Below are 255,974 nucleotides of genomic sequence, written 5' to 3' on the forward strand. Positions count from 1 at the left end.
TATCCCATTTTTGGTTGTGATCAAATTATATGATCTTCTGAATGGGAAGATGGCTGCCCACTAATCAAAGTTACTATGTGTGCAGTGTATATTTTCTTTATGTAAGAACTTGACAATATGAAAGTCATTGTATCCTGGAGGTGGCTTGGCAACAGTCTGCAAATGGAGAAACCGGTTCTTGGCATGTTGGTGGTGTTTGTATCAGGTTGCTCACCTGAAGGCATATACATATTTTAATTATAAGAATGGCTGTGTCTAGTATCCCTTATAAAGCTGCTTTGTGCTTTATGTTCTTCACTAGGCTCTTCTGTAAATATCTATTGGGTTTCCTTTAACATTAATTATATTTTAGATATGTTTATTAGATAGGTAATGGGGATCTGTATTTCCATCACTACGGGTGATGTTCTGATGGGGAATATTCATTGGTTGGGTTCTACAGGGTGTTTAATGTTAGCCTCTTTATTGATAACCTAGAGAACATAACCAGGGGCGTAGCTAGGATTCAAATTTTAAGGGGCCCCTTCCCCTACGCACAACACAAAGCACTGTGCATATATATATATATATATATATATATATATATACATACACACACTCACCGGCCACTTTATTAGGTACACCTGTCCAACTGCACGTTACCACTTAATTTCTAATCAGCCAATCACATGGCGGCAACTCAGTGCATTTAGGCATGTAGACATGGTCAAGACAATCTCCTGCAGTTCAAACCGAGCATCAGTATGGGGAAGAAAGGTGATTTGAGTGCCTTTGAACGTGGCATGGTTGTTGGTGCCAGAAGGGCTGGTCTGAGTATTTCAGAAACTGCTGATCTACTGGGATTTTCACGCACAACCATCTCTAGGGTTTACAGAGAATGGTCCGAAAAAGAAAAAAAATCCAGTGAGCGGCAGTTCTGTGGGCGGAAATGCCTTGTTGATGCCAGAGGTCAGAGAAGAATGGGCAGACTGGTTCGAGCTGATAGAAAGGCAACAGTGACTCAAATAGCCAACCGTTACAACCAAGGTAGGCAGAAGAGCATCTCTGAACGCACAGTACGTCGAACTTTGAGGCAGATGGGCTACAGCAGCAGAAGACCACACCGGGTGCCACTCCTTTCAGCTAAGAACAGGAAACTGAGGCTACAATTTGCACAAGCTCATCGAAATTGGACAGTAGAAGATTGGAAAAACGTTGCCTGGTCTGATGAGTCTCGATTTCTGCTGCGACATTCGGATAGTAGGGTCAGAATTTGGCGTCAACAACATGAAAGCATGGATCCATCCTGCCTTGTATCAACGGTTCAGGCTGGTGGTGGTGGTGTCATGGTGTGGGGAATATTTTCTTGGCACTCTTTGGGCCCCTTGGTACCAATTGAGCATTGTTGCAACGCCACAGCCTACCTGAGTATTGTTGCTGACCATGTCCATCCCTTTATGACCACAATGTACCCAACATCTGATGGCTACTTTCAGCAGGATAATGCGCCATGTCATAAAGCTAGAATCATCTCAGACTGGTTTCTTGAACATGACAATGAGTTCACTGTACTCAAATGGCCTCCACAGTCACCAGATCTCAATCCAATAGAGCATCTTTGGGATGTGGTGGAACGGGAGATTCGCATCATGGATGTGCAGCCGACAAATCTGCTGCAACTGTGTGATGCCATCATGTCAATATGGACCAAAATCTCTGAGGAATGCTTCCAGCACCTTGTTGTATCTATGCCACGAAGAATTGAGGCAGTTCTGAAGGCAAAAGGGGGTCCAACCCGTTACTAGCATGGTGTACCTAATAAAGTGGCCTGTGAGTGTATATATATATATATATATATATATATATATATATATATATACACACACGCACACACAGTGTATACTCAGTGATGTGGCCATAAAATAAAATAAATACAATAAAAGAGTGACTGGCAGGGCGCCATTGGCTGCTTGCTATGACAGTCCACTGTTTTTACCTATAAGAGCCCATTAGGAACTGCTATGGTTAAATATATAAATGCATAGGTGCAGGAGCAGACTACCATCTGCTTAACCCCTTATGTACTGCAGTGTGTAAGTGACCCAAAGTACCTTGCTGCTTGATTGCGCAGCTGGAGAACAGAGGTCAAGGATTATCAGTGCAGTGAAGCAGAGATCTCTGTCTTCTGCTTGTAAACCCTTTTTTGTGTTGCAGGATGTAAGTAAACATTGGGTCACTTACATCCATAACAAAGTAAAAAGCCAGTTGCACTCAACGAAGTTGTCTTCTGAAGCTTTATTTTTGTTATAAAAACAAGGACACAGTGCGGACACAAGGTGAGCAGACGCTAGGTGAAAGGAGTGGTCTGCTCACCTTGTGTCCATGTTTTTATAAGAAAAATAAAGCTTCAGAAGACAACTTCGGTGAGTGCAACTGGCTTTTTACTTTGTTACTGATGTTTCTGTTGCTATATACAGTTAGCACCACTTGTCATAGCCGAACTCCGACTGAGACCAGCACATAGTTATACCCATGTTTTATACCTAGAGTGCCACTACCTTCTACATGTGCATGCTCCATTGGGTCACTTACACACTGCAGTACATAAGGGGTTAAGCAGAAGGACACATGCTCTTCTTACATTCTCCCCCAGGCCTCCCTCCTGCAGGGGCCCCATAGCAACTGCCTACCCTGACTCTATGGTAGCTACGCCGATGAACATAACTAATAGAGAGCTTGAGTAAAAAGTCAAATTCATCTTTGTCTAGTCACGGTGACATATCAGAGAAGTGTTGGATGGGAACACTAGTCACAAGCTAAAGAGGGCTAGTAAAATCCCTTGACATGTAATGGAAACACTGTCCTTGAATAAGACTGGAAAAAGATCTGCTATTTTTCCTTAGAAACAACACCATTGTTCTCCAAATGTATCTAGCATATACCAGACATACAGGGCTGTGAAGTCGGAGCTAGTTTTTGCTGGAGTCAGAGTTGGAGTCGGAGCTAGTTTTGGCTGGAGTCGGAGCTAGTTTTGGCTGGAGTTGGAGTCGGAGTTGGAGTCAGGAAAAAAATGTAGCGACTCCAGCTTTTTTTTTTTTTTTTTCAAACATCATTTTTTATTCAAATTTTCCAATGTTATACAATAAAGAACAGAAGACAGAAAGAAACAATGTGTCTCTCACTTCGGCTACATAAACAGTGTATATCAAATAAACAATCAATATAACCCCCCCCACTCTCCCCCCCCCCCCTCCCTCCCCCCCCCCCCCCCCCCCTCTCTCCTCCCCCCCCTCTCTCCTCCCCCCCCCTCTCCTCCTCCCTCCCTTCCCCAGCTCGCAACAGAGGCTCTCCTCTCCCTCCAATTATACTACTCCAACAGTTTAGTCAGGTAAGCGTAGGTCACCTAGGGTGCCAGCAATATCTGCCATAAGATACCATTTAGTATTACGAAAGGGTCTGACAACCTTTTGGCGTTCAGTGGGATCTAGAAAAGAGGTTATGAACCTTGTCCACTTTTTAAAGAAGGGCCTAGCCCTCTTTTCTCTAGATGGCTCAGCTTCCAATTGTTCCATGTATAAATAATATTTAACCTGTTGTAGCACTTGTCCAACAGTGGGCATATCCTGGACCAACCATCTAGACAAAAGACAGCGTTTTGCCACCACAAGGAAAGTATGGATCAATAGAGATACTCTACCCTCCCCAGGAGGGATGTGAAGTATCATCAAACGGGGGTCTACTGGGATGTCCACATGCAGTTTCTCCCGAAGTAAGGAGACAAGGTCTCCCCAGAACGTTCTGACCAGAGGACAGGTAAACAACCCATGGTAAAGATCCGTTTTAGGTTCGCCACAGTTTGGGCAAGCTATGATCCGGTCCGGACGTTCTGGGGTTCTCGGGAGAGTGAACCCATAAGTGGCGTGATGCAAAATACGGAACTGTGTTTCCCTCCAAGTTTCACAAATGATGGCTGTTCTCATCGTGTTCCAGCCCTTAAGAATTTGAGCTGACAACTCAGGGAGAGACTGCTTGGCTCCCCAATATTTAAACAGAGATGCTTCAGCCCCTCTAAGTGCGACATGGCGTAGAGTACTATGCAAGAAAGACACAGAATGAGTGGACGTAGAGGTACATATATAAGTAGATATGGGGTTAGATGTCAGCTCATTCTGTAAGTTTCGCAATCTAGAAAGTAAAAACCCATGGATCTGTCGAAAAGCAAGAAAGTGACCAGATGGGAGGGCAAAGGCCTCCTGCATTTCCTGAAAGGATAGATATCGCCTTTCTGAAACATTTATAAGATCTGAAGCCACTGTAATGCCTTTTATTTTCCACTCCCGGAACATAGGGTTTTGTTGGCCTTGGGAAAATTCTGGGTGTCTCCAAAGCTCCATATGGGCACTAACCAGAAATGGAAGACCCAGAAGTTTCCGACTATGTTGCCAGGCCTTGATCGTATCCCTCAATAGGAGGCTTTGTTTAACCATGGCCGGTAAAGCGCCATACTTTGTATGGAGCAGGCTGTTCAGTGACCAAGGATTTAGCGACTCCAGCTTTAAAAAAAATCTTTAAACAATTTAGAATTGAGTTTTGATATGAATTTTATAAGTTTTGCTCATCAATATATTTTATGAGCAACATTCTAATAGATCACTGGCTCTATTACATAAGGATGGTCAGGGAAAAGTTGTCGGCCACTATTTGGCAGTTTGTTTCTGAGCTGGAAGAATCCATTGTGTGGGGGCAGATCTGTGCTGTTCTCTTCCTGGATGCTGGATGACTGTATATGAGCAGCAGTGTAATATGAAGATATCCTGTGTAATATAGAGGAGGAGGAGGAGATATAAGTAGTGTAGCAGTAACCTCAGTCCTCAGTGGGGTGTTTTCTTTCTGGTAGAAGATTGTGTGGTTTTCTTCAGTGTTCTATGGCAGCTGTGTGTGTGTGTGTGTGTGTGTGTGTGTGTGTGTGCACTATGGCTGCAGCAGGCTGTGTGTGTGTGTGTGTGTGTGTGTGTATATGTATGTATGTATGTGTGCTATGGCTGCAGCATGCTGTGTGTGTGTGCTATGGCTGCAGCAGGCTGTGTGTGTGTGTGTGTGTGTGTGTGTGCTATGGCTGCAGCAGGCTGTGTGTGTGTGCTATGGCTGCAGCAGGCTGTGTGTGTGTGTGTGTGTGCTATGGCTGCAGCAGGCTGTGTGTGTGTGCTATGGCTGCAGCAGGCTGTGTGTGTGTGTGTGCTATGGCTGCAGCAGGCTGTGTGTGTGTGTGTGTGTGTGCTATTGTTTGCCCCACAGTGACCCTCAACATCACTATGTGTGACTTAGTATGGCTGACCCCTCTGTATCACAGGGATTTGGCAGTGTTAGCAGTGTTTCTTTGTGTATGGTAAAAATTAGTTAGAAACATTTAAGATTGTCAGCAGGAAAAACCACCTGCTCCATCTAGTCTAGTTCTGAGTTCTTCAGGACATGGAGGCTGGAGACTGGCTAAATCCTCTGCACACACAGGAGAAACTGCTTTAAATACAGTATTCCTTTATTCACTCAGAAGTTGCTCCAGAATCATGTAGGACATTAGGGAGAATCTGCTGAACCAGTGTGATAAATAACTCCCCTGGTATCTGACCGGCCATTTATGAAGGAGCAGGAGTCGGTCCTGATAAAATTCAGGAGTGGGAGTCAGAGTCGGTCCTGATAAAATTCAGGAGTCGGAGTCGTAGTTGGAGCTGCGGCTTACCGACTCCACAGCCCTGCAGACATAGTCGTGTTATTTTCAAGAAAAAATATATATATATCTGGTCAACCTCTTTCTATGACCCATTAAGTCATAAAGATGTCAGGACTAGAGAAGAACAAATCTTGAGGATGCTCTGGATCATTTGAATTAGAGCATGCGGCATTTGATTACTGGTGACTGCAGAAGTTGGATGCAGCCCTAATCCTGTCTGAAAAACGTGTATACAGCCATTGGCTGTTTCCATGTTTTCCAGCACTTCCAAAGGCTGCAACCAACTTCTTCATACAAGAATAGTCGCTTGGGTTCGGACGAAGCATGCTCAAGATTCAATCATCTCTAGTCAGGACCCATTGCAACCTTAAACCATTTGGATGGACACCTATACATTCTTCACCAATATTGCCGGGGGGGGGGGGATTAATAAAGTCAATTAGCATCTAAGAAGAGGTTGTTCAGACTGGACACCTTTGATATTGGTGTTTGCATGTTTTTTCTCTCTGATTAAATTGAAAAGAAAAACATGAATCACATTCCCGCTCAGACCGATGGTAATGTAAAGATTCTCATCAGCTCCACGTGAACTAAAAATTAACACAGTATCATGATGACATCTCATAGTTCTCGATTACGGTTTCCAGTTTAATGACACATCATTATTAAATCCCAAGTCCCCAAGGATGATGAGAAGCAGAGAAAACACAAGAAAGAAATCAGCAGGAGCCACACCAAATACATAGCAACCAATAAATTAACTTGCATCCTGCAGCTCTAATGCTTTGTGATACTCAGTCTCCTTAGGAACTTGGTATTGAATGATGATTATTCACTTCAAAGTATTGTATGTATTCAGCCTATAACATTAAAATCCTGAATCTGCCATACTATAGATTCAGTGTCTTATTATCCTACTTCATATACATCCATCATAAAGCTGAGCGGATTTCAAAATGATCAAAACTTTATAAACATATATTTTTTTTGTTTTACACAATTAAAGAAATACCAGTAAGAAGAAGGGAAATCGATTTTTTTATTGCAATAGCATTTGCCAAGGTGTGCAGATTTACAGGATTGCTTCCTAAGAATATAATGTACATGCATGTTACATTAAATTATGTCATGGCTGCATGCACGCATTTCCCTGTTTATACCCAACGTAAATTAAAAATGAAAAATAATAAATGAAAAAAGTCCAAGAGTATATATACAGACGCTGATGGTAAGAGCAGCTTAGAAACTAAAGGAAGACTATAATCATGATAGCATGTGTCTAAATCAGTTGGAAATTATCTTCTAATAAAATGTTTCAATAAAATCAAACAGCTTTGTAAACAACATTGAATTAAGACTTATATACAATTTACAATCTCAGTAGGAAATAGATTTCTGGTTCTTCAGTATTGCATGAGTCAGTCTGATATGTGAAATGATCTATGCAAAACTGGTCATTATGTCTATAGGTTTGGGAAGAACATGCACCCTCTGGTATACCTCTGCCTTCTAAGCCTTCTCTGTTGAAGTTACTACAGTATCCTGCTATGTAAGAACCAGTAGAATGTCTGTTTACAGGTGGACCAGCTACGGGGGGCTTGTTCCTTAGAACCACACCACTTGGAAATGGGCCATTTTGTTTTATTCTATTGGCCTCCTGCCTTTCCTTGGCGCGGTTCGCAATGTTTCGTACTCTACTTTGACTTCTAGAAGACAACTTCCGTGATAGAGGTCTAGGTTTCTCTAATTCATCCTCCTCATAGAGTGATGCTTTATTACAATCTTCTTGATCGTAAGACACCAGTCTCCGTAACTGCTCGGTTAAAGCATCTGTAGATTGATGCTTAGACTTTACTAAAGAGGTTCTGTCTTCAGAATTTCCAGACAAAAGGAAGCCCCTATTTATTCGTTTGTACTTGCTGTCAAAATTACAAGATATGTCTTCTGAAGTCAGGTCTCCAAGGCTTTTTGACATGCATGAACTAGGTTGCTTGGTACCTTGGGTTGGACCCATATTTGCGCTCTCCTGTTTAGGAATATGAGGAATGTGCAAGCTGCCTCTGTGGACATTATATTTTGAGTCCCTAAGTGCATTAGAATTTTTAACCTGTTGCTCATGGTCTCTCCTTTGGTATAGATGATGAATCCCTAATGAATTAGAGAACTCCTGGTTGTTTGTATGAACTGCAGTGTTTGGCCATATTTTTTCTGAACTGATTAAGTTGTTTGAATGGATCTGGTAGGGCGGATATGGTGACCCACGTTTGAAGTCTCTCTCTTCAAATCTTTGAGAAGCATCTTGAAGACCCTGAGATGCTTTCTGAAACTTAACATGACCACCAGTAGGAAGTTTGTTAGAAGGCTCTGAAGGTATTCTATTGACCAGACTATTAACGTGATTCAATGAGCTCAAAAGATTTTCCATGCTTGCCGGTCGCATGTTTGTGGGTTTTGGCTTTATTTCAGGATAGACAACAGTTTCAGTCTTGGACTTTATTTCAGTATAAGACTGTCTGCATGGTGACTTTCTGGAGTTGTCAACTGTGTCACTTTCTCCGACAGTGTTGGCATCCATTAGTGTGTTCCCGCTCAGGTCTTCTTCCTGTATAATTGTGTACATTGAATACTCTGTTGTTTCTGGGCTAGAGAAAATTGTAGTATCATTTGTTGAGTATAAAAGCCTTTCCACATGTTTTGGCACTGAAGAATGCTTTTTTGGTGTTGAAATGGCAGGTGTGAGCATTTCCGAATATCCAGAAATCTTTGTTTGACTATTTATGCCATTTAAACTTGAGACACAAGTCAAGCTAGTTTTCTCATCGGTGGTTTCAAATTGCCTTATCAATGCCGATATTGAGCTGCCAAGCTCGCTATTATTCCCAGAGGGAACCTCATTTATCATGCGAGAGATATCATTGTCTAAAATGATCGCTGTAGACTGTAAATGGTTCGCATCGGTGCAGACGGTAGTTGACAATTCTGTGATTGACGTCAATTCATTATCATGGAACTTGTCTTGAAAGGTTGTAGGTTTTGGTCGGCAGAATGAATCTAGTGATGTTTTTTGTCTAAAATCTGTAAGATTTGGACATTTCCGATTTATTGTATCCCTTTCGTCCCCTGGTTCACTAGTAAATGTGTCATTATATTCTTTGATTTCATCATTACTTCTTTTTCCATAGTCGAAGTGTAAACTCTGCCATTTTTTATGTACAACATGTCCATTGGCTGTGGCAACAACCTGGCATAGATTTTTGGGAAGACATGCAGGATTCTGGGTAAATTTAAGCATTTCTTTCTTATTTTTCTCTTTTCCTTTGGAGAAAAAAAAAATACACCAGTTATATAAATAGAATCAGATTTCATCAAAGAAGATGGATGTATGGGTTGTGTGAATATGGTCACATGTTGTGCAACATACAGTCAATATGGCTCACGACTCTGTGCAGCCAATTGCTATGAAATGGAGAGAAATGATCACACTATTTTGTCATCACTTGATGTTGTGCACTGAATGGATTACATCCAGTCGGAGATGTAATCATTTCCAGAAGTGATGGTAATGGAATACCACACTAAATACATTGTTACCTTTAGTAGTTTCCTAGTTAGAATTGTACTAGAAAACATAACAAAACAATTCTGTTAAAATGTAATAAAAACTTAACAAAGTCAAACACTCTCAAAGGAATAACTTAATTATAACTACCAGTTATAGACAACCATAGTGAATCCTAGCCTCATAGTGGCCAACTTTGTCTAGCCTTAAAGAGAAAAAATTTATTCTCAGAATTTGCATTTTCATGTTCTAAAAGAACACTAGAAAATATTGGTGACTTGAAGCTCCAGGTTTGAAGCCATGTCTTTCATGTTGTCTGACAAACAGACAGCATGAAACACAGACAGGTTTCTTTAGGAGAACAAACTCCTTTGGTTCTTCAGTGAAATCATAGTTTTAACAGGTCACTTGGGAGGTCCCATCTGGCTTTCTCAGAACAAGTTCTTACCCTATACAGAAATAGGGAGAGATCTATGAACCAAACTTGGTGGAGCAGGGAGAAGCCAGCAGGGACATCAGAAGTAACTCCTAGACCCATTCACAGAAAGGTTCACTGAAACATCACAGTGTCCCGGGATAAATCATAGTCCATTGTTATAGGGCTTAGATGACTTTATGATATTACAATAAATAGATGTTTCAGGAAATTGTTGAATCAATTTACTTATTTTTAAATCAAACATGAATACATGCGATACATTTACAACAACTATAAGCTTAAAGAGGACTTTTGGCCTCGTCCTGGCCTGTCTTTGTTACAGAATACTTGTATTCCCCATTAAATAACAATTCTGGAACATTTTTTCTTATAGTTCTGTGTTGTGTCGTTCCTCTGTTATTCTTATTAGAAATATATAACTAAATAGCCAACCATTAACATTTGGGGGAGTATCCCTCCACTGTCTCATAGTCTGTTTTTAGTCATTGACTACATAGTCATTGACAGTGTAATGACACGCCCCCATCTGGTAACACCCAATTTACTATTTATTCATACATTTCTAGTGAGAATGAAGGAGGAAATAACCTGAGTCAAAGGAAACAAGGGCACCAAAATGTCCTCTATTTTAGCTCAGATATGACTTAACTAACCCAACTGACGCACAGTTGCTCCTGCCACCGGAAGGTTGGCTAACTATGGATATGACCAGGTCTGATTGATTCTGTAAATGACTCGGGAATGGAACTGACCTGGCGTAGTCATATTCATAGTTACCCATCCGGCGGCAGGTCCAACTGTGCGCCAATCAGTGAGAAATCACATGTGATGAGGAGTTAACAAAACATCACTCAAGGTAAACAAAGGGAACTTCAGGCAAGAAACCGTAGATAGACCACAAGACAATCCAAGTCACTAGACCTGGCATGAAGGCTCTTTCATTGCCTGTTACTTACACAGTAGGAAGTAATAATGGAGTAGTGACATCTGTCTTTTTGGCCTAGATCTTGCATTCTAACAGCACCAACACAGAGCCAGGCTAGTGTTACTGTGCAGGTGTGAGATCTGGGCCAAGAATTGTGATGTCATTTTTTATACATAAATAAATATGCATAAGTAGGAGGTGATGGACGAGCTTGAGGCCAGGTGAGATTGTGCATTGAGGCCGGGGAACACCCCCAGTGCACCATACTAGCTAATTTACATATATTTACCACAGCGCCACAGATTGGGATAAAATGACCAGTGCTGGAATCAGCATCTCTTCAGCTACAGGTGCATAACAGCAGGTTCATGTGTGTAGTTGTAATTAATAATATTAAGAGTTGTCACATTTCAAGGTAAATTGATGTGGAAATCCGGATATTACCTGATGCTATGTCATTTATTTTGGTATCTTTAGAAGACTCTGATGTAGAAGGTTCAAAGGCCCCAAGAAGAAACTTGTCCACTGGCATTGAAACAGGTCGAGCCTGCAAGCTCCTGGACGTTCTCCTCATTACTACATCCTTCTCCTTAGCACCAGATACCTCACACGGAAGGTCTTTACTCTCCGTTGATTCTTGAAACACCATCTTAGTCTTCTTTCTGCCCTTGGCAGGTGCACTTGCAGTACGCCTCAAAATTCGGTCTCCAATTGATCGCTTTCTTATATGACCGTTACTCTCTACCGAACCATGCTTTGTACTTTTATTGAAAAGCCCTTTAAGCCCAATAAATTGTCTGTTCTGAAAAAAACAACGGAAAAAAGAACAGTTTAAAAAAAAACACCATCTTATCAATCATGTCTTAAAACTGAACTAATAGAGGAAAAAGGATGACTAACACAGATGAAAGCTACGAGCTAAATACATGCCTGACAAACGCATGCATGTACAATATGACCAGTAATACACCATGAAAAGTAAAACCATTGTTGCGTATATTTTTCAAGTGGTTATCACACAGGTTTACAATACGTATGAATTCTATGCATACAATGAGTACTGTATGCATAGTGTTGCCACGAGCACACAATTCTCAGTTGGTCCATGCTTGACTGATGCTTAATGATACATTACTTTGTCATGCGACAGGCAATTGGCACTCAGCAAGTATCATTGGTCTACCTTTGTGGCTCCTAGAAAGTGCAATATAGTATAACTGGGATTGAGGATTAAAGGACTCCACTGAAATGGAAAGAAAAATACAAATTTGAGCTCCTGTAATAAAAAGTATGTCAGCAGCCATATAATTGAAGCACCAATGAAAGGAAATCCATAGCTGAACGGATATAAAATTTCTCTGCAAAAAAAAAATTACATTACACCCAAGCTAGGTAGTTACATTCATTCCAAATCCATCACTGAAGAGTGGCTAATAACATGTAAAACACCAGTATTGAAATTCTAACCTCCAGTTAATGAACAAAATATTAGTACAGTCTGCAGCAAAGCTGGTGTGCATCTCAATGGGAAAAGCTTCTGTTTAGCCAGAAGGAAATGTGATCCAACTCAAACTTGTAAGGCAGCGCTTCTACATAACCGGGATGGGATATTTTATAAATGCAGTCTATCAGGCTTACATAACCAAAGATAACTAAGCAGACTGCAAGACTCCACTGACCTGGCACAGCTTGGGATCTGATATTGGAATAAAAACTTCTTACCTTCCCATAGATCTCATTTATTGTTACATGAACAAATATGGAGGCTTCCGTGAGTCCTTCCAAATAAACGTGTCGGTATCCTGGTGGAGTCCAAATAATAACAATGTCAAAGTGTGATCAAAAACACACGAGCTTCAATTGTTACTTTGATTATTCATAGACTGGCAGTGACTGTGTGTACGGGACATAGTACATAGATAATGTTTTATACAACAATACAATTTGAACTGACAATAAAACCGTAGTCAGAACACATACAATTAAGTCCAACTTAGTATCTACAAGGCGGTCGACCAACAGTAGGTTTCCACATTACTGCCTGCATCATAACCAATACTGTTAAAGAGGCAATGTCGCATTTTTTTTTTGTCATCATAAAAAAAACTTTTGACATGTCATAGAGAGTTTTGATCGGTCTTGGTCTCAGTGTTCAGACTCATACCAATGTTGAAAACAAGCGGGAGAGCTCGTCTCTCTGTGTAAGAAACAAAACAAAAAAAAAAAAGAAAAGTCCTGCCCCACAGGCTTACATTAAGAGCTGACTAATAATGTGACACAGAGGCGGGAGAGTACCAGGCTTAGCACGGTCTTCTACTGGCTCATTCTCGGGTACGAGTCTAAACACTCAGACCCGGTCGATCAAAACTTTTGACATGTCTCTTTTTATGATGATAGGTACACAGGTAAGGGTGGGTTCACACTGAGGAATCTGGGCGGATTACCCACCGCAGATTCCATCGTTTACGCCCTCGTGCATCCCCGCCCGTGCCATAGACTCTATTTTATGGTCGGGTGAATTCTGTGGTCCTCTGAAAGAATTGATATATTAATTCTTTCGGCGGACGGCGGAATCCACCAGACCATTGAGTGGGTGCAAACGGGCAAAAGCGGGGGTGAGCAACGGAATTTGCAGCAGATTATCCCCCCCCCCCTGTTCTGTAGTGTACAACCTGCATTATGAACAGGGGTCTTTACTTGCGTGAGTGCGCAAAGGACAGGGACTTTCTGTGTTTGGTCTCTTTTTTTGAACAGAGAAAAGACCAAATATCGGTAAAGAGGGAGCACGGAGCACAGTTTGGCCATATGTATAACATTGCGTAAAACCTAGAAAACTTTTTTTTTTTTTAAATACAGAAAGTATAATGCAAAACTGCTTGTGATCACATCCCCTGTTTATTTCTTTAAAAAAAAAAAAGCCCTAATTTCACTGCAGAGTTTTGCACAATCAGTAAAGTTGCAGAAGCTTCTTCTGTCATTCCTTGCTGTTCAGTTGTGGCCAGAGAGGCTGGTTAGAGATGGTGAATCATTTAGGGGATTGGGGGATCCAGCCAAGCCTCCTGTGACATCACACCCTGCCCCCTGTCTGCATCATCAGCCTGTGCTCAGCAAACACACACACACAATGTCAGACAGAATCATGGAATATTTGTCTCCTAAAGGGGAGAGCAGAGGAAGCAGGAGACAAAGTGGATTGGCACAGAGGCCATTTTTCTTCACTTCCTGGATGTCTATCAGCTACCAGTGTGGCAGAACCGTACAGATATGGTAATACATTATATAGACACATCTATATAACTTTTAATGAATTTTTAATAGAAAACAAGTTTTCCTTATCTGGAGTTCCCCTTTAAAAATATCATCTAACAAAACGGAGGCTTCACTAACCTTATCACTGTACATTACATGATAATATAGTACTGTCCCTTATATATGTTATGTATAAAACTACAAATACGGGTAACTTGCACTGAAAAGAAAGACCTTTCAACAACTATGAGTAGTATTTGAACCTACCAGGCATTAGACTGCTGAAGGCCACTGTTCTCTGTCCAACAAAATCCCGACCAATTGGATCGTGGTCCCATACTAAAAACCTGACCAGTGCTATTTCAGGCATGTGGACAGTAAAGGTGAGTGTTTCTTCCCAGACAGGATTAAAACCTGAAATATACAATGCGAATCCTTCTTACATTGATAGATATGAATAAATATGAGTTAATAACATTTATAAATTCAGCATAATCTGTACAAGGCATTATGCAGATTGCTCTATGCAATGTGGACTGAATTGATAGATAACACACAAAAAAATGAGTTTAAATATACAGTGGCCCCTCAACATAAAATATTAATTGGTTTCAGAACGACCATTGCATGTTGAATCCATAACTCTACGGAGATTGGTTCTGTTAATAATTTCTAATAAATAACAGAAATTAATTTTCTTGGTAATTTTGGGGAGAAGGAAGAGGTCATATTACCAAGACGAGTTACAGTCTGTAGAGGCTGGAGAGTTCGTTTAAGGGTTCGGAAGACTTTTCTTAAAGAGGATGTACCACCAGGTACATCCTCTTTAACCTGAACCCATTGATCGAACGGCGCCAGCAGGGGGAGGCCGGTGCCGCGATCCGTTTTTCGCACTGGAACCGGCCGGTGCTTAAGCACTGGAGGTAGGCCGGCCCGCCCCCAGTAGGCGGGAATTTCCTCACCTGTATGATGACGCTCCATTCATTCTAAGGGAGCCGCGTCATACAGGAGAGGGAATTCCCTCTCACTGTGGGCGGTCCAGCCGGCCTCCAGTGCTTGAGCACCGTACGGTTCCGGTGCATAAAATGGTGCAGTGCCTGGGAACTGGGCCTCGGTCCAAAAAACGGACCGCGGCACCGGCTTCCCCGTGCCGGCGCCGTTCCATCAGTGGGTTCAGGTTAAAGAGGATGTACCTGGTGGTACATCCTCTTTAAGTGTAGTTGAGCTAAAAATAGTGACCTACTGTATATTTAGAGGTGGGAGTAGAAGTGTAGTCAGAACTGAAAAGTCCCAAGCTCTTTCCACTTTTGACTATGGGTGGAAGTGATGTCTAGATATAATGGAAGATTGTTTTGTGAGCCTATAGATAATTATTTTTGGACAGAGAAAAGTCTTTTGACAATGTCTTCTTTCTCAACCCACTTCTGAGTGGACAGGAGGCTTGGCATATCTACTATGTACAGAGGCGGTGAGTAACTGTTACTCACTGTGTTTCTACTACACATTGTCTGTGGTGGCAGCAGTGCATAACAGTGACACGCAGTCCAGCAGCAGATGACGTACTCAGCTCCTCCAAAAAGATTCAGTAAAGTGATGTCCCGACATACTGAGGTGAGTGGTATAGTAAGCAGTTGCTATATTCAACCTACAATGGCCCCTGAGAAGCCATTGTAAGTTGAATCAATTGTATGTTTGGGGACCACTACGTAAAAAAAATATTATGTATACATACCATAGGAATACAATTTACAATTTGGTTGCATGGTAGCAGCTAATAGCAGCATTTAAAGGAGTTATCCAGGCTTAGAAAAACATGGGTGCTTCTTCCAGAAACAGCACCACAGTCCTCAGTCTGGGTGTGGTTTGGCATCTCAGTCCACTGAGGTGAATCGAGCTGAATTGTAACACCACACATGTAGTGTCCTAGTTCTGGGTTCACTAAGTTCTTACCACCTGTCAGAATGTAACTCTCTCAGGTGTCACACCAAGTGCTAGCAGCTGTGTTTTCCAATGCAGCCACTAGGTGTCTCACTCTCCCCAGTGTACTGCTGCAGTATGTGTAAAGGTTTTAGCTACGTTTTATATAACCAATCACAGGCATTTACACTTTGTACACCACTTTCTCTGTCGTCCTGACTTCCTGTCACACCACCCTATATAGGATAGGGTTTTTCCTTGTTCAGGGCAGTGAGGCAGTGTTTTAGAGGAGCCTAGGTTCTGACCAAGTTCAGTTTAGTTCTGATCTAGTTCAGTGAGAAACAAGAAAGAATCCTGTTAAGGATTCTTCAGTCAGGACAGTCACCCCCAAAGGAAAGTAAGAGCAACTGATCCCCAGTAAAGCAAAGGTGTACTAAGCCAAAGTACTTTCCTGACACTATGCTCAACTAGTCGGGGTAATCTTCACTAGTCATCTCCACCCAGAAACAGAGACCTTGGACTCATCCTACCTCACTTGGCGGACTCCGAACTAGTGAAGGCAGAAGCGGTCAGATATCAACAGACATATCTAAACGTGAGAATGAGGATTCTTTATTCAAGTATTCTACTCAGCACACATCTCGGCAGAGTACTATTACTAATTAGACAAGAACTCTATCATCTCTTGCACCGCACCTCACACCAGTTCTACCAAGGTCTGGTAAGGAACAGAAATGTAATAAGTAGAAATGAACGCGACTCAAGCGTGCTGGATTTGATTACCGGTAGCTGACAAAGTAGGATGCAGCCCTAGAGAGTCCTGGAAAACATGGATACAGCCTATGGTATTCAAATGCCGAGCCATCCAACTGGAGCATGCTGGTGTCGCACTAATCTCTAGTAATAATCTGACAGGAGAAGACAGCTCAGGGACTTACAGAATTTTCTTATCTTAGCAAAAGATCCTTAGTTTGCAGCATGACAGTAAAGGTGATCTGATCATTCCTTATCATTTCTACCCTACACTTTTGCACTGAATAACATCAAACATATCTCACATATCCATACGCAGCTACTGACAGCATGTGTTTGCTTTCTTTATATATCCCCAGGATAATAGAAGTGGGCGCCAATGCTAATGGCTGTATAGGCCAACAAGCATACAAATGCATACAACAAGCAGCTGGACTCAGGTATGATGAAAGAGTTTAACGCTTAAGGTTCTTTTTGTAAACTTCAAACCATTACACCTTCAATGTCATACATTATCTTGTTACTTTTAATTAACGGGGAGTCAATGTGCTGTACATAACGTCTACATCTCCAAAATGACTTTCTCTAATTCGGTTTGCCTAGGAAGTAAATCAGAAGTATATGGAAAAACAGCTGCAAAAAGGAGAACAAAACCCTCATTATGTTTGCCTTAGCGGCATGCTTTATTAGTGCGCGGAGCCTTCAGTCTCATCAGAGCAGTGTAGAAAAGTATGCTCCATCTCAAGTTCCTTAAAGCGCAACTATAAAATATTTTGACCTTTCAGTTTTAGTTAGCTTAGGTCATGATAAGACTTTTTGCAATACACATTAATAACCTAAAATGAACAGTTTTTTTTAAATACATAAGGCTAACTATGCCCTTACAGCTCTGTCTGGCTCTAACTTATTTCTGCATTCCTGCTGGACATGCCCCCTCCCTGCAGATCCGTCCTGAGTGTATGGACTGTGACAGGAGGATCAGATAACAGCCCTGACACAGACATAAACAAAACCTCCTCCCCCCCTCCTAGCAGCACGTTCTCCCCCCTCCCCTCACAGAGATCACATAGCAGAGCTGAGGGTGTTGTGTGTGAGGAGAAGCGCAGGGGAAGAGCTGGATGGAGGCACAAGTGTATCCAGTGCCACCATGACTCCAATGTACTGCATGAGGGAGAGTGGGTGAGTCACTGAATGGAGGACTACAAGTCCCAGCACAATACAGCTGTAGTCCTTCCATAGTACATATAACATTCACTATCAGATGTCTGCAACAGGTGCCCCCACCTCCATGGCTGACATTATCCTACAGCAGGGGTCCTCAACTGGCGGACAGCGGTCCGAACCCGGACCGCGGAGGCCAGCTGTCCGGACCCCTGGTCAGACCTCCTAACCGCCCCGGATCCGGTCCGTCCCGGGGCGGTTAGGAGGTCCCGCTCCCCACCGCACTGCCTCCCGCCCCATAGGCGTACTGTCCTTAGATGTCAGTACGCCTGTAGGGCTGGGGGCAGTGTCGGTCCGGCCCCCGGCTGATACGCGCTCTCTGGGGATGTCCCGGGGATTCCCCAGCAGAGCGCGCACCACAGACCTCAGTGTACACCGCCGGCCTGTCCTTCCCGGAAGTGCAGACCGGCGGCGTACGCTGAGGTCACTGATGCGCGCTCTGCTGGGGAATCCCCGGGACATCCCTACAGAGCGCGTATCAGCCGGGGGCCGGACCGACGCGAAGAGAAGAAGACAGCCGCAGCGGGGAACGAGGTGCTAGGTGAGTTGTTTTTGTTATTTTTTTTTTCTGTTAGGGGGCATCTACAAGGGGAGAGCGCACAGGTGGACTATATACTACAGGGGGGACCTCACAGGGGGCTATATACTACTGAGGGGGCTATATACTACTGGGGGGAGAGCACAGGGGGCTATATATTACAGGGGGGACCTCACAGGGGGCTATATACTACTGAGGGGGCTATATACTACTGGGGGGAGCGCACAAGGGGCTATATACTACAGGGGGGACCTCACAGGGGGCTATATACTACTGAGGGGGCTATATACTACTGGGGGGAGCGCACAGGGGGCTATATACTACAGAGGGGACCTCACAGGGGGCTATATACTACTGAGGGGGCTATATACTACTGGGGGGAGCGCACAGGGGGTTATATACTACAGGGGGGACCTCACAGGGGCTATATACTACAGGGGGAAAGCACAAGGGGGGCTATATACTACTGGGGGGGACCTCACAGGGGGCTATATACTACTGAGGGGGCTATATACTACTGGGGGGAGCGCACAGGGGGCTATATACTACAGGGGGGACCTCACAGGGGGCTATATACTACTGAGGGGGCTATATACTACTGGGGGGAACGCACAGGGGGCTATATACTACAGGGGGGACCTCACAGGGGGCTATATACTACTGAGGGGGCTATATACTACTGGGGGGAGCACACAGGGGGCTATATACTACAGGGGGGACCTCACAGGGGGCTATATACTACTGAGGGGGCTATATACTACTGGGGGTAGCGCACAGGGGGTTATATACTACAGGGGAAAGCACAAGGGGGGCTATATACTACTGGGGGGACCTCACAGGGGGCTATATACTACTGGGGGGAGAGCACAGGGGCGCTATATACTACTGGGGGGAGCTCACAGGGGGCTATATACTACAGGGGGACAGCGCACGGAGGGGGGCTATATGCTACAGGGGGAGCTCACAGGGGGCTATATACTACAGGGGGGAGCTCACAGGGGGGCTATATACTACTTGGGGGGAGCTCACGGGGGCTATATACTACTGGGGGGAGCTCACAGGGGGCTATATACTACAGGGGGAGAGCACAGGGGGGCTATATACTACTGGGGGGAGCTCACAGGGGGCTATATACTACTGGGGGACAGCGCACAGGGGGCTATATACTACAGGGGGAGAGCGCACAGGGGGGCTATATACTACTGGGGGGAGCTCACAGGGGGCTATATTCTACAGGGGAAGAGCGCACGGGGAGGCTATATACTAATGGGGGGAGCTCACAGGGGGCTATATACTACAGGGGGAGAGCGCACAGGGGGGGCTATACACTACTGGGGGAGCAACAGGGGGGCTATATACTACCAGGGCAGTCACCCCCTTTGTACCTAATATCAAAGGCCTGGTGAGAGAGAAAAAAATGCCAGTTTTCCCGCTAATAAGCAGCAATTCTGTATATAAATAGTTGAACGTTTGTGACAAAGTAACAAAACATGTTTCCTACTGATGTTCAGCTCGGACCTTCACCTGACAATAGACCCCGGTAAGTGGACCTTCACTAAAAGTTGTTGAGTACCCCTGTCCTACAGTGTTATGAGAGCAGATGACTGTATCTAATCCCACTGTGTGTGATACCATCTGCTGGGGCTCTGTATCTAATCTTACATTGTGATACTGTATGTTGGGGCTGTATCTGATCCTGCTATGTGTGATACATCTGCTAAGGTGCTGGTCAGTGAATGGAGGGACCCAGCCAGGGAGATGAGGGATAGGCCACGCCCACTTTCTCTCGGCCAGGAGAAAAATTCATTTATTCCTCTGAGCCAAACAACTGGGGATATCTCAGTGAGCGTACATGCTATCAAGGCAGTCTAGGGCTCTTTTTCAAAGGTAAGCTTTTTATTTGAGGAATTTCATTTTTTGGCTACTGAAATTATAGTTGCGCTTTAAAGTAAGTCTGCACCTTGCTGCTCAGAAGGAATAGGATCATCAGGGGTATGGGAACATAATTCCCCTCCAATTGCTTGATCTAATGGCTGTGCCCAGCATCAGCTTCACAAAGGAGAGGCAAAGTCAGGCCATAGACTGTATCAGGGGTGAGGAACCTTCGGCCCTCCAGGTGTGGCAAAACTACAATTCCCATCATGCCTGGACAAAGTATTAGCTGTCCAGGTATGATGGGAATATGCAAAACAAGAGTCCGTGGAGCCTCGGTTGCGAGTCTCAAAACACGGGAATAGCAAGATATGCCTAGCCTGTTGCCACAGGGTGCCTCCATGATGGGGAGAGCACCACACCACCCTGATAGGTAGCCCCTTAAGTCCCACTCGGTTGTGACTATTAGAACATAAATAGGGAAACAACAGGGTGGCCCCTTTTGTGTCAAAGTCTAACTCAAAGAGCGAGTATTGCGACATGACAAGGGCTTGCCAAGGCAGGCATCCATCCACAGACAGCCGTTTCAGGGTATTTACCCCTCGTCATGGGAATTGTAGTTTTCCAAAAGCCGAAGGGCTGAAGGTTCCCCATAATTGGACTATATAATACACCAACAATGGGCTCCAAAGATGGGCAACACTATGAGCACATTTCTACCAGCTAAAGGGGGCCCAAAGCATGGACCTTATCTTCTAAAACATCATATGAAAGAACATAAGAGGTAAAGACTTGACAAGCCTTCTGAATAACTGAGTAGCCATGTTAGAGTGTTGTACAAAACCTAGAAGTAGACGGCCAAAATAAGTAAAATGCTAACATAAAATATGTTTCTGCCACTATATCAACCAGAATAATCTTATATTAGCTTCTTCTTCAGGATGGTTTGACTCCTGATTACTGTGAAGTTCTGTACTAGAATGGTGAACGATTTGAATATCTGAAATGTAAATTGTAGGGGATGACCGCCATTTAATGGCAAATAATTGCTGTTATTGTAAAACAAGGGCAGTAATTTTCCATTAAATGACGGTCATCCACCAAATTTAAACAGTGTGTGAACATTGCTTTTCAATGCACTCCAGGTTTGGTTGCAAAATACTGAGCAATAATACTGCGTAGGAACATAGCCTTATACCATAATCACATATCGATGTACAATATATGAAAAATATTGATAATTTTTTAAAAATTGATAATCATGATACCACAAATGTAAAAAAAAACACAACAACTGTATGATAGTAAAAGCAACAATTACTGACCATTGTCGTCAACTACACGAGTTTGTTCTTTGCAGCAATCCACCGGCAGACCAATAATTTCCACTTCCACAAATGGGTCAATGATCTGCAGAAGCAATGCACAATAAGAGCTCTATAGGTTCACAATAATGGGTATCATACAATTCAGTGCTACCAGTGATTATATAACTTTATATACAATACACAAACCAGTACAGAATACAGTCTACCCAGTTTAGATAAAATCCACCTTATGAAATAATCCATGTAACAGATACTGCAGTGTCATTTGTTTTATTGTTCTTCCTCCTGTGTAATCTTCTATGCTCGGACTACTGTGATCTGCATGACAGTATAGTATCTAGCCAGTATATGTTACCTTATATGTCTTTACTGGGTCATTAAATGTATTGAAGGCTTTAAGTATGTTATAACTTTATAGACAAACATTACCAGGTTTTGGCTGGGATGACTATGTCCACGCATTAGCTAATTCTCCTATAGGGCCAATTAAAGGACCAAAATGAAGCATGCTCTATTTGCTATGTGACACCCTGCTCCCTAGTTAGCCCAAGAGTCCTTACTTTTAAGCGTGTGCACATAAAGACTCTATAAACCTTGTACCAAACAGTTTAGCGATGGGATCCTAATGTACCATCCATATGCTTAAAGGGGTTATCCATAACTGGAAAAATCACACCTACTTTCTTGCACAAACAGCACCACCCCTGTCTCATGAGGACAGGAGACGTGCTGTTTCTGGAAGAAAGTTGCCATGTTTTCTAAGCTTGGGTAGCCCCTTTAAAGGGAACCTGTCACTTTATGAGGGCAGCATAACATAGAGGGACAGTTTTTAACTTACTTTTCCCCTATCAACAGAATAGGGGACAAGTATGAGATTATGAGGGTGCCACTTTTGTGTTCCCCGGGGATTTCTAGATGGGCACCTCGACTCCTTTGTTACAAATGGAGCCATGGGTCAGTGTATGACCCACAGCTCCATTCATTCTCTAAGGAGCTGCCAGAGAGAGCTCAGTACAGCATTCACGGCGATCTCATGAATGGCCCCCTTATTAGTTTATGTCAGAAAACCCCTTTAAGTAGGGAGCACAGTGTATATATATATATATAGAGAGAGAGAGAGTGAGAGAGAAAGAGAGAGAAAATGCTTACCTCTCCTCTGTCACCAAGCATTGAATCTGGAGGTTTTGGTAGCTGTTGACCACTAATAACTTTTAGAATAAGCTGCTTTTTAGGGCTGGCCGGTAGAGGGTCGCCGGAGAAAGGATTGAACACACCTACATAAGGAAGAAAAGAAATATACGGGTATAATATTTCACAGTAGCCAACTGAAGCATCTTACATAACTTACACAGTTTACTCCTTAGAAAAAAAAAACACTACTGTAAATATAGCAATCACAGCTTTTGTGACACCATCATTCTACATTACATCATCCTTTAGTCCGGGCTATAATAGTGACTATTGGGGCTTTAAACTGTTACTCCAACAAAATAACTTTCTTCCAAACTAACTGGTACCAGAAAGTACCAGAGATTTGTAATTTACTTCAATAAAAAAAAAATTGCCAGTCTTCTAGTACTTATCAGTTGCTGTACGTCCTGCAGGAAGTGGTGTATTCTTTCCAGTCTGCAGAGCAGGAGAGGTTTTTTTTTATGGGGCTTTGTTCCTGCTCTGGACAGTTCCTGACATGGACAGAGGTGGCAGAAGAAAGCACTGTGTCAGACTGGAAAGAATACACCACCTCCTGCAGCACAACATACGGGCAGCACCACTGCATTACCTCCTGGTAAAAGCAAATACTACATGACTGGTCACCTTCTGCCAGGGTGCATTATTTCCTAGCTATAACTATCTCTTCTCCTTGTCACTGTGTCGTTCTCAGAACCAGATGAAACTTTCTTTTATTGGGGAATATATGATATTTCCTGAAGACAGAGGAAAGTAAACCGTGCACATCATAAACCCTTAGGCACGACCAATGACAGTTTGCTTGCAGCAGCGACTTGTAAATGTGAAGCTCTGCAGGTGTCATTGTTACCCACAGCCACCAATTAGATTCCAGTTTTACAGCTTAAAGGGAACCTGTCACCCCCGCCCGACCCCTGCTAGAGCCCCGGATACTTACCCCAGCACCCAATATATCTATTTATTTTAGTTTATTTTTTTAGGGCTGGAAAAAATGGATTCCAATTTTATTCCGTTAGTAAACTAATAGCAAAGGTGGTGGCTACATTTCCATAACATACATGAGAATGTATCAGAAATTCAGAGATGTATCTATATCAGATCACTTGTTCTTTTATTAGCTAAATGCAGGTGTAACAACTATCAGTAATAAATGGCATGTAAAAAGCATTATAATTGACATTTGGTATTCTTTCTGACAGTGCATTTCATTATGTGAGCAGCCGGCTTTCATGGTGACACGCTGTCATGTTAGGCAGTAGCTGCTGTTGTGTGCCATGTTTCAGCACCATGTGATTCTCCGGTCACCCCTATTAAATAGAAGAGAAATAACAGGAACAGGTGGTTTGCATGTATTTTACTCCTGGATCTACCAATTAAAGTGGTGGCATACCTTTATACATCTGCTGAGGTTTGAGGACATATCCACAATTGCCATTCACCTTGAATTTTGCTCGATTTAATTCCATCATGCGTCCTTCTGTCTGGTAGTTGAGGGCCACTGTGAACACAAGAAAAAAAAGAAAGAGAGAATAAGAGGCAGAAACCATATATATATTTTTATTTATTATTATTTATTTTTAAAGTGTCCTTGATTCCAGAGCGCTATAAAAGTGATAGGGGGTGACATTCAGAACATTAGAAAATCTGAGTATGTTACATTAATAAGGTAAATGGCAGACTGGTACATAGAGATAAGAGTACCATCTATAAGGATAGAGTACAATCTATATATTATACTGTATGATACAAGCCAAGTGAGTCCATCTAACAAAAGCTATCCTTTCTAGTACGCTGGTGGTTATGTGGTTATGATCTATTATGCTTGCATATTGTATGCAGGGAAGGTCGCTGCTACCTGCCAAAGTATCACAGCAGAACTCTATTAGTTACACAAATAGTATTCAATATTATGCCAAGAACTTTACACTTCTAGCAACCTGCTGGCACCAGGAACATCAGGCTCCTAGAGTGAACTGTCATATGTCATATGTAAATCATGGATGATTCAGTAGGAAGAGTGTCATGTCTGCGCATTCCTAAAATGATATGTTAAGTCTACATAAATCATCAATGCAGATCCAGAGTAAGGTGGAAGGATCAACGTTTAAAGAGGATCTATCATAGAAATACAAGCTCCGGTAATATAAAGGTTTATACCCTATACCCCTGATTCCAGAAATCCTGGCAGTAGGTATGAACGCTGGCACTGTAACAATATCCAGACCTTAGAGCACAAGTTATGGGCATGAAACAGCTTACACCTAGTCATGGAAATCCAAGCCTTATATTTAGTATAGATGTAAGAGATTACAAATGGATACCTATTTATGTGTCACAGGGTACTATGCTTTTTAGAAACACAACATAGCATGTACAGTAGGGCTGGGCGATATGGCCTAAAATTTATATCACAATATAATTTGATGCATGCACGATATAACGATATATCAATTTTTTTGTGTGTGTATACAAATTACAACACTTTAAGAATTTTTTAAGATGTGTATTGTATAACAGATCTTTTTCCAAACAATGTAAAGATTAACTGTTAGTAAAACACAAAATTGTTTAAAATAAAGTGCCAGTTATCAGCCCCCCTTGTGCCAGTCATCAGCCTTTCCCTGTGCCATCAGCCCCTCCTTGTGCCAGTTATCAGCCCCTCCTTGTGCCAGTTATCAGCCTTCCCCTGTGCCATCAGCCCCCCCTTGCCAGTCATCAGCCCCCCTTGCCAGTCATCCCAGTCATCAGCCCCCCTTGCCAGTCATCAGCCTTCCCCTGTGCCAGTTATCAGTCCACCCCTCTGCTACTTACCTTTCCTGCAGGGCTGGCTGATGGAGTCCGCAAGGCGAGACGGGCCGCGTCTTCTTCCCAGCATGCACTGGGAGAGACCTGACGTCACACGCATCGTCAGCTAGCTCGCTGACGATGCGTGAACGGAAGGCCCTGCAGCGCGGTACCACGAAGCGGTAAGTGAGAAGCTTATTCACTAACGCTCCGTGGGCATGTATCGCGATATGACGATATGACGAAAATCTATATCGTCATCCGAATTGATGACGATATTTTTGCATATCGTTCATATCGCCCAGCCCTAATGTACAGTACACAGGATATCTGGAACATAGGTGTTACAATTATTACTTTTAGTTGTTGATATAGTTGTGTTTTATTTTAAGGTATACTTTGTGTTAAAGGGGCCGGGTTACATACTCGCAGCGGAATGAAAATTCTGCTGTGGATATGTAACCCCATTGAAGTGACAGTACCAGGATTCACAGTGGATTTCGCTGCAAACTCGCAGCTTGAAATCTGCTGAGAATCCGGTACGTTTGAAGCTACCCTAAGGCTGGAAGCATGAAACTGTTGAAAACTGCTACTGCAGTTTTTGAGCAAAAAACAGAAGTGGATCCAACAGGAAAGAGAAGTACCAGTCCTCCTTTTATATTTCCTATCCCATCTGAATCCACTTCTGTCTTTGGCGCAAAAACTGCAGGGGCAAATATCCAAGAACTGCACTGTGTTTCCAGCCTAATATTGATGGCCTATCCTTATGATATATATATATATATATATATATATATATATATATATATATATATACATACATATCTGTCCTAGAAAACCCATTTAACGTAATAAAATATATAGCCTAAAAGCAGTGAATTCAAGGCCTAAAATGTATACAAAATGTCCCTGGGACCCTACTAACTCTAATAAGTGGGCCTTTCCTCAGGCCAGAACCTATTTAGTTCATGGCTATGTTCACAAAATGTTAAAATGATGTCCGCTTTTATTGGACGGACGACATTTAACTGCAAATGACTGTTATTGTTTATATGATAACGGCTACTGTTCTAAAATAACATCTGTTACTTTCCGGTTCGATAAAAACATGATTCATTACAACGATGTGTGAACATAGCCTAAAGCTGTAAATGCTGACCATAAGATATACTTTTTATCACTTTGTAACAGCAGGTGAAAACAAATAATGGCATATATCACATCAGGTTAAGTGTGTCTGATATTAGTGAGCGGGTGCAAGGAGCATCAAAAGGTTAAAAAAAAAAAAATTTACATTTACTGCTATAAAAGAATCAATGGCCTCCACAAGGCCAGTAATACATACCCAGCTGGATCCCAGCATTCCAGTAAGGTACAGGGTTAAAATTACTGGAGTCTATCCTGTAAGCCGATGGATAGATTCTGGTAAGCTGTTTCTGGTTGTACAGCATGAACTGTTCTGACTTCTGCTGAACAACTTGATGAGCTCTTGTCTCACTGAATGACAGAACATTTCCCGTGGACCCTGTAATAAGACAAAAAATCAGGTCATTTCTTTTGTGGAGACAGATGCTTTTTTCTCCTTTTCTTTAAGGAACATTTTTATTTTACAGGAAGAGAAATAACAATGGACAGCGTCAGAGAGAAACCTGCAATAGATACATGCACAGACACGGGTGGCAATATGGCACCAGTATAGACCAGTCAGTCCATATAAAAAGGCAGAGCAGCTGTCATGTGCAGGAAAAGGTGCAAAGATATCAAAGTCAGGGACGATATCTAAGAGGACATAAACAGCATGGTGGCCATTTTATGAGGTGCCCATATGTGGGTTGCCAACCAAGTACCACAAACATGTGGCCAAACATGATTGTTCATGGTAGAGGGTTAACATATTAACAAACAGGACACATCCAGGCTTCTATGGTGGGGTATTTAGGCACATCATTCCCAATAGAAAATGTTGTCTTCAAATGGAGCCATTTCCTAGTATTGGTCTTTTACCTTTACAGCAGAAGAAAACACTTCTATATAAACAGGGGCACCGCTATAGGGAATGGTTGCACCGGAGCTCAGCAGCCCAACAGTTTTTTCAGTTTTTTTTCAGGCAAAGAGAAACAGAAAAGGCTGTCTGTATGTGCACGTATAGGTCAGAGAGGTATATATTACAGGCATATTAGGATTCATAGGGGCCCCATAGCAAGAAACTGTATGGGGCCCCAATGAATTCTGTAGGCCCCCAGCCGTCCCCCCCATTCACATACTTTCATGACCTGATGGACAGCACAGTCCTGTGGTGTTCCGTTCTCTCAGACCACTGATACCTCAATGATGTCACTAGTGTGATAGGAAGCTGGGAGAATGTAACGACGAGGGACTGTGCCAGCCGCCGGGTCATGCGAGTATGTGCACAGCAGGGGGAGGGCTCTTGTGGCTGGAGGTGGAATGCTGCCACAAGAGAGACTGGCAGGGCAAGGAGCCCTGCTAGTGGGTGCTTTGAGCCATAGCCAATATGCAGGCAGACCACATTTCCTCAGAGATCCCAGGGCTCTGCTGCAGGGGCCCCATAGCAGTTGAGTGGTCAGCCTCCATGGTAGCTACGCCCCTGAATTCATACTGCATGTGTTCACTAGTGTTTTATTGGATTTATTTGTATTCCACTATGGATAACCAGTCTCAGTAACCTGTGAATACATGACACTTATTATATTTTTCTGGTGAAGGGAGGTTATGGGACATGAAAGAACGCCTACACCAGAATAGCGTAGGAATAGATGGGTTTTCATCATTGCTTTTGTTGAATATAAAGAATATATGATCACAATTCCCTGCTAGTATTCAGTGTTACTTGACAATATTTAGAAATGTTCTTTTTTGCATTGTGCTTCTCTACCCAGGATACAGTAAATGCGCGTAGATATGTTCTGTAGAAGCCTTTCAAGTGACTGCGCAGATGAAATGAAAACAAGCATTTGTGTTGCTTAAAGAGATAAGCCTCATTGTTTGGATCTGTGTCAGCAAAACATGCAATTATGATAAAAGCTCAAATCGCCGACCACAACAACGGCAAAGCTTCTTCTACTTCCATTGAGAAGATTTTAAATCAATCTACACAAATGTAAATATAATGATGAAATGGGAGCAGCCAATTTTAATATGGGAGAATGCATAGATAAGCAGCGCTAACCGTTCTAGCTCAGCTAACTAAAGGATAATTATATACATGGAACAAAACTGCTGGAGCAGACATATGGAATATTTGATACTAAATAGATATATGCACTGTTAAAAAAAATAAAGAAACACTTAACACAATATAACTCCAAGTAAGGGTGGGTTCACACTTCAGCAAGTTCGCTGCGGATGCCTTCACTGTCACTTTAAATGAGATTCCATACTCGTAGCTGGATTGTTGTGCAAATGGAATAGAAAACAGGTGGGAATTATTGGCAATTAGCAAGACACACTCAATAAAGGAGCGGTTCTGCAAGTGGGGACAGACTGCTACTCAGTACCTATGCTTTCTGGCTGATGTTTTGGTCACTTTTGGTGCTTTCACACTTGTGGTAGCATGAGATGGACTCAACAACCCACACAAGTGGCTCAGGTAGTGCAGGTCATCCAGGATGGCAGGGGCATCAATACCTCTGTCTTTGTGCAAGGAGGAACAGGAGGAGTACTGCCAGAGCTCTGCAAAATAACCTCCCCCAGGCCACAAATGTGCATGGGTCTGCAAAACTGTTAGAAACCGACTCCATAAGGATCGTATGAGGCCCCAACGTCCACAGATGGGGGTTGCGCTTGCCACTAGCGCACTGTGCTCTTCACAGATAAACAGCAGGTTCACCTGAGCACATGTGACAGATGTGAGAGTCTGGAGACGCCGTGGAGAGTAGTCTGCTAACTGCAACATCCTGCAGCATCACGTTTGGCAGTGGGTCAGTAATGGTGTGGGGTGGCATTTCTTTGGAGGGCCGCACAGCCCTCCATGCGCTCACCAGAGGTAACCTGACTACCAATAGGTACAGAGATGAGATCCCCAGACCCCTTGTGAGACCACATGCTGGTGCGGTTGGCCCTGGGTTCCTCCTAATGCAGGACAATGCTAAACCTCATGTGGCTGGAGTGTGTCAGCAGTTCCTACAAGATGAAGGCATTGAAGCTATGGACTGGCCGCCCTGCTATATCTCCCATCTGCCCCATACACATGAATGTTCAGCACAAACAAAGATTCCTGTGTTCTCTATGGGGAAAAAGGAAGTTAAGGCCCTATCACACGGACCAATTATCGGCCGTATTCAGCCAATATCGGACTATAATCGTCCTGTGTAATAGAACACAACAATCAGCCAACATGAACGATGTCAGCTGATCGTTGTAGTTGTTTGTCTTTCAACATGTTGAAAGACAAACAACACATATATCAGCGATCTGCTGCCGTCGGTCCGTGAAATAGGAGCGGCAGCACCGGACTGCTGCTATAAGCTATGGGCTGCCCGGACGATCTAGCAATCACCCGGGCAGCCCTCCTGGCTCTCACCCACATTGAGCGGGGAACAAGGAGCAAAGGAGCGTTGACAGCGCTCGTTTGCTCCTTACAGTCGCCCCGTGTAATAGGGGCTCAAGACACAGCCAGACAACTTTGGCAACGGCTTATCTCTAAGAACAATGGGGCCAAGCAGTGAAATTCCATCACACCTCACCCTTTTCTCCACCGACATCATATGTCGGTGGAGACTTGGTTCAGCAGACATCAGTATAAAGTGTATGGGGATCTTAAGGTATAAGGTCTCACTGCCTACACAAGAGAAGAGAGAAACTCTGCACACAGTATAAACAGAATATAATTATAATGTAAGCCACAGTTTTGCTTTAATTCTCTGGTGCATGACAAAACTGGTGCTAAAATAAATGAGTGATAAATGTCTAATTTTAAAACTTCTGCAAGCAAAAAAAAAATACTGGTTTAAGTTGGAAGCGATAGCTTTATACCAGCCTTGTGGTTAGACAGGAGGGAAACATTATTCCTATCATTAAAGCAGAATTATCATTAAAAATAACAAAAGCTTATCTCACGGTGCAGAGCTTACACAATTACGAGCCACTACTGTGAAACAGCCGCTGCTCTAGCAAAATGTCAATTTTACTCTCTTTCAGCAGCGTTGAGATAAACAGACGCTCTTCTTCAACCATTTTAATAAACATTTACCAAAACAGAATCTCCCATTCATTTAATTCATAGACTTCAGTCAGATCTCAGAATTTTTAATGGTGGTGTTAAAAACTAATTGTAACAATTATTTGCTTTTTGCTTGTTTTCTTCCTAAATCTGTGTTTAAAGTGTCATTGTCGTTTGCAAAAACTTTTGAGATGTCATAGAGACGTGTCAAATATTTTTAACTGTCCGGGTCTGAGTGTTCAGACCCGTAGCAATCGTGAGAACAAACCATGCTAAGCGCGATCCTCTCCCAGCTATGTGATTGTCGGGCTCCAAATGATTGCCTATGTAAGTCTATGGAGCCTGAATAAAATCATGTGATACAGAGTGTTGAACAGACGTGCTGCAGCGCAGTCCTCCCCCAGCTCCTTCTTGCAATCGGTACGGGTCTGAACACTCAGACCCTGACCAATCAAACTTTTGACATTTGACAACAGTGGCACTTTAAATATTAATATGGGCCTTAACTTCAGCATGTCTTTCTGTCCTTATGAGGGGGATGCCAGCTTGTGGGCTGGGGTAGGGCCACTACCTGTCCCATGTTGACACGGCCTGATAGTTTCACCTGGTTTGATGGAGGTGGGCTATGTTGCTAGGTGAGTACTAAACTGTGACAGCTGCATGCAGGCAAAACCACATACAGGCAAAACTTGCACATACTGGACAACTACTGCAAATGGAGACATTGCTAACTTCGTATGGCGATTAGCCATAGCATGCCGGCATAATTTTGCCTCCATGTGGCTGTCACAATGTAGCTGTAATCCACCAAAGACTATAGAAAATTACAAGGTGTACCGTAAAACGGCCAACAATTTTTACTGTTTTTTTTTTTAATATCCATGGCCATGTCAGTCTAAATAAATGTAAAGAATGTTACATTTTAACATGTTGGCCCTCATTTCTCAGGGGATATAGCCCTATAGGCCTTGCTAGAGGACTTTGGCTGCTCCTTTTTCCCTTCTCCTGCCTGGCATGTTAACAATTTAAGGGGCAAGAAAAAGCTGTCAGAGAAATAGCTATCTAACATGTGTAGCAACTTAAAAGTGACTGTACCACCAGGCCCAGGCTGAAGCACTGGAGGCGTGCCGACCCACCCTTAGTGGGAGGAAACCCTAGCCCCTCTATGATAGGGTTCCATTGATTCTAATGGAGTCACGTCATGGAGGGGCTGGGGTTTCTTCCCACTTAGGGTGGGTCGGCCCGCCTCCGAAGCTTCAGCCTGGGCCTGGTGGTACAGTCACTTTAAGTGGTATTAAATGATGTCTTACCATCATCCATTATGTCCTGTGCAGCCACAGAATTGGTGTACACAACAAGGTCTGAAAGTGCACGGCACAATTTCATAGTCTTTCTCCGACGGCCCAACCTGCAAAATTACAAATGTAAAAAGAAAAAAATAAGTAAGCAGGACTCAATAAAATAAATGGCAAAGCATGCTAAATCTGTTTCCATCTTAACCTGCCTAGCTCCTCTATACCATGTTAATGTAACACAATGATAGATATTACATGTTTAACACAACAGATCAAATATCTCTTTTAACTTACATTTTGCTAATTTTTAACCATCAAGAATCCACCATCGATAAAGAAAGCAGATTTTTTTTAAGATGATGGCAGTCTTCCTGAGCTAATAGCTGAGAAGGCAACCACTGAAACGCATCCTATCTGTTGTACTCTCTTGTGATGCAATAAACTACACTGCTCTGACCTATCTGCGAGCGCTGGGACTGGTTTATCATCTAGTACATAGGTGTTAAACTGTGACCCTCAAGCTGTTGCAAAACTACAATTCCCATAATGCCCGGACAGCTAAAAGTTTGTCTTTGGCTGTTCAGACATGATGGGAATTGTAGTTTTGCAACAGCTGGAGGATCATCAGTTTAACACCTATGTACTAGATCATAAACCAGTCCCAGCGCTCGCATATAGGTCAGAGCAGTGTAGTTTATTGCATCACAAGAGAGTACAACAGATAGGATGCGTTTCAGTGAATGCTTTTCTCAGCTAATAGATCGCTCAGGAAGACTTACCCTGAAATATTAATAAGAAATATATAATCCTATTTGCTGTAATCTTTTGTAATGCAATAAACTACACTGCTCATACCTATATGTGAGTGTTGGGACTGACTTAGGATCCCCAATAAGAAAGACAGCCACAGGATTCTTATAATAATAGCTACATTAAACCCCTAGAATAATACCAGGCATTTTCTCCTCTTCAATATTAAAGAGACTCTGTCAGCAGGTTGATATTGTCCTATCTCAGGGTAGCATATCCTAGTGACAGAGAAGCTGATTCGGAGATATCCTCCCAAATAATAAGCACCGCACACTAGTCGTCTCCATACTTACACATACATGTAATACCCCAATATGTGTTATCACAAGTATACCAAAAAGAGAATGCAACAAACTAGGGCATGATTGTACATACGGAATGCCAGGGAGATTTTTGGTGTTTACAATAAAGAAATATGGTAAGAAATATGGTTAGAAGACAAACTTTAAAGCGACTCTGTACCGACAATCCTCTCTCTCCAAACCTCTTGTACCTAATCCTGCAACGCCACTCGGTCCCTCCTCCCCACCCTCTTCAACATTAGGAATGCCACTGGGTAGGATTTCTCCTAATCATCACTTGTCTGAACAGTGCACATGAGCCTTAAAGATCCAACACATGTGTAGTGTTCAGACAAGTGATGATAAGGAGAAATCCTGCCTGGGGGTTTTCCTAATAGTGAATAGGGCAGGTAAGGAGGGGCGGAGAGGCGGTGCAGGCCTAGGGCACAGACACTCTAGGCCATGCTAATTTGACGAAGGGCTGCAAGTTTAAAAGTTGTTTTATAGGACAATAACAGCATCACCTGCCGAACGGACCCCAGGATAGATCTTGGATTAAAAGTAGCTATTCGACGGTACAAGCGGTTTGGGAAAGGGGCATATTGTGGGTACAGAATCACTTTAATAATATTAACCTAATCCTGATTCCAAAGCTTGCATGGTAAAAAAACAAAACAAAAAAAGAACTGGCAAGTATCCTGGGGATATACTGTATATAGTACAGAAAGAGGATAATGATCACTCCACTAATCCTTGAATCTGATGGAACAGTACAATGATTCCCGCTGTCAGGTAGACCCATTATAGAGTGATATAGCCATCGCTCATGGTATCTACCTTGATACACGCAGGTTTCTCCAGATGTTACACAAATGGGATGGTTCACAAGGAGCCTGCTCTTAATTAATTTTTTCCCTGCAGAAAAGGAAAAATAAATGCACCAACTTTACTTCGCCCAAATAAAAGTTGGATTTTTGCTTTGCACACTTCGGCTCATTTTCATACAAAAGGGAAGAGAATTGTCCTGGGCTCTTCAAACGTGGAATATAGAATCCCATAAATTGATTAAAATGGGTGAGTGTGTCAACAGAAGTTCAATTCAGCTGGATGTAAATTATTCATTTTCTTGGCCAGGAGGGAACAAAGGAAGAAAGAGCTTTCTTTTTAAGTTTGGAAGTATAATTATGTGGGGCAGAAGAATACCTTGAATTAATTCAGCGCTAATGTGATGAACTGTAAGTGAAAATATATTGATGTGGTGTAATGGCAGAGGATAAATCACAGACTGTGCCGTTTAAAATCCCTTGGGCTAAGTAGAGGAAGCTCAAAGTCTGAGTTTGGGTTCAAACATAGTATTTTGGTTAGTATGTCTGCTTGGGTTGTTTTTTTTTACCAAAACCAGGAGTGGAACTTACAGAGAGAAATATTGTAATGTAAAGATTTGCAAAGACCCATTCCTGGTTTAGGTAAAAATACTAACCAAAATGAGTACCAAATGCAGACTAAAATATTCCTAAAAAAACAATAGTGCACACCCTGGTTTAAATTTAACAGATAAGATATGGCCAGTCACTCCTAAACCCTCTGAACTGAATACGTTGCATGACAGACATCATGAACTTAAAGGAGAGTTCCAAATGCCAAAACTTATACTTAAAGTGACACTGTCACCCTCTTTTTGTATTATGACTTCTCTACACAGGTGTAAAGGGTAAATCTTGCAGTTTTCACACCTTATTTTATATCATACAGTAGGTCATGTTGCTTGTTCCAGTAAAAAGTTGTCTTTTACCATCTGCGTAGTGCTGAAGTCGAGAAGCCCCGCCCAGGTAGCACAATGGTTCATAGACCCCCACCCCTCTGTGACATCATAGCAATCTAGGCCCCGTCCCCTCATCTGTCATGGGGATGGGCAGGTCTAAATGTCTAGGCCCCACCCCCTCTAGGTTGGCCCATACCAATGGCCTATATGTCAGTGACGTCATGGAGGGGGTGTAGCCTACGGTGATGTGTCCGATGATGTGGGGGGGCTAAGTGGCCCTGCGGCCATGAAGCCCCGCTCAGGTAACCCAATCTGCGGATAATAAAAGATCACTTTTTGATGGAAAGAAAGATTATATCAAATAAAGTATGAAAACTGCAAAATTACCCTGTGTAGAGAAGTCATAATGCAAAAAGGGGGTGACAGTGTCACTTAAAGTATGTTATTGCCCAACAAAAATTATACTAATTCTCAATATGCTCTAATTATGGGAAATGCAGATACTTCCTAAACTTGAAGTCTTCTATTCCTAGCAGAAATAGTGATGTCACGACCCATTGTCTAACATACAGAGGTGTAGGCTGTGCTGTGCGGCCGTGGAGAAGGGAGTGTGAAGCAGGGTAACCTTCAGTAACTGCCTTGGTGTCAGAGAGAGACCGCTGGGATGATGTGACATGTGAATCATCATCATTCTGGTGATGTCTCTCCCGTCCCTGCCCTGGAGCTATCATTATCTGTATTGTGTGGGCGGCTAGTAGACCGGGATAGATGACTGCTGGGGAATCTCCTCTCACCAGCGCTCCTCTCCTCCGTCAGACCTGTCAGCCCGGGCTCCGTCCCTGCTTCCCATGTAGCCACTGACTTCCTAAAGCTGTCAGGTGTCTGTATAGCAAGTTATAGCTTTAACATTGCAAACCTGACAGGAGACTACAGAGCTAGTGGTACTGGAGCAGCAGCACCCATTCTATAGTAAGTGGGTGCATATTTGTTATCCTATATTATATACAGCCGATAATTTATTTTTTTTGGAAAAGATGGGAAATCAATTGAGCACTTTGTAACGCAGAAAGCGTGACTATCTGACACATTTACAGTATGTGGCATTATATATAACTCGACAGCATACTTTCTTACCTGTAGTGAGTGTTTTCAATATCCTCTTCTCCACCAATCCATGCACAGGTAAGTAAGATGCCATAAGTAGCCTGGCTCCACCTACAGTAATCAGGAGGTAATGTATTCAATTGCCCTGCCTGCCCCATTCTTTTCCAATAGTTCTCAACAGCTAGAAAAGAGTTACAGCACAGTGCTTGCATATAACAGCAGTTTCCAGGAATACAGAAAGCAGAGCAGGACTGGTAGAAAATGATTGCTGAACATGCCAATTGGATTTTACTTTGTGCCATGCTGGTTTGCTGCAATGTAATCAATTCTCATTCTGTACCAGTCAAGAAAGATGAGGAGGATGAATGAGAAGGATAGGGATGTATTGTATGTATGTGGTTTGCAGTAGGCCTCGGGAAAGCAGGCAAATTATACTATATACATATAAGGATGGGACTAGTCTGTTGTAACAGGATGACACACAAATCTTTTTATGTTTTTTTTTCTATGGTAAAGAAAGCTACGTATCCCTAATAAAGGACAGAGTCTACATAAACAAAACCTTATTCAGGACAAAATTAACGGCAAATACAATGCCTTACTAAAGTATTCTCTATGCCCCTCCTCCTCTTGGTGTTTCCTGTTTTATTGCATTATGGTAGGGAAATTTAAGGACCAGACGAAACTCAGGCTAATCGGGTGCTTTGGTATGCTGGAGGTGGGACTACCACCCCCTGAGCACCGATCCGGCCTACCCCTGGCTGGCCTGCTCTGCTAATATTCATTAGGGGGGCGGATAGGTACTCTGGGGGTGATAGTCCCGCCCCCAGTTCTCCAAAGTACCCAATTAACCTGTAGATGTAACTACTAAATACATAGAAACGGCACTGAGAATGATGGTAAAAAAAATGTACCTGCGCCCTGTGCGCTAAAGGGAGATATTAGCAGATTAGATTCGTCTAACCTGGAGATAGTTTCCTGTTAAAGGGTTAAACAATATATATGTATATATATATGACCCCTAAATAATATCAAAGTGGTAGGTATGTTGCGTAAATCAAATGATACAAAACTCCAGCAAGCTATATTAATTTCAGGCTATAATGCAACACAACAACAAAAACACCTTAGGGGAGTAAATACTTTCACAAGGCATTGTAGAAAGCATAAGGATGAGTTTTATGTGAAAATGTATGAAAAATGCTGAGCTGTACAGACAGAAAAATTAAGTAGATAAAAATATTTTAACTACAAAATTTACATCTAAAATGTAAACATTTAAATCATACGTTAAGGAGCACTGCAAACCTCTTGGCTGCATTCAAACATCAGTGATATGCTTGTTGTATATCAGGGACTAAACTCTAAGGGCCCCCCTCCATCATAATACAGTTTGCTCCGAAGCAGCTAAAGCACTACGCTACTGAACTGACACAGCCACATCAGTTCAGCAGCATACTACTTTAGCCATTCCGGAGCGCAATATATTATGATGCAGGTTCTGTTAGAGATAAGAGTTCAATTCCACAGTTGTCCCTGCAATGAATGGATATGTAATCTATGTCAGAACCAGGGCTTATGCAGTCCTGCAGTTCTCTGCACAGAGCAGGGGCCATATCACCCAATGCTGATTCCAGTCAAGGTATTCAACATTTTGTAGCCAGTTTGTAATCATTTTGTAGCGTCAGGTGCTTCATCCTCTGTTCACAAAATATAGGGATCTTACTATCTGGTTGAATATCTGAACCTTTCCCTGAACATTCAAGTGGGTTTGAACTTTATTTCCAAAAGGGTATAAATGCTAAGGGGGTTGAGCCTGATTATTTCAGAAGGGCATTTAAAACATAAGCTCAGGGGACATTAATCTGAGTCTCAAGGGACTTGAATCTGATCCCGCCTACTTGGCTATAGAGGAAATGTGCAGATTTGCAGACAGGGGGCAGTAGGGCAGAAAAACAAACTAAACACTGTGCAGTAATCAGGGAACCAGACGCTACAAACTGACCACAGGTTCTCTTTAAACATTTTGGTGTTAAATACCACAGGACACCTTCAGAGGTCTTGGGGAGACTGTACCTTGATAAGTCAGAGTTGCTTTGTCATCACAAGAAGGAGTTACATATTATTAGGCAGTTAGTTTTAATGTTATGGCTGATTGGTGTATGCATAAAATGTAACATGTTTTTACCTTCTATTAATCCTTGCTATGTGCCGCAAATGTCAATACCTGAATGTGACCTGTGTGTAGATCAGTGAAAGACAAAGAAAAGACAGATACAAAGAGAGACATATTGGACAAGATGAAGGGGTTGGCTGCCAAACTGTGACTATTTTGTATGCATACCTGTGTCTGGATTGGTGTTGACAATAAAATGAATGCTGTATGAATATGCAATGGAGAAAGCCAAAGCTCCTACTTACCTCCACATTTATAATATTGAGGGTAACAAAGAAATGCAAATGTACATTTATGTGTTGGGTGCACAGCAAATTTAAGTACATGGTAAATACATGAAATAATTGCTGAATGTAAAGCTTTAATGTGCATCTTAACAATTATATTCTTTTTAAGTAAGATCTCCATACATAGCTCCAAATCTCCTGCTCCCTTTCGCACTGCCATATAGTTAAATGATACAATTCCATCTGCCTGCAGCCACCACTAGGGGGAGCTTTCTGTACTCAGCTGTATACTCTGCTGCCTTGAATCTCAATAATCTTTAGTAAGTAAAAAAATTTTTGTTAAGGTTTCCCACAAAGAAACCAATTCCAGGAGGTGGGGTTCTGTGTGTCCTCACTTCCCTTTAGTTTTGCACACAAGAGAGGCATGGTGAAAGATATACTTTATTTACTAGTATAAGTTTTAACTGATGGAGCTTAAAACTGAAATGCCCTTTCCACCTATTAATATGACATTCTGTATTCACAGCCCCACTATGTAAGGCTATTTCACAACTTCACACATTTACCTGTATAGTAAATGAAACCACAGCCCAAATCAATCAAAAGAGTCCAAGAGGGTATAATTTTGGCCTCTATGCTTACATTGAGGTTTTCGTTTATTTTAAAGTATAGAATAGAAAAGGCTCCTGAGGCATACCATATAGTAATATGCATTAAAAAAAATGTTAACCCCCGCAATTTTTTCTTCTTCTTCTTCTTTTTTTAACAGAATCTTCAAGAAGTGGACCCAACTGTAGACAGCTCCTGTGCTACTGTGAAGTTCTATGAAGTGAATACAGAGCAGGGTTCTAGCATGGGCCATTACACGGGCCATTTATTGGCTGATATCAGCCTGTATAATGGGACCATGAATCAGCTGATGAACAAGCAAACACTTGCTTGTTGGCCGACTGGGTCGCTTTGACCTGTCACAAAAATATTGTCTGTTTCCTGCACATATCCATATATGCTGGAAATGTGCGGCCAAAGTCTGTTTGCAGCAAGGGGCTACACAAATAATCCAGTGATTGTTCATACAACCCTCACTGCACGATTACCAAGCCATATAGTTATAAACTCTTTAAATAAGTGTTAATCTAGTAGACCAGCGCTCATTTATACAGCGGCTTGGATCATCTTAAAGGGCCCTTTGACATGGAGGGTCTTTTTCTTCTGGAGGAAAGCTAGGTTACATAAGTGTCCATAGACATACATCTTGTGTCTGTGGAGTGACATGAAGAACCAGGGGCGACAGAGGGGGGTTGGAACATAAAGTCATACTTACCCATTCCCCGGTGGAGCAGCGCCACCACCTCGATCTCAACCTCCAGTGTCTCCCGGCTCCAGTGTCAACACAAATCGGCAGGAAGTACCCACTTAGCCAGTCAATAACTGCAAAGACGTCCCGCCTCAGACACTGACTGGCTAAGAGGACATTTCTGAGCCAAGTCATCACATTGCGCGACCAGGAGCTACAGGAGTCCAGAGAGGGTCCGTAACCGGTGACGTTGTGCATCGGGGGTACAAGGAAGGGTAAGTATGACTTCTTATGACTTCTTTAAAGTTCTACTTTAAGAAGGAACAGAATCAATAAATTACTAAAATATAGAGATAAAATATATAGAGTCCATAAAAAATACTGTGAACTCTTTGCTGTGGGATCACAGAAGATGGCTATTTGGCTAAATAGTCTATCAACTGAATTAGGTCCAGTAATATTATTTATAAAAAAAAAAAAAAAAAACACTTTCCCCAACTTCTAGTGTGTTTGACCTTTCTCTTGTAGGATTTTTGCCTTTCTGGGAATCAACAAGGGTTAGGCCATACATAGAAGATTAGGAGGCTTCAGCTGAACTCATTTGTTTGACTGCCAAGGGTTCATTTACACAGAAAGATTATCTAACAGATTATCTGCCAAGGATTTGAAGCCAAAGCCAAAAACAGACTATAAACAGACATCAGGTCATAAAGGAAAGCCTAAGATTTCTCCTTTTTTCAAATCCATTCCTGGCTTTGGCTTCAAATCTTTGTCAGATAATCTCTCAGATAATCTTTCTATGTAAATGGCCCCTAACTCTTCCAGATCCCACTACTTGGCTAAATAATAAGTGATAACAATAGTTTGTGGATGGCTGCAGTACACACCGGACAACCATGGCATCACCACCATTTTATCTGGCCACAATGCAATGTTCTCAGGCTTGCACATAAAACATATTGGTGTTTCTTTTATTTTTTATCAGTAATGAATTCTACTTATCAGTCTGTATGGAGAAGTTTGTGGCAGCTTCTCAGTCGATTTTAAGGACATACACTTGCAAAAGCCCAAAAAAGCAAGATGATAACAGAATACACAGTGCTATGAAATGATAGCAAACTACACGCCATAGACTGAACACTTGCACAATGCAGATGTTTAAGTTCTTTCTATTTAATCTGATCAAATAGATTTTACTGCAAAACATATAAAATATGCTGTCTGTGCCGACATACTGTAGCCGCACTACACAAGAAGAATAGCACTGTAACTGTAGGGAGCATCACATCCTAGCACAGTGGGCTCTTAATAATTTACTCACCAGTGCATTGTGCTTCTACACAGCTGAGCGGGAGATCACATACTAGAATATCTAAGGTCAACAGTCTTAATGATGACTAATGAGACGCATACATTATTAAACGCATGTGCATGTAAGCCCTGTGGTAACAATGATCAGACTGACGTAAAGGATTCTGGAAATACTGCTACATGCTCTGACCTGTGCATCTGCCCCGATTCCCTTGGTGAATCTTCATCTTCATCTATGCTGCACGATTTTGATCTGGATTTTGAAGTTCTCTGCAAGAAACACAAAGAATACATATTCGCTCATTGGGTGCGTGATCCTTATTCTTTTCCGATATACTGCCAAAAACCAACATATAGGGTGGATTTGTGATCCAAAGAAATTCAACCACATGTAGCAACTGCATTACACTGATCAAAACAGAATATTTTCAATTATCAGCTGCTTTTGTAAGCAATAAAATACTTCCTACATGTAAAAAGGTGCGTTTTCATACACAATACAGGTTATTACAGACAAACTTGTCCTTTTACAAGCACTGATCTCTTATCTTCCTCCTCGGCATCGTTCCGGTGCAATTACTCGTGTGCTCCACGGTCTGTGAGACCGTTAGGAGCACTGGGGGCGGGGGTGGGGGGTGGTCATTAGGCACACTGCCCGCCACAATAGTGCTGATCCGCCCCCAGCCGGCCCTCCCCTTTCTAATGACAATGAATGGAACGGGATCAGCACTATGGGGGCAGGCAGTGCTCCCAATGGTCCTCCTAGTTCTCCTAACGGAGCAAGGAGTACACGACTAACTGCATTAGGACAGCACCGAGGAGGCAAGTGAGACACATACCTTCCTCCTCAGCGCCCCATGTGCTATAGGGACATATGAGCAGGTTAGATTCCACTAACTGCTGATAGTTCCCCTTTAAAAAACCTTTTATACTTCTCAATGTCTGTGCAGCCAGGGCTATTCCCGCAACTCATTTATCATGATTTAGGCCTGCTCATAGGCATAAATCATGATCCAAATCTACACCTGCTGGAAGCAAACGAATGCTGATCTCACTGATCGGTACTCAGTTTGTGGCCACAGACAGACGAAGATCGCTGCATGTAAAAGGCCCCTAACCCAACTGTAGACCAGTCTCTAGCTCAGGCCACTTCAACCTGAAGGAGATAACCTACAAAGTTTAGAAACTCAGAAAGTTAAGGCATAAGCCTCTTGAGATAGCATATAGATGGGATCCATATCTATTATATGGATATATGCCATAAATGTTTGATATGGGAATAGCCCTTTAATAAATTAGATCATTTTCACATTCTAAGCTATGAACACAATACAGTACATTCAGCTCCTTACCTTATGTTTACCAATGTTGCCCAATGACGACCTTTTGGATTTACCTCGGTCTTTTGTGTCTGAATTCTATAAAAGAAGCAATAAATAAAATATTTTTCTTGATCAAACTCTCAGGGGCTAAAATGTTCAGTGTGCAGGATGAATACTGAGCGGAAAATACAGATAAGCAATTCATATGAGATATGACAAATCGTCTATGTACAGGTACTAGTGCTTTGTGTGATCCGAATCTATAATGAAAATCAGAATACACATGAGATGTTTATTTCCATAAAACACATGGAACCATGGACTATGGGACACATCAGGTCTCTCAGCCTTCAGTTTGGCTCTTTTCTATTCGCGATCTGTTTCTGAACATAGAAAATATTGCTGCATGCGAAAACTTCACTGCTCAACAAAACAAGGTGAATGTATGTTCAACTGTTAACATTAAAGTCTATGGGAACCTATGTAAATGAATGGCGCATCTGATTGACATCTGTTTATCACAGATCGGTTTAACAACATGAACAGATCTGTTAATGCAGAATGAACTCTTATACAGATCTTGGAAATTTCTCAGAATCTGTTTGCTGTAAATAACAATATTCTTGTTTACATCCAGAGGCTGTATGTTCACACTGAGTGATATAGGTGGAATCCTTGGTGGATATAGGTGGAAGCCTTGGTGTAACACAGTGTGTCTTTGGGATGGCTTGCGCGCCTCCACTTCTGTTGCTCTCCGCTCAAAGGATTGACATGTCAATTCTTTGAGTGGAGAGCGGAGGGAGCGGAGGCACACAAGCCCTCCCATAGAGACACTGAGGCAGGTGTGGTTCCGCGGCGGAGCTCTCCGTCTATATAGTGTGAACATACCCTAAGCAGTCATCTGTGAGCTAAATAAATCATGGCAGCACAGATACCGTGGATACAAAGTTTGAATGAGATTTTTAACAGTTGCAATTCAAATTTTAAACTACTGTCACTGTTAAAAGAGCTGTGAGATGAAGGAGAAACATGGTACCTTTCATATATCTGTCTGTGCTTCCAGAATGTAAAAAAAATGTGTTTTTTCTCTGTAGTACAAAGAATCTTTCCCAAGCTCCTGACATCTAACAGTGCCAACAGTTTGGAATGTGAATTACAGAGGACAAAGCTTCTTATGGTGCATTCACAAACTGTGTGTCCAGTGATCCAGAATTGACAGGTGCCTCATCTGTCAGGAGTCCTATTGGCACCTCATGTGACACAATGATTAACATGGCAGCCAGAGGCCTTGTGAAGGCACCAGTGCCCGCCATGCAATATCACTATAATCGGTATAAGCAATGTAATGATTGCTTTTAAATGTCCACTTTTTTCTAATAAAAAAAAAAACAAAAAACATAGTTGGTATCACTGCCTGCTTGCACGACGTATTATAATTGTCCGAACTATTAAAATATGTTATTGATTCAGCATATCATACAGCAGGGGTCCTCAACTGGCGGACCGAACGCTGCGCTGCTCCCCTCTGCAGAGTAACTTTGAGCGCTCATAGTTACTGGGTGGCAGTACTGACAGAGAGGGAGCCATTGGCTCCCTCCCTGTCAGTCACTCTTGTGGCCGCAGCCGTCACAAAAGGCCGCACTCTGCCTCTAGGACAAGTGGAGAGCGGCCTCTTATGACCGCTGCAGTGTAGCCAAAAGAGGGGAAGAGAAGAGGAGACACCGGACCCAGGTGAGTATAAGTGTTTGCTTTTTTATGTTATACTATATTGGAGAGGGAGTGCACAGTATGGGCTATATACTACTGGGGGGAGCTCACAGGGGGGGGCTATATACTACGGGGGGGAGCTCACAGGGGGGCTACATACTACTGGGGGGGGGAGCTCACAGGGGGCTATATACTACTGGGGGGCTATATACTACAGGGGGAAGCGAACAGGGGGGCTATATACTACTGGGGAGTGCACAGGGGGGCTATATACTACTAAGGGGAGCTCACAGGGGGGCTACATACTACTGGGGGGCTATATACTACTGTGGGGAGCACACAGGGGGGCTATATACTACTGAAGGAGCGCACAGGGGGACTATATACTACTGGGGGAATGCACAGGGGTTCTATACACTACTGGTGGAGCGCACAGGGGGTCTATATGCTACTTGGGGAGCGCACAGGGTTCTATATACTACTGGGGGAGCAACGAGGGGCTATATACTAGTGGGGAAGCGCACAGGGGGGCTATATAAGGGCTGGTGAGAGAGAAAAAAATGCCAATTTTCCCACTAATAATCATTAATTTTGTATGAAAATAGTTTAACAACGTTTGTGAAAAGTTAACAAAACAACACGTTTACTACTGATGTTCACCTCGGACCTTCACCTGACAAAAGACCCCGGTAAGTGGACCTTCACTAAAAGTTGTTGAGTACCGCTGGCATCCAGCATCGTCAAAAATAATATTGAATTGTGTAGCGTTGCAATTGTACCTTAAAAAGTTGAGAAAACAGTTTTTTTTCCCTTTCGCAGATTATGGTAAAAATGAAGGTTAACTTTAAAAGGAACAATTGGTTCTGTGGATAACAAATTCCTGGATAGGCAATAACTGCTGGATCTGTTGGGGTCCAACCACTGGGGCACCTACTTAATGTTAGAATGAGGGTCCTATGTTCCCAGTTGGACAGGTGCAGTGGCTGATAATGTACACTGCTGTACATTCAAAAAAGCTATATGGGATTGCTGGAGACAGCCAAACACTGGAGTTATGTTCTGCATCCAAACAGACTTTGAGTAAAGTGGCAACTTATTTGTTTGCATGATAGCCCTCCATTGACCTTTCAATTACCACCTGGACAGGAACTGTCCAGAGCGGTAGCAAATCCCCATATAGAAAACCTCTCCTGCACAGACAGAGGTGGCCACAGAGAGCACCATGTCAGACTTTAATACACTACTTCCTGCAGGGCATACAGCAGCTGATAAGTACTGAAAGACTGGAGATTTCTAAATAGAAGCAATTTACAAATCTGTATAACTTTCCGACACCAATGAATTAATATATATATATATTTTTTTTACTGGAGTACTCCTTTAAGTCACTGTGCTGCGGAATATGTTGATGCTAGTGTTAAAGAGGACCTGTCACCCCCCGTGCCGGGGTGACAGGCTCCGGACCCCCCGCTAGAGCCCCCTATACTTACCTGATCGCTTCTGAGATGAGTCCGATGCCCATAGAGAATGAATGGTGAGTCCGACGCTCCATTCATTCTTTATGAGCATCGGACTCATCTCAGGAGCGCGCACGCCTGGCTTCGGGCGCTGAAATCTTCGTCACCAGACCGGATCAAGAAGCGGGACCCGGCGCGATCAGATAAGTATAGGGGGCTCTAGAGGGGGTCGGGAGCCTGTCACCCCGGCACTGGGGGGGACAGGTTCCCTTTAAGCGAGCGCTGGAAACGCTTGATAGTAAAGATGGGTTTAAGGCTATGGAAATACATTATGCATTTCCACAGCCTTACAGCTTGTTGATTGGCTTTTAACAAGCTTTTTGTATACAGAGCGCCACAACATGCTCGCTCAACACTAGTTGGCACCATATAAATAAAGGAATTGTTATATTTAAAGGCAGTATATTACATGGAAAGGTGTCCTCCACTATTAGCCTAAATGGTACACATATATTGTGCTGCTTGGTTAGAAAATACAGCAAATTCACAATTCCAGCTCTATACTGGATTAGCAGCTATTAACCAAATGGCAGAGGGTTTTATTGTGCTACTTAGGCTAATAGGGCAGACCTCCATCTGTGATAAAAAGTATGCATCTGTATATCCCCGCCTAGTTGCTAATGGGGTATAACTAATGTCTCAAAACATGCATTTAAGCTACCTGAACATTGCTTAGGTGAAAATTCAGCTGGAAATATATCCAGGGGTAGCAATATGTCTTAGGTTACCGCACAGCGTAACCCACACAATCATTATACTTGACCTCAGAACTATATTTGCATAGAAATGGTGGGCACGAAATGTGTGCTACAGTCGTGGATGAATATAAAATGAGAAATCAGCCTTTAAAGGGAATTCATGAGGAACACTTAGCGAAATGTCACAAACAAGTATAAGCAAGATAACAAAAAGAATACAAAATGAAGCCAAATAATGAAGAGAATGTTTATCTATAATCACCTAATTACTTCTAAAGGTGAAGAGTGAAAAACGAACATCCAGGTTTTACAGAGTCTAGAGCTTGAAGCATTTGCTAATTTGCCAATAGCGGTAAAAAGCCAAACAAACAATGTGCAGACAGATGCTGTCTTTATCAAGCCATCCGAATGTTACAGCAACAAAGCTTCCCCTGAGACCCAAAGACCTAAGCCAAGAAAACAAAGCAGAATACAAAGTCTCCAGCACCGGCATGCATCACCCAACATGGCAGATAGATGGAAACAACCCATGCCTGCAAAATGAGTGGATGGTCACTGGGTGGCCGGGTTTTAAAGGAAGAGTTCCCAGAAATATAACAAAGCCCGCGCATTCATACCAACACCCGTTCACACTATGCAGCTTGCACACAGCCGTGGCCAACAATAAATCAAAAACAGAAAATTGTTGCAGCAAACCGCAAGTGCCATATAGCAGATTTTTTAGAAAACTTTTTGAAAAAATGAGGTTCCTAGCAGGCTGCATAGCGTGAATTGGTGTCTGTATAAATGTGCGGGATTTGATTGCTTTGTTGTGTTTCACATGTGGGGGGTGGCTCCCTCCTTTGTGGTCGTGCACTTCACCCAGCTCCTGTTGGGTGTGTTACATAGAGTTCAGTTGCTCCTATATGCCCAGAAATGTAGACTTAGGGTACAAACCCACACACCGTATACACAGCAGATACGCAGTAAATACGCAGCAGATTTGAAGCAGATTTGGTGGTGCAGATTTGATGCTGTGTCCAGTTATTTAGATCTAATCTGCTGCATATTTGTTGCGTGTTTGTTGCGTATTTGCTGCGTATCGCAGCAGTAAATAAGCTGCGTATACGGTGTGTGGGTTTGTACCCTAAGGGTATAAACCCACACACCGTATAAGCAGCGTATTTACTGCTGTGATACGCAGCAAATACGCAGCAAACACGCAGCAAAATACGCAGCAAATACGCAGAAGATTAGATCTAAATAACTGAACACAGCATCAAATCTGTACCAACAAATCTGCTGCGTATTTGCTGCGTATTTGTTGCGTATCTGCTGTGTATACGGTGTGTGGGTTTGTACCCTTATAGTCTGAGAGAGGTCATTGCTGGTTTAGGGTCCAGCTCTCTGGGGGCACCTTGGCGTGATAAGTTGGTGCTTTCCGTTTGATCAAATCGTTTGGTAAGATCTTCATTTTTTCCAAAAAATTTCTTAAAAAAACTAAAGTTCCATGGAACTTGGGGTTTGCTGCAGAAATTTTTTGCTGCAGCTCCTTATTAACCCCTTCCCCAATATGATGTCCAGGGACGTCATGAAAAGCAGTGCCAGAACACATCATGACGTCCCTGGGCGTCATGGTTTCCCTGCCTCCCCCCGCTGTCCCTATCTGAGATCGGGCAGCGGGAGGAGGCTGTGTCACACAGCCTCCTCCCGCCGCCACTGCCTGGAGGGGAGCCGTGCTTCCCCCTGTAAGTTAAGCCCATAGACGCTGCTGTCGTTTCAACTGCAGCGTCTATGGGGAGACTATCTGCAGCACATTGATCGGGCGGCGAGAGGAGGCTGCATTACGTTGCCTCCTCCTGCTGTCACCGCTGTAGTCCTCCCCCCAGGCCCCCCTTCCTTCTCCCTGTCCCCCCCCCCGCACCGATCCATTTACCCCCTTTGATCCATCTTCCCCCTCCATGCTTCCCCCCCGTGCTCACCTCCCGTGCTCCCCACCCGTGCCCATCTCCGTGCTCCCTTCCCCCCCATGCTCACCTCTGTGCTCCCCCTGTTCTCCGATCCGGTCCCTCTCCTTGTCCCCCCCGCCCCGATAATTCTCCCTCCTTGTGCCGATTCTGAACGATCAGGTCCCTGCACTGATCATTTGAATCAGCTGCAGTGACCTGATCATTTGAATGAGTGTCAGTGTATTACACTGACACTCATTCGTTATATAATGCATTACAGCACAGCTTATGTGCTGTAATGCATTATATATACACCTGCAAAAGTTAAAAAACACACACACACACAAATACATAATTAATTAATTTAAATAAATTAAATAAATATACACATTGCCCATCCCCCTTTATAAATGATCCCCTATAAATAAGATTACAATTTTTTGGTAATCCCGCCCCTAAAAAATATAGAAAAAAGCTATCAGAATGTCACATGTACCCAAAAGGTGTACCACTAAAAGTGTCAGCTTATGCCGCAAAAAAAAAGCCCTTACATAACTCCATTGGCGAAAATATTTAAATATTACAGCTCTTACAATATGCAAGACACAAACAGTTTTTATAGCATAAATGCCATAAACTATAACAAAAGTTATATAAAATGGATATCACTGTAATCGTACCGACCTGATGAACAACAATAACATGTCAAATGTGACGTATAGTAAACGGGATACATCGTGACATCTCAGGTCCGCTCAGCCAGTCAGTGAAGGAGGCGGGATCAGTTTCAAGTCCGCTCAGATCCCGCCTCCGTCACTGACTGGCTGAGCGGACCTGAGACGTATCGTCTCGGGCCCGCATCAGACACCAGGAAGCGGCCGGGAACCGGGCACCAGCGCCGCGATGCGGGACCCGCCGCTGGAACCAGGGAGGTGAGTGGACGTCGTTTCCCCTTAGCCGCCTCCTCCCCGGTCCCAGCAAAAAAGTGCCCCCCCCCCCGCTGGAGTACCCCTTTAATTTAAGAGGCAAGAATAGTGCTACAGGAGAGGATGATGGCAGGGGGATGCTCAGTGTCCTGTGTCCCTCTGCCATCATCCTTTCCAGCAACCACAGGCAGCACAGCTCTGGGAGTCGGGTTGTGACATCACCATTTTATCCAGGAAGTGAAGCCTTGATGCAGTAGTAAGTACAGTGAAAAAAGCACTTTATAACCATTTCCCGTAATAAGTGTATATTGGTGATTTGTATAACTTTGGGGGGGCAATACAATACTTTATTAAAATGTTTCGCCAGACTTCTCCTTTAACCCCTTAAGGACAGAGCCTGAAATGGCCTTAATGACAGAGACAAATTTTATGAATATGACCAGTGTCACTTTAGTCATTAATACCTTCGGGATGCTTTTACCTATCCGGCTGATTCTGAGATTGTTTTCTCGTGACATATTGTACTTTACATTTCTGGTAAATTGGAGTCGATACTCATAACAAATCTTTATGAAAAAAACCCAAATAATGTGAAAAAATGTGAAAAAATGCATTTTTCCAACTTTGAAACTTTTTTGCGTATACAGAAAGTGGTTATACCACATAAATTATATATTAAATAGCATTAGCAACATGTCTACTTTATGTTGGCGGCATTTATTAAACGATCTTTCATTTTTTTTAGACGATAGGAAGCTTGAAACATTAGCAGCAAATTTCCAAATTTTCAGTAAAATTTCAAAATCAGATATTTTTAGGGACCTGTTCAGGTTTAAAGTGTATTTGAGGGGCCTGTATGGGCCTGTATTTCAGAAACTGCACCCCCCAAACTCTGCAAAAGCACATCCAGAAAGTGTTTTAACCCTTTAGGGGAGTCACAGAAATAAAAGCGAAGTGTGTAAGGAATTTGAAAATTTTAATTTTCTGTGCAGAGATTTTATTGTAATCCAATATTTTTCATAATTATAAACCTATTAGAAGAGAAATGCACCCCAATAATTATTGCCCCGTTTCTGCAGTTTATAGAAATACCCCATATGTGACCCTATTGCGCTATTTGACGCAACCACAAGCCTCAGATATAAGGGAGCGCCTAGTGAATTTCAACGCCTCCGTTATATTTGGTCATTTTTGACTGTACCACTTCAGGTTGGCAGAGGCTCTGGGGTGTCAAAACCTAAAAAACACCCCTAAAGGGACACCATTTAGAAAACTACACCCCTCAAGGAATGTAACAAGGGGTGCGGTGAGCATCTGGACCCCACAGGTGCTTCACAGATTTTCCGAACAATATGGCGTGAAAAAAGAAAAATTTATTTTTTACACTAAAACGTTGTTCTAGCCTTCAATTTTTCATTTTCTTAAAGGGATAAGAGGCAAAAAAAGACAAAAAATGTGTAGCGCAGTTTCTCCCGAGTACAGAAATACCCCACATGTGGCGATAGAGTGCCAAGGGGGCGCAGGACGAGCCTCCAAAGGGAAGGAGCGCCAATTGGCTTTTGGAAGCTGAATTTCACTGAAAAGGATTTCAAGGGCCATGTCGCATTTACAGAGCCCTCGTGCTGCCAAGACACTGGAAACCCCCCACAAGTGATTCCATTCTGGAAACTACACCCCTCAAGGAATCTAACAAGGGGTGCAGTAAGCATATGGACCCCACTGGTGACGGGCACAAATGTGGAACAATGTGACGTGAAAGGGAAAAATTTCATTTTTTCACTTTCATGGCACAAATGTGCCCGTCATCAAGGGGTCCATATCCTCACTGCACCCCTTGTTAGATTCCCTGAGGGGTGCAGTTTCCAGAATGGGGTCACTTGTGGGGGGTTTCCAGTGTTTTGGCAGCACGAGGGCTCTGTAAATGCGACATGGCGTTCATCATCCATTCTAGTGAATTCCAACCTCCAAAATCCAAATGGCGCTCCTTCCCTTCGGAGGCTTGCCCTGCACCCACATGGCGCTTTATGTCCACATGTGGGGTATTTACGGACTCGGGGGAAATTGCTCTACACATATTGTGTGTTTTTTTCTCTTTTAACCCCTTGTGAAAATGATAAATTCAAGGCTAAACCAACATTATAGTGTAAAAAATGTAATATTTCATTTTCACGCCACATTGTTCCACATTTGTGCCCGTCACCAGTGGGGTCCATATGCTCACTACACCCCTTGTTACATTCCTTGAGGGGTGTAGTTTCCATAATGGGGTCACTTGTGGGGGGTTTCAACTGTCTTGGCAACACAGAGGCCTTTTGAATGCAACATGGCCCCTCAAAATCCATTCCATCCAAATCCAGCCTTCAAAAACGAAATGGTGCTCCTTCCCTTCGGAGGCTTACCCTGCACCCGCATGGCGCTTTATGTCCACATGTGGGGTATTTACGGACTCGGGGGAAATTGCGCTACACATTTTGTTTTTTTTCTCCTCTTTTAACCCCTTGTGAAAATGATAAATTCAAGGCTAGACCAACATTATAGTGTAAAAAATGTAATATTTCATTTTCACGCCACATTGTTCCACATTTGTGTCCGTCACCAGTGGGGTCCATATGCTCACTACACCCCTTGTTACATTCCTTGAGGGGTGCAGTTTCCATAATGGGGTCACTTGTGGGGGGTTTCAACTGTCTTGGCAACACAGGGGCCTTTTGAATGCAACATGGCCCCTCGAAATCCATTCCATCCAAATCCAGCCTTCAAAAACCAAATGGCGCTCCTTCCCTTTGGAGGCTTACCCTGCACCCGCATGGCGCTTTATGTCCACATGTGGGGTATTTCCGTACTCAGGGGAAATTGCTCTACACATTAAATGTTTTTTTTTATCTTTTAACCCCTTGTGAAAATGAAAAAACATGACAAGATTAATAATTTAGAGTAAAAATTTTACAAAAATTACACTAAATGTTGGTCTAGCCTTGATTTTTTTCCATTTCCACAAGGGGTTAAAAAAGAAAATGAACACAAAACGTGTAGGGTAGTGTCCCCTGAGTACGAAAATACCCCACATGTGGGCATAATGTGCCATATGGGCACAGGGCAAGTCACCAAAGGGACAGAGCGCCATTTAGAGGCTGGAATGGAGGATGGAGGCCATGTCGCAATTACAAAGCTCCTGTGCTGCCAGGTCAGTAGAAACCCCTGACAAGTGACCCCATTCTGGAAACTACACCCCATAAGGAATCCAACAAGGGGTGCAGTGAGCATATGGACCCCACTGGTGATGGGCACTTACGTAGAACATGTGCCGAGAAAATAAAAAATACAATTTTTTTCATTTTCACGTCCCAAATGTGGCCGTCACCAGGGGGCCATATCCCCGCTGCCCCCCTTATTAGATTCCTTATGGGGTGAAGTTTCCAGAATGGGGTCACTTGTGGGGGGTTTCTACTGTCCTGGCCGCACAGAGGCTTTGTAATTGCATCATGGCATCCTCTAATGGGAATGGCGGCCATACCTATTTAGCTAGGGAAAAGGGACAATTCTAATTTATTTGGGGGTATTAGGCCAATTATTAGTTTATAAGGTTGAAAATGACAGGTGTCCATCAAACTCAACCTGTGTTGATCCAGAGGAAGGCAAAAACCCCTCGTGAGGCAGACGACAGTAGCCTCATCACAGGGGAAAAATTACTTCCTGACTCCATGATGGCGATCAGAATAATCCCTGGATCAACGTGACCCCTGAAATAGGAATAAGGGACAGAATTTAGATAATGTAGAACCCCAGTGACGTGTGGTGCGCCTTGAAGCGATCCAGTATGCAGAGGCCGGGGTGATCAGGACAGGTGTCACACGGGAAAATGGTGTCCTTCCTGATCCCCCTGTTACCCCACACTCTGCACTTCTTCTGGGGTCTCCTGTTTTCCAGTGTGGGGGACGTCACCTGGAAAATGTTGTCCTGGTGCGATACGGGGTCCCTCATATCCAGAAGCGCTGGGTCCGCTCCATGGCTGCTAAATATTAGGGCGCTATTACTACTTCTGATATTTACGGATCGTGCCGCAAGCTACAGGGCAGCGAGGGACCGGAAGAGGGGGTGCTGGTATAAAAGTTATCCCCGTACAGGTGGTAACCTTTATCCAGCAGTGGGAAGATCAGTTCCCGGACGATCTCCCCATTAACTCCGAGGATGGGGGGGAGGGGGCATCTGGGGGCATCTGGGGCTGGATTCGAGTGTCCCTTCCTTCATACACTCTAAGGGTACATGCACACTGCGCAATCGCGACAGATAACCCTTCGTGCATTCCGCAGCTGGCACCCACCGGCGGACTGATGCAGGCGCGCCTCTCCACACGTGTCATAGACTCCATTCTATGCACGGGCGGATTCCGCTCTCCGTCCAACGTGTTCATTCTTTGGATGGACGACGGATTCCGCCCGTGCATAGAATGGAGTCTATGACACGGATAGAGACATGCGCCCGCATCAGTCCGCCAGCGGGTGCCAGCTGCGGAATGCACAAAGGGTTATCCTTCGCCATTCCGCAGTGTGCACGTACCCGAAATCTGTAAGAGTACCCTGAGGTACACTCACAGAGTGTGTAGAATTTCACACCATACCGTCATCTCTTATTGGGACGGTACTGGCGGAAAAGACGTGTCTGGGGGGCAGCGTACGCTACGCTACCCCCAGACACGTCACTGGATGATGAGGATGAATGGAGGAAAGAAGGATCCCCCCATTCATCCTTACTGGCTGTTTCGGTGTCGGAGGCAATAATAACTTATCCCTCTGACGCCGAAAACACCCTGGGGGCCATCTTTATATGGGGACTGGTATATGGGGTATGTAGTGGTGTAGTGTCAAACTTTATTCAATGTAGTGTAGTGTAATGTAGTGTTTTTTACGTGTTTTTTTACAGTAAGTATAAAAAAAAAACCTACGCCAACAAAGGAGTTGCTGATAAATGCCGCACTTATGTGCGGCACTTATAAGCAGACTGTGGCAGTAGGATATAGAAAAAAAACACCCTACGCCAAAAAGGAGGAGTTGCTGATTAGCAGCGCACTTTCGTGCGATGCTGATCAACACTCAGCGGCGATAGGGTGCGTAAAATAGAAAAAAAAAAAATTTGGAAAAAAAAAAAACCTTTTTCTACATTCTGAATATCCCTGTAGCTGCTGATAAGTGTATTACACATATCAGCCGCTAGGGGGCAGCAGAGCGCAAAATCCGGAAAATGACGAGGCTGGAGCCGAAAATAGCCGAAAGAAGACGACGGGGACCGCCGGAAAGACCCGAAGACCAAACGGAATGACGGAGGACGCCGCGAACCCGGAAGACGCCGATCAGGAGCCCGGGACAGGTGAGTAATGTACAAATACCTGCTCTGGACCCCTCGGCTACCTAGCTGAGGGGTCCAGGGCAGGTATTTACTATATTGTGGGACTCTGATCGCCGTGCCACCGGCCCGATCGCCGTGAATGGCCGGCCGGCCGTTCACGGCGATCGGGCCGGTGGCACGGTGACCACCATTACTTTTTACAGTAATGGCGGTCGGTGCCGTCCTCGGACAGCACCGACCGCCATTTTTTTCCGGGTCATCGGGTCACCGATGACCCGGAAAGGTTCCGATCTCCGCTATTGGCTGATCTGAATTGATCAGCCTATAGCGGCGATCGTAAGCACGGGGGGTGTTAACCACCCCCCGTGCCGTGAAGCTAAGATGGCCTGCTATACATTATAGCAGGCCATCTTCCCCGACCGCTGTGTGTGAACACGCAGCGATCGGGGAAACATCGGGCGTACCCATACGCCCGTTTGCGTTAAAGCCCAGGCAACGGGGGCGTATGGGTACGCCCGATGTCGTTAAGGGGTTAAGGCGGTATAAACCCAGTGACATACACCCTTTAAGATAGAGGAGAATCTATTCTCTCTGTGTACAATGTATGGGAGATATTGTAGTAGCTACGAACTCCTAATGTGTTTATGCATGACTCCTTAGGCAGGATTCCCATTGTGCTGTAACACTACAGTATGTTGCTGGCAAATATAAAAAAATCTGTTAAAAATCTATGTAGACACATACCACAGCATGGTCCATTGAGTTTCATGGGAAGAGAACTTCATAAGCTAGTGGCACAAATATGCCCACCATGCATGCCCCCACTGATATGCCTGTAGGCATACTTGTGATTCATGTATATGGCAGATATGCCTGTCATCCATGTCATTTTCAATGCAAATACATCAGTGTGCGCTGATTTATGAGCCTAGCACTGCAAGCGAGGTTTTTACCAAGCAATACTGTAAAATTATATAGAACATAAACCAAAATATAAAAATAATTCATAACCTTGTACAATGAATAAAAAAAACTATTTGGCACATTACGTTGAAACATTGAAATATTGAATAGTGAACAACATTTATGTCTGCTAAATTCAGACAAATAGGTAGAGTCTATCTGTTTCATTCCACCCAGAATGTGACCGACAAGCCCAAAAGCTTACCCAAATTGTACTACAATAATATAAGACTTAACTTGCTTGCTTCCCATCTCATAATGTATATAATGGATGGGATTTAAAAACACATTCACACCACTCGCAAACAACACTGTATCAGGTCACATTTGCCAGATGTGAGGCAAATGAATAAGATTCGAGGGGCTATGTGGTTCCTGTTTTAAAGGGGTACTCCAGTCCTGTCCAGAGCAGGAAAAGTTTTCTATAGGCATTTGCTACTGCTCTGGACAGTTCCTGTCTTGGACAGGGGTGGCAGCAGAGAGCACTGTGTCAGACATAAATAATCCACCACTTCCTGCTGGCTATACAGCAGCTGATAAGTACTGGTAGACTTGAGAAATTTAAATAGAAGTAAATTACAAATCTATGTAACTTTCTAAAATCAGTTTATTTGAAAGAAAAAGATTTTCTCTGGCATATCTCTTTAAATATCATTCCACCATTAGCCTAGCTTACCACTCATACCATTTAGTAGTCTGCAGCTCATTTTAGTTTGGAATCCTATTCATTTGCCACACATACAGCAAATGTGACCTCATACAGTGTTATTTGTTAGGAGTGTGAATGTGTTTTTAAGTATACATATACATTGAATATATACATTTCGATCTGGGAAGCAAATAAAAGTTTCATTTTACATTAGTGGGGTGCAATGTGCATGAGCTTTTGGGCCCTTTGGCCCTATTCTGGGTAGTGCAATACTGTAATTTAACAATATGTCTTGGCACATTTGTGTTTTGTATCTCTTTCATTTGCTGTCATGTGCCATACATACCGATAATCTGTCCTATATAATATAATATAGGCAACCTGATCTATATTATGCTCAGAATTCAAGCGTCAAGGAGGCATCGCTGAGCAGCAGCATGCATGCCCTTACCTCCCCCACTCCATGCCTTGACTGATTAATGTACAGGGCTCAGTACTTAAAGGGAATCCGTCAGCTCCCGGGCCCTACCTGAGGTGCGGATATTGTGCTGTAGCTGGCAGTCTCCCAGTAAGCATGGTGCCTTCTTGGTAATTTTCAGTGCAGCGGATTATGTACAATCTTATGTCTCGTACTGTCACAGAGCAGTTGTTCGTGCCACACTTGTCATGCATCCTCCTCCCTCTTCTTCATGAATAATCAATGCTGCCCGGCCTCCTGCTCGCTCAGCTGTCAGCTGATTGCAGATCAGTCCTCTGTAGGCAGTTTATCTCTGAAAGAATCTCTCCTCCCTAATGTGTTAGAGCTGTGGTCTAGGGGTAATTCACCTGTCTGGAGACCTGACAGCAGTTCATTCTCTGGTTCAAATCCCCTGATGAAAATTAAATAGATGTCTTTTTTTTCTCATTATTGTATCATTTTTAAGGCTATGTTCACACAGTATTTTTGCTCAGTATTTTGCAACCAAAACCAGGAGTGGATTGAGAACACAGAAAGGCTATGTTCTCACACTGTTGAAATTGAGCAGATGGCCATCATTTAATGGCAAATATCGGACTTTGTTTAAAAAAAAAAAAACAACGTAATTATTTGCCATGAAATGACAGCCATCCACTCAATTTCAACAGTGTGTGAACATAGCCGTTTAGTGTTTTCAATCCACTCCTGGTTTTGGTTGCACAATACTGACCAAAATACTGAGCAAAAATACTGTGTGTGAACATAGCCTTAAAATGATACAATAATGAGGGGGAAAAAAAGACATCTATTTAATTTCCATCAGGGGATTCGAACCAGAGAATGAACTGCTGTCAGGTCTCTAGACAGGTGAATAACCCCCTAGACCACAGCTCCAACACATTACAGAGGAAAGATTCTTTCAGACATAACCTACAGAGCCTACAGAGGACTGATCTGCAATCTGACAGCTGAGCGAGCAGGAGGCCGGGCAGCATTGATTATTCATGAAGAGGGAGGAGGATGCATGACAAGTGTGGCACGAACAACAGCAATGTGACAGTAGGAGACATAAGAAGGCACCATGCTCACTGGGGGCTGCCAGCTACAGTACACTGTCAGCACCTTAGGTAGTGCCCGGGAGTTGACGGATTCCCTTTAAAGCCGGGTAGGGGAGTGTGGAGGAGTTGATGCTGCAGTAAGACAACACCTTCTTCACACATGAGCTCTAAGCATGATATAGAGCTGACATTCCCTTGGGATTTTTTTTTTGCTAATATAGCACAAATGCATTTGCATGTATCCAGAATCTAGATATGCCTTTAATCTGCAATTTGTCAGCAGAACATAGGTTGCTTTCTAGGGTGTATGAAGACTAAAAATTTCTGGAAGCACCAATAGGAAACATTCCACAAAAATACTTCATTTAGATATTACGCTTAAATCACTGTTCACTGGCATTTTTTTTTACCTGTTTTAGATTCACATTTAAGCCCTCATGAGTCGCCTTTAGTAACGCTCTCACAGTGAAGCTGTCAGGATCCTCCTTGTCCCTGATCTGAGATTCCTTTAGTAACGACTCCAGTTTTTTTCTTATGAAGGATTCTACTTGGTGCTCTGTTGTTCCATTGCTCTGAAAAGGATTAACACAAAACCATTAACATGTGGTTCATTCAGTGCTCCAGGCTAATTCATAAAAACGTATTCATCTTTGCCAAAAAAAAAAAAAAAAAAAAAACAGCACTAAATGTGTTTTCTCTATCAAAGCAAATTCAGTATTTGATTCATCTAAAGCAACAAACACACCACTATAATCTACCGCTCAAAAATAACCATCGTCACTATGCACGTCCCTGTGTTCAGTGGCGCTTGGCGTCTGACTGTTTGATCTTATAGGGGCCACAGCTTTAGCACTCTATAATTAGGTTCAAGTTTGCAAACAAATTTAAACTATATACTGGAATATTCTAACAGTATGTTGTGTTCTATTCTTTCTTGTTACCAAAATATGTTTAAGAATTTTAAAGAAAGGAAAGAAAAAAGAAAAGCTCTTCCTAAATATCAATGGGTCCTTAAAAAAAAAAAAAACTGCATAAACAACTATGTGAAAATCAGCACCAAATTTCCCACGTCCCATGATTTTCCCATGATTTTGAGTTAGTTATTGCCCATGTTAACATCCCCTAAAGAAAAACCCAATGCAGGATTCTAGTGTCTATGACAGTGCACATTTATGAAGGGTACGTCTCCAGTGAGTACTCCAACTTACAGATACTTGAAATGACCAATGTTAACATTAGGTACAGACTGGCCCACTGTGAAGCCGGGTGATCCCCCTGAAGGCCTTCCCCCTAGTGGGCCCCTGAGAAGAAAAAAACAGACCTTCCTGTTCAAGAGCTCTGGGCCTGACATATATACCCCCAGCACTGCTGCACACCCCTGGTAACTCACTGCCTCTATATAGTGAGCTGGGGTTTCATCTCATTGCACAGAGGCAGGGATTGACCAGGGTGACAGGAGTAAGCAGAAGCCTCAGCAGCATATAATGTGAAGAAATAGCATAAACAGCTCTATGCAAAGTCACTGTACTAATGTGAACGGTTTGGCACTGATTATATCTGTGTATGTAGGGTGGGCCCCTAGAATCAGTTTCCCTGGTAGGCCCAAATTACCTCAGTTTAACACTGGGTAACAACCTGTTCCTCCATCCTCCTAACACTTTCCACATATGCAGTTTGTTGCCACTTCCTCTTCCTGTAACTTTAGATTTGAACGATTTAGAAGGTACTGACTCTGCAGTACCCTGAACTCACTGCATGTAACTAGATGTTACTGCCTGCCACTTCAGTAGGGCCTAGCACCATTACCCTTATAGTCTTTCCCACCAGTACCCATTCCATACCTTCATTTGTTATCCAGTAATTGTTTAAATTTTGAAACATTCTACAAATAAAGCTAATGGCTACATGAAAAGTAAATTTAGCATTTTGGGAGCGAAAAAGTTTAAAGGTGTTTTCTAGAACTTTAATATTGGTGGCCTAACCTTATGATAGGCCTTTAATATCAGATTGGCGGGGATTCAACTCATTGAAGGGGCTGAGGCATTTTGGCAAGCGGTGGGACCTCTTTATTGTTTAATAGGCACAGTGAGGTACATTTTGTGCAGCTGAAATTTCAGAAGTGTCCTGGGGATGTGTTCAACATAAAACAGCACAATTGTGAGATGAAAAGTCAAATTAACTTATCCAGAAATATATCTGCTATTCTACTATTTATTTTAACATTGCCCGAGGATTTCCACTCAGACTTCTTTCATATCATAATTTATTTAAAAAGTTTTCCCAACCTTTAAAAGTTGTGTGCAAATGGTCTAACTAAAGCACGATTTTTCACTTATTCATGTTACTGTATCTGTAGCTAAAACACCTCTGCAAGTCGGCCTTCCATGCAGTCATATCACCATGCTCCTGGGGTTTATCTTAGCTTGGGTGACATACTATACTCCACACACACGGTTATCTCTACTCTATCGCTCCCTGAAATACAGACCATCACTCATCTTGTCCTCTTCTAGACCTGCTATCTCCCCCCTGGAGGAGGCGACTATAATTAGAGGAAATGTCTGTGAGATGTCAGGGGAATCATGGAAACTCTTATCTTTTACATTGGTTAGCCCACCAACTTCAAGCATTGGCAACATAAAAACAACTGTGCTGCACAGATCAGGCGAGCTAACAGCTTTTGAGCTATAATGGCACCATCAAGTGAGTACTCAAAATACATTACAAGTCTTTCCTGTGTTTTCTATAAGCTTAGCGAACATCTTTATATGTGTATAAGCCAAGAGGAGGCTCACCCTATAAATCATATACATTACATTATATTATTCTTAGTAAATAATTGAAACCAGGATTACAAAAGAAAAAAGATTCTGGACAGTTCGGGAATGAAGGCAAAAATTAATCTTTGACAAAATCAATACTATTCCCTGAGACGAAGCATACATAACCTCAATGGAAATGACGGTTATGTTCATATAAGATGTGAGGCTGGAAACTATAACCTACATAATAAACATCGAGAAATGTCAAACCCAGCATTTGACATTTTTGTACCTAACAAAGCTGACAAAAGAAAAGCATATTCTCGGTAAACAATATTTATTTGGTCGCCAGGAGCTGAAACGGACTAATAATATTGTTATTATTAATAACAAAAACATAAAAAGCATTGCTAGTATGGCTGTAACTATTTTATCGCTAAAAACAATCATATACTGTACATGTTCTGAAGTGCTAATTAGAAACATAGAAGATTGTCAGCAGAAAAAGACCACTGGGTCCATCTAGTCTGCCCTTAGTATTTCCCTTCCTATTATCTTAGGATAGATAGATGTGTATCCCAAGCAGGTTTACATTCTGTTATAGTAGATTTACCAACCACATCTGCTGGAAGTTTGTTCCAACCATCTACTACTCTTGCAGTAAAGTAATACATTTCTCATGTTGTGTCTGGATCACAGATCGTGTCCTTGTTCTTGTGTTCAGTTTCTTATTAAAAATAATATTAAAAATTATATTAAAACTGTCCTTTAACATACTTAGTGTCACTGTCCTTTCATTTTGTAGAAATCAATAGTACAGGAGATTTTAAGAAACTTTGTAATTGGGTTTATTAGCCGAAAAATGCATTTTTATCACAAAAAAGCAGTCTTCATCCCCCCTGTCTTCATCATTGTGTATGGAGAGGGGAGGGGTGGAGGGAGATGAGGCACCAAAACAGGACAAAGAGTTAATTTACAGCTACATCACCAGGCTATCCCCTCTTAAGTCAGCACTGACTCCCTGGCGGCTCCCTGTGGTGTAATCCTTTGTTCTCTGCTCTCTGCTGCCGACTCATCTCCCTCCTTGCTCCTCCCCCGCTCCCCTCTCTATAGAACAGGCAGGGTTGTGTCTGATGCAACAATGATGCACAATTTCCTGATATTTTGCAGTGAATGGAAAAGAGGAAGGAGGGAGGACCTGGAAAAAGGCTTTTTGAATGCAGATAATGGCATATTTGCCTAATAAACCCAATTACAAAGTTTCTTAAAATCGCCTGGACTATTGATTTTTGCAAAAAAAATATGACAGTGACTCTTTAAAGATTTCGATCATGTCCCCCTTTCTCTTCTTTCCTCCAGACTATATAGATTTAGCTCCTTGTCTTTTCTGGTATGTTTTAGGCCTGACACCCTCCACCATTTTTGTAGCCCGTCTTTGGACCCGTTCTATTTTATCAATATCTTTTTGTAGGTGAGGTCTCCAGAACTGGACACAGTATGCCAGATGTGACCTCACCAGAGGTCTATACAGCGGGATCACAATCTCCCTCTTCCTACTAATTATTTCTCCTCTGATTGTGTGTAATTACGATTATATTCTCATTATAGTATTAGGGGTCTACTGCATGGGGTTTAGCTACTACCTGTCACAGCCGCTGAGCAAAAAGGCAGATACTTGCAGAAAAAAACTTTCGTTATTACCCACTATTAGTATCACTGGAGATAAACAGAATCGTACTTACAAAGCAATGGCTTAATTTGCATTCCTCCTCTATTTCATCTGCGCTGTCCTCATCAGACACCTCCCCCTCCTCAGCATCCTCCGCTAGGTCATACGGCAACTTTTTCCCCTGATAAAATATACAAGAGAAATTAATCAAGTGCACTGACACTGTGAACAGTAAAGCAATATAATGTTAGGGGGCAGATGGCAGTAAGCAGCACAACATGGAAAACAGGTTTAATAGAAACATAGAAGCTTCGAATCTAGTGAGAAGTAAATACAACTTCCTATGTAAGAGATGTAACAGACTATACTCACTATGGTAATAAATATCAATGAAATAGGTAAGTGTTCCTCAGCAGTGAAACCCATTGCTATGTTCTCAAAGAGAAATAATTCCTAATTATTTTAGATTTGTTCATACATTATAAATGAACTGGGCTTCTAGCTGGTCTGTAGTCTGCAGCCTAGCACTACTACTTGAATTATTCTGTTTCATTTTTGTTTTCTTGAGCATGAGTTGTGCTCCCACATGTGACTATTGCAACCACTCACTGCCTTAAAGGGATTTTTCATTAATTATCTTACTTAAGCGTAAAAATAGTAGTTGTAACACTTTAACCCTGACACACACAACAGTCAGCAGAGCAAAGTGGCAGCAGAACTTGCTGCATCATCACTCCCTCTTTTCTGCAGTATCCTATCTGTCAGCCAATCAAATAGAATGGAGCTGAACAGCGAAAAGATCAGTCAGGGTCTCTAGATATAGGGAGGAGGAAACCCGCAACAGTGGTTATCACTCTGGCTCACCGCTCAATCTGATTCCTTGCAGGAGACAGACTCCCTTATAGGTCTATATAGCTCATGCCCTGCTAGTTGAGTCAAGTGGCAAGCTGGGAAGTAAAGAACATCTGCCTGATACATTTAGAGATGAGTTGGGGTCTCAGCACTGGGACCCCTATTGATCAAAAGGTTTGGCATCTCAAAAGTTTTGTTTTAAGTGACAGTAATGCTTTAAAGAGACTCTGTCAGTAGGTTTATGGTGCCTTATCTAAGGGTAGCATAAAGTAGTGACAGAGGAGCTGAACAGAATGATGTATCAATTACATTGTTCTGTGCAGCTTTTTCAGAGATATCCTTTTAAATAACATGGACAATAAGTAGTCCTCTCCATTATGTGCGTGAGCCCAGTAGTCCTTAATATTCATGAGAAGCAGAAAACTCCGCCCACCAGCTGCTCATTGGCAGTTATCTATCCATGCTGTATATAGGCAGCCAACTGTCAATCAGCAGCTGGAGGGCGGGGGCAGGGGTGTAGCAAGAATCCTATTCTCCTGCATATTAGGAGAACTGCTGAACAAAATGCTGTAAACGATACACTGATCTGCTCATCATTTCTGTCACTAGTTTATGCTGCCTTTATTTAAGGTGGCATAAACCTAGTGACAGATTCCCTTTCAGTTGTTTTAGATTACCAGAAACAATGTTATCTATATAGTCAATGTGGAATAACCTATAGTAGGCGCCCTCAGCCATGTTTAGTATATTTGATACATGAGTACATTCCCATCCTGCTAAAAACAAACACACTGCAACTTCCTAAGAACTAAAGACCGCACCATATTGTGCTTTACCTTCACAAGTATTTTTCCCTTTAGATGATGAGGGCTTGGAAGCTGTTTGTTTTCTCCAAGTGGGATGGAAGATAAATCAAGTTTGTCACCAAATATTTCTTTTAGATACTGAGCAATCTTCCTTTGCTGTTGAATGTTACAGTGGTTTTCAATGGACAGGATTACAGGATACCTATAATACAAAATAAAGTTATATAAACTGCAAAGATAAAGCTTACAATGTGTGAGGAGCGGGGAAAGTTTGATTTGTATAATAGTCTGATAATTGTATAAATAGGGTAGTGCACATAAAGGTGGAGGATCAAGTCACCAGCTAATCTATGCATGTGCAGATACAAAGTGCATGAAGCATAGGGGAGCGCTGCTGACTGAAAGGGGAGAGGGGGTTAGGACAAGTCATGTAAGGAAGGTTATAAGTCTGACAAATAATTACAGTACACAAGTACTGTATGTTGGGTGTATTAAAATAGCATTTTATAGCTCATTCACTGTAACAAATTTTCTTTAATTTTTACATGTTTGATAGCTGACTGTATATGTAGATTAGACCAGAATTTACATTTCTAACACCTTCTCAAAACCTTCAAAAAGTCCAAATGTACTAAGTCACAAAGGAACAAGATGGGGAAACCAGTGCAAGACTAGCATCATGATACAAAAATTGCACATTTTTATGAACTACACTGACATTAAAACAGAGTATTATTTCAAGCAAACAAAAATGTGTAAAGTATAAGAAGTGGCAAGCTTGCTTGGGGTTCAGCACCAGCAAATTTACTGAAGACCAATATGCAACAAAGTCCAACCCCCCATCACTGATGCCATGGACTTTGTTCCATTTTTATATACATAAAAAAAGATATACGGAACTTACGAACGGTCAATACAGAAAAAAAAACGATGTGACTCATGTGACCATTGAGTGAGGTGGGTCTTCTTTAACTTTGGTGTGAGTTTTCGTACAATTACTCTGCCATTTCTTGGCACTTTGTGTAAATAGTTTTTTTAGCACATTTGTTGATTATGGTCTTTGAAAAAATATTTGTATATTTTTTATACATGTGTGATTAGAAGTCCAGTAATTTTTTATTGGAGACCTTTTTAATTGTATGTGTATAAGTACTGTGGAATCTTTTAAATTGTCAGTTTATACATAGAAATAGTTTCCTCAATTCGTGTTTTTTTAAAAACAGTAAAGAAGACATACTCATTTTTAACAAATGCATGCTTGTTGATGGCCTCCACAACATCTTTAAAGGGGATTTTTGAAGTTAGTGTGTATCCATGGTGCACAACTGGCTCTCCATCAGGTCCATCCCAACAGTCAACTGTTGAAAAAGCAGAGTAAGGAAGATTAACAGTAGATAAGCTATAGGTACAATGAACAAGAACAATGTGACAGCAACACATAGACACAAAATAGGCTATAGTGAACATTGATCTACTGGACTAGGCATTATGCAGGCTTGTCAACAAATCTCAATGTGTCATCATTGTCATTAACCTGTATGTACAGTCGTGGCCAACATTGAATACGTTGGCCGATTTAGAGTTTTTTGGCCTTTTAATCAGATATTTCTATGGTATAAGGCAGTTACCATCATGTCTGGACAGCCAGCACTTCTGGCTACGACTAAACGAGATATATAATTATTATTAATTTACTTACTTTATTGAAAAATACATGAACTTTATGAAAAGACTAGAGTAGTGTTGACTCTTCTATTTTATGACTCCTACAATTCATATTGGCATGCTGGATATCAGCTTTTGGGCCAAACCCTGACTGATGGGTGAGGTACCCTGGCTGATGAGTGAGGTACCTGCCTTAGATAAAAACAAACCTGAAACAAGACTGGTCTGCTTTAATATTGGAATGACTCAATATAGTCTAATGTTGTTCAAGGGGGTAGATGTATTTTCTCTTGAAGACCCCCTGAGACTGTTTGGGACATCTGAAAGAATCACTGCCCGAAGAAGAAAAGCGCTATCATGAGCCTTACGTCGTAAAGCATCCAGAGTAGTGTTGAGCAGATCTTTCAAAATGTTCTGGTTCAGCAACGTTATCCGAACCCGCCCAAGGGCTACAAGGAAAACATGGATACAGCCTATGGTTTTTCAGGACTCCTAAGGGCAACATTTTTTTTTCAGACTCCCTAGGGATGCATCCAACTTCAGCCACTGGTGATCGGACTCGAGCATACTCAAGTTGCGCTCATCTCTAATAAGAAGGTATATTTAGCAACAGTTTTTTTTTTTGTTGTTGTGCACCCTGATCACTGTAAATTATAGGTTAAATTAAGGTTTACTATTTTTAATTGTAATATTTATTACAGATTCCGTTTTTTATCAGTAGAAAATCTTAATAAAGGATAATTGCCCTGTTTTATTAGAAAGAGATTAATCCCTTGTACATAAAAGCTGTATTACTCCAGCCCAACAAAACAACAAAGCGTAATTACAGCATTAACAGGATACATTAGTAAAAGCAGATAAGCAACTTATAAAGCAATTAACCCGCCTATTGATGGAAGCTATAGATGGAATATTTTATTATCAAAGCAACAATATACCCAAATATATTTTATGTATAGGTCATGAACTTTAGGCTAGGTTCACACTTGCCTAATACAGACAGATGTCTGCCCTCATATTACAGCTGTAAGTACCAGTCTGTGGGTCTAATGACCCCAATCAGCTGTCACAAGACGGTCAGGCCAGGATATGTGGCCATAATATGGACACAAGAATGCATCTATATAACGTAAGTGTGAACCCAGCCAGATTGTCTTTACAAGCCGTAAGCATTGTATGGATCTACCAACACAAAGCTGACCTCAAGATACCTTAAGAAATCATATAGAACCCGGACTTTCCTACATCAGATTTACCTCCTTATAAGTTTGTTATTTAAGGGTTAGAGAGTTTTCCCTGATCTCTGCTGTTGATTTGTAATCTTATTATGACGTAGTTGTTAGGGCCCTATTCCACCGGGCGATTATCGTTCAGATTATTGTTAAATCGTTCGAATCTAAAGGATAATCATTCGGTTGAAATGCAGTTAACGATTAACGACCGAACGAGAAATCGTTGATCGCTTTATAAGACCTGGACCTATTTTTATTGTTGCTCGTTCGCAAATCGTTCGCATTGAATAAGACGTCGTTCGGTCGTTCGCAGTAGATACGAACGCAATAGCGAAGATATAGCGAAGGAAAAACAATCGCAAATACGATCATAAGTAACGATTATCGTTCCATGGAAATGAGTGAACGTTTTCAGGTCTTTCGCAATAGCGGTCGTTTGAGATTGTTAATCGTTAACGATTATGCGAACGATAATCGTCCGGTGGAATAGGGCCCTTACTCTGATGCTCGGCACTATTATCTGTACTACTTTACCCTGCTTGCTTTTATTTGTTTTCCCCTCTTCTCCTTGAAAACTGAATAGAAATACAGTTAAAAAAAATAAAGATTTTATCCAACTATGTTAACATCACAAAATTGCTTCGCATCTCTGGTATATGTCAGGATACTGGCAAAATGTAACAACAACATACTGTGTATGGTGTACCAGTAATAAAAAACGAATCTACCCTAATGCAGTTGCTAGTAGACTATGTACAATCTCTTAAAGTGAATGGGTATGCCTCATTATATGTTGGCATACCTCTTTTCCAGTATTTTAACATATATGTACTGTAGTTTTCTAATGTAATCACAGCCTTCTCAAATCTATTTTACTTTAACTTTAAATAGGGGGGGGGGGGTCATTTATTAAGGGCCTTGTGTTTATTTTTAGGTGAATAATTGGATTTTCACCCATTATATTTAAGAACCATTTTTTGACAGGTCGATATTTTTTAATCTTTTTTTAATCTGCCTGTTTTGAGTATTCACCCCAAAATTTGCATAATCTGGGACTTGCACTAAATATCATTTGCGATTTATAAAAAAGTTGCACAGACTTGTGCAGGCCTACGTCTGGTCAGTACCAGGTAAATTTGCTTGCGCAATTTTTTGTGAATATTCTGAGAATGTTCTATTCACAAATTTATGAATAGTTTGTTACATTAGTCCTATTAGACTGGATAAAAAACAGATGAATACTCTGTAAAAAAAAAAAAAAAAAATCTCACTTTTTAGACTCAATAGTAAATTTCCCCCTTAGCGTCTGGCAGCCACCATACACAACAAGTTGCCCGGAATAATGTTGCACCCACTGATTTTGGCCTGGCCAGCCATTTATGTGTACGGTTCTCCCCTCGAGGGCAGGTGTTAAGGGTAAGGATTGGGAAGCTGAATTTCCACCCGATGATAGTTGTTTATGGGGGGAATAAACCATGTCCAGAGGTTTCTAGCAGTGGTTTATCCCCTCTCTCCACTAAAAACTTGCAGGCCTACACAAATGAATGGGTGAATCAGGAGCGATAGCGGTCAACTGTCCAAAATAACCATATAATATATGGGCCATTTACCTTCTATACATCGACAGCCATCCTGTAACACCCAGGCATACATATCCACCTTTGACTGTGATAGAAGTTGATCCCCAGTTAAATAAGTATTATGGGATGATGCAATGTAATAGTTGCACAAAGGCTGCTCCATATCCTGGTATATTTCACCATGCAAAGGGTTAAATATGTCGCCCGTTGGGCTTCTCATGAAACTGGTGAAACCTGTAGGGAGAGATAAAACAAGTAGCGTTATTTCTTTTAATAAGAAATACAATAATGTTAAATGATAAAGATTCAAAGTGTGCAGGAAACATGCCGGTACCCTGTGAGACAAGTGAAGGGGTCTCTCACAAAGCAAACAGTGCACCATCACAATACAGGGCACAGCTGGCAGCTATTCTGCTTAGAGCTCCTTACTGCCTTCAGATCATACATTACATAGACGACACTGTATACATGTAATGCTAATAAAGCTATAAACATCTAAATATAGTGAGTACACCAAGGAGGTCTGATATGGTTACATTCTTCTTGCAGATTATAAAAGATATCGTATCCCTTTGATTTCTTTTACTTTTATTCCATAGCTTTATTATGTGATTACATAACTTTCTGTGTTTTAGAATGCAGCCCACATTTACAGCATGAGATAGTTCATTCTATAGAGCTGCTCTTCAGCTAAACATTTTATCACCTTTTCAGTCATCTATTCTGGCATTATTATCAGGCAAAAAAAAACAAAAAACATCAACAACTATATCATCAATGTGTTAAAATTCAGCATATGCTTATAGTTTCAATTGCTCGAAGGACAAAAGTTCCCCATCTCTGATCTAAGGGATATAAAACATAACAATGTAAAAGAAATAAATATGTGTATAAAATAGGTATGTCAACAAGACTATGTCCTGGGGGGAGTTACTCTGGGAGAGTCGCTGATGGAGAAGGATCTGGGTGTACTTGTAGATAATAGACTACAGAACAGCACACAATGTCAGTCAGCTGCTTCTAAAGCCAACAGAATATTGTCATGCATTAAAACAGGCCTGGACTCTCGGGACAGGGATATAATATTACCGCTTTATAAAGCTTTGGTGCGGTCTCATCTGGAGTATGCTGTCCAGTTTTGGAACCCGATTCATAAAAAGGACGTTCTAGAGCTGAAGAGGGTACAAAGACGGGCAACTAAACTAATAAGGGGAATGGAGCATCTTAGTTATGAGGAGAGATTAAAAGAATTACATTTGTTTAATCTGGAGAAGAGACGTTTAAGGGGAGATATGATTAATTTATTTAAATATATAAATGGCCCCTACAAGAAATATGGGGAAAAGATGTTCCAGGTAAAACCCCCTCAAAGGACAAGAGGGCACTGCCTCCGCCTGGAGAAAAAAAGGTTCAATCTCCGGAGGCGACAAGCCTTCTTTACCATGAGAACTGTGAATCTGTGGAACAGTCTACCACAGGATCTGGTCACAGCAAAAACAGTAGAGGGCTGCAAAACAGGAGAGACAAGTTCTTAGACCAAAATAATATAGATGCATATGTATAGAACCTATCACCCCTCCCCCTCCCTGTATCCATCCCCTCCTTGGTTGAACTTGATGGACATGTGTCTTTTTTCAACTGTATTAACTATGTAACTATGTAACATACGACGGGCTGTAGAAACAAGCAGTTCTGATGAAATGTTACAGGCACAGAAGGAGGCCCTGTCTTCCAGCCTTCTCCTTCAGGAGGGCTGCTCTTTTCAAGTGAATGGGGCAGGCTGCCAAGTGGTCTACAGTGCTGCTGTACAAAGCAAAATAATGGGTAGGCCTCAGCGCTGTGGCACCCTCTGAACCAGAAAGTTCCAGATGTTTACTTCCACTGATCCTAAAGTAAGATGTTGTTAGGAGTGCTTAGGAACTTCCCCTTTAAGAACAATTGCAGGTTGTAATGAACAACAAAAGATGGAAAAGTAATCTTGATTATAGCAGTCTTAGAGAAGTAGTACATTCGGTAAGGCTTGGAACAAGGCAGTCATATACTGAGTTAGGGTGGTTAGTTGGCTGTTGGCTTTTGTTCATCTTTCAGTCTTGCTCTCAGGAAAGCTACCCTGAACCCTAGCGTGCCTCCCAGGGAGGTACTTAAAGTGTAAAGTATCACCTAAATGTGTTTTTCCCAATTAGAGCCAGATACTAGAATGTGTGTTTTTGTTACTATTTTCTGATTCTAAATCTTAAAACTTTATTTTAAGTATATATAAAGTTATAAGGCTATCGTGCCTGAGCTGTTTTTAACAGTATTAAGTGACATGCTTTAGGGCAATTCTCATAGACATAATGAACATCTCCAGACCCTATTGTTTATATGGGATACATTAGTAAGTAAGATTATTTTATAATATAAATAGTAAAATGAAAAATTTTAAGCAAATCACCGAACATTCTATAAAATATGTTTAACATAAACAAAACTTTATTCTCTAATGATACATTCCCTTTAAAGGGTGCAAAAATTATGTAAATGTGCCCAGCCCCCTGCACAATAACAGTACAGTCCCTGAACACACTTCATTTCAAGTGAAGAAATAGTTTCTTTAAAGGACTTATCCAGCGCTACAAAAACATGGCCACTTTCTTCCAGAGACAGCACCACTCTTGTTTGTAACTCAGTTCTATTAAAGTTAATGGAGCCTAATTGCAAACCGCACCTGAACTGGTGACAAGTGTGGTGCTGTCTGTGGAATAAAGGGGTCATGCTTTTTAGTGCTGGATAACCCCTTTAAGGACTGCTTTCATTTAAAGAACAGCAGCAGAACGGTAGTGTAGTTCTTTTTATTAATTTCCGTCACTGTCTCATATTGGTGTGAAGAACTTGTGACACAATTTTAGGACTGAAAGGCTCAGTCCCAGCAGGGTCACTGTGGCTCCTACAATCTCTCAGAAAATGGTGCTCACCATTTAGAAGCACTTAGCACATATTCCCAGACTGTCACCTCCCAGACTATACTTGGGCTTGGTTGCATAGGACTACTCTGGCAATTCTCCAACTCTTAGTCCCTGTTGTCCCTTCAGACAACCCACGCACAGCTGCTACTCTGGCATACGGTCATATCTTACAGCTTTACACTCACTGATGGCTCATTGGCAGAAAAGCTCAGATCTACTTACTCTCCCAGACCACGGCACTGTCTCATTCAGACTCACTACACACTTTACAACTGGCGTCAATCACTGCCCTTAAATAATCCCGCTCTAAAATTCTTCTATCAACTTTATGGAAAAGAGTTACTCAGATGATCTAACCTGAAGTTGGCACCTCCTCCTGCAAGCAGCTCCACCAGGGTATGTCACCTCCTCCTGCAAGCAGCTCCACCAGGGTATGTCAGCGACACTGTGTACCACAGACTACCAGTCTAATACAACATAGCAAACAGTGCATGGGGCACCTCTACAAAGTATGTACACAACATTACAGCACTTACATTCCATTCCATACATAGTAAACAAGTGCAATGACATATCAATCAGCCTTTCACTTAAATTGTAACTGTCATTTCAAATATTTTTACAGAAATTAATAGAACAAGCGATTTTAAGGAACTCTGTAATAGGTTTTATTAGACAAAAAAACCTTCTGTTCTCAAAAAGCTGTTCTGCAGCTGTTTGCCGAACCCAATGAATCATATGGAGAGGAGGGGACAAGGTGGATGAGTGAGCAGGAAGAGGAGACAACCAGCCCTGCAGTTTGGAGACTGTCTGGGCACATAAAACGCTGGATTCATGGGTCAGAAAGCTTAGTTCTGGTCTGGAAACTTGGTGAGATAAAATTGCAGGATGTGCTGTGCAAAAATACTGTGTGGGAACATAGCCTAAAGGAGATTACCCATAAATCTTTTATGCAAGGTAGTGGGAATCCTTTTACTACCTACACCTACAATGACACACATTATGGGAATGGAACAGAACTTTAAGAGGGACAGGTAAATAAGGAAAGTATATTTAGTGTATACATGGAAAATATCCCACATGTTGTGACTATACTCCAGTAAACTACTATAGTTTTTTTTTTTTTTTTAAATAAATAATAATACCAATATTTACTGTGTCCCATTACTGACCTGATGCTTGGGTCTAACAGCTGATGGGATCGGGAAAGGTATTTAAAAAATATTTCATGTGGCAGACATGTGTCAGTAACATTGCAATATTATGCTACGACAAGCCTATACCCATATAAATCACGGCATATAAAATTTCAGACAGATGTAAAGCCTAAATTGTCAGTTGATACTACAATAAAGCAGAATTGAGTGTCTGAAATTTGACCTATTTTTATTTTTGTGCTGATGGATAAAGTTAGTTTCAAAACGAACGTACCATCTGTGACCTTGTTTTTACAACCTTAGGGCTTCTGCAACTACTGTAGCATTCAGAGAAAATAAGACAATCATTTACAATGCATTAGTTAATATAAAGTTCCAGAACATTCAGCAGCTGAAAGGAAGCCTTACGCTTTGCACGATAGCTCTTGTACCCACGCTGCCATGTCTGGTTGGCTTTACTAGCAAATCATAATTACAGCACAGGCACAATTTAGACTTCAGAGGAGAAGAATGTAAATTAGGCGTCCTAAACAACAGTAAAAAATGCAAACTATTACAGTCAATGAGCATTGAAGGGCCTGTATCTAGGCAATGGGGGGGGAGTTATCATACATGGTGTAAAGTGAAACTAGCTCAGTTGCCCCTAGCAACCAATCAGATTCCACTTTTCACTTCACACAGACTCTTTGGAAAATAAAAGGCGGAATATGATTGGTTGCTAGGGGCAACTGAGCCAGTTTCACTTTAAACCATGTTTGATAAATCTCCCCCAATGTGTCTAAAAGAATACAAACCTTTTCTGATCATGGACAAAACCTCCAATATAAATTGGTTCATTAAAAAAATGCTCAACTTTTTTTTTTTTTTTTTTTTTTTTAATGGAGAGGTGATGAAGCATGTGCACTGTCGCTACATTAACTTGACAAGAGACTGACCTCTTGTGATCAGTGGGGATCAGTCTTTGGGGTCTTTTAATCTTGGGACAACCCCATTTGTTTATTATAATTATCATCATCATCATTATTATTAGACAAGGACAACTCTTTGTAGCACACATTACAGGGTAACAAGACGTAAATCCCACCTTCTATTCCCATCACATTTTGTTCCTTGTTTTCTTCTGAAACTTCAAACTTCTGTATAATGTCAAGGCAGTATTCTGTTGTCACATTATTCATCTGTGTAGAGAAATGACAGCGCTGTTGTGAGTTGTTCTTTTCTAGTACACTAGGTGTTAATCCAGTGGAAAGTCTGGACCCATGGCTATGGCAGAAATCCCTTTGATACAGCTTGGGATGCAGTGAACCGTAAATAAACTGTCAGCACACGTGGTATAAATATTGAATTTTAGGAGCGCTCCAAAGGATCCTACATCTCTTCTACTAAGAACATAAAGCAAACACCAGATCACAGGAAGGTTCATAGATCATGATCAATGAAAACATCTCACGGAATAGAAAACCATAGACTGAGAGCAATTTTGTCAAGGATTTAACTAAATATTCTCAATTACTGTAACTTCAAGATGCCCACAATAGTAAGGGTGCATTCTGTACATCTTTTGAGTATATATATATATATATATATATATATCTATATATATCTATAAATATAATCTTCCCAGTATACAATTACTATACAGCGCAAGAAGGCATATATGTTAAGCATATCCCATATTAGTCTATGGTTGACATATGCCATTTGTCACAGCCTCCATATGTAAAACCAGCGTTAAGCCCAAATTGCAGTGTGAATCCCAGTCTAAAAGAAAAAAAAGTAATATAAGGCAAAGAGAAAGATTGACTGAAAGCGACTCTGTACCCACAATCTGCTCCCCCCCCCCAAACCGCTTGTACCGTCAAATAGCTGCATTGAATCCAAGATATGTCCTAGGGTCCGTGCCAATTTGACACAGGGTTTTAAGTTTAAAAGTAGTTTTTTAGGATACTAACTGATTTACCTGCCGACCAGACCCCAGGACAGATCTTGGATTGAAAGCAGCTATCCGACTGTACAATCAGTTTCGGGGGGCAGATTAAAGGTACAGAATCGCTTTAAAAGCAGGGACAGAAAATCTTTGGCTCTCCAGCTGTTCCAAAACTGCAGTTCCCATCATGCCTGGGCAGACAAATCTAAAGCTTTGACTGTCCAGGCAGAATGGGAATTGTAGTTTTGCAATAGTTGGAGGGCCGAAGGTTTCCCATCACTAAATTAAAGGGAAATGATCACCCAAAGTTTATAACTGCTGACATAGAACACACATTACAATTAAGTAAATGGTCCCTGAATGTACCATCTCCATCGCTGCTGTGGTAATACAACCATTATTTATCAGGCTGAAGAGTCAAAGAGGTGGGGCCAGGGATGTTTTCCCGCCCTCACTCCTAGATGGAATTTCATCCACACAGGTATTTAGTTTGAATACAGAAAATTATTCTTCATAAACTAAAAACTTTCTATTTCTATAAAGTAACTGTCTTTAGGATCTTTTTGAGATGCTGTCTACATGCTACAATAACAAAGCTAATGGTGAGTGGCAGGCAAAAAATAATTCTGACAGATGAGACATAGAAACCAGTCCTACCGGCCATTTACACGCCAACTTAAATTGGTCTGACTGGGTAGAAATTGGAAAACATAAGGAAACAGCATGTACAGTATTTCCCATATCGAACTATAGAAATTAATTTATCAGTGAGAGATGAAACAGAACAGGGAAGCGGCAGGATTTATCTCTCCCATTGGTTCCCTGTCAGCCAGCACAGGCGGTTATATAGCGGTGTCAACCTCAAAGAGCAGGGAAATTAGACATGTGAACTATTGCTCTATTACTGGAATACTTCTGCTCATAAAGACAGCAATTCCTATAATAGAGATTTCCCCTTTGAATTATTAAGGATGAGATATACGTGTATATATATTTTTTTAATTGTTTTATGCAATTTGTCTGACTTGGGAGTTTCCGTTACCTCATGGAGCTACCCTATTCAGACAGCTTCCATTACAGTAAAAAGGCTGCTCCACAAATTGCGGAGAACGGCCAGCTCGGCTGCTTCTGCCCTCCGACCACCTTGTGCAACCACATGCAAGCCAGAGGTCGCTGGGGACCCCCTTGTTTTCATATGGTATTAATGCATTCACTTTATAGCTGATCTCTCTCTCTTTCCCATATCTATCTTTGTCTAGCTTACATCTAGCTCTATAAAATAACAAGAGATCAGCATAACTCTTTCAGCTTTCTTGGACGGCTGTGTGCCAGCAGGTTGAGGAGTTGGTTCAAAGTCTCCTCCACTCAATATCAAACAGGAATTGTCGCAGCACTCTAAAAGAGGTGATCTTTATTCTTTAAAGGGGTTATGCAGAACTAGAAAAAAACAGCACCACCCCTGACCGCAGGTTGTATGTGGTACTACAATTCTGCTCTATTCACTTTAACTGAGCTACAAAACCACACAAAACAGAGGACAAGAGTGACTGCTGTTTCTAGAAGAAAGGAACATTTATTTAAAGGGAACCCATCACCATAAAAACGCTATTTAAGGTATTGGCATTATGTTATAGAGCAGGAGCTGAGCAGATTAATACAGTATATATTTTTAATGGGAAAATATTAAGTATAACTTTTTGATTGAAATCTCTGATCTTTCCATGCTAAGGGATCCAGCCCATTGAGGGACACTGCCTACTGGACTCCTTAGCACAGAATGATCAGGGATTTCCATCAACATGCTACAAGTTATACTGAATCTTTCCCCAAAAAGATATATATCAATCTGCGCAGTTCTTCCTGTTCTATAATATGATGTTGACAGATTAGATAGCATTGTCTTGGCAACAGGTTCCCTTTAAGCTTGGATAACCCCTTTAAGCCAAAATATGTGATCCCTGTCTGATATCTCTCTCACATCCATCCATCTATCTTACATAATGCAATACACTGGTGTGCAACAATATCTAATGGTTAAAGCCAAACAACATACTGTGGCTGAGTATCAAAATCTCCACTACGACCTGATTTAGTTTTCCAGGACATTGCTGGATATCAGTTCATAGACAGATGGTACATTGACTGAAACATAGATCTGAACTGAGGCAAATGTCTGGAATTTCAACCTCAGCTTATTATTACAATAAGAAACATCAAAGTGAAATATAGAACATTTGTCTATGGATTACTGAAGGGTTTCGATCATTTATAAATAAGTGGTTTGCTTTCCTTTTAATATACTGCCCCATGTATAACTTGGACTCTGTAACAAGACTGTACTGTATATACTACAGTAGATATTAATCTGCGACATTGCTCACCATTCATTTCCTCCTCTGATACTTATCTTTTGTTTATTTCAGGTACTTGCTGAATTTTTGTTCGCTGTTTGTTGCTAAGAACAAAAGACTCCCCCCAACCTGTGATCACACTGTCGCATCATTATCAGTGTATATTCCTTAAAGTTGCCTGACTTTGCATTGTAGGTTGCTGTTGGCTTAAATCTGGTTCAATACACATATCTCTCTCCTGACTCCTGCATTATCATGCATATTCTATTACACTAAACCATTATCGTCTGTATTCGACCAATAATTGCTTGGTGTAATAGAAGACAACGATCAGCCAACATGAACAATGTCGGCTGATCGTTGTCTTTCAACATGTTGAAAGACAAACGACTAAAGCCCCTAAGACACTGGGCGACTAGAGGAGCAAATGAGCGCTGTCAGCGGGGTGCGGGTGAGTACAGGGGAGGCCGTGGGGAGCTGCGGGGAGGCTGCCTGGGTGATCACTAGATTGCTAGCCCATAGGGGTTAGCAGCGGACTGCTCCCGCCGCTCCCGTTCCACGGAGCGACAGCAGCAGATCATAACATGTTAAAAGACAAACGACTGCAACGATCAGCCGACATTGTTAATGTTGGCTGATTGTTGCCTTCTATTACACTGAATGATTATCGTTCTGTGTAATAGGGCCTTAAGATAGCAACAATCTGCTGCCTTCACTCTATGGAATAGGAGCAGCGACAGAAGAGCACCGCTTTCTATCTTGCCCGGACGTTCTAACGATCACCGGGGCAGCGCCCCCGCAGCTCCCCACGACTCTTACACGCTCGGGCCGACGCGTGTAATAGAGCCGGCAGCAAGCAGGGAAAAAGAAGCAAGCAAGCAATGCCAGCGCTCGTTTGCGCCTCTGCATCACCCCGTGTAATAGAGGCTTTACACATTAAAAAATCTACCCTATATGATCCAAGGTCGTATTCTGTTGGAAGACGATTGGGCAGGCCAATGCACACTTTAGATCACCAGCTGAACCTTGCAAATTTGTCAGATTCACCCAATTTTGATTTAATTTTTTCTGGCCTGCTTTACACATATATATGCAGTGTCCCACTGTGTGGGTTTTTCCTGTGTCTTAACTAATCTGTAGAATATAAGACAACAGTACTTTAAGAGTTAATTTGACTCCCTTATGTGTAGTAATTCTACGCAATTGTTTCAGCCAGGACCTGAAAGCTTCCAGCAAGGCCTGGTCGAGTAGAGTGGCTACAAAGGACCTACACCATGCAGAAGAAAGTGTACAGAGAAGCTACAACACAAGTATCCTGTCCTGTATTTATTTATTTATTTTTGTAGGAAAGTACTCAGGGGACTGTGAGTAATGTTAACCTTTTATTGGAAAAGCTATGGAGATAAGATATCTGAACAGAAGCAAGCAACTATTTAACGACCCAGTCCGCCGGCCAAGACATATTATACGCAGTATTGCACTTTAGCAAGAATGGTACTGGCCATGTAATTCCTCTTTATAGCAGACTGTGCAGTCGCTTTCAGACAGATGCCCTAATTTAAAGTGATTTCTCACCATGACAGATCCTTACACAGCTGAAATCAATTGTAAGACACGTTGTAAAAATAATAAAAATCGTTTTCATACCTTTTGTTCCACTTTAAGAAATTGGGCAAGTTCATCTACGGTTAAATGATCTTTTTTATCACTGTAACTTAAGAGAAGCAGGTAGAGATCTCGCCGTAATGACATCATCTTGTAGAATACCGAGAATTCCTCAAAGGTTAATGTGCCCTGATTCTCGTCTGTGTCCGCTTCCTGTAAGAGAAATTTTTCGGAACATATAATGCTCAGTGTTACTGCAGCTTATCAACCATCAGGTTTATCAATGCATCCTCATAATCCTTCCTTACATCCATCCATCAGAACCAGCAAGTGACAGCTCCTGGTGACCTTTCTGGGACCGTGAATAGCAAACTAATAAATCCTCAGCACATGTATAATGCAGCACTGTGGTATTATGGGTTACGTTCTGAGTTGGGGTGGATGTACAAAACATTATAAGATTAACAGCACATGGTGGAATGTGTTGCATAGATCACTAATCATATTACCAATAATAATCATTACTATGAAACCAACAACCACATAGTGTTGCAAAGGATCATTCACAGATTTAAAACTTAAAAGGGTTAATCCAGCGAAAATCTTTTTCTTTCAAATCAACTGGTTTCAGAAAATTATATTGATTTGTAATTTACTTCTAATTAAAAATATCCAGTGTTCCAGTACTTATCAGCTGTTGTATGTACTGCAGGAAGTGGTGTATTCTTTTCAGTCTGAGACGGTGCTCTCTGCTGACATCTCTGTCCAAGGCAGGAACTGTCCAGAGCAGCAGCAAACCCTGAAAGAAAACCTCTCCTGCTCTGGACAAAACCCTGTCTCAGACAGAGGTAGCAGCAGAGAGCACTGTGTCAGACTGAAAAGAAAACAACACTTCCTGCAGGACATACAGCAGCTGATAAGTATGGAATTACTTGAGATTTTTAAATAGAATTAAATTACAAATATATATATATATATATATATATATATATATATATATATATATATATATATATATAACTTTCTGAAACCAGTTGATTTGAAAGAAAAAGATTTTCTTGAATGTAGTGTCCTGCTGCTCTCCTGCTTCCCTCGCTGCCCCTCCCTTTGGGGACATTGCGCTTTACATCAGCTCAGGGGACCTGGCTTGCTTTTGTCCAGGAATTTAAACCAGCATATGGAATCAGGGACTTAACTATTTCTGCATCAGCCCGGGCTGTCCTGTGTCAGAGGTAGAAAGTAGATTACACTGCCGGCTCACAGACAGTGGCAGATTATAATATGTCCATTTTGTGCAGCTGCCCTAAGCTCATGGCCGCCCAAAACAGATATACCGTTTTCGTGCTGTATGGCCTCTCTGCTGCCGTTCTGCCGTAATTATATTGCCGTCCAATATTGTGGAAAATGACACCTCACAGATCACAGCAGAGCTGCAGCAGAGAGACCCTTTCCACAATGTCAATCAGGGCTGGCCTAGCAGCATTACCAATCGGGGATCGGGGGGGATTTTAGGTTGAACAGGAGGGGGCCCAGGGGACCAGTTTGAGGTGGGAAAAGGGAACCATGTTAGCAATTTATGTGTGAGGAGAGCTGTCTCCCCGGCTGAATTTCACCCACTCTAAATGAGGCCCACTGAGATCTGTAACTTTGGACATGTCTGATGACAAATGACAGTATCACTTTAAGTGCCAGTTCACATGGAGTAAAATCAGTGGAATTCAGGAATTAACATGTCAATTCTTTGAGCGGAGAGCGAGCCCTCCCATAGAGAAACAGTGTCACACTGTGGCTGGCGGGATTTTGTGGTGGAGAGTTCCGCCTAGGAATTCTGGCGATTTTACTCAGTGTAAACTGGTCCTTATATAAAAGTCCTACAGAAACTGTACATCTGACCACTTATGATCTTATGCATCATGATTCACATACTGTCAGTACAGTAGCGTGAAGATTTAAACAGTTTGGAGCTTCCGACATCATAATGATACACAATGCCGGGAGTTCTGTATTCCGTTCCATAGCACATCATCCGGAATATATGCCCCCTAAGGGCTGAAAGAATAGAAACTTTCTGTTTCAAAGGATTTCTTTTGCCCGGGATTGTAGCATACTGCATACACAGACATTAAAATGACTGAATGTGCACCCAAATTGTAGGAGCAATGTTACCCATAACTATTTGGTTTATTACCGTCCATATCTACACAATCCTTATATGAAAACAAGCAGTTCTGTGACCACAAACCTGTGTGCCAATAAAACACGTCTTACGGCCGCTTTAAACTGTCTTTAGAGACACATTGGTAGTACTCATGACATCACCGTGTCCGCTTCAAGCATCTGCCTAAGAGGATTTACTCAGGATTTACCAAACATTCGACAGAGGTTTCCTAATATATAGGCTTCTTTTATGTAGGTCTTGAGGACAGGAGAGCCGGCAGACAGCCCTCTAAATGCAGCATAACTTGTGTAATCTGTCTCCTTGTCATTTGGTTAATGTATACTTATATAGAATATAAGTAGGAAAAATGAAACATCAAAACACTGATTTATTCATCAATCTCCTCACCATTTTATATTCCCCATTTTGCATCACCACTTTCAGAACGTATGCCTGTCTGACAGAAATCGGGGTTCCTACAGGACTTTACTGTGACATCTGGATGGGGGTGTCAAAAGTGGCTTTTAGTGGCTTTAAAATGTAGAGAATTAAAGGGGTACTCTAGCGACTTTTCTTTCTTGCAAATAAACTGGTGTCAGTCAGTTATATAGATTTGCAAATTACTTCTATTTAAAAATCTCTAGTATTCCAGTACTTATCAGCTGCTGTATGTCCTGCAAGAAGTGGTGTATTCTTTCCAGTCTGTCACAGCGATCTCTGCTGCCACCTCTGTCTGAGGCAGGATCTGTCCAGAGCAGTAGGAAATCCCCATAGACAACCTCTTCTTCTTTAGACAGTTCCTGTCTTGGACAGGGGTGGCAGCAGAGAGCACTGTGTCAGACTGGAAAGAATACACAGCTTCTTGCAGGGCAAACAGCAGCTGATAAGTACTGGTAGACTAAACATGTTAAAATAGAGGTAAATAACAAACATATATAACTTTTTAAAACCAGTTGATCTGAAGGGAAAAAAAATTCACTGGCTAACCCCATGAAAAATTGGAAAAAAAAACTGGTAAAATTCTATGTTCTCCTGCCAATTTTTTTTTTACTGCACTAGAAAATGAAATTCTGTCCATCTTCTTCACACTACAATTATTAGAGACCGAACCTGATACACATTTGTATGTTACAAATACTTAGATCTTGCGCACAGCATTTTGTGGTGGTGACTGTGATGGTTATATCAGTGACATGTTGCTGCGTTACATTGCTGACACATTTCCCTCGGGGGCTGGCTTAGTCCTTGGGGTGAGGCAGGCAGTGTATAGAGCATCTGTCAGACCTATATTGTAGCGCCCTTATGTTTGCTCTGCATGAAGTTATAGCAAAATACATAAATCTCTGAAGGGAAAATAGAATTCCCTGTAAAAAGAAATACCCAGCATGATTCCCAGTATTGATGGACATATCAGACATTTTGTATAATGCTATCTAGAACTACATCCTGCCATATAAGTGTAAGGAAGCAAGGAAAGATAAGGCATACAAACACTTGCACTGTTATAAAGGCCTTTATACAGGCCTTTATCCACCAGAAGCCGTGCTGGTAACGCTAATGCTGGCAATAACTGGCCCATGTAAAATTGACAGCGATCAGGCGAGGATAAGGAAAACACCTCGGCTGATCGTCTGTTTAGAGCAGGCTTCAAAATTTATTGCCATCAGCCTCACACCTTCTGGTGTAAACAGGGTTAGGTGTGGTCAATAACAATAAAGGGAAACTGACATCACAGATGTGCATAAAACCATGCTTCTCAGTTTCCAGATCAAATGCAATGCATACTTACCATCTGCGCTGCCGTTGTGACGCGGCATCAGGCTCTTCCTTTCAGCTCCGGCTGTATCTTCAGGCCTCACCTCCTCTAGAAAGGAGCAGGGGGGACTTGAAAATACAGCTGGCAGACGGAGGACGGGAGAGCCGGGTGCCAGAGCCAGGTGAAGATGGTAAGTATACACTGCTTGTGATCTGGAAACAAGGGTATAACAAATGTGAAAGTAGGGAATCTGTTTCAGGTCCATGGTTTTATTAGAGAAGCCCCTTAGAGGTCTATCTCAGGATACCCTCTCACTAAGGGTGTAAATAAAAAATTATTTTTTTTTAAAAAACACACACAAATAAATATATATAAATAAAGTACAAGAAACACATAATCCTCATATCCCCCAATGCAAATAATAAATGGGATCATTATTGGTATCACTGTGTGCATAACAACACTGGCAATATATTTTTCATATGATTTAACACACACTGTGGTAGCAAAAAAAAAAAAAAATTAAGTGAGAAAATGTTGCAATTTTTTATTAAATGTGGCCTTTTTTCTTTACAAGTAAATCGCTTAGATAAGTTAATGCAACATAGCTATAACCACAAGGAAAACAGGTCAGATTTGAAAAATGGGACCTTAAGGCCAAAATCATTTCAGTCATTAAAGGGGTTAACAATACACACATATTGACCCAATAGATGAATTTTTATCAATGTGATTCAAAGATTTCCAAAGATTGTTTAATGCAAGAAATCAAAAACTAACCTGAAACATCTGCCGGACTTTCCTGCGAGGTAAATTCACGTTAAGTTTATGCATGAGCTGGTAAATTTCTTCTATGTTCAGCAAGCCATCTCCATTCTTGTCGGCTTCTTCAAACGTCTGTTTTACCCATGTATGAATCCATTAAGGAAGTGAAAAAAAACTCAGGACACGGCCAAATAACAAGCGTCCAGAACTGTGTCAGCTTTTATGTTTCACTCGATTTTCTGCATCAGATCTATAGTGTGTATTCACACAAAATAATAAAGTCAATGAAAAAAACAACACACTACAAAACCTAAAGGTCCCTATGACACGGAGCAATGATTAGACAAATCAGGCTGACATCGATCATTGGCTGATCGTTGCTTTAGGTTTAGACTGAAAATCGTCGGGCGGCAACCACTCACCGCTACGTGTAATAGCGATGCGCGGCTGACAATTGCCCAAAAACCTGATACCTTACCTCTCCCGGTCTTCTCTCCTGTGCTCTGCAGCTCCCTGGTTCTGGCGGCTGCAGCATCTGAGGGGCCCGTCAGCTGACGATACAGCCACTGCGACTTGGAAGCTCCCGGCCTGTGATTGGCTGAGCGTCCTTTCAGCTGACAAGCCACTCAGACGCTGCAGCTGCCAGGACCGGGAAGCTGCGGAGCACAGGAGAGAAGGCCAGGAGCAGGGAGAGGTAAGGGATCAGGTGTTTGGGCAAGGGCTGCATGGATATCGCTAACTATGTCCATACAACCCCTTTCTGCCCTATTATCAAGCACCTAATAGGTCCTGTAAACAAGCACCCATCTAGCAGATCGAAGCTCGTTTACTAAAATGATCGGGCTGTAGTTGTCCTGTGTAAAAGTACCCTAAGGCAGTTACAAACTGACTGACCACATACTTATGTCCTGCAATAAGACCTCTGTGATGGCTTTCAATCACTTATACCATAGATTAACTATGCCTTTAACATTTTGGAAAAATACTAAAAGGGAAGGTAAATACTAAAAGGGCAGACTAGATGGACCAAGAGGTCTTTTTCTGCCAGCAATCTTCTACGAGAGATAACAATAACATCTATACAAAGTTTTATAATGGGTTGTCTCCAAGAAACCCATCATGAAAACCAAAAACTTTAAAGCTTTAGCGCAATGAAAATAGAAGATTTTAAGTTGTGGAGGCAAAACTGGAATCAATCAAATATCAACCGCAAACACATAAAAAATATACATCTTCTTATATAAACAAGGTTCAGGATAAATTTCTAGATGACAAGAATTAAACCACCACGGCCTACGGCTGAAAAAACTGAAGGTTCTTTAATCACTCACTGAAATGGCAAAGTTTTACTATCATTTAAATAATTTTGACATGTCAATGGGACACGTCAAGTTTTGTTCGGTTGGGATATGGGTGCTGTGATCCCCACTTGTCCCTTGAATGTCTCTCTCCTCGCACAATACAACAGGCTCCATTGACCCGAGAGAGATGGGCACACAAGTAATTTTCCGTGTTTTTTTCTATCGATCAGAGGGGGTCTCAGCTCGCTGACCCCGACCAGTCAAAACTTATTTTATGTCCCTATAACATGTAGTTTTTTTTAAATGACTGTGACACTAAATAAAAGCTAACATCTCTCAACATAACCTATTTTAGAAATACTTCTATTCTTCATTCAAATGGTACTCCAAAAGCGGAAAAAAATTCCAATTTACAAATTGTAAATTACTTCTGTGTTCTCTGCTGCCATCTCTGTCCATGACAGGAGAGGTTTGCTTTTTGCTTTTTCTTTAGAGACAAAATAGAGCAGAACAAGCGAACAGAAACTTCATGTGATACTGTAGGATAGGAAAAGCTCATATTCATCTGGTGAGTGCCGGGTTCCTTTTTTACATACTACTGGATCCCTCCACTTCGTGCACCACCGACCAGCGGAGTGCCATCTTCCTACTCTCTAACCATATCTAGCAACTCCTGCCTTCCTGCTGACAGGTCCACAGGCCCACGTAGAGTAGTAGTAGTCTGCTGTGTGGCAAATTGCCATATTTTACAGCCCAATTTTGGTGCTTTTATTGGCCACATGGTTTTTACATCATCTTAAAATTGTGGAAACCATCAGAACAACACATATAGTTCCTGGCTGCACAGCTTACCATATCCTCACCATCATCTCCATGGCTTACTGGTTATAAATACTTCCCCAACTAATATTATCACCACAATAAAGAAAGTGCTTTTTTTTGTAACTCACTTTGTTTTACTATACAATACACACCAATAAAAAAAAATGAAGTCTCGCTCACTGCGTGCTATGGGGATTATAAGGTTGGATTCCTGGAGTTGCAGAGCAGGTGGGTGAGGAAGTCAGGTCTTCCACCAGAGATAGCAAATGCAAGAAAATGGATTTCCACAGTTCCATGCAATAAAAAAATTTAATCTTTATTTCATGTTGTTAAAAAACATATACAAAAGGATTTTTTAAAAAAGCCCTGACGCGTTTCGGAATAATTCCTTAATCATGAAACCATGATTAAGAAATTGTTATTACGAAACGTGTCGGCGCTTTATCCTTTTGTATATGTTTTTTAACAACATGAAATAAAGATTCTCAATTGTTTTATTGCATGGAACTGTGGAAATCCATTTTCTTGCAATACACACCAATGTCTACATTACGCTTTCAGAAGATGTCTCTGGCCTCCAACCTTTCTGAGAACTTCATCAATGAGCAGAAGCAACATGTCATAAGAACAAGTGCCACCACTTTAAGTTACAGAGCAAAAAAATAATGTCTTTGGTGCAGTTCCCCGAATAGAATCTGCTGTCATCTCCACTATCGTATTCAAATATTCTGAGGTCTCCAGCAAAGGCTCATAAATGTTTAATTACCGAGGCCTCCTCCACTGAATTAATAGCATTTATGAGTCCACCGGGAGCGTTCCAAAATGCCTGGCATGCAAATTTTAACAAACACTTTAATATACATTCCAACGGATTTTATCTGTGTCAACCACGAGGCTTCTAGTTCATTCCAGTTTATTGTTTCCATTAAGGGAAGTAAAATGCGTCCCAGTAGAGAAACACAGTTACTGTGTTTCCGATCTCATTTAGGAAAAGAGGACATATGTATATATATGGAGAGCTAGGGCTACCAAACTCATCCTAGACAATGAAAAGAATATTCCACACCATTTCATATCAGTATAAGCAACAACAACAAATGAAAAAGATTCCAGATTTAGACTGTGATGCAATCTCCACCCCTCTGTGCGCCTGTGGTCCCAGTATTGCACTTTATCTGCACAGTAGCAGCCGTCTTCCACCCCTGTCTCCCTCAGCCTATTCCTCTGTGGCTCTTGTCAAGTTTGGCTGCCAGCTGGAACAGCAATGGGCTCGGTTCACGCAGCAGACTTCCAGCTGCTCATTTTATTCTCACAGTGATAGAATATATATTATTAGTAGTATTAATGTATATTCATTTTTAAACTATATGAAATATGCAGCAACTGCAGATAGAGAAGAAGACTCTTATTTTTATAGCGATTTAATTTACCTAAATGATGCGTTCACTTAAGGAGAGGACTAATACAAAGACACGCTCGCGCTATACACGAAATACAGAATGTAATAATAAAATGTTATATAACATGGATTGCAAGAATCATTGAAATGTTACAGTAACACTTCCGCCAAATATCGAGAATTCGCTGCTTCCTAAGCCCCTGAGCTGAGCTTGTACAAATACTATTTACTTATTGCTCAGGTAATTTCTGCTAACAATAGGGCCTCCATAAGAATTCTCAGAGGTTGTCATCCTGCTGTTATTAAAGGAGTACTCAGAAGAATAAAAATGATTTTAAATCAACTATGAGAAAGTTATATAGATTTGTAAATTATTTCTATTAAAAAATCTCCAGTCTTCCAGTACTTATCAGCTGCTGTGTGTCCTGCAGGAAGTGGTATATTATTTCCAGTGTGACACTCTGCTCTCTGCTGCCACCTCTGTCCATGTCAGGAACTGTCCAGGGCAGTATGGGGATTTGCTACTGCTCTGGAAAGTTCCTGTCATGGACAGAGGTGGCAGCAGAGAACACTGTGTCAGACTGGAAAGAATAATTTTCGGACAGCAGTTGATTTGAAAAACTACATTTTCCAGAGTACCCCTGTACCCCTGTATTGATAAATCCTCTGCTCCAATATCACTTCCTAATTGTTCCATTTAAGGGTAAATTCACACGAACGGATCCGCAGAGGATATTACGCTGCTAATTCCCAGCAAAATCCGCTGCGCATCCTATGCTGATGACTTTTAATGAGGATACATACTCGCAGCAGGATTTACATCCCGCTGGGAGTATGTATGTGACAGCGCCATTAACCCCCCGCTGGCTAGAGCATACATTACTTCCTACCCACTCCAGCTTGCTTCGAGGTTTTCGCCTTGACGACACAATCAGCCAATCAGTGCACTGCCCCGCTGCAGCCACTGATTGGCTGAACGGGATGTGAAGACGTCAAGAACCCCCAAAGCAAGCCGGGTGGGGAGGATGTAAAGTATGCTCTGGCTGGCGGAAGGGGGGGGGGATTTATTGGCGCTTTTATTGGCGCTGGCCCCCCCCTCCCCCAAATAAATGACGTTGAGGAAGTGAGCTTCTAGTCTATGAGCCTTTCAAACCTTTTAATTTTCCTATATTCTTATGATCTCCAGTTTTGGCTGGAGCCAGTCAGAATGTACTGACTATGACTCCAGCTTGAAAAAAATCTTTCAAAATTTTATTGCCTAATTTCATAAACCTTAAAGGGGTTGTCCAGCGAAAAGCTTTTTCTTTCAAATCAACTGGTGTCGGAAAGTTATAAAGATTTGTAATTTACTTCTGTTAAAAAATCTTCAGTCTTCCCATACTTATTAGCTACTGTATGTCATGCAGGAAATGTTGTTTAAAAGTGTCACTGTTGTGAAATTTTTTTTGCAGAAATCAATAGTCCAGGCGATTTTAAGAAACTTTGTAATCAGGTTTATTAGCCGAAAAATGCATTTTTATCATGAAAAAGCAGTTTGAAGCTCTCCACCCTGTCTTCATTGTTCTCCTATGAAGAGAGCTAAATAAAAGACCAAAACAGGACAACAAAGAGTTAATCTACAAATACCTCACCCTCTATCTCCTCTGACAGTCACCACTGAACTCTCTGAGCTCTGATTACAGCTGTCACCCAGCTCAGTGCCTGTAATCCCTTTGTTCTCAGCTTTCTGCTGGCTAACTCCTCCCTCCTTCCCCCTCCCCTCTCTATAGACCAGACTGGGTACGTCTGATGCAACATGTCACAATTTCCTGATTTTTTGCAGTGGATGGAAAAGAGGAGAGGGGGGACCTGGAAAAAGGCTTTTTAAATGCAGATAATGGCATATTTGGCTAATAAACCCAATTACAAATTTTCTTCAAATCCCCTGGACTATACTAAAAAAAAATACGACAGTGACTCTTTAATTTCAGTCTGACACAGTGCTCTCTGCTGACATCTCTGGCCGAGACAGGAACTGTCCAGAGCAGGAGAGGTTTTCTAAGGGGATTTATAGAAAACCGCGACAAAGTTCCTGTCTTGGCCAGAGATGTCAGCAGAGAGCACAGTGTCAGACTGAAATTAAAACATTTCCTACAGGACATACAGCAGCTAATAAGTACGGGAAGACTTGAGATTTTTTAACAGAAGTAAATTACAAATCTATATAACTTTCTGATATCAGTAGATTTGAAAGAGAAAGATTTTTGCTGGATAACCCCTTTAACTTCCAAGGACAAATTATATCTTTATTGCAGTTGTTCCTTGACATTCCGGTCCTCACCAAGTGCATTCAAGTCCCTGCTGGGCACCAGTCCTCTAACAACAGACCAACTGTTTGTCATCAGAAAATCACTTATTGTTTAAATAATGTTTTTATGTTAAACATTTTTTAAGAGTGCGTTTAAACATACAGGATCTACAGCAGATTTGATGGCGCAAATTTGAATCTGCAGCAGATCTGCAGCAGATTTCATAGTTCAAATTGGATTTGCCTTGAATCTGCAACTTCAAATCTGCGCCATCAAATCTGCTGCAGATCCTGTACGTGTGAATGCACCCTTAAAGAATTTACGGAGACGTTTTTTTCAAATTTTCCATTTTTCTATCCATATTATAAATAATCCTGGTGCTATTATTATTATTATGACCACTGGTGCTAAAATTAAGCAGAAACTTCCTGTTGTGTCTGGGGTGATAAGAGACTGTCGTAAAGTGACACTCAGTAATGTTTCACATTCATCTCAAGGGGACAGAGTCGGTCTATTATAGTCTATGTCCATGAGTCCAGCTGTAAAGCATGTCACTAAATGCTGTTAAGAACAGCCCAGGCAAGATGGCAGTCCCCATAACAATTGTGAAAGAAAAATAATTACACTGGGAAAACAGAAACAGATTAGAGTAAAATAACAACTTTTAGTTTCTGACTTTAATCAGTAGAAGAAAATGTAGGTGACACATTCTCCAAATTATAAGGTATTATTAGTAGTAATGAGAAAACCTCCTGCCATAGGCTGTATCCATATTTTCCAGGACTCCCTAGGGCTGCATCCATTGGGAGTCAAATGCCGAGTGTTTGGGTTTGGACGAACCTGAACATTCGGTGAGTTATAGATATTATAAAGTCATGCACCAACACTTAATACCTGCGCATTCTTAGCTATCCGACTCTCTCTTCAGCTCATCTATATTAAGTCAATCTTGATAATCCTGTAACTCCCATATACCATTCTTTACCAAAGGTCCACAAAGGTACTTTCCCCCTCCCCTAAGACCCATTGTGGCCGGGATCGGCTCTATGGGAGAAAGATTGGGGGCTTGGGTCAATCACTTTCTCCAACCCCTAGTGGGTGTAACTCCTTCCCATATTAGGGATACTAAACATGTTCTTAATATTATAAACAATATGGGGTGGAACAAGGATTGGAAATTAGGGACACTAGACGTTATAGCATTGTATCCGTCGATCCCCAAGCAAGTTGCCATCTCCTCACTAGAATATTATTTGTCTAAGTTTAGCTTATACTCAGCTCCAGAGATCGAGTTTCTCATTATGGCCACAGAATTTCTGTTGAATCATAATTATTTTGTTTTCAATGATGAATTTTTTCTACAAACACAGGGAGTGAGTATGGGAGCTAAATTTTCACCATCGCTCGCTAACATTGTTATGTCAGTCTTAGAACTTAAATATATATTCTCAGAGCACAACCCCTTCTCAGAATGTATACATTGGATAGGTCGGTATATAGACGATCTGGTGATTGTATGGAGAGATGGTGAAAATTGCTTTCAAAATTTTGTGGACTACCTTAATGGCAATGAATTTGGGCTCAAGTTTACTGCACATTTTGGAGACAATGAGGTTACATTTTTGGATGTACGATTTGTGGCCAATGAGATTAAAGGGCGTATAGACGTATTACCATACAGAAAGGAATGTGCTGGGAATAGTATTCTCATGGCCACATCTTGTCATCCACCACACGTGGTTAATAACATACCTTATGGCGAATGCCTAACATTAAAGCGCAACTGCAGCAGAGAGGATGTTTACATTTCAGAAATGGATAAACTACAACAAAGGTTTAGGGAAAGAGGATTCAAACAGGAACAACTAGATCAAGCTGTACAGAAAATATCAGGGGTCAATAGAGAGGAATTATTGGCCGAACGTACTAATAATGGGAGACATCACAAGAAACGAAATAAGAATGGGACTAATGACATAGTATTTGTTACATCATACAGTAAACAGTTTACACAAATAAGACACATTATTAACAAACATCTGCCACTTTTGTGGCAAGATGAGACCCTACACAAGATGATCAGAGATGGGATCAGGGTTGTGTCCAGAAGAGCACCTACCTTGGGTACGGCCCTGTCTCCATCTCTGTATACAGGAGATAAGGTGAGGGAACAGACGTGGTTAGATGTCAAGGGATCTTACAGGTGTGGACATCATCGATGTCTAACCTGTTCACATGTTGCGGTGTCCAAGGACATTAAATCATGTTCAAATGGGAACACATACAAGATACATAGCTACATCAACTGCAACACTACATATGTAGTATATGTGGCTATGTGCACACAGTGCAATCTGCAATATGTGGGATGCACATCGACCAGCCTCAAAGCTAGAATACGTAAACATATTTCAGACTGTAGGAACGAGGTGGTTAATGTGTCATCCCTGACAAAACATTTTAGAGAGGTGCATGGGGGAAATGTGCAATTTCTCACAGTAATGGGCATAGAAAAAATATATCCGTCAAAAAGAGGGGGCTCTCTAAGACGTAAATTATTGAACAGAGAGTCTTTTTGGATCTTTAGGTTAGGAAGCAGATTTCCTGGTGGTTTAAACTCTAGACACGACCTTATCTTGACGTACTAAATGTTAAATACTGCCCATTAATTATGTATGTCTATATCACATTTTGTACTATAAATGGAAGCTTTGTTTCATATCTTTTCTTGTTTTTGTTGCGGTTTGTATCTTGTACCCAACTTGCGTTTTTTAAACCATGTGTTTGTGATTTTAATTAAGTGTCATGTGATGTCTGATACCGCCCATATAATGATGTGGGGAACAGTATACGGTATACTATGTTGTGAACAAGGCGTGAGAGACGCCGAAACGCGTCAACAATCGCATGTTTGTTTCCTGTCATGTGAAGTTTTGCAAATAAAGAAGGACGATAATATTTTTATCCGCTACACTGGTGCTGGACTTTTCCTTTGCATTAAGTCAATACTATACGATTACTGAGGAGGTAAACGTGTAGCTGTTAACAATACACAAGTGAAAAACAGAATATTAGACGTTAGTAAAGGATATTGATCATGAGTCCGTTGCCTTTTAGCCAGAGAATCTTCATCGCTTATTCCAGCCATCAAATACTTTAACCCTGTAATCCATGTCCGAGCTTCCTCTGGGTTGGACGTTATCAGATCCAAAGACTCCATATGGTTGCCATGGTAAATGGTAAAACAACAAGTAGGGTCAAAATTTCCCTCTGAATGGCGATGGAAGATTTCAGACTGCCTCCCCTCCGTGACTTTGTAAATGGAATCAATTATAACTGAAATGAGAAAGACAAAATGAGGCTTTAGATGAAATGCTCAGGGGACGGCCGTGTGTTGTTCAGAAAATATCTCATCTTTCGCAGGAGCACTTTGCCTGCGCTCAGTCATTATACAAGGCAGATTGTTCAGCTGAGGTAAATGTGCGCTCGCAGGACTACAGGATATTGCTGCTCAGGCCGTGTGGAAGTGGAGCATGTCTTTAATGCATTAACAGTATGTAAGGGCAACAAGTAATAGGATTTAGCCTACTGTGCAAAGTTATAGCATATGCTAACAAGAGGATAAATAAAGTAAGGTGCTGTAAAGTCAGCAGTGGCAACATGGCATGGTAAAGATATATACTGTATACACATGGCTTTCTGTGCACACTCAATCTGTAAGTCATGGACACCTCCTAAAAGGCCACCATACACATTAGATATGTAGCGGCCTAACCCGCTGTTTTTGGCGGGACAGCTGACCATCTAATGTGGCGTGGCTGCCTAACTCTCCCCCCAATGATTGATAATAGGGGAGAGAAGGATCAGTCACATCTTCAGAAATGATCTATTGTTTATATCAGACTATTAGGTTAAACATATATTTTTTTAAGTATTTTGGTAATGTTTTTTTCTAATGTTATAATCCATATTTAAAATAATCCTAAAATGTTTGAGTTTTATGGTGCGTCTACACAGAGAGATTTATCTGACAGGTCTTTGAAGCCAGGAACCGACAATAAACAGAAAAAAAGGTCATAAAGGAAAGACTGAGATTCCTTCTCTTTTCAAATCTCTTCCTGGCTTTGGCTTAAAAAAAATTGTCAGATAAATCTCTCTGTGTAAATGCACCATTATATATTTTAATAGAAAAGACATTCACAGGTGATGGTAAGAGCACAGCCTCCCACATTTCCTGCGAAAAGACTTCTGCAAAGGTCACAGAGCATTCCTAGAAAAACACATACATACATACATACATACATACATATCAATAGGGTTAGTTTCTATGGTTTCTATGTCCATATCTCTAAATTCTGTTAAAAGCAGGTCAGGCAGAATGGCTGCTTCCATAAAAAGCTAAAAAAAAAAAATACAGTCAGAAAATAGAAACAGGTTAGAAAAAAAAAGAGTGTTTTAGTATCTGGCTCTAATAGTAAAAAAAAAAATCTTGGTGATACATTCACTTTAACCCATTCCCGACACATCCTGTACCAGAACATCATGTTCCAATTGGGGAAGTATGGAGCAGTAGCTGAGCCTGCTCTATAAGCAGAGGGTGCCAAATGCTATCAACAGCTGACACCCCCTACAATGACTGACATCAGAAATCATTTTGATGCTGGTCACTTAACTGTATAGTTTCCACAATCAACAGTGATCAAGGCATCTATACAGTTCTATGTAGTATCATTTGTGATCCTGGGATCTCACTAGTACTCCATGATTACATCCCGAATGTCATGAAAGCCCAATGCCTATTCTAGATCTCTGTGATAGCTAGGGCTGGGCGGTATACCGCAAAAATACCGATACCGTCACTGGCGTCGGTTAACCGACCTCAACCTAGCCAGGACGGTATCTGCGGTAATTTTGTATTTTTAGCTCCCAGAATACCCTCTCCTGTGTCCTCAGAGCGCTCCTGCACACAAACTCGCGGCCCGGCGTGATCGCTGCACGTTATGTGCAGGGACGCCGGTATCAGAGCGGGAGGAGCAGCAGGGTCCCGGTGAGAATGCCCAGGTGCACAGCCCTCCCCCCGCACCCATTCAGTCCAAGCGCCCGCCCTCCCCCCGTCCCGCTGTACTTGTCCCGTCCGGCGTCCCTGCACACACAGGACAACATGTGCAGCGCTCGCCGGCCGGGGGGGGGGGGGGAGCGCTGCACATGTTAATGTCCTGTGTGTGGAGGGACGCCGATGTGCGTGCGGGGGAAATGGAGGATCAGCAGGGTCCAGGGGAGAATATTCTTGAGGGCACAGCCTTCCTCCACACCCGTCCCGTCCGAGCGCCCGCCCTCCCTACCGTCTGGTCCGAGGCCCGTCCCGCCGCACCTGTCCTGTCCAGTGTTCCTGCACACACAGGACATTAACGTGCAACGCGAGCGCTGCACATGTTAATGTCCTGTGTGTGCAGGAAGGGGGCCATGTCACAGCTGAAAGAGGAGCAGCACGTGGGGGCGGCTGGCCTGTAGTCCCCACAGTACAGGACTGTAACATAGGAGGGATAATTGGCTGCAGCAGGCAGGATAATAATTGGCTCCTGCAGCCCATCCATTCCTCCTATGTTACAGTCCTGTACTGTTACTGAGGGAACTACAGGTCCTAGCATGCAGCTTTCTGAATAGTAATACACCCCTGCAGGCCCCCCTATATAGCAATACACCCCTGTCCGCCCCCCCCCATATAGTCATACACCCGTCCACCCCCCTGTACACCCATACACCCCTGTCCGCCCCCCCTGTAGTCATACACCACTATCCACCCCCCCCTGTATACTCATACACCCCTGTCCGCCCCCCCTGTATACTCATACACCCCTCTCCGCCCCCCCTGTATAGTCATACACCCCTCTCCGCCCTCCCTGTATATAGTCATACACCCCTGTCCGCCCCCCCTGTATACTCATACACCCCTGTCCGCTCCCGCTGTTTACTCATACACCCATGTCCGCCCCCCCTGTATACTCATACACCCCTGTCCGCCCCCCCCCTGTATACTCATACGCCCCTGTCCGCCCCCTCCGTATAGAGATGCACCCCAATCTGCCCCCCCCCCCGTATACTCATACACCCCTGTCTGCCTCCCCGTATAGTAGAGCAGAGAGAGATAGATAGATAGATTGTACTGTACTGTCACCTGTATATACAATATACCCAGCATATTTTTATTCTGGGTACCTATAGTACATAGCTATATACTTGTATATACACGTCCTGTAGTGTGCACATAGCTGTATGCTGTATACCTGTATATACACGTCCTGTAGTGTGCACATAGCTGTGTGCTGTATACCTGTATATACAGGTCCTGTAGTGTGCACATAGCTGTATGCTGTATACCTGTATATACATGTCTTGTAGTGTGCACATAGCTGTTTGCTGTATACCTATATATACACGTCCTGTAGTGTGCACATAGCTGTTTGCTGTATACCTATATATACACGTCCTGTAGTGTGTACATAGCTGTATGCTGTATACCTGTATATACACGTCCTGTAGTGTGCACATAGCTGTATGCTGTTTACCTGTATATACATGTCCTGTAGTGTGTACATAGTTTGGGTTGCTGCTCATTGAGTTACTGTACTTTTTTTTACTTTGAAAAAAACTATTCCCAGTTTGGCACGGCCAAGTGGGTGTGGCTGGTAAAAGGGTGTGGCTTACAAAGGGGGCGTGTCATAGTTATCGTCCAATTATCGTTACCGCAGCTACATATGCGATAAACCGCGATATTAATTTAGGCCAATATCGCCCAGCCCTAGTGATAGCCATGACAGATCTACTATTACAGCCTGCACTGATGTATAAAAGCAATGAAATTATTCCTTTTAGTCCCCTAAAAAACAAAAATAAGTTCTAAAAAAAATATAAAGTCCCCTTAATATAAATTCTTATCACCCCACAACCACCATTCTCAAATAAAAAGTTCTAAACGTCAAAGAAAATTATCATATTTGGTACTGCCACACGCAGAACCAAATTGTTTTTTTCCAATTTCACTCCACAATTTTTTTCTGGTTCAGAAAAACATATGATAAAATGAAAATGCCAATAAAAAGTAGAACTTGGTCTGCAAAAAAAATGCCTTCATATTGCTTTTCAGAATGCAAATAAAAATGTTATAAGGGGTCTTAAAAGGGCAAAGGGGAACAAAATACGCAAAAAAAAAAAGTGGCATAAGGGCATGGATGCAATTCTAAACTCATTAGTCATAGCTGTACCAAGTGTCAGCGAGAACAATGCCTTGTATATGTTGTCACTATCACATTGTATTATATATACTGCCACAGTATAGAGAAAGCAGAGCCAAGATACCAGGTTACAGGATAGGTGAAAGGGGGAGTTATATTGTATTCCAGAGCAATGCGAGAACTCCTATTTTTTTAAAGATTTAAAATGAAAATGTAAAAGAAAAAAAGCATATTTTAATTGTAAATGACTAACATGGAAAAGTTAAGGAGTTTAATGCACACTTGCTGTTCCCGTTGGTTTAACTCCGAAATATAATTACAGAGCACAGTTTGAACATCAAAGTCAGACTTATCATTCTTTATTTAAGAAAGGGTACCCTATTTTTAGATAATGACATACTCTAGGGACATTTAATTTTATAGTGTTGTAAATCATATGAATTATCAAGAAAATGTCGGAGAAAAAGCTTCACGCTTCTTAGGAGAAAAATATACTAATAGGAGAGTATAATTTACTTCTTTAAAAAAGGAAGAAAAATTAGGTCAAATAAAAAAGTCATTCTGAAAATGAAAATTATTTAATTCTAAGAATTAAGAGGAAGAAATAAGAAACAGATCCCCTATAGGGTTTTTTTCTGAATACATTAATGGACTACATTTCAAAAACCTAAAACATTTAGCACTTATACACTACATGGCCGGGTTCACACACAGTATGACGTATGACACAGGCTGTTCTGTGACACGGCCATGTCACAGAACAGCAGGTGTCAGTGAAGTTCTTCCTGGCCGGTACTGCAGTACTTGCTGGATGATCTTAATTTCTTTTGGAATGGGGGCACGTTCGGGTGAACCCAAATTCCAAATCACCATAGCCGACAATGTAAAATGCGGCCGGTGCCGGACTTTACATTGTCTGCTTTGACAGTCTTGTGCGGCCGCTATTCAATAAATAGCAGCAGCACAAAACTGACATGTAGGTTTTTTCTGTGGCCACTAGGAATCCAGGCCAGAGTGTATATAGAGTGTATACACTCCAGCCGGGATTCCATTGAAATCAATGTGATCGGAAATTTCATTAAATAACGGCCATGGTTGCAAAACTGCAACTACGGACGTTGTTTAATGAAATTATACATAGTATAAACTTAGCCTTTAGGGTATTACAGCTATGTGCTTGGCTGTATCCTTCAATAGTCCACAGACTCTGAAAGGAGCAGCAAGGGGCATGTTTGACTGTCGCCCTAATCAAACCCCCCCTAGTGATAACCATGTGGCTAACGGGAACCAAGGCTGCAGCTGTCGCAACTCTAGAGATCCAATCAAATGGATAGATGATAAATGCTCTTGGCTGGAATACCCCTTCAACATCTGAAGTTTCCTACCCAAATATCATTATGATGCATTTTATGTATCAAAATACTTATAAGCCCTAAACTGGTCCCACAAGTAATATGGTGGTGGTTCAGACATGGTCCCTAGAGATGGTCATGTGACCTCTTTACAGACATGAATCCATCATCCATTAGCTAGAGCTATTAATCACTATGAATGACATGCTGTATCTAAATACACCATTGTTTTATTGTGCCTGTAGGGATTTACACAGGGGACCGAGCAGGGAATTATACATAAGTATTGGAGATTCAATTAACTTTATACAAACAGTACAGTCTTACATTAATGGAAATGACTAAGATGATTATTAGAAACCCTCTGTAATGACTTTCTCATCCAAACATATTCTATGCCTGCATGTGTTTTTGCAGGCAGATTTAAAGATATATTCAGATTTAAAATGTCTCTATTAGTTTGAAATATCATAGCAATTAATGAGAACCTGTCAGGTGCTTGAGGCCTAACGCACTGGAAGCCACAGGACCGGACAGGTGACAGCATTCTGACAAGTGAACAGGCTCGACGTGACTGATTATCCCGTTACGGAGAAGGGGACACACTGGCTTCCAGTCATGCTCATCACTAACTTATGGTGCGTTTACACAGAGAGATTTATCTGACAGATTTTTTAAGCCAAAGCCAGGAATGGATTTGAAAAGAGGAGAAATCTCAGTTTTTCCTTTATGACCTGTTCTCTGATTATAGTCTGTTCCTGGTTTTGGCTTCAAAAATCTGTCAGATAAATCTCTGTGTAAATGCACCATTAGGCTTGGATGCAAGGATTCTACTCAGGCCGTCAATCACTGTGATCTGAGGGGAGGAGCTACAGCGAGCATGACGAGAAGCCAGCTTGACAGCCACAGAAAGCCTTTTCAGTTGTTAGAATGCCGTTTTGGTCACCTGTCAGCTCCTGGGGCCACTGTGTAAGGTCCTTGGGACCTGACAGGCTCTCTTTAAAACCCTAAAATTTACTTTTAGCTGATTGCAGGAACAACCTTCCTGGTATCGCTCCCTTTGAAGTTAATAAGATCTGTAATAAGAGGTTTAATGTTTCCAGAAACTCCATTATGCCATCTCCACAGAAGTGACTAAAGCTGGACCAGATAATGATGACTTATCCTAAAGGCCCTATTCCAGGGGTCGACGAGAGGAGAAAAGAAGCGCTGTCACCACTCATCTGCTCCTCATTCCCCGTTCGCTGCCGCTATTCCAAGCGGCAGCTGCGAGCGGGTTAGTCCAGGGGGGCAGTGGGGAGCTGCGGGGGGGGGGGCTGCCCAGGTGATTGCTAGATCGTCCGGGCAGCCCATAGGGCGCGATGGCAGCAGATCGCTGCTATCCCAGTCGTTTGTCTTTCAACAGGTTTGAAAGACAAACAACGCAACGATCAGCCAACATAAACAATGTCGGCTGATCCTTGCCCTCTCTTCCACAGGACGATTATCATCTGTAATCGTTCTGTGGAATAGGGCCTTAAGAAAGGATCATGAACAGAAAAAAATATAAACATGGAAACCCCCTGAAAACATTTGCCTTGTACAAAAACTTTATTATACAGAACTGAAAATGAAGATGGCAACATATATTGGACCAAAATGTAACTTTTATACATCAGTGAGATCGATGCTTGTTTGCATTGCCTTTAGAAGGCACAATTAATTGTGTAGCCAGGCCGCACGAACAATCACTGTATCGTTCATGTGGCCTTTTAAACATATTACTATCGGTCGCACATCCCTAGTTTACACAGTGAGATGTGCAGCCAATGGAGATAAATCTTGCCGCCACACAAAAGATGCGATCAGATGGTGATCAGGCATTTTCCCACTCCTCGGCTGATCACTGACACTTTTACATTGGCCACTTATCGTCCAAAAGAGCGTTTCTAGCAACACTTTGTGCTATTTATGCTACTTTGTGGTATTTATTTGTCCATTAAGAGGATTGTCAGGCAAATCAGATCCTTGAGATATAGTATGACAAATTCATATACTAAGTCTATCCACATCCTAAGGTTCTATAAAAAATGACAAAGGTTGAGGATCAAGGAGACAATGACTATTAAAGGGGTTGTCCGGCGAAAAAAATTATTCACAGAATAACACACATTACAAAGTTATACAACTTTGTAATGTATGTTATGTCTGTGAATGGCCCCCTTCCCCGTGTCCCACCACCCCCACCCGTGTACCCGGAAGTGTGGTGCGCTATACATTACCTGTCACGTGCCGACCACGGTCTCCGATCTTCAGTAGTGACGTCTTCTTCGGGAGGCCAGCGGATCTTCCCGAGTGCTGGCCGCCCTCTGCAGCGTCATCCGAAGCTCAGCCGCGATTGGCTGAGCATAACTGTGCTCAGCCAATCGCGGCTGAGCAGCTGATGACGTGGCCGCGTCATCAGCCGCTCAGCCGCGATTGGCTGAGCATCACTGTGCTCAGCCAATCGCGGCTGAGCGGCTGATGACGCGGCCACGTCATCAGCTGCTCAGCCGCGATTGGCTGAGCACAGTTATGCTCAGCCAATCGCGGCTGAGCTTCGGATGACGCTGCAGAGGGCGGCCGGCACTCGGGAAGATCCGCCGAACTTACGAAGAAGACGTCACTGCTGACGATCGGAGACCGTGGACGACACGACATGCGGTGAGTATAATGCACCACACTTCCGGGTCTAGCGTGGGTGGGGGGAAACACGGGGAAGGGGGCCATTCACAGACATAACATACATTACAAAGTTGTATAACTTTTTAATGTGTGTTATTCTGTGAATAATTTTTTTCGCCGGACAACCCCTTTAAGGTGACATGTGGTGCTCTAGCCAAAAGGAGAAGCATGGCGAAAGGAGATTATACCTAGTAAAAACTAGAGATGAGAGAACTTTGAACCTGAGCCTCCGGCATATGATTACCGATGGCTGCAGAAGTTGGAAGTCTTGGAAAACATGGAGACAGCCTATGGCTATGTCCATGTTTTCCAAGCAGCCTTAGGGCTTTATTCAACTTCTTCAGCCACCGGTAATGAGATGCCCCACGCTGGGGTTCACTCACAGCCATGAGTGCTTGAGGTTCACTCATCTATAGTATGACATATCTAAAAAGTGCAAAAAGTCATTTACACTGTAGATACTAGAATACAAGAATGACATGGATTTTAAGGGACATTCTCTGTCTCCAGCATATTTTCATTGTGTATTGTTCTCCTAGTTCTGTATTCAGATATCTCATTAGTATTTTTTAGGGGTCTAGGCTTCATTTTTCTCATAGTAAGCTCATTAGGGTTTTCCCACAAAGTGATATTTATCCTCTGTCTACAGAATAGGTGACGTGTCTGAATAACAGGGGCCCATTACTTAGCACTGGGAGAAGCCCCTGGTTCCTCCTTACTGCACAATAGTGAGAAGGAGATTGAATGAAGTGCGTATCGAGCATATGCCTGCTGTTCTATTCAATGTCTATGTAGTGTGGATGACACACACTGGCTGTACACTGTAGTCCGCTGTCTTTGTCAGTCCCACAGTATTTGAATAGAGCGGCACAGTGGTGGGGCCCTCAGCCATTAGGCAAGGAATGACTGATTGAATCCAAGACTGCAATCAGCCTGTCTGTTAGTCATTCAGAGTGGCTCATAACACAGCGGAGAAGAAATATTTATTTGTCCATTAAGAGGGTTGTCAGGCAAATCCGATCCTTCACTGTAATTTCTAAGTTACAAGGTTACCAGATAGTATTTGTGTTTTCATGTGAAAAGGAAATTAAGCAAAGATGCAACTTAAAGCGAATGTACCATCAGGTACACTGGTTTTTTGTTTGTTTTTTTACCTAACAGATTGGCGCCGGGATACTGGTGGCGCAGTCCTTTTTTTGAAGCGCTCAGTTCCCGCCCACAGCCACAGTCAATTCCCAAGCACCGGTCCAGCGCGGAGTACTGGGGCAGGGCCGCCAGCCCCCCGGGTCACGATCTGCCCTCCCCTCTGAGACATTGCTCCATTAGAATCAATGATCAGCTCCCTCTCATGCATGTGTGAATCGACTCTGGAATATCCACAGGGAGGGTGCACGGATACAAGGGACAGCCATTTGATATGTTTTAACAGATGATTTGTGATCCAGCACTCCAAGACGTGTGTCAATAATAAATCTCAACTTTATTTCATGATAAGAATAAAACAAAATTTGCATGGCGCTAAATCATGGAAAAAAAAGTCATGTTTTATTATTGACACACGTCTTGGAGGAATGGATCCCAAATAATCTATTTAACTTCTTCCGGTCCCTCACAAAACTGTAGTTATAGGTGTATTACACTCTCTTAATGTGATGACATATTGCTAAGTTCCTGAGAATTAAATGGACACAAACTCTGATTTACTGTTCACTGTTTGTCCTATACACACAGCACCCTGGTCATCTGCTGTAGAGGGAGCTCTAGCATAGACCCCTTTAATTGAATGAGGCCGGCTAGGTTCCATGCTTAGAAAGATGGCCAGGAGCAGCGCTGTGCAGGGAGAGCTTCAAAATGGATGCAGCCCTAAACCAGTGTTATATCTCTTTTATTTTCAAGATGGATCTGGGTCCCAAATGCTTGTGCTTCACTGAACATAAAATAATAGCATATCCTGGCAATATGACATGACTTTATATGAAAAGCAAGACACTAAAATGCTCAAGTCAAATAATCAGAAAACACACTTTAATTCACAATGTCCAGAGCCTCAGGCTGATTCAGAATGACCAAACACCACTGGGATTTTTTTCCACCATGGGACAAAAAAATAGAAACTTACTTTTAGCTTTTTCGCTCTTCCTGGAGGGTCTCCACCTAATACACGTGCGATGTTCATCCAGGTAAAACAGGCGGACCAGACCCTTTGTTCCACTCTTCAGCTTGATCATCTGTGTCCCAGACTGCATTACACTCATACATCTTTCAACTGCAACAAAATATATATACATATTTACTGAATTGTCAGACAAAAGGGGGTTTAGTAAACTTTTTTTTTGTTTTGGAACCTGCAACTGAACCCCACCTTAGTGTTCACAGGAACATGGAACACACATACATAGGTTTTTAATTCTGTTCATTAGGATTCATGAAAGGAATTCCAGAATGACAGTGAATACTGACACAGGTAGTAAAGCAGGAAAAAGGAGGCAGGTGTAATTCTTTATAACAATGTACATCTATATGCCTTCAAGGGTGTATAGGACAGATCATTGGGTACTCTGAAAATACATTAGTAATTGTCACACAGAAACTGTTTGGATACATAAAAGTGGTAGCTAAATAAGGATTTTAAGGATAAGGATTTTACCCAAATGTATCAAAATATGTGGTGTTAAATCTAACTCCTCTTATTGCCAGGTCTCAAGTTAAGGTGAAGGTTTGGAGAAAACTTTCTTTATCGATGGTTGGTGGAGAGAATGTAACAAAAATGATCTTATGCCCCAATCGAGATGAGGGGGGCAGAGTGGACCAGATGGCTTAGGCCTGAATGGCCGGCTACTGAAATGTTTGTCTGGAGGGATGCTTCCCATACACATTTTGGAAATTACAGCTCAGACCAGACCATCTATGCTCGATAAACCTATACTACTTCTCATGATATACTAATTCTCATGATTCTCACAAATAAAGGTCGGTTTGGAATGTGATCAATATGCTGACTTTACACCATTATGGCACAATTCCGATATACATCATTTTGAGATTCTAGAGGGAAGGAGTGAAAGGGAAAGTAATGCAGTACATAGGCTGTTGCAACTACACAAAGATGGAGGGTTATAATCCTTGGCTATGTCAGTGATTTTCAACCAGTGTGCCGCGACACATGGTCGGGTGTGCCGCGGGGAAAGTTCCCCAAACTATGGTGCCCTTGTGAAACAGGAGAAAACAATGGGGGAGAGAAACCTGGGGATGGGGGAGAAACAGGGGAGAGAAGCAGGGGGGAGAGAAACATGGGGATGGGGGAGAGAAACAGCGGAGAGAAGCAGGGGGGAGAGAAGTTTGGTGGAGAGAAGCAGGGGGGAGAGAAGTTTGGTGGAGAGAAGCACAGGAGAGAAGCATGGGGGAGAGAAGTATGGTGGAGAGAAGTATGGTGGAGAGAAGCATAGGAGAGAAGCACAGGGGAGAGAAGCGAGGGGGAGAAGTATGGTGGAGAGAAGTATGGTGGACAGAAGCACAGGAGAGAAGTAGGGGGGAGAAGTATGGTGGATAGAAAGTATAAAAAGTGTGCCGCGGCTCAAAAAAGGTTGAAAATCACTGGGCTATGTTACGAAAGGAATTTCAACTACCATATTCTATGTTTTACAGATATTCACAATTAAGACATGTGGCAGAAACAAAGTTCAGGTCACCGCCTAATATAACTAATGCCCTATTTAAATCCTTCCTAACATCTGCTGACTCTAAAGGGTTGGTTTCAGTTATCTATAGGGAGTTACTGCCAGCATTTCATGATAGCAGACCTCCTATGGTATAAGACCAATGGGAGAGAGATGTGAGGCCTATCACAGAAAACGCACGGGCAGATATGTCAGCCTTGACACAAAAATATATCGGAAACACATAGAATGTGGCAGTTGTTCCATTTCCCTACGGCATATCGCACACCTAAAATGTTGCATCGTTGTATTCATCTCATGCGGAGTTCACGGCTCTTGAAGGTGACGGGAGGGAGTTGCTTGCCTTAATTAAAAGAGTTTTTGGGATAACTATACAGTCCGATCTGCTAAAATGCGTCCTGGGGTTAGTTGTTAGCTCATCTGAACCAACTGGTGTGGAACTAGTATTATGTAGAGTACTACACCCGGCCCACAAACTGAGTGCAAAACACTGGCTACAAGTTGAACCTCCAACAGTGGCAGAGCTGATAAATAGATAAAATGCTATGATTCAGTTGAAAAAAGGGGTATAGTTGAAATGGAAAGCGATGAATAAATATGAATCCATTTGGGATCCGTGGATAAATACCCCGGGATTACCAACTAAATTTTTGAAACATTCGCCAATGGAGATATTCCTGTTGCTGGCAAGATATACAAGCCTTGTAGATTCTCAACTGTATATATTAGATTAGTGGTAGATTTATTACACTAAATTAAAATGGGAAGTGTGCGCTTGTAAAATGATCAGCTGTACTCGGTTTACATGAAGGAATAGTGGGTATAGTGAGCATGGTGCGGTCTTGACCACCTGCCTGCTAGAATGTATATTTTTTCTATGGGTATAAGTGAGTTACTGGTTATGTAAACATCCTATTTTTTCAAAACCTGTATTCTGTCTTTTCAGTATTGAAAAAAGACTCTGTAAGGGGTATGTAGGGTGGGATAGACAGAGTGGGGGTGTGGGTTTGGCAATGTTATGCCATTTGTAAAAACAGCAAAATGTTCAATAAAAACTATCTAATAAAAAAGGAGGACAAACCAGGAACTTGTATTTCAAGGGTTTGTTTTAATTAAGGTGAGATGCCTCTTAAAGAAGATGCAGACAGAAAACTGTCATACCTATACTTACCATAGTCAGAGGCCATTAATAATTACATGGCATAGTGATTTACCAGACACAATTATTGTTAGTACTTTAATTATGACTTCATTGTTTGACAAATTTCCTCTTCAATCTCACAAGAAAACCTCTTCCCTGTGATTTGCATAATTAATTATCTGCATGAACAGTATTTTAGAGACATAGTTAAAAGCCCATGCACCGCAATTAGGATTTTTATTCAACCTCAATAACTTCCTCATTGCCCACTTTATTTTTGCTACTTAAAATCTTTAGCTAATAATTTTTGTTTTACCTTACATAATACAATAGACTCCTACATCAATGTGTCTTGCAGTGAAAAACATGCAGTGTCCCACCATGAATTTTACGTGGTACTTTGTGTTAAAGGGGTAGTGCGGCGCTAAGAAATTATTCACAAAATAACACATGTTACAAAGTTATACAACTATGTAATATATGTTATGTATGTGAATGGCCCCCTTCCCCTTGTTCCCCGCTCCCCGCCGTGGACCCGGAGGTGTAGTGCATTATACATACCTGATACGTGTGGACCCCCGTCCGCCGTCTTCTGACAGTGATGTAATCTTCGGGAGGCCGGCCGACCCGCTCCTGCCCCCTCATGCCGGCCCCCCTCTGCCGCATCATAACTATGCTCAGCCGCAATTGGCTGAGCACAGTTATGCTCAGCCAATCGCGGCTGAGCACAGTTATGACGCGGCAGAGGGGGAACGGCAGGAGCGGGTCTGCCGGCCTCCCGAAGATTACATCACTGTCAGAAGACGGCGGACGGGGGTCCACACGTATCAGGTATGTATAATGCACTACACTTCCGGGTCCACGGGCGGGGAGCGGGGAACACGGGGAAGGGGGCCATTCACATACATTACAAAGTTTTATAACTCTGTAATGTGTGTTATTTTGTGAATAATTTCTTAGCGCCTCACTACCCCTTTAAAACTAAGAGCACATGCACCAGGCATATGCTGGTAGGTAGGGAAGCTGTAGTAACGGGAGGTCCTCTGCTTGGTCCAATCTCCTTTTAAGCCGAGACTGGATATCCTATCCCTAAGGCTAGGTTCACACTGCGTTCTTGCAATCTGTTTTTTTCATCCGTTTTTTGGAAAAAAAACGGATGAAAAACGGATGGAAAAAAAAGGATGCATTAGTGTGCATCCTTTTTGATCCGTTTTTCCATTGACTTCCATTGTAAGAAAAAAAAAACAGATCAAAACGGATCCGTTTTTTTTAACGGACACAAAAGTAGTGTCAGCTACGTTTTTGTGTCCGTCAAAAAAAACGGATCAGTTTCAATCCGTTTTTTTTTTACAATGGCAGTCAATGGAAAAATGGATCAAAACGGATGCACACAAATGCAACCTTTTGTTATCTGTTTTTTGCAAAAACGGATGAAAAAAACGGATTGCAAAAACGCAGTGTGAACCCAGAGTTTGTAGTGTGAGGAGTCAAAATTTAGCCTAAGGAGGTTTTGCAGCAGTCTGGCCCTCCTCTAGCTTAGGTTTCAAGGACCACTTTGGGCCCATATGAAGACATCACTTAAAGGAGACCTGTCACCCCCCGTGCCGGGGTAACAGGCTAGATCCCCTTTACTGACCTGATCCCGCCGAGTCCCGCTGCCGGAGCCGGTTCCGTGACGGACATATCCCGGTCAGAAGTCGGCGCGCGTGCTCTGGAGAGAGGTCCGGCGTTCATTCTCTATGGACGCCAGACCTATCTCCACAGCGCGCGCCCCGGCAGCGGGACTCGGCGGGATCAGGTCAATATAAGGGGATCTAGCTGGGGGTCGGGAGCCTGTCACCCCGGCAAGGGGGGTGACAGGTCCTCTATAAGCAAAAGGTATGAAAGTGTTTTACTGCTATATAGGACCTGATGGGGCTAGTCAATCCAATGGTTGAGAGCTACACCGAGCATCCTTCAGTTTTGGTTATGAAAGTCCGGTGTTCTATATGCGTCGGGATACTCATCAGTATCCAACTGGTTAACCACTTTGGTGAAGCAGAGAGTAAATCGACTATGACTGCTTAAGCTTCCTAAAGCAAAAAGACGACAGGGACCCTCATTTCACAATACACCAAGTTGTTCTCCTGGTCTGGTCATCCAACCTCTATGAATTGAAAGTAATTGTTGCTTTAAAATAAAACAGTGTGACAGTCTTTAGTTTGAGCTGGATCAAGTAAAGGAAGATAGACTGTACTGCAAGCTCTGCCTGGCTGCAGGTTTCATCCCCATAGCAGGCATTCCCCCTTAGCTGTATAAACTAAGGGTAGTTTCACACGGACACCATATCGCAGCTGATTTCCTGCTACGGACCTGCAGCGGATCCGCAGCTGATTTGATCTAAATAACTGAACACAGCATCAAATCTGCACCATCAAATCTGCTGCGGATCCGGTGTGTGTGAATGCACCCTAAAGGATACCCAGGCAGATGTGGAAAGTATTAGATACAAGTAGCTGGCCATTTAAAACATACTTAAGCACCCATGACCCATGGTGCACCTTGGCTGCATTGTTTCCTTTGGCAGTCTTAACGACTAAGGACACCTCTGAGTTTGCCCTGAATTTTTTGACTGTTCATTTGTTCCCAGAATTCAAAAGTCTTCATTAAAAAAAAAGTGCAAGCATTTAGCTGCTACTCAGACAGATCGAACAAATCTGCCAGACTTTCAGTGTTACATATAACTGCAGGGAGAGGAAAAGGGAACACATCAGTCCAGATAAGAATACTAAAATACGGTAATTTTGAGTGAAAATGAAGGTGGGAAAAAACAGCTGTATTTTGCAAAAGCAGGTGGCAAATAATCAACATGTACATTATCTGGGTGGTCGAAATCAATTGCGGCCATTATTCTATACCAGTGTTTCTCAACTCCAGTCCTCAAGACCCACCAACAGGTCACGTTATCTCATACAAAGAACACCTGTGATAATTCCTGATGGACTGAGGATAATTATATCACCTGTGAAATACTAAGGAGATCCTCAAAACCCGACCTGTTGGTGGGTCTTGGGGAGTGGAGTTGAGAAACACTGTTCTATACGGTGTTAGCACTGCCATCCACTTTTCTATGGATTTCAATGGAGGGCATTATTATATCGAAAATACGACTGTATTTTCACCTCAAAACTATGGCCATATTTTTCTTTTATTCCCAATGTGTGAACATAGACTTAAAGTAAATCAAGAAGTGTAATTTATAGAGAGAACAAGATATCAGAAATGTGCTCTGTTTTCTATTTAGACAGATTGTATGTTCTCATCCTATTTGCCCTGCCTGTGCCCATGGGTTGGGGTCAGTTATTGTCCCCCTGCTCAGAGTTGTCTGCCCTCATGACAGGTAGAGAGCAGTCAGCTTATCGACTACAGGTGAACACCTCAGATTTCCCTTTTCCTCGACTTGACTTATTGTTTTGACAGCCATTATAATACATGATAATCTGCAGATCATAGAGTTCATAAAAACCGTTCCGAGCTTTGTTCTACAAATGTTATCAAGCAACAACCACATTGTCTACAGTAACATCAATGATGACATGGAAAAAAATATTTCATAGAGACGGGAAGAAAAGAAGCTACAACAATAAGCTCAGCAAGTATGCGAGAATGGAAACATTCAAGAATAGTGCTTTATAATTTATAAAATAACAATATAGTCATAGGAGCTGTAAAATAACACAGACATCTCTCCCAGGAGATCTGCCTCGGCAACAGTTCGCCTCAAATTTCTTACTGAAGAATCAAGGACTGAATTTCGCAATGTGCTGTATGTTAAAAGAGTATGATCCAGGCTCTCTCATCTGGGAAATAATAGGGAAGCAATGAAAGAAGGATGCCCCAGGAGACAATCTCTGAAAACACAAATTGGCAATACGTTTAAGAAAACAGATGGCTAGAAGTCAGAATTTGAACTATAGATGTCTGATCTGAATCTAGCCCAGTAAATTAAAGGGGTATTCCAGTATAAAAAGAAAAAAAAATGAATGCATATTGATAAGAAAAAATGTTGACAACAAATGAAAATTATCCGCCTCTTCCATCTCACACTTGGGGCAGTTAGACTATGTCCGAATTTCCATCCTATGAAGAAATTCTGGTGAATAATGAAATCTTTAACTGTACTATTCGGTGATTATTGTTGATTGATACAAGCTTATCAATCAACCCTTTGTTGCAGACAGGGGGAGTGGCTGCCTCTATTTGGTTCTGCACTCCACCCATCCCACCCAGTTGGTTAGTATTTTTGCCAGTATCAGTTAGGTCCTGCATGCCCAGAGAATAGGTGTATCACATGCCATGGAGAGGTGTAGGCCCATCCTGGCATGAGGCCACCTTATCGTTGGTGGGATGGTTCATACTATTTGCAAATGGTAACCATTAATCATTATTTTTACGAAATCTTTTTTAGCAGTTGGGGGGGGCTGCTTCTAACGATTTTCATGTCTGTATTGGGTCTGCATCTTGCCATAAGCAGTGAGCTGTTGCATTTTTTTGTGTGTGTCTGAAGTTTCCACCACCATAGCAATGTGCTCCTGCCTAGTGTGAATGGTGTTGCAGGAGAGCTGACCAAATTTGTATTTTTGTGGATTTATTTTTGCCAGTGATTACACACACTTATTATCCCATGTTTTCCTCATACCCTCATATGAGCTCTGCATACTAATTTTAAGAATTGCCACGAATGCCATTTCTAACCTTAAAGAAACTCTGTACCCACAATCTGTCCCCCCGAAACCACTTGTATCTTCCGATAGCTGCTTTTAATCCAAAATCTGTCCTGGGGTTCGTTCAGCAGGTGATGCAGTTACGGTCCTAAAAAACAACTTTTAAACTGGCAGCCCAGTGCCCAACGGCCGGGGCTTAGATTGTGTATACATTAGGCTGGCACACCCTCTCTGTCCCTCCTCCCCGGCCTCCTCATCATTAGGAATGCTCCAGGCAGATTGCCTCCTATTCCTTAGCTGTGTGAATACTGAACATAGGCTGGATCGTTAAGGCCCCTGTGCAATGTTCAGACAGGAGAAAATGTTCCAGTGGCATTCCTAATGATGAAGAGGGTGGGTAGGAGGGACGGAGGGGTGTTGCAAAGTTAGGGCATAGATCCTCTAAGCCCCGGCTGTTGGGCACAGGGCTGCAAGTTTAAGTTTTTTTTTAGGACAATAACTGCATCACCTACCGAACAGACCCCAGGACAGATCTTGGAATAAAAGCAACTATCTGATGTACAAGCGGTTTGGGGGGGTCAGAGTTGCTTTAAACAAATGGCATTCCTGTACTAGAAAAAGCTTCTTATTTTCTGTGAATTTAACTACATGTAATAATTGCCAGTATTATATCCAGTGACATGCATATAATAAATATTTTTGAGCAAAAAATTCCCAATTATGTAAGTGGCCATGTGTGCAATTTTCCTCACATTCTTCTATAACCAGAATTCACAATTCTCATATTTATTTAATTTGGGTAAATACCTGTTACCCCACAGTAGGGTGTACAGCCTAAAGTGTGCAATGTCCTCTGAGGTTGCCCTACCTGCTTCTAGTACAATGATTAAATCTTCATTTATTAAATTTTCATTTATTCTGGAAATGTGGGCATTTACAGATCTTCTGGAAGGAAGATAGGTAAGATTATGGCTAGAATCGGTGTCGAGATACCGCTTAACCCACGGTACATCGTACCGTACTGGGCAGTTCTCTTGATATACCTAACCATAAAAGTTTACAACGGCTAAGCTTCTTCATAACGCTTGGATAGTGGTTATGAAACTTTGCATCCTTACAGAGATCTAACTACAGTGCCACAGAGATTCAAACACTTTTTCCGCTTCTGACATGATATTTCTACATCATGCCGGGGGGTAGAGACTTTAGTACAGGGCATCCATAAAATATGGGACATGGGAATAAGTCCTAAGGCTGGGTTCACACAATGTTTTTGCAAAAAAAAAAAAACTGATGCATTTGTGTGCATCCGTTTTTCCATCGACTTGCATTATAAAAAAAATGGATCAAGACTAGAGATGAGCGAACCGGGTTCGGGTTCGAGCCCATCCGAACATGAACGATCGGCATTTGATTAGCTGGGGCTGTTGAAGTTGGATAAAGCTCTAAGGTTGTCTGGAAAACATGGATACAGCCAATGACTATATCCATGTTTTCCACATAGCCTTAGGGCTTTATCCAACTTTAGCAGCCACCGCTAATCAAATGCCGAAAGTTCGGGCTCGGATGGACTCCAGCATGCTCGAGGTTCGCTCATCTCTAATCAAGACAGATCAGTTTTTTAATGGATACAAAAACGTAGTCGACCTAATTTTTGTGTACGCTAAAAAATAAAAACTAGTAAAATGTTGATGTGTAACCTCACACTAGCGCAACACTCAATTATGCTGCTATTCGTCAAAGAAATGAACACCCGTCAGTTCATTGGGGGTTAAATGTGGCAAAATAATATTATTGACAGTAAGCGCAATATTAGGCAATCCTAGGTATATAATAGTATGTTATACCGTGCATTGATTGGGAAATGAATTGGATTAGTTACCTGATTATCCCCTCTCACAATGTTGCTCGTGGTTTTCACTGTATGCTATAGAACCTATAGATCCAGTATCTATGTCGGTTGTACGTCCTTCTGAAGTGCTCAGTGCCGTATGCTTTGCAACAGGATGATGAATGTAGCCTCCGCTGGAGGTGCCCCGGCCGGCGGCACTACTCCGTAGTTGGTTACGTAGGTGGTGACAGTTCAAAAATATTTTTCCCGGAAGTCGAGTGACGTCACTACTAGTACGGGTGCTTGAAGAGGCAAAAAAGGTAATCTACGCGTTTCAGCAACAATATCGGTTGCCCTTGTCAGGATATCATGACGAGGGCAACCGACATAGATACTGGATCTATAGCATACAGTGAAAACCACGAGCAACATTGTGAGAGGGGATAATCAGGTAACTAATCCAATTCATTTCCCAATCAATGCACGGTATAACATACTATTATATACCTAGGATTGCCTAATATTGCGCTTACTGTCAATAATATTATTTTGCCACATTTAACCCCCAATGAACTGACGGGTGTTCATTTCTTTGACGAATAGCAGCATAATTGAGTGTCGCGCTAGTGTGAGGTTACACATCAACATTTTACTAGTTTTTATTTTTTAGCGTACACAAAAATTAGGTCGACTACGTTTTTGTATCCATTAAAAAACTGATCTGTCTTGATTAGAGATGAGCGAACCTCGAGCATGCTGGAGTCCATCCGAGCCCGAACTTTCGGCATTTGATTAGCGGTGGCTGCTAAAGTTGGATAAAGCCCTAAGGCTATGTGGAAAACATGGATATAGTCATTGGCTGTATCCATGTTTTCCAGACAACCTTAGAGCTTTATCCAACTTCAACAGCCGACGCTAATCAAATGCCGATCGTTCATGTTCGGATGGGCTCGAACCCGCACCCGGTTCGCTCATCTCTAGTCTTGATCCATTTTTTTTAGAATGGGAGTCAATGGAAAAACAGATCAAAACAGATGCCCACAAATGCATCCGTTTTTTGGAAAAAAACGGATAGGAAAAACGTAGTGTGACCCCAGCTTAAGAGTTGTCTTTTATTTTTTCATTGTTTAACATAGAATATAAAATATTGGCCCTACTTTATCAATCTGAGACAACTCTTAATTCTCCCTATGGAACTGTTCTGCGAGCATGACGAAAGGATAACATTTTACTTAGACCACAAATTACATAGCATTCATGTAATATTACATAGCACTCACATGACAGCTATTCAGGTAACTGAAGACGGATAATCTATAATCTACAGGGCAGTGTTGCCTTCCCAGGCACCAGGCAGTGGAAAAGCCCTCCTAAAACCTGATCGACAGAGAGATTATTAAGGAGCAGCGGCTTAGAACCCCAGCCTACTTTCAGGCAATTCAATTAAATCAAAGCTTTAGATGAATTCCAGTGCATCATGCTCGGCACTTTATCCCAGCGATCTGAAACCCGATATAATTACAGATTCTGCCTTTTAGCAATCATTGTTGCATTATCTGGGAGGATGTGTTGTGAATTATGGTAATGATAAAAATGTAGTGTTTTGGGTCTTTAAATTGTAGGTTAGATTTCAATGACTAATACATATTAAGAAATTGCAAGAATAATAATTGCAATTCATATAATTACGTCACTGGCATTGATGGCTTTTGATCGCAAGTAACCTAAAGAACATGTAATGTCCTATTCTCCTATAAATTAGCAGAGCGAGGTTGCCACCATTCTATGGAAATCGCATACTTGTCTTTACATAGGGTGCCCAATCATAGATTTCCATAGAAGCAAAACCTTTTAAACTTTAAATGTTTCTGTTAGGCTGGGTTCACACTACATTTTTGCAATCCTTTTTTTTTTATCCGTTTATGCATTTGTGTGCATCCATTTCGATCCGTTTTCCACTAACTTCCATTATAAAAAAAATAATAATAAAACATCCATTTTATTTTTCAAATAGACACAAAAATGAGGTCCACTACGTTTTTGTGTATGTTAAAAAAAAGGATCTGTTTTGATCCTTTTTTTTTTTTTTTTTTAATGGAAGTCAATGAAAAAATGGAATGGATCAAAACGGATGCACACAAATGCATTCGTTTTTTTCATCATTTTTTAAAAAACGGATTGCAAAAACGCAGTGTGAACCCAGCCTAACTCACATTAGATAATGGGGCCTTCCTGATGACAAGGCAAAAGAGAACAAGGCATGTTTAACATGTCCCATCCTTAGTTCTGATGAAAAATAAGCAGCTGTTAGAGGTGTCTGGCAGTGGCATATCTCCATTATCTCACTGTAATAGATAGAGCAGAGCTGAGCGATGGTTATGGCGGAATCTTGGTTGCATTGTTAGCTAAATAGAAGTGGGAAGATCACATAGAAATAACTTAATAACAGATTGCTTATTGGTTTGTCCAGTCATTTTTCTTTCAGAGGCCTTTCATTTGGAGGTTCTATTAGACCAGGGATGGACAACCTTCGGCCCTCCAGCTGTTGCCAAGCTACAATTTCCATCATGCCTGGACAGCCAAAGCTTTGCTTTGGCTGTCCAGGCATGATGAGTATTGTAGTTTGGCAGCAGCTGGAGGGCCGAAGGTTGTCCATCCCTGTATTATGCTGCATTTACACGGAACGATAATTCGCCCAATTGTACGATTAATGATTTCGAAGTAATGATTTTTTTTTATAACGATCAGCGTTTAGACGGAACGATATATCGTACGGAAAATTTGTTTTGTGATCGCTAAAGCCTATCATACCACATAGGTAAAATCGGTAAACGACTGTTTACACGGAACGATCTGCGAATTTTTTGACAACGACGAACGTCGATTTAAGAACATGTTCAAAGATCAAAATAAACAATTTCTCGCTCGTCATTTGATCGTTTGCTGCGTTTACATGTACGATCGTTCGAATTCGATCATTATTGTGCAAATTCGCACGATAATCGTTCCGTTATCGTTAACCTCAATATTGTTAACCATATCACACAGAACAATAGTCGATACTGCGATGGTTTACTTCATCTGATCCCAGCAAAAGAAGGAACTATTTGGAATCACAGTGAACGATTAGTGAATGTATGCGGAATTACAGCAAATGATTAGTGAATGATTAGCGAACCATTATTGTTGAGTTTAGGGTCAGATCTCAATCAACGATACGCAAACGATTTTTTGATCGTAGCCTGCAGTTACACTGAACAATTATTGTTTGAATCCGAACGATATAACAATTTTCCGCACGATAATCGTCCCGTGTATTAGGGCCCTTGGAGAATAAGGTGAGGAAGGGATTACCTGCTTAGTTGAGTCCTCATCTGCTGTGAGTTGAAAAAAACTGGAACTTTCTAGTGTAGATCCATAGATGGACAGTGGTGGGTAGGCCCAGAGAGGATATAAATATGAGTGCAGAGAGAGTATAGGTGGTTGTTGGTGTCACAAAGGAGTCTGTGAGGATGTAGTCAGTAACAATCATGCTATTTGGACAGACTGCTGTAACACAATCCACATTTGACAAAGACCTGCTGGACTTGTGCAATGCCACTCTTTGGGCTGCAATATTCTGGACACTATTTCTAGTACCAAAAAAATGAAGGTTAAGCTGGGAATCTTAAATAAGTACTTCCATCCCTTTTGCTGTCCCAAGTCTAGAGAGGCTGAAAGACTGACTTCTAGGCTCTTCAAAAGAACTACCATATTTTCTGGCGTATAAGACCACTAGGCATATAAGACGACCCTCAACTTTTCCAGTCACAATATAGAGTTTGGAATATACTCGCCATACAAGTATATCCCTCTTCCAATGCACACCAAATAAAAATTAATACAAAGCATCAGACGAGATCTGAGAGGCAGAGAAGGAGGTACAGTAATACCGGTAGGATACAAGGGCGGCCAGACGAGGGGAAAGAGGTGTGTTTTTCTAGGCACAGTGCCACTCTACTGTATCTCTTTTTTCCATATCCCGGATGCCTGCAGCTTGCTCTGCCCTTCATATGGTCGCTGCATACGGAATGGAGGTATTTTTGAGCTCTTCCCACCGTATGCGGTGACTGCAGATTCTTTATTCTAGTTTCGAAGACCACCCGCTCTATAAGACGACACCCCTGACTTTTGAGAAAATTTTCCTGGGTTAAAAAATAGTCTTACACGCGGGAAAATACAGTATCCTTGTAGACATTCTTGACTTTTCCTCATCAAACCCTTATCAGAATCCTCTTCAATTTCTTATCAATTCCTCACCACAAAATCTCACCAAACGCTATTGTCAATTCCTTTGTTAATTCTTAATCAAAACAGAGTTGAACTTTAAAGTGCAAAAGGACAAAATTCCGCACAGAATCCTCGCTAAATGACATTTAAATTCTTGAAGCAGAAATTAAATCCTTGTCAGATTTCTCATTAATACAATTTTTTTATTTTAATTTTTAATTAAATAATTAGGATTTTAAATTGTAAAACTAGCCTAGGAACTAAGATACTAGAGAGATACAAGATATAATGAGTTTAAATGCAAAAAGTATATATTTCCATCCACAACAAACTGCAAAATTCAGGCATACATGTATTAAAAAGAAGCTAGCCAGCTGAAATCCCTATCGCACATGTACCCAGAGCAGAGTAGTCCTGATCAGCTGATCAACACGAATCCACCAGCTGTGATGTAGTTACGTAACAAGTGCCCCAATCAAACTGGTGGGAAAATTCAAAACCGCAGGATGGTCCCTACTATTTAAATAATAATAACAAGAGAAAGAATACCGCTATAACACGGAATCCATTGAAACATAGGGGAACTGTATGGGCCTATGAATTTCTGTAGGTGCTGTATTACAGCTTTGTACAAATCTTCTATAAAGTTTCAAAAAAGTGATTACCATATATAACCTTTAAACTTCAGCAAAGAGGACTTTTAAGTCACTCAAGTTTATCCATAAGGGCAAAATAGAAACTTTCTATTCTCCACAAGAGTTTTGAAGTGAAAAATATGTGCTTGTATTCCTTTTAAACAACATTAAAGTCTATAGCCTAATAGAAGCTGAAGCAAGGCTTCTTCACATTACCGCACCTATTCAGCCAGCTCTATAACACTGTAATGATAACCGTATCTAAATGATTACAGGATTTTGGGAACAGAAATACCCCAGATTTTCTTAAGATTTTAGCCCCACCATGCAAAGAAAAACTAAAAGCTGATAAACGCTGATAATCAGGTAAAGGAGCATTTGTGGGAATCCTCGTTCCAGACAACTGGCCAACGTATAAGGGCCAGCGATCAAAAAATGGTTGTTTGGTGTCTGATTGCATCTTTTGTGCAGCCAAAGAGGCCACAGCGTGAACACTAGATGTGCGGGTAATTATGATAAATTTTATGGCAGTACCAACAATCAAGTGATTGTTCCTGCCTGGCCACTTGAGTAATTTAAACGCCTAAAGATTCTGTAAATGAGTGTCAATTCCAGGGATCTGGAGCCCATCGGCTTGTGTAAAAGGGCCCCTAAAGGGCTAGGTGAACAAAAGACTAGAAGATAAATTGGGGGGAAAGAAGGGGAACAGCTGATCTTAGCAATCACACTGTGTGAAACAAAAGTTTCACCCACCTTACCTTTCAGGAAAAAGAGCATATAGTCAACCAAATAGTAAAAGCCCTATTATCTTGGGATGGGGAGTGTAGCAACAATAAAAAAAATAAATAGTGCTGGAATCAGGGCCTAGAGTGTCTATGCCCTAGGTTTGCAACGCCTCTCCGTCCCTCCTCCCCACCCTCTTCAGCATTAGGAACGCCCCAGGCAGCATTTTTCCTTTTCATCACCTGTTTGAACAGGTGCCTTAACGATCCAATACATGTGCAGTGTTCACACAGGTGAATAGAAGAAATCCTGCCTGGGACATTCCTTATGTTGAAGAGGGTGGGGAGAAGGGGCGTGCCCGGAAGGAGATGTAAGCAGACGCAGGCGCTGGGAGCTCCGCTCTGCACTGGCCCAATACGGCGGTCCACGGCTGTAATTTCGGAACCTGACTCACCTGAAATGTCCAGAAGAGGTCCTAAGAAGCTGGTGATAAAAAACGCCCGGTCGGCGAACCCGTCAGCCCGCTCCCTGGACAGTTATCTGCGCCCGAAGCCCAGTCAGACGGGATCCAAGATGGCGTCCGCGCCTCCTGAAGGAGGGCGCCGAGCCTCAGACCCAGGCTCTCCTCCACAGCCAGTGCGGCAGCTCCCTCAGGTGAGGACCTCCGGTCCAGAACTGCCCCACACGCTCACCCGGGGATCGCCATCAGCGACCACCGTAGCCGGGGGTAGTGATCTGAGCCCTGCAGCACCCCCGTTTGATCCGCTGAGGAGGGTGAGTGGAGAAGGGAACGCCACACTATCTGCGGCTCCCGAACACGCAGCAGCTTCCCAAAAAGCACGGGCAGGACTGGGAGAGGCCGAAACCACCCGGGACGGGGGGTCCCCCCCATATCCTCTGCCGCCACGTCAGAAATGAGAGATACATTTAAAGCAGAAATAGCGACCATCCATCAGGACTTGCAATCCATGCATCATCGCATTGAGATGGTAGAGGAAGATCATGACCACACACGCCAGTATATTAATGACCTCTATTCCACAATCTCACTGCAACAGCTCGCTATGGGAGAGTACCAAAGACACCTGGAAGACCTCGATAATAGAGGCCGTCGTCACAACATACGTATAAGAGGTCTACCTGAGGCAACCAAAGAGGCTGATCTTAAATGCACTGTGGAGGCTATTTTCAACCAAATCCTAGGAGCTGATGCTGGACACAAAATCCAACTTGATAGAGCCCACAGGGCCTTGAGACCCAAAGAGGCCTCCTCCCTTCCTAGAGACATTATATGTTGCGTGACTGACTACTGTATGAAAGAGGAGATCATGATCAAGGCGAGAGAGCTGTCGGATATTGAATTTGATGGGGCACCCCTACAAATTATGCCAGACCTGTCCTGGGTCACCCTACAAAAAAGAAGGAGGTTACGCCCACTACTTCAGATACTTCGTGATTTGCAAATCCCATACCGATGGGGCTTCCCCTTCAGTCTGACTGCAAGAAGGGATGGGATATCGGCGACCCTGAGAGTGGCAGATGATCTGGAGAAGTTCTGTGAGATCCTGGACATTTCTCCTAGATTGATGAACTGGGAACTGATTCCTCCACCTCCACCTCCTCCTCTGTGTGGTTCTGGTTGCTCCCAACGGATGCCAAGGTCGTACAGGTTACCACCTTGGCCTAGACGACGATTTTCTTTTTCTTTAATGTATACGTGCTTCGTTTTTGATGTTGGTTTAATTGTCTTGTCTTGTCTGTCCCCCCGTTGTGTGTGTGCTGTGTGTTCCCTTTTGTTTCCTCAGATCCCATTCCCCTCAAGCGGAGTTGTTGACCTCACTCGGACACCCCTGGAAGCAGGCATTTTGTGGGCAGGGGCTCGCTGGGACCCCAACCTACCTTCACTACAGCTCTGCTTAGCAGGGTGCAGGTATATAGCGTTACTCGTAATTGGTGTTGGATTTCATCATGGTGCGTATCGTTAGCCTCAACGTCAAGGGCCTCAACTCTGATGTAAAGAGGAGGCTCCTTTTAAAAGAATTGTCCACCTTGCGTGCGGATATTGCATTTATTCAGGAAACGCATCATGATCAAACGTGCACCTTCAAGTTCGCATATTTTAAATACCAGATGGTCTATTCCGCCCCGAGAGATAAGAAACGAGCAGGGGTTGCCCCCCTTTGTGGCGCTCACTGCCCCTTCCAGATCTCCTCTAGTGACATAGACCCTCAGGGCCGTTACATAATTTTGACTGGGTCTTTGGAGGGTGTTCTGGTCATTCTTTGCAACCTATACTCCCCTAATGATGGTCAAACGAGATTCCTCACTAAGGTGCTTAATAAAATTGCGCGCCTTCCCCCGGCCCTACTACTTGTGGGTGGGGACTTCAACACAACCCCCTCGGAAACTTGGGATAGACTCTCTGTCTCCACATCTTCGCCTCCCAGGCCCACGGCTCAGTTGGCCTTGGCCTTTCGTAGGCTAATCGGACAACATCAACTATATGACCTCTGGCGAGTAGGCCATCCCATGGAGAAGGCCTTCACATTCTATTCCCATCCTCACTCTACGCATACACGTATTGACATTTTCCTTGGGAATGTACTGGGCCTGCGATCCACCTCTCACACGGAGATCCATCAGATCTCCTGGTCGGACCATGCTCCTATTTCCATAAACCTCACCTTGCTGTCGCAGCCCCATAGGGTGTGCCACTGGCGGCTTAATGAGGGATTATTGAAGCATTCTCCGCACCGGGAACATTTGGCCTCCTGTCTCCGGGAATACTTTACACTAAACCTAGGTAGTGTTGCTTCATTGGCGACATTGTGGGAAGCCCATAAAACAGTATTCCAAGGAAATTGTATTTCTCTCTCCTCCCGCATTAAAAGAGACACACAGGCCCGTCGTACTGAACTTTCTCAGCTCTTGCGACCTAAAGAGGCGGACATGATCTGCAGACCCTCTGTCCCTCTACTCAGAGCCATAGTAGCGATACGCAATGAACTGAAGGACTTGGCAATAACTAAGGCTAGTCGTCTTCTTTCATTTACAAAGCATAAATATTACGACAAGGCCAATAAGGCTCTTACACTATTGGCCTTGCAACTCCGCGACCAAAATGTCAAGAAAACTCCTTACGTAGTAAAGGACAGACAGGGTAAGCTACATTACGACCCCTCAGGTATTGCCAAGGCCTTCTCAGAGTACTACACCTCCCTCTACTCTCTCCCTACCACTCTTCCTTCCGATCCTTGTGAGAGAGATAACCTTCTTAGATCCTACCTAGAGTCATGCGGCCTACCAAAGCTCTCCTCTTCCGACCTGGAGTTCCTTAACATGCCTATTACTGGGGAGGAGTTGGAAGAAGTACTTAAAGGGAACCTGTCACCCCCCGTTGCGGGGTGACAGGCTCCCGACCCCCCGTTAGAGCCCCCTATACTCACCTAATCCCGCCGGGTCCCGCTTCTGGAGGTGGTCGGGTGACGGAGATCTCAGCCGCTGCAGCCCGGCGGCACGCGCTGAGAGATGAGTCCAACACCCATAGAGAATGACAGGAGAGTCCAGCGCTCCGTCATTCTCTATGGGTGTTGGACTCATCTCTCAGCGCGCGCGCCGGGCTGCAGCGGCTGAGATCTTCATCACCCGACCATCTCCAGAAGCAGGACCTGGCGGGATTAGGCGAGTAAAGGGGGCTCTAACGGGGGGTCGGGAGCCTGTCACCCCGGCACGGGGGGTGACAGGTTCCCTTTAAAGGCCTTCCGTCAGGGAAATCTCCTGGGACGGATGGACTACCCTATGTGTACTATAAAACATTCTCTGCTATTCTGCAACCTCACATGCTCTCTCTCTTTAATTCTTTCCTCAGTGGTGAAGAACAGGTACCCTCTGCGATGCTAAGCTCCTATATAACAGTTATCCCGAAACAAGGCAAGGACCCCTCTGACCCTGCTGGTTATAGGCCCATCTCGCTGCTCAACGCGGACCTAAAAATATTCAAAAGGTACTTGCGGTGCGACTGGGGTTGGTGTTGCCAAGCCTAGTACATGCCAATCAGGTGGGATTTGTATTGAACAGACAGGCTGGTGACAATAACAGAAGGACGATCGACCTGATTGACGTTATGAATAAATCACACTCTTCGGGTCTTCTCCTGAGTTTGGATGCAGAGAAGGCCTTTGACAGGCTAGGCTGGCCCTTCCTGTTCTGCCTTTTCTGCATGCCATTCGGGCACTTTACTCGAACCCTGTAGCTCGAGTTAAATTGCCCCATGCCACCTCAGATTCTATACCTATACACAATGGTACTCGGCAGGGCTGCCCCCTTTCCCCGCTCCTTTTTGTTCTTAGCATAGAGCCGCTGGCAGCTCAGATCCGCCTTTCTCCAGATGTCCAGGGAGTCATGGTAAGGGACCGAGAGTTTAAACTCTCCCTATTTGCGGACGATATCTTACTTACCATCCGTAACCCGCAGGTCTCGCTCCCTAACCTTTACTCTATACTGAATGCATATGGGGCCCTATCAGGTTATAAGATTAATTCGCACAAAACTGAAGCTCTCCCTATCAACCTCACATCTTCCCAAACACAGTCTCTCCTATCCCTACAAATGGGTGGGAAGGGGACTGAGATATCTGGGCGTTAACATCTCACAGTCATACCGAACTCTTTACAAACATAATTTCCCACATTTCTTCCAGGAAGTAACTGCCCAACTAACCAAATGGTCCACCCTACCCCTTTCCCTCATCGGAAGGATCAATATGATCAAAATGAACATCCTTCCCCGCTACTTGTATCTCTTGGAGACCCTCCCAATCCCAATCTCAGCTGGTGTGCTGCGTCGGTTTCAGGGGACCCTGTTGCATTTTATTTGGGAGGGAGGACACCACAGGATAGCTAAAAGGGTACTGTGTGCCGGTAGGTCCCGTGGGGGCCTGGCGGTCCCAAATGTATCCCTCTATTACCTAGCAGTCCACCTCCAAAGGATTCCTTCCTGGACATCTCTTTCAGCATACAATAAGTGGACGGAGATTGAGAAACTGTGGTTGGCCCCCATCCATCCCAGCGAACTAATTTGGTCCCCCTCCTATTCTGGCTCCACTGATTGGCTCTTGGGTCCGATGAGGCACACCAGGGAGATATGGCTAAAAAGTGACCAACAATTCTCCCTTAAAGCACAACCTTCTTTGCTTACTCCCTTCCTGTACACTGACTTACTACAAAATAGCTATGACCGTGCCACCATCCTCCCCTGGCAAACAGCCAAATTGTTCCAATTCGCAGATATCACATGCCCCCTTAAGAGACAGGTACTGCCATTTCGGACACTTCGGGAGAGATTTGACTTACCCCCGCAGGCTTCAATATATCATGAGGTTGTATCATACTTTGCCTTGGAAATAATGGTAAATAAACCTTTCCCGAAACCTACCGCATTTGAACTTCTTTGCAGAGGAACCACCTCCACAAGAGGCCTTATTACAGATATTTACTCCATTCTGAATGCTCCCCCGGGTGAAGACCCGCCTTATCACTCATACATGACCAAATGGGAACAGTACCTCCATAGACCCATCCCCTTAAACCTCTGGCAAGTGATATGGTCGCAAGCCGCCAAGTCATCATCCTGTATATCATACAGGGAAAACCAGTATAAAATACTCTTTTATTGGTATCACACTCCTGATCTCCTGCACCGTTTTTTCCATGCCACTCCGCCTACTTGCTGGCGTTGCCTCACTGAGATTGGTACCCTCCCTCACATTTTTTGGGATTGTGCAGGCCTCTGACCCTACTGGACGGGGATTCAAGGCCTCTTGGTGGCTGTTCTCTAGGTGACCTTACCCCTGGATCCTCTAACCTACCTGTTGAATGTGCCCCCGAAATCATTGAATAAGCCAGCATCCCGCCTCCTCTTGTATATTCTTACAGCAGCTAAATGTCTACTTGCCAAATACTGGAGACAAACCCTGATTCCGTCAGCGGTAGAGCTTATTAACAGGATCCAGGAGGTTAGGAGGTGTGAATACCTCTCTGCTTCCAATGAAGACTGGAAGGTTTCAATAAGATATGGGCTGCATGGGACACTTACTATGAGATATTCCATGCTTCCACACCCCACTCAGCTTGATTTCTTGTTCTCCCCCTATACCCCCCCCCCCCCCCCCCCCCCCATTGTTCCTGTCTTGTCCTGTGTTTATGTACGTTGATATTCTTATTTGATCTAGGTAATGTGAATCTATTTTAGATTGGTCTAAGAGTTCCACATTTTATTGTTTAGCTTAAGGGTAATTGATTGTGGAAGGTCTCAGGGATCACATGAGGTTCCCGGTTATATGCTATATTGTCCTTGCTGGGACCTTTGCTTTGGAACCTTATCTCCGGTCCATAATACCTAATATTTTGCTGTTTGCTGTGAAATGTTGTTCCTGATGTTCACATTGCCTCCTTGTTATATGCTTTATGACTGCATTGTCCTAACGAATGTTTTGTTTTTTGGAAAATCTTATAAATAAACAATTTATAAAAAAAAAAAAAAAAAAAAAAAGAAGAAGAGGGTGGGGAGGAGGGACGGAGGGGCGTTGCAATCCTAGGGCACTGATGTTCTAGGCCACGCCAATTTCACAGAGACAGCACCTCTCCTGCCTTCAGTTTGGGTGGGGTTTTGTAACTCAGTTCGATTGAAGTAAATGGAGCTTAAAGGGGAATTATCAGCATGTTAGACTAATCTAACCTGCAGATAGCACCCTGATGCCAGGGAGAGCAGAGTAGGAAGTATGTCTGTTACCGTCCTCCTCAGCGCCATTCCCATGCAACTGTTATTAGTTGAATCCATGGCCCAGAGCAGCGCTAGGAGCACTGTCCCAGCCCCATTATGCTGCTCCAGCCTTCCCACTCCATTGATTATCATTAGAAGGAGCAGGCCGGCTCAGCGCAATAGGGGCGGGGCAGTGCTCCTTACGGAGCCCCAAGCCATGGATTCAACTACTAACCGCAATGAAAGGGTGCCGAGGAGGAAGGTAACCTGCTGATAGTTCCCCTTAAATTGCAAATCCCACCTGAACTGGAGACAAGAGTGGCGCTGTCTCTGGAAGAAAGTTGCCATGTTTTTGTAGCACTGGATAACCCATTTAGTATAATTTCATAAATGATCCTTTTCTCCAGCCAGGAAAAAAAATAATGGAATAGGAGAATTATGAGACTTAACTGCAACAGAGATGGGATGACTTGTGGCTGCTAGGACTAGTACATTTGGCTAGAGAACCTAGAATATTTTCAATGGAAACAGTCATTGCTGTGCAATGGCTTAGCTTTCAGAGAAAAGTCAAGCCAAGCCTACATGCCAGCAATCGGTGAGGGTCTCAGCACCCCCCCCCCCCCCCCCAAAAAAAAATAAAAAAAATAAAATAAAACACTACTTGACATGTCACTATGGCATGAGCGAGATTTGTTGAAATGATGTGTACACTTTATGGCTATTAACGCAAATATGGATTAACTGCAATACCAGTCAGAGACATGAGTTACACTGATTCTATTCCTATACAACCCTTCTAAGAGTGCCAATGATTAGGCACCTACTAGATGTAGCTACGTAATGCCATGCCCAGCTATGGCACAAACATTTCTTTACCCCAAACTGGATAAACCCAAAGAGAACAATGCTCACATATGAAGGCAAGATGCCAACAGTTAAGTAAAAGTTATGTTCACACGCAGCTAAGAATATGTCAGAAAGAAGCGATTATTGTAAACTCGCAGGTCACTCATTGAGGTGCAGCTTATTTTAAGGACATGTCATTTGTATAATATAATTTAGCACAATCCATGCTTTTTTTTTTAAGGCCAAATAAGATTAAGGTTTTGCTTTTATTTTTTCTTATAGTAAACAATAGCAACAGGCACCACAGCATAATTGTAGCCGTAACTAAGAAACTTATTAATAAACTATATTATAATAGAAGCAATGATGTAAGTATACACAGAATATGTCATTGCAGCCAATATACTATATGATACAACAGGACTCTAAGTTGAGTAGAATATAAGTTGCAACAGTAAACCTAGGGATACGCATTACATAACAGAAGCAAATACAGCTAGGTAGAATAAATAATTGTGTGAGGATTTGGCTTTTCCCTACACGAGTATTAATAATGAATTCCATACAGAACAAATGAGGTCAGTGCACGCTTCCTAATGTTCTCACCATGTGCATGGGATGAGGCTTTGTGTCGTCTTAATGACAGTACCCACAGACCCACGCAATATTGTCAGCACCTCTGGAAGATGCCTGAACGCTGATGGTTAAGGCAAACAGAAAGACACAATATTCTCAGGATGAATAACAAATGCACGTTAACTTTTAGGATTTCACCAGTTATTTTATATTCACTTGAGCAAATGGAACTTTTCTCGAATACAAATGTGCAACCTTTAAGAAAAGCATGTTCTCTTTCCAATGGGTCCAGACTGTCAAAAGACTTTAGTCCGTTCTTTAAAGTAAATGACAACTGGCTTGGATCACTATGAGCCGGATAGTTAACTATGTAATTAATAGTCACAAAGCAACATCGGAATAATACAATGTGACAGCACCCCCGTGCAGAAGCTTTGTGCCATGGAGAAGGAAATGAACTAATGGAGATGATGGCTTATTAGCAATATATTTTCCCGCAGCAAAGTCAAATTTCAAATGCCAAATGCAAATACAATAAGAGATGAAAGCAACAGAGAGACGGAATGGTGTTAATGATGGGGGGTAGAGAACAATTCACAACATTCACGCTGTCCCAGGAAGAAAGTTTAAGCAGGTACTAACCCATTTGTGCCAGTCTGAATCTTTGTGAAGTGGCTACACTTCCTACCACATGGTACATCTCAGATGCCAGTAAGGAAGCCATTCAAGCTCAAGAAAAAAAAATCCAGATGTTGTTTTAAGAGCTCCGGCGTTAAGGCAGATGATAGTTATTGCACCTGACAAGATCTGCTTCCCATTGCAGAATAAATCTAAACAGCCGAGCAGGATGCACTAAGCTGAAACTGGAGCAAAAGCCGTGTTGTCATCGTACGCTCAAAAAGCATTCTAATCCACTAACCATCAGGAGACAGGACTGCATGTAACCCACTTCTCAGCTATTCGAAAACAGGACGACCAAAAGTGCATCAGTCCAACAGAGCATGTTTACAGCCGGCGCAGTATTCCTTGGGTAGCAACTCGAGGGGCAGTCTCTAGTCGACAGACGTGAAAACATTGCAGTCATTAACATGATGTGAAAAGGGTGAAAAGTGGCAACATACTAATTCTAGCTGGAGTGGAAAACATATCCTATCATTATATATCTGCAGCCATGGTATATTCAGCATCATTTATAACAAATTCATCGAATATTCATTCCTATACTGATACACACTTTATTAATAATTCATTTCCAGGATTAAACTAAGAATGTACAGTATTACTTTATATAATAATGATTCATTATATCAGAGCGGGTGCAGGACCCTAAAACAGCCTGTAGGGGGCAAATCAATTCTGTGAACAGCTGGATTTAGGTACATGAGAATGGTGGTGATTATCGTTACATGTAAATGGTTATTAGGATCGGATCCTACATTAGAATTTTCTAAATCTAATCACTATTATCACTATAATAATTACACGTAACTGGTTACTGCTAACATGAGAAGATTTTTCCTCTTCACATATTAGTATTATCTCTGGCAGCAGACGTAGAACTTAAATCTACGTCATGACAATTATCGTTACATCCAGCTACAGCAAACAAGGTTCTATGCACCCCATCACAGAATGAACTGCAGAAGGTCACTTGAAACAAACGGGGCTATTTAATACTAAGACATTCATTCACACAGTGCAAAGATGCTGCGGCTGTTTGTCCAAAAAAAAGCAAAAGTGCATAAAATTTAAAGGGGTACTCCAGTAAAAATCTTTTTCTTTCAAGTCAACTGGTTTCAGACAGTTATATAGATTTGTAATTTACTTCTATTTAAAAATCTCAAGTCTTCCCATACTTATCAACTGCTGTATGTCCTGTAGGAAATGTTGTTTTCTTTCCAGTCTGACACAGTGCTCTCTGCTGCCACCTCTGTCCGAGACAGGAATTGTCCAGAGCAAGAGAGGTTTTCTATGGGATTTGCTGCTGCTCTGGAAAGTTCCTGTTTCGGACAGTGTCAGAGTGATTTCTTGCAGGACATACAGCTGCTGATAGGTACTGGAAGACTTGAGATTTTTAAATAGAAGTAAATTACAAATCTATATATCTTTCTGAAACAAGTTGATTTGAAAGAAAAAGATTTTTGCTAGATAACCCCTTTTAAATCTCACTCACAAGAAGCTGACAAAATCTGTATGTAATTTTATGCTGTATATAAACTGTGGGTTTGTTGTCTTTTTCTCCCTATTGACTTGAAGGGGCAGCCATGGTCGTTTCTGAACAGCAGGTACCTAATCATTCCTTTGGGGGGGGGGGGGAACATAATAATCCATTCTCAAAATTGTCAGAGGTCTCAGCAGTCAGACTTCCATTAGTCAGCTAGTTACCCCCAATAGCTTCTAAACACCCTTGTGTCTAACACCATTTTATATCACTACTTCATCAACCTTTTATTTGTAAAATGCTAACGTTTCTAGGCAACTCTAAGAGCCCTATTAAATGGACCGATAATCTGCCAAAGCAGACCGATTTTTGCTCCGTGTAATAAAGACAATGGTCAGCTGATGAAATAGCTGTTTGTTGTAGTTTATTCCAGCCTAAAAATCATTGGCCGGTGGGTGCGCATTGCTACGTGTCATAGCAATGCATGGCCGATGGTTGATGACTGTAAAAAATTGTAAAAGGTATATACATACCTCTCTGCGCTCACTGGTATCCTTCTCACTTCTGTCCGCAGCCGCAGTCTCTGCAGTGACAGGCTGCTCAGCCAATCACTGGCCGTGGCACTGTCCTGTCTCAGCCAGTGATTGACTGAGTGGTCTGTCACTTAAGAGATCAGCTCTGAAGTTCCAGTGACAGCTGCCAGCAGAGGGCAGAAGCGAGAAGGTCACTGTGGAGCGCGAAGAGGTCTGTATAAGACTTGTTGTATTACACTTTGGCAGGGGCTCAATGGACATCACCAACAATGTCCGTGCAGCCCTTGCAGCAGGGTTATCGAGCTGTGTAATAGGCTCAGTAAGCGCGTGCCGATCTAGTAGTTCTCTGCTCGCTTACATTAGTGATCACACTGTGTAACATGGCTCTTAGTTAACTCATGTGGGTCTTCTGCTGCCACAGTTTCTTCAGCTTGTTATACTGGAATGAAAACCTGGAAAAATACTTTTGGCTGTATGTATGGATAATCGAGCACAGAAGGTTCTTCTGCGCTGATGCTACAGGGGAAACAGCTGTCAAGACTCTGTCTACTTGCAATAAAATGGAACAGAACATTGATAAAACGGGGTCAGTGTTGCATATTAAATCCTGCTTGCTCTGTTAAAATTTGTTAAAAATATTGCGGTCAACTGGATTCTATCTATGCTATCTTAGGGTCCTTTTACGTGGCCCGACTGTCGCCACAAACAGGTGCCGATCAGCAAGATCAGTGCTTGTCTGCAGAGACTTTACAAGGCTCAATCATTCGTGGAGTCATTTAACTTTATCATAGTCACACAATGGCTCTTCTCCAGGTACACAACACACACAAGACCATCTACACTATGTGAAAGAATATGTGATTCAACAGATAATCCCACCTTCTTTCATTCCCCCTTGGTCAAGTCGTAATGCTCGAAGATGCCTCCAAAAATGGGTCACTGGTCTAAGGCCGTGTGTTCTGGCTCCTTTTTATCATATCCAGCATTAAAGGGAATCTGTCAGCCGTATTTCAGTTTCCAAACTGCTGACACTGTTAGATAGCTGTTAGGATAAGGAAATACATGGTACTTATCATATTTCTAGCTGTGCCTCTAGGATGTAGAGAAAAGCCTTTATTCTCTGGCACAAAGAGTCAAAGAGGCTTTCCCGAGCTCCTGAATAACTACAAGCTGGAACGTCTCCTCTCCCCCGTCTGCTTGATTAGCACCTGGAAGCCGAGTCCCAAGCAGGAGCAGGTATAGGAGGGCATAATAAGGCTGGGTCCACTCTATGTTTTTGCAATCCGTTTTGCAAAACGATTGCAAAAACGCAGTGTGAACCCAGCCTAAGGTGTTATCGCCATTGCACTGCCGGCGCTCAGGAAAGCAGACTTTTTTTTATTTATTAAAGGGGTAGTGCGGCGCTAAACAATTATTCACAAAATAACACACATTACATCAGTCCCTCATGCCAGCCCCCCTCTGCCGCGCCACAACTGTGCTCGGCCGCGATTGGCTGAGCACAGTTATGCTCAGCCAATCGCGGCTGAGCTGGTGATGATGCGGCAGAGGGGTGTCGGCATGAGGGACGGATGGAACGGTCCGGCCGGCCTCCCGAAGACGTTGTCATTGCCCCAAGATGGCGGACGGGGGTCGACACGAGATGCGGTGAGTATAATGCACCACACTTCCGGGTCTAGCATGGGTGGGGGGAAACACAGGGAAGGGGGCCATTCACATACATAACATACAATACAAAGTTGTATAACTTTGTTATGTCTGTTATTTTGTGAATAATCGTTTACCGCCGCACTACCCCTTTAATAAAAGTATTTTTTACATTAAATAAGCAATGACACTTATAGCAAATATACCATGTGTCTCCTGGCCCAAACAGCTATGTTACAACGTCAGCAGTTTGGAATGTGAATTGAAGCTGACAGATTCCCTTTAACTATTTCAGTAATATCTGCTACAGTAGCTTCCCTGTGTGATGGGGCCAACAGACTAGGCTTCAGTCACCACATGAGCACCTATGACCCTGTCACTAGTTCATTGGTTAACCTAGCTTGGACCACTTCTGGTAGGTACTACTGTATAGTGAGAACTCCGCACAAGACCTGTCATTTTAAAGGAGCTCTAACAATTTCGCTCTGGTCAAAGTCCCTCAGTACCCTATGTTTGCCTAGATTTCCTGTTTTCAATACATAATCTTCCTGCTGCATAATGTACGCCTTACCTCATTACAGACACAATTGGTCGATCAGTGAATAGCTCAAGATTAGCACAGAATCTCTGATCTGAAATTCAAAGCTTTGTACAGATAATACTATAGAAGCAAAGTGGTGTCTCCGCATTCAGCGGCACGTGCAATGCAAGAGAGGATAACCAGCTGGTAATCCCTTCTGTACACCTCGGTGCTTGCTCCGGCTTTTTTCAATTATCTTAAAGAGGTGATCCATCAGATATGATAAACTATTTAGCAATATATTTATAATTGAAAAATAGAGTACTTATTCACCTACAATCTCCGTGGGACATGAAGTTCTGTAGATTCTTCCTATGGCGATTTATCGACACATAACTGAGGAATGCCTTCCTTACCTGTTTGTGTCGGCACTTTACCGCTCACATAACTGAAGGGGGCTTGAACAGAGTTAGGGTACTATTACACCAAGCGATTTTTTGACGTCTAACGATTAACGATAAACGATCTCAACTTTTTGTTGCCGCTATTGCGTATGTTTCAGCTATGAGCTCTTATTACACCGAACAATGTGTAATGATCAAACAATAAAAATAGGTCCAAATTCTCAGCAACAAATAAACTGGTGTAAAAATGGACTTTGTAAGAACTGGACTGAAGAAGACCCACATAAAGAGGGGGAAACCCACATAAAGAGAAAGGTAGCACACACAAACGCCATGTTGGCCTTGGTGACATTTGAGTAACCATGCTGATCATTCACCACATAACTAGCTATCGTTACTGACTGGATAGCCCAACCTACAGAAGAAGCTCTGCACTATACAATGGCTCCAAGATCTCTGTACTGTACAGTGCTGCATGGTATGTTGGCACTTTATAAATAAAGAAGAGTAATTCTTGGCTTTTCAAATTCAATTACAAGCTTTGCAAACCATTGTAACTGTAATTTCCTTCATCATATTCCCGGCATGTCGTATTACAGCCAAAATGAAAACGTTGAGAGCCCCACAGAGAATGGGAAAACATTGAGCAAGTGTTCATGTAATCAGAATAAAACCCTACTATTATGGACTAATGATCTATTTATCTAGCTTTTAGCTAGCAAAAAGGAGTGAGACTGACAGTAAAACCGGAGAATATAAATCTTTTACACGTGTGACACCTCAGCTGACTGATGTTTACTATCTGCATTCTATCTACGCAGCATTGTTATCTCATTTAAAGGTTGTCTAGAAGTAACAGACACCTCATAAAGGTGACCATATACATTAGATGAACATTGGCTGAATCTGCCAGTTTTGGTAGGACTGGCTGACCATCAATGTATGTGTATGGGAGGGACCTAATGGGTATAAATGGGATCAAGCATGTTAAGATTTTAATGCCCAATCCTTTGCTTTCAAGAGAGGCGACCAACAGAGATGTTCGGCAGCAGCTTATGTTCTTCTCCCCATCGATAACACATATAGTACATACTCAACCGAGCAGAATATGCATGTGTATGAGAGAGTTGGAAAAAACAGATGACAATAACCTAGGGTATATGGTCTCGGAGGCCTTCATGGGGCTGGCTAATCAAACACATATTTTTGTAGACAATGGGCTTCACTTACTAACAATGCGTCAATTTTAAGCCATTATGCTATCGGTTGTGTCTGTTTTATTCAGTCAAATTCATTAATGTGGTGCATGCCCTAAATCTAGACGAGGCAGATGCCAATTGCCCCATCAGTGGAAGAAAAATTCCTTCCCGACTCCAATGGCAATCAGAATAAATCCATTGATCAACGTTCTATAGCATTAAATCTAGTGTCCATAACTTGTAATTATATTGGGCGCTAAGGAAGAAGGTTAGTTTCTTACCTTCACCCATGGTGCAGTTTCCGTGATATTAGCAGTTTATCTCCTATGCTAATGAGGTGGTTTGGTGCACTGAGGGCGGGACTACCACCTCCAGTGCACAGATCCGCACCTGGCCAGCCAGCCCCTAATGAACACCAGCTGAGCAGGCCAGCCAGGGGTGGTAGCCTAACCCCCTTCCCCAGTGCACCAAAATGCCTCAGTAACAAAGGAATTAATCTCGAATATCCCAGAAACAACACAGAGAATGAAAGTAGAAAACTTAGTTTCCCTTTAAACTAGTGTTCCATTCCATTTACTAAAGGGATTTAAAAAAAAAAAGTCACCTCAAGAGTCTCTCATTAGATACAGGACTCTGTCTATAGATGTATGCTGTAAAAACCATAGGCAGCAAGAAATCCCCACAGGCTCCCTCACTACTAACAACAAGTTTTACTTTGAATTGCTGCAGCGTTTAAGAGAAAAAACATAGTTTGAAACCAAGCTGTGGCATGGGGTTTCCCTGGCTTCCCCTGTCTGGCTGATTGATGGGTCTCTCTCCATTTCTGTATAGGGAGACACCTTTTGATGAAGCCAAGCCAAGAAGAAGCTGTGGACTACCTGCTATACACTTCCCCAGTGCCATAGATCAGTTTTAAACTTTATTTTTCTCTGAAACACCACAGGGTTGTTGGTAATGAGGAAGTCTGTAGGAACTTCACGCTGCCTGTAGTTTGGACAGATCAAATCTACTGACAGACTCCATAATGAGCATAAGAGTAATCCAATGCTGTTAAATTAATACCCCATCTTGTGCAGATATTTATGGGGGTACATCAGAACTGTGCTATACGCTTTCAAACACCCATTTACAGATGGTACATATATAATGCATTTCTATCAACACTGTTCAAAGATTGTTGCACTTTGTATAATGCAATATAAGTATATCCGCACAATGTGGATCTACTGTGTTCGCCCCTCCCCCAAAGTTCTTAAAGGGAACCTGTCACCTCTGCTCGGGTGAAGGCCGCCCAACCCCCTGCTAGAGCCCCGAACATTTACCCAATCTCGCCAAGTCCCGCTCCTGGAGCCGGTCCCCAGACAGACATATGCTTGTCGGAAGCCCAGTGCACGCGCTGCAGAGATGAGTTCGATGCCCATAGAGAATGAATGGAGCCTTCACCCCGACACAGGGGATGACAGGTTCCCTTTAACTGTTAAAGCACAACTCTAACCAAACTCTGAAAACTAAGGACATGATCCCAATGCCTATGAGGTTTTAGGGTCTTATTAGGTAAAGTGATTTTTAACTATTTTCCACCTGAAATCCCTCACTATATTACACAGAACGAAAGTCGTTAGTTACAACAATTGTTCGCTTCATCTGATCCCAGCAAAACAAATAACGATTTGGAATTACATTAAACGTTTAGTGAACGAAGGCGAAATTACAGCGAATGAATAACGATCTATTACAAACGATTAACAAAGATTTTAGGGTCAGATCTAAATAAACGATCAATGACACACAAACGGTTTTTCGATCATTGCCTGCAATTACACAGGGCGATTACTGTTTAAACTTGAACAGTATAACAATTTTCTGCACAACAATTGTCCCCTGTTATTGGGCCCTTACTAACCAAAGTCCAGAAGGGAGCATCTGAGCTGCTATGTGTAGGGTTCTTAATCTAAGAGGTGTAACTAGATGTTCCTGTGTCCCAATACACAATCTCCTCCACCTACCATGAGTCCTTTATAATGGTGGCTGTAGTAAAACCCCAATAACCACTGAACCTGACATTGAGGTGAAGTTTTTACCATCTCTGTTCACTAGCTATGTTCATGATGCCTGACCTACAAGTCATCAGGGCGGTCCCCAGCAACTTCTTCCCACCCTGTCCCACTAGATTTCATTGGTTTCACTACACAAACATTTAAATTGACCACCAACCAGATCTATATATTTTATGATCCCTTTTGTTCTGGGCATTCACAGGTCATAGATTTGATGTTGTGTATATCATTTAGCTATTGTCATCAGGATATTAATAGTGACAGCTAAGGAGCTTGCTTATACCTGCTCGCGCCCACCAGAAAATCTGCAATTTTGGGGTTGCCTGAATAACTCAGCTGAACAAGGAGAAGAACAAATTTAAAAAGAAATTTTAGTAGTCGATAGATTACATAATGTCAATAGCGTTAAGCGGACCTGTCAAACAGTTCAGGTTCCACAACTTTCGGAACCCAAATGCGCGGCATTTGATTTCCCACGTCTGCAGAAGTTGGATGCTGCCCTAGGGAGGCCATAGGCCGTATCCATGTTTTTCTGGCTCTAGAGCTGCACACAACTTCTGCAGCCAGCGGGGAATTAAATGCTGAGTGTTTGGGTTCGAAGAACACTGATGAACCAGAACAGTTTGAGAGGTCTCCTTAACAGTAATCCTTCACTTTACTGGTATTTGAAGGGTTTGCTTACTTTCAGCTTCTTAGAAAAAAGCCTTCCCAAACGTCAAGGGACGGGCACAAGTCCCAGTGAACAGAAGGCTTCTGTTTTCTTCTGCTCCTGGAAAAACCTGAGTTGAAATATGTTTGTTATGAATGCAGCATATGCAAATCGCTGCTCCATTCATAACAAACGCTTGGGGGCCATTCTGAAGATTTGGGAGGAGGGTCACATAAGTCAGACTTCCTCCGCCCCTCCCCCCCAATCAGATCCTAAATCCTCTGGATAGGATAAGGAAAAATTTGGAAAAAGATACATACACTAAATGCTTAGGTTTCCTATCGGTAACAACAGATTGCACATCTTATTTTCTGCTTCCTGTCAATAAAACCCAAATCTCAGGTCACGCTTTATTCCATTAAAGTGTTGATGGAGGCAAAAAGTCATGGCAAAGCCTTCCTAGTCTTTTTGAAAGTCTCCTTTCAAGAAACACAAAAACTAGATTTAAAAATGAAATGATTCTTCAGGGTAAGATCACTGTAATCCCGGACATTATTTCTTCCCTTATATTACAGTGTTACACAGACAGAATGAATACAGTCAGACCATACAGTTCCCTGCTTCTGGTTGTCAGTATATAGGACATACATTGTTCAAATAATTCATCTCTGTAAATGTATTCCGGGCACATCTCTTCTCGCAAGGCTCAAACTGTGAATCCTTTGAAGTGGAATTGCAGAACACCCCCTCTCATGAGATAATAGATTTACCAGTGTAGTTAGCAGTAACAAAACACAGTCAAAGACATTTATAATGGTCTTCAAGTCAATGGCCAGTATGAACGGGCGCATCGGTCGTTCTGCCTCGCTCTTTACAAATCATTTAAACAAGGCCAGATACTTGTCTGTCTTCTCTCTCAAACTATTAAATTGTGGATTTCCCTGGTCATTCAGCATGCATCAGACATGGACGTTTGCATACAGGTTTAGTTTTAATGCACTGGTTTCCAATTTAGGATAAACGAGCAGCTGGAAAAAAATTGTACAGTGCAAAAAAAGAATTTTTTTTTTTTTATAAGATTAAGAAACAAATTAAGATTATGTACTAGTTATTTCAATTTTAAAGAAAATTATATATTTTTCTTCCATATTTCCATTTTGTTTTATGTCAAACACAAAGCAAATCAATCATAAAGGCACCCACAGAATAGAAATCGCATAGCAAGTAATGAAACCATAAAAGAAGCAAGAGTAGCGCCAACATGAATACATTCCCCCCGGGACCAGGACTTCTTAGGAGGCAGCGGAACAGCTCAGCCTGAAGTGATATCAGTCAGAGGTAACTCCACAACCGATTATTAATAATACATAAATACAAAGATACAGAATAGCCTTACTTTAGCACTGGCCAAAACTGAACTGAAATTCACCTGTGATTAAATACAATAATGGAACGAAGCTGCCCCCTGCAGTAATAGCAATGAACATCCCTCCCGGGCAGCTTCCTACTTTAGAGGGAGCCGTTTCCTACCTGCTGTAACCAATGTCGCTCTAAGGGTACAAACACACACACCGTATACGCAGCGTATTTACTGCTGCGATACGCAGCAGATTAGATCTAAATAACTAAACACAGCATCAAATCTGCACCATCAAATCTGCTGCAGATCTGCTGCGTATATGGTGTGTGTGTTTGTACCCTAAGCCTTTATAGATTGGGACTGAGGCTCAGTGTGTCCTCTAAGCTGGACAATACAGACCTGCATAAAAGGAGTAAAAAAAAAAGTACACAAAAAGGAAAAATTATAAAAGCAAAGACTATATAATTCTCTCACTTTAATTTGCTGCTAGTTTTAGCTTCAAAGACAGAATGAAAAAAAAATTATGTTAAATGGAAACTAACAGCAGGTTAGAAACTTTTAACCTGCTGATATGTCCAGATGGCACATAGGGCCCGAAAGATGAAGCTATTTTCCTTGATTCTCAGCGCTATTTTTATTAAGTTTATAGTTTACTACCTATGCCATTGAGGTGGTTTAGTGCACTGGGGGCGGGGCTACCACCCTCATTGTAGTGATTGGCCCACCTTGTCTGCTTCTTCGATGCAGTAGCCTCCAGTGCACCAAAACGCCACATTTGCATAATAAATAAACTATAAACTTAAACAAAAAGGCTCTTTTGATCAAGGTAAGAAACTCACCTTCATCTTGAGCACCCTGTGTGCTGTCTGGACATATCAACAGGTTAGATGTGTCTAATCTTCTTTTAGATTCCCTTTAAAACAGAATAGGTGAAAGGGCCAGAAAGCTTCCAAAGAAAAACAGCATAAGGCCATGTGCAGACTACGTAAGGTCACGGAACGGACGGTCTCTGAAAAGGGCCGCAGAGTTTTGATGCTGGCGCAACCATGCCCCCCCACATCAGAACTCCCCACTGCACACTACGGACGAGTGGCCGGAGCCGCTCGCTCCATAGTGTGCACTGACAGGGTTTTCTATGGTGTTGACATGTCAGCTTTCTACGGCGGCACGAGAGATCCAGGCAGGAGCGTATACTATGCGTATACACTCCGGCCAGGATTCCATAAAAAGGCAACATATACTTTCGTAAAAAGTATGGCTGTTGTTGCCGATTGCACCAACGGCTGTACTTTTACACGAATATACGTTGTGTGAACATAGCCTAAGGGCCCTATTACACGGGACGATTATTGAACGAAAAACCGTTAAATTGTTTGGATTTTAACGATAATCGTTCTGTGTAATTGCAGGCAACGATCGAAGAATCGTTCGTATGTCGTTGATTTAGATCTAAACCTAAAATTATCGCTAATCGTTCGCTAATCGTTTGCTGTAATTCCACATTCGTTCGCTCAAGTTCTGCATCTTTTTCACTAATCGTTCAGTGTTATTGCACGTTGTTCATTGTTTTTCTTGGATCAGAAGAAATAAACGATCATATTAACGATCGTAATAACGATGATAGTAATAATCGTAACTAACGATTATCGTTCTGTGTAATACGGTGAGCGATTTCAGGTTATCGATAAATAATCTCGTTTGGGATCGTTAATCGTTAAAAATCGCTCAGTGTAATAGGACCCTAAAACAGCATCCGGTGCAGCACAAAGAAGGTGATTTTCTACACCCCTGGTGGTCTATGGCAACAATAGGGTTAATGTGTGCATGAGCAGTGGTATATGGTAGGAAAGATGGTGTCTGTATCCCTAGAGCATCAAAACTACTCTGTTTTTACAGCTCTTCGGAGCTTCTCCAGTTCTTACAGAGTTGTACATCGCCTCTGTATCCCTTCAAGATGTTTATGAATACACTGACAAATGGTTGTCACCAGATGGCGCCTTGTGTCTACACAATGACACTGCCCAATTAGTGAGGTCTAGTCCAGGTGATCCTGTTCCGGGTGGGAGGACAGGTGTATACAGGGGCCTGCAGCTATCCCTTCATACCACTAAATATTCCTAAATGACAGTAGCCTAGTAGGATAATGCATACCTCCCAGGTGTCCCTCTTTTGGTGGGACAGTCCCTGCTTTTGACCCATGTCCCTCTGTCCCTCTTTGCCCCTTACATGTTCCTCTTTTTGATCTAGGAATTAGATTTGCATTAATTAACTTTTTATGTTGCTCTAGAAAGTGTCTGGTTTCTTACTGTACAATAGACCCAAACTTGAATATTATTCTATCATGAGGTGCAAGTTGAATCCTAAAAATTGTTATATTTAGCTGCATCATGTGACATTATGGCCCCTTTAACACATGCAGACTCATTGAGTTCTGTGGCCCCATACGCACATCTGTAGGTGTTTTGGATCCATTTGGCGACATGATCCATGCCGCAACAAAACGATTAAGCCGCTGTGCGTCCATGTCACCTATATGATAGTGGGCCCCTGCAAATGCGGACAGTTACTGAAACACACTCGTAAACCTGTCCACAGTTGTGGCTCCACATATACAGACAGGGTTACTGATGTGTTACTGGCACCGAAGGATGTATCACACATACAGGATCTGCTGCAGATGTGTAATGGCACCCTTAAATGAAAAAGAAATGTCTGTAAAATTTTCCTTGAATGAACCACAAGTGTCCCTCTTTGGCCATCCAAAAAGTTGGGAGGTATGATAATGTGCCCTGCCACACTACAGACATAATGTGCCCTGCCACACTATAGACACTGCCCAGGAATGGTTTTGGAGCATGAAAAATAGCTCAGGTTGTTAACTCCAAATATCTTAAATCTCAATCCACTGAAGCATCTATGGGATGTGTGTTAACAAAAAAATAAAATATATATATATATTACACACCCCACTTAACATTTTACATTTTAGGAGTTACAGGCCGCTCAGCCAACCAATGAGTGCGGCGCTGTACCATCTCAGTCAGTGATTGGCTGAGCAGGCTGTCACTCCTAAGACGAGTACCAGCAGTGATATATTATAGAATTGTCGTATTCCAGACAACCCCTTTAGAGGATGTACTGCTGATGTCTTGGTGCCAGATATTAAAGGACACCTTCAGAGGTCTCATGAAATATATGGCTGACAGCACAATAAAGACCTTCACAACATTAGGCTGATCAGTGTATATTGCGGACATTGAGGGTGACAGTATAATGTGGCACTGTTGGTTGGGACATTGCTGACTTATATGGAAACCATTCCTTTAGAATCCTACATGCAAATGTTATAATCCCAATGCAGGAACAGTATTATAAGCAGCTTAATATGAGGGAACTGGAAGGACACTTAAGACACATCAGACATCAAGGACAGCAAATGTCCTCAGCTATTAGGCCATTCTCCTGCTTCCTCTTTGTACATAAGCCAGTTGGGATTATGGAATATAGGACATTCAATAGAGTTCCAGAACTAAAGATTTTTTTGTTTGACTTGGGGTCTTAAAGCGACTCTGTACCCACAATCTAACCCCCAAAAACCACTTGTACCTTCGGATAGCTGCTTTTAATCCGAGATCTGTCTTGGGGTCCATTTGGCAGGTGATGCAGTTATTGTCCTAAAAAACTACTTTTAATCTTGCAGCCCTGTGTCAGATTGGTGTGGCTTAGAGTGTCTGTGCAATAGGATTGCAACACCCCTCCATCCCTCCTCCCTGCCCTTTTCATCATTAGGAATGCCCCTAGAACATTTTCTCCTTACCTGATTGAACACTGCACATGTGCCTTAACGATCCAGCACACATGCAGTGTTCACACAGGTGATGAATAGGAGAAAACGTTCCAGGGACATTCCTAATGGTGAGGAGGGCGGGGAGGAGGGATGGAGGGGCGTCGCAATCCAATTGCACAGACACTCTAGGCCACACCAATTTGACACAGGGCTGCAAGATTAAAAATTGTTACGAACGGACCCCAAGACAGATCTTGGATTAAAAGCAGCTATCTGAAAGTACAAGCAGTTTAGGGGATCAGATTGTGGGTAGAGAGTCGCTTTAAGTAAGTATGGCGTCTGATATTAACACTGGGGATTTGGAGCCTGAATATATTTAGGATGTCTAAGGTCCAATAATAATGTCAAAGCCAAATGTATTTAACCCACACACTTTTTTTTTTAAGCAACTTTGTATCCACCAACCCACCCACATTAACGCTAGTACCATCCGTTTGATGAGAGTAAAACCTTAAAGGTCGTATCTTAAAATACACCCGGTGCCTTGGTTAGAGAAAAAAAATGATCTTTTAATCTCTATTTTTACTTTGACTTACTGCTCACAGGCGGCGATCGGGCGTGCGGGGGGCCAGGGCGGCGATCGGGCGTGCGGGGGTGGGCGGCGGCGGCGCAGGGATGATAGGGGCCGGGTCCCATGCCGGCAGCGGATTTAGCTGCAAACTCGCAGCATGAAAATCCGCTGCGGATCCTGTAGGTGTGAAGGCACCCTTAGGGTAGCTTCACACGTACCGATTCGCAGCGTTAATAACGCTGAGAGTCGGCTAGGTCCTGGCAGATTACTTTCACTACATACACACAGTGGTCTGAACGACCGCTGCATGCATGTAATTCTGCCGGCCGCTTATCCCCTTCTGTTGCCGCCCAGCTCCCGCTCTGTATACATTACCTCTCCTCGCTGCACTGGGTCCCGGCGTACTGCTCTCCCGCCCGGCCAATCAGTGGCTGCGGCAGGGCAACACACTGATTGGCCGGGCAGGAGAGCAGTACGCTGGGACCCTGTGCAGCAAGGAAAGGTAATTTATACAGAGCGGGAGTCGGGCGGCAGCTGAAGGGGTTAAGCGGCCGGCAGAATTACATACACGCAGTGGTCGTTCAGACCGCTGTGTGTATGTAGTGACAGTGATCTGGCAGGACCTAGCCGACTTGCAGCGTTATTAATGCTGCGAGTCGGTACGTGTGAAGTTACCCTTAAGGGGGAACCTCAGGGAGTCTGCATGAAAATAGACTGCATGAGCAGGCGCAGCATAGCATCTGTAAATGTGAGAAGATAATATGTGCAAGTAAGGGAAGATTTTAACCAGTATAGGTGAAAAGAATGCAAAAGCAACAAATAAAAGTGTTCCCCGGCACATGAAAGAATAATCCACTGTCTGCTTTGATTCTATGCGCTGTATTTTCTCAAGGATATTTATACAGTTCTTAAACCACTTGACCTACATTCCACGAAGCATGTGAATTAATTGATTTTAACAGTTGTCATAAACGGAGTGTTAATGCGGACACCGGCAACACCGCAAAATTCATCAGTATTTGAAGTTGGTTTTCATTTTTTGTGAACAATTTTTGTAGAATACTAAAGAAGAAAGGCGCAAAATGATAGAGTGGAAATGTATCTGTATATTTATCTTGCATATAAAAGACACAATGTTATTTATGTCCCATGATGCCTCATTTCATTCGGCAATTTTCTAAATCATCACTACTGAACAGAAGTGGCAATTCCAGTTTACACAAAAACAAGTAGGTGAGTAGCCAGGTCAATTCTCCTGGTTTAACCTAGAGTCACTGGGGGAGATTCATCAAACATGGTGTAAAGGCAAACTGGCTCAGTTGCCCCTAGCAACCAATCAGATTCCACTTTTCATTTTCCAAAGAGTCTGTGAGGAATAAAAAGTGGAATCTGATTGGTTGCTAGGAGCAACTGAGCCAGTTTCACTTTACATCATGTTTGATAAATCTCTCCTACTGTATTTTTAGCATTCCTTACCAGGTTACTGGGTGATATATAGTTTTTACCCAGGGAAGGGAGCACAGAAGATTAAAAGAATTGTCCAAACTAATGGCTGGTAAAAGGCAGGGTCCCTGTCTATGCACCTATAATCCTTGCCCTGAAGATGACTGCAGTTTCTGTAGTTGGAAAGAGGTAGAAGACCTGCAATGACCATAAATCCACAGGTCCTACACCCTACCCTAGAAGTGGGGAGACTACAGAGGGACTGCAGAAAAGATAGAAGGTCTCCTGTGCTTCAGCCGTTTAACTCTGCTTATTGTTTAAAGCAAATGTACCATCAGGTACATGAGTCTAAGTTTTTTACATGAACAGACTGGCGCCAGGATGCTGGTGCCGCAGTCCTTTATATGAACCGCGGCCCGATTCCCGCGAACAGCACCGTTCTATTCCTGGGCACCGGCCTCTGTCCGTGAAGGGTGGGTGTGGACCGTAATAATATCAGTGAGGCAGGGCTGGGGACAGTATTACTTCCAGTGGGGGGTCCAGTACTGCTGTCAGCAAGGGAAAGGGTTAGATTGGGGGAAATAGTGTTCTTGAGAGTAGGGACAGTACTAGTGCCAATAGGGGAGAGGTAGAAATGGGGACAATACTAGTGCCCATAGGGGAGAGGTAGAAATGGGGACAATGCTAGTGCCCATAGGGGAGAGGTAGAAATGGGGACGGTACTAGTGCCCATAGGGGAGAGGTAGAAATGGGGATGGTACTAGTGCCCATAGGGGAGAGGTAGAAATGGGGACAATACTAGTGCCCATAGGGGAGAGGTAGAAATGGGGACAATACTAGTGCCAATGGGGAGAGGAAGAAATAGGGACAGTACTGCTACCAATGTAACAGAGGTTGGAATGGGCACTGTTGTGGTGCTAGTGGGGGAGAAGTAGAAATAAGCACAATGTCGATGCATGGTGGTATTTGGTTCTTTTGGGGAGATGCTTTGTGCTGCAACGTGGCACTTTTACTGCTGGGGGCATATTTTGTTCTTCACTGCAGTGTTTGCTGTGTCTGGGGAGGTAGATGGTGATGTGCTGTTTGGTGCTGCACTGTGGTACTTCCAGGGTAACAGTTTTAGCTGCACTGTGATAGGGCATCTACGAACCAAACTGGAGCCACATGTTACATATCAGGTATGGTACCCAACATGTGAATTACCAACTGGCTGACTATATTTCCCATATTACCTCTGGTCTTGGGGGGGGGGGGGAGTGTAATCTCATCAGTGTACTTGCTCTAAACTCTATGGAAGATTGTGCATTATGAAGAGTGCTTCTTTAAAGTACAATTGTCCATTGTCCTTTAATTCCAGTCACCATAGGTGATGGGGGATTATCAGTCTTCATAAAGAGATGTTCATTTGCACATTCATTTAATTCTGTACAAACAAGGATTAATGTCTCAAATGTGACACTCTCTTCTTCAAGAAATAACCCCCTAAGATCTGGCCCCTGCTAACACCATGGTCCAACCTATTTGTCAACATGAAATATACACAATCATATTATCTTTCTCATTGCATGAATGTATTTAGAGGATGCAACGAGTAGCTAGATGCATCTAGAGTACTGTTCGGCAGGATTTAATTCTGATTTATACCCTATACTTTATCCATTTCTGTAAGCAATTCATCAACCTTATCTCCTATTCTCCCATGTTTCTTACAGGTCTTTTTTGTCTACCCTTTTAGAATATTCGGCCACAATCGACTAAAACGAGAAAGGGGCTTCACACAATAGGATTCTATATGGGCCGCAAGTAAAATTGCAACAAACAACGGGTGCAAACCTGTTGTGTTACCAACCTGGGGGGGCTTAGAGTCTAAGGGTCCAATTTCATGGGATGATTATCATTCGAAAAATGGCTAGATCGTTCGTAACTGAACAATAATCATACATTTTTTTTATCATTGATCATTTGCGCATCGTTCCATGTAATAAGACATCCTTCGGTCGTCCACAGAAGCCACCACAGGACGACTGCAAAAACGATCATAAGTAACGATCATCGTTCCATGTAGTTGAATGAATGATTTCAGGTTGTTCACCATAGCGGTCGTTTGAGATTGTTTATCATCAATCGTTAATCACCCAAAAATCGCTACGTGGAATAGGACCCTAAGTACCGTCTAGATCTTCATCCTTTATCCAGGAGGCGGAAGCTGGACTTCTGCTGCTAAAAGACACCAAACCACTGCCAAAGCATAGTCCCGTTATGAATAGTGGCTCGATCAGTGAACCAGATGGTGATGGTACTGGTGCACCAGTGGGTCAGGCGGTATGCATAGTCAACAGGCCAGGTTATATACCAAAGGATTATAATGGTACTCAGGAATGAGGTTGGGATGTGTTTTAATACTGGCAAATGGTCATAATGCTCAGGTCAGCAATGAGAGAGTTATCACGATAGATAGCTTGATAGACAGCTGGAAGGCAAGCCCTGATTCCAAATCTCATACTTGTGCACAATTTGTATGCACAGAGCAGGAACAAGATTTGGAGGCTGAGCCCTGACTGTCAATCAAGCAGAGACAGACATTTTTATTTCAGACAGCCAATAAGACTATGTTCACACGCTGTATAAGACCGGCCGAGTCACGGAGCGGCTGGTCTCAGAAAAGATCATCCCGGCCGGTACTGCAGTATGGGCCGGATGATCTTTAGGGCCGCTGAATTCTGATGCGAGCACATCAGTGCATGCCCGCATCAGAACTCTCCACTGCACAGAATGGAGCGCGCAGACGGAGCCGCACGCTCCATTGTGAGAACTGACAGGGTTTTCTGACATGTCAGTTTCTCGTGGCGCTGATAGGGTTCCCAGCCAGAGTTTATATTATGTGTATACACTCCATCCGGGATTCCCTCAGCCTGCAGCACAGCGTAAGTTCCGTACTGATTACGGCTATTGCAACAACGGCCTTGATTACCACAGAACTTACGTTGTTCACACAACGTATCAGTACGGCTATAGTACTGCTGGAATGGCTATCATCATGAAAATCTATAACATTCTTCAACAGCATAAATCATTCTACGCAGTTGCTCTCTAAAGTCAACAAAAGGAATGGATACATGGAAAAACTTCCCACTTCTCCACCCATTTTATTATATACTAGAAAATGTACCCGTCGCTGCCCGGGTATAAAGTGTCAGTGTGTTAATTAGATTTCTTCTAAGGTGCCCAGGAGGCCAAGCTAAAGGTATTGTTTCATCTAAGTTAATCAGTGGAATTAGTGTATACCTGTAGTGCATAGATGGAGGGGTTCTGTATACCCACAATGTATAGTTTTTAGGGGTCTCGCATATCTGTAGTGCATAGTTGGGGGGGCTGTATACCTATAGTGTATAGTTGGGGGGGTCCTGTATACCTGTACTGTATAGTTCAGGGTCCTGTATACCTGTAGTATATAGTTGGTGCTGTATACCTGTAATGTATAGTTGGTGGAGGTCTTTTATACCTGTAGTTTATAGTTCGGGGGTCCTGTATACCTGTAGTGAAAAGTTTGAGGGTCCTGTATAACTGTAGTATATAGTTGGTGGAGTTCCTGTATACCTGTAGTATATAGCTTTGGGGTCCTGTATACCTGTAGTGTATAGTTTGGGGTCCTGTATACCTGTAGTATATAGTTGGTGGAGTTCCTGTATACCTGTAGTATATAGCTTTGGGGTCCTGTATACCTGTAGTAAAGAGTTGGTGTAGGTCCTGTATACCTGTAGTGTATAGTTTTGAGGTCCTGTATACCTGTAGTGTATAGTTTGGGGTCCTATATACCTGTAGTATATAGTTGGTGGAGTTCCTGTATACCTGTAGTGTATAGTTTTGGGGTCCTGTATACCTGTAGTGTATAGTTTGGGGTCCTGTATACCTGTAGTATATAGTTGGTGGAGGTCCTGTATACCTGAAGTATATAGTTGGTGGAGGTCCTGTATACCTGTAGTGTATAGTTTTGGGGTCCTGTATACCTGCAGTGTAAAGTTTGGGGTCCTGTATACCTGTAGTATATAGTTGGTGGAGGTCCCGTGCACTTGTAGTGTATGGTTTTGGGGTCCTGTATACCTGTAGTGTCCTGTATACCTGCAGGTTCGTATTTACCATTAGGCACCCATGGTCTGGTGCGTAGGGTAGCACCCTCTAGTTCAGACTTGCCAGAAAATCTTTGGTCAGGTCTTGTATAGCGGTGTTATCCATTCACAGTATGGCGGTATTGGTCAGGTCTGGTATGGCAGTGTTATTCAGTCATAGTGTGTCGGTATTGGTAATGTCTGGTATGGCGGTGTTATCCAGTCACAGTATGGCGGTATTGGTCAGGTCTGGTATGGCAGTGTTATTCAGTCACAGTGTGTCGGTATTGGTCATGTCTGGTATGGCAGTGTTATCCAGTCACAGTATGGCGGTATTGGTCAGGTCTGGTGTGGCGGTGTTCTCCAGTCACAGTGTGGTGGTATTGGTCAGGTCTGGTATAGTGGTGTTATCCAGTCACAGCATGGCGGTATTGGTCAGGTGTGGTATGGCAGTGTTATCCAGTCACAGTATGGCGGTATTGGTCAGGTCTGGTATGGCAGTGTTATCCAGTCACAGTATGGCGGTATTGGTCAGGTGTGGTATGACAGTGTTATCCAGTTACAGTATGGCGGTATTGGTCAGGTCTGGTATAGCAGTTTTTTCCAGTCATAGTATGGTGGTATTGGTCAGGTGTTATCCAGTCACAGCATGGTGGTATTGGTCAGGTCTGGTGTGGCGGTGTTACCCAGTCACAGTTTGGTGGTATTGGTCAGGTCTGGTATGGCAGTGTTATCCAGTCACAGTATAGCGGTATTGGTCAGGTCTGGTATGGCAGTGTTATCCAGTCACAGTATGGTGGTATTGGTCTGGTCTGGTATGACAGTGTTATCCAGCACAGTATGGCGGTATTAGTCAGGTCTGGTGTGGCAGTGTTATCCAGTCACAGTATATGGCAGTATTGGTCAGGTCTGGTGTGGCAGTGTTATTCAGTCACAGTATGACGGTATTGGTCAGGTCTGGTATGGCAGTGTTATCCAGTCACAGTATGGTGGTATTGGTCAGGTCTGGTATGACAGTGTTATCCAGCACAGTATGGCGGTATTGGTCAGGTCTGGTGTGGCAGTGTTATCCAGTCCCAGTATATGGCAGTATTGATCAGGTCTGGTATAGCAGTGTTATCCAGTCACAGTATGGCGGTATTGGTCAGGTCTGGTGTGGCAGTGTCATCCAGTCACAGTATGGTGGTATTGGTCAGGTCTGGTATGACAGTGTTATCCAGTCACAGTATGGCGGTATTGGTCAGGTCTGGTGTGGCAGTGTTACCCAGTCACAGTTTGGTATACCTGTAGTGCCCTGTATATACATGTACTGTATAGATGGAGTAGGAGGTCCTGTATATACATGTACTGTATAGATGGAGTAGGGGGCCCTGTATATACATGTACTGTATAGATGGAGTAGGGGGCCCTGTATATACATGTACTGTATAGATGGAGTAGGGGGTCCTGTATATACATGTACTGTATAGTTGGAGTAGGGGGCCCTGTATATACATGTACTGTATAGATGGAGTAGGGGGCCCTGTATATACATGTACTGTATAGATGGAGTAGGGGGCCCTGTATATACATGTACTGTATAGATGGAGTAGGGGGTCCTGTATATACATGTACTGTATAGTTGGAGTAGGGGGCCCTGTATATACATGTACTGTATAGATGGAGTAGGGGGTCCTGTATATACATGTACTGTATAGTTGGAGTAGGGGGCCCTGTATATACATATACTGTATAGATGGAGTAGGGGGTCCTGTATACATGTACAGTATAGATGGAGTAGGGGGTCCTGTATATACATGTACTGTATAGATGGAGTAGGGGGCTCTGTATATACATGTACTGTATAGATAGAGTAGGGGGGCCCTGTATATACATATACTGTATAGATGGAGTAGGGGGTCCTGTATACATGTACAGTATAGATGGAGTAGGGGGTCCTGTATATACATGTACTGTATGGATGGAGTAGGGGGTCCTGTATACATGTACAGTATAGATGGAGTAGGGGGTCCTGTATATACATGTACTGTATAGATGGAGTAGGGGGCTCTGTATATACATGTACTGTATAGATGGAGTAGGGGGTCCTGTATATATATATGTACTGTATAGATGGAGTAGGAGGTCCTGTACATACATATACTGTATAGATGGAGTAGGGGGTCCTGTAAACATGTACAGTATAGATGGAGTAGGGGGTCCTGTATATACATGTACTGTATAGATGGAGTAGGGGGTCCTGTATATACATGTACTGTATAGATGGAGTAGGGGGTCCTGTATATACATTTACTGTATAGATGGAGTAGGGGGTCCTGTATATACATGTACTGTATAGTTGGAGTAGGGGGTCCTGTATATACATGTACTGTATAGATGGAGTAGGGGGTCCTGTATATACATGTACTGTATAGATGGAGTAGGGGGTCCTGTATATACATGTACTGTATAGATGGAGTAGGGGGCCCTGTATATACATGTACTGTATAGATGGAGTAGGGGGTCTACCAGTTATTACTGTGGATGTTGTGAGGCAGCTTCCCTAGCAACCATTGCTCCCTGTGAAAATGAAAGCAGTAATCCTATTGGTTGCTAAGGCTCCAACTGCCGTGTCTGCTGCAGCTAATTATATCACCTGTGTTTGCAGTGAGGAGATTTTCCCATTCATCTCTATGGGGCGCCGCTCTTTCCCCTCCCCCTCCCCTCCTGTACATCTGGCGGGGACGGGACCTTCGCTAAAACCTTACCGAGCACCCAATGTATCTGTGTGCCAAATTTAGGGTCAAACGGTTCAGGCGTTTGGAAGTCTATTTGGGACAGACAGACAGACATACTTTGATTTTTAGTATATAGATATACAGTTGGGGAAAAAAGTATTTAGTCAGTCACCAATAGTGCAAGTTCTCCCACTTAAAAAGATGAGAGGCATTTGTAATTTACATCATAGGTAGACATCAACTATGAGAGACAAAATCAGAAAACAAATCCCGAAAATCACATTGTCTGATTTTGTAAGAATTTATTTGCAAATTATGGTGGAAAATAAGTATTTGGTCACCGACAAACAATCAAGATTTCTGGCTCTCACAGACCTGTAACTTCTTCTTTAAGACTCTCCTCTTTCCTTCACTGATTACCTGTAGTAATGGCACCTGTTTAAACGTGTTATCAGTATAAAAAGACACCTGTGCACACCCTCAAACAGTCAGACTCCAAACCCAACTATGGTGAAGACCAAAGAGCTGTCAAAGGACACCAGAAACAAAATTGTAGCCCTGCACCAGGCTGGGAAGACTGAATCTGCAATAGGCAACCCCCTTGGAGTGAAGAAATTAACTGTGGGAGCAATAATTAGAAAATGGACGACATACAAGACCACTGATAATCTCCCTCGATCTGGGGCTCCACGCAAAATCTCACCCCGTGGGGTCAAAATGATCACAAGAATGGTGAGCAAAAATCCCAGAACCCAGAACACACTACACCGCCAGGGACTCAGATCCTGCAGTGCCAGACGTGTCCCACTACTTAAGCCAGTACATGTCCGTCTGAAGTTTGCTAGAGAGCATTTGGATGATCCAAAAGAGTATTGGGAGAATGTCCTATGGTCTGATGAAACCAAAGTGGAACTGTTTGGTACAAACACAACTTGTCGTGTTTGGAGGAAAAAGAATACTGAGTTGCATCCATCAAACACCATACCTACTGTAAAGCATGGGGGTGGAAACATCAGGCTTTGGGGCTGTTTCTCTGCAAAGGGGCCAGAACGACTGATCCGGGTACATGAAAGAATGAATGGGGCCATGTATCGTGAGATTTTGAGTGCAAACCTACTTCCGTCAGCAAGGGCATTGAAGATAAAACGTGGCTGGGTCTTTCAACATGACAATGATCCAAAGCACACCACCAGGGCAACGAAGGAGTGGCTTCGTAAGAAGCATTTCAAGGTCCTGGAGTGGCCTAGTCAGTCTCCAGATCTCAACCCTATAGAAAACCTTTGGGGGGAGTTGAAAGTCCGTGTTGCCAAGCGACAGCCCCAGAACATCACTGCTCTAGAGGAGATCTGCATGGAGGAATGGGCCAACATACCAACAACAGTGTGTGCCAACCTTGTGAAAACGTTTGACCTCTGTCATTGCCAACAAAGGATATATAACAAAGTATTGAGATGAAATTTTGTTACTGACCAAATACTTATTTTCCACCATAATTTGCAAATAAATTCTTACAAAATCAGACAATGTGATTTTCTGGATTTGTTTTCTCATTTTGTCTCCCATAGTTGAGGTCTACATATGGTGTCAATTACAGACGCCTCTCATCTTTTTAAGTGGTGGAACTTGCACTATTGGTGACTGACTAAATACTTTTTTTCCCCACTGTATACTGTATGAATATATATATATATATATATATATATATATATATATATATATATATACTCATTTTGATAAATGGCCCATTGCCACTACCAAATAGGCAGAAACAGATGATAAACTTTGAGCAATGCTCAAAAATATAAAACGTGTCTGATAGGGTTTGACACTGTGTTGACAAGTGTCATTGTTGATTATGTCTGCTTGTGTCAAAATGTGTCCAAATGCTGACTATTTTAGACCGAATAGTCATTTTTATTAACCTTTCATTTAATGTTTATAAAGAGATTTTAATGGCTAATTTAATTTAATTTAATTTATTAAAGGGGTATTCTAGAGGCGAAAAAATGTTTTTATATCAACTGGTGTAAGTTTTACAGTTTTGTGAATTAATTCCATTTGAAAAAAACAAAATCTCACGTCTTCCAGTACTTATCAGCTGAAGTGTGCCCTGCTGAAATTGTTGTATTCTTTCCAGTCTGACATAGTGCTCTCTGCTGCCACCTCTGTCTGTGTCAGGAACTGTCTAGAGCAGGAGAGGTTTTCTATTGGGAATTGCTACTATTCTCGACAGTTCCTGACATGGACAGAGGTGGCAGCAGAGAGAACCGTGTCAGACTGGAAAGAATACACTACTCCCTGCAGGACATACAGCAGCTGGTAAGTACTAGAAGACTTGGGTTTTTTAACAGAAGTACTTTACAAATCTGTATAACTTTCTAACACCAGTTGATATAAAAAATAAAATTCTCAGGACTACTCCTTAAAAGGGCTGTCTGGAAATATAGATGTTGTACTGCGGCCACATTTCTCTCTTAGGACAAAGAACCTCTCTGTGAGATGGCACCTGCTCTGGCAGACATAGTGTATGCATCACATAGGCTGCTTTACATTTGAGTAGCCAGCACGTATTGCAATGTTTCCCTGCAGTAGCCAGCTTCCCCCAGCAATAATAGCTAATCACTAGTGGATCACAGAAGCTAGACCGGTAGAAATCAGCTTCATTAGACAATCCCTTTAAAATTTCATATTTTTGGTCAATAAACTCGTCATAGAAAATTGCATTTGCTTTCATATGGTTGAGTACAACTAACTTAATTTACTATTAAAACTAATTATACAGGACAAATTGCTCCTGAATATTAACAGAATATCTAGACATAGGGAAAGGGCATAGGACAAATATTTGATTTGGCATAAATTACTAAAACAAATGAGTAATTACATTGCATGGAGTGCCTTCATTCCCCATTGATAGTCCAGGATTACTATGCAATACACAGTAATTACTAACACATTATACTTTGGATAATGAAATTTCAAACCCTTTTCCAGGCTGTACAAGAGACTCAATACCAGTATAATAAAAACGGTCTTTTCAAATATTTAAGTTTGTGTTACTTTTTATAAAGTGTTCTTTATATCTGCTTCTTTTCCAGTTGTCCGACATGTTTCTAACTATAAATCCCTGTAAATGTATCATGTCCCATAGAAATCTGTATAAAAGCTGTTAAAGCGGTTACTATTAGACAACAAAAACTTTTGACATCACACAGACAAAGTCAAAAGTTTTAATATGTTGGGGTACAAGTGGTGAGATCTATGGATATATCGGGGATAAGAGATCTATAGATATAGCCAGGATAAGTGCATAGCTGTAGGCTTCTTGATCAGTCTCACTGCAGGGTGCCATAGACTTATAATGGAGCATATCTTCTGCAATAAGAAGGAGTGACAAGCCAGAGAGTAAAGCACATAGCCATGCACTTATCCCAGTTATATCCATAGATTGGTCAGGGTCTCAGCACTAAGGGCCCTATTACACGGAGTGATATTTGGCCAAATCAGGCCGATTTGGACGATTATTGCTCTATGTAATAGAGACACCGATCAACCAATGAATCGACCATCAGCCGATCGTTTCTTTAGGTCCAGTCCTAAAAACATTGAGCGTGCATCGCTATGTGTAATAGTGATGCGAAGCTGATGGCTAACCATTGAATAAACTGTTCATACATTATCTCTCCATGTTCCCAGTCTTCTATTTGCCTCTGCTTGTTTCCCAGCACAGCCCGCTGCAACATCTCTGAGCTGAAAGGCCTGTGATTGGCTGAGCGGCCTGTCTCAGAGAAGCCCCAGTGCACGGTTCTGGGAAGCAAGCAGAGGGCAAGAGAAGAGCGGAAGCTTGGAGAGGTAATGTATGAACAGTTTCGAGCAAGGGCTGCACGGACTTCGCTAACAATGTCTGTGCAGCCCTTGCTAAATGATGATTGAGCTGTGTAATAGGTTCAGTAAACGAGCAACGATCTAGCAGATCGGTGCTTGTTAACATTATTGATCTGGCCGCCATTGGCCCATGTAATGGGCCCCTAAGACCCCAACCAATGAAAACTGGGAAAAATGCTGCTCAGCCCTACCTGCATGAAAAAAAAAGTCATTAGCTGTTAAATTTGTTAACCTAATCACTTATATGGAAGCTGTCTGGCAATGTGATGCCACACACCAAAGAGATTCAAATACACATGCCAAAGTCATTGAAGGGAAAACCACGGGAAGGGTTACAAAAAAAATGCAAGGCTCTGGGACTGCAGAAAACCACAGTGCGAGCCATTAACCACATAAGGAGAAAAACTGGAACACTGGTGAACCTACCCTGGAGTGGCTGCCTAAAAAACTACCACAAATGACTCTTGTAAAAGAATCAAGATACACATCTTAAGAACTGCAAGCTTCACTTCCTAGTGCAAAGGTTAATGTACATGATTCCACAATACATGTGAACAAAGCACTGCTGACCAAAAAGCAAAGGTTAAAAAAAACACAATATCCAGATGACTTAAAGCCTTGGGGTTGATATTTTGCGGCCTGAGGAGTCAAAGGTAAAGAGAAATAAGCTCTGTTAGTTTGGTATAAACCTAATATATTCCACAATAAGAACACCATACTGGCGGTCAAACTGATGGTGGTGGTGTAATTGTTTGAGGTGGCTTCACATCTTCTGAACCTGGACAAGTTTTCATAATTGAAGGAACCATGATTTTCATGAATTCCTAAAGGAGAAGGTCCATCCATCATTTAATGACCTAAAGCTCAAAATATTTTGATAGTCGTAAGTAGGGATAGTCCGAACCAGGTTTGGATTGGGTTCATACGAACCCGAACCCTCGGTAATGATTCCTGCTCTCTGCCCGCTCCGTGGAGCAGGCGGATCAAGCGGGAGGACCGCCTGGAAAAATGGGATACAGCCATAGCCATAGGCTGTATCCTATTTTTTCAGGCGGTCTTCCCGCTGGATCCGCCCGCTGCACGGAGCGGGCAGACATCAGGAATCCGATGCCGAGCGGGACCATCCCTAGCCGTAAGCATGTAACCAAAGTCCACTTCTCAAGATCTCATAAGAAACAAAATTAAGACGTGACCAAGCCAAAGACCTATATAGAGTCCCACTAAGATCCCTAAGCAGGTAGTGTATGCCCAAACTCCAATAGAGCCAAATTAAAAGAATAACTAAAAGAAGAATGGTCAGAGGTCCTCAGCTGCAATGTAAAAGACTGTCAGGTTTGCTATTACTTGATTGCACTTGTTATTGGTTATGAGGCAAAACCAGTTTGAAGGTTTAGGGGGCTTTTACTTTTACATAGATGACATAGATTATTTCTTTAATAAATGAAATGATCACTTAATAGCTACATTTTGCATGTACTTGTGCTGTCTTTATCTTTTATTAAAATTGGTTGGACGATCTGAAACATTTACAGGTAACAAATTGGCAAAAAAAGAAAAAAAAAAGTAAATATATTTTTTTTCACAACACTAAGCAGAAAGACCAGAATAAGCAAATGATATAGGTTTGTCATAGGAATATGATCCTTCACATGAATAAGTAAACCCTCTGAATAAAGTATAGGATTGCAGAGTGTAACCTTCACCCACGGAATAACTCTGTTTCAGTGTATGGACGGCAACAGTTTGCAGGTATTGCTGATAAAGAACACAGCTGAAGTGCAATAACACAAGGCTGCTTGGTTATTGTAATAATCTGCTTCGAGTTTCTGGAATTATATAAATTCAGATTTTTATTGTTATAATTGATCTATCAACAATATGGGCTTAATTCTGTATAAACAAAAGTCTTGTACAAGGATACCTAAAGGGCTGTATTAGGCGTCCCGATATTTCAGAGCAGGCGACCACCGACCTGTCAGGTCAGCACCTGCTTGTTCCTTGTTCCGTGCTCGCGGTCTGTGATATTACACGGCAGACATCTAGCAGGGAGGGGTGGGGGGTACAGGGAGTAATGGGAGGGGCTGTTTGGACCATCTTTAGATCGTCCAGGTGGCCCTGTTGTACAGATTGAAGGCCAGCACCATCGCTATCGTTATTGTGATTTTAGGTCATACTTTGAATCAACCAGTCAACATGATCAATTAGTCAACATGATCATTGATTTAAGACATGACCGATTACTCTAAATGTTGATCGGCCCAAACGACAAGTAATCATCCAAGTACAGCCGATAACTGCTTCATGTAATGGTCTCATCTAGCCATCAGTTTCTCTGCAGGGTTAGTGATGTCCTGGAGAAGCCATCAGTGTGGCATTAGTGATTTTTGAGTGAGTTTTTGAGTATATGCAAAAACTGGTAGGAAGGTAATAATAGGTCACAGGGTAGAGTCTGCCTAGGAATTGCTAGACAATACTGCAGTAAAAGATGGACGACACATGGATGATGCATATGTGCATCATCTGTCCCATTGACTGACCCATTGACTTCTATTGGAGCCCTGTTTTACAAAAACAAATAGTAGAAGTGCATGGCCCTGGTTTTTTGTAAAACGGATCGGATCGGTGGATGACCAAATTGAAATCAATGGGTTATTTTTCTGTTCGTGAATTAGGATCCTGATCTTAAAAAGTGATGTGAGAATGAGGCCTTACAGAACAGAAACCTATCGCATTTGCTCACATGGCTTAAGAGTGAAGTCAAGGGCTTAAATGGTTTACGAAATATATGCAAATCCTAAAGAATCATTAACAACCAAGTGGGACTAATTCTGATTAAATTCCATGTAAATGCGCAAAGCATCCAGCACACCACCTGCCAATAAGACTCCGCTTAGGACTGAATGATGCTTTGATGTGGTTATTTCTCTCAAAGAGCTGGGCTTGTCGGAGACACCTTGTTACATAGCTTATATGTGGAATATCAATGCATGAGATGAAGCCCTTGTGAAAGCCGCAGAATTCCTTCCACTTTTGACACGTTCTATTAAAAAAAGATCTTTCGGTGAACTTTTGTTACGAAACTTTAGCAATCCCACATACCGCCAGGCAGGATTGCCTTTCATGCAGAGAAGAATAAGAGTTTGCTCTCTTGGATTTTTTTTTTATTAAAGAAGACTGAAGCACAGTAATGGTTAGAAATATGTATGAACAAAAGGCGGAAAGAAGATGCCTAACCTCTGGATTTTTTTTTAAATTCCCCTAATAATAGAAGCAGTGAATGCATTAGCTGCCGGAAACAGGACAGAAGGATTCTAATTATGATTTTATTATGACAAATAATTCATCTGCTTGCATAGTATCAGACAAAAGCATAGTGCTTTATCCTTAGAATATTTACTCCGCCCCCTGGTGTCAGAGAACAATACGGATAGAATAATGGATAATATGTCACTGGATGCTCCACAAGTAACTCAAAATCTGCCTCTATATTAAGGAGTAGTCCAGCAAAAAGAAATTCTTTCAAATTAACTAGTGCCAGAGATTTGTAATTTACTTCTATTAAAAAAAAATCTCAGAAGAGTTGATTTGCTACTGCTCTGAACAGTTCCTGTCATGGACAGGGGTGTCAGCAGAGAGCACTGTGTCAGACTGGAAAGAATACACCACTTCCTTCAGGACATACAGCAGCTAAGTACTGGAAGACTAGGAATTTTTTTTTAGAAGTAAATTAAAAGTATCTGGCACTTTCTGGTACCAATTTATTTGAAAGAAAACATTTGTTTGCTGAACTACCCCATCATGCATGCCATTGATGTAATCATTACAACCGGAAATTACGGGTTTGTTCCAAAAATATGAGGCAGGTAAGGCATCAAAGGTAATCAAAGAAAGGTATGAGTATAGTTACTCTCTATTTAAATGAATAAGTGTTGCAGAGACTCAATATGTCACAAGTAGTGCTGAGCGGGGAGACCGAACTGTTGTTCAGAAACGTTCTCGTCTCTCCGCTCAACACTAGTCACATGGCTTACTCTGACTTGACATGGATCCATTTGGTTGCTACTAATTTTGTCTTGAGTTAACAACTGAGTTTTATACCCTTGAATCCCCTCAAGGAGGTGTGGAGTTGTTGTTTTTTTGTCGCTACCCCTATAGTAGTAGTTAGAATTAACCAACAAAGATAAGATACTTAAGAAATGTAACATAGCAGTGGGCTGAGGTCATAGTCGGGCAGGCAGAGGTCAGGTCAGGCAGTGTTCTGGTAAACAGGTAGGATGTTGGATGTTGGAACAGGTAGAATGTAGGATTAAGAAACCTTATTGCTCAGGCACAGGAAGATGTGGGGATGGATCTTATGAAGCCTGTGGAGAGTGGGTACTGGTTAAAGAACAAATTCTTGAAAGAGATGACAGTGTGAACAAGTAACATGGTCAGGAGAGCAATGGGGAGCAGAATAGCAGGACCAGAGGCAGCCCCAAGTAGGAGTACATAGAAGGAGCACATGATGCTGGGTACACAGGAGCTTGCGCAATGGATGGAAGCGGGGAGTGGGGTGCCAAGCACTTAAACTGAATAAAACACAACACATTAGCATGGAAACATGGTATGAATCTGGGTTTTTATGATAATTCCCAGTAAGAAATATTACATTTTCTGTCTATTTATGACAAATGCAGTGCTATAATGGTTTTCAAATGACCCTGTGCTGTGCTATAGATAATAGATTGAACATGATTCTTATTTGAAATGGAGTGTCACATACCATCAGATTCGATCCTTTAAGGTTGGCCACTTTTGCCCTAGCTATGCCTGTAGAATCTGATCATTAGGGTCTGACCATTGGGACAATCAGCGATACCTAGAAAGAGGATGCTTTGCGTCTGTCTGTTGTCTAATATAGTCGCATACAGTATTCCAATTCTGATATAATACTATCTAGGAATTTGTGCTGTTTCTGATAAATCTCTGAAGAGCCCATTTTATGTCACAACTGGAAATGATCTTGCAAGTGGACAACTGAATTTTTGATAATCATGTCAACCATGTCATAGCCGAGATGCATACCTGATGCAGCAGTCCTTTAAACCATTGTATAAGTGTGGTGGATCCGATACATCTTCACATCCTGGGCACTTACTTTAAGGGGGACCTAAATTCACTAATACATTTTACTCTACTGCACTATGCAAATATTATTGAAGGAGTTATCTCTTGTTCATAATGCTATGGACATTGTTGAGGGAAGCCAATCGCTCCATAAGGTAATCACCTAACTTGGTGCAATATACCCGGTTTTCTTGAACTCTTTTTTGTAATGGGCTACCTGCAAGAACATAATGATCCCGAGGTCTCATCAGTGGTCGAAGTCCATGCCCAAATGAAAAGTCCTGAACTCTGGAAACCCAATAGAATGCTAAAGGCTTGTGTCTCATATATAATCAGTCCTGTCAAAACTGCCTCCTCTGCTGTAAATCATTAACAACCGGGGGTGTCGCACAGTTTTAGAAGAACTTCGCTATATTGAAAAGGAGATCAGAGCTCCAATATCTATCTTGTTGCTAATGCAAATTTTGCTTCAAGGGTTCTGGTCAGGGAGTAATCCCACCTCAACTTGCCATATGGTCCCAGGAGTCCTCGACAGAGGGAAGTCCAACTCTACCTATTATGCTGGTAGGACTCTCCACTACAGAGGAGTCTTAATCTTCTTCTCACAAGAACTCCAGACAAAGAAATCTCTATTTATTTGGTAAAAAAGCAGGAGAGAAATATGCAGCTGTCTTCAGCAGATAGGAACTCTGCTTTATTTGTCATATTCTTAAAGGGGTCCCTCATAGGTTCCATTCATATCATGTGTGGGCCTTTTGTTGGACGCCTGACATATACGTCTGATGGAAGGCTGCAACATCTCCCACTGTTAAAGATATATCACCCTACATGGGAGCCCACAAGAAAGGTCCATCCACAGGAAATGACTGTCTATACACAGGAAATGACATCAGTATAGCTTTCCCAAGGAATCCAGTCAAGTCTTCCTCTCCCCCTTCTGAGTTCCAGCAAAGAAGTGGTACCGACACATATTATAATGCTAAATTAGTGCCAGGATATCGAGGCAGCATTCATACCCCTATCTGACAAAGGACTTCTATGGACACATATTTCTATGTAGGTAGCTTTCCTTACATTCTACATTCTAAAAGTAAGGGAAAAACATTGGTCCTTAAAGAGGGGGTCCAACACTAACAAGATCTCTCAAAACTAGGTGATGTGAAGTTTCTCTCCACTCCAGTCCCCAGCAGAGAGGAGAACCCCTTAGCTTGACCTGTATAGACAATCGTCCCCTGTGCTGGGGACTGCTACAAGCAGATGACAAACAGGACTTCTCTCTGCCAAGGACTCCTGCAAGAAGGGTTCGGAATGATATTAGGAAGGCTTCCGAAGCTTCAAAACATAACTATATGAAAAGTAATGAAATGTAACTTGTGGTGGGTCCTCTCACAGTACACTGCAGTCAGCCTCTCCCCAGTGTCACATGGCTAGTACCATACCTAATGCAATCTGATACATAAATTAATTATTCATTAAGACAACCTATGTTTAGTGGTTAAGATGCTCCGTATAACATTCTCCCTCCATAATATGAAGATCTGAGTTCTGATCATCTGCATAGGAAAGGGGTGGGTTGTTTGTTTATCAACAAGTAGTCAATAACACTGTCCTGTGGGTGGGAATATGGGACATGCACATAGATTGCTCTGAATATACTGTATACATAGCACAGGCTGTCGCAATGCATAAACACAAGTAAATAATTTTCCCCTGGTCCCTAGGATTCTGGGACTACAAAGTATAGACTTTGAAGCTGCTAGTGCTACACAAAATGTTAGCACTATAAAAAATTAAGATTATTATTAGTTTATAAAGTCTTATGTACTAACAAGTGAAGAAACCTTTAAATACTACATTTGCGCAATCTATTTTAAGTGTCAGAAGACTTGCCAGATATATTCATGTTAAACAATAGGAAATAATGGTAGCTGTAACCTGCAGAGTAAATACCTGCTGTCTGTGTCACAGGAACCTCCATGCGTAGAATTCCCATTCATACTATTAATTATTCCTCTACTTTGTCTTCTCCCTTCCCCAGCACTAAATAACCAGCCTGGGCAGTATACAGAGGCTCATTATCCTGGATAACCTTACTTGCCAAACTCAATTATATAGCCACATAATCTTATTTCATAAAAAAAGCCCTGGTAGACAGAGCCAAAGCCAGAGAATGATAAACAGCAGACACTATGTAATATCATCTGTCAACGACAAGAACTGACATGGGTATTACTAGAGGCTGCTGTACACTTATGGAATAATAGCCACAGTATATAACACGTTCACACACAACACCGGAAAAAATGATTGCTGTGCTGGTAGCACAATCAGGATGAAGAGCGGTGACATCAGATTCATCACCAAGGACAGCTCTCCGCTATATACTCAATGCACACAAGAGGAATTAGACCATGTATTAGGTAAACTTTCCCTCCATTAATGTCACATTCAGTCAGAAAGACTTTCATATAACTCATCGTCTTCTCATTCATATCGTCCGACTGTAACAATGACATCACACGAGTAAAAATTCTTTCATACTTTTGAGAACTGAATATTCTTAAGAAGAAATCAATCAATCATTCTGTTAATAGCATAGTAGTATAAATCTTTTACATCTTGTAATAATTCTCTAATAATATATATATATATATATATATATATATATATTATTATACAGCAACATAAAAAGAAAACGTGCAAAATAGTAGGTCACTTCATAAACATGACAGTCACATACAACACACAATGCTTCTCTTCTAGCTGAGAACAAGGGCATTTAACTCCAGCTTCTCTATCTTCACAATAACTATAAAAGATTAGCCTTACCTTTCTCTGGGCTTAAATTTTTATATACTTCAAGGTCTGCCATTAAATATGTTCCTATTACACATTATTGGCACACAAACTGCAGATGCTCGCCGGATCCAAGCCTCTTCACTTCTCATATTTCCAACATTCCATGAGAAATAACAGGTTTCCCTGGAAGCACAGTGACTTGTCTAGGAGAATCCACATTCCACAGTTACAGCAGTCGAATGATGCCAGATAGCAGAACTTTCTCCAAAGTGGAACGTGTACGGAGGAAGCAATCCAGGAAGCGTCTGCTGGGCTCAGCTGCTATTGTGGGAATACACTGGCTGTCAGTACTTTTGGTATGAGACATGCATGCATAGTGGGGTGATTAAGATCCCTGAGGCATTAAATGTGCAAAATCCCTGTGCAGATCTCCAACGTGAAGCAGATCCTTCTCACCTAGGGAGGTCAGCCAGGAATTAATTAGCCCTGTATAAACCTGAATGGCATGAGGTGTATACTCAGGGAAGAAGAAGAAGAAGAAGAAGAAGAAAAAGAGGAGAGACGCACTTCTCAGTGCAATGTGTCTCCATTACAAAGGCACCAGAAGAAGCCAATTGCTATGCTCATCAAATAGTCATTCAAAGGCTTCATTACATTTTATATTATTGTTCCAGGTCTGTAGGGAAGGCACGGAGCCATTGGATCCCCCTCCTTGTAATGATAGATAATACACAGTGAACCATTTGTGACAGGTCTGCTTAGAAAATAAACACCACATTTCTCTAAATGTCTTGCTGAATACAATCACAAACCTATGAAAACCGTCGGGAGATGTATGGAGTTATTTTAGCCTAGGACTAGGACAGCTTATTCATTGTGATACAGTTTAGAAATGATCAATAAAATGTGGCTAAGCATAATATTGTTAATTTCCATTAAGGAAGAAAACAATAGAATGATTTGAATGTTATTGTTCCAGTGTTCTATTTACAGTATATTGTTTATTCCACCTACAGCGCTGCAGCATGGGAATGGCTATGTATGTCAATGATGTGTCAATGCACAACCCGCAGAGCTGTCTATCCTATCTAGTGTTTCCCCACATCTCATAATGGAAGCTTATTTGAGCGGAGAGCTGTTCTCATTAACATGTATATACATATGTATCCACACAATGCTCCACTACTTAAAAGAGGACACATCAGCTCTCCTGACATACTTGTTCCAGCAAACACTTGTTTTGCCCATAAAATAACAATGCTGGAGCGCATTTTATTACAATTCTGTGCTATTCCTCAAGGAAAAATATGAATAAATGGATGACTGGATGTTACTATTCCTCTGTCAATATGGTGTGTATCTAAATAGACTGACTCACCACTTAATACTCAATTGTCAATTCAAAGGGGTGTTCTGGGCAAAATTTAATTTAAGCCTATCCTCAAGATGGGTCATCAATATCAGATCGGAGGGGTGCTAACACCTGGCAGACTCACCAATCAGGTGTTTGAAGGGGCTGTGGGACCACCATACACAGAGAAGGAAGCAGACAGTTCTGTATATTGTATTGTGGTCATTCTGGTTAACTGCAGCTCAGCTCCCATTCACTTTAATGGGAGCAAAGCTCCTGTACTCCAGATTCCTGCTCTTTTCCACTGTATGTGGTGGCCCCACCGCCCCTGCAATCATCCGACTTTGCCATTTGGAAACTTATCAGGATGTTGGTTAACCCCATCAATATATAATCTGCAAGTGTCCAGGATGCCTGCCTGAGTGCACTGGTCATCCAGCCGTGTCAGTCAGTCTTCCACATCTTAACCAGCTTGGCCACCCGCACAGTTTATAAAGCTAATATACACTCACCGGCCACTTTATTAGGTACACCTGTCCAACTGCAAGTTACCACTTAATTTCTAATCAGCCAATCACATGGCGGCAACTCAGTGCATTTAGGCATGTAGACATGGTCAAGACAATCTCCTGCAGTTCAAACCGACCATCAGTATGGGGAAGAAAGGTGATTTGAGTGCCTTTGAACGTGGCATGGTTGTTGGTGCCAGAAGGGCTGGTCTGAGTATTTCAGAAACTGCTGATCTACTGGGATTTTCACGCACAACCATCTCTAGGGTTTACAGAGAATGGTCAGAAAAAGAAAAAACATCCAGTGAGCGGCAGTTCTGTGGGTGGAAATGCCTTGTTGATGCGAGAGGTCAGAGGAGAATGGGCAGACTGGTTCGAGCTGATAGAAAGGCAACAGTGACTCAAATAGCCAACCGTTACAACCAAGGTAGGCAGAAGAGCATCTCTGAACGCACAGTACCTCCAACTTTGAGGCAGATGGGCTACAGCAGCAGAAGACCACACCGGGTGCCACTCCTTTCAGCTAAGAACAGGAAACTGAGGCTACAATTTGCACAAGCTCATCGAAATTGGACAGTAGAAGATTGGAAAAACGTTGCCTGGTCTGATGAGTCTCGATTTCTGCTGCGACATTCGGATGGTAGGGTCAGAATTTGGCGTCAACAACATGAAAACATGGATCCATCCTGCCTTGTATCAACGGTTCAGGCTGGTGGTGGTGGTGTCATGGTGTGGGGAATAGTTTCTTGGCACTCTTTGGGCCCCTTGGTACCAATTGAGCATTGTTGCAACGCCACAGCCTACCTGAGTATTGTTGCTGACCATGTCCATCCCTTTATGACCACAATGTACCCAACATCTGATGGCTACTTTCAGCAGGATAATGCGCCATGTCATAGAGCTAGAATCATCTCAGACTGGTTTCTTGAACATGACAATGAGTTCACTGTACTCAAATGGCCTCCACAGTCACCAGATCTCAATCCAATAGAGCATCTTTGGGATGTGGTGGAACGGGAGATTCGCATCATGGATGTGCAGCCGACAAATCTGCGGCAACTGTGTGATGCCATCATGTCAATATGGACCAAAATCTCTGAGGAAGCTTCCAGCACCTTGTTGAATCTATGCCACGAAGAATTGAGGCAGCTCTGAAGGCAAAAGGGGGTCCAACCCGTTACTAGCATGGTGTACCTAATAAAGTGGCCGGTGAGTGTAAGAGAGACTGTGATTCCTCTAAGTGTTTGTAAATGTTTCCACAGACTGAATGGGGGAGATTTATCAAACATGGTGTAGGCTAGGTTCACACTGCGTTTTTGCAATCAGTTTTTTTCATCCGTTATTTGCAAAAAAAACGGATGCATGTGTGCATCCGTTTTGATCCGTTTTTCCATTGACTTCCATTGTAAAGAAGAACGGATCAAAACGGATCAGGTTTTTTTTACGGACACAAAAACGTAGCTTACACTACTTTTGTGTCCGTTAAAAAAACGGATCAATGGATCAAAACGGATGCACACAAATCCATCTGTTTTTTTTTGCAAAAAAAACAGATGAAAAAACGGATTGCAAAAATGCAGTGTGAACCTAGCCTTAAAGGGAACCTGTCCCCCCCGTACCGGGGTGACAGGCTCCCGACCCCCCGTTAGAGACCCCTATACTTACCTCATCCCGCCGGGTCCCGCTTCTGGATTCGGTCGGGTCCCGGAGATCTCAGCCGCTGCAGCCCGGCGCGCGCGCTGAGAGATGAGTCCAACACCCATAGAGAATGACAGGAGAGTCCAGCGCTCCGTCATTCTCTATGAGCGTTGGACTCATCTGTCAGCGCGCGCGCCGGGCTGCAGCGGCTGAGATCTCCGGGACCCGACCGAATCCAGAAGCGGGACCCGGCGGGATGAGGTAAGTATAGGGGTCTCTAACGGGGGGTCGGGAGCCTGTCACCCCGGCACGGGGGGTGACAGGTTCCCTTTAAAGTGACACTGGCTCAATTGCCCCTAGCAACCAATCAGATTCCACTTTTCATTCCTCACAGACTCTTTGGAAAATGAAAGGTGGAATCTCATTGGTTGCTAGGGGCAACTGAGCCAGTTTCCACCATGTTTGATAAATCTCCCCCAATATCTTTATTATACTAAAATAAGTTGGTAATAAGCTAAATTGCAGCCATGGTTTGTTCTGTTCAGAGAATTGCAGCATCAAGATCACTTAAGATACAAGCCTGACCCATATAGCACCACATGGACCATTCCAATAAACTGCTAAACAGATGGGAATCAAATCTCTTTACTTATGAAAGAATAATTTGAGTTTGAGGCAATATGTAACCTCCATTTGATCATTGCCTCTGCTTCCAGAGCTCCAGACCCAGAATACCAGCATGCAGTCAATGCCAGCCTTAAAGGGGAAGGGGGGAGGGTTCTATTTTTTTTTTTTTGCCAAACATCAGAAAGAAAAATTATGTAAGACTATAATACATAGCCACATATGCAAAAAAAAAAAAAAAAAAACAACTCCCTGTGCAGCAACATGGACAGCAAAGGTTTATTTGGATGACAGGAGAACGACCACATAATAAAAGTTTTGCTAACACAAAGGCTATGCTAACAGGGTACCCCATCAGAAGCATCTACTCTATATTGCAATTTGTGATAGATGAAATAACGCTGCAGTTGGTGCTATGTTTTTCTGCAACACAATGCATGCTTTGGCAAATCCCAACAAACACTATTAAAAAAAAAATGAGATTTGTTTACCCTATGATATATGTATTAAGAAAAGTAAGACACATGAACAATGCTTGTCTATATACAGTTTCAGCAAGGGGAAAACTAAGAAAAGTAGTAGCTGTTCATCTGTGAAGTGGCTATAAAATTATTTATCGTCTGGTTACAAAAACTCATAGTAAGTAGCAGAGGGGGGAAAGGGGGACCCTCCATCAATTTCCAGAATGGAAAGCAGCTGTAAAGGACCTGCTACGTAAGTGCATTACACGCTCAGCCTATTGATTGTAATGTGTTTAATGCTTTAATTTCCGTGTGTTGGTGCTGCAATGGGACTGAGCAATAGTAAACTGGTTTCCAGCACATTACTGTTATAAGAATTCCTTTTATCAGATTATTTTAAGGGGAGCCCTTTAAATAGCTGACAGCTTTAAAGCAAAAGCTTTAAGGGGTCCTCCCACAGTAATGCTTTATAAACCTCCTGAGGATATGTTATCAGTAAATTGGTAGGTTACAACTCATGGCACCCTTCCCAGTGATCAGCAGTTTGAAAAGCACCACTTATTACTCTTCTTCATTTACACTGTCCAGTAATGCACAGTCATAGTGGCTGGGCATGGTACTACAGTCTACTGCCATTCCTTTGACGTAAACTAATCTGTAATACCGTACACATACTATATACTGTGACTAAAATGGTATAGTACAGTACAAGGCTGGGTTCACACTACGTATATTTCAGTCAGTATTGTGGTCCTCATATTGCAACCAAAACCAGGAGTGGATTAAAAACACAGAAAGGATCTGTTTACACAAAGTTGAAATTGAGTGGATGGCCGCCATATAACAGTAAATAACGGCCATTATTTCAATATAACAGCCGTCGTTCTAAAATAACAGCAAATATTTGCCATTAAATGGCGGCCATCCACTCAATTTCAACATTGTGTGAACAGATCCTTTCTGTGTTTTTAATCCACTCCTGGTTTTGGTTGCAATACTGACTGAAATATACTGACTGAAATATACATATACTGACTGAAATATACGTAGTGTGAATGCAGCCCAAAGCTGTATACACAACGATGAGGCCATAGTGCTCACATAAGCTGTTGGGTAGGAGTGCTGGGTGTTGGCCCTTCATCATGACTATCTTAAGCAGGGATGGGGAACCTTCAGGCCTCCAGCTGTTGCAAAACTACAATTCCCATCATGCCTGGACAGTTGAAGCTAAAGCTTCGGCTGTCCAGGCATAATGGGAATTGTAGTTTTGCAACAGCTGGAGGCCCGAAGGTTCCCCCATCCCTGATCTTAAGTATAGGACAACAAGTTATAGGACAACTGGATAATCACTTTAAATAGGTTTAAGCAGGCCAATCGCTGGCTGCAGCGCTCTCCAGTCTCAGACAGGGATTAGCTTAGTGGACAGGTCCTGCTCTGACTTCTCATCTAACCTCTCATCCATGAAAAGTCAGGAGCATGGGCCCTATTACAAGGGAAAATTATTGTGCGAAAAAATTGTTATATTGTTTGAATTTAAACGATAATCGTTCTGTGTAATTGCAGGCAACAATCGAAAAATCTTTCGTGTGTCGTTGATGGTTAATTTAGATCTGATGCTAAAATCATCGTTATCCACATTCGTTCACTTAAGTTCCGCATTTTTTCACTAATCATTGAGTCTAATTGCACATTGTTCATTTTTTCGCTGGGATCAGATGGAGTAAACGATCATAGTAACGATCCTAACTAACAATTATCATTCTGTGTAATGGTGCTTTTACACAGAGAGATTTATCTGATAGATTTTTGAAGCCAAAGCCAGGAATGTATTTCAAAAGAGGAGAAATCTCAATCTTTCCTTTATGACCTCTTCTCTGTTTTAGTTTGTTCCTGGCTTTGGCTTCAAAGATCTGTCAGATAAATCTGTCTGTGTAAAAGCACCAAAATATGATGAACGATTTCAGGTTAATGATAAACAATCCTCTTTGCGATCGTCTATCGTTATTTGTTAATAGTTAAAAATCGCTCTGTGTAACAGGACCCTATGGAAGGGCTACAAAGAGCCAAAAGGAAACTGCAGTGAGATCTGGGGAAACACTACAATGAAGGGGGATCTACAATCTAAACAGTGTTTATATTTAAAGGTTTAAGGCCCTATTCCACCAACAGATCTGACGACAGATTATCTGCCAAAGATTTGAAGCCAAACCCAGGAACAGACTATAAACAGAGAACAGGTCATAAAGGAAAGACTGGATTTCTCCTCTTTTCTAATCCATTCCTGGCTTTGGCTTCAAATCTTTCACAGATAATCTGTCGTCAGATCTGTTGGTGGAATAGGGCCTTTAGACAGGGTATGACCCTCAAAGGGAAAAGGTCAACTATATCAGTGCTAATCTTACAACTGGACCGGATGGTAAGAAGATGCTATTGTATTAGATTTCGGCTATAGCCTTCTTTGTGTATACATTCACAGTTTACCATAATATTCATTTACAGTATAAATCTACTGCCATTAGCTACAACTGACTACTCTCATATGGACATCCACTATATTAACAGACACTAAATAACTTTCATTGAGAATAAAAAGGACATTGACAACATAATGACTATTTTCTGTTGTTAAATCTGTTATTCTAAGGGCTCCAACTCATTATAATGTGTTACAATTCAAATGCATAATGTAAGGGGTTAACTACATGGCTTGCTGACATTCACAGCTGATTAAGCATATACCATCATGCAAATACACAAAGGCAGGAGGGGGCTGTATGGTATGGGCATACTAATATACATACTATTTTATAGTCTTCTGTATATGTAGAGACAAAAGCACCTACATCTCTATATCTTTGGAATATGTGACAAAACATGCTGGGGGGGTAATGGACACACCAACCCTGTAAAGGGTCTTTTAACCTACAAAATGACACCGTCACAGATAGTGAGTTTAGTATTATTGCTTTGTACTTATTGTTCCATAGGTCTTCACTGAAGGAGAAAAAGGTTTACGTACTATTCTATAGCCTCTAGACAGCCAAAAAAGGCCCTTAAGGGGGGAATGGTTAAGACCAGGAGTTCCTTTGATCCCGGCCATTAGAGCAGATGCTCATCTGTCATGAGAAACCTGTATACACAACCCACCTAGCAAAGAACACAGCACTGTAAGAGGAACGTGCATGGACAGCTGTTAAAGTTAATGTTCATCATTCCAGATTTAGGGTATAAACTCACTATATACCTTTATAGGAGTCAGAACTGATTTTTACATACAGGGAGCCTTATATCTCAAGCTTCCTTTCACAAAGTAATTAAAGGGATATTTCAGTGGGAAAAAATATATTACAAATCAACTGGTTTTAGATTTGTAATTTAGCACTATTTAAAAAGTCTTCCAGTACTTATCAGCTGCTGATTGTCCTGCAGGAAGTGGTGTATTCTTTTCAGTCTGACACAGTGCTCTCTGCTGCCACCTCTGTCCATGTCAGGAACTGTCCAGAGCAGTAGCAAATCCCCATAGAAATCCTCTCCTGATCTTCACAATTCCTGACACACAGACAAATGTAGCAGCAGAAAGCACATACAGCAGATGATAAGGACTGGAAGACTTAAGCTTTTTTTTAAATAGAATTAAATTACAAATCTGTATAACTTTCTGATGCCATAATACCCCTTTAAATTCTGACTTTGTGCAGCCACTACAATTGGTAGATAACTGCTTATGGGTCTGTGTTTTTCTCTCATTCATCTCTTGAGATTACCGGAACAATGAAATACTGGTTGTTTATTTCACAGCTGGAAAGTCAATATTGTTTCTCAGTTGAATCATGTGATGCTAATCAGTGCGGAAAATGCTATTTTAGCTGCACTAGTTTAACCAAAAATGTCCCTCTTAACTTCCATATAGAAAGTCACAGTCAGGGAGCCCTGACATTCACTAACTTTCAAAACTATATTTGAAGCAAGTCTAAGGGGGACATTTATTAAGTCCGACGTTTTTTACGCCGGACTTAAAAATGTCCCCGCATCTCCGGCGCTACGGGGATTCATGTAGAGGCGGACTGCCTCTACATAAATCCTGTGCGCTCCGGTGCGCGCGGCCGAAACCCTACACCAGCTGAGAACTGGAGTAGGTTTTCGGCGTATCTTTTGGCGGAATGGATGGTGAATCGTGCAGACTCTGAGTCCTCGCCCTCCGTTCCGCCCCCTTCACACCCCCTCCCCGCCCCCTGGCGTACCCGGCGGAAAGTGCCAATTTGCGAATATTTTATTCACAAATCGGCCATTTGCGAATAAAATAATGCGCAAATCGGCACTTTCCGCCAAAAAACCCCTGTACGCCCGTTGATACATGTCCCTTATAGACTTTTTATTATTACCAATCTCAGACATAACGTTCCAAACAAATGATCAAATCAAGTAATTTATTTACATTGTTTTAACAAGATTTTCAGATCGCAGTGTGTTATAAAGAACGGACACCCAGCCAGTGAATGAATGAAAACTGTGTGTGTAGTGCTGCTCCTTTAATTAAAAAAAGAATTGAATTTGTAAGCCCTCGCGGGCAGGGTCCTCTTCCCCCATGTACCACCCTGTCTTTTGCCTTTATGTAATGTGTTGATCTTGTATTGTTCCTGCTTGTTACCCCTATCTATTGTATAGCGCTCTGGAATTAAGGGCGCTTTATAAATAAATAATGATAATGCAGCAAAGCCAACCTGTTTCTCATGCAGTCCCGGCCGGCCACAACACAATGTGTTTCATCGACTAAATGATTTTATCCTGTTTCATAGCATAAATGCACTGGCAATAATAAATAGTCCAGTACATTAATACTCCGAAGGGTTTTTGATTTATCTGGCCCTATGCAGACTTTACAAGTTACACAAAAATTCTACATTACATAACACGCCATGTAACTGTACATCAGAATACTCTGACATGTCGCACCATCTTCTGTTTGCTGAACAGCCACATAAGCCCTGGGCTAGTACAACGGCTTTGCATAGGCGACAGGCTATCACTAAGCAGCAGGCTGGTAGTTCTAACTTTACATGTATCAAGCTTTAGCTACATTTGGGAGCAGGTGGTGCCGATGCTTATTCCAGACAAAAAGAAAATCCATTCTGTGATGTGAAATCACTTGCACTTATTTCGTTTGGTTTTAAATGAGATGCGGAGGTGGCGGAGCGGAGAGAAAATATAAATCCTAACCAGGTACAATCATTCCCTCCCACACCCAGTGACCGGAAGCCACAGGCAACCAGGTCAGGATTTGTTAAATATCTTACATAATAAATGACACTGGATATTAAACCCTTTTCCTGGAGTACAATTTAGCTAAATAGCATTATGAGGTATTAGTAGGCTTAGTACAGTCCAGTGACTGCATTTGCCCCAGATGACCCCACGTTGCTACAGTATGTGTCATAGTGATTTCTTTTTCTTATACATTTGGTTTCAACACCCAAATTTGTGTGCAGCCTGTAATGTACAGCCCATGTGCTGATCACATATCACGGACTAGACACTTACCTGTAATGTACAGCAGGGGCGTAGCTAATGTCTTCTGGGCCCTGGTGCGAGAGGCCAACTTGGCCCCCCCCCCCTCCTTTCACGACCAAGTGATGCTATTGGTGTGTGTGTGTATAAATATTATATATATATTTTTGTGGGCCCTTGGGCGACAGAGCCTCGGCGGGTCCCTTTGAGGAGCAAATCATGGAGAGACAGGCGAGGAAAGATTTGCAGCAGAAGAAACATGCGGCTGCTGCATATCTTTCTCCTCCTGTATCTCCTGATCTCTGCAGTAGTCAGGACTCTGGAGGAGTCAGACACAGTGACAGGAATATATATATATATATATATCATGCTGGTGCTGCTAGTTCTCTAGTATACAGCTCCTTCTGTGTGTGTGTGTGTGTGTGTGTGTATATATATACATACACACAGAGCAGGAGCTGTATACTAGAGAAGTAGCAGCACCAGCATTATATATATATATATATATATATATATATATATATATATATATATATATATTTATAATATGAACATGGTGAGACCTCTAGTTCTCCTATATACAGGCCCTGCAGTGATATACAGTGTGTGTATATATATATATATATATATATATATATATACACACACACACACACACACACACACACTGTATATCACTGCAGGGCCTGAATATAGGAGAACTAGAGGTCTCACCATGTTCATATGATAGATAGGAGATAGGGAAATAGATAGATAGATAGATAGATAGATAGATAGATAGATAGATAGATAGATAGATAGATAGATAGGGAAATAGATAGATAGATAGGAGATACAGATATCTAGTTGTTTTGTGTATAGAGGTCCTGCTGTAATATATATATATATATATATATATATATATATATCCTGCTGTAATAGATATAGATATATTACAGCAGGACCTCTATACACAAAACAAGTAGAAGAACCAGCACATACAGGACACTTAGTTTGCAGAGCCTACCTGCTGCCTTCTATCAGGTCATGTGTCCGATCACATGACCCGTGACATCATCAAAGGTCCTTCAGACTCAAAGGTCCTCTTTCCTACTCGGCTGTAGGGGAGATTTGTGATGGAAGACAGGTGCTCGGGGGCCCCAGTATGGATCGGCGGGCCCCTAACTGTCACATGCGGCCTCTAGGGGCCCAGTCCCCTTTGTTACTACACTTTTTTTTCTTTTTTACTAACAAAAAAAATGTAGTAACAAACGGGAGTGGGCCCCTAGAGGAGCTGGGGGCCCCGGCATTTGCCCTACTTAGCCGGGTGCTGACGCCGGCCCTGTATATATATATATATATATATATATATACACCAAGACAGATATTACCAATAACACCAGCATATTGGAAGAGAAAGTATTATCACCGTACATATTACTGCCATACTGTTACCGACCAAATCCTGTATACTGAGACCAATATTACCAGTAATACCAGTATATAGGAAGGAAACATTACTGCCACACCACAACCATCACCACCATATTGTTACTGACCAAATCCAGTACACTAAATCACCTCATCCAGTCATATAGAGGTGGCCCCAGCTCTACACAGGCTCTATACACCATATACATTACAGTGCAGTTATATCAGGTGACTCACAGGGGAAGTCTTTTCTGATCGGAGTTCTTTCCTTTTCATCTTCTCCATCCGTCCTGGGCCATTATGAGAACTTTTCCGAGCCACGAATCCACAGAATCTGCCAGACAGACATATTAGTCTCCTCACACTGGCACCATCCTTATCTCTATACACACTGCACATCTGTACTGTCCCCTTTACACCCTCATTTAGTGGGTAGCCCTGACTCTATGTGACCCCCTAATAATATATGCCCCCCTCTGTGTATTCCCTCTCTCCCTATGTTGCCCCCCCCAAATAGATGGCCCCTCTCCCCCCATGTTGCCCTCCTTATAGATGGCCCCCTCTCCCCCCACCCTCCCTTATAGAAGGCCTCCTCTCCCCCCCACCCTCATAGATGCCCCCTCTTCCCCCCTACCCTCATAGATGCCCCCTCTTTCCCCCCCACCCTCATAGATGCCCCCTCTTTCCCCCCCACCCTCATAGATGCCCCCTCTTTCCCCCCCACCCTCATAGATGCCCCCTCTTTCCCCCCCACCCTCATAGATGCTTCCTCTTCCCCCCATCCTCATAGATGCCCCCTCTTCCCCCCCACCCTCATAGATGCCCCCTCTTCCCCCCACCCTCATAGATGCCCCCTCTTCCCCCCCACCCTCATAGATGCCCCCTCTTCCCCCCCACCCTCATAGATGCCCCCTCTTCCCCCCCACCCTCATAGATGCCCCCTCTTCCCCCCCTCCATATAGATGCCCCCCCTTTCCCCCCACCCTCATAGAAGCCCCCTCTCCCCCCCCCACCCTCATAGATGCCCCCTCTTCCCCCCACCCTCATAGATGCCCCCTGCTTCCCCCCACCCGCATAGATGCCCCCTCCTTCCCCCCACCCTCATAGATGCCCCCCTCTTTCCCCCCACCCTCATAGATGCCCCCCTCCTTCCCCCCACCCTCATAGATGCCCCCCTCCTTCCCCCCACCCTGCAGGCTGATTAAAAAAAAAAAAAAATGTAACTCACCTGACAACGCGCTCCCACGTTGATTCTCCTCCTGGTCTGTCCCCGGCTGCTGCGCGGCTGCCGGGGGTGTCGCGTCTTATCCCCGGCAGCGCGCATCCCAGAGCTCCCGCCGGAACCGGAAGTCAGGGCCCAAGGCGCGCAGGGAGTTCTGGGATGCGCGGGCTGCCGGGGATAAGATGCGACACCCCCGGCAGCCGCGCAGCAGCCGGGGGAGCAGCAAAACAATGCTTGCGGTCACAAGAGTAATTGATCGGGAGGGCCCCGCGGGCTCCCCTTCGTGGCCACTGCCTGGACCCCAAACAGCTGTAGCACCTGGGAGGCCTGCTCGGCCGCCGGGTGCTACAGGCTATGTGAGCTACGGGGGCCCGCGCCACGGGCCCCCGATATGGCGGGGCCCCGTAGCCGCCGCTACGGCGGCTACGGCGGTAGTTCCGCCACTGATGTACAGCCCATGTGCTGATCACATATCACGAACTGGACACTTACCTGTAATGTACAGCCCATGTGCTGATCACATATCACAGGCTGGACACTTACCTGTAATGTACAGCCCATGTGCTGATCACATATCACAGGCTGGACACTTACCTGTAATGTACAGCCCATGTGCTGATCACATATCACGGACTGGACACTTACCTGTAATGTACAGCCCATGTGCTAGTCACATATCACAGGCTGGACACTTACCTATAATATACAGCCCATGTGCTAGTCATATATCACAGACTGGACACTTACCTGTAATGTACAGCCCATGTGCTGATCACATATCACAGGCTGGACACTTACCTATAATGTACAGCCCATGTGCTAATCACATATCACGGACTGGACACTCACCTATAATGTACAGCCCATGTGCTGATCACATATCACGGACGGGACACTTACCTATAATGTGCAGCCCATGTGCTAATCACATATCACGGACTGGACACTTACCAATATTATACAGCCCATGTGCTGATCACATATCACAGGCTGGACACTTACCTGTAATGTACAGCCCATGTGCTGATCACATATCACGGACTGGACACTTACCAATATTATACAGCCCATGTGCTGATCACATATCACAGGCTGGACACTTACCTGTAATGTACAGCCCATGTGCTGATCACATATCACGGACTGGACACTTACCTGTAATGTACAGCCCATGTGCTGATCACATATCACGGACTGGACACTTACCTATAATGTACAGCCCATGTGCTGATCACATATCACAGGCTGGACACTTACCTGTAATGTACAGCCCATGTGCTCGTCACATATCACGGACTGGACACTTACCTGTAATGTACAGCCCATGTGCTGATCACATATCACAGGCTGGACACTTACCTGTAATGTACAGCCCATGTGCTAGTCACATATCACGGACTGGACACTTACCTGTAATGTACAGCCCATGTGCTAGTCACATATCACGGACTGGACACTTACCTGTAATGTACAGCCCATGTGCTAGTCAAATATCACGGACTGGACACTTACCTGTAATGTACAGCCCATGTGCTAGTCATATATCACGGACTGGACACTTACCTGTAATGTACAGCCCATGTGCTAGTCATATATCACAGACTGGACACTTACCTATAATGTACAGCCCATGTGCTAGTCATATATCACAGACTGGACACTTACCTATAATGTACAGCCCATGTGCTGATCACATATCACAGACTGGACACTTACCTATAATGTACAGCCCATGTGCTAGTCACATATCACAGACTGGACACTTACCTATAATGTACAGCCCATGTGCTAGTCACATATCACAGACTGGACACTTACCTATAATGGGGCATAATTCAATATGATGCAGCGAGTTCCATTATAACTAAGTTATATGCAGCCTGCACATGGATGTGTGTTTTAAGCCTCAATTTATGTGTAGTACTGCAGCTCAATTTTATTGACGTGGATGGAGCTGAGCTGTAATACCGCAAACAACCTGAGGACAGGTGTGGTGCTGTTTTTTGGAGGAAAGCTTTTCAAATTCTAAATAACCGCTTTAAGAAATTTTGATTAAAGTGTCACTGTCACTTCATAAATCTTTTGACATGTCATAGAGACATGAGTGTTAAGACCAGTACCAATCAGGAGATAAAGCCAGGAGAAGATGCGTTGAAGCGCATCCACTTCTGGCTCCAAGTCACGTGATCAGTTGGACTTATCAGTCAGGCTCCATAGAGTTCCATTATCCAAGTGATCATGTGACTGAATGCCAGGAGAGGACGTGCTGCAGCACGGTCTGGGATCGGATTGGTACAGGACTGAACACTCAGACCCAGACCAATCAAAACTTTTGACATGTTTCTATGAAATGTCAAAAGTTTTGTGAAGTGACAGTGACACTTTAAACCTGCTCCGACTTAGATATGGCAGTTTTGAGGGTTTTTTTTTTTTATATACTCAGGAAACTTCTTAAAATGCAGCATGGCCATAATACCAGGCACTGTGTAAATGGGATTTTATAAAATCACTATAGAAATCCTATACACAAACTAATATTTTTTATATGTTTTATTTATATAATGGGAAAGGGGGGTGATTTAAACTTTTATTGGGGGAGGGGCTTTGGGGCAGTGTATTAGTGATTTTAACTTTTTTTTTTTTTTTACACATTTTAAGCCCCTTTGGGGGACTTTTACATACATTAGTTTGATTACACACACTAATCATTGCTATCGTAGGCATAGCATTGATCAGTGTGATAGGCGATCTGCTTATTGAGCCTGCTTGTGCAGGCTCAGTGAGCAGAACGCCGATCGGACCGCACAGAGGCAGGTGAGAGACCTCCGGCGGTCTGTTTTAACTATCGCGACCCCCGCAGTCACACTACGGGGTCCCAATCGGTGACAGGGGACTTCCACTGTCACTTATATTTAAACGCTGCGGCCGCACCGTGATCGCGGCGTTTAAGGAGTTAATGACACGCTGCAGCGCGATCGTTGCAGCATGTCATGAACGGTGAGGTGTCGGCAGCCGGCCCCCACCTCCTATGAAGCGCGCTCCGCTCCAGAGTGCGCTTCATAGCAGGAGAAACATCCTGGATGTACAGTTACGCCCAGGGTCGTCTGGTGACAGACTTCCATGTCATAACTGTACGTCCAGGGTCGTCTAGGGGTTAGGTGAATGGCCCCCTTCCCCGCGTTTCCCCCACCCCGGAAGTGTGGTGCAGTATACTTACTCAATTGCTGTCGACCCTTGCCGACATCTTGGATCGACTACGTCATCTTCAGGAGGCCGGCCACTCTGCTCCAGCCATCCCCCCTCTGGCGAGTCATCAACTGCTCAGCCGCGATTGGCTGAGCATAACTATGCGGCTGAGTAGCTCATGACGTGCCAGAGGGGGGCCGGCATGAGGGGCAGCTCGAGCGGTCCGGCCGGCCTCCCAAAGACGACGTTGTCGACCCAAGATGGCGCCCGGGGTCGACAGCTCATCCAGACTTGTGCTGTTTGGGGGCGACCTTCTCCGCCGGCGGTGCTGGCCGGGTTCTGGTGTGGTGTTTTTGGGTCTGGTCCTGTGACATGGGGGTTGCAGGGCTGTCCCATGGCCCCCGTTCCCTGACTGTGCGTGCCTGCGGGGTTGGTGGCCACTGACTGGCACGGTGTGGACTTAGTGTAGGGACCCATGTGTATCAGATACCGGCACGAGGTACATGGGGCAGTATAGCTTGATCAATTCATACACAAAATTCTGATGTGTTTTTTATTTAGCCTAGGGGCACTAGTATCAGCCAGAGGTGTGAGGTGCAGCACTCTTTTTCTTCCCTGAACCGCATTTTGTTTCTCTCTTTTCTCAGTGTTTTGCACTCCTCCTGGTGAGACCCACATGACCGCAATTAGCAGGAGACACCTGAGTGCACATGGTTTTAATCCCTCCTGTTTTTTTCCCATTCTGTTTGCCGCAGCTATGGTGAGTGCAACACCTCATCCAGACTTGTGCTGTTTGGGGGCGACCTTCTCCGCCGGCGGTGCTGGCCGGGTTCTGGTGTGGTGTTTTTGGGTCTGGTCCTGTGACATGGGCGTCGCAGGGCCGTCCCATGGCCCCCGTTCCCTGACTGTGCGCGCCTGAGGGGTTGGTGGCCACTGACTGGCACGGTGTGGACTTAGTGTAGGGACCCATGTGTATCAGATACCGGCACGAGGTACATGGGGCAGTATGGCTTGATCAATTCATACACAAAATTCTGATGTGTTTTTTATTTAGCCTAGGGGCACTAGTATCAGCCATAGGTGTGAGGTGCAGCACTCTGTTTCTTCCCTGAACCGAATTAAGTAAGTATACTGCACCACACTTCCAGGGTGGGGGGGACACGGGGAAAGGCGCCATTCACTTAAATAACACACATTACAAAGTTGTATAACATTGTAATGTGTGTTATTTAGTGAATTTCATTACTTGAAATGAAGTATGATGAAATGAAATGAATGATGAAATTAAATGAATGAAATGATGCAGTACTGCAATGAAAATGCATATGTGAACATGGCCTAAGGACATGTATAATTAGTATACTAGGGACAGGTTATGTGAAGCAGCTGTACATTCTAGTATAAACAACTTTTTTTTATTATTATTATCATCATCATTGACAGGTAAGGATGTTTTTCTCACATTGAATAGAATACCAGTACACACTGGAGAGGTCTCAGGGGTGCGGAAACGCTGGCTGTATGTAAACAACATAAGATCTTTTAAAAATACAATTGAGAAACCAACATAGATTTTTTCCGCAGTATTTCAGATGAAATCCAGCTTTTACTTTTAAGGGCTTTATCTAGATTTGTAAACCTGTCATCTGAAATAACAGATCAATAAAGCACAGGTTTTGTGTATCCTCACAGTGAATACTATAAAACTATAAAACTAGTTTTTCCCATGCTACATGCTGATGGCCTTTAACCTATTGAATATAGCTCGCAGCTCTAGTCTTAACTAAGGGCAAGTAAGCACTCCAAGTACTATACACTGTATTCTTCAGTTTTATTTCTGTAATATGTACTAAATAGAGATGAGCGCCTATGGCTGTATCCATGTTTTCTAGAGCTCCCTAGGGCTGCATCCAACTTCTTCAGACACTGGTATTTAAATGTGCAACGATCAGACTCAATCGACTCATCTCTAGTACTAAACTAAAGCGAAGACATAAAAATTGTGAAGTGCATTATGAAATAACAGTAAAATTGCTCAATTTTTTACCCATATTCTTGCATGGGCTAGCAGGCAAGAAGACATCACATTCAGGGCTGCAGATCATGTAATGGATGGACGTCACCTCAGGGGAGAAGACGACTGCTCTGAAGGTCACGTGACTGGTTTCTTCAGCTCCAAAATGATAGGAAACTTCTAATAGCAGTAAATTGAGTGCCATGGAAGAACGTTAGAATAGGAAAACCCCTTTAATGAAGGTATAGTAATACAGTATTCCTTCTCCTTACAGTATTATTTCTTCCTTCCACTTTGCTTAACGACAAATGTTAAAAGTTATGGTGCGTTTACATAGAAAGATTATCTGACAGATTATCTGCCAAAGATTTGAAACCAAAACCAGGAACAGACTATAAACAGAGAACAGGTCATAAAGGAAAGCCTGAGATTTCTCCTCTTTTCAAATCCACTCCTGGCCTTGGCTTCAAATCTTTGGCAGATAATCTGTCAGATAATCTTTCTGTGTAAACGCACCATTAGGCTATGTTCACACTACGGATGAGACCGGCCGTTCCGTGACTCCGGCCGAGTCAAGGAACGGCCGGTCTCAGCCCGGATCATCACGGCCGGTACTTAAGTACCGGCCGGATGATTTTTCCTCCGTGGAGCTCTGATGCGGGCGCATCAGCACGCGCCCGCATCAGAGCTTCCCATAGCCCACAGTGAAGCAAGCGACCAGAACCGCTCACTTCACTGTGTGAACTGCCAGGTCCTTCTGCAGACGGAATTCATTGAATTCTGTCCGCAAATAATGGACCTGTCAGTTGTTTGTGGCGCCGCATGGGAACCGGCCGGAGCGTATACGATGCGTGTACGCTCCGGCAGGGATCCCATAGCAAACAATGCTATGTTCCACCCCACAAATCTACGGCTGCAGTTCTGCGGCGAAAACTACGGCCGTAGCTTTACGTAGTGTGAACATAGCCTTATGGTGCGTTTACACAGACAGATTTATCTGACAGATTTTGGAAGCCAAAGCCAGGAATGGATTTGAAAAGAGGAGAAATCACAGTCTTTCCTTCATGACCTGTTCTCTGTTTAAAGTCTGTTCCTGGCTTTGGCTTCAAAAATCTGTCAGATAAATCTCTCTGTGTAAACGCACCATTACACGTAGAGATGAGAGTATCTCCAGACTCTCGTTTCAGGGCTGACTTGCTGAATCTGGTTGTCAGACTCATTTTGGATTGTAATTGTAATTATTGAGTCCCTCCTCCTGAACAGTACACTGAGTGCCCAGCTGAGTGGAGCGTACCTCTGGGCCGCTCAGCGCACAGACAGGAGTCCCTTGTCCTGTATGAGAGAATCATCAAAAACCAATCACAAAAAGCCTATATCCAATTCAAACCAAATCAATTGGCTGAACTCTAGTCTTATGTAATAAAATTATTAAGGCCATTTCTTAATTTAAGCATCTCAGTCAGATCCAACACTGCACATATAGAGGAGATGTCTAAGGGCCATATTACACAGCCCGACATTCAGGCCCAGACTGGTAATCTGGCAAGCCGGGCAAATGCCCGCTGGAGTAGACGGATTACAATTCCGTGGCCGCCAGGGCTACATATTAAAAAAAAAAAAAAAAAAAAACATTATTTAAAAAAAATCACCGCTGCGGCCAGCTCCCCTCTGCCCGCCCGCCCCATTTCTGACGTGCTCCTCCAATCCAATCAACATGGAGCAGGAGCGTAGGGGGCCGCTGCGGCCAGCCGTTGCGCACGCCTTGTACGTGCACCACAGCCGGCCGCAGCGGCCCCACGCTCCTGCTCCATGTTGATTGGATTGGAGGAGCATGTCAGGAGCGGGGCGGGGTGGGCCAAATGGGCAGGCGGCGGGAGTGGTCTGCGTCAGGTGAGGTTGTGTGTCTGTGTGTGTGCGCGCCGGTAGTGCCGCCCGCCAACAACCCCCGGGACTCACCACCTGCCACGACGTCTTCTGCCTCGAGCAGGTGCAGTGATATGACGTCATTGCGTCTGCCTGAGGATTCGGCCTGCGAGGAGATCAGAAGAGAGAGGGACCCGCTGAATTCCAGGATAAAAATAATTTTCTTTTTTGGGGGGGATTTGGCAATGCAGGGGGGATTTTGGGGGGGATTTGGCTGTATTATGGGGCAGAGCAGAGGGGGGCTGTATTATGGGGCAGAGTGGGGGGGCTGTACTATGGGACAGAGCATGGGGGGCTATATTATGGGGCAGAGCGGGGGGGCTGTATTATGGGGCAGAGCAGGGGGGGCTGTATTATGGGGCAGAGCGGGGGCTGTATTATGGGCAGAGCCGGGGCTGCTGTATTATGGGGCAGAGCAGGGGGGGCTGTATTATGGGGCAGAACACAGGGGATTACTATGGGCGTGCAGCACACGGGGGATTACTATGGGGGTGCAGCACAGGGGGGATTACTATGGGGAGCAGCACAGGGGGTATTACTATGGGGGTGCAGCACAGGGGGATTACTATGGGGGTACAGCACAGGGGGGATTACTATGGGAGTGCAGCACAGGAGGGATAACTATGGGGGTGCAGTACAGGAGGGATTACTATGGGGGTGCAGTACAGCGGAGATTACTATGGGGGTGCAGTACAGGGGGATTACTATAGGGGTGCAGCGCAGGGGGATTACGATGGGGGTGAAGAGCAGGTGGGATTACTATGGGGGTGCAGCGCAGGAGGGATTACAATAGGGGTGCAGCACAGGGGGGATTACTATGGGGGTGCAACACAGGGGGGATTACTATGGGGGTGCAGCACAGGGGGATTACTATGGAGGTGCAGCACAGGGGGATTACTATGGGGGTGCAGCACAGGGGGGATTACTATGGGGACAGCACAGGGGGGATAATTACTATGGGACAGAGCACAGGGGGATTATTACTATGGGGACAGCACAGGGGGGATTATTATTATATGGGGGCACAGCAGGGGATCCTATATACAGGAGGCAACCCACATACCTACTTACTTTACTACACATGACACAAAAAAGTGGAAGTTGTTGTAAGTGCAGAGCCTAAGATGTTTGTCTGGCAGGTTCAGAAAACATTAATCGTAGCTGCAAGAAATCATCACGGTGGTGAAAGAAAAAAGAAAGTGAAAGACTTCCATCAGAGAAGACATCACCTGTGAGTCCCTGAATGTAACTACAGTGTAATCACTTATGTAGGGGGGAGTGTGGGGGTACAATTAGGTTATGAGGGGCTCAGGCACATGCTGTCTGCGTCTGTCCCTGCTGATGGCTAATATTGCATCTTCTGAGGACAGTCCTGCCCACATACTATGGTAGTACTAATACTGTGTCACATAGTAATAACATCACTAAGTGTTTACTGTGCGAGAAAAAGATAGATCAGAGAGGACGGGGGAGGGGGGTGGGGTCTGTGAGAGCCGGTGATGCAGCATATCGAACTCACATTGCCACACAGTGCAGCTCCTGGCAGTGTCACTATGGTTGTGCCCCCTCTGTGTTACCTGGAGGAGGTGCACACTATAGAGAATGCGGAGTACAGAGGTGGTGCACATATAGAGAATGGAGGAGTACGGAGGTGGTGCACATGAGAGAATGGGGGTTGAGGGGATTGAGCTGTGGGGGGGGGGAGGCAGTCTTAGATCTGTGTTTTTTTTTGTGTTTGGAGTATAAATTAATGTGGCCCAGGGACTGAAGTTACGGGTATGCATTTTAGGTCTGTGGCATAAATTTTTGGGGGGTCCAGGTTATGAATTTATTTTAGGGTCTGTGGATTCCATTTAATCAGGAGTCTGAGATAATTTATTTAGAAATCTGGTAGGGGAACAGCACAATGACAGGAGTGGGGACAGATCCTCTTTAATGGTTCTGTATTCTACCTGTGACTGTCTGTCCACTGCTGTATTCCCTTCTATAATCTGTGTGGTGTAATAATCTGCAGCATCTTTTTACACCTGCTATCTGATATCACTGCTGTATTCTCTTCTATAGCCTGCAGGGTGTAATAATCTGCAGCATCTGTGTACACCTGGTATCTGATATCACTGCTGTATTCTGTTCTATAGTCTGCAGGGTGTAATACTCTAAAGCATCTGTGTACACCTGATATCACTGCTGTATACTCTTCCTTAGTCTGTGAGGAGTAATACTTCACATATGTAAGAAAATTATGTGACAGTAGTGAAGCTAAAACATTTTCTGCTTAAAATAGTTGGTGCTATGGGTGTGTGTGGTGATATATATGTGGGCTGGTGGGGTTTGTGTGCCAGGGCTGCTTTTCAGCCCCAGTCCTGCCCTGCCGACATTTAATGGAATTGAGCGTTTATCTGCTAGATCGGCACGGGCCTACCAAGCCTATAAGACAGCTCGACAATCTGAAGTGACAGGCCACTCACCTAATTACTGGCCATGGCTCTGTCCTTTCTTGGCCTGTCACTTCATAAATGGCTTCAGAAGTGCCAGTATCAGCTAGAAGGACACTGGGGAGTGTGGAGAGGTAAGTATAAAGTTTATTATTTATTCTACCCAATCATTAGTCTCGCATGCCATTACAACAATCGGCCGATAATAATTTCTTCAACTGATCCTTGTCTTTATTACACGGAGCGCTATCTGCCCAAATTGGCCTGATTTGGCTGATAATTGTTTAGTGTAATAGGGTTTTAAGCCAGACACCATGCAGTGTTTCTACGATAAGCTTATGATAACCACATGCTGGGGTTAAAATGTGTGTAAATTCAATTCAATTTTATAGGGCTACATGATAACAAGGCCAAGATCAGTTCAGTATTCTGGTCACTACAGGATGCTTCGGTTTGATATATTACAGTAACACAAGTGTTAACATGTAGTTGTCATCAGATTTACAGTATTGATCGGCTACTGGCATAATGACACTTAGTAACTCAAACTCCAATAAACCAACACTGTGTGAAACTGTGGAACATATTTTCCTTACCTTTTACAAACAATCTTAGCTGCTGTGAGCTGTTAAAGAGGTTGTCCAGACTAAAGTAACTTGTTCCCTAGTAAGAGATCTAAGGGGGTTGAACTTCCGTACCTCCGCCAATCTTTGCTTTGGCCCCCATCTCCTTTGCCTGGACCACCTCTTTAAGGATATGTATGTTTAGAAACTTGGCCATTTTTCAAAAGCCAACAGCAGAACTAGAGATTAACAAAACCAAAGATTAGGCCACACATCTACTTCCATACATTGATCTACTGCTTGCTTCCCAGCAAAATTTGCAAAAACTAACATGAGGTTGATCAATCTGTATAGGTCTACTAACCACCTTACAGTCACTCGAGTGGGTCCCTAACCCCCCTATTAGTTATCTAACATTTGCTATAGATTACAGTAAAACCTTGGATTAGAAGTAACTTGGTTTGGAAGAGTTTTGCTAGACAAGCTAACAATTTTACAAAACAAGTCAGATTTAGTAATACAAGCCCCCCTGTGTCCCATCCTGTTACTGTACTCGGTAGAAAGGACTCTTATTTTAACCCACTGCTACCTGATCAACTGTGCTGGTGATGGGACGCCTTCCTCCTCTCCTCCAATGCCCGTCCAAATTGCTGCTGCTTCCCTCTGACCCCTGGGTTAACCTCTTCACCGATAGTTGCTCCAGGCGGCCAACACTAGAACCAACAGGTACCAGAACCAGCCGGTTGGCAGCCACCAGGGGAGTTGTGTGTGTGTGTGGCGGGAGAGTTAACTCATTAACCCCTTCTTTAATGATAGTCTTCTTAAATAATACAGAACACCTCACCTACCTTATTTTTAGATTGTGGAATGAACTGTCTGCACTTCAGTTATTATTTATGGGAAAATTTGCTTTGATATACAACTGAATTGAATTACAAGCACATTCCCGGAACAAATTATGCTCATGGGTCAAGGTTTCACTGTATACTTTTTTATCCAATAGGCCTCAAAGATTATACTTTATCACCATATTTTGCTGTTGAAATACAAATTGATCAAGCAGGAGCCAGATAGTCCTTATATTGGTAATATTAGGTAAAAACGTAATAGATCTAACCATTATTTGTATTCACTATGGCATGTTCCATAAGACCTTGTGGACGTTAACTGCCTAAAATCCCGGCCATCCTTATAGTTTCTATTGCGATATATTCCAGCACTAGCTTTCCCAGCACTGACAGCATATTTATTAAATGCCTGGCACATCACTGTAAAGTCTTTCCTTAAATATTATACTTTCACCTAGCTAAAAAAATAGGAGGATTTTCCTCTAAGTCTGACAGGCTAAAAAAAAAAAATTACATGCATGTCAGAAAAAATTCAAAACAGCTATCAGCCCAATTTAAACTAAAGATACCAAGTTGTTTGAATAGCTCGTATCGTCATTGCAGGGGTTTGAGATGTTGCCATGGTAACTGAGGCCTGCCATACTAAATCTGAATCAAACCCCCCTGAGCTGTCACTCAGATACTGAAGTAAAACCATAAGACAAGACCGGAAACGATGTGACTAATTATTTACCTTGTTTAAAATATGTTAATTAAAATGTTTTAGAAATATCATGTTCCAGCAGCGTTAACGGTAAAACTGTGAACTTTTTACAGAGAAGCTTTAAATGCACTCCGTATTTTACACGATAGATGCAGAACAAGCTGAGGAGGGAGTCAGCTTCACTTCCAGTCTATGGGGTTCACCTAAGGAAATGGGAGCCCACGGCAACTGTCTAAATTGACCAGATAAGACCACCAAGGAATAGCCCACATGCTATTATGGTGACCACAACTGGAAAACCATACTTATTGATAACATAAAGCCTATGGACACCTTTATACATAAAAAATATTATTATTTTTTAACGTGAATGCTGGGCGGGTGCTCGGGAATAGCCCAGCATTGTGTGCGGGAATGGGGCGGAGGTTCAAAAAAAAGGTCTGCACCACCAGCATTCCTATGCCAGTGCCAATCCGTTAAGGTAAAAAACACAAAGCGATGTACCTGATGGTACATTCGCTTTAAATATAAAATGATGCAACTTTCTCAATGGTCGCTGCTACTCCAGAAATGAAAAATCCATCAAATACCCAAGGAGGTGCCATGTAAGTTACCAGGAACAAGAGGGGAGCCATGCTGGAGGTCAGGAATGGGAGAAGGGGCATGCTGGGGTCTGAGAACGGGGTACTCCGGTCATTTTAAACTTTTGATATGCTGTTGCTCTGGCGGAGAACATAACCAAAAAGCTATTCTTACCTTTCAGTGCTCCCTCAGTGTCCTGCTCCAGCATCTCTGTGTCCCCCGCTTAACGATCCTTCCTCCACTTTTAAGGCTCATCTTGGCAGACAAGTATGTCTAGGAAGAGGGGGATCGTTCAGAAAAGGGGCGCAGAGACGCCACAGGAGGACAGCGGGGGAGCAGGTAAAAGTAAGTATAACATGTTTGTTATGTTGGGCCGATGTGAGGAAGCTGGTGCCACGGTCCTTAATAAAACCGCGGCCTGGTTGCCATGTACGGGATTCTAATGGAGCCGCATCGTAGAGGCATGGGGGGTTCTTCCCTGGCCTGTCTCCAATGCTTCACCCCCGGCCTGGTGCCCGTGAATAGAATGGCGCCGTACATGGAAACCAGGCCGCGGTTCAAAAAAAGGACCGCGGCATCAGCTTCTCCGGGCTGGTGCCATTCTACACTTACGCAATACTTAAAGCGAATCTATTCACTTTAAGATTACCAGTCAAAGTTGTTGCTTTTCTGGTAAAATCAAGAAAACTGTATTTGCCTTCAAAAGAAAAGCTTTAAGTGAACAGAAAGCTATTTAATAGCCAGGTAGTGTAGTCTCACATTAGGTGGTCTGTAAGTGCTCTGCAGAGTAATAAAACTTGCGTGCTGCTGTGAGCAGGTATATTTTTATTATAGAAAAACGTGTTGTCCAGAGCAGTATATTGATAGCGCTGATTTACCATGTTACTTTAATAGGATAAAAACTATGTACATTCAAATAACTCCAGAGAGATGTATGCATGGATTCGAAAGACAGGGACACAGAAACCTAGATCAAAGCGAATAGCAAATGTATGTCCCCAAAGCGGTTTGTGGTTGACACACTGTGTCTGCTACATTTACATTAAACTCTCACAATATTCTGTCCTCACAGCTATTTTAATTAACCACAATTCCGGAAGTAGTATGTTTATGCATTTGTATGTTTAGAGGGGTTGTCCTACTATTAAATATTAGTTTAGTCTGTCAGATCACACAAAACATAAGGGTACACAATAACATTTTCAGCTGAAAACTTTTCACCTGTGTCTACACTCGTGTTACAGCGCCCTCTTGTGGTGTTATTTTTAACTCTCTAATTCATCCAGTTCCAGTGGTCACAAATATGCAATAATTAGGTCAGATTACCTGGATTTTCTTGTACAAGGACAGCAATGGGATTCCTGCTGTTGTGCAAGATTAAGGGGTTACTCCCGGCAAATGTAAAAAAAAAAAATCACAGAGAGAGGGAGGGGGGAAATAACAATAGGGAGATACTTACGTCTCCTTGTGCCACCACATCACCAACGCTCACCATCAGCCACTGGTCTCTCCTGTTTCTCCCAGTTTCCTGTGTCGTCAAGAACTACCCGCTTAGCCACTCAGTGACTGAAGAGGTGTCCCACCTCAGTCACCGACTGGCTTCTGATTTCAGGAAGTTATATAGATTTGTATTTTACTTCTAATTAAAAATCTTAGGTACTTCAGTACCTACTTATCAGCTGCTGTATGTTCTGCAGGAAGAGGTGGATTCTGAGACAGTGCTCTTTAATGACACCCCTGTCTGAGACAGGAACTGTCCAGAGCAGCAGCAAATCCCCATAAAAAAACTCTCCTGCTCTGGACAGTTCCGGTCATGGATCAAGGTGGCAGCAAAGATCATGTCATGTCATCATGTTAGACTGGAAAGAGTACATCACTTTCTGCAGGACATACAACAGCTGATAAATACTGGAAGGCATGATATTGTTAAATAAAAGTAAATTATAAATTTGTAAACTGTGACAACAGTTGATTTGGAAAAAAAAAATCACTGGAGTTTCCCTTTAATTTAAACAATAGGTTATTTTCTGTTGACACATTCCCTTAAAGGAACCTCTCATTAATTTCATGCTGTCCAAACCACAGGCAGCATGAAATAAGGACAGGCTCAATGGTCAATAATACAGATGTATGAATCAATTATAAAGCCAGGGATTTGAGTCATTGGTTCAATAGATTGATATTTGGACCTTGTGTTAAAGGGGTTGTTCAGCGAAAATCTTTTTCTTTCAAATCAACTAATCAACTGGTGTCAGAAAGTTATATAGATTTGTAATTTACTTCTATTAAAAAATCTCAAGTCTTCTCATAGCTTTTAGCTGCTGTATGTCCTGAAGGTTTTATTTTCAGTCTGACACAGTGTTCTCCGCTGACATCTCTGGCCGAGACAGGAACTGTCCAGAGAAGGAGAGGTTTTCTATGGGGATTCATAGAAAACCGAGAGAGTTCCTGTCTCGGCCAGAGATGTCAGCAGAGAGCACTGTGTCAGACTAAAAATAAAACATTTCCTGCAGGACATACAGCAGCTGATAAGTATGGCAAGACTTAATATTTTTTAATAGAAGTAAATTACAAATCTATATAACTTTCTGATACCAGTTGATTTGAAAGAAAAAGATTTTCGCTGGATAACCCCTTTAAGATCCATACAGAAGACTGCTGGAATGTGTAAGTAGTAGGCAGCATTGCTCCAACATTCTTATCTTCGCCACTTCACCAGAACAACCTTAAAGGGGTTATCTAGTGTTAGAAAAACAAGGCCACTTTCTTCCAGAGAAAGGCCCTCTCTAGTGTCCATTTTGGGTGCAGGTTGAAGTGAATGAAGCTTAATTGCAAACCACACCTGACCTGCAGACAAGAGGGGTGCTGTCTCTGAAAGAAAGTGTGTGGTGTCCCACCACGGGTGTTGCTAGTTTGAACACCCCATCTCAAAAGTGAAGTGGTAATGAAGTCATGTATAAGTTTTGGCACTATGTGTCTGTAGTATGTATATTTCCCTATGTATGTTGCACAGCTGTAGTGAACTAAGGGTTATTGTTTGTTTGTGATCTGTACACCAATGAGAGCTGCTCTTCTCTTCCACCTAACCCTATCTTTCTTTCTTCTTGCACTCTCTTCTCCACCACTCACAGAGGTTGTCACATACACCCTGTAGGAAGTTGTCCCATGGGACCCACACTTAGGGGAGTTCTCATCCGTTTCTCAGAGGAGCAAGATGCACAGATAAGGCATCCCTAAGTTAGCCAGGTTCCCTGTCCGGGACAGACCAGCTGTAGTGTATAGATGCTCATGGAAGACACAGAGACTCTTCTTTCTAAAGCAACACTTCTACCTATGATACAGTGCTAAACACTTACGGAGAGGACAAGTCAGAGATCACCCCAACCCATGCTGTGTTCTTCTCTAAAAGTGCAGGACAGTAAGCTAAAGCAGAGGAACAGACCTGAATAGAGCAAAGCAGCCAAGAGCCTATGTACTCTATCTCGCAGCGCAGGTGAAACCACATAACTTTGGACACCTTGCTCAACTCAGGTAACAAGGTCTGGGACTTATGTCACCCTCATAGGACGGGTAACTGGACACTGCAGGGCAAAAGGTGGTACAGCGACAAAGGTCGACACACGGGCACAAGTATTCTTCTTTTAAAGTTCAAGCAGAGCACAGTACTACATTTGGTTGGGACTCTCACAACCTACTCCTCTCCACTACTCTGAACTCTCTCTAATAAAGTCAAATCTGCCTCAGTCAAGGATTAGTCACCTGTTTTACAGAAGATTATTAAGTAAAAAGGAAGTTTATTTATTCTATTGGGATCATTATACCAGCAACTACACACAAGCCACACTTTCCTTGGGTCATCTCCCCTTTCTGTGGGTGGCGGTACTGACAGCCTGGATAAGTCATAACTCCACTCCGGACAACTGTGATAAGCGCCCAAGGGACCCATCACAACCCGGCAGGTCACCGACCATTGGGGAAAGGGTATAGCCAGCTACAAAAACTAAAAGCAGGTGTGTCTCCATACCTGAGTGCTGAGTTAGCACTGGCTGAGCTATACTCCACCGACCAACCACCACAGTAGTAAAGTCACACAGTACCATCTAGCAAGTGACCGGTCGCAGCAGGAAAACACCACACTAGCAGCCAACACCACAAGTGGCAATGTTTTTCTAAAGCTGGATAACCCCTTTAAACTTTCTCTCAGAGGCGTCTGTATCTTTAGGAGAATCCCTGTAATAATATGAGAGATACTACTGTATCCATGTGTAACTAGACTGAACATGACCTACACAGAAGAATTACAAATTCACAAACTGTAGATGACCCCTGAAAATGGATTTTTAGCCCAAGTCTTCATGTGCGCTCCTTTTTAAACATATATGAGAATGAATCATAGTACATAGTAACCGCAGGCATAAATGAATTGAGGATCATAAAATATTGATGGGGTATATTAATCTATAATTCTTTTCAATTAATGTTTGCCTGAAGCTACTGGTCTTTATACTGGTGTTTTGCCATAAGATAACAGTATAATATGCCCCAGTGTAGCAGAATCCCGGCTTATGAACGTCCTTTTCTGACGTCATACTCACACTTACTGAGTCCAGTCACGCAAGTAAATCACAGCACTGAAATGACAGGGAGCCTGTTACAAATGAATTCATCTTATACAGTCAGACGCAGTTAGAATGGGAAGGGGGTCCCACGGAAATAGAAAGACAGCTTAATAGGCATTAGAACAGATGCAAATGAAATGTTTGTAGTTCTAATAAGATAAAACAGTAGTAATGTAGACAGGCTGATCAGTAAAATGGGATCGCTGCTGAATGTGAAAAAAAAAAAAAACATGTATGGCTCTAAGAACACAATCCTATTCATTTTACACTGGTTGGTTAAATAAAATATGGAAATGTGGAACCCAGCACATATACAGACTTCATATACTTATTTCGGGGTTTATGTACATGTTATTGTTTAGATAATGGAATAATTATCTATTTACCAAAATTATTTTGAATACCAATTTTACTCCCCCCCCCCTTTCCCAGTACTAAGTGAAGGGCAACATGACTTTGGGAGGGGTTTTATTCCTGCAGTATTTATTGCCTATGTCATTTTATGAGTTTACGAGGAATGATTTCCCTTGAGTTTCGCTGTGAGATCCAATGTAAAGCTGACAATACGTGCTCATCTTTCCCCATATCCTCCATACAAACTTAAGGCCCTATTACACAAAGTGATTATTGGCCGTATTTGGCCGATAATCGCTTAGTGTAATTGAAGACAACGATCAGCTGACATGTACAATGTTGGCCGATCGTTGTCTTTCAACATTTTGAAACAGCAACAAAAACGATAGCAGCGATATGCTGCCATCGCTCCGTGCAATAGGTGCAGCGACAGCAGACCACTGCTATCTTGTATAGGCTGCTTGGACGATCTAGCGATCCCCCAGCAGCCTGCAACGAGTGGGATGAAGTAGTGGGCCGGGGGAGTAAAGAGCACAGCTGTATTTAATGAACAGCTGAGGTCTCACGACTGAGATAAATGTAATGCTGCGTTTACACAAAACGATCTTGGCTGAAGAGGAGCCGTTTGAAATTCCCGGCTCCCCTCTTCAGCCAATCAATGCACTGAAGAGGGGAGCCGGGGATTTCGAACACCTGCTACGCGGAGCAGGTAAGGTATGCTCGCGGCGGCAGGGGGGCAATCGGTGCGTCGTCGATCGGAGCGGCAGCGATCAGGGCGGCGATCGAGCCGGCACAGGTGCTGCGGATGAGCGGGGGGCCGGGCTGTGGATGAGCGGGGGGCCGGGCTGCGGGCGCGCGATCTTAAAATGATCGCAAACCGATTTTTCCGCACGATATATCGTACCGTCTAAACGCTGATCGTTATGAAAAAAAATCGTTACTCCGGCATCGTTAATCGTACGATCGGGCCAATTATCGTTTCATGTAAGCGTAGCATAAATGACAGCAATTCTAATGTATTGGTAAATACAATTCCTATTTATTATTCAATAATTAATTGCTAGTCATATCAGTCATTGTATGTAAATTTCAGAACAGCTCAGGTGGTGCATAGTTTATATTCATGTAACAGGAAGCTCAGGATGAACAGCCATGCTATATCTGTTACTGTGGTCTATGATTTTTCCTCGATTATCTCTCACTAAAAATAAGACAGTATGACCCACAATAGAAATCCACAGCATGGCCGATGTAAAACGACTTCTGGTCCAGTTTACAGGGACGGCTATAGAGAGGAATAAAATAAGACGCCACATGCTCTGTACTCCTTCCAAGAGAAAAGTCAATTTTCTTTTACAGTGCGATATGGACAACGTGCCATAATCCATGGGACACCTGTTCTATCATCCAGATGTTCCCTCCGCTACATGCGCCAGCTATTTAACAAAGGTTCAGGTTTGATTTGATGAATTGAAGACTTACACATTGTCTTTATGAGGCTAGGACCTAGAGTTACAGACGCGGGCTGAAAGCCATTTGTTACCGAAGATTAGCACTGTGAACGCTAATGATAGGACAAGGAAGAACCCCTCAGAGTCACAATTTTACTGCTCTGCATTTACTTCCTCATATTATGCATAAACTCTTCATATATTTAGAAGTTAGCTCTTTTCTTCTTGATCATCCAGAAATCTCCTGCCCTCATACCTTCACAATGAGGGTGGCAATGAATGCAAATAAGCGTCTATTCATGCATAATCATCCACCCATACAGCACTGAGTGGGAACGGCAGATCAGGGAGATGACATTACTGTGCCGCATGACAGCTGGACACCTGAAGAAAGGGGAGGGATCAGTGCTGTGACTGACAGTGCCTTTCAACCCCCTGACACTCATTCTCTAGCTAGGTTTTCTGCTCCCATTTACCTGTCAGCTGCTTCTGCTTAGGCTTAGAAAAATTTAAAGACGTAACACCCTGCATGTACAGCTGCTATCTGAAAGAGCGGATACAACCAATATTACTTTATTTTTTTGCTTAAGAGGTAAAATTGAAAGATATGTAATTTGCTGCTGTCAAAGTAGTCTTCTATGTTGTTAGGTAGGCAGATGTTAAAGGAGAAGTCCCACCAAATAAAAAAAAAAGTCAAGAAGCCAGGGGGGTGACCTGCAGCCCTTCCAGCTGAAACGTCATGTACCCGGCTCTTTCAGCTGAAACGTCTAATGCCCCTATTCCACGAGTCGTTTGAAGGAGCAATTAGCGTTTGAAGGAGCTATTAGCGCTCGTTTGCTCCTCGTTCCCCGCTCGCTGCCGCCGCTATTCAACGCGGCGTCAGCGAGCGGGTGAGTGCGGGAGGGGCGGCGGGGAGCTGCTGGGGGGGCTGCCCGGGGGATCGCTGATCGTCCGGGCAGCCCATAGGATACAGCAGCGTCTGCTGCCGATGTTCCTATTCAACGGAGCGACGGCAGCAGATTGCTGCTATATCAGTCGCTTGTTTTTCAACATGTTGAACGATGTCGGCTGATCGTTGCACTCTATTCCACGGGACGAATATCGTTCGTAGCAGTCGATATCGGCCGAATACGAACGATATTACTCCTCTAAACGACCCGTGGAATAGGGCCTTAAGCCCAGCTGTGCGATTGCTTGCTCAGCCGTGACTGGGGTGGGACACCGCCTCAGTCACTGACTGGCCGAGTGGGCAATCGCATAGGTAGGCCGCGACGTTGCAGCTGAAAGAGCTGGGTATGCGACCTACCAGGTTTCAAGACGAAAATTACTTCTGTCAGCGGACAGCGGGACCGGGGAATGGTGCAACGGAGGCACGAGGATGGTCGAGTTTTGGTTGTTTATTGTACTCCCGCACCCCCACCCTCCAATAAATTTGATGGGACTTAAATGATGAGTGGAATGATGATCTTGTAATGCTGGGATGTTCAGATAATCAAAAATCACTTTGACTCAAATGGTTTTCAGTTTTGTTTCATAGAGGTAAGTTCGGCCCTGCTATGAGACCCGGTAAGCAAGGGAACCACCACCCAAAATGCAGATTCTGGATTTTGTTTAGGTGAATTGGGTTTCAGTTCTTGGACTTCACATTGTGGCCGGCTGCTCATATGAGGTGCAATGGTGGCCACAGCGCACACCCCTGCCTCCTCCAGCTTGCTATCATAAAACACTATTCCATTATAGCTGTGAGGGTGATCAATACTTGGACACAAGCCAATTTATTTTGTATCAGGATGAAAAAATAAAATGTGCAGCAATTTCTCTTCTTGGTCTCTGTATACAGGTATTTACTAGGCGCACACAGTCCAATAGATCACATAGAATGAGTCAGGGGATGAAAGGCAAGTATTAAAGGATCGGAGGGGGGGGGGGGGGGGAGTCTGCACTTCTTCCAAGAAGCAGCGACACTTCTGTCCAAAGGCACTATCTGATATTGCAGATTTGTCTCATTTAGTTTTACTAGGATGAACTCAAACACACACCACAGCTCTATATTTAGGGTATATATATAATTGTTTTATTCTACTACAGAACTGAGAACATGAGAAGTTATATAAGAAGAGACTGTTGCTGGTGTGAACATTCCTCAGGGGAGGTCCATGCCACAACAACCTGATAAGAGACTGAGGTAAAGTTGGTTTTGTCTCATCACTTGAGGTTAGAGAATACTGGCCTATAATGGCTGAATGGCCACAAAGTTAAAGGGACAGCAGTCTAACAATGTGTGATACAAGTCTGTTGGAAACATTCAAATATGGTTACTCCCTTTTGGGGTAGACCTGAGATCATCATTCTCATCTGCATTTGTTGCTAAGTTTTCAGTAAAAGTCTTAAATCTTCCAGGTGACTATGAACATGTGTGTCTCTGCAAGTTCTACGGGCCACCATTAGGCCTGAGGCCGTGGTAAGGCCTCACCTCCTTCCTTATGAAAATGAAAAACCCGCAGGCCTGCCACCCACACTGGAAAGGTGCTTCCCCAACAGCTCCCCCCAACATACACACAGAAACAAGTGACATGTATGACCTATGCACATACAGGATACTTTGAAGGTGTTGTGTGAGTCTCACGATCTTCTTGCACAGATACACACGGAATATCTCTTTGCAATATATATGCAAAAAAAGCTACACCAAAGCACAGTACAATTCAAATGATGGGACATTATAAAAAGTTCCATTCACACAGAGAAGCAGAACTTATTATTTACGATAATGTTACATACTTTCACAGACCCATTGTCTTTCGGTGGATTTGAGACCAACAGCTCTGCAGGGGAAGACAAACCATAAACTGGATAATAAATATGTAAATACACAAGTCAATATTTTCACTAGGGATTTTACAGCTGCCCATATACAAACCGTAACTATCCAGCTTGTTCAGCCAACAGCTCTCTCTCCCAACCAGCCCATACACATGCATGCTCAGGCTCAGCCAAGCCTGCAAGTTTTCTTAATGGGGAGAGGGGAGAAAGCTCTTGTATAGGCTTATCATACTGGAAACAACTGATCAGTCAACTGAATCCAACATGCCTGATTCTTCCCTCCCCCTACATCTGCCATTGCGGAAGAGACAGGAGGCTCCCATACATATTAGATGGTTGGTCATCTAATTGGCAGCTACACATGTCTAATGAGTATGGCCAGTTTATGGGTCGCTGTTACACTAGGAACTAGACAGACAGTAGACAGAAAGGGGACAATAATGTCTGCACAATCATCTTTCTAAATAAATAGTCATTTGAGAAGTCCCAGTGAATAGATCCCATTGTTTCCTGGTGAAAGTAAACCTGGCATATGAGTATCTGTGGACTACAAGCCAGATTGTAATGAATCCAGCCCTGAATTACACTGCTGAGAAGATGTCAGGCTCCTGCCATTGTAGCCAACATAGAATAATGTGTGGAATATGATCATCTATCACACTGTTCAAGCTATCAATACATTTTGGTCACTTAGAGATGTGTAATTGGTTTCTTGACTTCCAGGAGCGGTGCCAGTCAGATTTACTTTGACAATACTTTCATCTTATGATTATGGTTTCAGCCCTTGTTTCATGACACTTGGTTAGCTGCCAAATCAACCCAATACACTGAAAGATTAACCTGAGTAAAATCATAGATTTCAGCAACAGCTGTTACCTCTGTGACAGTACGGAATAGAATACAAGAAATAGAAGCAGCTGCCCAGGGAACATTTTTGTATAAAATGTCAGATTCTGGAATGTAGTGATTTTTACTTCACACACACAGATCGCACAATACCCAATGAGAACACTGTATGATATATGATATAGGACTCTGGCTCAGTTTAGGTCAAGTAATAGTTGGGCTAAACTTAGACGAGACAGTCAAATGATGCTCTTATTTTATCATAACAGCCTAAGCCACTGATAAATTTGGGATAATTGTCTAGTCTAACTGTAGGCTCTGTTCACACAACGTATATTTTCTTAAAAGTACGGCCGTTGTTGCCGATTGCAGCAACGGCCGTGATTCATACAAAATATGCGTTATGTTGCCGTTTATGGAATCCTGGCCTGAGCATATACACATAGTATACACTCCGGCCATGATCTCTAGCAGCGGTGCAAAAAACTGACATGTCAGAGCCTGTCAGTGCACACAATGAAGTGCGCGGCTACAGCCGCACGCTCCATTGAGTGCAGTGGGGAGTTCTGATGCGAGGGCACACTGATGCGCCCGCATCAGAACTCAGCGGTGCTAAAAATCATAAAGCCGGTACTGATCTTATCTGACACCGGCCGTTCCGTGACCATACCATGTGTGAACATAGCCTTATACTGTATAACCGTTTAACAGCTTTAACCTCTTAAGGACACAGTAGATTTTGGCCTTAAGGACCAGGCCAATTTTTGCATCCTCATGTAGTCCCACTGCAGGGGTCCTGATCAGACAGCGACAAGAGTTCAGCTCCTGTCACTGACACTTAAACCTAGCGATCAGCGGTGTTTAAGGAGTTAATGACAAGTAGCCATGTGATCAATACTTCCCTGCACTTTACTGCTATTAACAGCCGGCCCTTCCCATCTATGAAGCGGGCTCAGCCCCTGATCTTGCCTCATAGAGCCCCCGGACTTGGTATGTCCCCTGGACTTACTGGTATGTCATAGTTCCTTAAGGGGTTAAATCTGCCCCACTGTATCCACATCTCAACACTTCTTAAAGTGTAGCTGTCACTTCAGGTTACTGTTCAGGATAGGCTGCCCTGTGTATGTACATATGGAGTAGCATTAGTGCTGGGCATTCTAGCACAAGTATGAGCCATTTCCCTCCTGGTTACCACCCAGCAAACTCCATCTCTCTATCAGCTTTCCCTTTACTCAGTGCAGTGTGGATGCAGACTAGCCTCAGTCCTGCCTCCTATACACTATATACACTCTAAAAGCAACATCCTGCAATCCTACCTAACTGTAGGAAACCTTCAAAAGTTCTCACACCAACACTGATCAGTCTGACCTGTCATTTCAGCCATTTATCTGGCCAGAAACCCTGCACCCTCTCGGTCTGCTTATCGGCACTTTATGCTTAGGGCCGTATTACACTGGACAAATATCGTTCGAAAAATCCTTAGATTGTTCGGATTTAAACAATACCCGTTCCGTGTAAAACCAGACAACAATTAAACAAGCAACGGGAAATCGTTGATCGTTTGATAGAATCTGGACCTATTTTCAGTGTTGATTGTTCACAAATCGTTTGAACATCGCTCGGTCGTTCCCTGGTCTATCAGCCAGGAAAGGATGAGTGCAAGAACGGCCGTAAGTAACGATCATCGTCCTGTGTAATAGGAAGAACGATTTAACATAGTTTGTAATAGCAGTCGTTTGAGATTATTGTTCATCGCCAGAAAATCGTCCGATGTAATATCAATCTTACTCAATCCTCTTGGGGAGTCCCTACTGCTGTATGTGCATTACTTAGCACAATAAGCAATTAGCATAGAATAAAATATATAAACAAAAGCAAAGACTTCCGATTACCATCTGACTCACTTAAAATATTTAGGGGCACTAAGAATTTTGCTTCCAGGGCAACAAGGAGAACAACCTTGTGAGTACAGAAGAAAGCGGTTTTGCCTAATAAGATCTATTAAAGAAAGCTGTTTTGCCTAATAAGATCTATTACAGAGTTTTTTCTATTCATTTGTACTAATGGTTTCTGCAAAGCTGTTTGAAGTGACAGGCTGCCACTAACTGCTTTATGGATGGGGAGATGGGACAGTATACATCCTTTTAATGAACAGTCACATGCATTGTTAGCATTGTTAGTGTTTATATAACAATACAATATTTGTTTTATCAGCAAAGATATGCAGTACACACCATTTAAAGGCTAAACTACAATGCAAAAAAAAGATATCCTGTCATTTCAAGGTAAAGTGGAAAGACTAGTTAAACTAGTCAGTTCTTTGCTGTAAATGCTCCATAGCTCAGCACATATTAGGGGGCTGCCTGTCCCTCCACACTCACTTCAAAGCTAGAATTATTCCATGTGAAGCATGACATTGTTGGTTTAGCTACTGAGGGCACATAGAAAGAATGACTTCTGGCTCTTTCATTTTATTTTCTTCCATTAAGTATTGCTATTTGTAGATAGGATGTAAACACACATAGGCTGCCATTGGGTAGGGAGACCACCAACAATTACTTATGCCCAAGCTGGCCAAATAGAGCATTTCCTAAGCCTACATCCTTCTATATAGCACTTACACAAGATGTCAGCACCGATAAAGACAGCCAGGTTTACCAGTATTAAAATAAAGGAGTTACAAAAATCCCGAGTAATTATAAAACATAATAGATATTATGATACACATTATACGGGGTATTACCACCAGGCCTGCTGGGAAAGCACTAAGGATATAAGGCAAAGCTAGGAGGATTCTGCACACTGTTGTTTTCCATCTAAAAAGAACATGGTTTATATTGGATTTAGCGCCTTCAATTTCTGCACTGTATCTGTAGTATTGGATGTCATACTGATAAATGAGGAATCTATTCCTATATAGCATGAACAAATTATATTGGAACACAATTTATTCTTCTCAAACAACAACTAGTGAATATGGGGTATATGCTTGAGAAGCTAAGAGCTACATACAGTAACCATCAACTATATATATATATATATATATATATATATATATATATATATATATATGTGTGATTTTTGCCTGCTGTTATATGTAGTACTATTGGTCTAACTAACTGAGTTTAATTAGTTGATACTGCCTTTTATCCGGTCTTGGAATTACAGTTGTTGTCTCTTTTTATTACATTTAGCCATTTATTTGGCATCTGGATGAATTAATAAAGAGTGTACTTATCTCTTAAAGATTTGTAATACTTCTGCAATTATTCAGTACTGTTTTTCTCTAATGGACACCACTATTTTGGCAGAGTGATAAAGTATGGCTGTATAGTATAAATGTGTGCACAACCAGAAGCCAAGACATGGTTTATATACAATCTGAAGAACAATTGTTGGTGACATGAACCAGACACTGAGGAATGTTACTGAAGAATGAAGAGTATATATATGAATGGTGGTGTGCTCATCCACCTGCTATAAATGGGGTTTTACTGCCACCTGGTGGTTATTATAAATATCTTTAAAACCTTGTTTCCATGCAATGGTGGTCACATTTCTCTACTGTATATGTACAATTTGTTTTGCAAATGATAAAAATTTTTATTATTCAGAACAATTGCTAGCATATTCTTACATCAAGAATCTCCCTATGTACACTGGCCTTTGTGGTGACCGAGGGGCAGGTGGCAGAACAGGTTGGGCTTTCATTTTTTAATATCTGTATATAAGGAGTATACAATCTAGCAAAATAGACTGGTTTGACATGACATTCAAAGTTTTACCATGTTTGCTGTGTATTTTTCAAATGTATTTGCATGTTTTTTTCCCACTAGATTTCATTTTAAACCCAAAACACAAAATATGAAAAGGGCTAAATTGACAATGCTGTAAAAGGAATGAAACTGAGAACGTTACATTTTACTGTTGGCTGAAAATCCATAATGTTCAAGGAGAACTATTAGGAGGTTAGACAAATTAACCTACTGATAGCCCCCTATTGCGCACGGGCGTCAAGGAGGAAGGTATGTCCTCTACCTTCCTCCTCTGTGCCGTTCCTGTGCTGTTAGCAGTGTAATCCTCAGCCCGGAGCACCATTAGGAGCACTGCCCTGCCCCTATCATGTGAGCTGGCCCACCCGCAATACAAAAAAGGAATCAGGCACACATATGTGAATGTCTCTGCAGGACCTCAGAACTGGAGTAACTAATATAAAAGTAACTTTTATGACTTATTCTGCCAATAACATTACTAAACAGTATTGCAGTCAACTTAACCCTAGTGTGAAATGTGTGATAACAGAGAACACTGGACAGAGAACATCATTTCTTTAGAACCCTCTGCTACCAAAATGAAGCAATATACAAGTGCAATTTTGGTCAAGTCTAAGCAGCTCAACAGATGACTTTTCCTGCTGTTTTCTTTCTAGACTAGAAGACTAGAATTGGAGGAAAAAATCAGACTATACCATGAAACGTTCCATTGTCAGCCAAGAAATGTCGGCAGTACAGCACAGGACGCTGCTTCTCCAGATTCCAGGAGCTCATTTTACACTTGGGTTGTATTCACATACAGATCTCTCCTGAAAAGACAAATATATAAACCTCAAATCGGATTCTGATGTTGATTAAGAAATCAGACAGGCCTGCTGGTATTTGCCTTACAGCGGCAGAATTTATGCTAACACACATACACAGATAGACTGCATGAAAGAACATGTTACCAGTGCTCAATGGTACCTCATCTCCAATATAAATACCTCTGATGTAACGCTAAAACATATAAGAAGAGATTTAGAAATTCCACTTACATAGTCATTAACCAACACCAAACTGCAGGTTCAATGGCAATAATCAGGAGAACGCCCCTGTGTATATGGTAAAAGTATCCATAGACCCCCATTATGTGACTACAGTGTGTTATTTTGTCTTTTGTTCATGTGCTTTATAAAGAAATCAGTCCATGGGCTGCAAAAACGTCACATTCGGGCATGTACTAATGGGATTTCTTAGTGAAGTGCAGTCTTTGTCCTCCATTTATTGAAGTACTTTGCACACTAGGCCAACTTCAGCATACATGTTAATGTAAGATACAAGAAACATAAATGTTACCTAAAAGCAATATTATAGCGTTATGGTTCTCTGAGCGTAGAATTTTAACCTAAGAAAAGCTTCTGGTGTATGTGTCAAATGTAATCATAGGGCTCCAGCAATCCAACAAAGGCTAGAACAGTGTTCTTTCATGCTCCAATGGAGTCATATGCATTGGAATACTGTTTTTCAGTTGCTTTGGAAAGTACAACAGAAGACCATTACAGAAAAACATACGGTAGACTTTTTTTCTCTATATAATTGGACCTAACACAATCAGAGCTTCCCATCAGAGGTATATATCAAATGTATACATATGGGGAAATCCTGACAATCAGGGAAAATAGGCATTGGGCAGGTCAGATTTCAACATTTTGTTAGGATCGAACAACAATCTAAAGAGTAAGAAGAAGACAATGATAAAACCATGGATCAGACAGACTGGATCTCAACACCCCTGATCCTTTATTCCCATCAGAGATAAGTGCTGACAGTGGTTTCCGGATGTGGCTTATCCACTGCAATAAACTTGTCTAGCCAATCTAATAGTGTGTCTGCCCACTTAAAACTGTAAAGCAGGTACTATACACAACATAGGTTTGCAAGGCTAAAGCAACCCTATATGCATTAAAGGTGGAAGACAACTGAAAGTATGGGCGACATTACTACTGTCCTAAGATGTTGGTCGAAAAGAAGACCCTCTCAAATGAAGAAAGAGGCACGCTCAGCCAAGCATGCAAGGGAGGTTTGGGAAGATAACCATCTCATGTGCACAACCTGCCTAATATATGTCACAGACACTGGACTGTTCTCAGCAAATCCCCCATTCCTGGCAGAATGTGCATACAACTTAGGCCTTATTCACACATTATCCGTGATCACAATTCCACAATCTGTTCCATGAAAAAGTAGGACATATTATAACTCGGATAAGATGTTTTTGCAATCACGGATTGCTTGGATCTGACATCCTGTACACCAGTGCAATCCATGAAAAACACAGATGTGATGTAATCAGTGTAATTTAAAAGCTTTAAACAGATCCTTGAAAAACATAGACACTGATGGAAATCGTATGCAAAACAGAATTTTTTTTTGCATCATCAGTAGCGGACTTCATCCACGGACCTTGAAAATCACTGAACGTGTGAATGCAGCCTTATAGGCTTTTATACTTTTAGTATGTTCAATCTTGTAGGGCCGCTGGTTACACTATAAATTTCCATCAGATCTTTGCCAATGTTATTTTTTCCCTCAAATTATTTGTTCACTGGTGGGTTAAAAAAACTGTTCAATGTAAATGGGTCTTAATTTGTACTGAGCGGTCAGACATCCAGGGGTGTGTTCTCTGGGATAGATTGTGTGCCGTTCTATTGTTTTCCTCTTCCAGCCATCCAGTTCTCTAATGATTATCTGGCATGGTTTCCTGATAATAAGGCTGATTACTCAGCCTCTATAATGACATCAATTCCTAGCAGATTAGCTTAAAGATTTGATGTGATCAACCTCTATCAAGTAGCAGTGACTAATCTATCTAATGCAGCCAATTACACACAAGCTGCTCCCGCAAAGCAGTAATTGTATCCTTTAATTAATCGGTAAGCTAGACATACCAACTTTGATGCCTTAGGAGTGTATTACAGGACCCGATGCGCAATGTAAGAGAGAGCAGATCTTCTACATTGACGCTTACTTCTGAGTCTAATACACGGCTCGATGATCATGCAGCAGGTATATACTTACTTCTCCATGCTCCCCCGGTGTCTCCCTGCCTGTTCCCTGCTCCACATAGCTGATTGACACTGGCCAATCAGTCTCTGCAGTGATAGGCTGCTCAGCCAATCACTGACCAAGATGGGAGAGCACCATGGACAGTGATTGGCTGAGTGGGCTGTCACTGCAGAGACTGATTGGCCAGTGTCAGTGGCAGCTGTGGTGAGTGAAGACCACAGAAATATGTCAGGAGCACACCAGGGGACATGGAAAGATAAGTATAACATGGCACGGCTTTATCAGCAAAGTCCGGCAAAGAGTTAAACATTTTCGGCTTTCCAGATATGATAATTACACATGATGCCAGGAGTCTGCGATTCCACCGTGCAGCCTCATGCAACGTAGCTTCAATGATTCACGGAATGTGAGAATAAGGCCTAAGAGAGCAAAACACAAAAGATGGGATCAACCGAAGGATGACAATACTCATTTGTTGTCTGAACACTGGTCCGTTTATATATGTGGTGTCCCACCACAGGTGTTTTTATCTCTCCTGTGTACCTTTCAAAAAGCTCCTTCCTTCAGGTTAAAGGGGTAGTGCGGCGCTAAAAAAATATTCACAGAATAACACACATTACAAAGTTATACAACTTTGTAATGTATGTTATGTCTGTGAATCGCCCCCTTCCCGTGTCCCACCACCCCCGCCCGTGTACCCGGAAGTGTGTGGTGCATTATACATTACCTGATCCGTGTCGAGGGCCGTCCGCCATTTTGTGCCAAACGTCATCTTCGGACGGACGGCCGAATCCTTGCCACCGTCCCCCCTCCGCCGCGTCACAACTGTGCTCAGCCGCGATTGGCTGAGCACAGTTATACTCAGCCAATCGCGGCTTAGCGGCTGATGACGCGGCCGCGTCATTAGCGGCTCAGCCGCGATTGGCTAAGCATAACATACATTACAAAGTTGTATAACTTTGTAATGTGTGTTATTCTGTGAATAATTTTTTAGCGCCGCACTACCTCTTTAAGTGGTGATGAAGTACTTTGAAGTTTCTTTGATCTTTTATATGTGTTTGTATTCCTATGTATTGCACAGCTGAGGAAGGTCATGGGTTAATGTTTTATGTGTACCATGTGTTGCTAGTGACCACTAGGAGGTGCTCTCTACTTCTAACAAATCTCTTTTCTTCTTTCTTTTTGCGCACACTCATCCCCAACACTCACAGGGAAGTTCTCTTTCGGTCCCTGTAGGAGGAGTTACTTGATGGGAGGAAGTGTAGTCTCAGTTCTTACCAGATTCTCAGAGAGGGAAGAAGCAAAACCTACCGTTCCTGCTGTAGTTAAGCCAGGGCCTGGCTGCCACCAGGACCCCTGACAGGGACAAAGAGCAGTTTAGTCTAGACACGAGTGTGTACAGATGCAGCTAGAGACAACCAGTTCTTTATTTACTCTTACTATACCTACTATACCTACTATGCAGTGCTAAGCACTTAAAAGGGAAAAGAGTCCAGAAACACCCTAACCAACGCCAAGAACACCTCTAGAAAGTGCCGGGCAGTATCCTGAAACACAAGAGGAACTAGCCCAGATAGGACAAAGCTACCGAAAGAGGTCTACTTATAGTTAAGGATGTGATATTTTGTATATTTAGTGCAGCCATTACAATATGGCACTGACCTTCTAAACAAGTAAATATATTTACATTCCTTACAGCTTAAGTTAGTAACACCAGTGCTAAGTAAGTAACTCCTCTTGTACCTATCTCGCAACGCAGGTAACTGGGAAGGCCCGGAAGCTTAGCTACACCCAGATAACCATGGCTGGGGCTTGTATAACCCTATTAGGATGGGTAGCTCGACACTGTAGGCCAGAAGGTGGTCAGACATATTCTAAACACAGGTGAAAGTACAAGTATTTCACTCTAAAGTATTTCTTCAAAGTTCTGGCAGAGTACATTGCTACACTGGGTTAAGGCTACTTCGACAAAATCTTCTCCTCTACTCAACTCTCTAAGCACAGCTACAACTACCTCTCTTCTACTCTATTTCTCCAAGCACCTCCCACACTCTGCAAAAGCACATCCAGAAAGTTTTTTAACCCTTTAGGGGAGTCACAGAAATAAAAGCTAAGTGTTTAAGAAATTTGAAAATTTTAATTTTCTGTGCAGAGATTTTATTGTAATCCAATATTTTTCATAATTATAAACCTATTACCAGAGTAATGCACCCCAATATTGATTGCCCCGTTTCTGCAGTTTATAGAAATACCCCATATGTGGCCCTATTGCGCTATTTGACGCAACCACAAGCCTCAGATATAAAGGAGTGCCTAGTGAATTTCAACGCCTCCGTTATATTTGGTCATTTTTGACCTTACCACTTCAGGTTGGCAGAGGCTCTGGGGTGCCAAAACCTAAAAAACACCCCAAAAGGGACAACATTTAGAAAACTACACCCCTCAAGGAATGTAACAAGGGGTGCAGTGAGGATCTGGACCCCACAGGTGCTTCACAGATTTTCCGAACAATATGGCGTGAAAAAAGAAAAATTTATTTTTTACACTAAAACGTTGTTCTAGCCTTCAATTTTTCATTTTCTTAAAGGGATAAGAGGGAAAAAAAGACACAAAATGTGTAGCACAGTTTCTCCCGAGTACGGAAATACCCCACATGTGGCGATAAAGTGCCAAGGGGGCGCAGGACGAGCCTCCAAAGGGAAGAAGCGCCAATTGGCTTTTGGAAGCTGAATTTCACTGGAAAGGATTTCAAGGGCCATGTCGCATTTACAGAGCCCTCGTGCTGCCAAGACACTGGAAACCCCCCACAAGTGACCCCATTCTGGAAACTACACCCCTCAAGGAATCTAACAAGGGGTGCAGTGAGCATATGGACCCCACTGGTGACGGGCACAAATGTGGAACAATGTGACGTGAAAGGGAATATTTTCATTTTTTCACTTTCATGGCACAAATGTGCCCGTCATCAAGGGGTCAATATCCTCACTGCACCCCTTTGTTAGATTCCTTGAGGGGTGTAGTTTCCAGAATGGGTTCACTTGTGGGGGGTTTCCAGTGTTTTGGCAGCACGAGGGCTCTGTAAATGCGACATGGCGTTCATCATCTATTCTAGCAAAATCCAACCTCCAAAATCCAAATGGCGCTCCTTCCCTTCGGAGGCTTGCCCTGCGCCCACATGGCGCTTTATGTCCACATGTGGGGTATTTACGGACTCAGAGGAAATTGCTCTACACATTTTGTTTTTTATTTCTCTTTTAACCCCTTGTGAAAATGATAAATTCAAGGCTAAACCAACATTCCTTGAGGGGTGTAGGTTCCATAATGGGGTCACTTGTGGGGGGTTTCAACTGTCTTGGCAACACAGGGGCCTTTTGAATGCAACATGGCCCCTCGAAATCCATTCCACCCAAATCCAGCCTTCAAAAACCAAATGGCGCTCCTTCCCTTCGGAGGCTTACCCTGCACCCGCATGGTGCTTTATGTCCACATGTGGGGTATTTCCGTACTCAGGGGAAATTGCGCTACACATTTAGTGTTTTTTTTTTTATCTTTTAGCCCCTTGTGAAAATGAAAAAATCATGACAAGATTAATGATTTAGAGTAAAAATTTTACAAAAATTACACTAAATGTTGGTCTAGTCTTGATTTTTTCCATTTCCACAAGGGTTAAAAAAGAAAATGAACACAAAACGTGTAGGGTAGTTTCCCGAGTACGAATATACCCCACATGTGGGCATAATGTGCCATATGGGCACAGGGCAAGCCACCAAAGGGACAGAGCGCCATTTAGAGGCTGGAATGGAGGATGGAGGCCATGTCGCAATTACAAAGCTCCTGTGCTGCCAGGACAGTAGAAACCCCCGACAAGTGACCCCATTCTGGAAACTACACCCCATAAGGAATCTAACAAGGGGTGCAGTGAGCATATGGACCCCACTGGTGACGGGCACTTACGTAGAACATGTGCCGAGAAAATAAAAAATACAATTTTTTTCATTTTCACATCCCAAATGTGGCCGTCACCAGGGGGCCATATCCCCGCTACCCCCCTTGTTAAATTCCTTATGGGGTGTAGTTTCCAGAAAGGGGTCACTTGTGGGGGGTTTCTACTGTCCTGGCCGCACAGAGGCTTTGTAATTGCATCATGGCATCCTCTAATGGGATTGGCGGCCATACCTATTTAGCTGGGTAAAAGGGACAATTCTAATTTATTTGGGGGTATTAGGCCAATTATTAGTTTATAAGGTTGAAAATGACAGGTGTCCATCAAACTCAATCTGTGTTGATCCAGAGGAAGGCAAAAAACCCTCGTGAGGCAGACAACAGTAGCCTCATCACTGGGAAAAAATTCCTTCCCGACTCCATAATGGCGATCAGAATAATCCCCGGATCAACGTGACCCCTGAAATAGGAATAAGGGACAGAATTTAGATAATGTAGAACCCCAATGACGTGTGGTGCGCCTTGAAGCGATCCAGTATACAGAGGCCGGGGTGATCAGGACAGGTGTCACACTGGAAAATGGTGTCCTTCCTGATCCCCCTGTTACGCCACAGTCTGCACTTCTTCTAGGGTCTCCAGTTTTCCAGTGTGGGGGACGTCACCTGGAAAATGTTGTCCTGGTGCGATACGGGGTCCCACATATCCAGAAGTGCTGGGTCCGCTCCATGGCTGCTAAATATTAGGGCTCTATTACTGCTTCTGATATTTTCGGATCGTGCCGCAAGCTACAGTAGCTCAGGCAGCGAGGGACCGGAAGGAAGGGTGCTGATATAAAAGTTATCCCCGTACAGGTGGTAACCTTTATCCAGCAGTGGGAAGATCAGTTCCCGAACGATCTTCCCACTTGTTCAGAGGATGGGGGGAGGGGGCATCTGGGGCATCTGGGGCTGTATTCGGGTGTCCCTTCCTACATACACTCTAAGGGTATGTGCACACTGCGGAATCGCGACAGATAATCCTTCGTGCATTCCGCAGCTGGCACCCACCGTCATAGACTCCATTCTATGCACTGGCGGATTCCGCTCTCCGTCCAACGTGTTCATTCTTTGGATGGACGATGGAATCCGCCCGTGCATAGATTGGAGTCTATGACACGGTGGAGACACGCGCCCGCATTAGTCCGCCGGCAGGTGCCAGCTGCGGAATGCACGAAGGGTTATCCTTCGCCATTCCGCAGTGTGCACGTACCCTATATCTGTAAGTGTACCCTGAGGTACTCTCACAGAGTTTGGAGAATTTCATACCGTCATCTCTTATTGGGACGGTACTTGGGGAAAAGACGTGTCTGGGGGGGGCAGCGTACGCTACGCTACCCCCAGACACGTCACTGGATGATGAGGATGAATGGAGGAAAGAAGGATCCCCCCATTCATCCTTACTGGCTGTTTCAGTGTCGGAGGCAATAATAACGTATCCCTCTGACGGCGAAAACACCCTGGGGGCCATCTTTATACGGGGACTAGTATATGGGGTATGTAGTGGTGTAGTGTCAAACTTTATTCAATGTAGTGTGGTGTAATCTAGTGTTTTTTACGTGTTTTTTTACAGTAAGTATAAAAAAAACCTACGCCAACAAAGGAGTTGCTGATAAATGCCGCACTTATGTGCGGCACTTAGCAGACCGTGGCAGGAAAATATAGAAAAAAAACACCCTACGCCAAAAAGGAGGAGTTGCTGATTAGCAGCGCACTTTCGTGCGATGCTGATCAACACTCAGCGGCGATAGGGTGCGGAAAATATAAAAAAAAAATAAATTGGAAAAAAAAAAAAAAACTTTTTCTACATTCTGAACATCCCTGTAGCTGCTGATAAGTGTATTACACATATCAGCCACTAGAGGGCAGCAGAGCGCAAAATCCGGAAAAAGACGAGGCTGGAGCCGAAAAAAGCCGAAAAAACACGATGGGGACCGCCGGAAATAGCCAAAGACTCGACGGAATGACAGAGGACGCCGCGAACCCGGAAGACGCCGATCAGGACCCCGGGACAGGTGAGTAATGTACAAATACCTGCTCTGGACCCCTCAGCTACCTAGCTGAGGGGTCCAGAGCAGGTATTTACTATTTTTGTGGACTCTGATCGCCATGCCACCGGCCCGATCGCCGTGAACGGCCGGCCGGTACCGGCCGGCCGTTCACGGCGATCGGGCCGGTGGCACCGTGAACACCATTACTTTTTACAGTAATGGCGGTCGGTGCCGTCCTCGGACAGCACCGGCAGCCATTTTTTCCGGGTCATCGGGTCACCGATGACCTGGAAAGGTTCCGATCGCCGCTATTGGCTGATCTGAATTGATCAGCCAATAGCGGCGATCGTAAGCACGGGGGGGTGTTAACCACCCCCCGTGCCGAGAAGCTAATATGGCCTGCTATGATTTATAGCAGGCCATCTTCCCCGATCGCTGTGTGCGAACACACAGCGATCGGGGAAACATCTGGCTTAATTTGCGCCCTGATGCGTTAAGTACCAGGGCGCGAGGGCGTAAATTTACGCCCGATGTCATTAAGGGGTTAAGCCTGTGTCAAAGATTTATCTATTCTGTGAAAGTGTATTGTACTATTAAAGAACTCTGCAGTAAAGCTGTTCTATTTTTACAACACTGGGACTCTTCATACTTCATACGCACTAGCACCCATACACACAAAACTATTTTTTCCCTTTCTGTGGGTGGCGGGACCTATAGTTCGGGAGGGTCGGTTGCCACCCAGGACTACCGTGACAAGAGCTTAAGGAATCCACTACAACCTGGCAGGTTACTGACCATTTGGGGACACAAACCGGCCAACTACAAAACAGGTACCAACAACACACCTGTGTGCTGAACTAGCACTGGCATCACGACAACTAACATCCCTAGCCATACACCACAGAATTGGCATCACAGTTAGCTCAACTACTGGCCAAGTACCATATACGGACCAAGCACTCGGAATGGGTGTTTCTACGAAAGCTCAATCACCTAATAACTGGCCTGTATAGAGGGGTTATCCAGGTAACAAAAACAATATTCTAAACCAGTATTTCTCAACCTTTTCAAGCCAAGTACCCCCATGCGACAAGAAGCTCCAGCCGAGTACCCCCAGGGATACGATTCATTATAATCTTTGCCCTAGGGAAGATACACCCATACATTTTGCAGCAAAATCCACTGCAATACTCTGTACTGTTGTGGCCCATAGTTTTGCATTTTTGCAGCAGATTTTCATTCCATTACGAGAATGTAGCCACTGCCTATTTAACGTATTAGCTGCCTGGCCTTACAGATCATACTTACCTGACAATGCTCCCACCTGCTTCTCAGTCTCGCAGGTCACAGATCAGTGGCTGCAGCAGGCAGTCAATAAGTTGGGAGCTAGGGAAGCAGGCAGAAGCTTGGACAAGTAATAATATGCCCCTTTCAGCTAGATATGTCCCTGCAGCCACATATGCCCCTTTTGGCTAGGTATGCCTCTTGCAGCCAGGTATGTCCCATGGAGCCAGATTTGCCGCTAGCCAGATGTGTCTCATTGAGCTGGATATGTCTCCCTGCAGCCAAATAACACCTCCAATGTAGCCAGATACCCCCCCCCCCCCAACGTAGCAAGATACCTTCCCCATGTAGCCAGATACCTTCCCCATGTAATCAGATACCTCCCCCATGTAGTCAGATACCTCCCCCCATATAGTAAGATACCTCCTCCATGTAGCCAGATACCTCCCCATGTAGTCAGATACCTTCCCATGTAGTCAGATACCTCCCCCATGTAGTCAGATACCTCCTCCCATGTAGCCAGCTACCTCCCCATGTAGTAAGATACCTCTCCCCCATGTAGCCACATACCTCCCCCCATGTAGTCAGATACCTCCTCCCATGTAGCCAGCTACCTCCCCATGTAGTAAGATACCTCTCCCCCATGTAGTCAGATACCTCCCCCATGTAGTCAGATACCTCCTCCCATGTAGTCAGATACCCTCCCATGTAGCCAGATACCCTCCCATGTAACCAGATACCTCCTCATTTAGCCAGATACCTCCCCCATGTAGTCAGATACCTCCCCCATGTAGTCAGATACCTCCCCCATGTAGTCAGATACCTCCCCCATGTAGTCAGATACCTCCCCCATGTAGTCAGATACCTCCCCCATGTAGTCAGATACCTCCCCCATGTAGCCAGATACCTCCCCCATGTAGCCAGATACCTTCCCATGTAGCCAGATACCTCCCCCCATGTAGTCAGATACCTCTTCTCATGTAGCCAGATACCTCCCATGTAGTCATATACCTCCCCCATGTAGTCAGTTACCTCCTCCCATGTAGCCAGTTACTTCCCGATGTAGGTAAAGATACCTGCCCCATGTAGTGAGATTCCTCCCCCATGTAGCCAGAAACCTTTTCATGTAGCCAGATACCTCCCACGTGTAGCCAGATACCACCTACTGGAGCCACATACCTCCCCCATGTAGTAAGATACCTCCTCCCATGTAGCCAGATACCCTTCCATGTAGCCAGATACCTCATCCCATGTAGTCAGATTCCTCCCCCATGTAGCCAGAAACCTCTTCATGTAGACAGATACCTCCCATGTAGCCAGATACCTCCCCCATTGTAGCCAGATACCTCCCACGTGTATCCAGATACCTCCTAATGGAGCTAGATACATCCCGCATGTAGTCAGATACCTCCTCCATGTAGCCAGATACCTCTCCCATGTAGTCAGATACTTCCCCATGTGGTCAGATACCTACCCCATGTGGCCAGATACCTCCCCATGTAGCCAGATACCTCCCCATGTAGCCAGATACCTCCCCATGTAGCCAGATACCTCCCCATGTAGCCAGATACCTCTCCATGTAGCCAGATTCCTCCCCCATATAGCCAGAAACCTCTTCATGTAGCCAGATACCTCCCCCATGTAGCCAGATACCTCCCCCATGTAGCCAGATACCTCCCCCATGTAGCCAGATACCTCCCCCATGTAGCCAGATACCTCCCCCATGTAGCCAGATACCTCCCCCATGTAGTCAGATACCTCTCCCATGTAAAAAAGATACCTTCCCCATGTAGCCAGATACCTCCCCCCATGTAGTCAGGATACCTCGCTATGTAGCCAGATGTTTTGATGGTTGATTTGATGTTGCTATTGATTAATGCTGAAAAGAGAGGTCTGTGATGGGGTCACCCTTTGGAAATTTCTTTTTACCTTGGGGCACCCCTACTAAATAACTTTCTACGAAATAAAAAAACATCATTTAGTGACTCACAAGTGACGTCTTTTTTCATCTCAGGGGTCACTTGTGAGGAGAATGAGGAGAGGGTGGGGAAAGAAGAGGAGAAGGGGGGGGGAGAAAGGAAAAGGAGGGAGAGAAGAGGGTAAGGGGGGAGAGAGGAGAGAGGAGAAGGGGGGAGAGAAGAGGAGAGGGGGGAGAGAAGAGGAGAAGGAGGAGAGAAGAGGAGAAGGGGGAGAGTAGAGGGGTCACTTGTGAGGAGAAGGAGGAGAGGGTGGGGAAAGAAGAGGAAAAGGAGGGAGAGAAGGGGGGAGAAGAGGAGAAGGGGGAGAGTAGAGGGGGGGGAGAAGAGGAGAGAGGAGAAGGAGGGAGAGAAGTGGGGAGAGTAGAAGGAGGATAAGGGGGAGAGTAGAAGGAGGATAAGGGGGAGAAGAGGAGAAGGGGGGAGAGAGGAGAAGGGGGGAGAGAGGAGAAGGGGGGAGAGAGGAGAAGGTGGAAAGAGGAGAATGGGTAAAGAAGAGGAGAAGGGGAAAGAGGAGAAGGGGAAGAGAAAAGAAAGAGAAGGGGGAAGAGGGGAGAAGGGGGAGAGAGGAGGAGAAGGAGGGGAGAGAGGAGGAGAAGGAGGGGAGAGAGGAGGAGAAGGGGGGAGAGAGGAGGAGAAGGGGAGAGAGAAGAGGAGGGGGCGAGAGGAGGAGAAGGGGGGAGAGAAGAGGGGGGGCGAGAGGAGGAGAAAGGGGGAGAGAAGAGAAAGAGGAGAAGGGGGAGAGAAGAAGAGAAGGGGGGAGAGAAGAGGAGAAGGGGGGAGAGAAGAGGAGAAGGGGGGAGAGAAGAGGAGAAGGGGGGAGAGAAGAGGAGAAGGGGGAGAGAAGAGGAGAAGGGGGGAGAGAAGAGAAGGGGGCGAGAGGAGGAGAAGGGGGAGAGAAGAGGAGAAGGGGGGAGAGAGGAGCAGAAGGGGGAGAGAGGAGGAGAAGGGGGGAGAGAAGAGGAGGGGGCGAGAGGAGGAGAAGGGGGAGAGAGGAGGAAAAGGGGGGAGAGAGGAGGAGAAGGGGGGAGAGAGGAGGAGAAGGGGGAGAGAAGAGGAGAAGGGGGGAGAGAGGAGCAGAAGGGGGAGAGAGGAGGAGAAGGGGGAGAGAGGAGGAGAAGGGGGAGAGAGGAGGAGAAGGGGGGAGAGGAGGAGAAGGGGGGAGAGAAGAGGAGAAGGGGGAGAGAGGAGGAGAAGGGGGGAGAGAAGAGGAGGGGCGAGAGGAGGAGAAGGGGGGAGAGAAGAGAAGGGGGGAGAGAGGAGGAGAAGGCGGGGAAAGAAGAGGAGGGGGCGAGAGGAGGAGAAGGGGGAGAGAAGAGGAGAAGGGGGGAGAGAGGAGGAGAAGGGGGGAGAGAGGAGGAGAAGGGGGGAGAGAAGAGGAGGGGGCGAGAGAAGGAGAAGGGGGGAGAGAAGAGAAAGAGGAGAAGGGGAGAGAAGAGGAGAAGGGGTAAAGAAGAGGAGAAGGGGGGAGAGCAGAGGAGAAGGGGGGGAGAGCAGAGGAGAAGGGGGGAGAGCAGAGGAGAAGGGGGGGAGAGAGGAGGAGAAGAGAAGAGGAGAAGGGGTAAAAAAGAGGAGAAGGGGAAAGAGGAGAAGGGGGAAGAGAAGAGAAAGAGGAGAAGGGGGGAGAGAGGTGGAGAAGGGGGGAGAGAAGAGAAGGAGGAGAGAAGAGGAGAAGGGGGGAGAGAGGAGGAGACTGGGGAGAGAAGAAGATAAGGGGGAGAGAGGAGGAGAGGGGGGAGAGAGGAGGAGAAGGGGGGAGAGGAGGAGAAGGGGGGAGAGAAGAGGAGAAGGGGGGAGAGAGGAGGAGAAGGGGGGGGAGAGAGGAGGAGAGGGGGGGAGAGAGGAGGAGAAGGGGGGGAGAGAGGAGGTGAAGGAGGGAGTGGGGGAGGGAGAAGAGAGGGTTTGTTGGAGGCGCAATCGCCCCATAGCACCCGCGGGTGGGTGATACTGCTGGGAGGGAGGAGAGTAGTGAGAGCAGTTCCATTTAGCCGGCGACCACACGATGCACCGGCAGTGACATTCCCCGGACCCCACTCAGCTCATGATAGGATCCCGACTCCCCTTCCCTCCCGGACCCCACTCTGCGGATAGCGGCAGGGGAGTCGGGATCCTATCACGAGCTGAGTGGGGTCCGGGGAATGTCACTGCCGGTGCATCGCGTGGTCGCCGGCTAAATGGAACTGCTCTCACTCCTCTCCTCCCTCCCAGCAGCATCACCAGTGTACAGAGCTGCTGCAGCTGGGAGGGAGATCGGAGCCGCCACGGGCATCGGTACCGGGACACTGCTGAGTGATAGCAGAGTCCCGGCACTGAAAACTAAATTTTATTCCCCCCCCCCCTTACCCGCGTACCCCATCAACCTGCGCCGCGTACCCCCTGGGGTACACGTACCGCAGGTTGAGAAACCCTGTTCTAAATGACCCCTCACCCCACCTTTCCAATACCACACTATTTCTAATATACATGTATAGCCTGGGTTTCTGTAATATGAAAAGTTATAGTTCTATCTCTGCTTGGACCTAGAGTCTGCATGGAACTAGAATGTTTTCATTCAGCCAGCAAGCAGAGATCTAAACCTACACTACACCCCCAACCCCTGGTAAACAGATGCCTGCTATGCAGCACATAGGTACACCATGCGTGCGTCAGCTCTGCAACAGCAGCTAGTATGGAACGCATACAGGGGTGATGTGATGAAAAATCTGTGGAAAAAAACAGTCCTATGTTTACTGTGCAATAGTAATAACAGCAGTGGGCAGGAAAGAAAGCTAAGGGAAATGCATGAAGGGAAATGTAGTTTCCCCACCTTGGATAATGATTGGCTTTTAGAAAAACTTATAACTTAGGAATGGCACCAGGTAGACAGAAATATTCAGGAGGACTTGGTAAGTAAGACCAGTTAGGTTTGGGAGCATTTAATTTTTTAGCTCTTAGGTGGATAACCCCTTTAAGTCAGTTCCAGGTTCCTCAAGCAATGTGCCTTATTTACTCACTGATTTCTTCTTTACTATTCTTGTGTTCAAACAGCCTTGGATAGTTACACTGACGTACGGAGAGCAGTGCTGGCAAAGAGGTTCACACCAACTGCAAAACTGAGAACCACAAAATAACTGCACATATCTATGGCTCAAGGGGAACAAAAAGTTAACAAAACTATTGAATATTTTTTAGGTTTGGTTGAAAACTCAGGCTATTAAAAAAAATGCCTAAACAATGTTGTTGTTCCATCCTTGTTATGGCGACCTTGGTGTTCTTTGGATTCCCTCTCATATTGTTTCTCATAATTTGCACAGTGCTAGTGGTCACACACCCAGTATCTCCATCCTATCGCCTGTATTCGTAATGTGTATAACTAGGGATTTAATAAAAAGACAGATAGAGCAATAATCTATTGCAAACAGACCACTGTGGGGCCTAGGCCTGATCCTTTACCAGCCCTTATTATTGATAGCGTTTATTGAACTTACATTTAGTCCTTATCATTAGTGTTTAGTTTGGGAATCTCTCCCAAGAAGCACAGGTGGAATAATAGCTGCTCTGTTATGTACGAACGTGTTAATAATTAACATGCTTAACCCCTTAATGACCAGAAGCAAACATTTACGCCTCTGTAGCCTGGGCCTTGGCGCAAGAGGGCGTAAATGTATGCTCCGCAGGGTACCGGGCTATGGAGCAAGAGCAGGAGCTAAGCTCCCTTCATAGCGGGTGAGGACTGTCTGCTTTAACCTTTTAAACGGTTTAAGTTTAAGTGGCCAGAGCATCTTCTGTCACTTACCAATCGGGACCCCCACAGCGTGTCTGATCGCATGGCCTGACTGCCGGAGGTCTCTTACCTTCCTCCGTGCAGTCAGGTCTTCACTCTGTGCATACAATCTAATGAATGTATATCTGTGCATACAATCTAATGAATGTATATAATAGTTCCCTAAGAGGACTTTAAAAGTGTTAAAAAAAATAATAAATAAGTTTTTAAAAATGTCCCGAAGCCCCTCCCCCAATAAAAGTGAAAATCACCCCCCTTTCCCATTTTAGATAAGTTAAGTAACATATAATATACCATAGCGTGCGTAATTGTCCGATCTATTAAAATAAAACAATATTGTTCCCCCACAGTGAACAGCGTGAACAAAAAGCGGTAAAAAAAAAAAAAAAGCGCAGAGATTGCTTTTTCTAAATTACATTTTATGTATAAAAAAATTTATAAAAAGCGATCAATACGTCTGATCTACAAAAATAATGTAACTAATAAAAACTAGAGATCATGGCACAAAAAATTATGCCCCATACGACCCTATAGGTGAAAAAATAAAAGCACTAAACTGTACTGTAAAGCGTGTTACTGAATGCTGTTAAAAATAGCTCAAGAAAGGTGGAAGCCCCCCATAATAATGTACAAAAAGTGTGTGTGGGGGGGGGGGGGAATTACAGTCAGAAAATAGAAAAAGTTAAGAATAAAAGAACAATATTTGGTATCTTAGGCTATGTGCACACTGAGGAAAAGGCGAGGAATTCAGCTTGAAATTCAGCTTGAAATTCAGCTTGAAATTCCTCCTGTAAAATATGTACAGAGCAAAGTCCCATTGTGTTCAATGGGTTTTCTGCTCTGTTGTTCACACTGCAGAATTTCCGAGCAGAATTTTCTGCTGTAGATCTGCTAGAGGAATCCTATAGAAGTCAATGGGGGGCTTAAATTCTGCTTGAATTCTGCCTGAAAACTTTCTGCTTCAATTCCTCGACAATTCCTCAGTGTGCACATAGCCTGACTGTCATCAGTTAGAGAACATTTAGATGATACATTCCCTTTAATGCTCCAAGGAGGACTCTGAGACCACTTCTATGTGGCAATATTTTGATCAGTATTTGCCAAAATTAGGGGTGAAAATTACTCAAAGAAAAACTATAATTCTCATAGGCCCAGATTTATCGAGCTGTCCGAAACCCATGCTGTCTGGTTTTCTCCAAACCAACCAATCACAGCTCGTATAAGCTCTGATAAAACTAAATCTGAGCTGTGATTGGTCGCTGTAAGTAAAACGAGTTTGGATTTCAGGCAGCTTGATAAATCTGGGCCAGAGTGTTGGTTTACAAATAGTGATGTAACTCCTGACCCATATGCTGCCATGTGAAAGAGGCCTGAGGCATAGAGGGACACCTGTGCTCATGTCACATCCCAGTGAATAGAAATCCAGGTCAGGAGTACGTACAGGCCTGAAGTAGTTAAAAGAACAGGTGGATCTGTTCTCAGCTTACAGCCTATCTGGCAATTCCCATGACAGTCTCTCTATCTTTCCCATCCACTCCTCGGCCTGGGCGCACGCTAGTGCTTCGCTCTCTTGTTTTCTTGTAGGAGGATTTGAAACTTTGTTATAAGATTAACACAAGTTAGTAACATCACTCAGGGAGTATACTGGTAGTCAACTTCTTTAAGAAAATCAACATTCCAACCACTTATATATTTACTATGTTCTTTATGAAAGTATTTTATACAATAATTAGCATATACTATATATAATAATATACTATATATGCGAGTCAGATTAAATAGCAGAATGTATTTAAATGATAAAATTCAAATGGTAAATCCTAATACCTCGGAAATGGAGGGACGTACTAACAAAATAAAAACTTAAAATCCCAAGGTTACAAAATGAAACTAAAGTCTGATTTTTTTATACTAATTCCATCTCTATAAAATGCACTAGTTTCGCTTTCTCATTGTAAATTAACGGTAGAGCTCTCCCAGAAAGTGCCCCTACTGCAGCCAGGTGCCCTTTAGGAGCAGACTACACTACACTATTCAACCATAGCAAACATATATACTGATCAACAGACATGGTTCCGGAACTCCCAAGGGTTCCCAACTCCAGGACCCAAAATACACACAGCATGAATGTCCTCACATGGTAAATTCACAAGCTCCACTCTTCTTCAGGCTTTCTGTCATCCAGCCTATCGTCATACTCCCTGGTGACTGTGTAGGCACAGACCTCCACTCCCACTCAGGTCTAATCAGCTTAGTGTGGACACACTGCCCTAAGGCACCCAAATCCAGTGATATGGATGGATGCCCCCCAGCTCCCTGACAGACATTATGGAGCAGTGCTTCTAGCATTACATTAACCATCAAGTCAACACGGGGCAGCAAAACAATGACCTCACTCACACCTCATCTTCTTTCCGCAGATAATATCTTTTCCTGATGTCATCCACTAAATACAAAAATAAGCACTAAAACAATGGTTCTTCAGCTACTATACTATGCGCCAGTGAGTGCAATGTTAATAACAATGCAATACAGTTTTCAACATTGCCTAATAACATAACATTATAGCCTTGTGTGAGGGTGAACGTGGGTCCTTGCAGACCACCCTCTTACATGCACAATGCACAGCAGTGTCTAAGGTGGTGCAAACCATGCAAAGATTAAAGGGGTTATCCAGCATTAGAAAAACATGGACACTTTCTTCCAGAGACAGCACCACACTTGTCTCCAGTTAAGCTCCATTCACTTCATTGGAACACAGTTGTAAAACTCCACTAAGACTGGAGACAAGAGCTGTGCTGGAAGAATGTGACCATGTTTTCCATAACCCCTTTAAGTTACTCTATAGGAAATCTGTTTGTCTGTGTGATGATGACATCCTGAAGACCACCCTGAAGCTTCTTGCTCAAATTTGTTAACTGCACATTTCGATAAAGTAAGAATCATATGGCATGGGCCTTTGGGTCATTTTGGACTAAGGGGCCAATTACACAATATCTTCCTGTGTAATAGGCCTAGCGATCAGCCAATGAACCAGTTTGTTTGCTGATCAGGCAGCTCTGACCTGCTAAAAACATCACGGGCCATTGGCCAGACATCTCCCCATGTAATAGCGGATATGCAGCCCACAGCTCCTGCAGGAAAGGGCAGTATGGCTGATCGGTCTCATGTAGGGTCTGTAAACAAGAAGGGCTTGGGCCACCTAATACAATCCTATAGTCAATTTTGAGTAAAGGGAAATCTTAGAGCTGGATTGTACTGTGTCAGTACAGTAGCGTAAACTTTTAAACAGTTACAGAGCTCTCAGCATCATAATGAATTATGATGCCGGGAGCTCCAAGGTCCGGTCTGTCCGTGCACATACAGTACTTTGCAGACGTGTGAATGCCCCCTAAGACAACAATCCAGGAAATTCTGGGTCAGGGTAACAATGCTCCTTAACACAAAATCAAGGTACACCAAAAAAAATTGCTTGCCGAGATAAATAAAGAACTTGGCAGTCCTGCACTGAAACCTGACCTTCAACTAAATCAGTCACATTGAACATGCAGTCTGATCTGTCCACCTCATGTTATAGAGCAGGAGCTTAGCAGATTGATATAAAGTTTTACAGAATAACTTGTATATCAACCATTTAAATGGGCACCATCACTAAAAAATATGAAATGTTTTTATCAATCAGGGTTTGAGTGACCAAGATTCTGTAAGTATATAGGGCCGTCTGTCTCACATTACGAGGACACAGTGTGGGGAGGGAGGGCTTGTTTTTCTAATCAGTCGTAGTTTGATGACTTGGATATTGAAAAAATAAAAACTTTTGAAGTATAAAATGTGAAATTTTGGTGACTGGTGTGCTTTGACTGACAGTTATCTCTTTATGCATGCCCATACAGGGACAGCTGTCAGTCATGGGGTAAGGGTGCCCACTTAGCTCCCAAGTCCAGAATGAACTGGTATTTCAATTGATAATTTACAAGTTATAGTGAATCTTACACAAAACTGAATAATAGTCTTATCAGTTTCCATTACTCTTAAAGGGGTACTCCAGCGAAAATCTTTTTCTTTCAAATCAACTGTTTTTAGAAAGTTATATACTGTCCAGAACAGTAGCAAATCCCCACAAAAAAACCTCTCCTGCTCTGGACAGCTCCTGTCTCCACCAGTCATGGCAGCAGAGAGCACTGAATGTCAGAATGAAAAAAAAAAAACACCACTTCCTGCAGGACAACACAGCAGCTGATAAGTATGGGAAGATTTGAGATTTTCAAATAGAAGTAAATGACAAATCTATATAACTTTCTGAAACCAGTTGATTTAAAAGAAAAAGATTTTCACTGGACAACCCCTTTAAGGTTAGGCCAACAGATTGGACAGCATGTTTATGGTGAAAAAAAAAACTTCCCAGCTGAAGAACAGCATGCTGATCAGAGGTGTCTGACTGCTGGGAATGCCACAATCCCAAGAACAAAATTGTCAGGATTTTGAATAAACACACCACACATCCACAGTCAGAGCTTCATTCATTTTCTGTAAGGCAAAGGCTTGCCACTGTTCAGCCTTCCCATAGAGAACAAATCCAGTGCTGGCTGTGCACACACGGTGTGCTCTGTTTATTCTGAATCAGTGGGGGTTCCACTGAGGGTTTCACACCATGCCTGAACCTTCCTGTCAGACTTATACATCAGGAGCAATGGCCAACACTTAGAGAGGCATACACCTTCTATATATGCCTATATTTTTTACTTACATTTTCTGAATCACAATCTTAAAAGGGTTGTCCAGCAAAAACTTTTTTATTTCAAATCAACTGGTATCAAAAAGTTATATAGATTTGTAATTTACTTTTATTAAAAAATCTCTTCCTATACTTATCAGCTCCTGTATGTCCTGCAGGAAATGTTTTATTTTCAGTCTGACACAGTGCTCTCTGCTGACATCTCTGGCCGAGACAGGAATTGTCCAGAACAGGAGAGGTTTTCTTTAAGGGTTTGCTGCTGCTCTGGACAGTTCCTGTCTTGGACAGAGATGTCAGCAGAGAGCACTGTGTCAGACTGAAAATAAAACAACATTTCCTGCATGACATACAGGAGCTGATAAGTATAGGAAGAGATTTTTTAATAGAAGTAAATTACAAATCTATATAACTTTCTGGCACCAGTTGATTTAAAAGAAAAAGATTTTCGCTGGACAACCCTTTTAAATAGAAAAGATAAACGGAGACTGGACAGCTACCGATGGGGTGCCCATTTGTAGTTTGGTACAAAAAAAAGAAAACCTTTTTTGAGAGAAGTGATCTCAAGAATACTCAAAAAATTCCAACAACTCTGCCTAACAATGAGAACAAGTATGCGTCTGAGTGTCAAGAAAATGGGTCAGCCAATGGGAATAAAAAGTTAGTCATTTTGGATGACAAAAATTTATGGAAGCTAACACCGCTAATCAAACACTATGTGTGAACATAGCCTTAGTTATTATTCTTCAACAAACCAATTTGCTATTGGGCTATATAGAGTTCACATTAGTCAGAACACTTAAAGTGACTCTATACCCACAATCTGACATCCCCCCCCAAACCACTTGTACCTTCGGATAGCTGCTTTTAATCCAAGATCTGTCCTGGGGTCCGTTCGGCAGGTGATGCAGTTATTGTCCTAAAAAACTACTTTTAAAGAGAACCAATCACGGACGAAAGTTAAAAAATTTTTATTCCCTAATTAGATGTAAATCATCATTTTATTAACATTTGTAAATATAATTCATTATTTTTATTGTCACGTTTTTTAATTATTCACTTTTTATTTTCCTGTCTCGAGCCGGCTCTTTTCAAAAGAGCCGGCGCGAGACAGGAAACTCCCGTCATGCAGAGCGGCAGGAAAGGTTCCCATGATCCTTTGCCCGCCGCTCCGTTAATACACAGTGATCTCGCGCTATACAGCGCAAGATCGCTGTGTATTTTCTAGTCCCTCTTCTCTAATCTATTTATGAAGATACAGACTGCCTCTGCAGTCTGTATCTTTATACTTTACCTATCCTCTTCTTCGGTGCAGCAAGGCCGGCGCCGCCATCTTGATTACGTCACTTGCGTTCCAGCGGTGGAACGCAAGGCCCGTAATCAAGATGGCGGCGCCCGGCCGTGCGGCACTGAAGCAGAGGATAGGTAAAGTATAAAGATACAGACTGCAAATACAGTCTGTATCTTCATAAAGTCTATCTATGAAGATACAGACTGCCTTTGCAGTCTGTATCTTTATACTTTACCCGATTCTCTGTTCCCTGGCTGTTCCGGCGGCGGCGCCATCTTGATGACGTCACGCTGGAACGCACCGCTGGAACGCAAGTGACGTCATCAAGATGGCGGCGCCCACCGGAACAGCCAGGGAACAGAGGATCAGGTAAAGTATAAAGATACAGACTGCAAATGCAGTCTGTATCTTCATGAATAGAGTTAGGGAGAGATATACTTTCATAATAGGGACAGTTACATTTAGGTGATTGGTCCTCTTTAAACTTGCAGCCCTGTGTCAAATTGGCGTGGCCTAGAGTGTCTGTGCCCTAAGCTTGCACCGGCTGTCCGTCCCTCCTCCTGGCCCTTTTCATCATTAGGAATGCTCCAGGCAGGTTTTCTCCTAATCACATGTGCTGGATCGTTAAGGCACCTGTGCAGTGTTGAGACTAGTGAGGAATAGGAGAAATTCTGTCAGGGCCATTCCTAATGATGAAGAGGGTGTGGAGGGACGGAGAGGCGGTGCAAAATAAGGGCATAGACACACTAGGCCACGCCAATTTGGCACAGGGCTGCAAGTTTAAAAATAGTTTTTTTAGGACAATAACTGCATCACCTGCCGAACAGTTATTGGATTAAAAGACAGATCTTGGATTAAAAGCAGCTATCCGAAGGTGCAAGCGGTTTGGGGAGGGCAAATGGTGGGTACAGAGTCACTTTAAGGTCATATCACTCGAAGCAATTATCACTTAAAAGTTCACTATAACGATCGAAAATGAGCGATTATCTGTCCGTGTAATATGACCCAACGATCAAACGACAAATGAAAAATCGTTTATTTTTGTCATTCAACATGTTGAAAAATTATCGTTGTTAGTTCACCAATCGTTAACATATCTGTTTATAAGTCGTTCCCCGATAAAACATGTTGTGTGAGTCGTCCTGAGGAACGATTAGCAACCATATAACCACATAAAAACCATCGTTCATAACAGTAATTGGTGAATGTAATATTTAGAATCGCTAGTTTTCACTAATTGTCAATTGTTATGGCGCATTTTTAAACAATAATCGCTACGTGTAATACGGCCTTTAGTTGAACAGTGGTTCAGGAGGTGAAGGAGGAAATGGTGATGAACTTCTCCTAATCTCCTAAGTGTTCTCAGCACATGTTGCATCTCAATTCAGCAATCACGTTATCAGTTGTAGTGTATAACACCAATTATACTCTGTGTTCTACTGATTGACAGTAAATCCTTGTACAATCGCAGTCAACGTTTCCAAATCCATCACATATGGCGCTGTCTGGGTATTCAGATTAAGGGCTTACAGTCAGCACATATTAACACGACTATGGTGAATGACAAAGCTTTCAAATATCATAGCACTTCAAAGTCAATCTATTCTGTACTGTCAGACCTCACTGATGAAATATTGATGGAGAATAATGATAGCCCATCAATATTTAAATCCTGGAAAATCCCTTTTTTTTTTAACTTCTGTCTGTATCTCTGAGCTCTGAATAGACGAGGCTAAGCTGAGGTTTACTCAGTATGTTTGAGAGAGGATCTTCCCAACCAATACAATACCGATATAGAGTTATTGGTTTGTTTTTTATTACTGGCCAGTGTTGGTAAATATTTAGGGCCTTAAAGCTCTACAAATTGATATATTACCTTTACCATGTTCTACATCAGATAGCGCAAGCACCAAGAAGCTCCATACAGAAGCAGTAACAAAGTATTTGTTTAGACTGGGACGTTTTTTTCATCCATTTTTGAAAAATAAGGATGGAAAACGCATGCATTTTGTGCGTCTGTTTTGATCCATTTTTCCATTGACCTCCATTATAAAGGCGCATCCATACACAAAAATAAGGTCAGCTAGGTTTTTATGACGTTAAAATGCATCAAAATGAATACACAAAATGTATCCGTTTTCAATCTGGTTTTTTTTTTGCAAAAACATATGAAAAAAAGTAGTGTGAACCCAGCTTTACCTTCGGGGTGAGCATCAGACTGAGCCAATGGTGCTAACATACATACCACCGCATAACCACAGCAGGGCTATTGACTGAACGCTGTCTACTAGTTATGTTTGCTCTATTTCCTGAACATATGCTTTTGTACTATTTTGTTTCTGGACTTTTAGAAAATTTAAGTCTTGTATTTAAAGATGAGCAAAGTGAATCTGCTGAATTCCGATTCACAGCGAATAGGGTGTTTAATTCCCCTCATTGCGATTCACGAATTAGCCAGACCTGCTTTGCAAATTCTCTAAACATGGCTGCCGCAACAGGGAACGCACATTAGTTTACACTTACACAGTTGCGAATATTACACATTTGTGTGCATCACGAGATAAATGTTTGAATGTTCGACGTGATTGGTATAACCATTCCAATCATCGAACAAATTGTTGGTATCGGCGAACACGGGCAGTTAGCGGCACGTTCATACGAACAGCATATTCACCACTATTTTTAATTAAATTCTTTTGTATGCAATTTGCAAATATTTGCGAATTTGTGCGAATATTCGCGAAACAAATGTCCGTGTGATTCGCTCATCTCTACTTGTAATGATTAGTGTCCAGGGAGTGAACATCTAGTACAGCCTAGTAAGACCCAAGGGACAAAAAGGTGAGGGTCAAACTATTTTAGCCATTTTTACTACTTCCTTTTTCACATGCCCTCCATGGCAATGTACGGGGTAAAGCATCCCCCAGTACAGCACAGCCTGTTCAGTGCATTTTCAACAACACTATACCAGTCATTGCAGGGTGATTGCGTCCCTATTCTCGGGATTGGGAAAAACTCTTACAGTCCAGTCCTTGATTCAAAACTATAAAAATATCCAATATATTCTACATCATCCAACTTCCATGAACATTAGCTAATGGAATTCCCCTTTAGTACAAACACAACCGCAATAGATAGAATACTCAATTCCTACCTATTGCAGCCTTCAGGATCATAGGATTCCTTTGTTCCTGGATCGTTTGCTCTCACAGGAGAACTCACTACTACCTCCACTCTCAGCATACACGGCCCGTAGGAGATTTACAGTTTCCTCAGGTAAACACTATAATGCACCGAGGGGCAGGTTTCCTACCACAAAGAGAAGCAGACCATTCTAATGCTAACTTGTAGGTTCCACCCAATAAGGCAAAGGCAAACAAACCATGTTTAATCTACAGTTAAAACCTATTTCTACAAAGAAACTTTCTACGTGCTGCAAGGTGACACAGAGAACACTCCCCAGATTGTTGTGCATGACATTTGTTCATATATATATATATATATATATATATATATATATATATAGCAAGTGTTATTATTGACTATGTTACGTAAGGGAGTCAAACCCAACCCCACGGAAATGTTGCAAATACTAATTGGCGCAAACAATTAGGATTTATTTTCTTCATAAAGGCATTGAGGCTTGGTAGTGACAGTCACTTGCAGCAGTGCACTATATTTAGGAATGTTTATGTAAAGGTGAAGGGGGCTGGGACATCCATGCACCCTGTAACCCCAGGAGGTAAAGCTGTACCCATGAGGGCTGATGGTTCTTGCATGGACCACCTCTACATGACTCCTTCTGGAGCTGCACTACTTGCCACTTGTCTACTTGTGCCCAATGCCTCTGTGTTTCTAATGACTGCTAGGATGCTTCCTCTGACATGAACGTCCTTCTAACCACTAACGGCTGCAGACAGTTTGCTTAGTAAATAATTGGATCCATAAGGACATACAGAGAATGGAGCAGCTGACGGCATCGGTACAGGAAAGGTCTGAGAAGTTTGCTTCTTCTTGGACAGCATGGACCGTCTTTGAAGGGTCCACAGAGTACAAACAGTTTGTTACAACTTAAGGGTTGTCCTGAAGGTTGGTGTGTGTGGTCCGGGACCTTACCTTCCTTACCTCCACACACACACTTTTATTTCCTTCTCTCTGATCTTCTCTTTCTTTTTTTTCGGCTTCTCTCTCTCTTTTTCGTCTTTTACTGTGGTTCACAAGCCGCTCTCGGTTAGCGACTCCTAATGTTGGTGTTGTTATGACATGTTTCATTCCTGGCTACTGTCTATGGTTCCTATACTTTTTCATTGGTAGCCTTTGTTTGTTATTCTGATTTGTAATACTGCAAAAATTTCTATAAATAAAGAATTTAAAAAAAAAAAAGTCACAGTCCACTACAACAGCTGCTTTAAAGGCAGAGAACTGGCTCTTCACAAAAGCTGCATCACTAAGGGTGGTATTACACGGAACGATTATCGTTCGAAAAATCGTTCGGATTTGAACGATAATCATTTCGTGTAATAGCAGGCAACGATTAAACGACCAGCGAGAAATCGTTGATCGTTTAATAGGATCCGGACCTATTTTTATCGTTTGATCGTTCGCTCATCGTTCGGTGGAATAATAATTCACAGCTGAAACGTACGCAATAGCGACGATTAAACGACCGCAAGAACAATCATAAATAACGATCATCGTTTCGTGTACTTGGGCGAACAATTTCGGGTCGTTTGCCTTAGTGGTCGTTTAAGATCGTTTATCGTTAATCGTCAGAAAATTGCTTGGTGTAATAGTACCCTAAGGAAGAGACAAACCAATCTTAGAGGCCTCTGTGGACATCACAGTCAGCACAAGCACTCAAGAAAACCAACATCGCTGTCAGTGGGAAAACAAGTTGGTCTTCAGTGACCAGACCAAGGAGGAGGACACCTGAGGCTACTAACACTAAGGGAAATATAGATGCCTACTGAAAATCCAAGAAGAATCTATGTCAGGTCACAAGGCCTCCCCAAAAGTAAGACCTAGCAAAGTTTTTGTTTGGAAGCATGCCCACCTAACAAGACACCAGGGCATGCAGCTGTGATACTTTTTACCCCGCCACCGTTGTCCCCTACCTCCACCGTCCGTTGCAGACCAGCTGCATGAAGGACATGAAGAGCGTCACCTGTCGCCAACCCCGATGTTCCCTTCCGCGGCCATTACTTGTAAATGTGCAGGCAAGGCATCAAGAGACCCGTCGCTTGACACCATCCCTGTTGTCCTCTACCACCAGATGTAGAGGTGCACACAGTCTGCCACTATCCCATCGCCTATCACCATACCGTAAGCCAGGGGTGGGGAACCTCCGGCCCGCGGGCCGCATCCGGCCCCTGAGACCTCCCGATGCGGCCCGCGGCCCGCGGCTCCCCTGTGACACGCGCTGCTCTGGAGGAAGGAAGGAGCCGGCGCACACAGCATCCTCTGTGACAGCTGCCGTGCTGTCTGTGTCGGCTCCTTCCTCCTCCAAAGCGGCGCGTGTCTTCAGTCTCCTGCGGGCCGCGCGCGATGACGTCATTTCATCGCGCGCCGCCTGCAGGAGAAGACCGGCACAGAGGACCTGGGAGAGAAGAGGACCTGGACAGCGTGGGAACGGAGGAAAGGTGAGAGGGATGTTTATTTTTTTTTATTTGGGGGTTAAATAGGCTACCAGGGACATGACTGATGGGGGTGATAACTAGGCTACCAGGGACATGACTGATGGGGGTTAACTAGTCCACCAGGGACATGAGTGATGGGGGGGGGATAACTAGGCTACTAGGGACAAGACTGTTGGGGGTTAACTGGTCCACCAGGCATATGACTGTTGGGGGTTAACTGGTCCACCAGGGACATGACTGTTGGGGGGGGGGATAACTGGTCCACCAGGGACATGACTGTTGGGGGTTAACTGGTCCACCAGGGACATGACTGTTGGGGGTTAACTAGGCTACCAGGGACATGACTGATGGGGGTTAACTAGTCCACCAGGGACATGACTGATGGGGGTTAACTAGTCCACCAGGGACATGACTGATGGGGGTTAACTAGTCCACCAGGGACATGACTGATGGGGGTTAACTAGGCTACCAGGGGCATGACTGATGGGGGTTAACTAGGCTACCAGGGACATGCCTGATGGGGGTTAACTAGGCTACCAGGGACATGCCTGATGGGGGTTAACTAGGCTACCAGGGACATGGCTGGGGGGGTTAACTAGGCTACCAGGGACATGGCTGGGGGTTAACTACAATAGCAGGGGCACTAGGCGAACAATACCTTGCCTTGCCCTGGGTGCTGCAAACCCCCGCTACTAACTGCCGCGCACGGTATGCGGCCCTCGAATGATTTTATTAATGCCCGACCGGCCCTCGACATGGAAAAGGTTCCCCACCCCTGCCGTAAGCTGTCCCCGCTGTACTGTACGAGTATGCTGTGATGAGTTCCCCCTGGTGGCAGGCTTCATACGCTCTGTCCCTGCTGTGCATGTGACATGTGAATTCTTCTTCATGTAAAAATAAGACATCCCCTGAGACCTAGGGCATCTTTGGGAGCAAAAATAAATAAAAGACACTGTCTTATTTTCAAGGAAACATAGTAGCATGCTTCTCAGCTATGTACACTTGTGAATGTAGTATTACCATCAATAACAATCAACGTCTTATCATTTTTGCTACAAAATATTATACAAATCATTACAGTTATTAGCAATCCAACCACAGTCCCCATAGCAGTCAGTATTCAGCTGTCACTGATACGTACGGCTTCATTTCTCCTCCTCCTCGCTGACATTTTATTGTGACTTAGCCTGCACTTTGCAGAAATCTCTTTTAAATCCTTTAGTCCCTGGTACATATTACCCCAATGACAGCGCATGAACAACTCACATTCCTGCATGGTGCAAATCCTGCAGAACTGGAGATTATAGGGTAATAAGAGACGACCACAATACGATTGGGCGGACTTGCTTAGCAGTTTAAAGGGAGGAGACCGTCATTTGATACAGTTTTATTTTTAAGTTCTTATAAGTCACAGGCACAGTTTATTGAAAAAGCAATGGTAACAGGATTGGAGACAATCACTTGAAGATTCCATATAGCGTTAGAATATATATGGCTCGTTTTCTAAAGAAGGTGTCGTATCTGTTCCCAAAAACCCTATTTTCATGCTAGTAAACTAAAGCGTTCATACTTTGCTGCCCCCCAAAAAACAGGGATGAATACATCCAAGGAACCAGGTATGCCAACTTACCTAGAAATTTGCTGCTGGTATCTAAACTTGGGTTCACGCATAGTTTTGGGTCATGTACTTTGGCGTGTCTTACCCACCACAATATATTGAAATGAAACAAATACAAAATAGGGCTGTGCGTAAAGAAGAATATTTATTTGGCTGCTGTTAGTTTAAACACTCACTAGCAATCAGCAAGACAAAATGTGCTCAGTCTCCAAGAGAGCTATATACAATTATATACAATAAGACATTTAGTATCTCTTTGTCCACTTGGTCTCTATATATGACAACTATTGTGAAAATGACCTATGTAGCGTCCAGTCATCATAGTCACAGTGACCAGTGTCAAAACAATATTGTCCAAGATCAGTCGGTCCAACGTAGGTAAGTCTTGACCCCTATCGGTCACATAAGTATGACCCCTGTCGGTCACTACAGCCTCAAAACGGCTAAAAAGTTATATGTAAAGTCACAGGTAGAAAGAAAGACTGGGGCACTCACCGAACTTGCAGCTTCAGTTTATTTGCAGTATGGCTTCGATCCTAAGGTGAGGGAGGACAGATGGAATGGCGGGCGCTTACACCCCCGGGACGACGTTTCACGCCCACTCGGCGCTTCTTCCTGCCGGGGAATCACCTGACCTCGGGGAGGGGAGTGTTTAAATACCATTCACCAGAAAAAACACAATGGTAACCAGTGACATAGTGAAAAATAAAAACACAGATTCATAGGCAGTTGTTGTAGTCGTTACGCTCATTGAGTCCAAGCGGGCCGGTAGCATTAAGCTTAGAGATCCAATAAACTTCCCTGGATAAAAGTCGCCTATGCCAGTCCATACCGTTCGTAGGGATTTTAACCCTTTCCAGACCCATAAACTTAACACAGTTGGTGTCTCCTTTGTGTACCGCGCGTATGTGTTCAATCAAACGTGGTACCCCTTTACCAGGAGAGGTTATCCTAAAGCTATTGTATCCGATAGTCTGAATAGAGCCATCAATCTAGATAGAAACACCCTCCTATATCACACACACAAAGAGACAGGATTGGATAGATTCTCTTTTGTTTTTCAAAATACTCCACTCAATCATATCATATCTACAGCCATTAAGAAACACTGGAAGTTGTTAGAGACAGATCCCGATCTCACCCCTAAAGTTAGTAATCCTCCGGTTATCACCTTTAGAAAAAATAAGACCATAGGAGACGTACTAAACATGGCCCACAATGAGAGACCCCGAGAAGCCACCTGGCTCAGACAGGCCTTACCTGCAGGTAACAAGAAGTGTAGGCAGTGTGGTTACTGCAACTTCATGCATGATAAGCCATATGTCAAGCTGAATGGAACGGACATTTGTGTGTCAGACTTCATCACATGCCAGAGCACCTATGTGGTCTATGTCATTTTTTGCCCATGTATGTTTTTCTATATCGGGAAAACTAAAAGAAAGATGTGGATTCGCTACAAGGAGCACATGTACTCCACCAGGACTGGTAAAGGGGTACCACGTTTGATTGAACACATACGCGCGGTACACAAAGGAGACACCAACTGTGTTAAGTTTATGGGTCTGGAAAGGGTTAAAATCCCTACGAACGGTATGGACTGGCATAGGCGACTTTTATCCAGGGAAGTTTATTGGATCTCTAAGCTTAATGCTACCGGCCCGCTTGGACTCAATGAGCGTAACGACTACAACAACTGCCTATGAATCTGTGTTTTTATTTTTCACTATGTCACTGGTTACCATTGTGTTTTTTCTGGTGAATGGTATTTAAACACTCCCCTCCCCGAGGTCAGGTGATTCCCCGGCAGGAAGAAGCGCCGAGTGGGCGTGAAACGTCGTCCCGGGGGTGTAAGCGCCCGCCATTCCATCTGTCCTCCCTCACCTTAGGATCGAAGCCATACTGCAAATAAACTGAAGCTGCAAGTTCGGTGAGTGCCCCAGTCTTTCTTTCTACCTGTGATTTTACATGCTATCCTGTCTCCCTGGGAGCACCCCGCTGCATCAGTTGTGTCAGGTTGGATCATACTTAGTCCTACACGCTAGGTATACCAGCAGTGCCGATCGTACTCTACACCCACATTATATGTAAAGTGCTGCCCCACACACCCGTACTCAACGCGTTTCAGTCAACTGTGATCATGACATCATCAGGAGTATTCAGGTGGTAAGTAATAAACGGCTTTTGGTAAACAACACGTATATTTATGCAGTTAGGGGGAGATTTATCAAAGGGTGTAAAATTTAGACTGGTGCAAACTGCCCACAGCAACCAATCACAGCTCAGCTTTCCTTTCAGCACTGCCTAAAGCTGAGCTGTGATTGGTTGCTGTGGCCAGTTTGCACCAGTCTAAATTTTACACCCTTTGATAAATCTCCCCCTTAGTGTAAACAACACATATTTATGCAAATTGGATTCAATAGTGGACACGGGTTCAGACGGCAGTACTCACTGTCCCATGAGGAAGGGGCTAGGAACGTCTAGAAAGAGCTTAGCAGTGGCTAATACCGATCTAGGTCCCCAATTGTCCCCAGATATGTGAGTATATGGTCCGTATTGAGGTCTGGTACTGTCCCGGTTTTGTCCAAGATAAGGAGACGTCTGCGCTCCATTCTCCTTTCAGTGTTTTGGCGAGGGCCTTATCATCTCTATGGTTTTAAGTATTTACACTGGTATATTATCCACCACAATATATGCCAGAAAACTTATTTAAAGGGGTTGTCCAGCGAAAATCTTTTTCTTTCAGATTAACTGGTTTCAGAAAGTTATATAGATTTGTTATTTACTTCTATTTAAAAATCTCCAGCATTCTAGTACTTATCAGCTGCTGTAAGTCCTGCAGAATATGTTTTTTTCATTTTGACACAGTGCTCTCTGCTGACATTTCTGGCCGAGCCAGAAACTGCCCAGAGCAGCAGCAAATCCCTATAGAAAACCTCTCCTGCTCCTTCGTCGCACATTAAAGGGGTTACTTTAATGTGTGACCATTTATTAAAGATACACTGGAATAGGTGACATCTTTTATTCTGAGTATATTCTATAGGAATTCACATCAGAGATGCAGGGTGCTGACTAGACCCACAAAATGAGGCCAAAGAAAAATCAGAGAGATGGCCTTCTACTAGAGCTGATTTGATGACAGACGGCCACAAGAGCTGCTGCCTTCTCATAAAAGCTGTATCACAGAAGCCACATGCCGTGTGAACATTTCCTATGGTCGCCAGTAACTGTCAGCTAATCATTTATTGAGCTGACAGTTATCTCTCCCTCCTCATACACATGAAAGTTCGGCACCGCTGAAAGTTGATGTGTTCTCTATGGGAAAGGTTAAAGGGGTTGTTTACCAAAACAAATGCTTTCAAATAAACTGGTGTCAGAAAGTTATATAGATTTGTAATTTACTTCTATAAAAAAAATCTCATGTTTACCAGTACTTATCAGCTGCTATTTGTCCTGCAGGAAGCAGTGTATTCTTTCCAGTCTGACACAGTGCTCTCTGCTGCCACCTCTGTCCATGTCAGGACCTGTCCAGAGAAGTAGCAAATCCCCATAGAAAACCTCTCCTGCTCTGGACAGTTCTTGGAATGGACAGAGGTGGCAGCAGAGAGCACTGTGTCAGACTGGAAAGAATATATCACTTCTTACAGCACATATAGCAGCTGATAAGTACTGGAAGATTGGAGGTTTTTTAATAGAAGTAAATTATAAATCTCTGGCGCTTTCTGGCATCAGTTGTTTGAAATAAAAATTGGTAAACAAACCCTTTAAGGTCACAGATAGACAGCCCTGGTGGCAGCTTATTCGTCCTAAAACAATAGGGCCAAGAGGTGAAAATTCCACATGTCCAACCCTTCTGTCCACTGATATAAGCTGTCAGTAAAGAGTCAGGAGGCAGTCTGCCAGACCCACCTCATTCCTGGTAGGACCCCATTTATTGATGTGCAGCTGTGCGTCTCCATCCATATAGCTCAATGGTGGCCTCCACCATTCTATAACGTTTATGGGGGTTATGGAAAGGACTCTGATGGCAACAAGTTAACAAATGAGATCTGGAGCTCTAATCTCCAAATAAGTGAGCAACATACTCAATGTACATTAGGATTTGGGGATAATGGTCATGTACTGAGGACTGTGGATGGAAGGATTTGGGGATAATGGTCATGTACTGAGGACTGTGGGTGGAAGGATTTGGGGATAATGGTCATGTACTGAGGACTGTGGGTGGAAGGATTTGGGGATAATGGTCATGTACTGAGGACTGTGGGTGGAAGGATTTGGGGATAATGGTCATGTACTGAGGACTGTGGATGGAAGGATTTGGGGATAATGGTCATGTACTGAGGACTGTGGATGGAAGGATTTGGGGATAATGGTCATGTACTGAGGACTGTAGATGGAAGGATTTGGGGATAATGGTCATGTACTGAGGACTGTGGATGGAAGGATTTGGGGATAATGGTCATGTACTGAGGACTGTGGATGGAAGGATTTGGGGATAATGGTCATGTACTGAGGACTGTGGATGGAAGGATTTGGGCATAATGGTCATGTACTGAGGACTGTGGATGGAAGGATTTGGGGATAATGGTCATGTACTGAGGACTGTGGATGGAAGGATTTGGGGATAATGGTCATGTACTGAGGACTGTGGATGTCCTATTGCCATCAGACTGGCTCCTGAAGTAGTAGAATTGGATTGGTTTACGGTTTAATAGATTTACATTTATTTGGCCGTCACTGGTGTAAATCCATCCTTGAGAAAAGCAGTATAATAAATCCACTTATCTTTAGAATGTAAGAACCATTTTACAGCTTAACGACACAGACTGTATGTACTCAAGACAAAGGATCAGTGGTCAAAGACTGGTCTGACTGTCAGAATTGTCTCCAGAGGCAAGCACATGCATTTTAAGGGTCCATTCACACATACAGGATCTGGTGCAGATTTTATGCTGTGTTCCATTATTTAGTTACATTGATATCTGCAGCATAAAATATGTGACATCAAATCTGCAGCTGATGCTGTAGATGTGAATGGAGCCTAAATGTAAACATACAGACGTCACTCACACACACGCATGAAACAACTGGACTAGAAAATGTAAAATATGGATATCGTACCAACTTTTTACATGTAGCCCAGAGAAGTCAAAAGTTTAGATTGCATCAGGTCTCAGTCCTGCGATCGTGGATAATAGAGCGTACAGCAGTGCACTCCACTCCCCAGCAGACTGATTACTGGGGAGACTATAATAGAGCCCACACCAGTAATCGGCTGGATCAGTCTGCTGCGCATGGTTATAACGCACAATCATAGCAGGTCTCATGTCCATGGTCTCATGTCTGGACAACATGTCAAAAGTTTATATAAATGACAAAACACTTTTAAGGGAACCTATCACTTTAAAAATACAGTCCAATATGCAGGAATATTACAGACCAGGATTTACTGAACAGACTAATATATAGTTTTGTGGGAAAAGTTCCAGGATAACTTGTAACTTATTCGTGTAAATCTCTGCTTATTCCAGGGTAAGTAGTCAAGTGGGCGTTCCTGATCAGTGATTGACAGCTCTCTATATGTACACTTATACAGAGAGCTGTCAATCACTGGTGAAAACCACCTACTTGACTTCTTTGCTCAGAAAGAGCAGAGATTTACACGAATAAGTTACAAGTTGTCCTGGAACTGTTCCTACAAAACTATATATCAGTCAGCTCAGCGTCTCCTTTTCTATAACATGTCTGCAGATTGGACACTGTGAGGGCGATGAGAGAAGACACTGGAACAGGAAATCTTGTTCTGCCAACATCATGAGATACCCCCATACACTTCCTGTACTGCCATCAACTCCTACCCAATGGACCCACAATGGAGGTAAGAACTTAGGGGGAAACCAACTGTGTAATAACAAGTGGAATGGTTCCTACTGTCGGTGCATTCACACATTTCCAGGAGGGATAACAGAGGAACAAAACAATGAAGGGTTTTAGTGGGAAAAAATGTCCCAAAAGTCTTAATTTTATGGCAAATGCAAGTAATTACTACAGACTAGTCTGAAGAGCTGGAGGCACATGCACCACATTGCCAGTGGATTTCACACTGTGAGTTTCGCTGCCATACTCAATACTGTTATGACCTATGGCTCTGTATTCTTGGATCGGATTTTAATTCCGCTGTAGCGGCAGCTTTTTGTAACTACTTCTATGCTGGGCTGGTAAAAATATAAAACATCATGCTTATATGCACGTTTCCATCTGCTTCTTCGAGTGCCGAGTGACTAGCAGTCTGCTCAGCCGGCTCATGCCTGGCTGTGGTGGGACAGCGCAGTGATTGGCTGAGCGGACTGTCAGCGGGACAAGAGAAGCAGACGGGAGCGTTCTGGAGGAGCGGGAGCAGATAAGCATTGTGTCATTATTTTTTTTACCAGACCGGCAAAGAAGTAGTTACAAAACACTGCCGCTACTGTCGCAGCGGAATTAAAATCGAACGCATAAATACAGAGTCATACATCAGTACAGTATGGAGTATCACAGCGGATTGTGCAGCGTGAAATCCGCTGCGAATGCGGTTCGTGGGATCGTACCAGCGTTATCCAGCGTTAGGAAAACAGAGCCCCTTTCTTTGCTGTGAGAATGCCGGGCTATAGACTCTAATGGTAATGAGTACTGCAGCGGATTTGTTGCAATATGTGCAACGTGAAATCTGCCGCAAACTTGTTATGTGTGAACATACCCTTAAGAAAGAAAATACCTGTAATCAGCAAATGGTTTGTTCTCTGATAAAAACTGAAAAGTGCCATGCTACCTGTCTGCAGGTAAGAGGGTGGATTTTCCTTTCTCAATGCAGCTTTTATGTGTGTAAGTTAATGATTGCCAACTCCTCCGCCATACGCGTCCCATCAGATTTTTACGACTCTGGTGGTTAGCCACATGCCACATGCCGTGGTCGTACATTCGCTTTCTTTTTGTTCCTTGCACCTTGTGTGCAGTCAAGTACAATGGATTCTATAATTCCTTTTTTTTCCAGGTAATGCAGGAAAACCAATGAATGAAATATTACGGAAGTCTTCAGGCTTTACATGGGACTGCGAGGTTCCGGTCTGAGAATCTTTCAAGTGACAGTCACGTTAACAATGTGATGTGCTTCAGTGCTTAATTCACTTCCCACAAAGCTTTTGTTCCTCCCTCCAAACAACCCTGGCTGTGAGTCTCCCTGGCTTCTAATGTTTGCCCTCCTCCCAATCCCTTTTTAACTAGTGCATTTTATTATACGGCACGGAGCGGTGAAGCCATCAAAGACAGCGGCCACATATGTCATAAAGATCTGCACAACCCAAACCTGAACTTTGATTGAGGTCAGAACTTTGGTGTAGCATAATGTCTAAGCTAAGCCTGAGATTACTGCTTAAGACCATCTCCCTGCAAATAAAAGGTGCAGGCTGGGAGCCCTGACCCTTGGGAGCCGCTCTTTAATAATGCATGATGTGGCAGTACAGTGCACCCTTGTCTGCACACAAGGACTCCCGTCATGGGATTCCAAGGACAATACCCTCAACACATATGTTACAGTTTTCAGACTAATAGCCACAACATTGACAACAACAGTATAGTCCGCTTATTTTGTTACATGATATTCAACTGTTGTGGTGGATGAAGTTTGGATCCCAAGACTGAGATAGAAGGTAATAAAACATTTCTAGGCATATGCTACCCCCCCCCCCCTCCCCCTCCCCCTCAGCAGCCGCAGGGGCATATGAAGAATAACAGAATTCTTAATTAAATCACTGAGTAAGGATATCTTCACACCTGTTATTGCTCGGCCTTTGCTGTATACATTGGATGCCAACATACATTTCTGTGTATCACAATCACACATGCTTTCAATTCCCATAATATTACAGTGTAGGCACAGAAACTGACACTAATAGACTATACTTTGTCCATTGTATAAATAAGTGGTACTACGTGTTGGCATCCCATCTTATATAGGATAGAGAAAGTAGGAATTTACCTTTAGGCTTGTGTCACATTGTGTTTTTGCAGTGTCTAGGGGGGGGGGGGTCTCCATCAGGGGGCTCCACTATGACAGATCCCATTTATAGGCTCCCATGCAGGATACATTACTATACTGGTAGATGCTAGGGACAGATATGGTTGGTAAATCCACAGTAAGTGAATGTAAACCTGTCTGGGGTAAACATATACCTATCCTAAGATAATAAGAATATTATAAGGGCAGACTAGATGGACCAGGTGGACTTTTTTCTGCTGACAGTCTACTTTTTTTCTGTGAACAAGGATCCAACACATGTACAAGCATCCGACATGTGTACAAGCATCCGACATGTGTACAAGCATCCGACATGTGTACAAGCATCCGACATGTGTGAACCCCATGTATAAGCATCCAACACGTGTACAAGTATCTGATGCATGTATAAGCATCCAACGTGTATAAACCCCACATACAAGCATCTGACATGTGAACCCCATATAAGCATCCAACATGTATGAACCCCACATATAAGCATCTGACACATGGGAACGAAACATATAAGCATCCTACATGTGTGAACCGCAGGTACAAGCATCCTACATGTGTGACCCCCACGTATAAGCATCCTACATGTGTGACCCCCACGTATAAGCATCCTACATGTGTGACCCCCACGTATAAGCATCCTACATGTGTGACCCCCACGTATAAGCATCCTACATGTGTGACCCCCACGTATAAGCATCCTACATGTGTGACCCCCACGTATAAGCATCCTACATGTGTGACCCCCACGTATAAGCATCCTACATGTGTGACCCCCACGTATAAGCATCCTACATGTGTGACCCCCACGTATAAGCATCCTACATGTGTGACCCCCACGTATAAGCATCCTACATGTGTGACCCCCACGTATAAGCATCCTACATGTGTGACCCCCACGTATAAGCATCCTACATGTGTGACCCCCACGTATAAGCATCCTACATGTGTGACCCCCATGTATAAGCATCCTACATGTGTGACCCCCATGTATAAGCATCCTACATGTGTGACCCCCATGTATAAGCATCCTACATGTGTGACCCCCATGTATAAGCATCCTACATGTGTGACCCCCATGCATAAGCATCCTACATGTGTGACCCCCACATATAAGCACCTGACAAGCCTGTGTATAGCATAAATAATGGGGCCAGGGCTGCAGCCAGGAGTATACAGCAGAGGTGACTATTTACACAGTACACAGGACATGTTGTCCCACATCAGCTCTGACACATACAGCAAACACATTACATTATCCATATACAGAGAGCTGCATACTGTGTATATGTAGAGACTATAAGCAGCACACTACAGTCCAGCATCATCAGGGGGTCCTCACACTGGTACTACTACCCCCAGCATGGCAGCTGTCAGTGCACACTGAGCGTTATCTCACAGAACAGCTGGAGGGGTCTCTACCAGTCACTGATGGTTTCCCCCACAGAGGAGCCCGCCGTGTACACGGAGCGCTGTGATAGAAATCGCACTTACAGTCACACACGTGCGGTGATGGGCTCCGGTGCCGCTCGCGGGGACGGTCACATCTCCCGGTGACTGCTCTCTGCCGCCACTACCTCCAATCCAGTTCAAACTGAGAGCGCTGCGGGGCGGGCGGAAAACCCGGAGCCGGAGCCGTGCGGAATGGAGCCGCCCCGCAGCCCACACCTGCCGCACCTGCTCCAGCCTGCAGCCGGCCCGGGACTTCCCTCACCCGGAGGAGTCACCCGCAGCGCCCGGCCCGTCTCTGGCTTCATGCGGTTCTCGTTTATTCTTGTGAATGATTTTATCGCATGAATAACTTTCTGCAGTCAGAATAATCCGCAGGTTATTATACGGGAGATCTGTCACATCGGCTGTAGGTACAAGGTGCGCTCTCCAGCCAATACACGTTCCCATAGAGCAGGGATAGAACACTTATACTTATTAGGCTGTGTTCACATTTGCATCTGAGATTAGGAGCCTCCATTACAGATCCCATCGAAAATCCAGGACAAAATACCTTACTACTCATTCACACATCAGCTATTTCTGCAGAAAAATGACCCATTGATTTCCATGTGGTCATCCACATATCCGCTTTGAAAATTGATCCATTTTGACCATTGATCAAAAGTCAGACCTGCACTTATACGGTCCCTTCTTTGTGGAACAGAAGCTCAAATAGAAGTCCATGGGTCAGTTTTTAATGGCTGTCACTCAGCCTGCGGCCATTTCTTATGGTGCGTTTACACAGACACATTATCTGACAGATTTCTAAAGCCAAAGCCAGGAATGGATTTGTTATCTGTTTATAGTCTGTTCCTGGCTTTGGCTTAAAAAATCTGTCAGATAAATCTGTCTGTGTTAACACACCCTTAGGCTTTTTTGACACGTCTGTAGTTCTGTCTGCAGTTGCGGACAGAACATATGACCAAGGAGAAGTCCGGCAAAATTTTTTATTAAAGTATTGTATTGCCCCCCAAAAGTTATACAAATCACCAATATACACCTATAACGGGAAATGCTTATAAAGTGCTTTTTTCTCTGCACTTACTACTGCATCAAGGCTTCACTTCCTGGATAACATGGTGATGTCACTTCCTGGATAACATGGTGATGTCACTTCCTGGATAACATGGTGATGTCACTTCCTGGATAACATGGTGATGTCACGACCCGACTCCCAGAGCTGTGCGGGCTGTGGCTGCTGGAGAGGATGATGGCAGGGGGATGCTCAGTGTCCCTCCAGTGCCCTGTGTCCCTCAGTGTCCCCCTGCCATCATCCTCTCCAGCAGCCACAGCCCGCACAGCTCGGGTCATAACATCACCATGTTATCCAGGAAGTGACATCACCATGTTATCCAGGAAGTGACATCACCATGTTATCCAGGAAGTGAAGCCTTGATGCAGTAGTAAGTGCAGGGAAAAAAGCACAATATAAGCATTTCCTGTAATAAGTGTATAATGGTGATTTGTATAACTTTTGGGGGGCAATCCAATACTTTAATAAAAAAAAATTCACCGGACTTCTCCTTTAATGTAGTGTGTAGTGCTCCGTTAAGCATGGAGCATTACCGCTGCACATTTGTAGTGCTCATAGACTGCAGTACGGACATGTGAATGTAGCCTTGTCCTCCTATCCGTTTTTGCAGATCCACAAGCATGTGAACAGTGATCATGATTTCTGAGGTCTGAAAAGGAAAATTGGTGTGTGGATAAGGCCTCATAGTCAATGGGGTCCATCAGGTGCTGTCAGTGTCTGGCATTCAGCGGACCTGGCACTTTGTTGTTTTCATTGTTCTTCTCCTTCAATAGACTAGAACTGATCGACTACCAGGCAGCCCGCCCCTCTTCATGTAAATCAATGGAGCAGGTTGGCCAGGAGCTCGGTGCTCTAGAGGCGGGTCCCCCCTAAACCGCCAGATTAGCCAAAGGATATACCTATAAACTGCACAAAAATAGCACAGAGGATTAAGGTAAGAGACATACCTTCATTCTCAGGGCTCTGTGCTCAAAGGGGACATATCAGCAGCTTAGATTCGTCTGACCTGCTGATAGTTTCCCTTTCAGCCATACCTCTTCAGATAAAAAGGTATAGAAAGAACATGTATACCCTGGGAACAGAATATGGGAGAACTTTTTGATTTCTGGGCCCTGCGTCTGCTGATCATTGCCCTTTAACAGGAGCTATTACACTAAGCGATTATCGGCTGTAAAGGCCAATAATCGGCCAAATACGGGCAATAATAGTTTGGTGTAATAGGACCTTTAGTGATGGGATAAAAGCGCTATAAGCCTGGGAATGGAGCGATTTTAAATAACATATTTTTATAATCATAACGACTTGAGGAACATATATAACAAGTCAGTTTTACCCCAGGGCAAACAGTGTAAAAGCAAATACCTCCCAAATAAAAGAAATGCGTTTTTTTTTTTTGGGGGGGGGGGGTTCAATTTCACCACACATTAAATTTTTTTCTGGTTTCTCAGTGTACTTTATGCAAAAATTCAGCCTGTCATTGCAAAGTTCAATTAGTGGCGCAAAAAAATAAGGGCTCATGTGGGTCTCTAGGTGAAAAAATGCAACTGCTATGGCCTTTTAAGCACAAGGAGGAAAAAACGAAAATGCAAAAATTGAAAATGGCCCGGTCCTCTAAGGGTTAAAGGGAACCAATCACACTAAAATTGGGCATAAAGGTAAGGAAACGTGCTGGTACATCAGCCAGCACGCTTCCTAACCATCCACCTGTCCCCCACAATCGTGTCCCGCGCTGTATGCAAATTACCATACAAGTAGTCACGGTGGGCGGGACGGCTGTTCGAGTAGTCACGGTGGGCGGGGTCTTCGTCAAGTAGTCACTGGGTCCTGGGCCGGCTCCTGCGCTGTAATCACGCCCCTCCGGGCGTGTTGTAAAGCTGCGCCTGGTGACGTCACTCACAGCACAGTGCAGCCTGAGAAGACGCTGCTGTACTGTGCTTGCGCGGCGTAGTACAGCAGCGGCTTCACCCACTGTACTGGGTGAACGACGTCGGCGTGGCCGACGTGCAATGCCGCCCCCCCCCCCCCCCGAGTGACGTCACCAGGCGCAGCTTGAACAGCAGTCCCGCCCACAGTGACTACTTGTATGGTTATTTGAATAGAGCGTGGGACACGATTAAACTAACTTTGCGGGGTGAATGTTCATGGGACGGGGGGGACAGGGGGATGGTTAGGAAGCGTGCTGGCTAATGTCTGGCTTCTTATCTCTTAGGGCTCTATTTCACGGAGGGATAATTGTCCGAATCAGGCTGATTTTTGCTCCATGTAATAGAGACAACGATCATCGGCTGATTGTGTCTTTTGGTCCTGACCTAAAATCATCTCCCACCAACCGCACATCACTATGTGAAATAGCCATGTGTGGCCAACTGCTGACGATTGTGTGAAACAATAATAAACTATACATTACCTTTCCATGGTCCCAGTGTTCCACTGTTTGCTTTAGAGCGGGTCTGTGAACCGACAGACCACTCAGCCAATCATTGGCCGTGACAGTCCCAGACAATGATTGGCTGAACATCGTGTCAGTTCAGAGACTAATGGTGCATTTACACAGAGAGATTTATCTGACAGATTTTTGAAGCCAAAGCCAGGAACAGACTATAAACCAGTAACAGGTCATGAAGGAAAGACTGAGATTTCTTCTCTTTACAAATCCATTCCTGGCTTTGGTTTCCAAAATCTGTCAGATAAATCTCTCTGTGTAAACGCACCATAACTCTGAAGCTACAGTAATGGCTCTGGGAAGTGAGCAGAGGGCAGAAGACTGGGGACCCTGGAGAGGTATGTACCGTATTTTTCTCTTTATAAGACGCACCTGATGATAAGACGCACCCAAGTTTTAGAGCAGGAAAAATGGGAAAAAGCTGTTTGGTGCCATACTACACAATGAAGGGAGTTTGTCTCCATTCATTGTGTTGCGGTGATGATATTTAACTGCAGCTCAGCCTCCATTCAAGTGTATAGGGACTAAACTGCAGTTACAGCTGTATATTGCTATGGGCAAAATGTTTTTTTTTTTTTTTTTTCTAAAAGACGTCTTTATCCAATATGGCGCTGGCCAGGAAACTACATTTCCCAGCATGCAAGTCAACAAACAAAGAAAAAGCCATGTCACACATGCGAGGGTGGCACTTCCCCAAAACAAAGTAGAATAAGCTGCATGTAAAAGTGAAAAAGTATGGCAAATTTTATTAGTACACAAGAACTATAAAGTGCAAAAGATACAAAATAAAAGCAATTAAAACCACAACATACAGAGGCCCATGTTAAATAGACATGGAGCCAGGACAAGCCGGCATGTATAAATACTATGACCCCCCCTATGGCTAATAGTACTGACTCACAGCAGAAAATGATGTAAGCCCCCCTCATAGTATAGACCCCTTGTGCAGCCCCCCCCAGTATAGACCCCTTGTGCAGCCCCCCCAGTATAGACCCCTTGTGCAGCCCCCCACAGTATAGACCCCCTGTGTAGCCCCCCTCCCATAGTATAGACCCCTTGTGCAGCCCCCCTCATAGTATAGACCCCTTGTGCTGCCCCCCCCCGTATAGACCCCTTGTGCAGCCCCCCCCCAGTATAGACCCCTTGTGCAGCCCCCCCCCCCAGTATAGACCCCTTGTGCAGCCCCCCCCCCCCCCCAGTATAGACCCCTTGTGCAGCCCCCCACATCGCAACATTTATGTAAAAAATGAAAAAAAAAACAAAATAAACTCACCTCACCTGGATCTTGATCTCCCTCCAGCCTGGCAGCTTCTCTTCAGTTCAGTGAGCTTCCGGGATGCTGGCCCTGGCCGGAAGCTCACTGATGCAGGACCGCGGCGCCCGGATTTCTCCTCTCTACTGCACGGCAGCTGACATGTGACGTGATGATGTCACATGTCAGCTGCCGAGGAGGAGGAGGAGAAGTCCCGGCGCCGCGGTCCTGCACCAGTGAGCTTCCCGCCAGGGCCAGCATCCCGGAAGCTCACTGAACTTAAAGAGGTCCGGCGGGTTGGGGGAGCACAGGAGGAAGTGGCAAGGGGGGCCGTGCGGGTCCCCCTAGCGTAGGGGCCCGGTCGCCATGGCGACCCCTATAGCTACGCCACTGCCCCCCCCCCCCATTCTCCATTATCAGTGGGGTCCTTGCAGTTAGACCCTATCCTGTGAATAAGGGATAAGTTTTAATCTTGGAACAACTCCTTTATTATAGTATATAAAGCACAGGAAGCTTTTCTAAATAGTGACCTTTGTTGTATGCCTCTTAGACAACTTTATTGATTTTATGTTATTATGTGATAACAGGCATCATTTGTAGTATATTAATTATTACCTCCCATTGCCAAACCTGTGAGAATTCTACAGTCCAACAATTCAGAAGCTTGGCTGTATAATAGAAAAAAAGACAGACAGGCAGACACAGCAAGAGAGATAGGCCACTGTCACACAGCAGTAGTGTGGTCAGGTAAGTGGAAAGGTAACATATTATACTGAGAAATAAACTGCACATAGAGTGAAGCTCCTCTGCCACTTTTCATTCATGAAGGAATTGAAATTTTTTTTCAGGCCTTCAGGTCCAGCTCAACTGGGTGTTGTTTTAAAGTTGTTTTCCAGGAAGGGATTTTTTAAAGGAGTTAGGTGCCTTAAAAAACAGAAGTGCATACTCACCAGCCTGATCCCCACACGTCAACACAAAGAAAAAGGCATACCCACCCAATCATCAGCTGAAGTGGGTCATCACTGTGGCCAGTTATTGGTTGAGTGGGCATTTCCTGCTTGTCAGCACATCACAAGGAAGTGGTGAGCTGTGAGGGATCAGGCAGGGTCAGTATGCATTATATGTAATACAGTTTTAACTCTCAAAAAAGGGTGTTCAAATTCACTACACTAATTTCGAGTAAGAAAAGCCAGAATAAGGCTAGGTTCACAATTTGTAAAAACAACGGCCACATTTCATAACAACTTATTTCGTAAATAACGGCCGTTGTTATGAAATATGGACGTTGTTTTTACGAAGTGTGAACATAGCCTTATTCTGACTTTTCTTAGGGCCCTATTCCATGGGACGATTATCGTTTGAATTATCGTTACATCGTTCAGATCTAAATGATAATCGTTCAGTTGAATAGCAGTTAACGATTAAACGACGAACGAGAAATCGTTGATAGCTTAATAAGACCTGGACCTATTTTTATCGTTCGCAAATCGTTCGCATTGAATAAGACGTCGTTCAGTCGTTCCCACTAGCAACGAACACAATAGCGACAACAAGATGATCGCAAGAACAATCATAAGTAACGATTATCGTTCCATGTAAATGGGTGAACGATTTCCGGCCGTTCGCAATAGCGGTCATTTGAAATCGCTTATCGTTCACAATTATGCGAATGATAAACGTCCCATGGAATAGGGCCCTTACTTGAAATTAGTGTAGTGAATTTGAACACCCCCTTCCCCTAAGCCCTGCCAGAGACATACCAAGACTTAGGGGGACATTTATCAAGTCTGACGTTTTTTATGTCCCCGCATCTCCGGCGCTACAGAGATTTATGTAGAGGCGGACTGCCTCTACATAAATCCCGTGCGCTCCGCTGCTCACAGCCAAAAACCTACTGAGGGCTGGAGTAGGTTTTCGGCGTATCTTTAAGAGATAAAAAAAATGCTGAATCGCGCGGACTATGAGTCTGCGCCCCCCCATTCCGCCCCCTCCACACCCCCTCCCCGCCCCCCGGTGTTCCCGGAGGAAAAAGACGATTTGCGAATATTTTATTCGCCGAAAAAAAAAGATACGCCAGATGATACATGTCCCCCATTGTATTTTGCAAAAAACCAGCATGGTCCATAGAAAAAAAATACAAAAAGCATTGTGTAGTGCACTTTATATTTCCCTGGTATGTAAACCACATGTCTCATCCACAGGTCCAGCCTCTTCTTTCCATTCGGTATAAAGAAATGATGCAGAAGTCATGACATTAGATTAGCAGTAGCCAGTGTCGGACTGGCCCACCAGAGAACCGGAGGATTCTCTGGTGGGCCCCCAGCTTTAGAACCTGCACTAACACTGACTGACATGTGGTTTCTCACTGGTTCTTCATTGGTGGGCCCAGGGCCGTATTTACCACTAGGCACCCGTGGTCCGGTGCCTAGGGCAGCACCTTTTAGGGGGGCAGCACCAGGGAACGGGTGAAGAAAACAACCTTTTTTGTTTTAACTTTTTTAGTCTCCCACTTCCCATTCAGACTTGCCAGTAAATCTGGTGTCTTTTCAAAGGTGGGGGGTGTATGGTGAAATTATTCAGGTCTGGTATGGCAGTGTTATCCAGTTACAGTATGGAGATATTGTTTAGGTGTGGTGTGGCGGTGTTAAATGTGACAATTAATTTGTTTGTTTAAACAGCTAAAAACCATGAAAAACGCAATGCAGACAATGTTTCTACATGTAGAGAAATACATGTGGCCGAAACCACTGTCCCCCATGCTCCCCAATATGGGGCGTCTTCAGGTTTAGTGCCTAGGGCAGCAGCAGCTGTTAATACTGCCCTGGGTGGGCCCTAAGGATAATTTCCTCTTAGTCCGACACTGGCAGTAGCCATTTCTGTATAAGGAGTACAGCTTACTGACAGTCAGCCAATCTGAGGTTTTTAGTTCCATCTATTGTCTTTCTCTAGGAAACAGCCGAGATTCCTTTTCAGATACAGACACAATAAGCCATTGATTCACGGCTGAGACAAGAAAAAAAAAAAGGCTGCAAGTTTGTGAATCCACTTCCAGATCTTGCAGGTATCTCTCTCTCGGCCGGCTATAAGACAGCCCCCATCATTTGTCTGTCCAAAGTCTGCCTGGAACACTAATCTGAAGATTTACCTCCCCCCACAGCCCCCCACTTATAAGGAGGCGGGCTCCCATCATTAGCACAACAATGGGCCATGAATGACAACAAACTGTTACTGAAGTAGACAAGCTCTGATGTTAATGGTTAACCAGAAAGTTTACTAAATAGGGTCTACAGTAATCTCCTCTACTGCAATTTCCCACCATGTTAGCAGAAGCCTGTCAGTATACAAAGCTGAAAAACGAGAAATGTAGTGTATAAATATTTATATATGTCATGATGCTTAAGCCGCAATATTACAACTAGACACCAGAAAATTACACAATACTAAGATACACCCAGCACTATAAGGACTATGATTTACGATGTGTTTAGTCCAAGCTTGTAATCCAGCATGACTCCCCATTGTCATTTGTAGGTTAACAATAAGAAACTCCTTTTATCATATCTGTTACATGTACAGTATGTTTGAAATTGGATATTTTATGAGCAGAACAAAAAAACAAAAACAAGATTTTAGGAAAAGTCTCAGTTCAGTAGTTATTGAAGCGATGAATGAATCGGTGAAACATAAACCTGAAACAAGTGTGTGATCAGCGAGCATCTTGAGTTTCCACTGCTGATCTGGATCCACCGGCTCAAGCTGGTGCCATAGAAACAGAGACAGCTTTTATCAATGGACTCAGCGGGGTCACTTCTAGCCTTGCAGCCATGTGGCAATTTGAGGAGAAACTTTATCTGAAAGTTATTGTGAAGCCCAAGCTTGTGAGGAGCACAAAGAAAGAACAGAACAATAGGAGGGAGATACTGAGTCACTACAGAAAGGAGGAAGGCTGAAATCACAGCTGTCAACTCCTATGATGTCTCCTCAGCCTGCGATAAAAGTGTCAGCAATTTTATACAAATATGATGATGACAGTTCTATTCCGAGGCAGGTTCTTTTTAGCAATGTCCATGATAATGTGGGATAGTCCTAGATTGCCAGTAATATCCTTCTGTCCTGCATTCTTTACTTCTGTCCGGTAGACACCATCTGTCACAAAGCACTTCTGCCAGGCTGATGTCCTGTGCACAAACTAATTTACATATATACTGTATACTAGATAGATATAAATATGTATACTATAGTTAGGCTGCATTCACACGTTCAATGTTTTTCCTGGTCCCCTTGCTACCTCCGTGATCCGTGCAAAACAGTCCATGTTTTCATCCGTTTTGCATCCGTGTTCATGTTTTTCACAGATCTGTTTAAAGCATTTCGAATGACATTGATTACATCACATTTGTGTTTTTCACGGATGTACACAGATGTGACATCTCATTGATTTCTATGGGGAATTTGCTCCGTGCTTCCGTTCCGAGTAATGACGTCATATTTTTTAATGGCACGGATCATAGATCCGTGCAATCAGGGCACGTCTGAATAGCCTAATACAAAGCATTGGGCTGTAAAATTGTCTGTGCGCACGGGCAACTTCACGGAACATGTGAATGCAGCCTTGCCAGATCACTGCTTTTAGAGCAGAGTGTTGGTCGGTAGCCTAGACAACCAGATATCTCCTATACTAGGAAAAGGAGGTGAGTATGCTAAAAGGATGTATTTGCAAAAATACCTTTCCTCATGACGGATATGTACAGTGTCACCAGTGATCCTATTTTCCATAGGTACAGTGTGTAAAGATGTATGTCAAACTAAACTCTTGTTCTGGCTATAATGGAGAAGTGCAATGATTTCTTCTAAAAATGTCTGTTTTATTATTGTATCCCTTGAGTGTCAGACATGGGCTCATTCAGCTCACCAGAAGGCCCCAATAACAAAGAACAGGCACATTTTCCTATCAGTGCACACACAACAGATAAGGCATAAAACACACAGACCCTAGTGATCAGTGAGAGGCTTCAAAGGTCAAAGTGGGGTTGTCTCCTGCAGAAAGGCCAACTTTTCTCCCAGAATCCTTTGGCACTCCGGTGGCCAGCCTGACACTGCTGTTACATTAGAAAACAATAGAGAGGGAAGAAGCTTTGTCGGTTTTCTCACCCTCAATGTTTGTGGGTTAAATAAAAATTGTGTCTTCCTGTGCTGGAGCTGAGTGAATTAGGAAAAGGGTCTTGAGCTATGTAGCGCTATCTCCTATATGTTGCCTTTCCAATGTTTTTTTTTTTTTTCCGAAAAAATTCCTTGAGTTTATTAAATAAAAAAAAAAAGCCATTCAGTTCAGTCTACCATACATAAATCTGTTTTATGACACTAAATATCTGAGCATTTAATATCAGTGCTTTGTATTCATATGGCTGGTACAGTCTCACTTATGGACCGGACATATGGACATAAATACTATGTATGAACATGGCCTATACACGCACCGAATTTATCAAACAGCATCATGCACTGTGGCACAATCTGCAAAAAAAATATAGAACAAGGTCAGCTCACCGTGTGAATATGGCCCAATATTGACGGCAACCCTCTTGGTAAGGAGCAGGTGATAAGAAATGGGCCGTTCACCCAGGTATGCAGTCCATAAAAGTAAAAGGAAATCACAGCTCCAAAAAAACGTGAAGGAGTTAAAATGTCTAAAAATCTTTATTCCAAAGCATATTAAAAAACAACAACCATGTTAAAAACAGCACGTCTGTTAAAAACAAGACGTGCTGTTTTTAACATGGTTGTTGTTTTTTAATGTGCTTTGGAATAAAGATTTTTGGACATTTTAACTCCTTCACGTTTTTTTGGAGCTGTGATTTCCTTTTACTTTTATGTGGCACAATCTGTCTAGTTTAAGTTTACAATGTCTGAGAATTAGACCATTTTAGTAAATCTAGGAGGTCTCTGTCCGTTCTTTTAATGAGGATAGCTACAAAGTCACTTTTGTTACCGGCTGACTTATTGGTTCAGCATAAAATGAAGGGAATCAGCTACAAGTCATGTTCCAAACTGGTGATAGTTCAAGGAAACACATGGTACCTTTCATATATCCATCTGTGCTTCTATAATGAAAAAAAAAAATCATCATGCAAAATGTAAAAGAGGCTTTTCCAGGCCCCTGAAGAGCTGCAAACTGGAAGGCCTCCTCACTCCCGTTCCCATCCCTGTCCTGGCATCTAGAAGCTAAGGCTGCATTCCCACGTTCCGTGATCCTGACTGATCACGGACGTGCAATGCATGTACTGGAGCCCCCCCCGACGCCCGGACAGCATCTGTAATTAGATGCTGGGAGCGGGGGAGACTGTATTCATAAGCGCCGCGCTGTGTCATTACAGCGCGGCGCTTATAAATACAGTCTCCCCCGCTCCCAGCATCTAATTACAGATGCTGTCCGGGGGCGGGGGGCTCCAGTACATGCATTCCACGTCCGTGATCCGTCAGGATCACGGAACGTGGGAATGCAGCCTTAGTCCCCAAGCAGGATCAGGAATGGGACTGGGGGTGAAACAGCATTTTAGCTGTCTGAATTTCAGGGGCTTGGAAAAGCCTTTTAGACTTTATGCACAGCAGAATAAAAGCATTTTCTATGTACAGAGAAATATATTAAAGGTACCATGTGTCTTCCTGTCCTAACAGCTATCTAACAGTGTCAGCTGTTAGCTGCAGCTGACAGATTCACTTTAAATCTTTATGTGGTAGGCCAGTTGGTGTTTGGCTGTCAGCTTAGCCAGTTATGTTATAGTCGTGACACCACTGCTTGTCAAGCACACAGGTATGATGTTGGTACCTGCTTGTTTGTGTGGCTGGCTGTGTTCCCCAAATGGTCTGTAACCTGCCTGGTTGTAGTGGGTCCCTTGGGCTCTTGTCACGGTAGTCCTGAGTGGCAATTGACTTACCCGGACTGTCGGTACCGCCACCCACAGAAAGGGAAATAATGACCCAAGGTGAACGGTGCTGTGTGTATAGGTGCTGGTGCCTACAGAAGATAACAGAGTCACAGTGATTTCAAAATAGAACAGTTTTACTGTAAGGCTAGTCAGTATAACAGTACACGTTTCACAAAATAGATGAAACTTTACACAGACTTATGTGCTTGAACTTGTTGTGCTTGCTGGGGTGCTTAAGAGTAGCAAGAGAAAGAGAGGTAGTTGTAGCGGTGCTTGAAGAGTAGAGTAGAGGAGTGAGCCAGAGGAGCCTCAACCCAGTGTAGCTGTATACTCTGCCGGAACCTGGAGAAATACTTTATAGTGAAGTGTTTACTTGTATTTGTGTATAGACGTTTGTCTGACCACCTTCTGCCCTACAGTTGTGAGATACCCGTCCTGTCAGGTTAATACAAGCCCCAGCCGTGGTTATCTGGGTGTAGCTAAGTGTCTGGGATGTCCCAGTTACCTGTACTGCACAATAGGATACATAGGCCTTCAGTACTGGCTGCTTTGTCCTATTGAGGCTAGTTCCTCTTGTGTTCAGGATACTGCCCTGCGCTGTGTAGACGTGTTTTTGGCATGGGTTAGGGTGTTCCTTGGTTACCTCTCCATTTAAAGTGCTTAGCACTGCATACTGAACGTGGTAGGAATAATAAGAGAACTGATTGTCTCTTGCTACATCTATACACTGTGGTGTCTAGACTAGACTGCACTCGTTGTCCCCGACAGGGGACCTGGCATCAGGCAGGCCCTTGCTTAACTACTACAGGAATAGTTGTTTCTTGTGTCTTTCCTCTCTGAGAATCTGGAAGGAACTGAACTGCACTTCCTCCACCCTGTGACTCATTCTACAGGAGCCTCTGTATGTCTCTCTGTGAGTGGTGGGGATGAGTGTGTGCAGGGGAAAGGAGAAAAGGCTAGAAGAAAAGACCACCTCCCATTGGTCAACTATAAACACACGGCACACATAAAACATTAAAGGACAACTCCCGCGGGACCCCCCAAAAAAAAGAAACACAGACACACACAGACACCATACTCACCATCCCTCCGGTGACGATCGCCACTCCATTCGCCCGCCGTCCGCCTCACCGTCACCGCCGTCCGCCGTCCAGCGATGTCTCTGATTTCCGGGTCCTGGGGATGGAAAAGGCTGCCAGTGCGCTTGCGCACCGGCAGCCTTTTCATTGGCTGGAGCGCATCACATGGCTTCCAGCAACCTCAGCCAATCAGGGCTGACGACGCTGGAAGCCATGTGATGCGCTCCAGCCAATGAAAAAGCTGCTGGTGCGCACGTGCACCAGCAGCCTTTTCCGTCCCATTCACTCTCTATGAAGACGCCGAGGAGGAAGGAGACCCGGACCGCCCCCCGGCTCTGACGTCGTCGTCACAAGATGCCGCCCGGGAGAAGAGGACCGTGACGATCGTAATAGGTAATGTATATATTCTTTAACTTCTGGGCGGGGGGTCGGGGGTCCGAAAGTGGGGGAAGGGGGCCAGACCGGGTATTTAACCACATTACAAAGTTATATAACTTTGTAATGTGTGTTAAATAAGCTAAAAAAAATTTCGTGGGAGTTGTCCTTTAACCCAATACTGATTTCAGCTTTGCATAAATGTAAGGACATAGAAAATACTGACACCTACTGGTGAAACTTTAGAATACCTCATTACCACTATAACCTGAGAGAAAAGGCTTTTTAACCGGTGCACAGGAGAGACAAAAACACAAGTGGTGTGACACCACATTTAATTTTTTTTTAAAAATAAACAACAAAAAATAACAACAAAAAATTTAATAGGGACATTTGTCTGATAAAAGTGTATAGAAAAACTATTAGCATGTTCATGCATACCCAGCAGCCACTTACCAGGCAGGTTCCTGGAATTCGCTTTCCTCCACTTACTTGCACCGGTAAGTGGCTGCTGGCTGTGCACGAACCTGCTATTAGTTTCCCTTTAACAGAACTGCTGTTAATATGTCACTATGGCGTACACAAATCTGTGCATACAAATATATGTGATTTCATCAGCCAGGAAGCACAGCCCCTCTCACCTTAGGCTAGGTTCACACTGCGTTTTCAGCATCCGTTTAACGCATCCGTTTTTTGCAAAAAACGCATGAAAAACGGATTGCAAAAAACGGATTCATTTGTGTGCATCCGTTTTTCCATTGACTTCCATTATAAAAAAAAACGGATCCGTTTTTTTTGGCGGACCAAAACGGACCAAAAAACGTTGCTGACCCTATTTTTGTGGACGTTAAAAAAAACGGATCCGTTAAACGGATGCTGAAAACGCAGTGTGAACCTAGCCTTACCAGTCATACACTCCATTAGTCCCATGTTCACTGTTTACAACAGTCTTAATTTACATAGAACAAGACTCTACTTCTTATCATCTGACTGTAGGAAGTGAGCAGATCTAATCTATTACTTACATGCAGGTGAGGGGAAAAGACATGATCTGATTCATCAAACCAACAATTCACACGTCTTTGTCCTTTTAGCAACATAGAAGCAAATGTACTAAAAACCATAGTCCAACTTCTCTGACAGTGAGATAAATAAACAAGTAAAATCACATTTAAGCAACACAGCACCAAATAAAAGAAAGAAACATTCATTAGAACATTAGAAAACATTCATAATATAATGCTGAAATACTGAGTGTTCGAAAAGCAACATAAAAGTACATAAGAACACCTAAGGTGAATGTCAATGCACATACAAGAAGTAGGCAAAACAGATGGGTTTGGGGTATTGGTCACAGAACAATATATATGTTTGGTATGACCCCCAGATAATTACTTGTAGCAATGTTTTTAGATATCACTTTTAAGAAGAAAAAAAAAATGCGACCTATTGTTAAAGTTTTTATACTGACAAATATTTTTAAATAATTTTTGGGTCTTTTTTTATTTTTGTTTGAGTTTTTGTTTTACGAAATGTTAAAATAATCTTGAAATTTAGCAGTTTCCGTTCTCACCACTAAGCCTAAAGCTAAGCTTTAGGCTTAATGGTAATGATAAGGAGAAGGGTGCTGTAAAAAAATCTGTACAGCAATACGTCTTGTTCACGCAACGATTTTCAATGGCCTTTATTTGATACTCAAATTACCGCCATTGTTTTACTAAGTTTAGGTTGAATGATGGCTGCTTCAACATTTTTTTGGTTGTGGTAATTTTTAAAGATCCATTGAATTTTGTTGAAAATATGGTGAAAGTAAAATATGTGTGAATAACTTTACTGCCGTTGCTTGCTGTTATTCTATGCATTGTGTGAACTAACAGCTATTGCTTCCATAGACTTCAATGGAAATCATTAAAGACTGAAAATAATGGCTGTTATTTTACTGAAAAAATACAGTGTGTGAACATGGCCTTAAATTGAGACAAATAGAAAATACATGACATGATTATAGCTTAGCCTTCCCCTCCCCATGAAATGACCTCTGTAAAGGTCACAGAGCACGTCCAGACCCCTTTCCCATTCATGTCAATGAAAGAGTTCCTATCTATGGCTGCTTATGTCAATAAAGCTTGCTGTAAAGCATATCACGATATGTTAAAAACAGCTTAGGCAAGATGGCTGCCTACATAATAATGTAAAAAACATTTTGAAAATAGGGAGATTTATCAAACATGGTGTACAGTGAAACCCGCTCAGTTGCCCCTAGCAACCAATCAGATTCCTCCTTTCATTCCTCACAGACTCTTTAGAAAATGAAAGGTGGAATCTGATTGGTTGCTAGGGGCAACTGAGCCAGTTTCACTTTACACCATGTTTGATAAATCTTCCCCTATGTTCCTATATCTGGATCTAATCCTTAATTTAAAAAAATCTAGTCAATATCTTCCCTTTAATTCATTTCCAAAGTGATAAAACAAAATCAATGTGCCCTTTACTGAGCAAAAGTATACTAAATCATCTATCATCCATTAGACGAGGGTACACCTGGATCTCACGTTACATGGCATGGTATATACTGTATATATTTTAATGGCCGTCTAAGGCAGATGTGTGCATTGACTGATTTTAAGTGAGCAGTAAATTCTCAGAGGGGATAATGCATCATTTTCTGTTGTACAGCAGCTGCATTGATGACAGGTTCATAAGAAATCATGCTTGCCTTGGAACTTTAGCTGGAGGGAAGCGTGTATAACAAGTCTGGCCTGTGCTTAGAGTCTCACAGTAACTATATTAAGGAGATGTAGATTGGATTCCTTGGTATGCATGTATATAAAACTGGAAAAATTCCTAACACTAAGGACCGCATGGATAACCTGAGGGTCTACTGAGGACCTTTTATACAAGCTACTGTATGAATCATGTCATCACCACTCCATACCAGTGCTTGGTCTTTGACTGCCTAACTGGGATGTAATATAACATGTCACTTGGTCTCTTGTTCCAGTGTGCCCAAATTCAACCTCTTTCCCCATTTCAGGGGAAACAATGATCAAGCATCTGTTCCCCCTAGTGGTCATGTGCTAGGTTTACATCTATATCAGAGGCATCGTTCAACTGAGCTGACAAAAAAACAAAATAACACATTGCTTGCAGTGCAGGTCTCTCGATAAACAGACACCACAGAGGTAATGGACCCCATTATAGTCACTTGTGTTCTTTGTGCAGTGAGGTCGCTAGCTTTATTCAACGCTGCGAAATGGAATCTGCAACAGAGACGTCTAACAAAGCTTACGATAGAGATGTAAACCTAGCCTAAAGGCCCTATTACACCGAGCGATTATCATTTAAAAATTTGTTATAACGATCGAAAATAAACGATTATCTGTCCGTGTAATAACACCCAACGATCAAACGACGAATGAAAAATCGTTCATTTTTGTTTTTCTACATGTTGAAAAATTATCTTTGGTGGTTTGATTGTTCGCATTTGTGTCGTTCACTGATAAAACATGTTGTGTGGGTCGTCCTGAGGAACGATTAGCGACCATATAACAATGTAAAAACGATCGTTCATAATAGTAATCAGTGAATGTAATAACCTTAGAATCGTTCGCTACAAAATCGCTAGTTTTTACTAGCGATCAATCGTTATAGTGAATTTTTAAACGATAATAGCTACGTGAGCATTTCTAGGAACGCTTGTTGCTGGTAATTGACCCATGTAAAAAGGCCCTAAGTGGGGTGCAAAACAGAACTATAAGTTAAAAAAAATAAATAAATAAAAAAAAAAAAAAATAAAAAAAAAAAAAAAAAAAAATATATATATATATATATATATATATATATATATATATATATATATATATATATATATAGTATACTGATGATAGAGGAAAACTTTAAAATATAACCTTTATTAATTTTTACCTTGTTAAAACTCTCAGTTAATTGAATCAGCAAATTTATTCTTTATTTTTACTTTTTACTTATACAGTGGCCATCACCAGAACACCGTACACAAATTCATCAGGATAGTTCATATTGCACTCATAGAAATTGCACAATCCTTATAATAGTCGTATTGCACTATTCACATTGTCTTTGCACTTTTCCCGCAATTGTGTGATGTGCATAGCAATTATAAAGTGCTTAGTCTCAAGTTCATATTGCACCTTAATATTAAATTGCTCAATCCCCTTCACTCTATTGCACTTTTACCCGTGTTTTTTGCAACCTTCCCGCAATAGTGTAATATGCACAGCAATTTTTTGGTGCTTATTTTATTTCATTAAGTTCATACCACAGTTTATGTTAGTTCCACATATAATGTCTTTCTGTGAGCTCAAAATTCATACTTTTTTTGGATATTTCAAAGAAGGTTTTTGTACTTCCCTTAGTATATTTCTTTACTTTTATAGGGGTTCCTTCATACTTCATTCCGCTGTTCCAACGCGTTTCTTGAACCACTCATCAGGGGCCGGTTGGTAGCTTCACAGATATCCCGTTGGTATATCCATATGCACAGCACTGGTGATGGCCGCACACTGACTACCATTACTAAGCTCTCTTTTATATCTCTCGAGGGTCCTCCTCCCGATTTGATTGATTGCTAGTATGGCCTATTCCCTCCTCTGGGTCCGGCCCACCTATTACGCAACAGAGAGGTGATCACATGATCGCTTGTTTCCTATCAGATGACCTGAACCGCATACTGCGTGTCAAGCCTCGCTACGGACTTTTAGCCTGAACGGTACATTTATCTTCCATCTTGGAGGTATTTTGTTTTAGTCATTGCTAGGAGACCTGGGACGCTATTTGCGTGTCAAGCCTCCTCCTGAATATAGCAGCGTGCGGCTTTACAGTATTCAGCCGGTATGTCCACCGTGCCTCACATTGCAGGAGTTTTTTGTCATAGTTTCCCCGAAGTCGTGCTCTCTCCACCACTTCTATCACTTGACATCTGAGAGATTCATAGTCACTCTGATGTTTTTCAGCAAAATGCAAGGCTACAGGGGTCTCTCTTTGGTTTCTTATATCACCCACATGCTCGCTCAGTCTCTTTTTTTAATGGTCTGAACGTCTTTCCCACATAATTTTGTGGGCATGGGCAAGTAAGCATATATACCACTCCACTCGTAGAGCAGTTAGCAAAGCTTCTTGTTTCATATGATTCTCCTGTGCTACTGCTTGTAAATATTTTGCCAGGAATTATATGTTTGCACATAGTACAGTTGTTACACTCATAAGGTGAAATCTACAA

At 43.0% G+C, this 255,974-nt stretch overlaps 1 protein-coding gene across 1 annotated transcript; it reads right to left on the reverse strand.

Annotated features, from left to right (window-relative positions):
• Window positions 1-6,732: 6,732 nt before the first annotated feature.
• PLCH1 (phospholipase C eta 1) lies at window positions 6,733-237,700 on the reverse strand. Its single transcript, XM_069975469.1, has 23 exons — window positions 237,613-237,700; window positions 199,457-199,570; window positions 101,937-102,083; window positions 91,623-91,866; window positions 82,736-82,865; window positions 78,084-78,254; window positions 73,243-73,336; window positions 68,087-68,290; window positions 64,817-64,937; window positions 63,610-63,781; window positions 61,995-62,102; window positions 57,901-58,062; window positions 42,275-42,340; window positions 41,113-41,192; window positions 31,970-32,067; window positions 26,826-27,005; window positions 24,087-24,194; window positions 22,658-22,782; window positions 21,506-21,590; window positions 14,147-14,293; window positions 12,353-12,432; window positions 11,075-11,432; window positions 6,733-9,022 (listed from the first exon to the last, which is right to left on the reverse strand). The coding sequence occupies exons 2-23, from the start codon at window positions 199,533-199,535 to the stop codon at window positions 7,077-7,079; spliced, it is 4,905 nt and encodes a 1,634-aa protein (XP_069831570.1). The 5' UTR covers window positions 199,536-199,570; window positions 237,613-237,700; the 3' UTR covers window positions 6,733-7,076.
• Window positions 237,701-255,974: the final 18,274 nt, after the last annotated feature.

The sequence above is a fragment of the Dendropsophus ebraccatus genome, chromosome 6 (assembly GCF_027789765.1).
Source record: "Dendropsophus ebraccatus isolate aDenEbr1 chromosome 6, aDenEbr1.pat, whole genome shotgun sequence".
Taxonomy (NCBI): Eukaryota; Metazoa; Chordata; class Amphibia; order Anura; family Hylidae; genus Dendropsophus; species Dendropsophus ebraccatus.

Bases quoted from the DNA above. Each gene is read 5' to 3' on its own strand.
- PLCH1 (XM_069975469.1), bottom strand. From the start codon at position 199,535: ATGAGCTCCTGGAATCTGGAGAAGCAGCGTCCTGTGCTGTACTGCCGA. The intron at 91,867-101,936 runs GTAAGTTTCTAT...TTCTCATTTCAG, and splicing joins GAAGAGCGAAAAAGCTAAAA to TTATAATTGATTCCATTTAC. The intron at 9,023-11,074 runs GTAATATCCGGA...TTTTCTCCAAAG, and splicing joins AATAAATGACATAGCATCAG to GAAAAGAGAAAAATAAGAAA.